The sequence below is a fragment of the Temnothorax nylanderi genome, unplaced genomic scaffold, assembly GCF_030848795.1.
Source record: "Temnothorax nylanderi isolate EJ_2023f unplaced genomic scaffold, tnyl_v1.0 TNYL_tig0022_pilon, whole genome shotgun sequence".
Lineage (NCBI taxonomy): Eukaryota > Metazoa > Arthropoda > Insecta > Hymenoptera > Formicidae > Temnothorax > Temnothorax nylanderi.
The window spans coordinates 168,250-412,136 of NW_027249084.1; the positions used below are offsets into that span (position 1 = coordinate 168,250).

The 243,887-nt window shown below is 39.3% G+C and overlaps 11 protein-coding genes, 5 long non-coding RNA genes and 1 pseudogene across 29 annotated transcripts; 8 read left to right on the top strand and 9 right to left on the bottom strand.

Annotated features, from left to right (window-relative positions):
- Positions 1–3,010: 3,010 nt before the first annotated feature.
- LOC139769324 (uncharacterized) lies at positions 3,011–6,855 on the top strand. The gene is made up of 3 exons (XM_071700265.1): positions 3,011–3,146; positions 3,241–3,483; positions 3,578–6,855. The coding sequence occupies exons 1-3, from the start codon at positions 3,040–3,042 to the stop codon at positions 3,861–3,863; spliced, it is 636 nt and encodes a 211-aa protein (XP_071556366.1). The 5' UTR covers positions 3,011–3,039; the 3' UTR covers positions 3,864–6,855.
- A 24,667-nt stretch (positions 6,856–31,522) lies between these two features.
- LOC139769517 (uncharacterized) lies at positions 31,523–42,319 on the bottom strand (annotated as a pseudogene).
- Positions 42,320–63,459: 21,140 nt separating this feature from the next.
- Positions 63,460–64,720, bottom strand: LOC139769518 (uncharacterized). Its single transcript, XM_071700640.1, has one exon. It carries the CDS (start codon positions 64,591–64,593, stop codon positions 63,460–63,462), a length of 1,134 nt encoding a protein of 377 aa, XP_071556741.1. The 5' UTR covers positions 64,594–64,720.
- Positions 64,721–100,817: 36,097 nt separating this feature from the next.
- Positions 100,818–102,413, top strand: LOC139769326 (uncharacterized). Its single transcript, XR_011717536.1, has 3 exons — positions 100,818–101,257; positions 101,500–101,571; positions 101,670–102,413. It is a non-coding gene; the product is annotated as an uncharacterized lncRNA (long non-coding RNA).
- Positions 102,414–118,507: 16,094 nt separating this feature from the next.
- On the bottom strand, positions 118,508–122,240 carry LOC139769327 (uncharacterized). The gene is made up of 3 exons (XR_011717537.1): positions 121,357–122,240; positions 120,918–121,271; positions 118,508–120,832 (listed from the first exon to the last, which is right to left on the bottom strand). It is a non-coding gene; the product is annotated as an uncharacterized lncRNA (long non-coding RNA).
- Positions 122,241–131,059: 8,819 nt separating this feature from the next.
- Positions 131,060–136,084, top strand: LOC139769329 (uncharacterized). 4 transcript variants are annotated; one of them, XR_011717543.1, is made up of 9 exons: positions 131,063–131,235; positions 131,312–131,446; positions 132,362–132,427; positions 132,697–132,754; positions 132,822–132,936; positions 133,145–133,339; positions 134,461–134,813; positions 134,920–135,153; positions 135,319–136,084. It is a non-coding gene; the product is annotated as an uncharacterized lncRNA (long non-coding RNA). The 4 variants fall into 4 exon arrangements; XR_011717544.1 differs by having other exon boundaries at positions 131,076–131,235; positions 134,461–134,610; XR_011717542.1 differs by having other exon boundaries at positions 131,060–131,235; positions 134,461–135,153; positions 135,250–136,084.
- A 187-nt stretch (positions 136,085–136,271) lies between these two features.
- On the bottom strand, positions 136,272–139,119 carry LOC139769328 (uncharacterized). Of its 3 annotated transcripts, none has more exons than XR_011717540.1 (4): positions 138,883–139,119; positions 136,975–138,724; positions 136,675–136,864; positions 136,272–136,616 (listed from the first exon to the last, which is right to left on the bottom strand). It is a non-coding gene; the product is annotated as an uncharacterized lncRNA (long non-coding RNA). The 3 variants fall into 3 exon arrangements; XR_011717539.1 differs by having other exon boundaries at positions 136,272–136,864; positions 136,975–137,130; positions 137,215–138,724; positions 138,883–139,118; XR_011717538.1 differs by having other exon boundaries at positions 136,272–136,864; positions 138,883–139,118.
- A 568-nt stretch (positions 139,120–139,687) lies between these two features.
- On the top strand, positions 139,688–141,570 carry LOC139769313 (uncharacterized). Its single transcript, XR_011717531.1, has 2 exons — positions 139,688–140,184; positions 140,447–141,570. It is a non-coding gene; the product is annotated as an uncharacterized lncRNA (long non-coding RNA).
- A 2,171-nt stretch (positions 141,571–143,741) lies between these two features.
- On the top strand, positions 143,742–145,160 carry LOC139769333 (uncharacterized). 2 transcript variants are annotated; one of them, XM_071700277.1, is made up of 4 exons: positions 143,742–143,961; positions 144,142–144,431; positions 144,513–144,652; positions 144,778–145,160. In XM_071700277.1, exons 1-4 carry the CDS (start codon positions 143,905–143,907, stop codon positions 145,017–145,019), a joined length of 729 nt encoding a protein of 242 aa, XP_071556378.1. In that variant the 5' UTR covers positions 143,742–143,904; the 3' UTR covers positions 145,020–145,160. The 2 variants fall into 2 exon arrangements, with proteins under 2 accessions (XP_071556378.1, XP_071556379.1); XM_071700278.1 differs by lacking the exon at positions 143,742–143,961 and adding an exon at positions 144,030–144,065.
- Positions 145,161–148,907: 3,747 nt separating this feature from the next.
- Positions 148,908–192,587, top strand: LOC139769330 (uncharacterized). Of its 3 annotated transcripts, XM_071700268.1 has the most exons (5): positions 148,908–149,100; positions 150,266–151,556; positions 182,181–183,153; positions 183,607–183,666; positions 188,722–192,587. In XM_071700268.1, the coding sequence occupies exons 2-5, from the start codon at positions 151,143–151,145 to the stop codon at positions 188,913–188,915; spliced, it is 1,641 nt and encodes a 546-aa protein (XP_071556369.1). In that variant the 5' UTR covers positions 148,908–149,100; positions 150,266–151,142; the 3' UTR covers positions 188,916–192,587. The 3 variants fall into 3 exon arrangements, with proteins under 3 accessions (XP_071556369.1, XP_071556371.1, XP_071556370.1); XM_071700270.1 differs by lacking the exons at positions 148,908–149,100; positions 188,722–192,587 and adding an exon at positions 185,589–185,781 and having other exon boundaries at positions 149,786–151,556; XM_071700269.1 differs by lacking the exon at positions 148,908–149,100 and having other exon boundaries at positions 149,790–151,556; positions 182,184–183,153.
- A 539-nt stretch (positions 192,588–193,126) lies between these two features.
- On the bottom strand, positions 193,127–199,113 carry LOC139769331 (tektin-2). Of its 4 annotated transcripts, none has more exons than XM_071700273.1 (7): positions 198,976–199,113; positions 195,633–195,842; positions 194,703–194,963; positions 194,453–194,626; positions 194,158–194,380; positions 193,463–193,686; positions 193,127–193,369 (listed from the first exon to the last, which is right to left on the bottom strand). In XM_071700273.1, exons 2-7 carry the CDS (start codon positions 195,839–195,841, stop codon positions 193,168–193,170), a joined length of 1,293 nt encoding a protein of 430 aa, XP_071556374.1. In that variant the 5' UTR covers position 195,842; positions 198,976–199,113; the 3' UTR covers positions 193,127–193,167. The 4 variants fall into 4 exon arrangements, with proteins under 4 accessions (XP_071556374.1, XP_071556375.1, XP_071556372.1 ...); XM_071700274.1 differs by lacking the exon at positions 198,976–199,113 and adding an exon at positions 196,959–197,048; XM_071700271.1 differs by lacking the exon at positions 198,976–199,113 and having other exon boundaries at positions 195,633–196,948.
- Positions 199,114–199,116: 3 nt separating this feature from the next.
- Positions 199,117–201,750, top strand: LOC139769332 (uncharacterized). Its single transcript, XM_071700276.1, has 4 exons — positions 199,117–199,735; positions 200,351–200,597; positions 200,686–201,004; positions 201,095–201,750. Exons 1-4 carry the CDS (start codon positions 199,370–199,372, stop codon positions 201,120–201,122), a joined length of 960 nt encoding a protein of 319 aa, XP_071556377.1. The 5' UTR covers positions 199,117–199,369; the 3' UTR covers positions 201,123–201,750.
- Positions 201,751–202,051: 301 nt separating this feature from the next.
- Positions 202,052–203,621, bottom strand: Rpl38 (ribosomal protein L38). The gene is made up of 5 exons (XM_071700283.1): positions 203,520–203,621; positions 203,311–203,345; positions 203,065–203,125; positions 202,863–202,985; positions 202,052–202,119 (listed from the first exon to the last, which is right to left on the bottom strand). Exons 2-5 carry the CDS (start codon positions 203,311–203,313, stop codon positions 202,079–202,081), a joined length of 228 nt encoding a protein of 75 aa, XP_071556384.1. The 5' UTR covers positions 203,314–203,345; positions 203,520–203,621; the 3' UTR covers positions 202,052–202,078.
- A 431-nt stretch (positions 203,622–204,052) lies between these two features.
- LOC139769335 (BAG family molecular chaperone regulator 2) lies at positions 204,053–205,870 on the top strand. 2 transcript variants are annotated; one of them, XM_071700282.1, is made up of 3 exons: positions 204,053–204,618; positions 205,091–205,128; positions 205,223–205,870. In XM_071700282.1, the coding sequence occupies exons 1-3, from the start codon at positions 204,429–204,431 to the stop codon at positions 205,457–205,459; spliced, it is 465 nt and encodes a 154-aa protein (XP_071556383.1). In that variant the 5' UTR covers positions 204,053–204,428; the 3' UTR covers positions 205,460–205,870. The 2 variants fall into 2 exon arrangements, with proteins under 2 accessions (XP_071556383.1, XP_071556381.1); XM_071700280.1 differs by having other exon boundaries at positions 204,057–204,618; positions 205,016–205,128.
- Positions 205,871–207,138: 1,268 nt separating this feature from the next.
- On the bottom strand, positions 207,139–212,846 carry Rab23 (RAS oncogene family member Rab23). Its single transcript, XM_071700279.1, has 7 exons — positions 212,705–212,846; positions 212,474–212,588; positions 209,489–209,610; positions 208,617–208,779; positions 208,299–208,378; positions 208,031–208,224; positions 207,139–207,945 (listed from the first exon to the last, which is right to left on the bottom strand). The coding sequence occupies exons 2-7, from the start codon at positions 212,504–212,506 to the stop codon at positions 207,815–207,817; spliced, it is 723 nt and encodes a 240-aa protein (XP_071556380.1). The 5' UTR covers positions 212,507–212,588; positions 212,705–212,846; the 3' UTR covers positions 207,139–207,814.
- A 1,139-nt stretch (positions 212,847–213,985) lies between these two features.
- On the bottom strand, positions 213,986–223,327 carry Src42a (Tyrosine-protein kinase Src42A). 2 transcript variants are annotated; one of them, XM_071700286.1, is made up of 6 exons: positions 221,629–223,327; positions 221,250–221,371; positions 220,901–221,064; positions 218,360–218,681; positions 217,558–217,893; positions 213,986–217,439 (listed from the first exon to the last, which is right to left on the bottom strand). In XM_071700286.1, the coding sequence occupies exons 1-6, from the start codon at positions 221,985–221,987 to the stop codon at positions 217,231–217,233; spliced, it is 1,512 nt and encodes a 503-aa protein (XP_071556387.1). In that variant the 5' UTR covers positions 221,988–223,327; the 3' UTR covers positions 213,986–217,230. The 2 variants fall into 2 exon arrangements, with proteins under 2 accessions (XP_071556387.1, XP_071556386.1); XM_071700285.1 differs by having other exon boundaries at positions 218,360–218,687; positions 221,629–223,324.
- Positions 223,328–223,992: 665 nt separating this feature from the next.
- Positions 223,993–243,462, bottom strand: Atos (atos homolog atossa). The gene is made up of 9 exons (XM_071700284.1): positions 242,947–243,462; positions 233,323–233,540; positions 232,599–232,822; positions 232,146–232,368; positions 231,869–232,037; positions 229,175–231,755; positions 228,564–228,885; positions 228,190–228,389; positions 223,993–227,934 (listed from the first exon to the last, which is right to left on the bottom strand). The coding sequence occupies exons 2-9, from the start codon at positions 233,536–233,538 to the stop codon at positions 227,766–227,768; spliced, it is 4,104 nt and encodes a 1,367-aa protein (XP_071556385.1). The 5' UTR covers positions 233,539–233,540; positions 242,947–243,462; the 3' UTR covers positions 223,993–227,765.
- Between the last annotated feature and the right edge of the window lie 425 nt (positions 243,463–243,887).

The following is a 243,887-nucleotide window of genomic DNA, read 5'->3' on the forward strand; positions in this document are numbered from 1 at the left end:
ATTAATTCTATTATATTCTTCAGTTTTTTCTACCCCTATTTCATATATAATTCGTTAAGATTTGGTTGATTAGTTCTGAAGTTATAAAAATTTCGGTAAACTTGGTTATTCTTTTTAACAGAAATCGGTAACCCCTTTATTATTAACAATTTTTATTAATTCTATTATATTCTTCAGTCTTTTCTACCCCTATTTCATATATAATTCGTTAAGATTTGGTTGATCAGTTCTGGAGTTATAGAAATTTCTGTAAATTTGGCACAGACATACATACACACATACCGACATTTTTTTAAATGCAATATTTCGACGTTTTAAAACACTGAACATATTGACATTAAAAACTCAAAAAACAATCTTTTCTTTGGTTTCTTCTACCCCTATTTTATATATAATTCTTTTAAATTTGGTTGATTAGAGCCAACTTTATACGCAATCAAAGGTTCATATACGAATTTACGAAAACAAAGCTTCCTCTATGAGGAAGCAATAAAAATTTGGATGCCATGATATTATACTAATATTATACATAGCACGTATAGTATATTTATAGTCATATAGTCCTCTATAATTGTTATTAATAAATAATATAGTAAGCTACTTATTAAATGTAATCGTGTCTTCTCGCGGAATATGTACACCACATTAAGAACATGGTGCAAGTAGAAACTTGCACATTGCTTCCTCATGCAATTGTTTACTTATAGTTCTTAAGCTTTTATTTTATTCGATGCATAATTATTAGTAGATATTTATTTGTTTTGGCTTCCTCATAGAGGAAGTGTGCGTGTGCGTGTATGCGTGTGTGTGAGAGAGAGTTAAAATCATCGACATATAGAATGGACTGAGCGTTGCGATGGGTAAACGCGCGCCCGCTGTAGAAAGAGAGGTACTACATAGGAGGCCTATGTATTTGTCTCTTTTGCTAGCATCTCATTGGTGATTTTGTCCCTCTCCAGAATTCTCGCAATAACGTACCGTTGAATTCGGGCACCTCAGTAACTTGTACAACTCGTTCTGGAATTGTGTCGTTGTTGAAGTGCTTTCATCGAAATAATCCCATACTTGATCACATATATTTAAAGACAATGGTTTTGAGATGTTTTTTGTGTAAAACTACTTATAACAAGAATGAAAAGGATGTACAAATGCATAAGTAAGTATATTTTATCTTGTATAGAGCATTGTTATAACATACTTTTTTAACATACTCTATTATAAAGCTATAATCATATATATATAATGTGCATATTTTTTGGTTAAATAAATAACTATGTATTATACATATGATAAACTAAACGTGTAATAGTATTTAATATAAATTATAAAAAGTGAGGTTAGAATATAGTTGCGGTTTATACACAAAGAACATTTAGAACATTAATAAATATTTTATAACAATTATAACATTAAATTATACAAAATAATAAGTAATACATTCATTATACCATTTTCAGAGTTCCACGAAAAGAACACATAATGAAATTATGGCTATCTGTATTAAATATGGAACAAATAAATCCAAATGCAAGACTTTGTTCAAAACACTTCACAAGAGATGATTTTATGACAAGTGTAGTTTTTTTTTTTTTTTTTTTTGTTTCGGTGGGAGAAGGAAAAATGCCTCGGCGCATCCCTGACCCCGGCTGTCAGGGTATGTGGGGCTTGCACCCACTAAAAAACCTCTCCCAAAACCCAGGACAAAGGACTAGGATTACGACACACGGGACACACGAGGTATTTCATCACATGCCGCAATAGAGCCCCTCGCACGAAGCGACAGAAAGCACCGTAAGCCTCATACAAAGACACACGGAGGTCGAAATGGGGTGCTCATTCCAGGGGGAAAGAGACAGTCCCCCAGCTTAGTAGTTGGCAAGCCAAGCTACGCAGCCGTCTTGGAAATCCCCATGATAGTATCTGTCAGACACATCATTTGAGGAGTTCTTCATTGACCGCGGGGACCGCTTCCCCAAGGAATTCACACCCCCAGGAGTCGTACATGGTCCCAGGACTTGCACGGATTTGACAAACAGAGACCTTCTACCCGGGTAGAGAGGTCTCACGCGAAAACAAGACACGGACTCGCTAAGTCACTAGCGAGCCCGTTAACATTCGGGGAAAAAACACACATCCCATCACCAAAGCAAAAAAGGACCCGGCACAACGGATCCAACAGACTCTAGCCGAGGCAAAAGGCACACGGCAGGAGTACAACCGCGCCCTTCCCCCAGACTCCCCCCCGAAGGAGAGAGTCCAGGGGGGAGAGCGCGGAAAACATAAATAGGGAGAAGAGCCGCCAAACCACGGAGATCCGCCAGGGGACGACCCACCGAGGTCCGCCGCCACAAAAGGCTTCCAGCACCCACTGTTTCCAGTGGGGCAAGAGCCCGAAACAGTAGCGAGCGGCAAGCCACGGCCGGCCAACCCCCGGAGGACCCCGCGGCAGAAAGACGACCGCCTCCCCAATAAACAAAAGGGCAGGAAAGCAAGCACATTGCCAACAAGATAGCGAATAAGTCCCCGACGGCCCCCAAGGAGGAAGAGGGACAGGCACCGACCGCCCCCAAGCCACCACCCCCCAGGGATCCGGGAACGTCGCCAACGTATCCCAGAGCCGGCGCGAAGCGGTGGCGGGACGCACTTCCGCTTCTCCCACGATGCATGGTAGACTCCGACTCCAGTCACGCACACAGCGACGCACCGGACCCCAGGGGAGGAAAGCCCGCGACCGACCAGCGCCCGCCCGCCCCAAGAAGAGGGACATCCAGAACAACCAACCAAAATCGCAGATTCACCATATGGTGACGCACACCGCAACTTAAACTCTACTAAAAGTCGCAGAAGAAGATGTCTAACAGAGAGAAGCCTTAAACGTAAATCCACCATAACGGTGACGCAAACCGCAAATTAAACCTAATCGGAAAATACGCAAATCATCCTCACGCCCCACCCGCGTCCGCACCGCGGTCAGGGACGTCCATCTGGACAAGTGTAGTTGCAGAAAGAAAATATTTGAAACCTGATGCAATCCCATCAATGAATCTACAGAATGAGGATGAGAAAGATACTGGTTGTAATAGTAATAAGGAAGAGAGCATACAGGACACACAACACTGCAACATGAAACGTACACCTTTGAAAAGGTAATATTAGTTTACAAATAAGACATTGAATAATAAATATTGTTTACATATTATTTTCATGTTTAAGTTTATATGTTAATTGTATATGTTATAGATCCTTATCAATGGAACAGTCAGCCGAAGAAGAAGTGCCTCTAAAAATTATAAGAACAATTAACGATATAGACATGAAAAAAGTTTCACAATCACCGTTAGAAAGAAAATATTTGAAACCTGATGCAATCCCATCAATGAATCTACAGAATAAGGATGAGAAAGACACTGGTTGTAATAGTTCTAAGGAAGAGAGCATACAGAACACACAACACTGCAACATGAAACGTACACCTTTGAAAAGGTAATATTAGTTTACAAATAAGACATTGAATAATAAATACTGTTTACATATTATTTTCATGTTTAAGTTTATATGTTAATTGTATATGTTATAGATCCTTATCAATGGAACAGTCAGCCGAAGAAGAAGTGCCTCTAAAAAATATAAGAACAATTAATGATATAGACATCAAAAAGGTTTCACAATCACCGTTAGAAGCAGAAGCATGTTTAGAAGTACTGATTGAAGAACTACATGAAAAACGGAAGGAAGTGAAACATTTAAGAAATAAAGTTGGCAAACTGCAGAAAACAGTGAAGGATTTACGCTCATTGATGAAGACTTTAAAAGATAACAAGTTAATAACAAGCACAGCTAGAAATACATTAAAAGTAAGTTAAAAGTTTCAAATAGGGTAACTCCGGTATTTACGCCGCGCAGGGTTTCACACCGCAGATGTCAGAAAAAATAGAAGGAATGAAGGTACTTGCTCGCAATTATTCTGTTATGTGCCTTCATATCACATTGTGTTGTAATTTCAGTTCTTTACTGTTAATATTAACGAAACTGTCGTGAGTTGAATTGATTTCTCACCGTAGTAAGAAGCGCGATCTTGTGTCACGACCTACATAAAATGATTACTGTAGGGAATGTAAAAGGTTTAATGGTTATTTCATGATTTCATGATACATAAGTATAGAGGGATATTAAATGACGGAATACAGCAAAATACAAGTGCATAGCTCTTGTATTTTTGGTTTAACTTAATATCTTGTATATCCCTCCTGTGTTTAAGATATACCGGAGTTACCCTATAAATCATACATATATTAGTATATATTTTACTACGTTACAACGTTAATTATATATCAATCTATAGTATGGACTGCGCGACGCAAGTCGAAAGTGTGTATCAATGTGCAAGGACGGCAGGCCATTGCGGCCATTATCTGTTTCATTCTATACAACACTGTAATACTGGTCGAAAAGAGACAGAGATTGGCCGCACACGCGCTCTATCTCACTCATATTTTAGGATGTGTTTCGTATACGAGTAAAGTAGGGATCGCGCAGTCCATACTATAGATCGATGGTTAATTACAATATATACCTATAGCAAAAATACACTGTTAAGAGACAGTTGTATTTTGTCATGATTATTGTAAATTCAACGTATATTATTACGCATCCAAATTTCTTATTTTCTTTCAGTCGATAGAATCTCCCGCACTTGTAGCAGTAGTACAAAAAGTACTTTCAGGCAAACATAGATTTAATGCTTTTCTTTCAGAATTAAAAACCTTCGCAACTACATTACACTTTTACTCTCCTAAAGCTTATGACTTTGTCCGGAGAATATTTATAAATATTTTACCACACCCTACGACAATTCGGAAATGGTACTATTCCATTGACGGATCACCTGGAATTTCACAACCCGCACTAGATTGTTTAACGAAAAAAGCACACGAAGCTAATGAAAAGAAACGCACTATTCTTTGCGGTTTGCAAATTGATGATATATCTATTAGAAAACAACTTCACTTTAATGGAAAAGAATACATAGGTTTTATCAACTTTGGGACAAAAATAGATAACGATGAAGTACCCTTAGCTAAGGAAGCAGTTGTCATCATGGCAGTAGCTATTAATGAACATTGGAAAATACCAGTTGCATATTATTTCATTGATGCGTTGACCGCAAAGGATCGTGCAAATATTATTACAAATGTTTTAAAAAGTATCCATGAAACAGGTATTGACATCATTTCATTAACATTTGACGGTCCACAATATAATTTTACTATGGCAAATATATTAGGTGCAAATTTACAAGTTGATAAAGAGTTACAGGTATTCTTTCCGCATCCTATTAAAAAAAAACCAGTATATGTCATATTAGACGCGTGTCATATGATTAAGTTAGTTAGAAACTGTTTTGCTGAATACAAAGTTCTTCAAAATAAGAACAATAAAGAAATACGATATGACTTTGTGGAAAAGTTAATACACATACAAGAAAAATATGGGCTACATTTAAATACCAAAGTTAGACTTCGACACTTAAATTGGCGGAACGAAAAAATGAAAGTCTGTCTCGCGGTCCAAATTCTCAGTTATAGTGTAGCAATGGGATTGCGGTACCTCCGAGAAATTATTAAACTTCCAGAATTCGCAAATAGTAAGGCAACAGAAGAGTTCTGCTTAATGTTTAATGATATTTTTGATCTATTAAATTCTCGAAATAAGTTTTGTACTACTCCGTCTAGACGACCTATTACTACGGAAAATTTAATAGAAATTGAACAAAGAATTAATTGTTTCATAGATTATATATCTTCTTTGAAATATCAAGAAACTTCAATTTTACATTCAAAACGCAAAACTGGGTTTTTTGGATTAATTGTTACTTTAAATAGTGTCCTAGAAATATATAAGAATTGGATACAACCAAATAGTAGTATGTCGTATCTTTTAACATATAAATTGTCACAGGATCACTTAGAATTATTTTTTTCTGCAGTACGAAGTCATTGTGGTCACAATAATAATCCAACTTGTATGCAATTCATGACAGTATTTAGAAAATTGCTAACTCACGCACAAGTTGGCGGTTTGAAATATGCGAATAGCGTTGCTCAAGACGATACTATCTTTTTAAACGTTACTTCCACTAATATACATAGAGGTATCGATGATATTTGTACGACTGAGGAAAATTACACTGAAGATAACAGTATTGATAATGACAGTATTGATAATGACCACAGTTATTACACGCACGCTCTATTTGAAATAATAAATAAGGATTATATTGACGACGTACTTGGCTACATAGCAGGATTTATAGTACGTAAAATATCAAAAGACATATCGTGCAATGTATGTTTAAAACTCTCCTACACAGTGACACACCGTATTCAGAATTACAACGTTTAAAATCAAGAGGTGGTTTAATTAATGCGTCTGCTGATGTAATATATGTGTGTAAATTGGGTGAAATTACTGTTAGGGAAAATAATATTTTTTCTCAACACAAAAATCTTTTGCAGTATATCTTAATGAAAACTTTACGAAAAGTAACAAGTGTTATTTTTTATCATAAGGATCATTGCTTTGAACAAAATTATTTAAACGATCATCGATTTCAATTAATAAAATTAGTTCTTGTTAATTTTTTAAAAATCAGATTGCATCACGCAGCCAAAACAAAATCTGCAGTTGTAACAAGAATTAGAAGTAAATTAACAAAAACAATTTTATTTATGCACCAATAGATAATACCAAATTGTTTGTAACTGTGTATAATTGTGGTCATTTTTAAATGTATTTTATTATAACGTTGTATAACATTGTAATTGTATAAGAATTAGAAATCTATTGCAATAAAAATACAAAAAAAAAATTTATTTTATGCTCTAGATATAAAAACACAACACTGTACGTAACATTATGTATTATGTTATATATTATAATGAATGTATCTTTTAGATGTACAGTGTAATAAATAAGATATTATATACATCAAACATTTTTTAATTTGTTTATTTATTACCTACACCTCTAGTACAGTACTAATAATATAAATTATAATAAGATTTATATATATATATTGCGTATATTACAATAAGCTATTAAAAGTACTTCATATATATATATATATATATATAATTTCATAAATAATTAATTAAATATAAATAAGTAATAGAATACTAATTGTAAATATAAAATACAAATATATAAATATAAATATAATATAAATAATTAATATATATTTATATAACATAATATAATAATATAATATAAATTTATATATTACTTTATGTAAATATATTAAACAAATATTTTAAAAATAAAACAGTGGAAAAAATGTTAACTATTTTATACAAAAATTGTGCGCAGGGTCTGCAATTTTATTTCGACGGCCCTGCAAGAAGAGAGACAAACATAGGCCTCTCATATAGTACCTCTCTTTCTACAGCTGGCGCGCGTTTACCCATTGCAACGCTCAGTCCATTCTATATGTCGATGGTTAAAATAAATCTTTCCACTATAGATTATTTTTTATAAAAAAAAATTAAATTATTATATTTATATTGTATAATTATTTATTATTACTTTTTTTATATTCTTCATTACTTGTTGCTTTTTCGTTCACTCCGTTATTACAATCTTCCATTTTTTCAAAATATTGTATATTCAGATATATCTTTCAAAATATATATTGTATATTCAAACGTCTCGTAAATACAGATTAATAAAATGACATATAATATATGAAACTATCAGCTTATACCGTCTTTTATTGCTGTATAAGTAATGTGCCTTTGTCTTTATGTCTTAACTAATGTTGCATATGTCTTTAACATGTGTAAATACAAGATATTTATTTACAAATTATTTCTAATTCTTACGGGTGATGTATGTTTGAACATTAATAACTTAAAAACTATTGGACCGAATTTTTACCACAAGTATATGAAATAGGGGTAGAATTTTCCAGGGAGTGCATCACCCGTAAGAATTATAAAAATTAAAAAAAAACGTTATTAACTTAAAAACTATTGGACCGAATTTGTATTAAAACCATATAAAATAGGGGTAGAATTTTCCGGCGAGTGCTATAGAGTGTGTATTTTTTTCGTTACCGATGTTCTGGAAACCGATTTTTTAATTTTTCTAATTCTTACGGGTAAAAAATTTTTAAAAATCGGTTTCCAGAAAATAGATAACGAAAAACTATACATTCTATAGCACTCCCCGGAAAATTCTACCCCTATTTCATATACAATTCGTTAAGATTTGGTTGATTAATTCTGGAGTTATAGAAATTTCGGTAAATTTGGCACATACACACATACACACATACACACACACACATACATACATACAGACATTTTTTAAAATTACAATTTTTCGACGTTTTAGAACATTCTGAACACATTCAGAAAAACAAATAAAAAAAAATTTTTTTTACGAAAACAAAGCTTCCTCTATGAGGAAGCAAAAAAGCGAAACGGAAAAGCTGAACAGGAAGCATAATAAGAGGGGGGGGGGGTAACTAATCGTATTTAAATAATATATATATTAATATATAAAAATATATATTAGTCATTTAAAGAACCTATGTTTCTATAAACGACTAATATATATAAGTGTATATAATTATAAAATAATATATTCTAAATTGCGTTACCCCCCCACTGTGCTTTCTGTTCCGCTTTTCGCCGCTTTTTTCTCAATGTGGTGGACATATTCCGCGAGAAGACATGATTACATTTAATAAGTAGCTTATTACTATTAGCAAATTCGGGCGCTTGCACTAGTACACACTGACTACGCACATAAGGCTCAGTACGTATGCACTAGTGTAAGCTCCCGAATTTGCTATATATTATTGATAACGATTAAGGCGGCAGTGTGGTCTAGTGGTAGAACGCCAGACTAGTAATCTGAGAAACCAGGTTCGAGTCCACTTGAGCACGTAAACATGGAATTTATTTTCCGAAAGCTGCGCTCTCCGTGGGAGAAAGGCTCTTGTGCGGAGCAAACTGGGCTCTGTCTTTCGGGAAGAGACGTTAACCCGTTGGTCCAAAGGGTTAAGTGAGAGGAGAAAGGTAGTGATGGATGAGAATTGTAACCCTACGGGGATCGATTAAAACTTCCATTTTACTCCATTTTTATTGATAACGATTATCAAGGATCGTCAATATTAATATTTACATTAAAATTACATTAAAATTTACAATTTAAAGCCGTATATGGATGATAACTTTTTACTTTTCATGGCTAAATTTACGTCATTTACTGTTGTTAAGTTGTTTCTGTGAGCAGATGTAGAATAGGTGAAAGCACCACCTATGAGATTCCTTAAGAATCCTTTTACTGATTTTATTGACTTTTATTGATTACTGATTTCGTCATATATTTGGCAGTCGTTGGGCAGCTGTAAGCCGCCCTTCCGTGCGAGACGTCGTAATGCTTTTTTCGATAGTAAAAGACCGTAACCCTCTGAACGTCTGTAAAAAATAGATAAAATAGATAAAATAGATTTACTTGTAGAAATAAAAAATACCCTTATGCTTGGGCTACACTATGCGCGTTATCGCGAATCGGATTCGCGAATCGTGCATTTGTATGCCATTCGTGCTAAGCACACATGGTATACAAATGCACGATTCGCGAATCCGATTCGCGAAAACGCGCATAGTGTAGCCCCAGCCTTACAGAAATTTTATACTGTAAGTGATTATTTGGCTAATAATTAATTACTTATTTCGAGTACTATTTTCGTATTAAAAGCACTGTTTTTAATGCTTTTAATACTCAATAAGTAATTAATCACTATAGCCAAATAATCACTTACAGTATTAAATTTCTGTAAGGGATAGAAAATCGTAAATAATAGAATCCACTCTTGGCCACGTACGCCTTCTTCTCATGTTATTAACAATTAGTTTGCTTTAAATTTTATTTACCTCCTCTCTCTTGCAATGCGCAATTCTGTTTCGATGTTTAATTATTACGCGTATATCTCTATTAAGAGATTCTATAGAAAAACTTGATTCTTCTTCAAAGAATTTGATCTGGATGTCGTGGATATTTGTCAATAATTTTTTTAATGATTCGTGCGTTCTCGCCTAAGGTCAAAATCCATATTAAGTTGGTAAATGCTCTAATTTTTTTGTTACTTTCAGCCAGTTCTTTTTCGAACTTATTAAGCCTTGAATTGAGCTGTTTGTTTGATTTCTTTAATTCTTCGTTTGATTTTTTGAGCTGTTGAATCTGTTGTTGAAGTTTCTCGTTTGATATTTTTAATTCTTTAATGGCATCGATCTCTCTAAATGAGCATAATGACCTCAATGATTTGGTCGAAAGCAATTTGGTCGAAAGCAATCTCGCCATTTCTTTCCGCAATACAGGAATTCGCACAATCATGTTCGCTTTAATACAAAACAATTTAAATAAACAAGGCTGGCGAACAAGCAAGGTCTTTGAGCTTAAATTATTATATTACAAATTCCAAACATATACATATACAAACGTTTCGGCTCTAAACATGGCCTTCATTAGTGTGAAAAACAATTATAACCTTGGTTGTTAAACGGAAATTAAATAATTAACGGAAATACTGAAGTCTTACATCGATATAAATTATAAACCATTTACATATCTAGCTGCATACAGCAGATTTGCTTAAAGGAACGTAAATCCTTCAATCATTAATTGACTGAGATATTCTTCGCATTGCGATCCTAAATTAATTTCAATCAAAGATTTATTATTTTTATTTTGTAAGAAATTTATTTCAGGCAAATATTTCTGGTTTTAAAAATTTTTTACAGATATTAATAAAAAAAATCAATTATTACTTTCGATTGCAACAAATGAATCGAGGGGCTATTCACTCAGCTATTGGATGTACACGTGATTACAAAGTACAGTTGATTACAATTGATTACAGTTGATTACGATGTGATTACAACTACTAAAGTGATTTTATACGACTGTGTGAAATCGATTATGATCACAGCTAATTTCATTGTGATTACAAATGATATCACAGTGATTACAAATGATATCATTGTGATTACAAATGATTTTATTGTGATTGCAAATGATTTCAATAGTATTACTCGTTATTATTGCTAATTTCAATGTAAATAATGTTACAAATTTATCATAATTTTAAATTATAATATATAATAATAGAAATCATTAATTAATGCTTTAAATAATTTTAATATGATTGATTAGATTTTATTTAACTTTTGAAGCAACATGCCAATTCTTTAAAAAGTTTAAAATAATAATATACATAATATTATACGAGTAATTTGTATTATTAAATGTACATCATGAAAAAGTAAAAAAATAAAAAGTATTTTATAGTATTCATAAACTTTATTTAATTCACAAAGTAGCTTGTTATAATAATTATAACAAAGTTATAAAAGTATGATATATTAATTATAAATACTTTTTTATTTTTTCAAAAACATCATGGCTTAGCCTTAAGTTTAAATCAGTCATCCATGGAGCTGAAATAGTTATAACATATTGTTTAACATCTATGTACCCTTGTATTTCCATTTGCACTGGATTTAAGCATTCTTCCTTATTATCTACAGAGTACCAATGGCACAGTGCTCCCACAATATTTTTATTGCCTTTAATTCGCGCAGTGTTACTGGAGTATTCTCTTGCCTTCCAGAATTTTTTTTCCATATAGGCAAATCCAAGGACAAAACCTATTAAGCATTTTTTTTATTTCAATATTTTTAAATAAGCACCAGTTTCCAATCTGTATTTCCTCGCGAGTTTCACAAAAACTAAGACCAGAAGTCTTTCGAGTCATCAAACGATACTTAGAAAATTCGCATTCTCTTACACGCTATAATCTATCACTGCTTAAATTACAATTATTTCGGTTTAATAACCAACATATGGAAGATTTCCGAACAACAATCTCGTTATTCTGTCCATCTTTTACAATGGTAAAAGGATTGTCAGATTTGATGTCAGTTTTATTTTTATTGTAACCACGAAGGTTCAACGATCCTTCAATACACGATAAAACAGTCAAATCTTCTAATAAGTTAAAATCATCAGATTCATTGTCCAGCATACTTTGCGCATCAGAATTGTGATTAGAAGTCTGATCTCTATCCTGATTGTATAATGAAGGATCGTTAGCATCATCTTCTAAACGTATAATATCGCCGATTTCAATGTTTTTTATGTTAATGAACTGTGACTTTGATACGTCAACATTCATACCTAACATTGAAATATCTGAAAATGCTTCTAGTTTCGCTTTTTCAATAGTTTGCTGTATCTCTTCAATGCCTGGAAGTGATGAATTTATTACATCAGAAGTCGAACTAAACTTTTTAGCACGCGGAAAGCTGAATCCTTGCTCAGTTGCAACAGAGCTCATTGACGATATGTCACTCTGTAACTGTATACGTTTAATTCTGTGAATACTTTCCAGGAGACTGCAATTGACAATTGTTGAGCAAGTAGAACTTATTGATCGTAAGTGACGAAAAAAGCTTTCGCATGGTTGACTGCTAAATAAAAATGGTACAAAAAGTTCGGATTGATTTATCTTATGTAATATTAAAATTACATTTAATAAATTTTGTCCATTGATTTCTAAACATACGTATGTATTGAAAGTAATGAAATTGTTCGTTATAGAATATTCCGGTATATCATTCAAATAAGCTCTCCATAAACGTAAAAAGAAGATACAATACCATATATTGAAAACGCGTTCCAAAGGGGTCATCAATTTACATAAAAACGCATTAAGAGCCCGATGAATAATATTTAAATATGCTATTGTAGCGTCACTTCCAGAAACATTAGTTTTTAAGAGCTCGCGCACCCTTGGATGAGAAATTTTTAAGACAGCATCAAAGTTAATTTTATCCTTCAGTGATAAGTCTTTTTGATTTACACAGTGTTTATCTTTGGAAACAGTTTCGTAATGAATTTTTAAATGACTTGCTGAAGCAATGTAACTACCCATTGACAATACGATAGAATTCTTTAGAAGTCTTGTTCTCAATTTAGTGCCAATATGCATAGTGTCTTGAATGAAAGACGTATTCGACATAATCGAGTTAGGATTTGAATCCAATTTTAATACTGGTGAAATTGTTTGCCTTTCTCCTGCCTTCCTAATAATGCCAATGTTTGACGATATTTTCATTGCTTTAAGTAACTTCGGATCTCCATCAGAAGAAATGCCAAGTACTGTTATGCCAGCGTCTTTTAATTTTTGAATCATATAATTCCAACGCTTAATTACATCATCATCAGCTGTACATTTGTTATCAGAACTGTATAAACATAGGCAAAATGAAGGAGCATTTTCTACTAATGGCTGTGCTATAATCACGTACAATAAATTAGCTGCTATATTATTAATAAAATACTCCTCAATCTGTTTTGCAGAAGTAGCCGTAAAAGAACTTTTTATAGGCATGCCATTTTTATTTAATGGCAAGGAAAAGCCTACAAGTTGATTCGTTTTAGAATCATATTGTACCCGACCTGTTATTCTGGTTGCGTCTTCGCTAAGCCATAGAACTGTAGGTAAATTTCTTGACCGTAAGAAATTTACTAATTCTGCAACACGAATATCGCCTTCAATTATTATTGCACTTGAATCATCTAAAGTACGGCTTACCGTGCTTAACGAAGGCAGTGGCAAATTTGTACACAACGTTTCGTAGATAAGTTGCAAACAGCTTAAGGGTATCATCATACCGAGCACCCTTCTTTTTGCCTGTGTTTTTATTAGCAGTATCTACTAAAGATTTTAAAAACGAAGATTGTGTTACGGTTGATGCCGGATCAAATTCTTTATTAGAATTATTGCTCGACTTTTCCAAAAAAAGTTTTAAAGCATTACTTAATTCTTTATTTTTTTGAAGTTCTATCTGTAATTGATTAAGAACCGGAAAGTACATAGAAATTCGCGGTTGGAACTCATCTACCGAAAACAATTTTCGCTTTTTTCTTGCCAAGCGTGTTTGGCGCAAAGAACTACGTGGTCGAATCTTGGGTCGAACATTTGTTATAGAAATTAATTTTCCCACGAGATGATTTGTTCGATAATCATCTCGGGTTAGCATTCCCCCGTTGCCGTTCCATCTTGTATATTATCCTTTTTTGATAACATAGTTGACTGCGATGTTGAAGTTGAGGCTTCAGGTTCCCTCAGAGGAACTATCAACATATTTGTATCTGTAGACTCAATTGGCATTGATGAAATAATAGAAATGATGGAGACATCCTTGGAGACGTCGGTACCTTTTGAAAGCAGCAACTCATCATCCACTATGGTGTATTCAGCGATTACATCTGGAATTACATTGCTGTTAGAATCGTAGTTTGTTTCCTTTTGAAGAGCGGGTGATTTGGCGGACGCTTGCAGCAAGTGAAGAACATTACTTGAGGACTTGTCTCGCTTTTCAGTAAGTTCAGTAGATTTCTGGTGTTGGTAAATGTGTCTTTTAAAGTTGGAAATTATCCATCTGGAACTTTTACCTTTTGTTGTTCCACATTTTGTGATAGTGTTCACAAATGAACACGATGGACAAGTAATTCCAGCAACATATGTAAATCCTTGAGGGTAAGTTTCTCCATCATAAATTTCCTTAATTGAAACTTCGATCTGTACGTATCCTTTCAACAAGTTAGGCAATTTTTTATTTAGATTTTCGTCTTGACTTAAAGATTTAACAAGCTTTGTTAATTTATTAATTTCTTCTCTGATATTAGGATTCTTCTTTTCATGTAGTTCAGATTTTTTCTCGGATTTTAAAATGTTCTTGTCTTCAGGTTTAGAAAGGGCTCGTTTTTTACAAGACGGTTCTCCAAATTCTTTGCAGTCTGTCGATGGTAACTTCTAATAATCCTTTGGTGCTTGTTTAACCATTTTAATCAGCTCCAAGATTAGATGTCTGTCTCCAATCATAAAACGAAATTTTTCAGGCATGTTGTAAAATATTCCGAAATAGTCCCTCATATTGGAGTTGGGTTCGATAAAAGATGTCATCACAGTTTGAGCAAAGATTTCGATTTCTTTTAATACATCCGTAATGTTCCGAAACGAAAGGGGATTGTCCATGTTATTTAAACGCATAATGTTTTTAATAGTTGGGGATATGTATGCTCCGCTATCCCTTTCTAGTATATTCCAGAAATTATATCGTCGTTCATCATTGGTAACTTGGGAAACTAAAGGAGAAACCGAGGGAGAAACATTCTTTTTCTCCAATTCTTTATCTTTCTCACTCGCTTCGTCCATTTCTCTGTAAAGATTATACATATTTAACTTTAAATTGATAATTCATACGACAATTAGAACGTAGAACTTTCTGTGCTGGCTGAGTATTTATTATTCATAATCTTAATTGGTGCGTTACTAAATAGAACTAGGTTGTAAATGATATATTTCGTTTAATGTTAGAAAAAAATACTTAAAACTTTCTGTGAGACATGTTTATTTCAAAAATCATATTGTTAGAAAATATACTCATTAATAAGACAAATTAGATATATTTCATATAAATGTATATTGTATTATACATAGCTTAAAAATTGCCAGATCACATTTTTATATTATATATTAATTTAGTGTATTTTGTATATTAATGACATACGATATATGTAATCACACTCTGTGCAACTAATTCTTAATTAAAATATCGAGTCTAAATAATATAACTGAAAAATACTTTGAGGTGTGACCTATACTCCACGCGACCGTTTATGTTTCAAATTTTGACGCAACTGTTTAAAGGTTAAAGACATACCTGACAAACCACAATGTTGAAGCGAGAGTCCTCGTGTGTCAATTTTACTCTATCTCTCGTTATTCTCTCTTCGAGATCAAAATCTTTACATACTTTTATGTAATATGTAGTAATGGTGTAGACGCAGTGACGAAGTAACTGAATGAAGCAGCACTGCAACAAAAAATATTTAAAATAATTTACATACATGCTACACTTTAAATATGAAATAGTGAATATAAGGCCAAATTTGAAGTAATAAAGTGCAAAGAGCACAAAGTAAAGTGAGCCAGAAGACAATATTTGTTAACAAATTTTATCTCTTGATCAAAAACTGTAATTTTATTGAAAAATAATCATATAATAAAATTTTACGGCTAAGTATTGAATGTATAAAAATAAAATTAACCAAGAAATAAAATAAAAAAACACAGAAGACAGCAGAACATATTAATAGAAATAATTTTGAATACACTGATACAAGCCAAAACATACATTTATCATTGCCATCAATTGTAGATAAAAATAAGACAACAAGACAAACAAATATAATATAAAAATTTTATAATTGGAGAAAGCAGATTGCAATTAAATTTGTACAAATATATATATAAATATTGTCATATTTAATATTGTAAGAATAAAAACTTTTTAAAAGACATACCTGACAAACCACAATGTTGAAGCGAGAGTCCTCGTGCGTCAATTTTACTCTATCTCTCGTTATTCTCTCTTCGAGATCAAAATCTTTACATATGTATACTTTTATGTAATATGTAATAATGGTGTATAAAAACAAGCGCCGGCTAGGTGACGCACCACGTGATGGCCTCGTGAGCGAGATTCCCCAATCGCAGAGCTTAAGGCAGTGCATAAGCGTTACCAAGACTGATTTCGTTCTGATTTCAAACGACTCGCACCGATTTCACGCGATTTCTTACTTATTTTTCTTTGATTACACTGATTACGCTTTTAGTTTCATTTAAATGATTTCAAAATATATTGCAAGATTACACGTGATTACGAATTGATTTCACTGTTGATTACACGTGATTACAAATTAGGTGTACACCTGATTTCATTAGTGAAAGGCCCCTCGAAATGAATCCTTGGTTTTTTAGCTTGAAAAAATGCATTAAAGACATTAAAAAATCAATATATATTTTAAGAATAATAAATATGCTTTCATAAAAAAGGGCGGCAGTGTGGTCTAGTGGTAGAGCGCCAGACTCGTAATCTGAGGAACCAGGTTCGAGTCCACTAGAGCCATGTAACATGGAAAAGTTTTTTTCCGAAGAAACTGCGCCCTCCGTGCAAGATAGGATCTTGTGCGGAAAAACTGGGCTCCGTCTTTCGGAAGAGACGTTAAACCGTTGGTCCAAAGGAAATGGATGAGTTGGATAGGGTTGGGTACGTCCCTTCAAAAACGCCGTAAGATACTAGACTGTGAACCCTACGGGGATATACAGTAAATAATAGTTTAAATATGCTTTCATGTCTATGTCCTGCATCACAGATAGAAGATATTCCCCCGATTCTTTTCAGTTACAACCATTTCATTCAAAAAATATTTAATAGTATCCCAATATTCAAGAATTCGTTCAACACATTAGTGGCGAGAAAGTCACCGCGTTTCTGCTAATTTTAAAATTTTATGATTTGTTTCTTGAAAACATTCACGAAATTCACGAAAAATGGCTATACGCTTCGGACTACTATTAATATATTTTGCAATCTTTCTTAAAAATTTATCGCAAACTGAAGGTATTTTTTCACATGCGGCATGCACAATCAATGGAGCGGAATGGCATGGACATGAAAGTGTGGGCTACTTAGTGTATGCGGTTATCTACCTTATCACTACTTATTTATTAAGGCGTGAGTAGGAGTTCGCCCACGGATAATGTAATCGCAAAGGGGTAGAAAGGAAGGTGAGACACATTTTTCATTATAACGATGAATATATATTTTACACTATTGTATATACATGGGTTTATCGTGTCAGTGTATATCTCTTTACTTTATATCCACCGCGTCTCTTGGTCTGCGTGCCTGCATCAATGCCTTTCGAGGGACTAGTTTGCGTTGTTGTCGTGTTCGTCTTAACGGGAGAAGATAGTAGTGGAGAGATCGCGGATGGAACGTTCCAAGGAAGGTTTTCTTTATCCTCGCCTAAATCGACGATCGCCCTGGGTGTAGCTGGACGAGAAGAGTTACGCGGAGGTGAAGAGGAAGTGATCTCCTGATACTTTGCCCTAGAGGTAGGCTTTGGAGGGTCGATGCGATGGCTCGGACCTGTAGAACGACTGGAACATAGTTCTTTTAGTGGGTCGAGTTTCCTTCTTTTGGTTGATACCGCCTGTAGCGGCATAGGCCGAGTTTTACGCCGCTTAGTGGGATCTTCATCGTGCGTTTTAAAACGCTCTTCAAATAGTCGCGGCGTTTTATCCGGGGTGGACGTGCTCCGAGGACTGGCGTTTGACGCCAGGATACGAACCGTACGCGACCAAGCGCCCCGTGAGTTGACGACACTTGAAATGCGGCATACAATTATTTTCACATTTTAAATCGATGCTCTTAGAGAGATGCAACATCGAGAATATCGGCAAGTCATTTCAGAACAATGACTTCTACTACGTACAAACTAAATATGACAGCGAGAGGTCGCAACTTCATATGAAGGATATAAAACGTTTAAATATTTCACGCGTAGAGGCTACGATATTCCAAACAATTCTGGATACGGAGAAACTGGATGTTCGGGTATGTCAACGAATATTCCAAACTACGCGGAAAAAAATAATGCTTCAATTAAACGTCCATAAAATTGGAAACCGTTCGACTAAAAATTTGGGACGCATATTTAACTCTCATTTTGGGAATAAGCCTGGGAATTATATGTTTACCTGTTATTTTCTCTATTTGTCTGTATTTCATACGAGAGTTTTTGTCAATCTCATATGTCGTTATAATATTGTCCCAAGACGCGTATTTCTTACTAGGAATACATTTTATACTTGTATCTACATCTAAATCCTTGGTTGGAAGGTTATTTCTAACCCCTTTCAACAAATGTACATAATCAAAAATAGGTACAATTTCGTGATTATTTATGATAAAGCTATTTTCTGAAACAGTAAAACGTTCAAATTCTGTATTGCAGATGTAACAAAAAACGTATTAACAAAATGTTTGAATACTGATAAAGGTATATATATTATTGAATTATATGTTATCCTTACTTGTATGTACAGTTCTCATTTTACGCATCTTGTTGGTCTCATCTATTAAAGCGTTTATTGCTGCGATGTTTGTATCACCTTGATCACATATCAGCAACGGGGATTAATCCACGCGCAGAAATTGTTGACAACCATTGTTTAATACATCGAATGAGTTGATGTGTTCTTGTGGCACTTTGACAAAAACCATACCCCAAGGGCATCTTATTTCCAGAATGAAGACATCGTAAGTAAAATGTAATACTATGATCAGCTATTTTTCTCGTCCTGTTAGTTCCCCAATCCTCAAAACCAATAATTTTGTCTTGTTCTTTATTGTAAGACAAAGCTGGTTGCAAAGACATTTCATCCCACACGAGGGCAACGTACTTTTCTCAATCGTCTGTTATATTTTGCATTATTTCTCCAAGGTATTTCATTATTAAGGGAGTATATCCAGCTTGCATAGGAATATCTTGTAATTGTAAGGGCCGGACTGGAGCCTTCAAAAAGGCGCAGGCCTTGGATGTTCAGAGGGCGCAAAATATTTTGACAAACTCAAAAAAATTAACCTATTTATCAATAAAAAAAATTCATGGGATAAGTAAATTTTATTTCACAAAATTGGAAACTGAAAACAGTCTGATATTCTACACAATCTACACAGATAAAAGTCGTTTCATTTCTTGACTCTGTTCACAGAGTCGATTGATAATCATATCATTGTCAAGTGCCACAAGCTTGTCCCTTTCACATTGCATTATAAGAAATGCTTCCAGGTTGTCATTTGTTAAATTAGAGCGCAACCTTGTTTTTATAAGTTTAAGCTTCGAAAAAGCTCGTTCACAACTTACTTGGGTTAGAGGTATTGTAAGTAGATATTTATAAACTTTATGCAGCTCTGTGTACAAAAGACAGTACATGTTGTAGTCATAAATTACTTTATACACACATTTTATGCACACCTTACAAGGTTCTTGCATTTGACATGTCTTTATTTTTTCATTTTCTTCAGCTTCCTCTGATACGTCACTTTTTGAATCCATGTCCATATCCTTAGTATATTCATCTCTCAACGTTGAGGACATCTGAGGCCAATTTTGTGCAAAAGATTGTAGCTCTTCAGTTAGCTTGTCTCTGTCAATATTAGGCACTAAATCACATATTTTGTTCAAGGCATTTGCTGGCAAACCTTGTTTAAGCTCAGGAAATCTCCGTGGATCAAAACATGCAAGGTCTAGGTATACGTTCTTCTGATCAGCAAATCTAGTTTTCATACTCTGGTTAAGCTTGTCAATAACAACATAGAAAACTTTTATTCGGAATCTATCCTCTTCGGAGAAGTTTGTTTCATCTTCTGCCAACTCACCAGACATTTTCTTGATCTTTCTTACTCTCTTACGTGGCAACTTTGAGTCAATGCAAAGGCTTTCCACTTCTAGAGAAGGATTTTCTTCTATCTTTTCATCTAACTTTTTAGACATAATAGATACAAACCTTTTTGATGCATTAACCACTTGATCAAATTGGTCCCTGGCATCCCTTAATCCATTCTGTGCAGCGGAAACAAGTCTCCAAGCCTGGACATAGTCCAGATTCTTGGTTTGGAGATAGTCTGAAAGAGGTGTTGTGATTTTGAATATTAACAGAAACATCATAGCCACCACTATAGTTTCAAATGACATAAACTTCTGGAGAAGTGCATTAGCCTCATTGCGTACTTTTGGATTAAATTATTGGGAGTTTCCAATCATACAAAGGGTCACAACTAGTTCCACAAACACTGTTTCTGATTGTGATGTGTTATCTGTGACTTCACTGTCGAACCAATAATGGGAGCGACCAAAAATTTTGGTTGTTGCATCGCTTCTTGATCTCCACCTAGTGGCTCCAATGGCTCCTAGACGTACTTTTGGGTTCTGATGTAAGTACACAGATAATCTCTTATGTGAGTCCTTGATAAACACCTGTGTCTGCTGCAATAATTCAAAAAATGATATGGTTGCTGGTAAACACTGAGCGGTATCTGACATTACGAGGTTCAATACATGCGCATAGCACCAGGTATGAAGGTGGTTTGGTATTATATCTTTGAGTCTGGATGAGACCCCGCTATACTGGCCGCTCATGTTTGAAGCACCATCAAATGCATTTGCTATGCAGTTTTCTACAGCAAGTCCTGTACTATTAAAAATGTCCAGCAATGTGTTGAGCAAAGATTCTCCTGTAGTGGACTCGACACACTTCAACCCTATGACTTTCTCATTTACTTCATTTTCGAACAGATATCTAAGTACTATAACACACTGATCGTAACTTGATACATCCATGGTTGTATCCATTAATACAGAAAAAAATTTTGCTTGCTTTATTTCATTCGCAATTTCAGTCTGGATTGCAAGCTTGATAATGTTTATTATTTTTGTAACAGTCGTCTTACTAAGAAATGTGACCTGACTGCCTCTTCTCTTTTTTCCAGATTTTCTTGTTTCTTCAAGTGCATATTTACTCTTTTCAGTCACTCTTTTCACATGTTTGGCTAAATTCTCATCATAATTAGAGAGCAAGAGAAAAATTTCCAAAAAGTTTCCATGATTGACAGAAGTATCATCAAGGCTGTAGGCACCTTCTTCTGTCCCTCGAAAAGCAAGACCTTGCTTCCCAATCAACTTGATTACATCAATAACACCAGACAAAACTTTTTTGCGTTCCATATTTTCTTTCTTTCTTATTTCAAGTTGTTTTTCAAAAAGCATGGTTTCAATTGTTCTTCCTTGTTTATGTGCGATGTAGGTTTTCACTGACTCTATGTGAGAATTTGATTTCTCGTGTTCCCCAAGTGTTTGACTCAAATGTCTATATTGGTCAAAGCCTTGACAAAATATTGAGGATCCATCAGTGAAAGCAAGGCAAACACTACAATATAGTTTTTCGTTATTTACATTGTAACTTAGCCAGTTTCGCTTGAAAATTTGATCATTGCTATGACATGCTTTGACATGAAAAATTTTATCGTCAAATGGTAGTAGAGGTGTATTCTTCTGTTGTACTGGTTGGACTGGATGAAATGAAAAAAATAAATTTAAGCTGTTGTCTAGGTTTTTAAAAAAAAATCAATTAGGTTTATTCCTTGTAAATCTTGCTCCTTTGAGTTTGAGTCGTTACTTTCAGCCAGATCGACATCCATTTGCTGCAAAATTTCATCTTCTTCTTGCTCTTGGTGAAACCTCTCATCAAACTTCTGTTCTTGCTCAAAATTACGTTCCAAAGTTTTAGTCTCAACACTTTCAATATTTATTTCAGTCATTTCTTCATCTTGTGCAGCATATGGAGCTGTGGCAGTGCTTTTGGAGCTTTGTGACACACAGAAAGTTGTGATTTTGGCACATGACAGAGCAGCCTCTTCTCTCTGCCGAGCCTCCTTCTCTTTCCTTGATTCATGGCCTGACTTCCGTTTTTTCTGAGGATTTTTCCCCATGATATCTAAAAAATCTATTTATTAAAAGTGTGCTGTTAACGATTATTAGTTTTACACAGAGTTGCAATTTTGACTATTAAATACAATTACAATTATAAAAATCAATTTTACATTAAGACTCTAGCTAGCACTTCAATCAGAATTACAACATTAGCTAATACTCTATATTAAACTACTCTATTATGATCGTTATACAACCATTCACTGTAATATCGCAATGAATATAACAACATCAAGAATTAACAATTATTTACCAGAATAAATATGAGCTTGCTCTTGCGCTAAAACCGTTCGCTAAGGCACATCAATCACATGTCAATTAAATAAACGAAAATCACATTTTAAATAACAAAGGAAATGCGCCAATCACTAGAGACCTTATAGGCTGCGTTCGGAAACATCACCCGAGTGCCTTACTAGAGACTGGCCTTTTGAGGGTTCCGCGTGATTGGTTATACCTAAAAATGGCAGCGCCAATAAGAAACGCTGCTCACCGAGCGCGAACGGTGAGCAGCGCCATAGACCATAGACTATATGCTTATGAACAGCACACACACACAAACGCAACCACAAACAAACGCGCGCACACATGTCAAATTCACGTATTTATCGCCGTCATTTTGTGGGAATGTCCAGTCTCTAGTAAGGATCTCTAGTCTACTCGAGGGCGCACCGAGGGCGCACCGGCCCGAGGGCCGGCGCAGCGGGCCGGCGGGCCAGTCCGAGCCTGAGGCGATGAACCCATTTTTTCGATGTTTTACGCTCTGTAACTCCATTTTTGGACTTAGTGCCCATAGTCACTTTTCATCAGGACGTCATAAACTACATCAAACTAAACACTTTTCAGCCAATTTGACCGGGATCAATTTTCCCGTGGTTTGGTGTGGGGTCCTTTATATTTACATATGTATACATATGTAAAAATAAATGTATATATATATATATATGTATATGATTACATGATGTACATTATATTAATATACACAAACTTCAAAGTTTTTGTACAATAGTACAAATAAGTTTTAAAGTTGATGCTTATTAGTTCCAAGATATTCACAAGAAACAAGGGTATCTAATATATATAAATTTTTTAATTATTTGTATGTATGTCCGTGTGTGTGCGCGCGCACATGGGCTTGTGCAATATATAAAAAAACAGAAAAGTACAAAAAAATTCTCACAAAATATTTAAAAGTAATTGTGTCGAAATCGTAATTTATATATATATTTAACCTTTAGAGGCCGGGGGTGGTCGAAATATCGACCACCCAAAAAACACAAGCTATTTGATGTTTTCAGGCAAAATTTGTGTGTTGAATAAGGGAAAAATAGTAAAAAAAAAAAAAAGTCTTCAAGTCCTTTTCCCGGCCTCTAAAGGTTAAGGAACATGATTTGTAATGTATGAATTATTACAATTTTGGAATGTTTAGGAATACTGAAAATCAAATATCTGGGGAAGAACATCATTATTCCTTAAAATCATATTAATAAATTGTTTTCGTACAGGTGTGGTCGAATTAGTACGTTTCAAAGAAATTGATTTAATTTTCGTCTTTGCTCTGCATTCTTTTACAAGACGCTTCAGATCTCTATTTCTGCGTCTCAATTTTACGGCGACATTATACAAGGATTTAGCCGTGGGACTAAGATAACGAACACGTGTCACATTTTGTAAGTTTGATCTCACGTGTTTGCTTCTTCTACTTGAAGATTGTTCCGTATTTTTCTGAACATAATTTTCATTATGGATAACTTCATTCTGAGATTCCACTTCTAAACTTTCTGTCTCTTGCTCTAAGATTTGATTTTGTAATGTAAGTTTATTACCATTACTCTGCAATAACAAATCTTGATGTTGCATTAATATTTGATCATGCTCTTGTAATTTGTCAAGAAGGTTGGGGAACTTGATTTTGTTGTTCTATATCTTCGCGTACTTGTTGCGATTGTTGAATGTACATGTAAATTGTTATCTATTGTATCAGTTACTATGAGAGGTATTGCTGTCTTTAACAAGTAACGATGACGTGGAGAACAGGAGTAATCCGTTTCTGAAAAGTGCTTATGACATACTTTATATGTTTGCAATTCCTGAGCACAATAATTTTTTAACTCAGTGTGTACACTACACATGCATTTATGTTCCACAAGCAATCGAGATGTCTATTACGGAAAGATTTCTTACGCTTCTAATTTTTAAGCGTGATGTTCATTACGGACATTATTTATTACACGCTTATACTCTTTAAGCGTGATGTCTACTACGGACTTATCATTTTGAAGCGTGATGTCTTTTATAGACAAAATTTTTAATAATTTAATCATCCGCAGCATGTAGCCTTAAAGTACTGTGGTCTCTTTTAACAGCACTAGTGTATAATTTGTCCACCGACATAAGAGACAAATGTTTGTCTTCAATCGTCATGCTTACAGATGTTTCTCCTTTTGCCTTCAATGCTGACTTAAAAACACAAGTGGCATTAACGGTAGCCGACAAAAGTTTGTTGCGATTTTTCGTTTTTAAATTAGTTTAGGTGGAAAACATTCTCTCCGCATCGGCATGCGGACAACCAGCTTACTAGTGACCAGGAAAAAGAAATGGACGAAGAATTATTCAAGAGTACATCGCCTTATTCGCTATTTAGATATATAATTGGATTTTTTGAAAATCAATCGTGTTGTGCTAAATTTAAATTTTGTTTCATGTCAGGTACAGTTAAAGACAACATTGATAATTCCGTTACGCATGAAGAGGAGGCAGTCGGTGTGGCCGTCTGAGACTGCTCCTTTCGCTTCAGCTTGAAGCAATCCTCTCGTACATGACCTTTGGTTTTACAATACGCACAAAACTTGTCTTTGGTTACCGGCCCTAAGTTTGGGGCCACTGACACTTTCGGCTGACTATCTTTTTTCACAGAAAAGTCTTTTCCTTTTTGCGGCTTGCTTGACACACTTTTCTTCGTCATAAATGAAGATGTGATACGATGCATCTGATCTAGGAATTGATCAAGATCTTCCGTATCCAACGCTGTCGCCGTTCCTCTCAACGCATTGCTCATAATGCCGTCTATCAATAACTGTATTTTATCAGCTTTCGGTAGCGTGACGCTTTGCATCAGATCCAGCTTATCTATAGCATAGTCCATAAAAGATTTCTTAGAGAAGTTCCATACACGCGCCTCTATTTTCCTCATCGAGACATATAACAGCGTTCTCCTCTTGAACCTCCGTGTGATAGCTTCTTTAAAACTTATCTACGAGCGATTAACTGTGCCCGTGTTATGCGTGAACCAACGTTGCGCATTACCGGTTAATTTACTTGTAGCTGCAAGAAGCGCTACTTCGTGCGTTACTCCGTGGATTCTTGCAACGCTCTCTACTTTTTCAATCCACAAAATAATATTTTCATCCTCTGTACTTCCGTAATTTGGCAGCTGAGATGCTAAGAGTTTCACCGCCTGTGCCGGTGGTACTGCCGAAACGAAAGAGCGGCTGGATTGATCCGACGTCGACGGGGATGATCCTTGATCGTTGCTTCTCTGGTTTACGTTGATCATGGCAAACATCCGCTGCATCATTTCCCTACTTTGCTTCAATTGGTCGGACAACTCTCTGTTTTTGTAGAAGACACAAGTGAGACAAGCGCTATTGTGAGAAACGTGAAGGCATGTGAGCAAACATGTATAAAAATTGTTAAATGTAAATGGATCGAGGAATGTTTCCGAAACAGTCAAATATGTGACATTACAGATTACCTGATTGATTATTAAAGATGTATGTATGTATATTGCTAGTTGTTTAATTATAAATATACCCTATTATAATATCCTATTATTAGATTAATAAGATTTTTTTTATATGTTTATAATAGCAAATCTTGCCCGTAATAGACATTACGCTTAAAGTGGCGTAGATCGCCACAAAAGCGTTAATACATTTTTACACATTTTTTTTCTTCAAGTTTTTTTTTAACGATAAATGTTTCCCTGTCATGACAGAAGCATTATTGCATGACAAAGCAACAATATTTGCAAATGGTATTTGTAGTTTCAACATTTCTTGTTTAAAGGCATTAAATAATTTTTCCTACACGTCCTTGCACCTGAGGTCCTTCTTACGCAAAACTTTGGTGACCAACTCGGCGAACGCACCGTAGTCCTGCTCGATAACACTGTACATGCGGTCCACCTCGGTTATTAGATATCTAATACCAGCGCGGGAAGATTCGCAGTCTACCGGTAGCCGCCGAGCGGCTCGCGCGATAATCGTTTGCACAAATCCCGTTACCGCCGCTCGTAGGTTATCGCCCTCGGCGACTACGTTAAAAAATTCACTCTCAGTATCCAATTAGAAGAGAAGGAACACGAGCCGAGAGTTCATGATTCCAATCTGCGTCTCGTAGAAGGTGGCCCTCTCGTCCACCTCGTCGCAAACGGCGCTAAAGTTTGGTAGTAAAGTTTTCTTTACTATTCTTCTGAAGTTTTCACCTTCTATTAGGTGACGGATATTTTTTCCAAAAGAAACCTTTCCCCACCTTTTTTCCCGTTATTTTTAGGAATTTTAGACTCAACACGTTCCGTACACATTTCCAGCTTTTTTTTTGTTTTTTTTTTGTTTTTTTTTTGTATTAAAGTTTCTCGTACTCCCCCTCGTCGGACAGGTCGTCTACGCCGACGACCGTCGGCGAGAGATTCCGCAACCACGGGTGAACATCACCCCCGTCGTCCACCGATTCGTCCGACGTTTCGTTCACGCCGCGAGGCGACACCACGACTTCCGCCGAGCTCGGCATCGACGATAACACCTCGCCGATCACTTGTACATCACTATCCGAGTCACTGTCACTCGTACGCGCCTCGCCCGTACGTCCGCCGGGCCGACCCGTCACCCTGGACATCGCGGCGCATCGTCCAGGTTAAAACACACCGGATCTTCAAATTGACGGTGGATTCTGGTAAAGCGCGTCGATAAACCGCTAAGTCTTTTACACTAATGCGCTAGGACGCACCGTTTGGAAGTTACGCGCACTTTTCACGAGCACAACTTTCGCGGAGCACCATGTTTACTTAACTCCTGAGAGCTCCCGGAAAAAGGACGTTGGGACCCGGTTCGGCTCGCCCCAAATAACTTCGGGGTGGGGTGGTGAAAATAAAAAATAGCGTTATCTCGAGAACCACGGCAGATGAAGCGACGTACGAGGTCTCATTGGACGCAGAAAGAAAAAATTAGTTCAACGGTCACCCCCCACCCCACCCGCCCACAAACCTTAAAAAGCAACCTTTCGTAACTCCTAAACGGGGGGGGTGGGGGGATGGGACTAAAGGGAATCGACGCGTCTCATCGAGCACTACCTTCGGTCCTTTCAACCCAACCTCCCAGCTCTAACCCCCTAAGAGCTACGGCCGAAAAACCGATTTTGCCGAAACCAACCCCCAGAAGGGGTTGAGATATCAGGGTGGGACCTGTGCCATTATCCGTTTCGTGAAAAACCTGCACAATATTTTTTACTACACGATTAGTTTCAACTGGGCACAAAACATTCGAAATTATATTCGTACACATTGTTTAACCCATACTCATACTTTCTAAAATCTCTCTACAATCATCATCTTTCGCTAAGTCTTTAAACAGATTGATATTTATTTCTGCAGATGCAAACGAAATATTTCTTTCAACCATTACGGTGGCAAATCGAATTTTCACTGACATTTTTTTCTTTTTAAACGGCAAAAATGTTTTGTTTTGCGCATTTAAATTTCTTTTCGAAGTACTACTTTCTGTGTTACATTTTTTCAAATTTTTTAATGCATCTTAGAATCTGCATGACGATAGATTTGAGATAAACCACCGACAAATAGATTTATCACAAATTGAACAAGCAAATAAATTTTCTTTATGTGGCACTTCAAGTAACCACAGCTTAAATTGTTCAATCTGTAACCATTCTTGTTTAAATCATCGTTTACCTGCTGCTTTATTTGAAGTATTCGAGTTTACATCACTATTATTGAATAATGATGTACTTTTTGTAATATTATTTTTATGACAGGCAGAGATTCCGCATGTCTTAAAACATGTGATGAACTGCACGAGAAATTATTGCATACAGTGCAATGAAAAAGACTATTATCAAATGATACTTTGCGTATCCAAGATTTAAAGCGATCATCACTTAGCCAATTTTCAGAAAAAATTCGTTTACATTTCTTTTTCAATTGATCACACGTTTCCATGTTAATAATTAAATAATTAAATAACAATAATAAAATTAACGAGAATTTAAAATCCTTTAAATTTTTAATACGAAATTTTTCATACGACTCACCACACGTCGAGTTGTCACATGAATCGCCACTTGAGTCACCACACGAGCCACTACACAAGTTATTAATAACGCGAATCCTCACAAGTCATCACATCAGTTACCGTACAATCTTTGTTGAAGAACAATCTTCATCAAGCTTTTATAAAAGCTCAATTCGCGAACTTTTATAAGAACACGAAGAATGGTATTTAGGCCAGTAAAATTAGATCTGAAAATGGCAAAACGGATTGACAAGCCAATTTTTTGAGGGTGAGTAGAGGGTCATAGGAGATGCCCAAATTCACAAAGTTCAAACAAAATTTCCCTGTGCGTCGGCGGCCATCTTGAAAATAGGGATAAATATTCAAAGTTTGAATATCTCGGCTCCTATTGGTCGAATTTTTTTCTTTTTTTTTAGTTTTGTAGGGAAAAATATTTGCTACAACTTTTGTTTGAAAAAATTTTTAATAGCTGTCAAGGAAAAAAAGTTACAACCAAAAAAGTGCCGTCAATTAGGGGTTGAACATTTTTATCGACACTTATATCGCCCCCTGTTAGTTTGATCAAAAAAATGTTCAAATAAAACTTGTAGAATACTCAATTCTCTACAATTTTTGTATATTTTTTTTGCGGTGACTCAAAAAACACCAGAGATAGAGAGCGCCAAAGTTGAGTGTGTTTAGTAAATGCTCTTTTTCGTGGGAAAAATTCGCGGTTTTATTGTGAATTGTCGTACATAAAGTATATAATTTATTAACTAAATGTTTTTTCGCCTTTAAATATTTAATTAAATATTTAATTATATATTAATCACATCTCATCTGGTTTATTTTATTAATATTAATTATCGGCTTTTGTCAAATGAACTATAATATGTGTCGATATGCTGAGAAAAAGTAACAATTAAATATACAATCACAGAGACGTGAATACAAACGGATATTAAGATTAATTAATTCCATTAATGTGTTTACGCAGATTTGCGTAATAGGATATGTATATGTGTAAGAATCTAATTTGCAATATAAATTACATCGAAATGCATATGAGGTTTCTTTGACTGATTAACTATAATCACCTTCTGCTCCAATAAATTTGAAAATTACCCTCCTTTATAATATACAAATAAGCTATAATAAAGTATAACAAATAATTAGATATATATTAATATAATAAAAATAATTATGTAATGTAATAAATAATTAATATGAGCGAAATTACAATTTCAAATATGTATAATCTGGAAGAAATTATTCAAGTTAATTCTTTTCTAAGACGTCCTGTTAATTAATTACTAAATATAATTAATAATAACTTATAATGAATAGTTAAATTTTATCCAAGAAGAATAACATTTCTTTAACGCATCCATTGATATCACGCAAAACTACGCAGAACTTGGAAAATGTTAAATAAGTTAAAGTCTTTCCTAGAAATGTCGTTTGTAAATATTCGTAAATTATTTGTAAGCGTCAACTTATGACAGAGAAAGATAAGGTTTTACATGAAAGTCCACGCGGCATCAGGAGGAAAATTTGGGGTGGTCACACGGCACCATCGTAGCCATATAAAGTCACATTTTGTTTTCTTAAGGCACAAACACCGTCCATGGGATTAACGGTTTTTCTCCTTCCATATTCCATGTAAGTTATTGCATCACTAATTGTTCTTTCGAGAAAGTTTTGCAATTTCTGGTAACATATGCTCTCTCCATTACTTTAAACTTGACACTTACTCTTTCAATAAAATACTCTAAACCAGACGGTAAGAGAAGTTTAATCTTTTCTACATAACCAGTAGATGTATCCTGCACAACAGAAATAACTGTACCAATTGTACCATTTACGAGGCTCAAAGAGGCATCAATATTGCGTCTTATTATAACTTTCGCTCCAATTTTAATTGTAATTTGTTTTGATAGCCCAGCTGTATTAGTATTATCGTCTTCATTATCCGTTAATTGCTTTACTACTGTTTGTCTAACATATTTACTACATTCAAACGTATCTTCAGCAATTAATAATATTTCTTTTGAAGCAATACGACTATTGCTTCTTAACATTCACAACACTGTTAAGAACATCGCACAAATGACGAGTAGGCAGTAAACAAACAGTATCAGACGGCAAATTATCAATAAAATTACATAATTCGTATAATCTTGCATCGAAAGACTCACCTTTCAATGATATTTTTCTTTTCTCGAGAATCTCAGAATCAGAAGTTGTCAATAAATCAACACGAACTCTCGAGAGTAATTCACGATAAGATCCGTCTCCTTGCTGATGCATATTGATCGTCAGTTCATCATATTGAAACTCTTGCCACAAGCATTCCTTATTAGTAGTCCCCACACAGTTAATATATTTATCAAATTCTACTTTTGATAATGGAACAAAGACAAAATCTTCGTACAGGAGGTAATTGAAGCAGATTTCCAAATAAAAGAACATGCTTTCGACCAAAGAAATCGTCATCCGTGGTATCAAATATTTGACATAGTCGTAAATTTATGTACATCAAAGTTAAATTAGATATCATTGACACTTCATCAATTATAATAAGAATAACATCTTTGAGATTTGCTCGGTGCTGCTACAGCAGTGTTGAGATTTTGTTTTATCCAGCATTTAATTGTTTTAATTAAGAAACTTTTACCAGTACCTTTTTCTCCACTAACGTATACTCGTAATGGTTCATCCGACGATGTTACGGTGTTGATCACTCTGTCAAATACTCTTCTTTAATCTGCGTTCAGATTTGAAATCATTTCAGGTACATCGATTTCCTGATCTAATTTGTCACTAAGATCCTTAAAATCTTGCATCGTTTCACCAGCCTCAATATTTTGAACACCTATTGGATTATCAGGATCATCTTGAGACTCATGCTGTTTTTCCAAATCATCTAAATGTTGTTCAACTAATTGCTTCGCAGTTTCAAATGCTTTTTGCAATTCCTCTAATTTTTCATAATACTGCAATGCTTCTATAAGATATAACTTTCCCTTGTGAAATGATTCTGTATAAGTATCACATACTCGTATCACATAAGTATCACAGACTCGAGAAGAAGGACGAAATGATGCTCGCAAGCGTCGTGACGACAATTTTTGTTGGATCTTGTTGAGTGCGAGAGGATATCGTTTGTTTCATTTTAAGTGAATAAATTGATACACAGCCGTAGTGCTGTAACTCGCGACGTTTTACCGAAATGACGCAGTTTCTGCCACCGAATTTGTCTCGAGCGTAGACGAAGAGAACGTGCGGAGCAAGTTCATATAAACACAGAGACAGGTGAGTGGCAAGGAGTGAAATATTAATTAACAAGATATGAAAGAAAGAATAAATTGATATACAGCCGTAGTGCTGTAACTCGCGACGTTTCACCTAAATGACGCAGTTTCTGCCACCGAATTTGTCTCGAGCGTAGACGAAAAGAACGTGCGGAGCAAGTTCATATAAACACAGAGACAGGTGAGTGGCAAGGAGTGAAATTATTAATTAACAAGATATGAAAGAAAGAATAAATTGATGATGATTTAAACATGAGCAGTAATGAAAAGAAATAATTTTTCGGCTGCATATTGACATCATATCTATAGTGATTAATAAGACATCCACGCTGTCGCCGTTTCAGATAATAACCATTCTCCATCATGTAGTATTCAATATTTTTACCTCGTGGTTTATTTTTCGAAATATCATACCGCTGTGCAAACTTATATAAAGACATGGATTTCAATTCTTTCGGTCTCTGTGGATAATGATCATCTATTATAGATGGACAAAATATATTTGTAGAATCTCAGTTAAGAGCTTCAATTTCCTCAGGTTTTAACTTTTCTACGTCGTATCAAGAGACACGGTAGTGTCTCGCGCCAAGTACGCGCGGAGCGAGACCGACCGTGACTCTTTTACGCGAAGCGACGATTATTTCTCTCACTTCCCGTCCATTGCATATTGATTCGTAAACGCAAGTTGTCAGTTTCTTGCAATTCTGATTGTCCATGTTGGCGAGATTTATCAGAACGCTGGTCACACCAACATTCGCCAACACGCACCTTCTGTTTTGCGCGAAGTCGTCATTCAGATTCAGATTCAGATCACACGTGGGAAAATAATATTCAACAAACTTGACCAATTCTTCTAATTCGGGTATGACTTCCCCTTCTTCCGGATAAGATGCGTTGCATAGATTCAACAACGTTATAACTGTACTGTAAAGTACTGACGGATCGTCAGTCTTGGCAAGCTTGATATAAGGCTTTGATATAAGGAGTTCTTTTAACCACACTAAAGCATCAAAAACCTTGTTAACATCTACCATTTTTTCCCAGATAATTTTTTATTTTGTCGGAATAGCTCCAACACGTACAAAGTACATTTCGTGATTGGTATTAATTGAATCAGTATCAGGATATTTTGTTCAATGTTTTTTGTAAAAGTAACGGTAAATGAAACGTTCTACCTTTTACTTTTTGTACCATTTGTCTGTGAGGCAATTTCTTGTTACTAACAGGTTTCATTGTAACGACAGTTTGAAAAGCTTTAGCTCTTTGTATAAGAATTTTTTTAAACTGGTTAAGACATGATATTACTTTAGGTGGATCATGTACAAAAAATCATTTAAAACGCAATACGCAGGCATTAATCCGTCACGGAATTTTTTTTCACAGTAATGACATATGTATTGCGGAGTAATATTATGTTTTTCTAAATGTGCCATTAAATCTCTCCAAATTGGAATATCTAGTTGTGCTTTAAGCTTATTAAATTCAGAGACACTTCTTTTATATAAAAGTCTCTCACATGATGCACAAACACATGTCAAGGTGTGTCCATGGAGCGTTTAATAAAAGCCTTAAATACGTCTTTAAAGCGAGACATGATTTCATCTTCACTCAAAGTAGTACGATTCTGCTGATGTTTGTACATATTTGCTTTTTGTTGTGCCGAAATTATAATTTCGTTTAATGTGTCTGAATCAACAGAAGTTAAAGCCTTCTCCAGATTTAACATTTTGTCGTATAAACTTGTCATTTGATAAATTAAACGTTTAATATATCTCACCATTGGAAAATGAGGTGATAATAATACAACAGGAAAAAATAGAGCTTTGCAAAGAAATTGTGCCACACTTAGGCAGCGCGACGATCAGAACCCGTGATGACATGGCCAAAGTCGCAGCGCAAAATATTATCAACGGTCTTAGGGGCGAAGACTTGGTATACCTATACCTTTACCCTAAATCCATTTTCTTTGTACGTTGTGCATTATATTTGTCACTTTATTTATTCAAAAATGTTATTAGAAACAATGGTTTAATCATATACGATTTAATAAGATTCTCTTTGATTCTTCTTCAGATTGCACAAGTGTAATCACTTGACTAATCCCAATTTGCAAAGAGTTGTATCATCAATGTAATAAGCATGTGTGTGACCCTTTCTATCTGAATTCTTTATTGTACATGTATGAATTTTTGTAACAATTGTGGTATTTTCTTTAAAGTACAGGTACATATCGTTTTGGGAAATTTTTCATAACGATCGATTAGAAACGGATCAATTTTACACAAGACATTGCATAACCATGATTTTTTGGCTCGTGCCTGTTACAAAAGTAATACATTTATAGTTTTACCTTTCTTAACAGTTGTGATGAAGTAATGTTACGATATGTGTCGATAAAATAATTTTTGGATGAAGCTGTATGTCGCGATGTGCCACATAATGCACATATTTTATCGTCAATTATAGAGCATTCATCGGCAAGAGTCAAGCACACTTCTAATTTCTTTTTAAGTAAAGCTAATATTTTAGAGATCTTGCTGACAAAACTATTTTGAATACGCATACACCAACGTAAGATTCTTTCGGTTTCTAATCGTCTTTCAGTAGGATTTTTAATATGAAATTTGTTTTCAATGTCTTCAATTGCCACAGGAATAAGAAATTGTATATGATTTCGTGACCAAAACTTTGCATATCTTCTACGTGTAGTAATATTTTTGGCAATATCGCGATTTTTGTTTGCAGGTACGTATTTAGAATTCTTTCTCTCATAATATCGCTTATTATAAAGCCATTTACGATCAAAATATTTTCTTTGTCTATCTCGTTCTTGCTGAGAATGTATAAGATAATGTTTTCGCTTATTAAGGCGATTATTTGCTAAGTTGTCTTTATACTGACGTCGTCTTTTAACACGATTGTTTTCTGAATTCTGATATCGACGCCGTTTTTTAGCACAATTATTTTCTGACGAGTCTTGTTCCTCTCGACAACGTTTCTTAGCGTGATTAATTTTAGTATTATTAACACAATTGTTTTCTGAATTCTGATATTGTGCGAGAGTGCGCGGATACGCGAGTGATAGCGTGAGAAGGACAAGCACGAGGAGACACAGTTTAAGAAGTCAATAAGTACACTAAAATTTGTATTATATTACAAATAAAATTAATACAGACAATATGTACAGGTTCTTTTCCTTTCAGCAGATAAGCCGTAACAAAAGCGCGCACAGAATTGAGTACGGCGTGCACGAAGCAGCAAAGCGTGTTCGCGAAGCGAGATAGCGAAGATTCGTATTCGAGCGAAAGCGCGAATTCTAGGCGGTGTATTAAAGCGGTTTTACTTCCGGTGAACTGCGAGCAGGAGAATCTCTCCGTCGAAGCAAGCTCTTTTGTAAACGAGCTTTCTCTCGGCAATCACCAATAGATTTAAAACGTTGGCGGTGACCTCAGGTCTTTACGTGCGATTGGCGGCCAAAGGGCCCGCCGCGCATTGATTCGCACCTGACATTCGCGAGGCGCGAATTGTGACGAGCGATTGGCAATCGGCTGCCTACGTCACCGCAACGTGCCGAATCGAGACGAAATATTGGTAACCGGCCGTTAGCACTTGTTGTTTGTCACGCCGACAATGTTTATAACGTGGGTTTTTCTGGTCGCACAAGAACATAGAAACAGCGTTCGAGAAACGTCTTGAAAATTATAGATAAAATATGTTCTTGGAAAAGCCCATGTTATAATGCAAAGCACAAAGAAGTTGCATATGATTATATATTTTCTTGAATAACTAAGGCACACGCATTGTGTGCCTTTTCGTGCGACGAAATCTATTCACGCTATGAAATCGCGATCTCAAACAGATATCGTCGCCGTTTTTTAGCACGATCATTTTCTGACGAGTCCTGTTCCTCTCGACAACGTTTCTTAGCGCGATTAATTTTAGTATTATTAACACAATTGTTTTCTGAATTCTGATATCGACGCCGTTTTTTAGCACGATCATTTTCTGACGAGTCCTGTTCCTCTCGACAACGTTTCTTAGCGCAATTATTTCCAGTATTACTAATGTTTTTACAAGAATCTTTCTGAGATAAATGTCTATTTATACGTAGAGCAGTCGCTTTAGCCTCTCTATCTCTTATTACTGCTAATAGAAGCACCGTTTGAGCATTACTTTGTGAATCTTGAGGAAAATGTTCAATTGATTCGATTCGAAAATCTTCAACAAATGTGAATGCATTATGTATGTATGAAAACTTTATTGCCATTCCCCGTAGGGTTTACAATCTATTTGCATTTGGCGTTTTTAAAGGGACGTACCCAACCCTTTACAAAAACTCGCTCCCCCATAACCTGGCCATTTTGCGACCTTACAATTTTTTCCTATTTTCCTACCCTCCCCCCTCTTCCTCCCCCCTCTGCTTTTTCAGTCTCCCTTCTTTACTTCTCGGTTCTTCCATATTTGGCCCACTCTCTCCTTCACCTCTCCCCCTTATCATCGTCGGATTCCATGAGAAGCTTCTCCTCCATCCCTCTTGAGATTTCGTCCTCCTCCGATCTCTCTATACTCCTACGTACATCTCTTCTTCCTTCCGCTCTCTCTTCTCTCTCCTCTCTCTCTCTCTATCTCTCCTTTCCACCGACTTGTCCTCATGCATCTTTACCCCTATGCTGTTCCCTGCCTTTCTCCTCGCCTCCAACACCCGCCACTTCTCCTCCTCATCTCCCAGCTTCACCAATATTTTCAGCCAAACTCCTCTCTGCCCCACAACTATCACCTCCCTTACCGTCACCTTCACTTTCAACCCTTCCGTGAAGAGCTCCTTCACTTTCTCCCAATTTGACTTCTTGTCTCCCCATTTCTCCTTCTCGACCCTCAAAATTACAGTGAATGCATTATTCTATGATCATATCTAACTTTGTCAGGTTTAATATTAAACAATAATGAAACCGCAAAAGTTATAGCAAAAACTCCGCAATCATTATAGTTTGGTTGATATTGCACAGTAGGAAATTCTACAGAATGTTTCTCAAAGTTGTATGTTGGAAATAATTTTCTCAACAATACCTCATGATGTTCGTGCAATTCTTTTTTATTTAGTGAATCATAGATATATATTTTTATTGTATTGTAATAACTACATACGCAATGTTCATTTATATTTTTAATTTTTGGATCCGTACAATTTAATGGAGCTGACGAACTGTGCAATATTTGTATATGTTTTCTATCTTCTGGTATACGTTGAATAAATTGAGGCAATTGGTTTCGCTATGTTCCGACAGGTTCATAATCTGAACAACTTCGCAAAAGTGTATGGAAAAATTCCATATGATCGTCCGTAATCCATTGGCCTCGAATAATTATATCTTTTTCTTTAGGCTTTAAAATTACTTTCTTTTCTAAATTCTGTTTGGATCGCTGTCGCTTTATAATAGCGCGATTGTTTAAATCCTGTTGCTCTACACGAGATTTTATAGCATAATTACTTTCAAAATGTGTTAGTAAGAAGCTCACTTCTGAGCCTGCTGTCTTGTTAAGTTTGAGAAAGTAAGTACTTCTAGGATTTTAACGTAGAGAGACTGTGTATTTCGATTGTATCTTAGAATGAATATTTAATGGCAAATTATCGTATAATAGTCAGAACGTGGTATTAGCAGATTTGGTACATGAAAATATGCTGTATGAAATATAATAAAAATCAAACAATTATTATAGAACAATCTTTTCTTTCTAATTGTTACAGTATGTACCTTTAATTGTGTATATGTAACTTTGGACAAACGTAAAAAGGTTCCTTAAAACGAATAATTGTAATGAACACTCACTTGTGAATAGCATTGACGTAATCAAACCAACTACGAATGGTTATTTATCAAAGAAAGGATAGTTCTGGTTAATCATACAAAATAATATAAACAAATGTCATTGAGAATGTAATTGAAATAAGAATTGAAATAATGTATCAAACTTTCTTTTATGCATAAATAGTAATCATTGGTATCTTAAACAAACTATATGAAGTTTCATTTACTTGAAATTACAAGTATCTCATCACAGAAAAGGCGAGCACTGTGCACAACTAGATAAATTGTATAATTTATCTTATTTGAGAGCAATCGTATGCCATCACTCTTCGATTGATACATTAATCCAACAGAAAGAACACAATCTTAAACATAATACATCGCAAAATGATCAAGCTCAGATTACAATAGAACAAATCGATCAAGAGTAATATTGTTAGAACGCAATCATATAGTTATCTTATGCTCGTAACATTACACGGGGATTTTAACGAAGCTCGAAGGCGACGGACGCACTTCTAATATCGACAGTGAAAGAATAATCTAATTTATGTGTCTTATTTATTACATGAGAATGATCTCACGACTATTAGCAATTTACAAAGCAATCGTTATTATAAGAAAATGGTTGCAACCAGAGAGTAAAATAAAAGAAAGTACTGAGCTCAGATTTCCATGTTTGTAAAGCCAGAAGGCTTCGTTCGTTTGAGGATGTACTCCCTCTTGTCCGTACTCGTTAATTCCTGAAACCAAGATCGTAAGATAGTCGGCTCTAATAATCCGATACCTCATGCTGATCGTTGATTAGCATCTCTCACAAGTGATCTGTGGTTTCGCAGGAAAAGAATGAGTTACCTTTTACACAGTAGAATTCTTCGAGTGAAGACAACAATCCTTATTGCAAGGATATTTCTTAGTGTAAGCCCGACAGGGTATCCGCTAGTCGACCAGTATGGTCTAATGGCCGTTCTTTCCTTCGTGCAGGAGGATGATACAACAATGGCGTCAAGTCCGGCCTTGTGGTAGCACAAGGCAGTAATGGCGAGTCGTGCTCGTGACCGATATAATTCCGTGGCGTGTGATCCGTTTAATGTCCCGTATATGTAACGGGCCGTCAGCTCTTCGATCGTTAGCTTCAATCGGCTAATAGTATGACGCAACAAAGAATTAATATCTCGGCACGATTAGTCTTCCAGAAATCTCTACCGAATCATCTTGCACTCGAGAACGATGATACTTCGCATAGAACCCGGAAACGAATGCTCTCGCTAAGCGACGATCTCACGCACGTCCGCTTCGCGCCCGCGCTGTAACGCCATGCTCTCTCGCGGTCAATTTCCGTAGCGCCACGCCGTCTGCGTGCGCGCGCACATTAATAGTGACTTTACGTTGAACGCGTGAGTCGTTTTACCGACACAAGTCTCGCCATCTGCCGTATCTCGAACGAATTACAAACTATACTAGAACCACAGATGGTGGACTACACACAGTCTCTCTATCTCTCTATTTTCACTACATATTAAACAAAATGTGTCCTTGCACTTTTAGCAATCGCTTCAGTTTCTGTCGCTTTTATTATCGCTAATGAAAGTACTCTTTGAAAAATAGCACATTGTGAATCTTGAGCACGATTATTTGGTAAATTCTGTTTACATCATTGCCGCTTTGTAGCGCGATTTTCTAAATCCTGTTTTTCTGCCCGACATTCTTTAGCGCAATTACCTTCAAAATGTCTTCTCATACGTTGAAGAGTCGCTTTAGCCTCTCTATCTCTTATCACTGCTAATGGAAATACTTTTTGAGGATTAGCACATTGCAAATCCTGAGGAAAATGTTCAGACAACGCGAAACTCCGGTTTCAGTGTTACCAACGTTGAAAAACTAATTTTAGGTTCTATGTAGTGGCGTATGTCCGTACACGTACACACACCACTGAATTGCTCACGCGGACGCACCGAAAGAGAGATACGGCCTGAAAATGCTTTTTGGCCTTCCGTAGCAGAAGGCAGTAATGTATCAAGGCTAATAAGCACCCGCTTTTTATAAATTACATATATTCTTATGCACACATGTGCGTATATATATATAATATGTTTTTTAAGATGCCGCTACCCAAACATTAGAAGCGTCCAAAGGAGTGTTCTTCATATGTAAGGATATGATATAATACCTTCAGAATCTTTCCACGGTAGGCAGACAAATCGCCCAATTTTTTCAGCTTGATTTCATACGATTGCCCCTGGTTCAGATACGTCAGCGTCTCTTCATTAACCTTGGTAGCGATGCTGGTAGCGGCTGCTAAGACGTACTGAAATCTAAAGGGAAATTTTGCGATATATACATACTTCATTTTTACGTAATCCATTATATAAAAATTAAAAAAATTAATATTTCTCCACCGTATTACAAATAGAATGTTTTACTAAAAGAATATAAAACTTTTATCGACTGAAATTTTAACAGAAGCTTTGAAATCTCGATAGCTGCTTCGATTGAAAACAGTACGTGAATAAAAGTTACATAATTCTTAGGCCTGGGGTCGGGATGACTCGTGTGCAACGGGTGCAACGGGTGGACGACGACGATTCGCACGATATACCAGAGCTGACGTGATGATGGTTCACGCTGGAATGACCGGTTAAACTACCCGACGAGCTGCCGTGATGGTGGCCACCCAAGGGTGTCGTCGATAGGCTGCTGTTGACGTTGACCACGTGCCGATGCACCGTGGGCGATCCACCGTGGTTCATCATGCTCGAGTTCGACGACGCGCCGCTCAGAGCACCCGAAGCCCCGTGATGATCGTTGGGAAAAGCAGGACTCGAATGGTGAGCCAAACTGGAGCCGACGTTGAGCCGATGATGACTGTGAGGGGAGTTCAGGTGGTTTATCGTTGTCGGCGATAGGCACCGCCGTTGGATGATAATGGCAGAACTAGTTTGATTCATGGAATTGGAACCTGTGATAACAACCAACTCATTAAGGCTCCTGGATGGTCACCGCGGCCATGTTGAATTCTTACTATCGAGGCGAGGAAAACACTCAATTTTGTCGTGCATGCCATTTTCAAATAAAAAGACATTTCAATAAAACATCACTATAGATCGTTTCAGAACACTTCCGAAATTGACCGAAAACTATCCTTTTCCCTCGACAATAAACAAACAGCCATAAAACGAAGCCTAAACATACGAGAAAACAGCCGTTTAACGACTATCGAAAGGAGGTGAAAACGATCCTTCCGCATGCAAATCTTACTTTTCGGTCAATTTTACGATTTTCACGAATACGTTAAACGTTAGAGCACAAGTACAGAGCGAATAATAAAGAAATAGCATGCACGACAAAATAGGTTGTCAACATGTCACAAAGGACAGAATTCTCCATTGGAGAGAGTTCTTATTTCTGCCGTGACGGTACGTCGCCACCGTCAACGCAGAGTTCTCGGCTCAGCGACCAGCAGCCTTAATATACTGTAATAATTAATACGAAGATCGCAAAAATAGGAGATACAAACCAGATCCGCTCAGAGGACCAGAATTTCCATGGACATGGCTGGTGAGACTAATTGCCAGATTTCCATGATGATGTCCGTTCATTTCTTTGCACGTGTGTGTGATGTGTCCCGGATCCATGATGGTGAGTAACGTTTGTCTCTGCGTTACTATGATGATGATACGTGTGCTGTCGCTGGTGTTGCTGAAAGCCCATCAAGCCTTCGTCCAGATTCGTGTTGTTCCTAAAATTGTCGGCGTGCTTGTAAATGTGGCCGTGTATGTCGCCATGGAAATGTTCATGTACCTTACGCTCTACCGCCTCGTGATGATGCTGGTAAGAATTCAACACCTGCTGCACATTCTTTAGCTTCTCCTTGCTGGAGCTCTGCTTCTGCAGCGACAAGCCGGCGTGATCTTTCAACTGCTTATCTAATTCTTTGCCGGTCGTCTCGAGTAAATTCGGCTTTGTCTCCAGCAAGGGACTAGGACTCGAGGTCAAACTGTGCTGGTTGTCTTGCAGAGTCGATGTTTCCTGGACTCTTCGAGCCGCCTCGAAAGCCAGATTGTGAGACAGGTCCAAGTTACGCGGACTACACGAAAGATTATGCTTGTGAAGAGACAACAACGAGCTCTGACCATTCATGGATCTAGAATTAGACAATATGTTCGCTTGATGTTCCAGGAGATCGACGTTCCTAGCATTGTCGAGACTGATCTGCGATTTATCTTGATGGGGACTCCAATATTCGTACCGGCTCGAAAACATTCTGTAAGGTCTCCAGATTTCGTGGGAAATTTTGATTGTTAGAGATCCTGGTGCTATTCATATTCCTTTCCATTCTGTCCCTCCTGGGGTCCATATTGTTGATTGTGGAACACTGACAGGGATGCTGTGGATTTTCAGGCACGTCCAGATCGCTAATTAATTCTGGTTGAGACATTGGGAGGACGACTGAGCATTGTGTGAAGATTTTAAGAAGGCACTGAAGCGGTTTATTACGCGTTTATCTTGTTAAGCATTGTTACGGATTTTAATCGCAAGTTTATTATGCTAGGCATGAGAAAACATCAGATTGTAATTTAAATAGATAATTAATTGTAGAAGATCACGAAATTGCAAAGTCAGTATGCCATGAAACTAATAACTAAACTATATCATTCAGGATGTAGGTGAAGATTTTTTCCATCTCACTTAACGTCCCATCCTAATCTAGTTGGCCGAATTTATCTAGAGTTATACGCAAACAATTGGGATGCGCGAGTGAGTTTCGCCACTGTATTGCCAACCGCAAAGCATCGTTTAATTGTTCTACTGTGATTTCCCCTTTTTTCAATTTTTCCTGAAACTGTCTCCATTTTTTTATTTCTTCTTCCGTAAACAAGTCACTCCCATCTTCGACCATCTCGTCGGCTTCAACAAACGAGGTAATTTTCTTATCCTTATTAAAGATCTTCAGTCGAATGAATAATTTTACATTGTAAGCTAATTCGCCCACATATAAGATACGCATAATACGATACATTTCTTTATTTGTCTCTTTTAAATTTTGTATGCTCTCTTCCAAATTTTGTATGCGTTTACAATTGTTTTTATTTAAATACGATCCATTTCTTTATTTGTCTCTTCCAAATTTTGTATGCGTTTATAATTGTTTTTATTTATACGATCCATTTCTTTATTTGTCTCTTCCAAATTTTGTATGCGTTTACAATTGTTTTTAATGATTTCATCTTTTTTGCGTATCCTTTCGAGCAGTCTCCTGCTGTGCAGCATCATAAGACCAACTGCCGCCTTCCGCATCTTATAAATAAAAAAATATTTTAGAAAACATTAGAATAAATACTGCTCGGAAGGTATTTTAATAAGTATTTTAATGAGCTGATATTTAGCACTGCCGACGTGTGAATGTACGTTGATCGTTACAAAAATAGAAGTGGAAAATATTCTAGTTTCGAGTTTGGTAGGCGAACGTCCCTTTATCGCTCGTGTCGGGAGTGCAGCCGGGAAAATTTCCGGTGGACCGAAACTTTTCCTAGAATTGGCGTTTGTTGGCGAGAGCAGGGAACGCGGTGACTCCGATGGCGTCAAATAATCTCATTAACCAAAGTGTATCTGATCGTTTAAAGTCGACCAATGATTTCGCTATCGCTAGAATGGTTCTGTTTACTCCCTTCTCGCCCCTACCCTCCACTTCTTCACGCTCTCATCGCTTTGCATACACGAATGGGCCCGGGAGTGTTCCCGAATCCATTAACGGACGGTTCGGGTCAAGTTTACTTAAGGACGTTCTCTTGATTTTCACGTTTCTACAGATTTCCTTAAAATTTGGTGTACAGCTTGATGACACAGCACTATCCATAACATGTTAAATTTTTAGAAGTCACAGCCGCACCGAATTAGAGATATAGAGCTTCAAAGTTTCATTATTTAACACGTAATCCCTATACTAAGGTTTCACAAAAGTAACGTTTTCATTGATTGTAGACAGACAAATAATAACAGTAGCATAATTGTGAATGTGAATCTTGGGATAACGAAGGCGAATATATTCTTTCTCTTTAGCAGCCAATTTATCATACGTAGTACCAGATAGGCTGTCGTACACATGAAGTTTGGTGCCATCAAAATAAATACATCGCCAATGATCTGTGATGCAAGTTTCGCCAATAATTTGTAAGCTTTTATTGCTACGACTAGCTTCAATTAAGTGCGGGTATTGTAAGTATAACACACTTTGTGTTTCAAAGCAAGAAGTCTCTCTTACAATGCGTAAAAATAAATCTAACGATTCATCATTTAATTTACTATTTATAGACAGAATATTATTCTTCACTAATGGGAGAGAAGTTATTACATCATCTAACATTTTTTTTGTTTTTTTATGTCATCCTCAGTTAGATCTCGTTTTAAATAATCAGTTATAATGCAATCGTCATCTTGCTCCATTTCTGGAATAGCAAAAGTGGTAGTGCTTTCGATAACACTTTCCACTTTTATGTCATTTTTTCTAGCCGCTTTTTGCGCTTCGATGACATACTGAGGTTCCTGAATAGGCATATTTCTTGCTGCACTACTGTCTACTATTTCAGGAACCAAGCAGTCCTCGTAGAATCGTTTAAGCAGTGGTGACATTTTTGTTTCCCAAAATCTGTCATCACGCTCGATAATCGTGTACTTTAATCCAAGGGGTGTCTACACAGCAAAAATGCAATACTTTCTTTGCGTTATGTGGAGTTGTCCCTGTACTTGGAAATAGTACGCGTGCCTTTGATTCATTCGAGTGTCATCGGTTTTATCAAATATTCTATGAATATCTGAAATTTTTTTGAGCATTTCATCGATGGGATGTACATGCCGCGCCGCATAAGGACATTTAATCTCAACGATAGTATTGTCTCCGACAATGCCGTCAGGCGTCGCGGCAAGATATGGGATTGTTTCATCTATAAATATACCACAACTATTGTAGAAATTTCTATCCCTAATTCCATCTGCAATTGCTATCGTGCCATCATCTCTTTTTCTTTACCCCACTCGACAGCCGCAGTAGTCAATCGAGGAGGATAAAGAATTGTTTTTACAAGATTTTGGCACGAAGTTGTTTCTCTTCTGCTACAAACTTTTCCAAAGTTTGAAGCAGTGAGAAGACTTCGCCGTATGTTGTGCCACTCCGGGTTTGCATGCTGATCCCGTGTAGCACATTCCAATATAGCACGATTATGTTGTTGCTCTAATAACATTTCAAAATGATAACGTCTCAGCTGTTCGTACATATTATCTTGGATATCTGGCCGTTCTGCATTAGGTCCATAATCTTTATCAGCTGTTATTTTAGCGGAATATTTAGATGTACGAACAGAGAGACGTAATTCTTTCGCCGCACGTGTTCGTTGAAGTTGGTTGGCATTCTTGTTTATATTTCTATTTTCAATTATTTCTGTTTGTGCGGGTGGTTTTTTATCTATTGTATGACAAACAGAAGTTAAGGCTCGCGAAGTATTAAATTGTACTACGGATGCTTTAACGCGTGTCCGATAAGAACCTTTCATGGCATAATGAACGCGCTTGCCACCAATAAATTTACTTATAATTCCATTACAACTTTCAACGGAATTACTAGTAAATTGATAAAGTAAGCTATCGGCATTATCTATAATGCGTTTCATAGCATTTTCTAATTTTTGTAATAAACCTGCACGTTGTAATTGGAGCACAAGATTCTCTTCGCCTTCTTTCTGTTGTCCATTACAGAAATATCGAAGCGAAGCACAATCTTTATGTTCACCAAATACATGGTTAAGTATATTATTTAAATCTTTAATTAATTCGGAAATTTTTGTTTGCCAACTAACTTCACGATTGCGGCGAAAGGTGACAGCCTTGACCACAGCGTTTCGAATTTTCATAACGCTGTGCTCAACGACCTTTTTCAATTTTGAAATATTTCTACTACCGATACTACTTGCTTCACGTATTTTATTACAAAGATTGCAGAGAAGATGATTCGTGCATTCAATCTTCTGCACAACAATATTTGGATACGGTGGAAAATCTCTCAATTTTTTTAATACGTTACTATCACCGTCACCGATATATTTACTATAAATAAAGCCATGCATTTCTAAACTAAGTCGGAAACCTTCGAGGATTATATCACTTTCCATACTAGTGGAGCTCTGATTGCTCCCCCAATTTTTAAAACATATATGTTCTCTTTTGCTACTGCATTAATTTTAGCTGCTCTCGCGCAGACAACACAATATTTATTTCGAACACCAACAAATAAGACTTTTGCTTCTTCATAGAGGAAGCTTTGTTTTCGTAAATTCGTATATGAACCTTTGATTGCGTATAAAGTTGGCTCTAATCAACCAAATTTAAAAGAATTATATATAAAATAGGGGTAGAAAAAACCAAAGAAAAGATTGTTTTTTGAGTTTTTAATGTCAATATGTTCAGAGTGTTTTAAAACGTCGAAATATTGCATTAAAAAAAATGTCGGTATATGTGTATGTATGTCTGTGCCAAATTTACAGAAATTTCTATAACTCCAGAACTGATCAATCAAATCTTAACGAATTATATATGAAATAGGGGTAGAAAAGACTGAAGAATATAATAGAATTAATAAAAATTGTTAATAATAAAGGGGTTACCGATTTCTGTTTAAAAAAATAACTAAGTTTACCGAAATTTCTATAACTCCAGAACTAATTAACCAAATCTTAACGAATTATATATGAAATAGGGGTAGAAAAGACTGAAGAATATAATAGAATTAATAAATTTTGTTAATAATAAAGGGGTTACCGATTTCTGTTAAAAAAAACAGCCAAACTTACTAAAATTTCTATAACTTAAGAATTGATTGATCAGTTCTGGAGTTATAGAAATTTCTGTAAATTTGGCACAGACATACATACACACATACCGACATTTTTTTAATTTAATTTAATTAATCAATAATTCTTTAAAATTTCTGTTAAAAAAAACAGTCAAGTTCGCTCACAAAGCTTCCTCTATGAGGAAGCCAAAACAAATAAATACTAATAATTATACATTGAATAAAATACAAGCTTCTTCATAGAGGAGCTTTGTGAGCGAAGACAAGTTTCCACTTGCACACTTTAAAACTATGAGGAAGCAATGTGCAAGTTTCTACTTGCACACGTTTTACTTGTTTTAGAATAATATCCCATAATAATAGCTGCTCCGGACGGAGAATCGTAACCACCAGTACGGTAGGATCTCTTCATCCACGAGCCGTCTGTTATCACGGGTATATGCGGAATTCCGTCTATGATATCTCCTCTTTTAATTGCCAAACACTTTTCCTCTTCGCCAGCCATGCGCATTTCTTCTTCCGCGGCGGCGGCGAAGGTTTCCGACATTTCATTATGATACTTTATATATGTTTTATTACTCATGCATGGAATATCTACAGCAGCAAGAAGTTCTTCAAGCTGCTTATGACCGGTCCCTGTCAATATAGTACCGGAAACGATACCCCTATTGACATCCAATATTCCCTCATCTGTCGGTTCACTCCAAAAGTCACCTGTGAAGTGACACATTCGACATTTGACAGAAAATTGGGTTTTCAGACCGTAACTCTTCTTTACTCTAAATACAAGATCAATAAAACGACATTTGCCGATCCAGTGAGTGGACAGTCTCTGCAATTCAGCAAAAACATGCCCCAAATCGGCGATACGTCGTCCACTAATCTCTTCAGAATACAAACGAAATGCGTCGATATTATTATCAGTATGCAAAACAATATTTTCGATATCTTTGACGTCTTCGACATTTTCGATGTCTTCAACATTTTCGACGTTTTTGACTTATTCAATGTTTTCAGTGTCTTTGATATCTTTGATATTGTTTTGCGTACTTTCCGATTCCATGCAAGAATTTGCAGAATTGTCAAGAAATGTAAACGACTGTGACGTCAACGCATCATTATCTATCGCATTTCTCTCATCCGTATATGCGTGCGGCTCGCGTTCATCGATGAACTTGTCAAATTCGTACAAAATTCACGAACGTCTGATAGAAATCCCATAGAATCATCATCATCATCATTGAAAATATTTTGTACTGATGGATTGAAATTTTTGTGTCACGCATACATCGACAGATTGAGAAAATGTATCCATAGAAGATAATGTTTGCGATGTCGACGTGTCATCATCAACATTTCTCTCATCCACGCATGCATATAATTGATTGGACGTACCTGGAATTTTCGATCTTTCCTCGATAATTCTTTCTTCATTGATGAAAGAATTCTTCAAATTATGTCGTGCCAAACGCATTCTCTTTTTCATAGAGATACGTTTTGCCGACCGAATTGTCTTATTATCAGTATATTTAGACATAATGAGAGTATTATATATAATTAAATATAGAGAGTATTATATATATAATTATAATCACACGTTGGGACTTGGGACCTGAAAGATGGTGAACTATGCCTGGTCAGGACGAAGTCAGGGGAAACCCTGATGGAGGTCCGTAGCGATTCTGACGTGCAAATCGATCGTCGGAACTGGATATAGGGGCGAAAGACTAATCGAACCATCTAGTAGCTGGTTCCCTCCGAAGTTTCCCTTAGGATAGCTGGCACTCGGCCGTTCCGCACTGAACGCGCGCGAGTCTCATCTGGTAAAGCGAATGATTAGAAATAATCATTTCTATTTCGAAATAATATAACACTGCTAAAATCTTTACACATGCAATAAATTCTTATTATAACCATAAATGTCTTATTATCACAATGTAATTATTTATCGTTATCAATTTTCCAATAATACTGGATTTATCTCACGTTTAATCTTCATCATTGATATGGTCCATTTTTAGAACATCCAATATACTTTTCATGATTAAAATTTTCTTATCTTTTTCTCTAACTTTTTGTTCTAAAATTTTAATTTGTTTTTTTCAAATTTTTAACTGCTAGAAGATTTGCCCTTTGAGTTGATTTTTTCGTTCCTTTCTCGATCATCGGCCTTTTTAGTGTTTCTTGTAATATTGAGAAAGGTGACGTGTTAATACAATTATTTATGTACAATATACAACTATTTTTTAATTAAAAAATCAAACATTGCGTCTAGCCATAAGTATAGCATTACATATAATCTTGTAAGAAGAACAAGAGATTATATTTACAATTTATATATATATGTATATAAATTGTAAATATAATTAAATTAATATTTATAAATAATATTATTAATAATATTATTAATAAATAATAAAATTAATAAATAAATAATTATAAATATAAATTATAAATAAATATATATATATATAATTTATATTTATAATTATTTATTTATTTAAAACAACCTAGCTTTCGAAGCGCGGATCTAGCTCGCGGCTGGTCAGGGTTCGGAGTAGGCGCGGAGGAAGACACAAGACTCGGTTAAAATATAAAACGTAACAAAGTTTATTCAATTAAGCGCAAATACATCGGTGTGATCGCGGAGATCGACGTGAGATCGCGTATGCGGCGGAGTTATATACAGAGATCGCGGAGAGATCGCGTAGGCGGCGGAGTTATGTACAAAGATTGCGGATAGTGTACCGGCGATACGCAGAGATCGCGGAGTTCGAAGATATGTACAGAGATGAGATCGCGGAGTTCGAAGATATGTACAGAGATCGCGGATACGGTAACGGCGATATACCGGGCGCTGTACGCGGATTGGCGGGCGCGCGGGCTCGCGGAACACGGGGCGCGACCGCGGTGGAAGCGCAAGCTCAGACAGCGGCGGCGGTAATCGCACGCGGCGCTGGAGCGCGCGGAATCGAGCGGCTAAGATCCTTAGCGGATATACAGATAACTCTTTATATCCTGGCGCATCGATATACGTAGGCGGGAGGCGGCACCGGATGGCCAAGATCCTTGGCGAGTAAGAGAAGAACTCTCTTACCCTGGTTCACTCCGGTGTCACAGGTTCTCGGATGGAAGATCGAGTCAACCGCCTAGATACGTCACTCGGCAGAGCCAGAGATGCCTCTCTAACTCCTGGTTGTTCGAATGTGGGATTGCAGGATCCGTGAGCAGCGGAGAACTGGTCGGGTCGGTTTGCTGGCTCACAGCGGAATCTTCTTCTTCTTCTTCTTCTTCTTGAGACCCAATGGCAGTGCTGCCAGTAATCGGCCTCTGGTCGCATGGTCGCATAGGGAGGGGATGACGTACACAAGCGAGCGACCGTGTCCGTGTGCGCTCGGCACTTCGGCCAGCTTCGGCGGTAGAAGAGTGCAGACATACAATCTGCTGTCTCTTTCTTTCTCGCTATAGCTATAGCTAATGCCGCCAGCCGCGAGAATCGCACTCGCCGCTCGTATGTTTCTTTTCGTACATGTAAATAAATCTGTAAATGGAAATATATTCTGTACATAAAAAGATGTAAAATAATTAAAGAAATAAAGAATAGAAGAAGCGTAAATGATAAATGACTAATAGAAATACATTCTTGGCCAACATGTCTACCTCTTTCTTCAAAGTTCCGTTATGAATTAAGAAAAATAACTTGTAATTAATACAAGAAAAATTGAATTAAAAATTAAATTATTTGTCCCAAATAGAAAATTAGAAAATATTCTGTTAGTATATATATTAGTGTATTTAGAGTATATTTGTCTACTTTTTTTACTAATTCTGTTTTTCATTTTCTAAATGAAAAACGGTAATCTCTTCCGTTATGAAAAAAATTTAAACAATTGTTAATTTGACAATTCGACAATTAATAAAAAATTATAATTCAAAAATAACGTTTTACACAATTGTAAAGCATATTGCAATTATAGTGCATAGGAATATACACAAGTAGGTATTAATATTATCACAATATTAAACAAACAACTGTTTATATTTCCTAATAGTGTATACCTAATACATTGAAAAGGGAAAGTTATGCGCAGTGTCATTATTACAAGTGGTCATTATTACTTCCGCACTACCTATGAGGTGCCACTAATAGTGCGTTAGGTTTTTAACGTGGACCTTCGCCTGTAGCTCTATTATACCACATTTTTTTATATATGTACATATATATAGATATAATTTCTGTATTTTCTACATCTATTTTTCATAGATGTGATGTCCAACACAGTGTTCGACAATTTTTTAACACATCTATTATTATTAATAGATGTGATGTCCAACACATAGAGTGTCCGACAATTGTTATATTGATGTCCAACACATAGAGTGTCCGACAATGTTTTAACACATCTATTATTATTAATAGATGTGATGTCCAACACATAGAGTGTCCGACAATTTTTATATTGATGTCCAACACATAGAGTGTCCGACAATGTTTTAACACATCTATTATTATTAATACATGTGATGTCCAACACATAGTGTCCGACAATTTTTATATTGATGTCCAACACATAGAGTGTCCGACAATTTTTATATTGATGTCCAACACATAGTGTCCGACAATGTTTTAACACATCTATTATTATTAATAGATGTGATGTCCAACACAGTGTCCGACAACTTTTTAACCCTTAAATGCCATACCTCTCAAGAATCTCGTAAATGACACATGGGGTCTAAAAGACCCCAGCATGAAAAATGTCTCCTTACTTATTGATTTTTTGATATTTAGTTATGAAAATTATTTTCAATGTTGTTCAAGGCTTAGAAAAGAGAATAAAATGCTTATATTGTTAAAATTTCAATTTCAACATAGTATAAAAAATTAAGATCGCCAACAGTTAAAATATTGGCTCCAAAATCAAAAAAATAATAAATAAATAAATATGAGCTCCATTTTTAAAGGGAACATTTGAAAATATATCATTCTAAAGGGTCTGGGGTCCGCTGGACCCCGGGTGGCATTTAAGGGTTAATACATTTTTTTGGACATCATTATGTTGTAGACGAACTAGCTATTTCATCAGCACCATATAAAGTTAGATTACTTTTTTCTCGTTTAGAATCAGCTGCATATAATTTGCCGGTTGACATACGAGACAAATGCTGTTCAGTTACTGCCATGTTTACAGCTGTTTCGCCTCTCGCCTTCAATGCTGATTTTAATACGCAAGTGGCATTAACAGTGGTTGAAGAAAGTGAATTGCGTTTTTTGGATTTTAAATCAGTTAAAACTGAAAACGTTCTCTCTGGATCTGCATTTGAATTGAGAAGCCACGAACAGCGCTCAAGATTACCCCTGTTGAGCTGGCCCCCCCCACTTTGCAGAAATTAAAAAACCAATAGCGCAAAATTACAAGCTATTTATGAGCTTTCATATCCCGCAGATTAAAAATTTTGAGCTCGTCACACTGAGCAGGAATTTAATATTTTTTGTGGGGGGGCTGAGTCAACGTTGACTCAGCCCCCCCACTACTTAAAAATAGAGATATTGAATCGTTCTTTGCGGCAGAATTAGGAGCTATTTATGAGCTTTCGAAGTGATATAGTTTCGATTTTTGAGCTCATCCCCTTAACCTCCAAACAACCCTTTAATTGATTCAACTCAAGAGAAAAATGTTGAGAAAAATTAAAATATATTGTATCGCGGATATAATTCGTATAGCGTATAAATTCTAAGAATAAACTCTTAAAATACGCGCATTTCGATTATTGAGCTACAACCCCTTCGCAAGAAAACCACCCCATCTTCCCGGCTTAAGAGAGAACTGTACTTAAAATGAATAAAATTAATTATTTTGCGACTAAATATCTTTTACTAATTTATGAGCTCGCAAAATACATGCATTTCGATTATTGAGCTACAACCCCTTCGCAAGAAAACCACCCTATCTTCCCGGCTTAAGAGAGAACTGTACTTAAAATGAATAAAATTAATTATTTTGCGACTAAATATCGTTTACTAATTTATGAGCTCGCAAAATGCATGCATTTCGATTATTGAGCTACAACCCCTTCGCAAGAAAACCACCCCATCTTCTCGGCTTAAGAGAGAACTGTACTTAAAATAAATAAAATTAATTATTTTGCGACTAAATATCTTTTACTAATTTATGAGCTCGCAAAATACACGCATTTCGATTATTGAGCTGCAACCCCTTCGCAAGAAAACCACCCCATCTTCCCGGCTTAAGAGAGAACTGTACTTAAAATGAATAAAATTAATTATTTTGCGACTAAATATCGTTTACTAATTTATGAGCTCGCAAAATACATGCATTCTGATTATTGAATTGCAATTTCTTTTGTAGGAATATTTTATATTCCTGCTATATGAAAAAATTATAAGTTATACTTATAGAATATTAATTTACATTTTATCCAATTTTAATTCTTTAATAGCCCAAAGTATACAATCATTTGTTTACATCGTGTAAACCATAAATTTAAAAAAATTAAATTAATTGCATTAATTTTTTAAATGCATGTATTTTGCGAGCTCATAAATTAGTAAACGATATTTAGTCGCAAAATAATTAATTTTATTCATTTTAAGTACAGTTCTCTCTTAAGCCGGGAAGATGGGGTGGTTTTCTTGCAAAGGGGTTGTAGCTCAATAATCGAAATGCATGTATTTTACGAGCTCATAAATTAGTAAACGATATTTAGTCGCAAAATAATTAATTTTATTTATTTTAAGTACAGTTCTCTCTTAAGCCGGGAAGATGGGGTGGTTTTCTTGCGAAGGGGTTGTAGCTCAATAATCGAAATGCGCGTATTTTAAGAGTTTATTCTTAGAATTTATACATAGTGGCACTCCCCGGAAAATTCTAACCCTATTTCATATACTTTTGGTAGAAATTTGATCTATAATTCTTTGAGATTCGGTCAATTATTTCTCAAAAAATTAGAAAAATTAAAAAAACCGGTTTCCAGGAAATCGGTAACGAAAAACTATACACTCTATAACACTCCCCGGGAAATTCTACCCCTATTTCATATACTTTTGGTAAAAATTCGGTCGAATAGTTCAAGAGTGTATAAAGGACATACATACATACATACATACATTCATTTTTATATATATAGATATACGAATTATATCCGCGATACAATATATTTTAATTTTTCTCAACATTTTTCTCTTGAGTTGAATCAATTAAAGGGTTGTTTGGGGGTTAAGGGGATGAGCTCAAAAATCGAAACTATATCACTTCGAAAGCTCATAAATAGCTCCTAATTCTGCCGCAAAGAACGATTCAATATCTCTATTTTTAAGTAGTGGGGGGGCTGAGTCAACGTTGACTCAGCCCCCCCACAAAAAATATTAAATTCCTGCTCAGTGTGACGAGCTCAAAATTTTTAATCTGCGGGATATGAAAGCTCATAAATAGCTTGTAATTTTGCGCTATTGGTTTTTTAATTTCTGCAAAGTGGGGGGGCCAGCTCAACAGGGGTCAGAAGATTCCTTAAATTGAGATACTTGTAAGTATTATTCAACGAGCGGCGTTGTAAAATTTCTTTCCACATCTCATCAAAATTTAATGTGGACAAAGTCTCTTTTTCTTCAACAGTAAAATCTGCTGGTAATGCAAGCCACTCTTCTCTTAAGGAGTCTTCATCGAAACCACCGAGACAAATGGCAACGGAAGAAACATGCTGGAATGAAGATTCCCTATTACTACAGAATAAAGCTGTAGATGGTTCAAAAACTTGTAATTTTGTCAAAAAATCATTCGTAATAGGCAATCTTTTACGTATTTCCTCCGCAGCAGTAAGGTAAAATTGTAAACAATTTTGTCGCACGATTGTAACTGTATCTACATGATCTTCTATCATTAGATTATTAAGATACTCTTCACAATCTGTTCCAAGAAAAATTTCATTTATATCTTTCTGAATTTCTTTCTGTGAAAAAATAATATTTATAGCTACGTCTTTTAGAAATTTGTTTTTAACAAAGTTTTCGCAGACTTGGGAGAGAAAGTTTGCAGATTTTAACTGTAACAAATGAATTCTCGTTTGTTCCGATTGGAAAAATGCATTGAATGCATTAAAGAAATTTAATATATATTTAAGAAATAGAAGATAAGCTTTCATTTCTAAATTGTCCATCATAGACAAAAGATGTTCTCCAGACTTCTCGCTCACAACCATTTCCTGTAAAAAATAATGGATCGTATCCCATGATTCCAAAAGTCTCTGGACACATGCGTGGCGAGACAGCCAGCGCGTTTCACTCAATTTTAGAATTTTGCGATATTTGTCTTGAAAACAATCGCAAAACTCGTGAAAAATTGCCGTACGTTTCGGGCTACTATTAATGTAAGAAGCTATTTTTTTTTATAAATTCATCACAAAATGAAGGTATTTTTGCACATGCAGCGTGCGCAGCTAACGCGGCTGAGTGGCATGGGCATGGAAATGTTAATAGATGTTTGCACATCTGTTGTACTTTCGTTTTAAACGATAAATGTTTTCCTGTCATTACCGACGCATTGTCGCATGACAGGCAGTGCTGCGATTTCGAGCCCCGGCACGCACGCGAATTTCCCCCTCCACTACGCACACAAATGACGCTCGGTCTATCGGTGTGTCGGCAGCGCTCGGCCGTTCCGAGCGAGAGGGAGAATATCACTCCCTCCTTGTCGCTCTCACATAGCTCGCGCGATCGACGAATGTTTTTACGTTGGAAATGCTTTCTCGGTATCTCGGCGTGAATCTGAGTTGCCGGTGCACGATAACCAAAGAGCGATCTTTGGAATAATGTAGAGATGATGTAAAATGATTAATAAACATTAAAAAAATTGTAATAAAAAAGTATGTTGATAATTTTTGCAGAAATTTTCATGCTTTGACCCTGACTGTTATTATTTTGACAATTTCTTTCCGAAAAAAATTCTTACTTATTACTTTTAAGTTAATTAATATATTGAAAATTATTAATTCTATATATCCGTATGAGGTATTTTTGTTAACAAATATATTTATAGAAATACTATATTTTATATATTATTTATTTATGTCGAATAACCTAATATATACACAGTAAAAAATCGTGTGTACATAGCGGTCCATATGTTAAAATTTTCTTGTGTCAACAAGATTTGATTATTATTTCAATGTAAAGTTAACATACAACAGCTATGTTATTTGTTTTTTAACATTTTTGTGTGTTACATTTATGTCAACGTGATAACTTAACACTTTATATATATATATATATATATATATATATGTCATTTAGAAATTAAATATTATTTTGAGTTCTTTTAACACAATTACTTTAAAAAATCAACATGTCTTAATGTTGGCGAATTTTTATGTTTTCCGGGCGTAACTCCGATTCGCCAATTAGCGTAAGATGCCGGGTCGACCCCGACAGGGATCCGACGTGCGGTTTGAATGAGACACTTGATTTGGGAGGAATGCACAAATATCGTTTAATTGTCAGGTTAATACAAATGCTGGTTGCCGCGCTCTCATTTGAGCACGACACTCGGCGCGCACGTGATTCGATGAGCGCTGATCACGTGATACGAAAGTGTTCGTAGAGCGCGGAGGCGATGGCAATTAAAACGCGCAATGTAGCTTGCACGCGATGAACGCACTTGAGGCGTTATACAGCAGTCGCACTTGTTCGTAACACAAGACGCGAGAATGTTCACAAAAGTCGGCTCGATCACGATGATCGAGCGCACAATGGCGAGGCACGCAGGGTGACTTATACGCGAATGTTCACTGCTCGCGGAGGCGAGAGCGAATTGCAGCACGCACGAACGGCGCGATAATTAGCGGTGCTCTGACAGAGCAGTAAACTCGGATGCACGACGGTATTTTTGAGACCGCGTGAACCGGGGTACGTTAATGGAAGCACGACGGTATACGACCTCGTGAACCGGAGTACTTTTAGCTACTGACCGCGAACTCTCGTGTTTCGGGAGCTTTCCTTTGCGCGACGCGTATCGACCAATCACCTGCGTTTCCGGGATCATGCGATCACGGCATGACAGGATCGATACGTGCCGCGAGAGACTTCGCGGTGAGGGTTGACGGGGGGAGCGGCGCGAAATCCCTTCGTTCGGAGGGCGACTGACGGATGGCGTTACCGGTACGGTATTGATCCGCGATCGCGAGAAAATTACGGAACACTTAAAGTTATTTTAACACATAAACAAAAGTTAAACGTATCTGTAAAAATCTGTAAAATCTGTAATATAATTAATATCATGCGTTAATATAACTTGAAAAATAAAATCAAAAGAACAAATATAAATGTAAAGTATAGTGTCTGTTACGTCCAACCCCGGGATTAGGATGAGAAAATCTGGGAAGCGAAGGAAAGGCTAACCAGAGGGGTCGGGGTAAGGAAGGACGCAACTCGAAGCTTAAGAATACTGCTCGCAGGTACGCGCTCTGCGGCGCGTGGCGCGAGCCCGAACGCACTTTTATGACTCAGGAAGGGTCAACGTCTGTAGGGACGCTAAGACGCCTTCCGTGAGCGGTGCGATCGTCGGTCCTCTTTCGAGTCAAGGAATTTAATCCCTTTAACTCGGGATCGGACCTCGTGCAATTCCGAGAGGGAAGATGAGTAGGGGAGGTCTTAATTTAGAATGAATGGAGATGTTTCTAACATAAATACTTAATTTTATTTGACATAGGTAAGATGTTATTTAGTATATAAAAAAAATAATAATTAACTATAGACTATATAGGCGTTAATGTAAAATGTGTATGTGTATACAATAAAACAAAAGAGAGTTGTGTAAACGGTTGTAGTACATTATGCGGATTCTGGACGATTTGCGTGGTTACATTTAATGAAATTCTCTATTGAGGCGAAACATATGAGAATTAAAATAAATAAAGTGTATTTTATAATTGCTATTCCAAGGTTATCATCTCGGGTTGGTCTACTTCCTCGAGATTTATAACTGTCGAGGCGGTTGACGGGGCCGGAGACGGAGTTCGGGAAGAGGAGGGGGAGCCGGGAGGTTCGAGGAGGGCGACCGGATCGCGGTTGACGGGGACCACGCGAAATGGGGCCACCCGACAAACCGGACGATAAGGTGCGGGGGAAAACCGAGATGGGAGGATAATGGGGCGAGATTGTATGACGGGGCGACACTGTTGTGAGGAACAGGGTTCCTCTGAGAAGGCTGGTAGGGGCGGTGGAGTGGCGAGACGCGAAGCACCGGGCTGTGTGGAACAAGGTTCTTCCGGTTCCCTGCGTGCCCGCTTGTGGCGACGCCTCTCGTGTTTCGCGGCGTTTCGCGACTTCTTATTGGTGGGACCGGCCGAATCCACTACGAATTAGCGGATTGTTAAAATTTAAGTCCGTCACGTGCGGGGAAGTCTCCTCATGCTTTGGAGAATAAATCTAAGGAGTACTTCGAGTCCACCAACGAGTCAGCTTACTCAAAGCAATATACCCCGAGTCCGCCTACCCAGCTAACCCAAAGCAGTGTACCCCGAGTCCACCGACGAGTCAGTTAACTCAGAGCAACATACCTCGGATCCGCCGAGCCAGCTAACTCAAAGTAACATACCCCGAGTCCACCGAGCCAGCTAACTCAAAGCAATAGAGATTGTTCGGAATCGACCGATAAATCGGCTAATTCGGAACAGGGGTAGCAAGAGGGATGGAAGGGTTATACTGGGAGACTTCCCTAACGCGTGGATATATGAAGAAGAAGGGGAGCATATATATATATATATATATATATGGTGTGTGTAGAACTTACTACTTGTCGCTGATCGAATAGCTGGTTCTTTTTGAAATATCTGGCTCTCCTTGGGTCCTGTGGATAGGCTCTCGTTGGCACTCGATGGGTTTAAGTTCGCGCACAGGATTTAACTTAAACTCGAGATGAGATTTGAATCTGGCGCAGTAAATTGAAAGGAGGCGAGGCGACGAGATGATCTGGCTGAAGAGGAGCTGGCCAAGAGGGCAAGTGCTGCGATGTCGAGATTTATATAGGAAAGTTCTAAGGATGGGAAGGGTGAATTGCGTGTGGGACGTGTCAGGTTTTCATTTTGGGAACTTCTGGTTGGCGGGATGTTTCTAATTTTTGTCTGAAGGATTTCTTATTGGGCGAGATGTTTCTCACCCAAGAGCTAGATTCTTAAGTCTATGCCTATCCTAGAAGCTTAGAGACGGTTGTCGATTTTTCCGGGTGTTCATTGGTGAGTCCCCTCGTAAGGCCCCCACTGTCTTATTGGGGGTGCAACCCATCGCTTCCTCCAGTGACTCACTTGTTTTTCGGTTATCGCTGGTTTCTCCTTTATTAGGGTTTCTTTTTTATCTCGCGGCCCTGTTTTTGTGTTGACGGACGATGCACACCTCTCAATCTTAAATGCAAGCAAAAACTCCGCCACGTGTATTTACGGACACGTCTCAGGCTTTGTTTCCGCTTGTCGGAAACATCGTACGTGCATTTTGAAAGCTCGCTTGATGCAATAAAGATCTTCATCAACCCATTAAGGCCCATTTGGCGCGTCGAGTCGCCAGGTTTACATTCTTTCAGTTTTAGGCCTGACAAAGCCGATGAAAATCCTGTCACGTATGCCCCGTCCGTCACTAATTCGTCATCTGGAAGGTTGCGTTTAAGCGCCTAGGTAAACAGATACTTTACCTATAAAAATAGGAAAAGGAATGTGCAAGGATCAAGGCTCACTCGTCGATCGACAACCGTCCGTGCTTAGTTTACCTTATCCTAATCTTAACGGCTATCCGGAGCGCAGAGGAAATTAAGCGAAAAAGGGAAGTCGTGGAGTTCGCAGGACGTAACATGTCAATTAATTAACATTTCTAATTTGTCAACAAGTAACACATAATGAATGAATCAATTTAACTTAAAATTTACTCTAAATTTTAAATGTTAAAATTACGTTTTATTTTTTACTGTGTATGTATATACATTATACATATACATGTTCCAAATGATATTGAACTAAGAAAGTTATATACATATGTATTGTGTATAATTTATAACTTTTATTTGTTTTAATATCCTTAATTGTATACCATTCAAATAAATTCTAGTAAGGAATAATTTCCTCATATGAAAATTGTACTACAGTTAAACGCATTGTAATAGAAGAACCCCACTATTAATAAATTAAAAAAAGCATTTTAAAGCTCACAGTTTAATAAGTAGGATAGGTAGTTTAACTGTTAAACTACCTATCCTACATCTCAGGCGAAGTATTCTCGCTATTTGTAAAATAAATTTCAATCTATACTTTTCTTTTATATGATTCACGCTTGTTGAAGTATAAAAAATTGTAATTTGTACATGTAATATGTGTATATAATGTATGTGAGGTACCCCTAAGAGGGTGGCAGTGTCTTAGAGGGACCAGGTCTTGTGGTAAAGCGCCAGACTCGTAATCCTGTGGAACCGGGTTCGAGTCCACCTGATCACAGGAATTTTTATTTTCCAAACTGCCACCCCCCGCACGAGTGGAGCTCGTGCGGAGAAACTGGGCTATCTTTCGGAGGAGAAATGGAGAAATTAAAAATTAAATTTGAAATTGGTCGTCAAGCTTGGGGAGCTTGGAAGCTATGGGATCCCATTCTGCATACAGGGTAAAATCGCTCTTGTCCACTTGATTCACGAGCTGACTTACGCTCACGTTAATCATGACAATTCCTTCCGATAATCCAGAAAAAGTACAAGGCAAATGCGGGGAGTCATGAAAGGCATTTGATGTGCAATCATCTGATGAAGACGCGACGGCCGGCGACACGGTGATATCACATCGTTAACCTGATCAACAGGATTCTTTTTTTAAATGTATTTCCTTTTGACGACAAGCTCTATTCTCGAATAAATAATTAACGTCATCACTAATACACACTTAATACCACGGTCGTGTATATACGTAGTCGCGTGTCATATCGCGTGTCATTTGTTAAACTTTAACAAATGGGAAATCCACTCTTTGCCAGAAACGTGGACAGAAATATATAAATCTGGAAAATATTAAACTTTCTTACTCGTCAATGTCACTACATAAAAATTAATAAAACACTTGTTTTAATTAAGGCATTATTATACGTGCATAAAAGTAAATAACAAATGTCTGAAATATATACCACATCTGTTATTGACATGTTGTCGTAACAAAAAAAGCATTCGAGTCCACATTACTGCTCGATGAAAACCGCAGGAATTTTTGATCATATATTTATCCAAACCTTTTACAGAAGTAAAAGGTTTTGGTATATTGATCACCCTAAACCGGAGCTAACTCACCCAATAAATACCATTTATTGTGGATTGAGGATAAACTCCGGTGACTTTTCTGTACATTTGACAATAACAGTGGCGGACTTTAAAATAATTCACAGTTCTATCTTTTAATATAATTCATCGGCACAATAAATTATATTAAAAGCGTTTCTTAAATATATTATTAATGATATACACTTATATCCTACGATCTGCTAAGATTAGAATTTTCGTGACTGACGGCGATACAGAGTCGTGCAAATAGAAGTGAGACGAATGTCTACTTCTCAAGAAAGGCCTTGGCTAAACTTATTGTAAGTACATATTACAACATTAATTATTATTAACATACAAGAAAAAATGTGTTAACAGATAATAATACATATTTGAACACAAATCTTTGTTACAGGTTATTAACAATAAGTGGGAGTGAATCAGCGTTAACTCACGTTTCTGTATTGAAGATGTAAACGGCGGAACGAACCAAGTTTCGTTTCTGTCTTAGCGGTGAAAGAAAGTGGGGCAATTACTCTCAAAGTAAAGCCTTGGCTTCAGCAAATGTAAGTTATTACGTGTAAAGTTATTACATTTATTTTTGAGAGTATATTTATTTATGTAGTGTTAAAAATTGATATTGTATATTTTTTCAGTTGACGACGCCATAAATGCGATAAATGAAAGTCAGGAGGCACGAACTCACACTGTAAATCTGATTGAAAAATGTGTGAACAACGCAGAGGTGTTTAATGTGAGTTTTATATCATTAATAATGTCGATACACGAACACGTGTGGACTCTTAAAGCCATTGTTCTAATTAAAACTGAATACAACTAATATTAAATTTAAACGAGCGGTGACAGTTTTGTTATATTGTGAGGCGTGATTTTGAGTTAAAAGATGATGTAATTTTGCATCAAACAAAAATATTGATTTTTGGACTACACAGTTGCACTGATAAACCGCACATAATATTGTGGAGAAATTTTCGGGTGTAAGATACAGTCTGTGTCGAAACGTGAGCGTTGTATCGCGTGAGGTAGCACTAGAGGACTAAAATGAGAATGGATGACGCAAAACAACAGGTTGTCTGGCCAAAACCTGAGAGATTCTCGAATACGTATTCTCCACGGTTTGTGAAGAGTTTTCGCGTTCCGATTGTATAGATAGTTCAGGGTTTTATTATTATTTCGCATCCCTTACCTACGAGTTACTTTGCCAGCGAAAAAGAGATCGACGCTTAAAATCTCGTTTTCCATTGCGTGAAACACTTTTCCAAAGGACAATTTTTAAATGCATGCATTATTGCAACTGTAAATACAGTAGTTTTTATTGTGTTTGTATGTTTCTTAAATATTTTAAAATGTATTATACTTTTTATTTACGTATTGTGCTTTACGTTTTGTTTATCGCTTGCATGCAGTAGCTTTAAAAAATATGTATCTTTATTTCTTTATTTTTTTTATTTCCTTAATCCTTTGGAAATGTAGAAAATTGTGAAATAGTTATATTTCGTAACTTATTTGACAATTTTTTAAAATTTCCTCCTGATGGAAGAAACCACCACCTTCCCGCGGTTTCCATCGAGCAGTAATGTGGACTGGAATGATGTTTTTGTTACGACAACATGTCAATAACAGATGTGGTATATATTTCAGACATTTGTTATTTACTTTTATGCACGTATAATAATGTCTTAATTAAAACAAGTGTTTTAAGGGCTTACACCTGAGTAAAGTGACCATATTTTGGGAATTTTTTTCTCGGGAAATAATTGCTTTATTCAAAAACTTTTTTTTTTGTTAAAAAGAGCATGTATTCTAGTACGTTTGTGAATTTTTTAATTAAAATTTATCAACAATAAATATTGTTTATTGGCGTCAGCGTAAGCCCCGTTTTTTTGCGGTGTTCGCCATTTTGGGTTGTTACGTCATCTGGAACAAAAATAGGCATTAAATTCCTAATAAGTGATATTCAAGACAGTTAGCTACGAGCCGAAAAAAATTAAAAAAAAATTCGAAAAATGGCGGCTGTTAGAAGTTTAAAGTTGATTTTTGACCTATTTTTTCAAGTTACCAATGCATTTTTTAAACATTTGTAACAAAAAATTTATAAAAGTCTGATCCTAGCTAATTAGACAAAGCATCCAAGAATATCGTGTCCAAATTTCAAAAAGATCTATCGATCCGTTCTCGAGATATCGTGAACACCGTGTTTTAAAACCATGTTTCGAGAAAAACGCGTTTAAAGTTTGAGAAGAGATTTGGATATCATTAATTGTTTATAATGCTATAACTTGAAAACGGCTTGTTTTACAAAAAAAATGCAAAAGACAAGAAAGTTTCATCTTGACTCGAAATTATTAGTAATAATTTAAAAAAAATTTTTTTTTGTTAATTAACAATGAAATTGTTTAAAATTTTTTTTTTCTAATTTTACCTTTAGTCGGCGATTCCGGGGCCATATAAAAGTCCTCCGATTTCAAGCAGATTCTCAGCATCAGCTGCTCGCAATTGTTTACGAAGAATTCTTCCTTCCCGTGTTGCATTCGCGGCTTGGATCTCGGCCTGATGAAGACGATTTTCATCTGCCTCCTCACAGTAATTATTGGCATTTGGTCCAACTTTAATACCCAAGTATTCCATGACTTGTAAATATGATTTGCTTCCTGCATTGAATGTACAAGCTGCTATGTAAGAAGCAATTCTCATAATACAGCAGCCGCTGTGGGTGATTTTGGGTGCTATGCGCCAAAGGACGTTATTGAAGCTCTCGTTATTGTTCTGTGTAAAACCTCCCACGCATTTTTCTAGAAGTTCGTCTGAAGATAAATTCTTGTATATTGGCTCGATAGCTTTTACAACATCTGGATGAAGCGCGGGTGCATGGTGAAAACTGTCTAGTTTATTCAAAGCCTTTGCTTTTTGCCATTTACACCAAGAATCTTTTCCTGTTGGACACAAGTCATGTTGCGGCTTCTGGTCAGTTGACTGTAAATGATAAAAAGTAGCCATAACAGCATTTTTCATTGCTTCAAGTGAGTGGCAATTACGTCGTATTGCAAGGCCATAATAACGAGTAAGTTCATCGATTAATTTCCCTGTCAATTTGCCCTTTCCACCAAGTCCTGTGGTTTTTTTCTTCAAATTTCGAAGTCTTGTACCAATTCGTTTCTGTACATGTCCAATACATTTTTTTTTTATTATTATTATGCCAGGATAAGGATTGCTATTAACTATTGCTGGAAAAGTCTTGGAGTCTCCATCGCCTATGTAATTGACGTATTTGACACCGAATTTTTCTTCTGATCGTTGAAACATGTGACACATTCCTTCTACCTCCATCTTTCCAGAGGACCCTGTGTGATTGATCTGACAATTGGGTGCATGCTGCTTCCAAAACTCTTCATAATCGGCTGTTCCTTCCAGTCCAGTCCATTGTTCACATGCCTTGCAATTTTTTGAACTTATAAACAAATCAAGAACTTTGCCAGTATAATGTCCAATAATTGTTGTAACGCCATATAAAGAATCGAATCCTTGCTTGCGCCACGAACCATCCCCGGATACGGTCATTCCCGCGTTTTTCTGATTTTTTTTTGCTTCTGTGATTTTTTTTCTTCCTGTACACTTTCTTTTGAAATTAAATCAAATACAGCCTCTGAAGCAGTTGAAATATGATTTACAACCATGTCATACGAGGACTGAGCTATGGACTTTGCAAGGTCCATAAGTCCACAAAATTTTTTTGCTCCGCTTAATCCAATACCTATCATCCGCATTGCGAAGATGAATCTCGTATTTATTTCGTAGGCATTTGATATATACGGACACGAAGATACGCTTTGAGTCACACAGGAAGAACACAGAATTTGCACTTTGAATCCGAGACCACGTGTTGATGATTTGGCAAAACTAATATTACTCCCACATGTTTTGCACTTCACATGTTCGCTAATAAACGAAAAAACTGTTGCAAAATTTAAAATCACGTAACCAATGTTATCGTTTATACTGGGCTCTAACACATGACTGGCTCGCAATTTTTTCGCTGATGTACTCAACTCATTATTTTCTGCTTCAATTTCATATTGATTCTTGGGAGGTTTTCTTTTCTTTGATCGACATTTATATGCTCCTGTTGACTTTCTCCTTTCCCTTGAAACTTTCGAGTGGAGGGTAATTTTTGTATTTTCTTCCATGTTTTACAAAAATTTCACTACGAAACAACGCAACGATGTTCACTACTGCAAAGCTACAGAATAATTGGCTTGTGGCGATTACATCGTCACATATTTAACCGCCGAAAGACCTTAAATCTTAAATAATAGAAAAATAACAAATAACGAAAGACTGAAAAACATGTAAAAACGTTTATAAGAAATGTAGATAGGATAACATATAAAAACAACATAAATATCGGCAAGCGAAAATAATAAAGTCGAGATACAAATAATAAACATTCGCGGAACTAATTATTTATTGTTAAACCGATGACGACTTGAGGCGAGGCTTCTCGAAGGACACGAAGTCCTGAGAGGAGAGAGCTATCTCGCGATACGGGCGAAAAAGGCGCGATACCGCTACGCTCCGCTCCAGTAAAACCTCCGTAACTTCTACAATTCTTCGAATTTCTTAACCCTTAAATGCCACCCGGGGTCCAGCGGACCCCAGACCCTTTAGAATGATATATTTTCAAATGTTCCCGCCAAATATGGAGCTCATATTTATTTATTTATTTATTTTTATTTTTTTGATTTTGGAGCCAACATTTTAACTGTTGGCGATCTTAATTTTTTATACTATGTTGAAATTGAAATTTTAACAATATAAGCATTTTATTCTCTTTTCTAAGCCTTGAACAACATTGAAAATAATTTTCATAACTAAATATCAAAAAATCAATAAGTAAGGAGACATTTTTCATGCTGGGGTCTCTTAGACCCCATGTGTCATTTACGAGATTCTTGAGAGGTGTGGCATTTAAGGGTTATTAATATTTTAACACAATATTTTTGAAACTATATATTTTCAAGAAATGCAATTAAAAAAAATCGATTTTTTCAAAATTCTACTCAGGTGTAAGCCCTTAATAATTGTTATGTAGTGACATTGACGAGTAAGAAAGTTTAATATTTTCCACATTTATATATTTCTGTCCACGTTTCTGGCAAAGAGTGGATTTCCCATTTGTTAAACTACCTATCCTACTTATTAAACTGTGAGCTTTAAAATGCTTCTTTAAATTTCTCAATAGTGGGCTCCTTCTATTACAATGCGTTTAACTGTAGTACAATTTTCATATGAGAAAATTATTTCTTACTAGAATTTATTTGAATGGTATACAATTGAGCATATTGAAACAAATAAAGAAGTAATAAATTATACAATACATATGTATATAACTTTCTTATTTAGTTCAATATCCTCTGGAACACGTATATGTATATATATACATATATATCACGTTATTGGACATATAAATAAATAATATATAAAATATAGTATTGGGTGTACAACTTAGTTCGGTCCGTTTTCAAAAGATGGCTCTAGGTGCTATAAATGGTTGACGGCGACAGCTGATTTTTGCTGTATCGTGAAGTGTCAACATCTGTCAACCAAATATTGTTTACAAGCCTTTGAGTTTTGCACAACAAGTTTAATTTTTACTGCGTTGAAAATGTCGAGTTTTGTTCCAAATAAGCACCATTTGCGGGAAGTTTTGATTTTCTGTTTCAATTGGAAGAAAAGTGCAGCTGAAGCGCATCGAATGCTTGTGGAAGTGTATGGTGAATCTGCACCATCGGATAAATCTTGCATAGAATGGTTTCGACGATTTAAAAGTGGTGATTTTAGTGTTGAAGACAAAGAGCGTTCGGGTCAACCGAAAAAGTTTGAAGATGAAGAATTAAAAACATTACTCGATCAAGATTCGTGTCAAACGCAAGAAGAGCTCGCAAAAACATTGGAAGTTACTCAACAAGCTATTTCGAAACGACTCAAAGCCGCGGGATACATCCAAAAGCAAGGAAATTGGGTCCCATATGAATTGAAACCGAGAGATATCGAACGACGATTTTGCATGTCCGAAATGTTGCTTGAACGGTACAAAAAGAAGTCTTTTCTGCATCGAATCATTACCGGGGACGAAAAATGGATTCACTACGACAACCCGAAACGCAAAAAATCGTACGTAAAGCCCGGCCAACCGGGAACATCAACGCCGAAGCCGAATATCCATGGTGCCAAGGTAATGCTCTGTATTTGGTGGGATCAGAAGGGTGTGATCCACTATGAGCTGCTAAAACCTGGTCAAACCATCACGGGAGACTTCTACAGGCAACAATTGATCCGTTTAAAGCGAGCTATAGCCGAAAAACGTCCAGAATATGTGACCAGACACGAATCCATAATCTTTCACCATGACAACGCTCGGCCTCGTGTTGCTGTTCCGGTTAAAAACTATTTGGAAAATATCGGATGGGAAGTTCTGGCTCACCCGCCTTATAGCCCAGACCTTGCCCCTTCCGACTACCATTTGTTTCGATCGATGCAGAACGCTTTGACTGGAATACGCTTCACTTCAGAACAGGGTATCAAAAATTGGCTCGATTCATTCTTGGCTTCAAAAGATGAACGCTTCTTCCGCGACGGAATCCATAAATTGCCAGAAAGATGGGAAAAAGTAGTGGCTAGCGATGGACAGTACTTTGAATAAGGTATTAATTCATTTTATCGTTCAAATAAATGCGTTTTTCAAGCAAAAAACGGACCGAATTAAGTTGTACACCCAATATTTCTATAAATATATTTGTTAACGAAAATATACTTTTATATACTTTTTTACTACAATTTTTTTTCATGTTTATTAATCATTTTTACATCATCTCTACATTATTCCAAAGATCGCTCTTTGGTTATCGTGCACCGGCAACTCAGATTCACGCCGAGATACCGAGAAAGCATTTCCAGCGTAAAAACATTCGTCGATCGCGCGAGCTATGTGAGAGCGACAAGAAGGGAGTGATATTCTCCCTCTCGCTCGGAACGGCCGAGCGCTGCCGACACACCGATAGACCGAGCGTCATTTGTGTGCGTAGTGGAGGGGGAAATTCGCGTGCGTGCCGGGGCTCGAAATCGCAGCACTGATGACAGGGCAACAATATTTAAGAAGGGAATTTGTAACTTATACATTTCACTCTTAAATGCATTGAATAATTTTTCAGCACTCGAATCTCTCGCATCTGTTGAGGCACCCGCGGTATGATAGGAGAGGGAGCGGTATAATTCTACGTAGAAGAGTCTTGGTTGATTTATAAGAATAGCGTTTATTATAGCGTGTTCACTGCTGAGCAGTTTGCGTGCGACTGTACATTATGGCCGCGCTCGGAGGCAGAGTTGCCATTTCCTGAGCCTGGTAGCATTCGGTCGCATGTAGAGGGGATGGAGTGGGGATGGCTTTCGTGAGTCACGTGACGGCCCGTGACGCACACAAGCCACGTACCGTGTACGTGTGCGCTCGTGGCTTCGGCCAACGTCGTGCGATTCGTGCGAGTAGATCGAGACAGACATATGACTGTTTGTCTCTTTCTTTCCTTCGTGCCGCTCGAGCGCGGCGCTGACGATACGTTCAATAAAGAAAGAGTTAACGAAATCCACATTATAAGTAATTTGTTTTGAACAGTAAAAATATTTAGATATACATATTCTTTGTACATAATATATTTTTTATATACAGTATATAATAAAATTATAAAAATCCTAAAACAAAAAATAATGAAATGCCACTCTTGGCCAACGTGTACGTTTTGTTTAATGCCATATTAAATATATTTTAAAAACATTTTTTTATAAAAATTTTGAAAACATTTCTTAATAAAAATGAAGTAATAATTTTTTAATAAGTAGAATAACTTTTTTTTAAATTAAGATCGATATTTATATCTCGTATTTATATTACATGTACAACGTACATGTTGTTGCTCGACGGAAACCGCGAGAAGGTGGTGGTCTCTTCCGTCATGAAGTTTAAACAATTGTTATTAATTAATAAAAAATTTAATTAGAAAATTTTATAATTGTAACGCACACAAATATATTCAAACATAATATTAATACAATATATACAATACAATACAACATATTACAATATAATACAATATATTAAACAAACAATTGTTTATACTTCCTATTCACTGAGCTCTCCTAATATAAGATAAAAAGTTAAATTAAAAAAAAAGAAAGTTATTGCAAATCGAAACTGAATAATGGATATAAGATTTTATTTACATCTGCAAATATTTTTTGTTATTTGTTTCTCTTTTGGACATTATTTTTAGTGCGTTGAAAACGAAGGACCAGCAACTTCATCTGCAGCATATAAAGTAAGACTACTTTTTCGTTTTTTATCAATTGCATATAATACATCGGACGACATTCGAGACAAATGTTCTTCAGTTACTTTCAAGTTGATAGCTGTTTCGCCCCTCGCCTTCAACATTGATTTTATTACGCAATTAGCATTAACAGAGATGGCAGACAGTTTGTTGCGTTTCTTAGATTTTAAATCAGTTAAAATGGAAAACATTCTCTCTGGATCTGCATTGGAATTAGGGAGTGATCTAACAGCGCTTACAAGATTTGTCAAAGCGGGAAATTTATAACAGTAAGTACCATTTGATAATTGTGGCTGCAATATTTTTTTCCATACATTGTCAAAGGTACCCTTTAATATATTTTCTTTTTCAGATTCACTGAACTCTCCTGGTAATTGTAACCACTCTTTCCTTAACAATTCTTCGTCGAAGTCGCCAAGAGTTTTTGAAATAAAACAAATATTTTTTAAAGATTTTTCTCTATTATCGGATTGGAGACAGATAGTTGGAGTCGGATGTAAAACTTGCAGATTTTTCAAGAATTCATTTTTTATGGGCAACCTTTTATATATTTCCTCCGCAGCAGTGATATAAAATTGTATACAATTTTGTCGGACAGTTATAACTATGTCCGCATGATCTTCCTTAATTAAATTATTTAAGTATGTCTCGCAGTCGGATCCGAGGAAAATTTTATTTATATCTTTTTGAATATCTTTATGTGAAAAATTTACAATTGTGGTTACGTCTTCTCAATACTCTTTTTTAACAAAATTTTGACAGATTTGGGAGAGAAAGTCAACCGATTTTAACTGTAATAAATGAATTCTCGTTTCTGTCGATTGAAAGTATGCATTAAAAGAATTGAAATAATGTAAGATATATTTAAGGAAAAGGAAATACGCTTTTAATTTAACGTTATCCATCATTGACAAAAGATATTCTGCAGATTTTGTCTTATCACTCACAACCATTTCTTGCAAGAAGTAACGAATGGTTTTCCATGAATGGAGAAGTCTTTCGACGCATGCGTGGTGAGACAACCAGCGTGTCTCACTTAATTTTAACATTTTAAGATGCTTGTCTTGGAAACACTCAGTAAATTCCTGAAAAATTGCTGAACGTTTTGGACTACCGTTAATGTAGTGAACAACTTTTTTCAAAAATTCATCGCAAAATAATGGGATTTTTGCACATGCAGCGTGCGCACTTAATGCAGCAGAATGGCATGGACATGGCATGGTTATGAGTCGCTTGCACCATTTTTCCAATTTTGTTTTAAAGGATGAGTGTTTTCCGGTCATAACTGATGCATTATCGCATGATAATGCAATTATATTTGTAAAAGGAATCTGTAGCTTCCACATTTCTGACTGAAATGCATGGAATAACGTCTCAGCACTCGAATCTCTTGCATCAATATTTATCAATTTCACTAATTGTGAGCGAATATCTAAAGTCTCAGGATCAACGTATCGAACAAAAAACGTCATCCATTTTTCATTACATATATCCGACGTTTCGTCTACGAAAATAGAGAATTTTGTTCTCTGAAGTTTCTTTGCGAGTTGTTCAGTTTCAACCGGGCACAAAACATTCGAAAGAATCTTTGTGCATTTTGTTCGACCCATTTTCATATTTTTCAACGCAATAGGATCTTCTCCTATGTGTTGAAAGAACCTCAGAATCTTTTCTGCATTCTGATGAGGTAAATTAATTTCTGCAATTAAAGCGGCATACTGTATTTCCGCTGATTTTGTACGCTCATCAACCGACAGAAAAGATTCATTATCTTGCGTAACAAAATCATCGTTTGATTTACTCGCTTCGATACCTTGTATTTGGCATAAATTAATGTGACTTTTGGATTCTGCATGTCGACGAACCTGCACTAAGCGAGCAGCAAAATGTTTGTCGCATATTGCACAATAACATGCACTTTCGTCACGCGGAACCGCACGCAACCATAATTTAAAATTCTCAATATCCAGCCATCCGTAATTAAAAACTGGCTTACTTGTATTGTTATTATGAATAGTTTCATCATTAGATAATGATGGAACTACGTTTTTTTTTAAATTGTTTCTGTGACACGCAGAATCCGCATGTCTGGAAACATGTGCTGCATTGCATGAAAAACTTTCATTGCACACAGTACAAAAGTAGAGACTTTCGTCAGATGATACTTTACGTATCCATGATTTATAACGCTCGTCACTAAGCCAAGCTTCTACAAAACTTCGCTTAGGTTTTTTGCGCAATTCATCACACGCTTCCATATCGAAAAAAGCGAAATAAAACAAAAAGAGAAAGAAATTAGTGAAGCAAAAAAATAAAAAAATAAAAAAAAAAGCAAATGGTATGTGCTGTGTGTCTGTGTATTACAGAAAGAGATCAGGACCCCGTGGTTCGTCACTCCCACAGTATTTAACGACTCCAAACCCTCTCTCTCTCTGCGTGTGTGTGTGTGTGTGTGTGTGTTTTGCAGATAGAGATCAGGACCCCGTGGTTCGTCACTTCCACAGTATTTAATGACTCCAAACCCTCCCTATCTGCGTGTATATGTGCGTATGGAAAAATTATGGTGATCTACCGTGATAGAATTACCGTGATACACGAGGACAATCAAGTTATTTGGAGAGCTCTGCGACACAACGGCAATCAACAAGACGTCAAGACGCTTGTTAACCTTTAGAGGGCGGGAAAGTTTTGGGAAAGATTCTTTCGAATGTTTTGTACCCGGTTGAAACTGAACAACTCGCAAAGAAACTTCAGAGAACAAAATTCTCTATTTTCGTAGACGAAACGTCGGATATATGTAATGAAAAATGGATGACGTTTTTTGTTCGACTCCAACTATCTGTCTCCAATCCGATAATAGAGAAAAATCTTTATTTTGTTTGAAATTATATTATGTTTGAATATATTTGTGTGCAATAATTTGTGTGCGTTACAATTATAAAATTTTCTAATTAAATTTTTTATTAATTAATAACAATTGTTTAAACTTCATGACGGAAGAGACCACCACCTTCTCGCGGTTTCCGTCGAGCAACAACATGTACGTTGTACATGTAATATAAATACGAGATATAAATATCGATCTTAATTTAAAAAAAAGTTATTCTACTTATTAAAAAATTATTACTTCATTTTTATTAAGAAATGTTTTCAAAATTTTTATAAAAAAATGTTTTTAAAATATATTTAATATGGCATTAAACAAAACGTACACGTTGGCCAAGAGTGGCATTTCATTATTTTTTGTTTTAGGATTTTTATAATTTTATTATATACTGTATATAAAAAATATATTATGTACAAAGAATATGTATATCTAAATATTTTTACTGTTCAAAACAAATTACTTATAATGTGGATTTCGTTAACTCTTTCTTTATTGAACGTATCGTCAGCGCCGCGCTCGAGCGGCACGAAGGAAAGAAAGAGACAAACAGTCATATGTCTGTCTCGATCTACTCGCACGAATCGCACGACGTTGGCCGAAGCCACGAGCGCACACGTACACGGTACGTGGCTTGTGTGCGTCACGGGCCGTCACGTGACTCACGAAAGCCATCCCCACTCCATCCCCTCTACATGCGACCGAATGCTACCAGGCTCAGGAAATGGCAACTCTGCTCGGAGGCTCTCGGAGCCCGCTCACCCGAAGTGCCGCGCTCGGCACACATCGCGCCATCTCGGTATACGCATACGCGTCAAATGCGATGACCTGCCTTAACACTTCCGCCGTCCGAGCGTTTGACAGAGATCCCGAGATTTGTACATAGTTCGATGAATCTATTTCTTGAGAGCGCTTTCGTAAACATATCCGCTAATTGGGCCTCGGTAGGCACGAAAACAACATCGATCTCGCGATTCTCTACCTTCTCACGAATATAATGATATTTTATATCTATGTGTTTCGTCCGTTTATGGAACTCCGGGTTCCGAACTAGACGAATCGCGCTCTGATTGTCTACGTACAATTTTGTTGGCTTATCACAGTTATAGCCTATTCCACTTAAGAGCGTGCGAAGCCACACAGCTTCTTTTGCCGCAGTCGCCGCAGCTATATATTCGGATTCTGTTGTGCTCATGGACACGAGCCTCTGTCGCTGAGACGACCACGTGACGATACCATTCGCGACGCAGAACGCGTACCCCGTCGTTGACCTTCGAGTCTCGACGTCGCTCGCGAAGTCCGCGTCTGAGTATCCCGTTAGCTCGATTCCTGACTCGCTTGCTCGATACTCAATCCCTACGTCTATCGTTCCGATCAAATATGATATGATCCGCTTCACTGCTTGCCAGTGACTCTCGTTATGATTATTGAGGAATTTACTAGTCGCGTTTACCGCATACGCTAGATCCGGACGCGTTACTACGGCCAAGAACATAAGCGATCCCACGGCTTCGCGATACGGCACGTTATGCCTCTCACTTTCACCTGACTCTACCGGATACAGTATTGTGTGAGGATCCGCCGGCACGGAAACCTCCTTTGCTTTGCTCATGCCAAACTTCTCGATTATTTTTCTCGCATAAGCCGACTGATGCACGAACATTGATTTTGACGCCCGATCTCGCTCGATTTGTATTCCGACGAAGCTACTACAATCACCGAGAGTCAACTCAAAAGCTTCGTTTAAACTCCCGATTATACTATAGATCACCTTCAACGACTTCGCGGCGATTATGCCGTCATCGACAAAAGCCGCAAGATATACCTCGTACCCATCGAAAATACCGTAAAATACGCAACTGTCGGCATCAGTCTCTTTCAAATTGAAACGTTTTAAGAACTCCGTGAATTTAATGTTCCAACAACGCGGTGCTTGTTTAAGCCCGTAGAGTGACTTCTTGAGCAAACACACTACTTTCCTTCGATCCCCGGCTTCCTCGTTGACCACAAGACCCGTCGGTAGCTCCATCCGGATGTCCTCGTCAAGCTCGCCGTGCAGGAAAGCTGTTCGCACGTCGAATTGCATGACCTCAAGATCGGCCTGCGTGATGACAGCAAGAAGCACTCTGAGTGAGTCGTACCTTACGACTGGCGAGAACGTCTCAAAATAGTCCACACCTTCTCGCTGTTTGAACCCTCGGGCGCACAAGCGCGCCTTGTATTTCTTCACGTTTCCATCTGTGTCTCGCAATATTTTGAAGACCCACCTGGAGTCGATAGTCTTCTCTCCTGGAACGCGCGGGACAATTATCCACGTCCCGTTCGTTCTGTGTGCGTCGAGCTCGTCCTCGATCGCTTCCGCCCATTGACTTGCCTCTGGGCTGGTTATAGCCTCCTGGTACGTGGTTGGCACGTTGTACTCTGCACAGTACAACGCGTATCTGGGCGGAGGGCGCAACGTATCTCGATCGCGCAGCGACCTGGGTGTCAGCGCTTGCTGCTGCTGCTGCTGCTGCTGCTGCTGCTGCTGCTGCTGCTGGACCTCGACGTTCTCGATCCCGCCTCCTCGAACTGCCTGAGCTTCTCTGGAACTGCCTGAGTTACCGGCGGCCACATCGTCAGCACCGGCGTTGCCGACGACGGCTCCGTTACCGTGACCCGCGTTCTGCTCATCTTCCTCACCATTATCATCGCTCGACGACGGCAGGGTGAGTTCGATCTCGGATTCTGACGTCTTTGGATCCCCTCGGTGCGCTCGCTCGTTGAACACCACGTGCCTGGAAATAGTCACACATTTCGTACTAGGATCAAACAAGCGATAATTCGACGACTCGCTATCATAGCCCACCAGGACTAATTTCTTCGCTCGAGCGTCAAATTTCGTTGTTTTCTGCTTTGGCACATATGCATAGGCGTCAGAGCCGAACACTCGCATGTGACGGAGATCCGGCTTGTTCCCCGTCCATTGCTCGTACGGAGTGCGGCTTCCGCCGACTCGTGACTGTCCCGTTCTGTTGATCGTGTACACGGCTGCTGCCGTTGCTTCCGCCCACAGATGTGCTGGTAGATTCCTCGCCTTCAGCATCGTCCTTGACGCCTCGACGATCGTGCGATTATCTCGCTCCGACCTCCCATTCTGCTCCGGCGTAAACGGCGCCGTGGTCTCCAGTGTGATACCTCTCTCTTTCATGTATTTCTTCATGCGTGCGTTGCAGTATTCCGTGCCATTGTTAGCGCGCAGGGTTTTCATCGTGCGCCCGAATTTGTTGAATATCAGGCGCTCAAACTCGATAAACCGCTCGTACACGTCTAACTTGTGACGCAGGAAGTACACATATCGAAACCCAGTGGCGTCGTCCTTGAAGAGCAGGTAATACCGTGCGCCACCTGTCGACTCCGTTGGTATCGGTCCACACACATCACTGTGGAAATATTCTCCTGGATTCCTTGATGCTTTACCGCTGTTGCTCCTGAACGGTAACTTGTGAAGCTTGCCGAACTGGCACGCCTCACAGAAAAATTCGCCCGAATTTTTCACGTTTACTCCGTCTGCCAGCCCTTGACTCACCAGCTCGGTGAGCGCCCGCTTATGAATGTGGCCCAGCCTCTCGTGCCAGACTTTGAAATCCAGCGACGTCACGTTGACTTCTCGTTTCGGTTTCGGTCTTCGGAAGAACATACGGTACAGCCCGTTCTCCTGCCTCGCTCCGGTCGCCTCGATCACGCCTCCTCGTGACACTTCGACGACTCCGTTTTCGAAGCCGACTCGAAATCCTTTCTTCGTGCATACTCCTACTGAAAACAAGTTGCGAGTAACACGTGGAACGAGCAACACGTTTTCGATCACTCCGCTGTTCCATTCGCCATTGGCATACTTCTCGATGCGAATTTTTCCGACGCCTGTTACCTCGCATTCACCATCGTCTCCCAGCAAGACTGTCTCTCCAGTTACTGACCGCAGCTCTTCGAACCAGTCGCGACGCGACGTTATGTGTTCCGACTCCCCGCTGTCGGTAATCCACACCTCTCTTTTGTCCGCTTCGCTTAGCTGCCGAATCTGCCCGACCGATGGTAACAGCTGTCGCAACGCTTCTCCGCCTCTCTCGTGCGAATCGATCACAAATGCGCAGCTGCTGCCGGCCTGACCTTTCGTATTGTTGTTGTTGTCGTTCTGGTTCTTCCACTTGTCACACTGGCTGGCGTAATGCCCCTTTTCCTGACATCGGTAGCACTCAATGTTTTTCCTCGGCTTTCTCTTCTTCCTGTCTTTGTCCTTTGACTTCGCGCCGTCCTTCAAAGCACCTTGCTTTGTTACTGCTAACGCGCTCGCCGAATTTCCATCCTCGCCAAGATTCTGATCTTCGCGAATGAGCCGTTCTAATAAGTTTTCAACCGTTTGCCGTGTCGGGTCCACACTGTCCCACGCCGTCTTGAACACACTGAATCTCGTCGTCAAACTCGAGAGAATCTTCGCGATTACTGCCGCGTCTGACATCGTCTCGCCGAGATCTTATAACTGACGCGCCATGTTCTGTACCGTGCTCACGTGTTGTATGACGGAATCGGACGGACTCATTTTATACGAATAGAACCGCTGCGTTAGCGTACCGACGTTCGCCGCAGATTTCTGTTCGTGTATCGTAACTAATTTGTCCCACATTTCTTTCGCGGACCCGCACACTAGAACACTCATCACCTGATCGTCCTCCATCGCCGACGAGATAATTGCTGTGGCTCTTGCATTATCTTTGATCCACGATTTCATATTCGCGGCGTTCGGTCCTTCCGCGTTCGGCGGCCTTCGTCTCGTGCCGTCGACCACATCGAATATTTCATTCGCCATTAACACGGCTGTGATTTGGAACTTCCACGATTGGTAGTTCTTCCCATCGAACCTTTTTACTGACCGCACTAGCCCGTCGTCCGGCATTCTTGATTCCGATCACTCTGTCCGCGCGACAACCGGAACCCCGCCGATACACGACGCGACGCGAGAATTCGATCAGACACGTTTCACGAACTCGTTTCACACGATGTCCGCAACGTTCTCGAAGGTTCTCACGAACTCGCTTCACACGATGTCCGCGATGTTCTCGAACCGTCTCACGAACTCGTTTCACACACGATGTCCGCGACGTTCTCGAAGGTTCTCACGAACTCGCTTCACACGATGTCCGCGATGTTCTCGAACCGTCTCACGAACTCGTTTCACACACGATGTCCGCGACGTTCTCGCACACGATGTCCGCAACGTTCTCGAAGGTTCTCACGAACTCGCTTCACACACGATGTCCGCAACGTTCTCGAACCGTCTGAGCACGTGTCTACTCTGTGCTTCGTACCGCGTGCCTTGCTCGCACACCGCAACTGCCGCCGCGACCGCCTGTTCCGCACGCTATGCTTCGTACCGCGTCTTTCGCGATAGTATCTCCGCACCTCTTCTTTCTGATCACCTTGCACCGGCTGCGATACCTGGGCCCATAACCTGTTGAGGCACCCGCGGTATGATAGGAGAGGGAGCGGTATAATTCTACGTAGAAGAGTCTTGGTTGATTTATAAGAATAGCGTTTATTATAGCGTGTTCACTGCTGAGCAGTTTGCGTGCGACTGTACATTATGGCCGCGCTCGGAGGCTCTCGGAGCTCGGAGCCCGCTCACCCGAAGTGCCGCGCTCGGCACACATCGCGCCATCTCGGTATACGCATACGCGTCAAATGCGACGACCTGCCTTAACAGCATCAATATTGATTAATTTCACTAATTGCGAGCGAACATCTAATGTCTCAGGATCAATATACCGAGCGAAAAATGTCATCCATTTTTCGTTGCAAATATCAGATGTCTCATTGACAAAAACGGAGAATTGTGTTCTCTGAAGATTGTGAACGACATGTTCATTCTCAACCGGATACAAAACGTTAGAAATTATGTTTTTACATTTCGTTCGACCCATCTTCATGTTTTGCAACACTTCAGGATCTTGTCCTATGTCTTGAAAAAACTGAAGAATTTCTGGTGCCGTCTGATGAGGAATATTTTTCTGTGCAACAAGAGCGGTGAATTTTATTTCCGCTGATTTTGTACGCTCATCTAACGACAAAGGAGATTCCTTAGCTTGCGTATTATAATCATCATTTGATTTGTTCGCTTCGATATCTTTTTTTTTACGTAAGCTTAAATGACTTTCAGATTCTGCGTGCCGACGAATATGCGATAAATGAGCATCAAAATATTTATCGCAAATTGCACAAAAACATTTTGTTATCATGCGGAACCTCACGTAACCATAACTTAAAATCATCAATACGTAACCATTCGATTTTAAACACTGACGTTTTCGGTGTTTTATGTTGTACATGTACAGCTACATCATCAACAGATAATGACACATTTTCTTTTAAATTTTTTCGGTGGCACGCAGAACCTGCATGTCTGTTAACATGTGCTGCATTGCAGGAAAAACTTTTATTGCAAACAGTACAAAAATAAAGACTTTCATCAGATGATACTTTACGTATCCAATCTTTATAACGCTTATCACTAAGCCAAGCTTCTACAAAACTTGGCTTAGGTTTTTTGGGCAATGCATCACACCTTTCCATGTCGGAAACAAAGCAATAAAAAGGAAAAGCGAAAGAAATGAATAAAGAAAAAATGAAAATGAAGGAAGTAAAAAAAAAATGTATGTGTGTAGTGTGTGTTGCAAATAGAGATCAGGACCCCGTGGTTCGTCACTCCCACAGTAATTACTGACTCCAAACCCTCTCTATTTACGTGTATGTGTGCGTAGAGTAAGTAATGATGAATGCTTGCGAAAAGAAAGCAAAAAAGAGAATAAAATATCTTCTTTCACCTTGAAAATCGCTAGGAATACCGAGATATCTCTGTACCTGTGTGACACGGCGATTTACAAGACAGCAAGAGGCTAGAATAAACAAAATCGCATCGCGCGAAACGTGAATGCGTTACCGGTAAGATTGCAAAATTATCGACGTAGCACATAACAATAGATAATAATACACATCTATTAATAATAATAGATGTGTTAAAAAATTGTCGAACACTCTGTGTTGGACATCTATGAAAAATAGATGTAGAAAATACAGAAATTATATCTTTATATATGTACATATATAAAAAAATGTGGTATAATAGGGCTACAGGCGAAGGTCCACGTTAAAAACCTAACGCACTATTAGTGGCACCTCATAGGTAGTGCGGAAGTAATAATGACCACTTGTAATAATGACACTGCGCATAACTTTCCCTTTTCAATGTATTAGGTATACACTATTAGGAAATATAAACAGTTGTTTGTTTAATATTGTGATAATATTAATACCTACTTGTGTATATTCCTATGCACTATAATTGCAATATGCTTTACAATTGTGTAAAACGTTATTTTTGAATTATAATTTTTTATTAATTGTCGAATTGTCAAATTAACAATTGTTTAAATTTTTTTCATAACGGAAGAGATTACCGTTTTTCATTTAGAAAATGAAAAACAGAATTAGTAAAAAAAGTAGACAAATATACTCTAAATACACTAATATATATACTAACAGAATATTTTCTAATTTTCTATTTGGGACAAATAATTTAATTTTTAATTCAATTTTTCTTGTATTAATTACAAGTTATTTTTCTTAATTCATAACGGAACTTTGAAGAAAGAGGTAGACATGTTGGCCAAGAATGTATTTCTATTAGTCATTTATCATTTACGCTTCTTCTATTCTTTATTTCTTTAATTATTTTACATCTTTTTATGTACAGAATATATTTCCATTTACAGATTTATTTACATGTACGAAAAGAAACATACGAGCGGCGAGTGCGATTCTCGCGGCTGGCGGCATTAGCTATAGCTATAGCGAGAAAGAAAGAGACAGCAGATTGTATGTCTGCACTCTTCTACCGCCGAAGCTGGCCGAAGTGCCGAGCGCACACGGACACGGTCGCTCGCTTGTGTACGTCATCCCCTCCCTATGCGACCATGCGACCAGAGGCCGATTACTGGCAGCACTGCCCAATGGATTTCTGACTCGCATGAGTCAAAGTACCACAGTGCTTAAATCCCTAGAGGAGTCTCTAGTTGGGTCGGAGGCGCCCTCTCGGTAGATCGACAATCCAATGAAGCTTCATCTCACGTTACCCTATGAGTACTCTAAGGTTTGCTAGTACAACTATATTTTAATGTTTAAACTATCAATAAACGTTATGATTAATCTAATCACTTTAATATTCAAGTTTCCCATTAAGTATTCCACGGAAAATGGTGCCAATAAATGTTCCTTTAACAATCCTTCGATTAATACTGATCTTTCCTCGTCATATAAAGAACAAGACCAAAAAATATGATTAATGTCCTGAATTTCGTATACACATGTACACTCCGAAGAGTCTACCCAACCAAATTTAAATTTCGTAGTACCGACTAATGGGTAATCCGTAATTAGGCGAATCAAAGAACATAGATCGGAACGAAAACCTTTATACTTTGATAAAGAGCTTAATCTGATAGATATAAAATTATTCATATAATACTTTCCAGATCCCACATTAATATTATTAAGAAATTGGGTATCTATATTCTCGTACATACGTAAGTTACAAGAGAGTGCATCCTTGAACGAGATCTTATTACCAATGTAGGACCCCTCGACCGAAGCCTCTCTAGCTGCCCTATCCGCCATCTCATTACCCTGAATGGGATGGGCACCAAGTGAATCTAATAACCTTGTTTTCACAAGCCGCCAAAGAAAGTTTCATTTTTATGTCTGGAATAAGTGGAGAAAGCTTATAATTATGTTTCGGATTCCTCAGTGCCTGAATAATACTGAGAGAGTCCGTACATATGTTAACATAATTCCATGATTGAGTCCATATTAGGTCAATAGCCCTGGCGATCGCAACACCTTCCGCCGTAAACGAGCTCGACAGATCGCTCAATTTATATTTAAATAAAAGATCGTACTCAGGAACCCAGACAGAACAACCAACAAAACTTCCGTCTGCTGATTCCAATCTAGAGCCATCCGTGTACACGGCGACCTCCTGAGGAGAGGCCCTATTGAAAGAAATAAGGCTACTAAGATTAGTAGATGCGTTATCCCTTGCTAGTTCACCGGATGTTATGTCGAACGAAGTAGAAGATAGATCAAACCTGAATGGATATGAAAAGGCAGGATGGATATCCCAAATGTACAAACCACATCTAAACGGCCTCACCATCGGCCATCTTTTAACTATAAACGGGATATTACTAGGAGCCGCGTTAGTAGACAGATTATAATGATTGTCGATTCTATTTATAAGCTTATTATTTTTTAACTGAATTGCCTTCAACAAAAATTTATCACATTTATATGCAACCCTTCTTCTAAACGATTTCTGTTCCCCGAAATACCAACATACCCTGTTGGGAGACGATTTAGGTAAACCCAACGCTATCTTAAAGGCAGAACACAAGAGACTTTCAACAATGGAAACATATGTATTAGCTGCACTTAGGTACCATATTGCCCTCCATTCAAGTTGTGCTCCAATAGTGGCGTTGACAAAGTTAATAGCCCTACGAGGATCAATACCCCATGTACGACCCCGACAGCCATTTCAGTATATTAGAAAAGCACATAGTTCTAGTACGTAAGAAACTAATATGGTCTCTCCACCTGAGACCCACGTCCATATTCATACCCAAGTACCTAATTGTCTTAAGGAAAGGAAGTATTCCATTAGCAACCTCCAAATTAGCCGGGATATCAATCGATCTTTTTCTATGAAAAATAGTAAATTGCGTCTTAGGAAATGAGATATTAAGGCCCAGGTCCCACATCCAACTCTCAACTATATCGAAAGTACTTCTTAACGTTGACAGAATTATTTCAAGATCTGAGTCCGAGCACAAAAAGGCCACATCATCGGCAAATTGTATTACTGTAACATTATGCGGGATAATCTGAAGAATGTCTTTCAAATAGAGTTTGAAGAGCTCAGGGCTAAGAACCGAGCCCTGAGGAAGACCATTCTGAAGGAGACGGCTTCCACAAAATCTACCCGACTCATATAAGTTTACGTTTCTTGGACCGATCAGGTTTCTAAGGAACCTCTTATAACCCATAGGGATATTAAGTCCATTAATCATCTTGAACAGGATCTGAGGATTAACATTGTCATATGCTCCCTTAATATCCAGGAAGATTGCCCCCGTCATTTGATGTTGAATAAAGGATTTATAAATTTCCAGGTTAATGAAAGCAAGGCAATCCTCGCATGATTTACCTCTTCTAAAACCAAATTGACAATTAGGAATCAAATAATCCAATTCAAGATATTTCTCCAATCTTACCTTAACCAATCTTTCCAAAATCTTGAGGGTACAAGAGGACAGCGAAATTGGTCTGAATTCGTTCTTACCAGGCTTCGGAATCAACGAGACATCAAAAAACCTCCAACAGTCAGGAAATGACCCATCTTCCATAATCAGGTTGAAAATCTCGAGTAATTTATTTAAAGCCGTTTCAGGCACCAATTGTATCAATTGGTTATTAATAAGGTCCGGTCCAGGAGAGCTTTTAGTTTTCAAAGATGATATAGTAGATCTAAGCTCGTCTATCGAAAATTTATCGTCAAAAATGGACGACGAAGGAGAATCCATAGCCTTCTCAAAGGAATTCGATACCCAAGGAGGGGACAGCCCGTCAATTGATCTGTCAATAGCCAAGAATCTACTCTCAGAAGGAGGATTTGGTCTATTAAAATATACGCTTCTCTTAAATGCCCCAATAGTATTCCAAAATGTTTTCTCATTCCAGTTTATATTAATATCATCAATAAAATTATGAAAATTTACTTTTTTCCTACGACTGATGATCCTTCTGCATTCATTAGATGCAGTTTTATACTTCGCTCTATTCTCTGTGGAGAAATCCGACAAGTACCTCTTATAAGCCTCCCTCCTATTATCTTTAGCCTCTTGACATTCCTCGTCCCACCAAGGCAAGTTAACTCTTTTCCTTGAGGTTTTAACCGGATGACTTTTACAGGTCCCCGAAGAGTGATCAAAAACTATTATTTCCTTAGAATCCACAATTTTAGCACCCGCGCGCAAGGCACAGTCAATTATCTTTTCGTTCCAAAGTTCATAGAGTCTACCAGCAGAACCAAAAGTTGAAAAATTCCATTCATATCAGCTTCCACTAGGCTACAAAACAATGTTTTGTCAAGATTGGCAATGTTGAGTCTTTTCTTACCCGGGTCAATAACAGGTTCATTGAGTTGATTAAAGTAGAACTGAATAATGATTGGATAGTGATCGCTGCCCATAGGTTCCTCGAGCGTATGCCATGAATAGTCTCGACAAATGTCTTCAGACACCAAGGTAAGATCCGGAGCGCTAATGTGTTCACTGGCAACAGCATCATCAGATATTCGTGTAGAGCAGCCATCATTCAAATACAAGAACCGATTAGTAACCAAAGCCTCCGCTAAGGCTTTTCCATCCTGGTTTGATCGGGACGAACCCCATGATGAATGTTGGGCGTTGAAATCACCACAGATAATGACTCCCTTCGTGTTCAAAGAAGAGTCTATTGAATTGAAGAAGGAGGACCAACCAGCTTCATTTATATGAAGATGGGGAGGTCTGTACAGAGAGATAATAATTATCCTATCTGGGGATAACCTGCTGCATTTGATAGAAATTATGGAATACTCAATACCCAAAGAGCTAGTAAGATTTACATTAATGGAGACAGGATCCAACTCCTTTCTACAAAGAATAGCTGTACCTCCGCCTATATGGTCTCTGTCATTTCTAAATGTAATAAACTCCTTAAAGAAAAAATAACTCTGACCTTGAAGCCAAGTTTCCTGAAGACAAACAATATCATATTCCCTAATTAAGTTCGAGAATTCATGTTGTTTATTACCCACACTTCTGACATTCCATTGCAGGATTTTTAAAGATTTTTTGAATGTTAAAATATTACGATAATCGGATTCTAAATACTAAATGGGAATAGAATAAACTTATACTATACCAATCTTAACTATATTAAATCATTGCTTATTATCTTTATTTTTATCTTTATTATTAACAATCAGTTAGTACCAACCGGCTCTTCCTCAAATAGCAATCTCAAATAATCCATAACAGCCAAGGCTTTGTCCTTATTGTTTAAATTGGAGCAGTAAAAATTCCTAAGGTCATATAAAATGACACCAGGGCGTGGAAATGTTTTGGAAAGTCGATCAACGTCTTTAGAAATAGTAGGAATCTCCAAAACCTCAGGATCACGATTTGTGGCCTTCAATGTTTCGTCCTGATTTGTCGAAGAGTCTGTATCAGACACACTTTTTCTTAAAGAATTTCTAGGCCGCTTAAGAGGAGGGAATCCATTCCTGGAGAGACGTAGCGGGGTATGTCCCGACTCCCCTCCCGAACCGGTAACGATACCCAAAGTCCCAAAGTTCCAGGCACCAAATGCTGAAGTTTTAAACAATTTTTCAGCCTGTTTACAGGAGGTAATCCTTTTCGACAGAATTAAATTCTTTGCCCTAAACTGAGAGACATTAGCCAATGCCATTACTGTGTTAATCAACTTAAATTTCATATAAATCGGGCACTGAATGTCAGACGAAAAGTGATCCCCCTTACAATTAATACATGATTGTATCATATTCTTTTTATCACACAAATCCGAAGAATGATTTTCTCCGCAATAACCACAGGTCATTTCACTTCTGCAAAAAGCCGAAGAATGGCCCCACTTGGAGCAATTACCACATCTTCGAACTCTATTAATAAAAAGGTACACTTTACATCTAACTTTGTAACACAACACCGACTCCGGAAGAAAGTTAGCCTCAAAAATGATTTTTACGGAGGAAGAGTCCTTAAGCTCATTATTATCCTTTTTATCTCGGAACTTTAGTCTTTTAACGGAGTGAATCTTGACAAAATTTCCAGAAGAGGAAAGGTTCTCCAATACTTCCCTCTCTGAAAAAGAGGGACTAATACCCCGAAACACACCAGATCTGAAGACTTTATAGTTAGGAATATATGCTACCCAAAGAGGAGGTAATATATCTCTTGATAAGACCATATTATTGGCATCCAGGAAATTATTAAATTCTATACAAATTATATTTCTCCCCAATTTTCTAATGACATCAATGTTATGAAACTTTCCACAAATAACTTTCCCAATGCTCATGGGGTGTAAATTACCAATGTTACCAAAAGATGTCGACGCTGAACCCGAGGCAATAGATTCAATATGTACCAAAAAGGGAGCTACGCTAAAATTATTATATCTATTGCCTCTTTGTGAAGCAATAAACTGGGTTCTTTTCTGAATCGGTGAAGGAGGAGAGTCCTCAGTCGGACGGATAGAAGAAGAAGATGTATCTGACATATCAGTCTCCATAACATTAACATTCGATTCACTGTCCTTGCTGTTATTTCCCAAGGAAGCACTCCGTGGAATATTATCATAACGAGGTTTTTTATTCCCCTCCCTTCCAGCATTCGGGGATTTCCCCTCAAAAGAATTATTCTTTTTACCGTTCTTAGGCATAATGACGAGATAAATGGACTAAGGTAATGTAATATCAACAATATATACAAAGACATAAATAAATAATCCTAAACCTAAGACTGCTATATCCATTTAAATTAGGGACAAGAACACTATGAGGAGGAAAATTACTCAAGGAACACGGTACTTTATAATATACGTCTGGGCTATGTAACCAAAGTAGGAGTGTTCAGAGAAGTAAATAACTTCAGAAATAATGTCAATAAACGCTAAGTGGAAGTTGTGAAAACAAGTTGAGTATCAAGGTAACACTACTATTTGTATGGGACTACTCAACCATGTGGTCTTCAAAATCTAATAAATATTAAATATAATCACCTTCAAAGATTGTACATTGCAATCAATCTTAAATATCGCATCTCGTAGGCGAACATAAAACGAGATTCGATCTCGTATCCATATATTTAACTTCTAATGATTAATAGAATAAAATCTCATTCAAGGGTTATACACATTATTATCAATCATACGTATCGCATCCCGCTGGCGTACATAAAACGGGGTTCAAATCTCGCATCAATTTATTTAACCAATAGTTATTGCAACATTCAAAAGCTTAAGTATTTGAATAAAGTAAAGGTGGGAACGAGAAATCCCACCACCAAAAAATTTCTTCCAATAAATATATATATTTCAATATTTATCAAAATAGCAATTCGAATAGACTGCTAAATATCAACTTTAGTATAGATATAACACAACGCTCGTTATTAAATTCGACGGAATATATAAATATGTTCTCGAAGAGCGTAAACACCGTGAACCACGGAGCGCACGTAATGGGCGCGTGATCAACACGCGGACGCAACGACCCCGAGTCGAAATAAATAACGGTTAAACGAAAGTTAACACTCAAGGGTATGCGTATATAAACCAAAGTACAAATATAAAAACGAAATTCGGTCTCGTATCAAAATAATTAACCGATTATCTATTGAAAAATTTTATAACTTAGAGAAACGCACATTGCTAATAACTAATCTTATCAAGAGACACGGTAGTGTCTCGTGCCAAGTACACGCGGAGCGAGACCGACCGTGACTCTTTTACGCGACGCGACGGGTTGCGAGTACCCAAGATGTTGAGATCTCGATAACGAGTGAACGGATCAAGTTCTAAGTAGGCTTGATCGATAGCTTGGGGTCGACTTTGGGGGGGTATCTCCTATAATATTTTCCGCTACGTGCCCTACGAGCGGAGATATTGTGACGCAAAGTCCAAATGTGAAAAATTTTAATTAAGATACGTAAGATACGTAAGATACGTAAGATACGTCGACCGTCTCTCATCATCTCTCATGTCATTGGCTGGAATCGCGTCACTTTCACTTTTTCGACGCTGGCGGCGCAGGTATCGCCAGTTTCGATATCGCGCGCGTATTTCGATCGATCTAGTAGGTAAATTAAATAAGGTCGATAGACTTATCGGTCAGGAGGAAGATTTCTATTTAGGTAAATTAGTTATATATATAATACATATTGAGAGTCAATTGCTTCATGTTTATCTGGAGAGATTTCGTATCCTTACATCGTATTACCACCGCTGCCAGAAAAGAAGGTTCTCTACGCTTGGCAGAAAGTGCCGCTAGGGAATTTTTAAGTCGATTCTTATGAATCAAGCTTGAATTCGACGTCTAGGTATCCCAGGTTGCCGATGACGAGGTCCAGATAGTGCGCTTCATAGTTTTCGGTGTCCAGGTGTATTAATACTTTGAATTTGATGTCCACGTGTCCCAGGTTGCCGATGACAGGATCCAGATAGTGCGCTTCATTGTTTTCGGTGTCCAGGTGTAATAATACGTTGAATTCGATGTCTACGTGTCCCAGGTTGCCGATGACGAGGTCCACATAGTGCGCTCCGTAGTTTTCGGTGTCTACGTGTATTAATACCTTGAATTCGATATCCACGTGTCCCAGGTTACCGATGACGGGATCCAGATAGTGCGCTTCATAGTTTTCGGTGTCCAGGTGTAATCGTACGTTGAATTCGATGTCTAGGTGTCCCAGGTTGCCGCTGACGAGGTCCACATAGTGCGCTTCGTAGTTTTCGGTGTCCAGGTGTAATAATACGTTGAATGCGATGTCTAGGTGTCCCAGGTTGCCGATGACGATGTCTAGATAGTGAGCTCCGTAGTTTTCGGTGTCTACGTGTATTAATACGTTGAATTCGATGTCTAGGTGTCCCAGGTTGCCGATGACGAGGTCCACATAGTGCGCTCCGTAGTTTTCGGTGTCTACGTGTATTAATACCTTGAAATTGATGTCTAGGTGTCCCAGGTTGCTGATGACGAGGTCCAGATAGCGCGCTCCGTAGTTTTCGGTGTCTAGGTGTAATAATACCTCGAATTCGATGTCTACGTGTCCCAGGTTGCCGATGACGAGGTTCACATAGTGTGCTTTGTAGTTTTCGGTGTCTAGGTGTATTAATAACTTTAAATCTGAATGTAGGACACGTAGATATCGAATTCGAGGTATTAATACACGTAGACACCGAAAACTACGGAGCGCACTATGTGGACCTCGTCATCGGCAACGTGAGACACCTAGACATCGAATTCAACGTATTATTACACTTGGACACCGAAAACTATGGAGCGCACTATCTGGAACCCGTCATCGGCAACCTGGAACACGTGGACATCGAATTCAAGGTATTAATACACCTGGACACCGAAAACTATGGAGCGCACTATGTGGACCTCGTTATCGGCAACCTGGGACACCTAGACATCAAATTCAAGCTTGATTTATAAGAATCGACTTAAAAATTCCCTAGCGGCAGAATTAAAATTATGTCATGACATAATAAAAATTGGACGAATAATAGTAACCTTTCGGAAGTAGAGGTTTTAAGCTTGAAATTTAAATTTTATTCATTTTTAAAGATAAATTTAGTGTTCTTTCAATTTTTGTGAGAAATGTATAATTGACTTTTACTTAAATATTATTAATTTTTATGTATTTGTTGGTATTGCTAATTTTGTAAATAATTAAAAAATAAAAAATAAAAATGTTTTGCAGATCCTTGCTTAACACTACAAAATAGGTGATATCAGTACAAAATTACCTTTTTCAAAAAAGGTAAAAAAAAGTGCCAAGTACACGCAATGTATTTTGTAAATTCAAAATTTAACCTAAGTGGTAGCTTTATATCTTTTTCACAAAATTATATTATCTAACTTAACTCAAGTGACATGTATTTAAAAAAAAAAGATGTAAAATCTTTAATTTCTTCTTCACAAAATTATATTACCTAACTTAACTCAAGTGACATGTATCTAACCTAAGTGGTAGCTTTATATCTTTTTCACAAAATTATATTACCTAACTTAACTCAAGTGACATGTATTTAAAAAAAAAGATGTAAAATCTTTATTTTCTTCTTCACAAAATTATATTACCTAACTTAACTCAAGTGACATGTATTTCAAAAAAAGATGTGAAATCTTTAAATTAAATTGCGCCAAGAGAATATGTATATTGCTTTGAAAGATAATTGTTATGCAACTACTTTAAAGAAATAAAACCCAAGTGGTATCTTCGTATTCCTATTCAAGGGTCTTCCTATTCTAAACCCAAGTGATAATAGCTTCTTAATTCTCTTTAACAAATTTTTAATATTACAAAGAATCATTTTAATTACAAAGAATTAAAGAAGTAACAGTACAAAATAAAAATATTTAATTAAAACAAAATAAATAAATTTTTCTTGTAAAAAAACTTGGCGCTGCTAGACTTTGAAATTTAAACATTAAAATTTAAACATTAGTACTAAGATTTTTGATTGAATAAAAAACAATAAACATAATTTAGGGAAGAATGCGACAGGAGTAAAAAAGCAGCGCCTAGTTTTTTTACAAGAAAAATTTATTTATTTTGTTTTAATTAAATATTTTTATTTTGTACTGTTACTTCTTTAATTCTTTGTAATTAAAATGATTCTTTGTAATATTAAAAATTTGTTAAAGAGAATTAAGAAGCTATTATCACTTGGGTTTAGAATAGGAAGACCCTTGAATAGGAATACGAAGATACCACTTGGGTTTTATTTCTTTAAAGTAGTTGCATAACAATTATCTTTCAAAGCAATATACATATTCTCTTGGCGCAATTTAATTTAAAGATTTCACATCTTTTTTTGAAATACATGTCACTTGAGTTAAGTTAGGTAATATAATTTTGTGAAGAAGAAAATAAAGATTTTACATCTTTTTTTTTAAATACATGTCACTTGAGTTAAGTTAGGTAATATAATTTTGTGAAAAAGATATAAAGCTACCACTTAGGTTAGATACATGTCACTTGAGTTAAGTTAGGTAATATAATTTTGTGAAGAAGAAATTAAAGATTTTACATCTTTTTTTTTTAAATACATGTCACTTGAGTTAAGTTAGATAATATAATTTTGTGAAAAAGATATAAAGCTACCACTTAGGTTAAATTTTGAATTTACAAAATATAATATATAAACGCAATCGCTCTAATACGTTTAACAATAATATAGTATCAATAAGTATGTTCACGTGAAGGTACGTGAACACGTGAATCCCGCAACTCAGAATCGAAATACCAGTAATGGCAGATTAATCTAGTTAATACATCATACATAAAAGAAGGAACATTTATTCATAATCTAATTCAATGATGGTTTATACCACCGATGGTTTCAACAAATTAGCGATTTCATTAAATCGGAAAAAACTAGCAAACCCCATGAGGGGACTCACCACCCGTCTAAGCGTAGAGATAATATAACTGTGGCTGGTTATCACAAGGCAGTCGCATATTCTATCTATCTCCGTTATAACTTTTCGACCAGCGCGTTAACTCGTTACATCACGTGATTCCAAGTTGGAATCCAAGAGCCTCACTTCTCCGGCACCGATCCCGACCCGTCCTTCCACGTCGAACGTCGGCAGCCGAATCACAGCGGAATCTAATGTTAGCAACAATTGCTCGGTTTATATACACCCGCGCTGGTGTGTCGGCGTGGCGGGGGTATACGCGACGGCAATCGCGAGCGCCGGGATGGAGCGGCGGAAAGACGACGTCCCGGCGCCGCGGTTGCGTTCGGCGGCTTTCGGCCGTTTTCGGCACCGCTCAGCGCTCCGAGTCGGTTGCCGCGGTAAGTCACAGATTAATAGACAGATAGCCAAAGGTCCGGGTTGAGACAAGACCAACATTTCTCACTGGTTTCAGCGCCATACCGTGTAGCGGTCAATGCAGTAACTACGTTCTTAAGATAAAGCGCCGGGTCATTTTCGGACGAAGTCGCTCGATAAGTCGCGTCGTTAAGGCTATTTTCTGTAACTCTTATAACTACAGTTTCATTATCATCGTTATATTATCGTTGTGCAGATATAATATATGATAAAAAAGCTGCGCAATGACAATATAATGATAATGAATTGTTGTTAATAGTTATAGAATCAGAGCACTGATCTCTAAGCCGAGAACTCCGCGTGACGTGTTAGAGAAGTTATATTGCAATCAAAATTAAGTATGTTAATTGTTAGGACTTTCAGCCCTTAGAAATTTGTTATGTCAATTGTAGTTAAAAAGATATTGATGATTAACATAGAGTCTATTGCATCAAAGTTGCGACTTATATAGACCATTATACATATAATTAAGAAACTATGAAATTTTTTTTGTTATTCAAACTTAAGAGTTTTTCAGGTTGCTAAATATTAATCTGATGTTAAATTCAGTTGATAAATTCAAAATGTCGGAGCCATATAGCGGCCGGATATTAAAAGTAAAAATTCTTTCATTTTTATTTTTAATATCCGCTATTTTTAATTAACTTTATTGCCATCCGATTAATATTGCGGTTATTTAAAAAAAACCCTTAACTTCTGTATTAATCTCGGTGTTAATAATCATGCATCAATTATATATTTTTAATCATAAATGACATAAGAAATTTCTTTTAAGAACAAATAAAGGATAAATATTTTAATTCGCGATGCTTCTTTAATAAACTTATTCTATTAATTATATTTATTATTTATACTGTGTAGGAAAGTTTCATGTTTGTATATCAATTAAAATTTCAAATAAACTTTTATGTAATTTCCCTGGTAATTTCATAAAACTAATATTTTCATCAAATTAAACTGCCAAATACGGTCAGGCTGAATTTTGTTCACCTATATAGTAACAATTTTTCATGTGAATTTTAAAAGTATATTCTTTCGCTTCGTCAACTAACGAAAATCAGGAATTTATCGAGCGTCTCACCCATATACCCGTAAATGCGTCTTTCTCGGGCGATAAAAATTATTTAAAAAATGATTAAATAACGCTTATCGCCAGAACTCTTTAGAAAACGTTAGAACACGTTCAGAACTACACGAAAATTGTAATAGAACTCGCAGAACTGTCGAAATACGGCCAGCGTCTCACCCATTTTCGATAAATTCCTGACTTTCGAGCGTTATTAATTTATTTAAAATTATACAACATTGCTAGTGCCGGGAACTCTTTAGAAAATGCTTCTATATGCTCAGAACTACTCGAAAAATATTTTATATGAACCGGAACTCCGAGATTTCGCACAGCGTCTCATCGTTTTCCGTCATGAGTACTTTTCGGTTAATATTAATTTTTTAAAATATAACACAAAGATTCTAACGCTCGGAACTCTTTAGAAAATGCTACAATATGCTCAGAACTACTCGAAAAATATTTTACTTAAACCGGAACTTTGAGATTTCAACTGGCGTCTCAACTCGGTACACTCGTTACATTGTAATTTTTTTTAGTACCTTATAATTAATTTTTTTGCTTTTATATGGCAGAACTCTTTATAGAACTGTTATAGAACTATAGATCTCGCAAAATCTGATGAGATACAGGTGTGGAACTTGTGTAGGACAAAGTGTGACGGTGCGTGAACCTAGCGTCTCAGTTTGTACTGACGCGTTTTTTGGCTTTAATGGCCAGAACTATTTGTTTAAACTATCAGGAACTCTAGAACTATTGAAAAGGAAGTCAGAACTCTCAATAATTTGTGAGTTTTCGCAAAATGAGACGCTAGCTTCACACACACGTCTACATTCTATCTTGAAATAGATTACCAAAAATGAATTATAGTTGTCGAAATTTTCTCGCATTTTCTCGTATTTGTAGATACGACAAATTTGCACTTCAAAATTATAATCAAATGAACAAGATACGACATATTTATTTTTAAATGACAATAATAAATGTTATTTAAAAATAAATATGTCGTATTTTGTTCCTTTGATTACAATTTTGAAGTGCGTCGTATCTATAAAAATTGCGTTTTTGTGTTTGTTTCCCACGAATAATATCAAATTAAACAATATATAAAGCTGTATTTTAATTCCAAATCACTATACTTTTGAACAGTAAAGCAAACTATCTTGTTTGTTGCTTATCAACAAAACAAAAATTTACGAATCCTGTAAAGTGACAGTTTTTGAGATACGATCTCCCGAAAGATATCAGCCGATATACGATAGAAACAATAAAAAATATGAACAGGAAAAGATTTTGTCATCGTTGAAATGGAATTCGAACTTGTGAAGATCTATAAACGACAAAACATTTATGTTATTGAGTTATTGATTTTATTTTTACTGCCCAATCTATTGTAAGTATATGCAAAAGTTAAGTGAAAAAGCAAAACAAATGTAATGCGTTAAACATTATTTTAATGTACGTTGCTTTTTAGTATTATATTAAGTGTTATTTGCAATTGGGAACAAAGTTCTTTGAAAGTTTTAAACATCATCGCAGGTGATGACCATTACATGATTTATCGGGAAGATAAGTATAGGAAGATTTTTCAATTTTAAAATATTTATTGTTATTTTATAATAAAACATTACATTTACATTCTCTCACTTTATGAGATTTTACATTATTTTATATCACGTTTCACTTTATTGATAATTGGATTTGCCCCAAAGAACCCTGTCTATTTTAGAACCCTCGCGTCTAACAACGAGACTTTGCTAAAATAAAAAATTATTGTTAGAGGATCAGAATATTCTACAGACATAATCCTCTAAGTCGACATTGGTTAGAGATACACTCTCTGAAACATTAGAAAAATATACTTTATAGCATTCTTTCATTCGATTTCTCGGCATCCAGGACATTTCTCCGTGGTGATAGTGGTAATGGATACAATCAATTATTTTGAATATCCCTGACTCACATCCAGAAACTTGCAATTAGCTGGATCAGTAGTAACAAATTTATTTGTATAAAGTACTTCAGTTGATATATTAAAATAGTTTATTATCCGTCATCACAAGGAGATGCCTAGGACGTCGAAAAATCGAATAAAACAAAGCCATTTTGTACATTTTTCTAATCTTTCAAAGAGTGTATCTCTGAACGGTATTAACTTACAATAAAGGATTATGTTTATACAGAAATATTTCGATCCTCTAACAATAATCTTTCATTTTAAGTCTCGTTACTAGACGCGAGGGGCCTAAAACCTTTATAAAAATGGGCAAAGTTCTTTGTAAGTGAGTTTAATGCCAAATTGGCAACAATTTGCTATTAATTTACTTACTGGATTATAAACACGCTGCTGTATTACAGACGGGTTGCAATCATATCTACCCATTAGATTATAGATATTTTGTACTCTAAACGGTAAGATACCCATGTGCACATATAGGTAGCAATTTACTCCATTTGCACGAATTCTTGTATGAACACAGTGCACAAGATGACACTAATGCAGATAGATGAGCGAGCGTATATTTTATTTACACATTATAAACAGCGCTAAGCGCAGAATGCATTTTACTGCGGCGAGCGCAGAATGCATGGCATTTTGACAGTAGTCACTGCGGCGAGCGCAGAATGCATTTTAACATTACTTATTACGACGGTCGACTTTATGCTTAAAATGTAAAAATTAATTTAAGTGGAAAACTTTGAGTCATAATAAGTTGGGCCATAATAGACGATTTTACATATGTTTTATATTTCTCAGTTTTTGACATTTTGTCTTAATTTCTCTTGAACTTCTAGATGCTGTATTTATTTCTTCTCTTCCTCCAGTGTTATTTTTTTTGCAATTGTATATATTTTAACTCTTAACATAAAGTCTAACATTTGGATTCTATGTGGATAACACTCGTTGTTCTGGTCAAACCAATGTTCATCTGCATGCTGGACGTGTTTTATACAAATTTCAAGAAACTTTTTCTTCACTTTATAACACGTATAATGATCGATAATTTCGAGAATTTTCTTCCTTTGAAAACTATAAATTTCCTTCAAAAATTAGTTATTAAGACTGTATATTTGACATTAAATTAATTATAATATAAGAACGCCATCAAGTCCGAGCTAGGATCTAAGTAGCAAATAATTTCCGTGTGAATTTCTAATACTATTTCCAACTAAACTGCGCGCCAACGAATTGTCGGTCTTGAAACACAGTTTTTCGTTAGAACAGTAAATTCACTTAAATAAATCGCAAATCGACTTAATTTTTGATGCTGATACAAATTGTATCTAACATCCCCCCTTTCCCCGAATATTACTGTAAAAGAATTTATTGCGAAAAAATATTATCTCAGTCAGGGTTTTTTCGCAATAAATTCTTTACAGTAATATTCGGGGGAAGGTTTTTTGGGCTTTCAACTTGATGTGGCTTCTTAATAACTCCATGTAATTTGTATACTATAATTATATTATTAATATTAAGAAAGTAAAAAAAACGACCGCTATGATTTAAATCAATAGAGAGGATAAATTCCATAATAAAAATGCTATAATTATTAATTAATGTTAATCTTATGATGTTAAACTTCCTTTTAATTTATTTCATCTCTCGACGGATTTTTTATGTAACGGGATTATTATGTATTACAGTTAATTAGAGGGATTTATTTGATTGATTGAAAAAGTCTTTGTAAAGCACGAAACGTCCCAGTTATTTTGACGGAATATTAAACTATATTATTTAGAATCCTGTTGTTCGGTTATTGGCTCTTGTCCTTGTTTTATCTAAGACATACGAGCTTTATCTACTTATATATTTTTTAATTTATACATATTAAAATTATTGCAATGTTAAAAAAACTAATTTTTTACATTATCTCATGACGGAAGAGCACCACCTTCTCGCGGTTTCCGTTGAGCAACAATATGTACGTAATCTATTCGTAAAAGTGAAATACACAGAACTGTTATTGCAAAAATTTGTCCTTTAATTTTACTATATGTATTTTACAAGACATAGTAACTTGTGCCAATGTCAAATAATTAATGAAATAAAATTGCTTAAAGTTTCCATGTGCGTAATCTATCAAGCCGGTAGAAGCAATTTTCTAATAGTAAACGTGGACGAGCGAGTAAGACGATCGGCTAGAATGCTGAAGGTCTCAAGTTCGAGTCCTGGTTTTTTCTAACTTTTTTTGCATTTTTATTTTTTTAGGCAAATGAGTTGTTATGTAATACATATAAACTAGAAAAATTATTTGACAATCATTAACATTATTCGCATATTTTCTAACAACTTTAGGAAAGTTAACGATTTGCTCATAAAAAAATAAGAAATTATTTTCAAATTACAAAATAAGTTTTCTTTATTATTATATAATAACAATAGTATTGTTTATTAATCCTCGGTCTCAGCTTCATATATATATATATATATACAATAAATATCATAAGTAATTAATTAATAAGTACGACAAGACCTAGGTGTGCGCGCGCGCGAGCGCGAGCGCCGAGATATTAATAAAGAAGCCCAGCACGATTCTCGCCGGCGACGCCGGCTCGCGGCTGACCGAGCGTCGAGCATCTGACATCACTGCTGAAATCTGGCATCACTGTATATTTAGTCCGGATTCGCACCAGGGGCAAAGTCTGTAGGTAAAATCGGGTATATTTAGTCCGGTCTCGCACCAGGGGCAAAGTCTGTAATGTGATTTAGTCCGGACTCAATCCTAGGGGCAAAGTCTGTCGGTAAGGGGCAAAGTGTGTCGGTAATCAAAGCACGGAAATGCTGGTCTCGACTTTTGAGGGGCCATTGGCTATCTGTCTATTAATCTGTGTCGGAACCTGTATATTGTGCGAACTCGCTATTAACATTGTAAACGCTGCTTATCGTACCCATGTGACCAACGGAGTTTCGGCAGGTTACCTGCCGTGTTATGATTTTTACGAGGGCAAACGTGTTTTCGGAAGGTGAAAGTGAAATTTTCTGCGCGTGGAAATATTGTAATATCTGCAATAATGTTTGCTCTCCAAATCTCGAGGTACGTGATTATAAAGAGTAATGCATGCTGAACACGAATCCAGTGTAGTTTTTTCATTATCGTTGATGTCTAATATTTCGTGGGCGATCAAACCTGAAACTTATGTTTGGGGCTTATCCACCAGTAAGCACCCGGGGCTGGTCCGCCAGTCTCGTCACTGTGGCGCGCCGGGCGCACGACTTCAGCTCACAGCGATTTCAGGTTAGGTTTCCCTCGAGCGTGATTCTGTCTTCCCTTGCACGTGCGTCAGTTTGTGTAGGAGGGAAATGGTACGCACGTATCGTCGCAAAACGGGTGTTTTGGCCGACCGAAAAGATGGCGGACCGTTGTTTTCGAGATCGCTCACGCTCACGGCACGTCGGCGAGGTACGGCGAGGCACGGCACGGCTCTGAGATCCCGCGATTTCCGCGCGAGAGTTGACATGCCGCGCGCGCTGTAGATCGTCCCGACTCCCGGCCGCGGTAAATCGTCGTTGTTGGTCGTTGTGTCAGTGACAGTCGCGCGTGCGACAGCATCGTCCAGCGTTCGCCGCATCGTCTCGGCGTCATTGTCGCCGCCGTTGTAGTGGTGGTGGTGTCGGTGGTGGTCATCGTCGTCGTCGTCGTGGTCATCGTCGTCGTCGTCGTCGTCGTCGTCGTCGTCGTCGTCGTCGTCGTCGTCGTGGTCATCGTCGTCGTCGTCGTCGTCGTCGTCGTGGTCGTGGCCGTTGTCGTCGTGGTGGTCGTGGCCGTCGTCGTCGTCGTCGTTGGCGCGTCGAGGAATCGGCGCGAGGACGCCGTCGAGTCGGTAAAATGGTCGCGCTCCACCGCGAGCTTTTCTAACCCCCCTGTCGCTATTTATCGCTCCCCCGCGAGAAACGCGGCTTGGTTAGGTTGCTCGAGGGTCCGCGCTGATCCTATGGCACCGGAACGCCGTCACGCGTATTCCCCGTGGTTGCCCGCGTTGACAATGTGACGTGCCGTTGGGGAGTTTACAATTTGGTTAACCTCTGTATTCACGTGCCTAAATTGTTTTATGGAATAGGTAAAACAATTATTTTTTAATAATGTTTTGCATAAAAATTTTAAATAAATTTTTATATTTTTCTCTTAAAAAACAATTATTAAAATGTATCCTATTATTTTTCAGGATTAGATGTACGTATATGTATTAAAAATGCAGTGTGGCGGATTAGCCCCGGGGGGGTGGCGGTTCAACCCCGGCATTTTTGAGATTTCAATTTTTCCACCGTTGTCGTTTTTGCTCTATACCGGTTAAACAAAGCAACATAGATACAAATTTCCTATATAAATTTTGTAGCTAAAGGTTCACTCTTTACAGTGGTATACCACATTTAACTAAAATTATTTATTTTCTTGTTAAAAATCGGCACCGGAAAAAAACTGGCGGTTTAGCCCCGGTCTCCCCTACGTAGCGAAATGAATATTTTAGAAACATCGCAAATGCTAGCGTTGAGGCAACGGTTTATAAAGTCGCAAAGGAAACGTTTCATACAAAATATTATTTGAACGTCACAAAACATTTTATTTGTGACATTCCGAATTGTCAAATTAAATGCGGAAAAGCAACGTTTTTGATACGTTCTACAGACTGACACAAATAAAACGTTAATTTGAGACGTTTACGAAACCTTTTATTGCCTATACATATAAAACGTTTCAGATTTGCTGAATTACAGTCGAAATGTGATGTTACAAGAAGGTTACATGTTTAGCGGGGTAATACGTGATAATATATGTATATTACGCTCTCTCTTAGAAGTATACTATAGTAATACAGTGTTATACTTTATATATTAATTTAAAAGACAAATTTACTAACAAAAGGATGGAAAATAATCCTTTGCTTCGCTAGTAATAACTAACAAAATAATTGTTTAATTCACCTAACTGGCCACATTTATTGAATCTTATAAATCTTCACGAAAGCGGTAGGCCGAAATCGGTAGACACGTAAAATGGGTTAATTGTTAGTAACGGTGAGTCGGTGAGCATGATCTGAGAGCGAGAAGTAGACCATAGTTTTTCGCGGTCGTGTCACGAGTCGCTCGCCGATCGTTAATTTAGTGGAAATTTCATTTTTCACTGAAAACAAAATCTGGTTGAATTAATTGGACGTCTGGTGGAAAATGAACGAACCAGATTTTTCCAATTAATGCAATTAGAAATTCCAATTAATGCAACCAAAATTCCAGTTATGCAACCAGAATTCCTATTAATTCAACCAGATTCTGGTAGATGCAGTATTTTCTGGTGGAAAATGAACGAACCAGATTTTTTTTCAGTGTAAGATTTCCTTTTCATGTGGATATTCGGCTCTCACACTCTTTATATATAATCGTTAGACTAATTAATTCTTCGCTAATAAAAATAGCTATTACTTGTTCAATTTCAATTAGGTCTCTTTCATCTATGTTTCTATAACTTCAATTATATATATGACAATAATATATATTTATGATTTATTTCTTATTTCCGATAAAAAAGATATATGCTTAACATGTCACTTTTCTTTTTTATTATTACATAAAAAAGCGTTATGTCTAGAAATTATTTCTAGACTAGATTATTTCCAACAGTAAATTTATCAATGTTCGCATTTAATATTTACAATTTGTTTGTATTTTGTGTACGTAATCAGAACAATCTGCTTTAAATTGCATGGTTACTAGAAAACAAAATGTGATATTATGCTAATTTCTAAATTAATTTTTACATTTTGTGTTTTGTGATTAAATTAAAACTGAATGTTTTAATGTTTTAATTTAAAAATACAAACAAATTGTAAATATATGTATTAAATGCGAACATTGATAAATTTTACTGGAAATAATTCTGGAAATAACGTTTTTTTTTCAATAATAAGAAATATACATTATTCTAACACTTTAAATAAACTCTATCGTATTTTCGATTTTCTTAAATATTGCAGATCTGCTGCACGTCTTTCAGAAGCGAACAATTTGCTAAGGGCTATGGCAAAAAGACACGTACGACCATCTAAAAGAAAAAGAGAAGCAGAAGCTGAGGAATAATTATTCGTTTTGGATATACAGGGTGACCCATTTAAAAGAGTCAGGCAAATATCTCGAAAAATATGAAAGATACGGAAAAACGTTTCAGACAAAAGTTGTTTGGTTCGAAGGGGGACATAAGATGGTGCCATTGATGTGACCTTGGATAGTCATTTGAAGGTCACATGAAGGTCACTTTCAATTTCTTAAATGGAAACCTTTTAGACCGGGAGCCTGTAACACTAAATTTCTGTCAAATCTTATTCATCGGGAAACCCTATATATTCGATAGAGTACATCCTTCTAATATTGAAAAGTCATTTCTTACATCTGGAGGGTGGGACAACCCCTGCGGGGAAGTAAAAAAAAAAGCAGAGGGTATGTCAAATTTTATTCACCTTGAAACTTATTTGCTAGTTAGTTTTTAATAAATAATTTATGAAAAAACGTTTCTTACACCTGGCAAGCGGGACAAAATTGTTCTTACAGGTTGTAAACAATGTAATATTTCACGAGGGTGATGTCAAATATTATTCACTTTGAAATTTATATGAGAGGTAAGTTTGAACTATAAATAATATGAAAAAAAAATTCTTACGGCTTGAACACGGACCAAACGAGTTCTTACTGTTCTGAAACTAAAAACATCGCCCACGACGCTCTTTTGCTGCAGTGCGCACACAGTAATTTTCCTCTAATGTTAGTATACAAATCGGGTTTGTCACTTATGAACCTTATTCTTCTCGTGTCTGTTGTGAGAGAAACACATATTCTTGTGAAATATGTCGAAAAAAGTCTGTGTTTTCTGCGGCAAGAGGTCTCAAAAAATTCTCGATTTTACAAACGAAAAATTAGAAAAGTGTGCACCGATTTTAAATATTCGGAAAGAGTACAAGTTAAAATTTTCGAATGTGACGCTACCAAAAATTAATAGTTCCAGTAAAGGATATCATTCCGCTTGCTATCAAAGTTTCACTGCATTAAATAATAAATATAAAAAAGATGCAAAAATTGAACCACAGCAATCGACATCTCGTGAAATTGACGAAGGAGTTGCATCAACTTCTAGAGGGTAAGTTTAATTCGTTTAATAAGTAAAATTTCATGTGTGTTGCGTAAACAGAGGGTCGTTCACCTGACGATTCGAATACAACGGTTAGCTTTTATTTTCACGAATTTGTCCTTGTATACATTTGAAATACAGAGTTTATACGCGCTAGCAAAAAGTGAACTGTTCTTTTTACGTCTACTTTATTAAATTAAGAAGACACGAAAAACGGTGTTTAATAAAAATTACGTTTGGATTTTTTATAGCTCCGAAAGTATAGAATGTTCCGAAAGGGTACAAGCGCCTAGCGATGATGATACACTTGATTTGGAATCCAGGTAAGAATCAGAGAATTATTTGTTTAAGTATCAAAATTGTTCATGACATAATTTACTGTATACATGCATGCATTGAATGATTTATAATATTTTTTCAGCAATGACAATATCGAATGTACGAGTGATGCGCAACCGTCTGATAGTGCTCATGAGGAAAACAAAGAAATCAAAATATTTGATTTTATACATTATACGAATTACTTTAATAAAAAGAATGAATAATATACAATGAAAAAATATTCCACATTTTATTGTCCATCTATTTTGCATGTTCGTAAGTGACAAACCCGATTTATATACTAACGTACTACATTAAAGGAAAATTACCATGTGCGCACTGTAGCAAAAGAGCGTCGTGGGCACTCTTAATTTTTAGTTTCAGAGTAGTGTAAGAACTCGTTTGGTCCGCGTTCAAGCCGTAAGAATTTTTTTTTCGTATTATTTATAGTTCAAACTTACCTCTCATATAAATTTCAAAGTGAATAATATTTGACATCACCCTCGTGAAATATTACATTGTTTACAATCTGTAAGAACAATTTTGTCCCGCTTGCCAGGTGTAAGAAACGTTTTTTCATAAATTATCTATTAAAAACTAACTAGCAAACAAGTTTCAAGGTGAATAAGATTTGACAAGGACACGTTCAAAAATTACATGTTTGTTATAATTTTCTGCATCTATGTACCGCTGACCGACCTCGCCAATATCATGTACCTTTCTTACTCGATTAAAACAACTAATTCTATTAATATGGCGGTGAATAAGATTTGACAGAAATTTTGTCGCGGGCTCCCGGTCTATTTATTTTTCATTGCATATTCTTATCTCTTATGTCGAGAGCTTTCCAAAACACTATAATAAAGTATTTTTTTATCAAGTACTTTTCGAGTTATGAGGCTTGAAAAATACAGTACCGCCGGCATTAGCATTACCCAAAGTGTACCACGTGGAGGTTGCACGGTCGGATTTAAGCCTTGTATCCACGATGCTAGAACTGCGTCCGAGTTTCGGTTTTACCCTACTGATGACCAGTCATTGCGATAGTAATCCTGCTCAGTTCGAGAGGAACCGCAGGTTCGGACATTTGGTTCACGCACTCGGTCGAGCGGCCGGTGGTGCGAAGCTACCATCCGTGGGATTATGCCTGAACGCCTCTAAGGCCGTATCCTCTCTAGTCAAAGGTGGCAATGATATCTCTAGGAGTCTCGTGAGTCGAAAGGCTCAAAACAATGTGACACACTACTAGGCGACCGGTCCTCGCGGGCCGGTCGTCGCACGAGCCCGGTTTGCCGTACGGCGCCTCTGCCCGTCGACGACGCGTCGTCGGGATCTCACCGCTTACGACGGCACGGCGTCTAACGGTCGAACATGAGTTTCGCGAGTTCGATGTCGAGACTCGGAATCGTCTGTAGACGACTTAGGTCCCCAGTAGGGTAATATTACATGAGTATCATCGCTATTTTTTTTAAGGTAGAATTGTATGAGTTTTTTGCATGATACAATTCCTCTAATTATTTTGCATGTAAAAGTATTAATTTTGATTTATTTAAAAAATCAATAGTTTATGAGATACTTTATATTTCATTCATATTTTGAGAAAAATAGGACATTCTGTATAAATATCCTGCATCTTTAGCCACTATCTTTTATGATATTAAAATTTTTATAAACGTGTAAATATTCAGTATCCAGCCTGAAATAATTATAGTCGAATCCATATCGATTTTATGTCGATGAATGTTCGATGTCGAATATGATGGTTAATATTTTTCTTTCAACTAGGTTGTTTCCTACCTCGTTATAATTATTTTTATATTAATTGAGTAATTATGAAGATTTTTATAAGATTACTATTGTCTTTCAGCCAATTGTACATCGAATCGACACAAACCCGAAAAGCACAATATAATACTTATATATGTATATTGCACACAGTGTTTTGATCGTATATGTGTGAGAAATGTGAGAATGAAATCGTGGAAAAAGTCTGGCAAAGACGAGCGATAATTTAGTCTTAGTCTTTCTGTCTCTGATGGTCACTTCGTATTTATTACAAGTTTTATAATGAGTTAAGCGCAATAAGACACAAGTCTGTACGTTTACGTCCGAGAGTCGAATCCCTGTTTTTCGCGCCGGCGGCGCGGAAGAGGCTCTCTTCTCGTAGGACACCGTGCCCTTCGAGAAGCTTTTTGATAAGTTTAGATCCATTTAGAGTAAAATTAACACTTGGTAATTGTTTGTTACTTATCTCTTAAGTTTGTTATTTGTGCTAGTCATGCGTTTCTTAATATTGTTTTTATATGTTTGTCCTGCTGTTATATCCATCTGTGTTTTCTACAGATTTGTATCGTTTATCGAATAATTTAGGCGGTTGGATATATAACGATGCAGTCGCCACTGTATATTCGACGTAGAAAGAAAGAAAATTAACGAAAGATAATAGAAATCTAATAGAAATATTCGCAATTGCTCAATTAACATAAAAACACCCAGCGAAAACAACCTAGTCAAAGTGATGTCAAATTGCCATCAAATTGACGAGGGTATGATGTCAAAAGGAGTGATCAAAATGATGACAAAATGATGGCATCATGACTGCAAAATATCCCATACCTTGATGGTAATTATGACTGTCATTTTGATGTCTGTTTGATGTCAAAGTAAATAATTCCCTCTACAGTAATATATAAATGCAAAATTAAAATAAAATTAAATAGTGTATTGTGCACCAAGGGGCGAAAGTAGCGTTTTTCAGACGAGTGTGAAGTTTGCCACATCCACGGCAAATCACACGAGTCTGAAAAAGCTTTCGACCCGAGGTGCACATGATATTTTTCACAATACCTTTACAGAAATGTTCGACTTTTGAATGCCTGTAGAGTGTATGCGTTTGATGTTCCATTCGTACAGTTTGTACGCGCGTGTAGTTAAATAAAAAGAGAAAAATAGAGTAATGCGGGGTCCAGGGGCGAAGCTCCTGGTGGGAGGTGTTGGGGGCGAAGCCCCCCATATAACACGAAATTAAAATGACAATAAAATTTCAAAAATATATATAAATAATTTTAATTATTGCACTATATAAATCTGATTGGTTTGGGATTTTATTTAAGGATATTATGTAAATAGGTATAATTAGTTATCTCATTAGTTAGTGATATTATTAAGAAAAAACAATTCCAAATCAGTAATTTTAATACAAGTAATTTTTAAAATAGTAATTATTTTTTTATTTATTGAAATTAATATCTATAATTTTTGTAAAAAATATAATTTTTACAAAGAAAAAGTCTTATTAGTTAGTGAATGTAATATTTACATTACAATTTTGAAATTGGAAGATCGAATTATTTCCTCGATTTTGTATTTTAGATGTTGATTCAGATGTATCTTCAGTCATGATACAGTCAGTGCTTTCTGATGTTGATGCATTAACATTTATTTCAAGTTTCGATTGTTTTATTGGAGGTTCTTCGGACTCAGGATTTTGTTTTGCAGTAGTTCGATGTAAATTTATTGATGATGTGATGAGATTTCCAATATTTCTTTTATTGTTTATCGAATTTTCAATATATCCTGTAAATAAATTGTAAATTTTTATTCGTTATAAATAAAATAGGACAATATTAATTTTAGTAACTATAATATTTGATATTACCTTCCGCCACACTGGTTGATTTCCAACCGCCATGACGCTTGATGGTCGTTATACCTGCACCAGTATTAGCCAATAATAGGCGATTTTTGGCGATCGTTTGGTACATGTACCAAGGTTGATATTGGTAGGGGCGGAGCTTATTTTGGTATATGTACCACTACCATGTACCACTGCGAACGCTAAAATGGACTGGTTTTTTTCTGCTTACGCGCGACTTTCAAACAGTTCAAAGATATTGATTGCGTTCAAATTAAACAGCTCAGTTGATCGACATTCCTCATCCCACCAAGGCAGGTTAACTCTTTTCCTTGAAGTTTTCACCGGATAGCTTTTACAAGTCCCCGAAGAGTGGTCGAATATTATGATCTCCTTAGAATCCACAATTTTAGCACCAACGCGCAGGGCACAATCGATAATATTTTTATTCCAGAGTTCATAAAGTCTGCCATCAGCAGAACCCAAAGTTGCAGAAATTCCGCTCACACCAGCATCCACCAGGTTACAAAACAAAGTTTTGTCAAGGTTAGAGATTAAGTCTCTTCTTACCCGGATCGGTAGCAGGTTCTTCAAAGTGATTAAAATAGAACTGAATAATAATCGGGAAGTGATCACTACCCATAGGTTCGTCAAGCGTATGCCAAGAATAGTTCCAACAAACATCTTCTGACACCAAGGTGAGATCCGGGACGCTAATCTGTTCAATATCATCAGAGACTCTTGTAGAACAGCCATCATTCAGATACAAATAACGGTTATGAACCATAGCCTCCGCTAAGGCTTTTCCATCCTGGTTTCATCGGGACGAACCCTATGAGGTATGTTGAGCATTAAAATCGCCACAGATTATGACCCCCTTCGTATTCAGAGACGATCGAGTCTATTGAGTGGAAAAAAGAAGACCAACCAGCTTCATTTATATGAAGATGAGGAGGTCTGTACAGCGAAATAATAAATATCTTATCTGGAGATAACCTATTACATTTAATAGAAATTATAGATTTGGGTATTTAATACCCAAAAACCCAGTGAGATCTATATTAACAGAGACAAGATCTAACTCCTTCCTACAAAGAATAGCTGTACCTCCACCTATATGATCTCTGTCACTTCTGAACGTAATAAAATCACTAAAGAAAAAATAACTCTGACCCTGAAGCCAAGTTTCCTGTAAACAGACAATATCATACTCCCTAATAAGATTCGAAAATTCAGGCTGTTTATTACTCACACTTCTAACATTCCATTGCAGAATCTTCAGAGAATTAACGAATGTTAAAATAATCAAATTCAAAGTACCAATAAAAGGGATTAAACTAAATTATATTATATTAATATTAAATTATATTGAGTTTTAATTATTATCTTTATTATTAAAATAATCGAAAGAAATGTGTGAAATGTAAGTATTTTCAGATTATTAATTAGTATCAATAAACTCGTCCTCAAACAGCAGTCTGCAATAATCCATGACAGCCAAAGATTTGTCTTCATTATTTAAATTAGAACAGTAAAAATTCTTAAGGTCATGTAAAATGACACCTGGACGTGGAAATTTTTTAGAAAGACGATCAACATCTTTAGATGGATTAGAGACCTCCAAAACTCCAGGACTAAGATTAGAGGCCTTCAATGTTTCATCATGACTGGTCGAAGAGTCCGTATCGGACACACTTTTTATTGTAAGATTTCTAACTCGCTTAAGAGGAGGGAATCCATCCCGGGGGAGACGGAACAGGGTACGCCCCGATCCCCCCTCCGAACCGGCCCCGACACCCAAAGCCTCAAAGTTCCAGCCACCAAATGCGGCAGATATAAACAGTTTTTCCGCCTGCCTGCAAGAGGTAATCTTTTTTGAAAAAATCAAATTCTTTGCTCTAAATTGAGACATTAGCTAATGCCATTACTGTATTTATCAACTTGAACTTCATATAAATAGGGCATAAAATATCAAAAAAAAAAAAATGATTCCCCTTACAATTAATACACGATTGCTTCAAGTTCGACTTATCACACATATCCGAGGAGTGATTTTCTCCGCAGTAACTATAAGTTATTTCACCTCTACAAAAGGCCGAAGAATGCCCCCACTTGGAGCAATTAGCACATCTACGAACTTTATTAATAAAAGGGTATACCTTACATTTAACTTTATAACAGAGGATCGAATCCGGAAGTAAGTTGGCCACAAAAATGATTTTAACGGAGAAAGAGTCCTTAAGATTATTATTATCTTTAAAACAACCTGTCGAAGCGCGGATCTAGCTCGCGGCTGGGCTGGGTTCGAAGGAGGCGCGAAGGAACAGACGCGGGGCGAGGTTGGCAGAATGAAGCGTATTCCCAGGTGTAACAAAATAACACGATTTTATTCGAAAACAAATATTCACGGTATTTACAACAGATTGATATGGATTCGATAACAAATGCTCGCGATATTTACAATGGTTCGAGATGCGCGAGATACAACGATCGGCGTGCCGCAGGCGGCGCGAAGTAAAGCGCGGTGTGCACGGGGCGCAGATACGGCGGCGAGATCGCGGTAATTCGGCGCGTTAGGCGGCAGGATAGATCTGGCGCGAGTCCGACCACCGAGAAGCACTCGGTGGAGGCAGAGTACGGGGCTCTACCCCCGAGGACGGCTGCAAGCGGCTAGATCGAAGAAACGGCGCGAGACCAACCACCGAGGAGCGCTCGGTGGAGGTAGAGTACGGCGGCTCTACCCCCGATGGAAGGCTGCTAGCGTCTGGAGACGGAGCGGTATCCGGCGAGAAGCGCTCGGTGGAGGCAGAGTAGCGCTCTACCCCCGTTCGGATAGCCTTGAGTGGTAGCTGGTCGTTTATCGAGAATCGCTCGGCGAAGACAGAGTATGCCGGAGGCGCTCTACCCTCGTTCTGACTTGCTAGAGAGGTGCGGGAATTCAGGATCGGTGCGGTCGGTCGGAACGTTGATCAGGAAATCGCACATCGCCTAGCAAATGCTCGCCTTATATACACATCGCGGCGGCGTTACGCAGTGGCGGGGGTAGCGGCGGCAATCGCGAGCGCCGGGACGGTGCGGCGGGATGGTCGGTAGTTACGGCGTCCCGACTGGTCCCGACGCCGCGATTGCGTTCGGCAGTCTTCGGTCGCCGTCGGCACCGCTCTTCTTTCTTTCTTTCTTTCGTCCCTAATGGATTTCTGGCTCCGTGGGAGCCAAGATACCACGCTTTCTTGACAAGAGTAGATGGGGGACTCTCCGGGGCAAGAGTCGCTCTCTCGCAACCTTACAATGAATCTCGGTACTCTCCTATAAGGGGAGATGGCTCCACAACAGGTCAAGATTATAAATCAAATTTACATTCGTGCAAGAAGTTGATTAATGCTTTTAATACTTTTATATTAAGGTTATTGAATAAATAAACCACTGAAAAAGGTGCAAAGAGATTAAGATTAAACAAGTTATTAGTAAATTCCCTTCTTTCCTTGTTATATAATTCACAAGACCATAGCAAATGGTCAATATCTTGAGATTTGAATCCACAATCACATACAGGCGTTTCACATAAACCAAATTTATATTTTGTCTCCTTAGTGTAAGCATAACCGACGATAATACGGGATATGACACCAAGCCAATGTCTATCCATACGAAACTTCAATAAAGCAGAGACATTAATTCCAGCCGTAAAGAAATTATTCATATAAAAATTACCCGAGCCGACATCAATCTTCACAAGAAATTCCGAATCAATCAACCTATACGAATCCAGTAGTGCAGCAGAGACATCCCTGTGAGAAATTTTATTCGAAAGAGGCTCCCCACTGACAGCGACAACCCTGGCGGCATTATCCGCCTTCTCATTCCCCAAAATACCGATATGTGAAGGGCACCAAGTAAATCTAATACGCTTGTTGTTTGTGAAAGCAAGATTTAATTTAGTTTTAATGTCAGCCATTAGAGGACAAAGCTTGCAGAATTTGAAAGACTTAGAGTTCCGCAAGGTCATGAGGACACTCAGAGAGTCCGTACAAATGTTAACATAGTCCCATGAAAATTCCCATATCAAATCTAGAGTTTTAGAGATGGCCAGAGCCTCAGCTGAGTAGGAACTGGTGTATTGGTTCAATTTAAACAATCTAGTGATGTTCAAGGAGGGAACAACAATTGCACAACCCACCCCCTTATTACTTCTAGAACCATCCGTGAAAATATCGATTTCAGCAGGATGATCTCTGTGAAAGGAAACAAGGTTGGTAAAAGCGAGATTAGGGTTCCCGTGCCCTCTAACCAACAATCCAGTAACTGTATCGATCGTATGCATAATTGCGAATGATTTAGTTGAGTAAGAGTACTGAGGATGAACATACCAATTATAAAGATGGTTCTTAAAGGGTTGCAGCATAGGCCATCTAGTGACTAGAAAAGGGATATTTCTCGGCGCGATGTCTTGATCATTCACCATAATATGAAAGTTAGAGATTTTGTTAACCAGTTTATTATTGCGCAGTTGAATAGATTTGGCAATAAAATTATCGCATTTAGAAATGACTCTCCTCATGAACGATTTTTGTCCACTAAATGCCCAACAAACGCGGTTTGATGAGGATTTAGGTATATTTAACGCAACCTTATAAGCAGCGCATAAAGCGCGATCGATAATGGAAAGATACGTTTGAGCTGCACTTATGAACCACATAGAGCCCCATTCCAGGATAGACCCGATGGTAGCATTAATGTAGTTCATAGCCAAGGAAGGGCTAATCCCCCGGACTCTGCCAGAAAGCCATTTTAGTATATTCAAATAAATCTTAACTCTAACATTTAAGGATTTGATATGGACTCTCCATCTCAGTCCGGCATCCATAATTAGTCCCAAATATCTAATGTAATCGCTTAGGGGAACGGATCCCACACCCAAATCAATCTGTTCAGGCACAATCAGTTTCTTACGATGAAAGATTATAAATTGTGTCTTGGGTAAAGATATGGAAAGATCTAACCCCTCCAGCCAGGAGGCAAGTTGGTCAAAAGAGCGCCTTAAGCCCGAAACAACTCTGTCCAAATTAACGTCTGAGAAGAGAATGGCTATGTCGTCAGCATATTGCAAAACAATTGCATTATATGAGATATGAAATAGTATGTCCTTCACAAAAATATTAAATAATAAAGGGCTCAAGACCGAGCCCTGCGGAATACCGCGATGCAGGCACCTCTTTGCGTAGAAATTACCGGATTCATAAAAACTAACGTGTCTAGGGGAGAGAAGGTTACGTAAGAAGTACTTATATCCGTCGGGGATTCTAAGTTTATTAATCATATTGAATAAAATGTAAGGGTTAACGTTGTCATAAGCAGCCTTAATGTCCAAAAAAAGGGCACCAGTCATGGCCTGCTTCGAGAAAGACTTGTAGATCTCTAAGTTGATAAAGGCCAGACAATCGTCGCAAGATTTGCCCCTTCTAAACCCAAACTGGCAGTTTGGCAAAATATTTTCTAATTCGATAAATTTCTCAAATCTTTCTTTAATCAATTTTCCAAAAAGTTTAAATGTGTTAGAAGCTAAAGAGATAGGCCTGAAACCTTTATTATTAGGCTTAGGGATAAGAACGATATCGAAATAGTGCCAGCTAAACGGGAACGAACCATCGGACAATATAAGATTAAAGATATCAGTCAAAATGGATAACGCAGATTCGGGTAATATGCTTAGGATGTAATTAGAAATAAGATCTGGACCCGGAGAGCTTTTAATCTTAGAAGAGTCAATTAATCGTTTAAGGTCATGAAAGGCAAGGTCCTCATCAAAAATAGAAACGTGCGGAATATGTGATATGTCCTCAAACGAATTCGGAACCCATGGAGGGGAGAATTCGTTGATGAAATTGTGAATACCAGAGATACGACTCACAGATGGAGGATTGTATTCAGTGAAGAAGGCAGAGTTTTTAAATGCGTTTATAGAACTCCAGAAAGACTTAGGGTCAAAATTATTTCCAAGGTCATTAATGAAAGATGTAAAATTTTCCCTTTTCCTTTTACGAACAATCCGTCTGCATTTATCTGAACATTTTCTATAGTTGGCTAAATAGTCCAGTCAAAATACGATTAGACCTAGAAAAAATTGCAACACAAGGTTTTATTACGTCATTGTGTTCAGAAAAATATACTGAACAACATATTCAAATTCCGCCATTTTCCGCTATCCCTAAGTATGTTTTTTATTAACAATTTATAAACAAATTCGTTTTTCTCCACAAATACGATGAATTTTGAAATTTTTGTAGAGATCAAAGTTGTAGAACAGACAAATATCTACAAAAAATGTTCTTATGAGTTTTTCGAAATATCTCATATTATTTGAGATATTTGCAACGGAAGCTCAAAACATTATAGCGCTGCGCGCTTACGGCCAACATTAGCCAGATAAATTAGCATCTGTTTCCAGGGTGGCCACAAGGAGGCTGTTGGCTCGATTGTCACTCCATTTTTTGTTTTTTTTATTGTTTTTGTTTTTAATATTTTTAAATTTTTGTTTTTAATTTTTAATTTTTTTTTAATTTTTTCGTTTTTGGTTTTTTGTTAAATAATTAATAATTTTGTGTGTGTATACATAGACACATATACTAGTATCGAGAACCAACTCAAGTTCCTTGTAGAACCTAGAGAACTAGCAGCGACCGGTAGAGACTGCCGTGTGCTTGTTAGAACTCTCCGCTCCGCTCCGCGCGTAGCCTAGTAGCTCTTGTTGCAAATATCTCAAATAATATGAGATATTTCAAAAAATTCATAAGAACATTTTTTGTAGATATTTGTCTGCTCTACAACTTTGATCTCTACAAAAATTTCGAAATTCATCGTATTTGTGGAGAAAAACAAATTTGTTTATAAATTGTTAATAAAAAACATACTTAGGGATAGCGGAAAATGGCGAAATTTGGATATGTTGTTCAGTATATTTTTCTGAACACAATGACGTAATAAAACCTTGTGTTGCAATTTTTTCTAGGTACCCCCCCTTTTTTCCGTATTTTGACTGGACTAAAACTTTCCCTGGAAGGGTTCTCCCTTAGGGACACGAAAGCACTCCTCCTAAGACTCCTAGCCTCCTCACACTCCTGGTCCCACCAGGGTTTACTCATATGCTTTCTCCCGCATTTGGCACGGTATGACCTGCATGATTCCGACCCGGTGTCAAAAGAGATCACCGTACCTGAAGAATCGAAAATTTTTGCCCCAGAACGAAGTGCACAATCAATGATAAGGGCACACCAGTTTTCATATGCCAGAGCGCCAAGGAGATCTTTGAAAACAAAATCGGACATACGTTCGTTAACCAAGTTAGCAAAACCGTCTTTGTCCATGCCAGAGACACAAAGTCTAGACCTTTTGGGGACCACCGAAGAATTAGGGTTATAATTAACTCGGATATCAATAGGAAAGTGATCACTGCTGTGTGGCTCATCAAAAACAGTCCAAGAGCAAGTGTGACTCATAATCTGAGAAATCAGAGTGATATCGGGAACACTAAAATGCTCAGGGTTAGCAGAGACTCTCGTAGGGGAACCGTCATTAAGGAGAACAAAGTCAGATTCCGTGACCGCTTCAGATAGAGCCAAACCTTCGCGGTTTGGTCTGGAAGAACCCCACAGCTCATGTTGTGTGTTAAAATCACCACAAATGACTATATTATTTGAAATCGAAGCAGACGCCACAGACTCCAGCAAATTGGCCCAACATTCAAAACCCACACGGATGTGGGGAGGTCTATAGAGTGAGATAATGAAAATTCTTTCGGATGAAACCCTCCTGCAAAATAGTGAAACACAAGTCAGCTCGATGCCTGGATTATTATCAAGATTGAAACTAAAAATTACAGGGTCAAATTCCTTGCGGCAAAGAATGGCGGTGCCCCCGCCTCCGACATTGTTCGGTCTGTCATTTCTAAAAGCAATGTAGTCTTTGAATGAAAAGTAGGAACAAGGACCAAGCCAGGTCTCCTGCAAACAAATCACGTCGTATCCCAAGCAGTGCTGCCAGTAATCGGCCTCTGGTCGCATGGTCGCATAGGGAGGGGATGACGTACACAAGCGAGCAACCGTGTCCGTGTGCGCTCGGCACTTCGGCCAGTGATGCCGCTGTGCAGACCGACCAGCATGCTACAGCGTGTGGAGGGGATGCGCCGGCAAGGCTGCGCAAGGCATAGCCACGCACACTAATGCAAGCTCCTCTGTCCGTGTACGCTCGGCGCAAAGAAGGACAGAATACGATCGTTGTCTCCTTCTCTCTTGAGCTATGACGTCGCTATGCCAGTGCCGGCTATGCCGGCACATATTTCAGATCTCGCGACTCTCCGAATCTCGCGTGGGCAAATCGACGATGGGCGACGTTATTTATTGTAAACTTATTCTTTTCCTATAAATTATCGAGATATATGTCAATCATTCTGTCGTTATTCACTGATATATGTATAATCAATTTCAATTGTGAATAATATGTAAATAAAATGTCTAAAAATATAAAAATTACCAAATGCAATGACATAAATCTTTATAAACATAAAAAGTTAAAAGAATTCTCCGTTTTTTTTTAATTTGCAGACCTTGAAATATTTGTTTTGATTAAAGTTGAACTTTACAAATGTAACAATGTATAAAAATCCACTATTGGCCAATATGCACGCTGTTTTTTTTTTTTAATTTCTTACATAACCAACCAACATTAACTTTAACATGATAATATTATCTAAATGTAAATAATAAAATTAAATATTAATTCTGAATAAAAAATTATAGCTTGTAGTATTTTTACTTATTTAATTTATTTTGTATTTATATACAACGTGCATACTGTTGCTCAACGGAAACCGCGAGAAGGTGGTGGTCTTTTCCGTCAGGAAGGAAATGCAAGGAATTGTTAATTTCTTACATTTCCTTTTGTGTGTGTGTGTGTGTGTGTGTGTGTGTGTGTGTGTGTGTGTGTGTGTGTGTGTTATTGCACATAAATTCTTAGCATTTTTATATTTCTTTGGCAGATTTCTTGTATGTTTTTATAAGCGTGTCAAGTGCTGACAAGATTTTTTACACGCTTATAGTTGTTAAGCTTGATGTCAAATGCAAGATTTTTATAATCTAAGATTTAACACTTTTAGTCTGCAAATGAAGGACCAGCAATATCATCCACAGCATGTAGCCTTAAAGTACTACGGTTTTTTCTCGCATCTCTAGCGTATAATTTGTCTGGCGACATAAGAGACAAATGTTTTTCCTCAATTGTCATATTTATAGATGTTTCTCCTCTCGTCTTCAACGCCGACTTAAAAACGCAAGTGGCATTAACAGAAGCTGACGAGAGTTTGTTACGTTTTTTCGTTTTTACATTACTTAAGAGGGAAAACATTCTCTCCGGATCGGCATTTGAATTTGGAAGTGATCGAACAGCATTCAGAACATTTGTTAAATTAGGATACTTTACAGTATTATTTGGGTATTGACATTGCAAAATTTTTTTCCACATATTGTCGAAATTTAATGTAGAGAGATTTTGTTTCTCCTCCATTATAAAATCTAATGGTAATGCAATCCATTCTTTCTTTAAGTCATCTTCATCACAATCACCGATAGTTTTAGCTACTATGGTGCTTATTGCCACTCAGTATCGGCTTCGCTTGCCGTGTTCGCTCGCTGGGAAAGGAGGCGCAGAGTGTAGGTCCGTAACTGACGGGAGTCGTGTTTCCTGGTAGACACAGTATTTATTTTTAATCTTAGTCTCTATGTACAACTATTTACAGGAGTTACAGTTGATGTAACGTGGCCCTGAAAAGGACCGTTTCTATGAAGTATTATGTGGCCCTGAAAAGGGCCGTTTGGTTTCTTCTACGTCTGGAGTCGCTCACTCCACACGAGGCAGGGCTTCGCCGTAGTACGGTGGAGTGGCTGTCGATTCCCCCACCTTCTCCAAGCTGGAGGTGTACCGGGCGGTGTATAGGACTCGACGTTGCCGGACTCCGGTGCGTCTGTCTGCGTAGCCTGTGTTCCTGTGGCGCACGTTGCCTGCGCGCTGCTCTCGCTGGTGGCAGGAGCCTCCCACTCGCTTCCGGAGGTTTGCGCCTCCGCGTCGTTTGCCCGAGGACAGAATTGAAGGCCTCGGTGGACCCTGGCCGGTGGTACGGTCTGCGTACCCCGTTCTCGGCGGTCGCTCGGCGACGGCGGTAGAGGTGAGAGCAGTGGAGGCACGGTGAAACGAGGTGACGTGTACCTTCGCAGGCGGATGTCCCACGTCGTCAGCAGGTCTCGTGGAGGTCTGGTGAGTGGTGGCGGCGTATCCAGGCGTAGAAGCTTCCACGTTGCAGGACTGGCGCCCTGTGGCTGCTCCGGTTGTTTCGGCGGCAGCGATGGACGGGAAGTCGGCGGCCTCGTATGGCTTCGTCGGCGTTCCAACGTTAACGCCTCAAAACGAGCTCTCTCTATAAAAGTGAATTCCTTGGTAGGAGGACCACTGCGGGAGAATGCTCGCCGATGCCTTCGCTGGTGGCCCTTATATACTGCCGTCGTAGAACTTTAAATGCGAGAAGCTCAGCCGCCTGGTGGAGAAAGCTTGACGTTATCTTCGCCGCGATGAAAGCATGTGTTCACCACGTGCGGCTGGCTGGCGCGCTCGCTCCCGGCAGGACGTGTATAACGGGCTGCCGTTCGGCAGGCGCGCGTAATTGATGTGGCGGTTGAGGCACCGCTTGTCAGGGCGCTTGCGGCCGCCACAGCTACGAATAAAACATCACTGAATGATATTTCTCTCTCAGTATTTAACAAACTTGTTTCAGCTTCAAAAACTTTTAATTTTGACAAAAACACATCATTTAGAGGTAATCTTTTGCGAATTTCTTCTGCAGCAGTCACATAAAATGTTAAACAGTTTTGTCGAACTGTTGTAACAATGTCTGTATGCCCCTGCAGCATTAATTCGTTAAGATATTTATCACAGTCTGATCCTAAAGTAATTTCGTGAAGACTTTTTTGATTTTCTGTTAAAGAGAATACTGTGTTTATGGAGAAAGGTTTTAAATGCTCCTCTTTTAAAAAGTTTCGACAGACTTGGAAAAGAAAGTTTACAGATTTTGAGTGCAATAAATAGATTCTCGTTTCTAATGCTTGAAAAAATGCATTAAATGCATTAAAAAAATTTAAAACATATTTTAAAAATAGAAAATACGCTCTCATCTCTACGTTGCCCATCTGAGATAATAGATATTCTCCAGATTTTGTTTTCTCACTAACAACCATTTCAGTAAGAAAATGCTTAATAGTATCCCAAGATTCCAGAAGTCTTTCTACACACATGTAGTGAGAAAGCCAGCGTGTTTCACATAATTTTAATATTTTGCGATATTTTTCTTGGAAACATTCACAAAATTCCTTAAAAATAGCCGAACGTTTCGGACTGCTGTTAATGTAATTAGCAACTTTTTTAATGAAATCATCGCAAAATGAGGGTAATTTATCACATGCAGCACGCGCTGCTAATGCAGCGGAATGGCAAGGGCATGAAAATGTAAATAAACGTGGACATACTTCTTCTAATTTTCTTTTGAATGATAAATGTTTCCCTATCATGACGGACGCATTGTCGGATGACAAGGCAACAATATTTGAAAATGGTATCTGTAATTTGCACATTTCAAATTTAAATGCCTGAAACAACTTTTCTGCACTGGAATCTTTGGCATCAATATCAATTAATTTAACTAATTGAGATTGAATATCTAACGTCTCCGGGTCAACATAGCGAACAAGAAAAGTCATCCATTTAGTATTGCAAATATCGGATGTTTCGTCAATAAAGACTGTAAATTTTGTTTTCTGAATTTTGTTAACGACACGTTCCGTTTCGACTGGACACAAAACGTTTGTAATAATATTTTTACATTTTGTTCGGCCCATGCTCATGCTTTTCAACGCAATAACATCTTCTGAATCATCTATATTAACTTGAAAAAAGTTAAGAAGAAATCCAGCATTTTTATGAGAAATATTGTTCTCAGCAATTAATGCGGCAAATTTGATCTCCAATCTTTTTTTACGCTCATCAAATGACAAACGCGGTTTATTACTTTGCGTATTTGAATTTTTATTTGATTCGTTTTCTGTATTACAATTTTTTTGTGAATTTTCTATATGAGTTGTAGATTTTGCATGACGATGGATTTGCGATAAACCACCAACACTAGATTTATCGCATGTTAAGCAAAAGAATGAACTTGGATCATTTAGCACTTCACGTAACCAACATTGAAATTGCTCTATATCTAACCATTGTCGTTGAAATATTGATTTACGAACTTTTTTCGTTGGCAACTGATCATCATTACTATTTAACAATGATTTTTCTTTTTCTTTGTGATATGCAGAATCCACATGTTTAGAAATATGTGTTGAATTGCATGAAAAATTGTTATTGCATATATTACAGTAATAAAGACTATTATTAGATGATACTTTGCGTATCCAAGATTTATATCGGTAACTATGACTCTCTTAAGGTAGCCAAATGTCTCGTCATCTAATTAGTGACGCGCATGAATGGATTAACGAGATTCCCACTGTCCCTATCTACTATCTAGCGAAACCACTGCCAAGGGAACGGGCTTGGAAAAATTAGCGGGGAAAGAAGACCCTGTTGAGCTTGACTCTAGTCTGGCACTGTAAGCCAGCTGTCAAATGTCAGCAGAGAAAACGAAAAATGCAAATGTTAAAATATAAATAGAAACGAAAAATGTTGTGAGTGTAAATTTGAGTGTGTGAATGTGACTATGAATACGAGTGTGTGTATGTGTACGTGTGTGTGTGCGTGCGTGTGTTACCTTTAAAACTCGTGAATATGAGTTGCGTTCGTTAAAATGTACACTCAACGAAGCGGTCAACGACACGACATTTTTTAACAAACAGGCAGACACGCATAAACTAGAATCACTAGAAGCCAAATGAAAAACGCTTGTTGACATTGCTGACTCGCGGAACTAGCGGACGAAAAACAAAAGATATGCCCATACAGCACAAGTAGATACTGAGAATGTTCGAAGGATATCTCAGCAGTAGATTGCGTATATTCTCACAACATTCGAGATACGTACCACGATTTTCTGAGAACATACTCAGAACATTCCTATTTCCGCCCCACCTAGTTTATTAGTATCTACTGAGAATATCCCGCAGTAAATACCAAGAATATCTCAGGTATCAATATAGAACCAAGGATAGAATATGCACGGTATATACTTATTACGTTCGATTAGGGTTAAATAATTGGTACTCTTTTATATTTTATAAATTTATATTTATTTATATGTGCATTGTAAATTATTGTCAATGTGTGTACATTATACACTACAAATATTAATACTGACAATTAATACCGCAATAACGCCGAGTTTAATGCTTATGTTACTTCGAGTGTCATACGTGATGAGAGAATTGCTATAGAATAATAGATTACTGCCTGTTTTATGTCACATACGATTTCCTTATAGAATATTGCAGTGCTGTCGAACTTTAAATCACATAGTGATTTGAGTACATATGAAGTACATATTTAAAACTAGCGAAAATAATCGTTTTCTTAAAAAGGATTGCACATAAGTAAACCAAAAGGAAATAGGAAAGTATGCATTTTTTACATGTGTCGTGTATCTAATGACGCTTATTTAGAACAAAAGGATAGGAAAATGTATTATAGTCACACGACTTGTTGGAAAGATTTAAAAATCTGAGTCCTCACTCGTAAGTTATCGTTTGTACAGAAAAATGTACTTACAAATTAAGCGTGATTTAAAATTCGAGAACACTGCAATCGTTCAAATATCTCGTGAATACATTTTCAATTGAATAATACATTAATCATTTACATAGTCGCGTAAGTAATTATTATTTTGTTTATCCTATACTAGAGATGGGCGATACAGCCTGAAAGTCGTGGATGAATAATAGATTACTGCCTGTTTTATGTGACATACGATTTCCTTATATTGCAGTGTTCTCGAACTTTAAATCACATAGTGATTTGAGTACATATGAAGTACATATTTAAAACTAGCGAAAATAATCGTTTTCTTAAAAAAAGGATTGCACATAAGTAAACAAAAAAGAAATAGGAAAATATTTAAAGTTCGAGAACACTGCAATATCGTTCAAATATCTCGTGAATACATTTTCAATTGAATAATACATTAATCATTTACATAGTCGCGTAAGTAATTATTATTTTGTTTATCCTATACTAGAGATGGGCGATACAGCCTGAAAGTCGTGGATGAATAATAGATTACTGCCTGTTTTATGTGACATACGATTTCCTTATATTGCAGTGTTCTCGAACTTTAAATCACATAGTGATTTGAGTACATATGAAGAACATATTTAAAACTAGCGAAAATAATCGTTTTCTTAAAAAAAGGATTGCACATAAGTAAACAAAAAAAAAATAGGAAAATATTTAAAGTTCGAGAACACTGCAATCGTTCAAATATCTCATGAATACATTTTCAATTGAATAATACATTAAGACAAACAATTCTTACAGTGCGAACATTTATCTTGTTAGTTATGTCAGACGGTAATCTCGATATTTCGAATAGAAAATAATTAGAATGGACTTTATAACGTAATTGCAGCGCATTTACAGTAAGCGGCAAGTTATAATTGTACGAATGATACATATATATGGCAAGGGAAGGCATCATATTGTCCGTGGATGTTTCAATACGTGTTGTATTATGTTACAAAATTCTTTCCATATACGGACCATCCTTCAGTATACATAGATGTACACACACATATACATATATCATGTTACATACGTATGTGCACATGTCTGTACATAATATATTTTTAAGAAAAAAAAACATATTATGGGATATTCTGTATATATGGAGACCAATAGAGACGTAATATCGGTGAGCATAGCATTGAAACATCCTCCTCTATAGACAATATGGCCGCGTTCAGGAAACACAACTGTTGAGTGAGCGCTCATTATGATTGGTTCTTACACTTAGATCCGAAGAAGAACCAAAGGTAAGAACCAATCATATTAAAGAATCACTGACCGCTCACTCAACAGTTGTGTTTCCTGAATGCGGCCTATGACACTTATTCGCACGACAGCGCATATTATATATAATCTTTTCCGCCGTCACTATTAAAAACCTGACTACATGTCATCCTCTCGACGAAACATACCTATTACAAAACGAGAAGATGAAGCAAAATTCGTTGAGCTGTTGGTATGTATTGCACAAATACACAATTGGTATCACAAATTGACTCCAACGTATGCGAGCCAAACACTTCGTCGTCGCACGCAATCTGTTTTATGGGAACGAGAACCAGCACGCGAAACAGGAGCGATAAATGGAATGCATCTCGCGTTTAGAAAAGTAAACAAATAAGCTGCTCCTCCAGACACAACGTTTTAAATGTTCCGATAATCTAAACGTGAATAATTCTAAATGTAAATATTTTCCGTTCTTTACGAATGTAGAAGTGAACGAAAGGCAAAAGCGAGAAGCTGACGCAACGTTTCAGCACGACACACGAGATACGTCCGTGTAAGATAAACGGAGGAAACACCGGTCGTCGAGTCTGAAAAATATAATAACAACAGTGACATTAATTTGTGCCGATTCTCGCTCGATTCACTATTTACGAATTATGATAATAAACTTACCAATATTTTCCGTTCTTTACGAATGTAGAAGTGAACGAAAGGCAGAAGCGAGAGGCTGACGCAACATTTCAGCACGACACACGAGATACGTCCGTGTAAGATAAACGGAGGAAACACCGGTCGTCGAGTCTGAAAAATATAATAACAACAGTGACATTAATTTGTGCCGATTCTCGCTCGATTCACTATTTACGAATTATGATAATAAACTTATCAATATTTTCCGTTCTTTACGAATGTAGAAGTGAACGAAAGGCAAAAGCGAGAGGCTGACGCAACGTTTGAGCAACGTTTTAGGACGACACACGAGATACGTCCGTGTAAGATAAACGGAGGAAACACCGGTCGTCGAGTCTGAAAAATATAATAACAACAGTGACATTAATTTGTGCCGATTCTCACTCGATTCACTATTTACGAATTATGATAATAAACTTACCAATATTTTCCGTTCTTTACGAATGTAGAAGTGAACGAAAGGCAAAAGCGAGAGGCTGACGCAACGTTTGAGCAACGTTTTAGGACGACACACGAGACACGTAGCCGTATACGTGCTGTCGTACGTTGCTGTCGAACGGAGACAGCCGTTTCTCGCACTCGCGGATCGTTTCCTCGCTCGCGTGCACATACGCGAATAATTACCGAATTAATAAAGACGGGGCCAAAGAAGCCGCGGAAGGTTATGTCGACGAGACCGTCGCGCACATGAACAGCCGTTTCTCGCACTCGCGGATCGTTTCCTCGTTTGCGTGCACATACGCGAATAATGACCGAATTAATAAAGACGGGGCCAAAGAAGCCGCGGAAGGTTATGTCGACGAGACCGTCGCGCACATGGACACTATGGACAGCCGTTTCTCGCACTCACGGATCGTTTCTTGTCCTCGCGCGCTTCTCGCTTGCGTGCACGACACAACTTCGACAAGATGTCCGACCGCCGACGTCCGACTTCGTGTTCGTGGCTTCGTGCCCGATCGACTCTCATCGGGGCGACTTCGGCTCGCCTAGCGCGCGCATCAACACGCCGCCTTCGGACTTAGCCGATTCGGCGTCGTCGGTGAAAGCAACACACCGCGAGCGGACACTTTATCTTCTGATCCGTATTAATTTATATATTCTGAGTAGTATACGAGAATTTACGAAAAATAATGTACTACTGTGAGATATTACAAGTACATCCTGAGAATTTACGAAAAATAATGTACTACTTTGAGATATTACAAGTACATCCTGAGAATTTACGAAAAATAATGTACTATTAGAGATGTTATAGAAATGTTCCAGGTATATTATATACGGTACGTATATGTACAGTACGAGTACAGAACATTCGAAAGATATCATGTGCTGTATGGGGCATACATGATTTGGAACAAATTTAACCTTAATGAGATCCAGAATTCCAGTCTTGATCTAAGAAAACGTTCTAATAGAGAGAGAGTGCATAGTGGGAATTCTAATAGTTCGCAATCTGTGTTGGATGAGACAATTCGTCCTTCTCCTCCTATGGAAGTGTCTCCTGTAAAGATCTCCCCTCCTGGGGAAGCCAGTCTGATCGAAGCTAATCTTGTATCACTCGAAAGCACTTTCCCTACACCCGACATCATTCTTCATGACTTAAAATTTCTGTATAACTCAGATAATCCTGAAAAATGTAAAGCCTCGGCATTACTGCATTACCTTGACTTAATTTTCCGCAAACTTAACTAATGGCTCTAAAGATTCTACAGTGGAACTGCAGGCCCTGCAGTGCAGGGGCATCTCGGGGAAATTTCCTGAGTTTTCAAATCTGATCTTGGGATCAGTGCTGCCAGTAATCGGCCTCTGATTGCATGGTCGCATAGGGAGGGGATGACGTAGACCGTGTCCGTGTGCGCTCGGCACTTCGGCCAGCTTCGGCGGTAGAAGAGTGCAGACATACAATCTGCTGTCTCTTTCTTTCTCGCTATAGCTATAGCTAATGCCGCCAGCCGCGAGAATCGCACTCGCCGCTCGTATGTTTCTTTTCGTACATGTAAATAAATCTGTAAATGGAAATATATTCTGTACATAAAAAGATGTAAAATAATTAAAGAAATAAAGAATAGAAGAAGCGTAAATGATAAATGACTAATAGAAATACATTCTTGGCCAACATGTCTACCTCTTTCTTCAAAGTTCCGTTATGAATTAAGAAAAATAACTTGTAATTAATACAAGAAAAATTGAATTAAAAATTAAATTATTTGTCCCAAATAGAAAATTAGAAAATATTCTGTTAGTATATATATTAGTGTATTTAGAGTATATTTGTCTACTTTTTTTACTAATTCTGTTTTTCATTTTCTAAATGAAAAACGGTAATCTCTTCCGTTATGAAAAAAATTTAAACAATTGTTAATTTGACAATTCGACAATTAATAAAAAATTATAATTCAAAAATAACGTTTTACACAATTGTAAAGCATATTGCAATTATAGTGCATAGGAATATACACAAGTAGGTATTAATATTATCACAATATTAAACAAACAACTGTTTATATTTCCTAATAGTGTATACCTAATACATTGAAAAGGGAAAGTTATGCGCAGTGTCATTATTACAAGTGGTCATTATTACTTCCGCACTACCTATGAGGTGCCACTAATAGTGCGTTAGGTTTTTAACGTGGACCTTCGCCTGTAGCCCTATTATACCACATTTTTTTATATATGTACATATATATAGATATAATTTCTGTATTTTCTTCATCTATTTTTCATAGATGTGATGTCCAACACAGTGTTCGACAATTTTTTAACACATCTATTATTATTAATAGATGTGATGTCCAACACATAGAGTGTCCGACAATTGTTATATTGATGTCCAACACATAGAGTGTCCGACAATGTTTTAAATTAAATTAAATTAAATTAAATTAAATTAAATTTGAATGTACTTGTGTTGGTCTTGTTCAGATGCTCGTTCTCGTTCTCCAGTGCCAATGCTCGCTCTTGACATTTTTGATAAAGTTGTAACGACTACTTTAACCCTTAAATGCCACACCTCTCAAGAATCTCGTAAATGACACATGGGGTCTAAAAGACCCCAGCATGAAAAATGTCTCCTTACTTATTGATTTTTTGATATTTAGTTATGAAAATTATTTTCAATGTTGTTCAAGGCTTAGAAAAGAGAATAAAATGCTTATATTCTTAAAATTTAAATTTCAACATAGTATAAAAAATTAAGATCGCCAACAGTTAAAATGTTGGCTCCAAAATCAAAAAAATTAAAAATTATAAATAAATAAATATGAGCTCCATATTTGGCGGGAACATTTGAAAATATATCATTGTAAAGGGTCTGGGGTCCGCTGGACCCCGGGTGGCATTTAAGGGTTAATCAAAAAATCAAATTTTCGAAAATTTGATTTTTTGATTAAAGCAGTCGTTAGAACTTTATCAAGAACACAAAGCTGATCGCGGATGTAGAAGAGATGATAAATAAAAAGACCACTAGACCTTTATATGAAATTTCTTTTACTTCTAAATACAAAGAGGTACATTCAAATTTAATTTCTCCATTTCTCCTCCGAAAGATAGCCCAGTTTCTCCGCACGAGCCCCACTCGTGCGGAGGGTGCAGTTTGGAATATAAAAATTCCTGTGGTCAGGTGGACTCGAACCCGGGTCCTCGGGATTACGAGTCTGGCGCTTTAGTCTGGTGCATGTGTGTATATTATACACACATGCACACACATATATATTTCTTTATATATACATATTGCTGCTGTTGTTGCTGCTGCTGCGGAAGGTGTTGTCCCTCCCTTTCCTGCTGCTGGCTTTGCTGCGGCTGGCCCTGCTGGCTCTGCTGGCCCTGGTTTTCGGCCAGTGTTTGCACTTGCTGGGCCACCTGTTGCAGTTGCATTTTCTGTTCCTGATACAAGTGCAACAACTGGTCCAATTTCTCACTGGCCTTCATTTCCGGCTTTTTTTGACCTGTAAAATACATAAGTAAAATACATATCAGTATCATATCACTATCATTTTCATGTATAATATCAGTCTTACTAAACGATATACTTGCTCTATTACCAATACATTAATAACATTGATATACATTATAAATATATCGATACAGATTCTAAATAAATTATAATGAATTGTTTCTGACTAACCCGTCGTATCCTGCTGATCCTGCATCGTAGCGTGCACGCTGTCCTCTTTCGCCACCCATACAGCACATGATATCTTTCGAATGTTCTGTACTCGTACTGTACATATACGTACCGTATATAATATACCTGGAACATTTCTATAACATCTCTAATAGTACATTATTTTTCGTAAATTCTCAGGATGTACTTGTAATATCTCAAAGTAGTACATTATTTTTCGTAAATTCTCAGGATGTACTTGTAATATCTCACAGTAGTACATTATTTTTTGTAAATTCTCGTATACTACTCAGAATATATAAATTAATACGGATCAGAAGATAAAGTGTCCGCTCGCGGTGTGTTGCTTTCACCGACGACGCCGAATCGGCTAAGTCCGAAGGCGGCGTGTTGATGCGCGCGCTAGGCGAGCCGAAGTCGCCCCGATGAGAGTCGATCGGGCACGAAGCCACGAACACGAAGTCGGACGTCGGCGGTCGGACATCTTTTGGTATGAAGAAGATTCCATTCATCTATAGTCATATCAATATTTTTACATATGTTTTTAAATGCTACAACTAGTTCAATTATCTTTAGCTTTATTTGTGATGTTGCTAGCTGTGGAGAAAGCAAGCAAAATTATTTTTTCCAATAATTTAATATTGTCAGGGATTCTGTACTGTAGCTGTTCACACAAACAAATCAAAAAGTCACGACATCTCTCTTTGATTACTTTAAGTTCGTGATGATGCAAGCCAGAAGCTGCTTGTTCGAAAGAATATCCAAAATCGATAGCCTCAACTCTCATTACATAATCTTTGAATTTAAAGCTAGCAAGATTTGTTTTTTCCAATTGTAGTCTTGATGGAGGTATAAGAATATTCATATAATAGTATAAAAGAGAATGCAAATCATCTAAAAGTTTAAGAGAATTAGCATTTTCTGCTTGGAACGTTTTGTTAATCTCCGTCAGAAATTTCAACATATGCTTCAAGAAAGTTAAGTAAACTAAATTAGATTGTGTATTAAACATATTATACAGTTGATCAGCTGTGTAACATCTCTCTTTATCTTTTACTATAGAAAAGTGAAGTTTTAGAGCATTCCATTGATCAATTATTTTATTTATTGCTTCATATCTTGCTAACCACCGTGTGCCTGATAATTTGTCAATTTTAAGAGGTTTCTTATCTTCTAAGATTTTATATAGTTTTGCATACTCAATTTGACGCTTAGAGCTGCAAGAAAACCAGTTGTGGCACTCTTTAACAATAAAATCTAGATTTCTTGGTAAGCATTTACAAGAATATTCAGCTGCCAAATGAAGAGAATGACAAACACATTTAACTACTACAAGTTCATTATTAGTTTCCTTCAAAATTGAAGAAAATGAATGATGTTTACCTATCATAACATTGGCTCCATCAACTCCAATTCCAATCAGATTTCCAATTTTAAGGCCATCTTTTAAGATTTGATTTTTAAAAGCTGATATTAACGTATTAGCATCACCACTTTCTATCTCTATTAATCTATAGAAAGTTGTTACGATTTTTTTCTTCGTTTCACTAAAATATCTAATAATAAGGCAAAGGATTTTCTTGGTATCCACTGCTGTACTTTCATCGATAATCAATGAATAATGTCCATTACCAAGATCATTAATAAGATCTTCCAAAAGACAAGGAGAGATAACATTATTTATTAGCGCTGTACCTTTAGTTCTATGTAATTTTATTTCACTTAATAGTTGAGATGTCTTATCAAGAGTTGGTATTAAACTCCCAAGATGGTCAACTGAAGACACAGAACAATGTTCTGCAATAAAAGCAGCAATTTTTAACTCAGCTACTTTTCTTTTATCCGAAATAGTCTTCGTTACAAAATTTGTTATGTTCCTTGAAGCATGTTGAGAATACTTAAATGCGTCCAAATGTTTTTTGCATTGACCATGTTTTTCAATATCTTTCTTGTGAGCCTGAAGTGGACACCGACAAAGCTTGCAATACGCTTTAGTATTTTCACCCGGCAAGGCAGACAGCCATCCTATAATAAATATTGTAAATTACTACATAATTATTTGCATAGTAAGAAAAAATGTATCTTAAACTTTCCTAACTCATTTTTAAGAAAAAACGTATAAATTGTACGTATTTATATGCATTGCTGATTTCTGTGTGGGAAGAAGAGGCATTAATAATTAAAAGTAATAAACTTACCAGAAAACTGTGGAATTAATTCCCAGGCTTTTCTATATGTTCTTTTTTCTTTAGACATACTAGCTTATTTCCTTTGTATAAATTAATCTCAACTATATACATTAATCTTAACATATAAGTCACATAAACTGCTTATTTATTATTTTTATTCTAACCTTAAGCTAACAGAATAAAACAAATGAAAATAATTATGTCTCATTTAGAATAATTGTATTATATCACGTAACCGTCATAACCGTGAAAGCACCTTTAAAGATTGCGTTTGTTTTGGCGCTCACAGCAGTGTAAGCCTGTTCTTTATCGCTACACTGCTGCACCAGTGCAATAAGTTAGAATGAAACAAATATACTTTTTCTCGTTCTAACTTCCCAGATAGCAAAATGTTAGCAGAATGCGCGCAGATTGGCAGCAAATTTGATCAAAATCCCACGCCAAAACCATAGCCATCTGTGTCCGCATTAAGCTCGTGTTCTGTCGACAGAGCCTGTTGACAGGCAATGTAAGCAGATTGCCAACAGAAACCGCGCAGAGCCTGCATACATAACCTGGCAGCAGATTGGCAGCAAAAACCGAGCAGAGCCTGCGCGCTCGACCTGAGAACAGATTGGCAGCAAAAACCGAGCAGACTTTGTCCATACCCATACAGCACAAAATATTTTGTAAATATTTTTTAGGAAGATTAAAATAATTCACAAAAATATTTTTTAAATCTTTCTGTGTCCGCCAGATTATGTCAGAAAAATATTTTCGAAAATATTTTTAAAAGATTGCAAATAAATATATACAATAATATTTGTAAAATCTTTCTATCAGAAATATTGCTTCGAAAAATAAAATATGTTTAACCCAATCAGCAATAATTGTTTCACGTTTGAAAGATTTTTTTAATATTTGAAAAATATACATTACACACAATATACTTTACATCTTACTTTGGAAAATATTATTTTGCATATCTATATCATTGCAGCAATTTTGGTTGAGCCTTGCGTTGTATTGCTGACAAAGATATGTCTCGCGGATGTCATGATCACGGTCTTGTATACAGGTCTAGCAACGACCTCAAATTTTAGTGGTGGGGGGTGGTCGTCTTGTAGAAGTGAAATCTAATTCGCTTCATGCGCCACGAGAGGCGCAACGATCGAAGGAAATACTAGTGTGAGGGAGATAGAAACAGATTGTCAATCTCTTTCTAACAGCCTATATATGTCTGTCGCACCTCAATGCTTACCTCGTATTTATTACGATTGCAAAATAATATAAATCCCAAAATACAAAAAAACTTTTGATATAATTTTTCTATTAGCGATTTACAAAATCAATAAAATAACCTAGATAATATGCATGTTGCATAAGTTGTAAAGATATCTTTAAGATATCTTATGCAACATGCATGTTATCTGGGAAGGTAGTGGATATCTCGGATTTGTATATAAATTTTCTTATACATTTTACTTATGCTTTTTTATGTTACAATGCCGAAGATTGGGCATTTTTAAATGTATTTTTATATTCCTTAATACAAATAAATATATCATATAATTGTATCATATACAAGAGGTATAAAAAAACTTTTATTTGCAAAGAACAAAATATAATGTATTGCCTAATATTAATTTGAACGATAATAAATCTATTTTATATTTGATATTAAGCGTTCGTCTCGATATCAAAATATCAGCACTATTTATTTAAATGATGTTAATATATATACATCATTTAATCTGAATTAGGAATGTTCAGTGTAAAACTCGGGGCAGATGGCGCCATGGCGTCCTGTCCTGTCATGGCGGCGTCACCAACACTAACTCAATATACATGTATGTGTTGGTGTATCTGTGAGCACATCCGTGAGATATAAGGTCTGTTTTCTGTTGCTGCACTGCTGAACTAGTGCACTCTAGTGCACTTTAGTGCACTAGTTCAGCAGTGCAGCAACAGAAAACAGACCTTATATCTCACGGATGTGCTCACAGATACACCAACACATACATGTATATTGAGTTAGTGTTGGTGACGCCGCCATGACAGGACAGGACGCCATGGCGCCATCTGCCCCGAGTTTTACACTGAACATTCCTAATTGATTATAATCTAAATAATATATATATATTTTTTTTCAGATTATAATCTTAATAATTATACGTTAGATTTTTAAGATCCGGAATGCTTATAATAATATCATATCAGAATCGAGTAATCGTCGAATTAAGCTCGATCAAGAACGTAGACAAAAAGATTCATTGCACGAATATTTGTATCACCGTGAAACTTTTAAGAATTTGTTAGTTTTGACAATTTTCTTTTAGTCGCAGAAACTTTGGGGTTTTTTACATTTTCTTGAAAAGTATTTTGTCTCATCCTTAAACGTATGTAATACACTATCGCATACGATAAAATCTCAGAAGCATGCTCTGTGCAAGGGAAAGTAAAATTGTAAGAAGATAAAACTTCTTCAAGCACGCAATCAAAAACGTCTCGATGAGAGGCATATTTAGCAAAGCACGATTCTACGTGACGGATAAGATCGAAAAATCTTGAATTAGGATGAATCAGTCCACCTCGGGATTTCATGCTGACTAATTGTGATACTGCAGACGTGGAAGGGGAATCTGATCTCACAGCTCGTTGACAATTCGTGCATGTGCCGTATATTTTTAATACTTGTTTACACAAATAACCTGTTAATCAATGTAAACCTGTTAGATATTAGTGATGTTGATCATTTCCACGTGAATATAGATGAGCCGTATTCTACAATGTCTAACATGCTAAAAGCAGCGCATGCAATTGAAAGAGTTTATTACACAGATCTTACAAGCGGCGATTGTTAGTATTCTACAATGTTAACATGCTAAAAGCAGCGCATGCAATTGAAGGAGTTTATTGAACAGATCTCACAAGTGGCGATTATTAGTATTCTACAATGTTAACATGCTAAAAGCAGCGCATGCAATTGAAGGAGTTTATTACACAGATCTTACAAGCGGCGATTGTTAGTATTATTCTACAATGTTAACATGCTAAAAGCAGCGCATGCAATTGAAAAAGTCTATTACACAAATCTTACAAGCGGCGATTGTTAGTATTATTCTACAATGTTAACATGCTAAAAACAGTGCATATATTATGTAAAGTGAAGAAGTTCATTATACAAATCTTAAAAGCAGCGATTCTTATTATAATAGATACATACCTACTAATTTTTAAAACGATTGTAAGCAGTTTAAGAGAAAAGTTTATGTTAAAATAAAAAACCTGTCACAAAATATATTATACAATCGAGGGTCTCGGATAGGGTAGAATCATGCTCAAGATTATTATAATCTATGATATCGTCCGCCTCCCAATCGTGGTATTGTAAAATTTGGTCTAATTTTTCCTTAACACATTGTCGATATTCTGTACTCTTTCCCTTAGATTTCGGCCCGTAAATATCTTTCAGCTCCTGTAGCGAGATTAGAATTTGCGGCGAAGTCTGTTCGGAAACGGTGCAGTTTCCAAATTTAGGAGGTTTTATGATACTGTACACTGACAATATTTTGTACAGTTGCAAGAACGTCGGGCAGCTGGGATGATCATTACATCCTGCAGCTTGTCGAATAGTGCCAAAAAATTTCTACAATAAAAATACATCCAAACATAGGTTGCACATAGATGCAATGACATGCGCGCGCGTGGGCACGCACGCACATCATTATCAATAATAGGCTTGTTCGCGTTGCTTGAAATCCCCAAACATTTTTGCACTTGAAATGAGATAAATATATATATTCGGCCGTTGAAGAGAGAGAAAGCGAAGATGCTGAGTGCAAAAAGTGCAAGCAACGCGAACAGACCCAGTGACTGGCACTTGTGGAGATTACATTTATATTACATAATTTATATCTCAGGTGTTGTGCGATTGCTCAAGTCAAGTATATGAGGTAAATACTTATATTTCCATGTTCTCCTATTTCAAGATTCTTCAATCACGGTAAGTAACAAGAACTCAAGATAACAAATGTTGTATATTCGGTTAACTTTTGCCAATAATTGATTTTCTTTTTCAGATATTCTCCACTTTCGACAATCGCACAACGAGATAAATATTTCTCTCTCCCTTCCGTCATTTAAAAATACTTCAATTAAAGTAATTTTCTTTTCTCTGTCAAGTACATTTCAAATTCCAGGATTAAGTAAATAAGGTAAGTATATCTTCCCGCCCCATCACTGTAGAATTCTTCATTCACCGTAAGTATAATGACTGGAGGAGTATGACCCGTATTCATAGGCCGGTATTCATAATCAGATCTTGTTTCAAGACCGTCTTAAGTAATATCTTAAGATGCTAATACGGCTCTGTGATTGGTTAATGACATCTTAAGATTTTACTTAGGATGGTCTTAAATATAAGAACCCACTATGAATACCGGTCATAGTCGGAGCATGTTTGATCGAGTAATGCACCCAATTCGGACACGTATGGAAGTTTAATTACCTCCAAGTTATCCTGATTCACTTTCCCGGTTAGTAAATATTTAAATTCGTATTTTTCGATGAGATAGGGGCACAAATTGATCGTTGATTGTAGGGAGATTCGCAAAGCTTCAGACGTTTGTACGGTTAAGAATTCATCAGCCGTTATGTCATATTGTACTTTGGCAAGTTCCCACTCGTTTAACCATTGGAGCGCATCTTGTAATACCTGAAGATATATTGAATCAGGTCATATTAAATCGGTTGTAAAGTATTTAATAAAGCGTTACAGCTGTTCAATAATAATCATGTAATTACTTGAAAGTCTTTGGTCTCTGGGGTCAGACCCTGATTCGGAGATTTCCGATTTAGCGCATCAAACATGTCGTTTATTCGAGTGCAAAACTTAATTGTTTCTTCACATTCGGCGAGAGATGTGATTCCACGTGATAAATAAAAGGCCAAACCTTGTGCAACAGACTGACTAAAAATCTACAAATGTGCAAATGTGTAACGATTTATTTTCCATAAAATTTATACAATATAAATATTATGGTATAATTAGAAAAGAAATACCTGAGTCGCGAGTCGAACACGCATTTTCGAGGTGGTATCCAATATAACATGTCTTTGTGTTATTTTAGGACAAGCCCTGGCATTTCCTGGATATTTACTGTCCAGATCGAATAAGATCTTAAAGTACTCCCAACGTATGTATTTATCCGACGATTTTATCTGCAAAAATGTTTAGTAAAAATATTTATTTATTGTTTTCTATATACTGTACCGTTTATTCATGCAAGACTGCTCTCATTCGTGTATATCATAATTTAAACAGAGTTTATTTTCGTAGACAGAAATTCAATTACAGATTTTTTAAATTACTATATACATGTAACTATATATAATTCAGCAGACAGTATTTATTGCAAAAATTAATTAATTTTTTTCAGATATATAAATTATTTTTGTTTTCCAGGATGTCGTAAATTAGGTATTTTTCCTTTATTCCTTTATTTTGGAGTTCATCAATCGAGGTAAGTAATAATTCGAAACAAATAACTTTAATGTACTAATTGAATATCCTCATGTTTTTTTTTTCAGGTATTCTCTATATGCAATAATCGTGCATATCAAACAAACTTTTTTTTCTTTACCCTCCAATTTTTGGATACATCTATTATCATAATAAAGCGCATATGCATAGTTACTCTTTCAGGTACGACTTTGTAAAGCGTAAGCGGATCTAATTTATAATACGGCAAAAATTATATGTATTCTTTTTTTATTTTGTGAATTGATTTTTCATTATCGTTTTACAATTATTATTTAAAAACGTTTTTTCATTCAAATACTATGCAGAATCAAATATACAAAACTTGTTGATCTTATTTGAAACTTACCCGCAATTGTCTTTTATTGTACAGCCGGTTTCGAATATTTTTGATGACGTGAGGTATATCAGAAAAAGCGAATACCTTCCGGTTGTCATCGATAGGATGAGTAAACCATGTTTTTGTGCAATTCATTGTACCTGAGACGCCCAACAGAGACCACATCTTTGCATTTGTTGCCGCACCATCAGCGATAACACCGTGTATTATTGCTCCACTGTTTTCCAGGTAAGTTATAGCTTTTAATACCAATTTGGCGAGTTCTTCGTCCTTGACTGGATTTTTTGAAGCAAATACAGCAAACGGTTGAGTGTATGAAGATGCCAAAGATTGAAACATAAGCACAAGACCGTGCGTAGCTTGATCTTGAATGTCCGTAGACTGCGGCTTTTCTTGACCAAAGTCTGTTAACCCAACGTAAGTTAGGTTTCTCGAACAGACTGCCAGAGATTTTCTTAAATGGATTTCATCCAATAAAAGTATACCATGTCGCTCCAAAGGTGTTTTATCCTCAAAATGCTTCTTTAATAATTGCTGAAACTGTTCGTCAAAGCCGCATTTCATGTCTATCAGTGACCAATAGCTGCGTACTGTTCTTATGCAAGGTAATGGTAAAACATTATTTTTCCGAAGAAACTCATAATAGCTTGGCGAGCGTATATTCATCATCATGCACAACATTATCCATTCTTCAGAGTAACGACGATTCTTCGTGTCTCTCTTCGACGCAGCAGAAATAATTTCTTTTAGCGCTGTATGTTGTGCAGCTGAGATGTTTAATTTCAAACACTTTTCGTCCAACGTTTCGGCACGAATAGAAGCAATTTCGCTGGCTTTCTCTTTCAATGATTGAGTTAGTAATTGTATACGCCGCTTGGCTCTATTTTTTGCACGTTTTTCACGAGAGTTCTTCTTCCGTAAAGCAATGAGTTTCTTGTTATCGATAGGATTTGTCACTCGAAGTATACGTTTCACTGTTTTAATTGTTTTCGACCTTGCTTCTTTCTGGATTATTTGTTGTCGCATTTTTATACAGTGATCACATCTTTTACGTTTTGTGATCATAGTGCAGTCCTTGTGACGCCACCGGTTAACGTAATCTCTGAATACATTATCACTTGGCAAAAAAAGAACGTTAATGGCACCCAGACCATTGCACAGATTCCTACTTTGGAACGATTTCAAATACTGTGGTAGCAATCTTATATCGTCTAAAATTTCACCGAGATTATTTTCTTTTGTAGCGACAGCACGCCCGTAAATGTAGTGACGAAGTGTTCTATCACTGTCGATCACTATGTTTCTTTCTGTTACTGGACTTCTCACGGCGTTTTCCATTTTCATTACAGAGTACGAGAAAACAAAGGTCGGGCCTTCCTCTGTATTCATCTCGGAGAAACTCCAACATTTCGGTATTGTGATGGAAGACTTCTCACCGCTGATGGTATTAGTGTTAACTCTGGAAACTAAATAGACAAAAATATTTTACACTGCAGATGGTAATATGCTCACTTAATGTTTAAGTTTTATTTCTTATTATTTTTATAAATTAACATTACTTACAAACGCTCATAGTGATTTTTGAAATAATATCAATCTCGCCACACATATCAGGTTTATCTGAACGATCCTGAAGTTGTTTAATCGAATCAATACTGGCTGCTTTCATCAATGCAGGCACCTCAAATTCAAGCTTATTCATGTGTGTGCTATCTACATTAACTACATTTGTCACTGAAAAGTCATTATTTATCAATCATTATATTATTTATCGTGTGTATTATTAATTTAATATTTTTTTTATATAGGTTTTGTCATCCTGGCTCATCGTGCATATGTTCTTGAAGGTAAGTAATTTTGACATTATCATGATTCCTAATTTTGTTATTTTATTTCAGATCTTGCTTTGCTTACGATAAATGACATAACTGGATTTACTTCGTACTATAATGAAAAGCATGCATGGACATGTACATGCAATTTCTATAGATACGCTTATAAATCTGACAAACTGCACAGGATTGAATCAAATGAACACTGTGGTAGATACATACTTTCTATATGAGATGATTCCTTGATATGATCATTGATAAATTCAAAAGCAGGGCAGTCTTGATTTATGTTTGTGACTTCTGTAGCATCAGCAAGATAATTCATTGGAGTATCTACATCAGGGACTTCAACAATTGAAGAATGTTTTATTGCAGAATCGGTGGAGTGAATGGAAGAAGACTCAACCATAGAACAGAAGTTGTACTCAGCATTGAACTGTTTGTTGAACGAAGAATCCGCAATGACAGCAAGGTCATTAACAATGTCTTGACTGATATATGGAGACGCGCAATCATTGTCAAAAATTGATGGGACAGCGGATGTGTCGAGTCGAGGTCTCTTATATGGGGCCTCGGGGTGGGGGGAATTTTCAACTACCGTTTATCGAGAGTTCGAAGAATTATTGAAAATACATTCGGGATTCTTACTGCAAAATGGAGAATACTTCGAAGAACAATAGACGCAAATGTAGAAACAATTGAAGCTATTGTAAAAGCAACGATATGTCTCCATAATTATTTAATAAAAAAGGAAGAGTCGACATATTTTTGCAAGTCAATGGTAGATAGAGAAACAAGAAATGGAGATGTAATTCCAGGTATTTGGCGAAATGATACATCTGAAAATAATTTATTTCAAAATTTGAATCAACCAAATCAAGCTGTATTAAGTCGAGAAGCTTTACAAGTACGAAGAAACTTCACAGAGTTTTTCGCCAATGAAGGAGCAGTACCTTGGCAATTTCACCAAATTTATCGATAATAATGCAGTTGACTAGAAAAAAAAAACACTTAAAAAACCTAAATTAAAGAAAATAGATTTTTTCACACACATTTTTTTATTTTTAAAGAAACAATTTTTATTTGTTAGAAATTTGTAATAACATGTTGTTGGAAATAAAATAAAATAAATAAACATGTATTGAAATATAATAAACTGCGTAAACTGCGTGTCAATGATTCTTTTCCTGAGATAATGGGGGAACATATAGAAATTCTAGTAATAGACTAATAGAAATAACCATAATAGCGTCTCTAGATTAATTTCTGTGTTCCCCCCTTACCTCGAAAAAGGAATCATTGACGCGCAGACCGCGCAGTATACATAATTCTTTTTAATATTTCTGTGCGATTATTTTTTTGCTTTATGTACAGTTTCGTGGATACTGAAGAGCACATTGTCGAGATCAGCATCGGGTATACTCAGCATCAAGGACTCCATTAATTGTAGAAAATCTCGAATTTTCTTTTCTTTTAAAGTCAATTTTGACTGCGCAGTGTTTTGTGGTAAAGGAGCGGGCAATGGAGGTGGAATTATTGGTGGTGCCTTTGCCAATTCGGTTAAAGCTGACGCTATTTTCTCGATGCCGTTATTGTTTTTGTTGGTTCTTCCTCTTCTAATTTTTTCATTAGTTCTATTTTCTTCATCTTCCTCAGGGAAATTATCAATAGTCCTGAAATAGATAATAATCTATAAGATAAAAATTATTTTTTACAGATTTGAATTACTACTTTTGTTTAGTTTGTATTTCTTGAAGAAATGTCAGATTCTCGAAATATGGCCACGATTCGGGAGCAGCGGCAGCAGATCCAGTTGTTTTTGGACGAGAAGCTACTTTTCTCCAAAAATAATCGACCAAACTTTTCCATTTGGATTGAGCCACAATTGGATTAAAGAAAGAAGAGATATCGGGAAATGTATCTAAAATATTTAAAATTATTAAAGAATTAAGGCGAGTTTGTATATTGTGAGAGCACATTTCAGTTTAGTTTAGAAAATTGTTTAGTTTCTAATAAATTTTTAGGTCTTACCTTTCAAGTCTTTCACGATAAAATCCCATGCAATGCTTATTTTAAATTTTGACCTTTCTTTCATAGGAATGCAGTAATTCCATATAATTTCATTATTTTTTACTAATTGAATCAGGTGTGCGATACTTTCAGACGTCCAGACATTGTCTACTTCTCCTGTTTTAAATTTTTTTTACATCTAGATTTTTCCAAAACCGAAAATTTTTTTTGTTTTGTTGAATTGCCACAATGCTCATTTACTTTATTAATGCACTCATTAATATCTTCTGCCATCTTTTCGCGTTCTCCATTGCCATCAGAAACAAGGTAGCCTGTTTCTGGATCAACTTTTTTAAAAAAACATAATTATAAAATTAAGACGGTTTTGCCCATGGATTTTGGTCCTTCTAAATTAATGTAATTTTGATGCTTATATTATAAGCATCTTATTTAAACAATTTAATTTACTGCAAAAAATATTACTTTAACCAGGGTGAGACAATATTTTTCGCAATAAATTTAATTATTTAAATAAAATGTTTATTAAAATTACATCAATTTAGACGGACCAAAATCCATGGTCGAAACATCTTGGCGATTAATCTGACCAAAATCAATGGTCGTATTGTCATGACGATTATTATAGTCAGTTGGGTCGATTAACAAGTCTTAACTGTTATTTTGATTAATTATAATTGCTGGCGAAGTAAATGTTACTTGCTCGATAATTATAAAAAACAGAGTTTTAAAAAAATATACCAAATTCTTTAAGCGGGTAGGCAATCTTGACAAGCAAAGAATTTATCTTTTTTCTTTTAAATTAAATATTTAAGAAATAAAAAAACTATGAATATTTGAAATTTTGGCACATAATTCGCTATATTCTTTTATGATTTATTTAAAAAAAGAATCATTAAAAAATATTAATAATAACGGGAGTTATCGCGGTAATGAAGGGAAGCAGTTCAGCAGCAGGTGGTGGACATGAAATCTCGAAAACAGCTCCAACGATTTCTTTTAAAAGTTTTTTATAAGTTGTTGAAAACAATATCTAATAAGATATGTCGGAAACAGAATTTCGAAAAAAATTCTTTAAAAATATTTTTTAGTTGCAAAGAAGTATAAAATTGCATTTTCAATTTTATTAGAGAAAATGCAATTTTACACTTTTTTGCAAATAAAATATTTTTTTTTAACAATTTTTTTCGAAATTCTGTTTCCGACACATCCTTAGATATTGTTTTCAACAACTTATAAAAAATTTTTGAAAGAAATCGTTGGAGCCGTTTTTTCGAAATTTCATGTCCACTACCAGCTACTGAACTGCTTCTCTTCATTACCAATAACTCTCCAGTTATTATTAATATTAATAATTTTTTTTTAATAATTATAAAAGAATATAGAATTATATGTGCCAAAGTTTCAAATACTTAGAATTGTTTATTTCTTAAATATTTAACTTAAAAAAATCTATTTTTTCGCTTGTCAAGGCCGGTTGTCTACCCCCTTAAATATTATTATTATACATATATCAAGAGACACGGTAGTGTCTCGCGCCAAGTATACGCGGAGCGAGACCGACCGTGACTCTTTTACGCGACGCGACGGGTTGCGAGTACTCGAGTATACCTATCCGTGGACGCATAACAAAATTTGTATCAACAGATACTGAAAGACCATTTAAGCATTCGTGATCTATCTCATTTTCTTCATCAGGGATAAGATTTTTGGCACCACACACTCCGCAGGAATACTGCTGAATTTCGTCTTCCTAAACAATTACCGACATTTTATTATAATTTTTTTAATTTTATCTTTATTTTGTTTTTTAATTTATAAATTAAATAAACTAATAAGGTTTACTGGCAAGTATACATAATTTATTACTGCAGTATTTATTACTCTTTACAGATTTACTTTTTTACTTACGCTTGTCCTTTCCATATTTTTTATATTTTTTTATATATTTTTTATATTCTATATTTTTTTATATTTTATATTTTATATTTTATATTTTTCAATACTTTTTTATTACTCTTATTATTTTATAACCTTTACTACAAAATTGCGTCTTATATGTCTATGTTATACGATAACGCCGATGACGGCGACCATGATTACATGATATCGGCGACCATGGTTACACGTTGTCGGCGATCATCTTACACGACGTAGGCTACCACGTTACACGACGTAGGCGGCTACGATAAACGATGTCGGCGACTCCGATATATGATGTCGCCTACATCTCGACATGAGTGAAAACGCACCTTAAGAATGTCCTGTGGATGTCGTCAAAATTGTTTTGTCGATCTGATTTTATATTATTTAATTATATATTGTAATTAAAAAAAGAGTATGCGGAATGCGGAATTATAATATATTTCTACAGGTTTTTAAAATATCTAGTATAATGTAATCTAGTTATATATATATATATATATATATATATATAAATTAGATTACATTAATATTATAATAATAAATATTATATAATTGCGCATACTTTTTTACCTTTAATTACAATATATAATTAAATAATATAAAATATATGTATTAATATATATTAATAAAATATATATTATATATATGTATATATATATATAATACTACAGATTTTTAGTAGCAGCGAATATCGGAACGCATTCCATGTATGTATGTATAGGTTGCGTGCGCAGCGGCTACTATAGCTTAATTTGCCTAGGATTGGTCTCTCTCGCGTGGAGCGCAGGCATTGGCGCGATTCAGTGTCGCCAGTGATGCGCGCGTTCTAATTGGTCGAGAGTGGCGTGCGAGTTGCGTGTCACGTGTCATGTGCCGGTCGTGCGTGATGTTACGCGCGTCGTTCTTTCGCGGCGGCCATTGTTCTGGTTGTGCGTTGTGCGCCCGCCGATTCTGAGTTGGTCGTATTTAGCGTTAACGTCGGCAGTCCGAAGTCCCGCGTCGTAGTTTAATTAAGTTGCGTTAGTCAGTCGCGTTCTGTAATTAGTAAGTCGCGTCGCATATTTTTAGTGATCTGTCTGTTGTGAGCGTACCGCGCGTCGCTTCTTACCGCGCGGCACATGTTATATCCTGTGCAACACGTCCTGTGTGCAACAGCCTCCTCCATTTGCTTTTCGCCGGGACGAGACCGCGTGTTAATTCTATACCGTGAAAGTAGTGAAAGTGACATTTCTGATACATATATATACATATATATATATATTATTGAGAGACGTCGACGTATCTTACGTAAGTATCTTAATATAAAAATTTTACTTTTGGACTTTGCGTCGCAATATATCTCCGCTCGTGGGGCATGTAAAGCTAGAACTACATCTATCGTAACGCTTATTTGATCGTGGTCGTAAGCAATAAAGCCATCGTAAACCGTATATCTATGCCAATACATCTATAAACACATTTTTCTTCACATGTCGAGAAAGCTGACAAGTTAGGTTATATGTTGTAATAGTTTAATAGTTTGATTAAAAATATATTTATTCGTACACAGGTATCACTTTGGCCAGAGCTAACTAGACAGTTGATGAGGACCGTTGTCAGGACCGTGAAATTTATAAAGAATTTTTTCAAGGAGGAAGTAATAATTTGTAGACGTATTGTCTAACCACGTGTAGAACTACGAAAAAATTCATAGCTACGTGCTTGATACTAACAAGTATGATATTTTTATATGTGACACTTCCTGCATAAAAGCATGATTTTTAATAATTGCTGCCAGAAATACTTCTCAGGTTACGGTCAACGTGACGCTACAAATGCTTCGAAGCATTCCTCTTCTCTTTTCTTTCAATGAAGAAAGAAGGAGAAGAAGACCGCTCCAAAGCATTTGTAGCGTCACGTTGACCGTAGCCTCAATGTATGCAATACATATATATATATAGGTGCGTATATAATAGATTGAGCATATCTTAAGAAGCCAATTGAACTTCGACACGCATCGGTATTTGTAATTTTTCCCTCGTTGCACACTTTCTGCTTGACCTAGTGTCACAACAAAGAAAGTCTGAAAAATATTCGAAGTGGAAAAATAAATCCTGACGGTATTGTACGTGAATTCGAAGATCCGTGCAACTGCACACGTTCAAAGGTTTATTCAGTGATTTATGAATACGCGCGCGCGAGAAGATAGACATTTGTTCAACATTTTACACACGTAATATAACGCCGACGACGATGATGCTTCCAAGTTTGGCCAGCGTTGTTCTATGGAAAAAAGGAGGAAAAAAAAGAAACCATGCCATTTCACGTCCGCACAGATTTCAAGCACGCTAGAAGCTACGCTCCGAGTTTTCAATCAATTTTAGAAGTGTTTGGAAACATCTAGTTATTTTTTATTAAAATGTTTTTATTTGAAAATGGAACGCACAATAAAATAGGGTTTAATTTCTTGCCTTTGATAGCAAGAATTTAATATGGCCGTGATGACTACCCATGAGTCTTAAAAATGAGGAACTTTCTTTTTTTATGCTTCTTTTACCTATATGGTTCTATATGCAGAACATAGTCAATAGTTCTTGTAATAAATGTTTGCATAACTATATATACATTTTAGCTGTACTATATATAAGCATTTATAAGCTGTGTTTTTTTATAATAAAATAAATATTAATCTGATTTTACTTTCTCGACCATTTCGCGAATTTCATAATCTCTATAAATGCTATTTTCAGAAATATACATCAAAAACGTCTACACTACATCCATTTTACATCCTGGGGGCCTATTACGTATCTTTTCACGAGGTAAAAATGCGAAAAGTGAAAGAATTCACTAGAATATACTATAATTTTATTGGTTGAAATCTAAATCTGTTCACTTTTCGCATTTTTACTTTGTGAAAAGATACGTAATCTAGGCCCCCTGGAAGGATATAACAATATTTACTGGACGTCTTTGGGTGATACGATGTACCGCCCAAAGACGTCCAATAGACATCGTTAGTACGTACAATGACATTTATTGGACGCCTTTGGTACGTACCGTTGTACGTACTAACGATGTCTAATGGACGTCTTTGGGCGCCACATTTTTCGTACAAAAAGACGTCTACTGGACGTCTTCGGTACATCTTCAGTACGTCATGTGACGTACGGACGGGACGTCGTTTAGACGTCTAAAAGACGTCGGCGTGTTGCGTGGGTTGCGGTACCATCGAAATAATAGCATTGACGAACCTTGATGATATTTTTGATGTCCAAGGACAAGTCTATTATAGAACGTAGATAAATTAATTGATATTTCCTCTCTTTTGTAAATCTCTCTTGTAAATCGGAAAATGAATCCTGCATCACCAGCTACTATTCATAGCACGTATGGTTAATTGAATTCTTATCATTAATATACAACTTTTGGAATATAATAGTTACTTACTTATATATATAAATATGCTGTAAATAAAGAGCACTCCGCACTGCTCGATCGACACACGTATATACGCCGCACACTCACGCATCGTATGTAGGATAATCATGTACATCATGGCTGTCGCGATGAGCGTTGCGCACAATATAAAACAATAACATTATAACAACAGAAAATTAATATACTACCAACGTTATTTCTAAGTCCAAATTACAAGGAATTTTAAACTGTTGCATTGATCTCAAATAAATGTCAGAGTAACATTTGTAAAATATTTTCTGTAACGTTTTTAAAATATTTTAACAACGTTCAAAAAAATCATATTACGAAATAATATTTTTTAAATATGTGTATAATAATATTAAAAAACATTTAAAAAATACACACATAAAGTCAATATTTCTAAACATTAATTTAATGTTCCTTGCTTACTGGGTTCTTTGTTCACATTATACGAATGGCGCGTGTATCTTATTTTGTACATACAAACTGTACAACTTCTGTATTAAGCAAACGTTTAGGTAGGTGACAGCTCAAAAATGTATTTTTTTAATTTTTTTTTCGATTTTTGTCTTGAAATCAACACTCGCGCGATGTGTTTTCGTGCATATTTCAATTGTATATAAATTTTTTTAACTTCTGTGTGCAGTCTACTCAAAGTTGGAGCCCTCCCTGCAATTGTCGGTAATTTCGGTCAGTTTAGGATCCCCTTAACTGTTAATATCTCGCTTCGCGGGGCAGAGCGACAGTTTTTTCTGCCAGATTCTTTCGTTTCACGCAAAAACGCGTCGATTAAGCCTAAGTTCAACGAAATCGGTGAGGAGGCCACTATTCTGCATATTTACCCAAGTTTGTGTGGATATACCTTAAAGGTGCCATTTCACGTTGACGCTCGACGCTCATTTTCAGCGAGCAAAAACCTTCAAATATAATATATTTTATTTATATACATATATAAATTTACTTATATAATATAAATAAGTAAAAAATATTATTTCTAGGGTCACGTGGTTTCGCTTTGACGCTAGCGTCAAGAAATAAAGCTGAATTTATTCAACATCCAGCGTTGACGCTGAATCGTCGTTGATCGTCTCAGTACAATCAAAAATAGGCTTCGAAATACGTAAAATATTAATTATTTTCAAGTAATATCTTCAAGTAATAATATTTTACGAATATATATATAAATAAAAAATATTATTTCTAAAGATTTTTGCTCACTGAAGATGAGCGTCAAGCCGATCGAGCGTCAACGTGAAAAGGCACCTTAACAGTTGACCGACACTTGTGAAACTGTGCCTAAAAGTAAGAGCCAATCACGTTTGATTGCTACTGAGCGGTTTGTTCTGCTGAACGCGCCCATGCCGCCCATTGATTGCGATGGAGTGGGGGTAAAACACTAGCTTTTCTTCGCTACATGAAATTGTGGCTTTAAAATATTAGAATTTCTAGGTTAGAAAACAAACATGATGCATAGTTATCAGTACAGATTTTACTGTTGTTTACGTTTATTACTGTAACAAGCTTCGAGACATAAGATTTCTCGAGTTCAATACAAGTGAAATTCTGCCGAAATACTCGCGAAACATGACGACTACCGTAACAGACGTACAGCAACCCGATACCAAATATCGACAAACGCAGGTTAGGAGTTGAGTGTTTAATGTTAAGTTTAACTGTTACAGTTGTGAGGTGTATATTTATCGATTAAAATTTTAAAAAGCAGAATGACTATTCAACTATTTAATGTATATTTTATTTATTCGTAAATGTATGTAATGGCAATTTTCTCAGATCTAATTATCGTAACTGTACAAATTGTAGAGATTGGAGTTGACGCCGGAGGAAGCAAAGGCCTGGCACGCATGCATGAGAAGCTCGAGTGTCATCATGCCGGCGCTCATTAGCGCAGCCATAGGATACGGGGCGTGTAGTGTAACCCCGTTTCGCGCATATGCCAAATATGCCGCCTTAGCCGGCAGTGTGATAGGCCTGATTGGGGGTAGAATAGCCATTTCCGAAATGTGCCTAGCGAAAGTCGCTTCCATGCCGAACAGTACTCTCCAAGACAGATTGATAGAAGCGGGTTATTATGGAAATAGGCCGGAGTATAGGTATTGTTAGATAGCTCAATTACTTCTAGATTCATTTATAATCTTTTGTTGAAGTGGAGTCTCATTCATCTTTGTTTATAGAGAGAGACAGTATCAAAGATTTCAACCGCTGGATGTGCAGACTGAAGTGCAAAGCCCAGCAGAACCGTCTACTGGAATAGTGTTCAACGATTATCCATCAATGAACGCATATGATACATATTCCAGTATTAATGACAGCAGTGAGTTGTGAAAGTTATCATTAAATCTGTTATGTGCTCTCTTCTACGCAACTAATTGCATGAATTATAATTATGTATTATATCAGTCATATTTCACTTATTTGCTGCATGAATTATGTTTAAAGGTGACTTCCACATTTCCGAGGATGCGGATCTGACTGAACCGCTAAATCTGCAAAAAGGCGTCAGTTATGACGAGTTGAGGCATAAAAATAGAGACGAGTTCTACAAGAAAAATAAGCAGTGGCATGCTCCTAGACCATCAAAAGAACCTCCGGTGGCGAGAGAGACAACCGAGCAAGCTCTCACAACCGACAACCCTTTACCGATGCAGAAGAAAACTAAATACGGTGACGTGTGGGATTGAAATTTAATCGTCTGAGTTTAATTTGCTTATCTCCGCGTATTGCGGACAGCACATATGTATATATGTAGAAGTATGCGAATGTGATAAAGAAAAGTTTGAATATTGCTAAATATATGAATAAAATGAAAGCAATATAAATCACGTTCGCAATAATCGTGTCATGAGTGTAATCAAGCTCCATGCGTCAATACCGAGACTCGCATTCTTACTGTCTAAGCGACGTGTTGAATGATTCACGAGTTTAGATGGAAATACGAGACAACTCATGTACTACCGCTCATAATTGAGTCGCAATCCCGCAAGATAGCGGTGAGACACAAACGACTATGAGGCGGCTAATTGATAGATGACGCCAGTCCGTAAATGCGCGTAAATGGAGCTCGCTTGCTCGCACACGTGCGAGGCGGCCGCTCATAAAGCAGCGCAATGTAATGTAACGCTAGGTAATGTAGCGCGTTCTCGACTCTCCGTCATTCCGGGTATGGTGTCATCCCCGTCGTGTTGTCACCTTGACGTACCCAGGATAGAAACCTCGCTCACTTCCCTGTCATAAGAGCCGTCGCCGCGCGCGTCCATTCCCTATACTTTCCATAAGTTAACCGATAATTGCCGTTCGGTATTTGCCGTACGGCTCGCGTTGCGCCCGCGACCTGCCCTGTCTCCTCCTATCGCGCGTCCCGCATCGCGGGCCGATTTGCATACGACTTTGCTGCGAGTCGTGTTACATTTCTCTCGCGCATTGCTCGCGAGTCGCGCTCGCGATTATCCTCGCCACCCTCGTGTCATCAAGCGACGTAATCGCCCCGGAAAAATTGGAATTACCGTCTTGCCTCGGGTCGCAACGCCTTTCGTGCCGATGAAACTAATACTTCGTTCTTGACGTCATCTATCCAATTCTATGATAAGCGCGAGAGCCTCGCTTTGGCAAGGGTTTTACGATTAAAGAAAAAATAGTGAGACGGCGATAATAATTATTACGTAATTATTACGTAAAATCGATAACAATAGTTATAACATAAGCATTCTCTGCGCTTCCCAGGCGCGTAAAGGTCTGGGAGTTTGAATTACGATTTATAGCGATTTGGCACGATTAATAATTTTTTCCAGAAAAGTCAGTAGCACGGCGCGGTATTAATAGGATCCGGTTGATTTACTCCGGTATCTCGTCTCGATCTTCCCGTCGTCGCTCGGCCGGGTTCGGGTCGGGAATATCGGCTATCTCGGCGGTACATACACAGGATGTGCACTGCACACATACACGATCGTTTCGCTTTACTTGCCGCGCAGTGGTTGCGAATGCAAGTCGACAGCGATTGGCTATCGGGCGCGACCAATGGGCGAGTACTACTCCCATTCATAAGTCGCGTCGCTTCCGCGGGGAGCACGTTGGTGGGGAGGGCGGCGTGCGGGCACACTACAGTCACTACACCCTTGTATCTCGCGGCTGAATTCTGACCGGTCAGCCGTGCTCGTCATTTGCTCGCGCGCGCTCGCCGTCCCTCGCGCGAGCCGGTTTGCCCCTACGGTCACTTTTAGTCCTAAACTCGATGATGTATTCCGCGTGTCATTGCGCCTTATCACGCAAACTTATCATTCTCCGTCTATAACTAAATAACCCTTCGCATTAATTTATCTAAATTACGGTAATTTAATTTTCTCGCGCAAACTTTTTAATTCACGCGCCTCATAATTATTCCATTACTTTATCAACGACCATAAAGTAATTACGGTAAAGGGTAAAGAGACATATAGCGTTCATTGCTAGTCATCTTTGTTCGTATGCTTTATCGTATACTTTATTTTTGTCGTTACAACACCATATAATTTCAAATTTGTAAAGTTTGCGAGAAAAAGAGTGACGTTGATGTAACCTCAAGTATTCGCGGTCACGTTCGGTTTAATGATATACAGCGTTTTTACGACAAGACAAATGAGAAGGGGATTTCCGAAACTCGTAGCCGCTCGCGCTCATTATCCTCCTCAAAGTAATCCGGTTCCCAGGAAACGTCTCCCTCGGTTAGGCGCAAGGAATGTAATTCGCGCTGTGTTACGTATATTTCGGACGGATTACTTCTGGTCCCAGGAAACTCGTCGGAATTTCGAGGCGTCGCATACATATGCATACGTACGTATATACGTATACACAACGTCGTGCGCGCGCGCGCGCGTCACGATTCACGTGCCTGGTTAAACGATCACGTGTAGAAAGGGGAGTCACGCAGGTGCAGGTCATGTGAAATATTTGCACTTTGTCGTAATTTGCGTAACCCATTGCATATATAATAAATCCGCGCCGCGCGGAGCTAAAGCGCCGCGATAGAAAATCGTTTCACAATCTAAAGAGAAAGGGAACCTTTCTGCCTCGTCGCGATCGCGAGGAACGGCGAGAGGCGAGGAGAGGAGAGGAAAAGCGAAGCGGACGGGCGGACGGACGGGGGATGAAAAGAGAGAGAGAGAGAAAGAGCGGAGATGCATGCGTCCGCTTCTCCGTGTATTATGCGATCGCATTATGGACGCGCGCGCGCGGATATATCGCGAGAAACGTCACATTCTGGGATTCGACTGATCGAGTCGCGGTGACTCGCGGATCGAATCGATTAATGCGCCGGCCCCGCCGTTTTGTTATAACTCGGTCCTCCCACTCCGTTTCTCCCGAAAATCGGCTGTTATTGTAGGTACATTTATCCACCAGATTCGTCTTCAGATTAAATGATTGATCTGCCCATCATTACATCGTCGCCACAATGCAGTCGTTGATGAAGCTGGAAAGATAGCGCATACTTATATCGCAGCGTTCTAAGCATATAAGAGAACATAAAGAAAAAAACGCGAGAATTTGAGACGCTCCAACTAGCAGACAGTTCAAAAAGACGGTTTAAAAGACGACATAATTTTTCAGACGTTCTTTAGACACGTTTTTTAAGCGTTTTTAAAACGTATTTTACAAGCTTTTGCTAACTGGGGCGATATAAATACATATCAGAATGCATTTTTAACTTGATTTTTCGTCGCGTTTTGAATTTCGCCAATAAATCCTTTCGTTTCGCACTGAGAGCGGTACGCGGTCACTTTGCCCGTGCGAAAATTTGCAGCACGGCCTTCCGATTCCGTTGGAGAAAGTTACGTTCGTGATCGAACTTGTTATACGTATTATTTTGAAACGACATAATAAATAGCTCAAAATACAAAATTATACGCGACCCAGAGCTCTGCCTGACGGCTTATCATCGGCAACCGTTTCATACGCGTGAAAGATTAAATACGTAAAATCAAAACTAAACAGCGATTACGCGACATTAAGTCGAAATAAAAAAAAAACAATTTTTAATGTTTTAACCGACAGTCGTGATAGCTGGCCATATGCGACGGTGGCTGCATTCCGATATTTACTGTCAGCAACAGTCAGTACTGAAAATCTGTAATATGTGTGACGTAAGATATAGAAAAATATAGATTTTCAGTTACTGACGGTGAATATCGGAATACAGCCAGTGCGTAACGCTTGAAAATGGTGCAACTTCACGTATGTCAAGGTGTTCGCGATACCTTGAGTTAGCTAGTTACATCATCTCGTATTTGCTTCAAAATTAATTGTTACGCCATATTCAGACCGGTCGTTATTTCGCTAAGCAGCAGGGTGAGTCGCGCGCGTGACGTCAGAGGCACGTGACGCGCCGCGCGCATCGTGATTCGTTCGTTCTCCCAATTTGAATTAAGTTCGCCGCGAACGCGATCTCGTCAACGCTACGAGAGGGTGAGCGAAAGGCGGTGGAATATGTTTGAGGGATGATTCGCTCAGAAGAAAGTAACCGCAGACGCGCGAGACGGCGGGGCCGCGAAAGCGGCTGGACGGAGGGAAGAGGAGGGGGGAAGGGCGAAACAGGAGGGCAGGGGAACGTCGAGAGAAGTGTGCCAAAGTCGGCGGAGGTAGGAGTCCCCTCGATAGCTCACGTCGATAATCGCGCTGTCGAGACGCGCGGGCGGCGGTTCGTCTTGCGCTGTGTTTGTGCGGCGGGAGAAGGACGCGACGATTCGTGGAACGCGCGCTCGATCGAGACAGCGGAATCGTAGGAGACCGAAGGTGAGTGAGTAGGGTAGGACATTATGCGGGAGGGGGAAAGTGTGTATATATATATGTGGATGAATACTCGACGCGAACGGAGAGAGCGAGCGAGAGAGCGAAAGAGAGAGAGGGGGTAAGACGAGCGACCGGGCGCGCTTAAGGAAGAGAGATCGAGAGAGAGAGGGAGTGAGAGGCGCTCGCGGTGTCAGGACGGGGGCGTGCGCTCGATGGCCGCCTAGACCGCTCGAATCGGTCGCGCCCGGGGCGTGAGCCAGGCGCGCGAGATCGGGAATGAGAGAGAGAGAGAGAGAGAAAGTGGAAGAGAGAGGGAAAGAGAGAGAGAGAGAGAGAGAGAGAGAGAGAGAGAGAGAGAGAGAGAGAGAGAGGAAGAAAAGAGCGCGAGCGCGCGAAAGAGAGAAGCGACACGCTCGCCGCGGAGGGCTGCGTTCGCCAAGCAGTTACTCTGGAACCGTTGCCTTGACGACACGCATCCACGCATGCGCGTGCGCAACGCGGACGGTACGCGAGCGCAGCTAAAGAGTTGTGCGCGCCAGTTTCATCCGTCACCCTCGCCTCCGTATCATCATCGTTTCCACCACCACCGTCGCCACCACCACCGGTACCACCACCACCATCACCACCACCATCATCATCAACGGTGCCCGTCACCCTCGCCTTCTCGTAAGTCCTCCGCTCTCTTTCTCTCCGTCTTTCTATCTCTCTCTCTCGCTCCCACCCTTTCTCTCTCTCTCTCCGCCCTCGTCCTCGTGGTCCTCCGTGGCGAGCACGCGCGCGCGTCAACGCGTTAACGGGAGTCCGCGCTGTCACCGTCGAGAAACGTCATTTCGCGGATCTTGCGGCGGTCGACCACGATCGACGTACTCGATCGTTCGCGAGCGTGCGCGCGCGCGCGCTTTATCCTCCTCGAATCCTGCTAGAGCACTCCCTTTCGTATCTCGCCTCGTATCGCGCGTCGCGCGAAAATTACGCTGGAAACGATCGTACGTTCGCGATTTGTCGCGAGTGCCGGCAAAGCTAACGAAAGTGTTTTGTCGACAAGTGGCCGTTCATAGGAAGAAAAAGAAAATCATTGAGCGAAGGAGCATTCTGGGCGAGCGATCGACGATGTCGATCTTTTGGAGAAACGTTTTACTAATGGAGGAATTTAATTATTGTTGTTAAGCGTCGCGAGTGATCGAGAACGGGATCAAACTAGTTTCGAACTTGTCCGATGTCTCCGTTTGGGAAACGCGTTACCGCGAGAACTCGAAAAGTATCGTCAGTGACTCGTGTTTTAATTTAAAAATCGGAGTCGAATGCTTCTTCCTGCTCGCATTAGTGCCCTCCGACAGCGGCGCGTTGGCGGCGTCGGCGACGACGGCAACGACGACGTCGCCGATCGGACTACTCTCTCCATCGACGAAAAGTAACTCGGAATAGTAGCGAATTTCCCGCAGGACGCGATGCTCGCAACGACCCTCGACGAGCGCTCGGCAGCCTGGTGCGGGATAGTGTTTCGCACCCGGAATTCGTTGGACTCGACACGCGGGACGTCAACGCGGTTCCGATGTACGTGACTGTCGTGATTGCTGTCGCCAACTATCATCGGATATCGCGAATTCAAGTGACATTGCGTGAAACTCAAGCTGCGCGCGAGATAGTAATGCCCCGTCTTTTGCTACGGTCTATCCGAAGAGAGGGCGAAACCAGAATTTGAAAGGAAGAATCTGCGATCGAGAGAATCGATCCGTCGACTCCGTTGCTCCGAGAGTCGGTGACGATCGTTGGCAGATAAGGGACGAGCGGTGACCGCAGATCGGATAGCGCCGCGAAAATCAACCCTTGGACGACTCGGGAACGATCCACGGCCGGATCGATTCTTCGCTGCGTCTCCGCGGAAAATGGTAGTACCGCGTCGTCGTCATTTTCTACCTCGACCCACCTGAAGAGACGAGAGATCTAAATTCTCGGAGAGGTAGGGATCCGAGGATCCGCGAATCGATCCTCTCAGCCGTCGGCCGGTGGATATCACGGCGCGAGCGGCGACGGTCGTGGATTGGATGGTGCCGCGAGGATTAACCCTCGGCAGGACGACGACACGGGAGTCGGAGCCGGAGCAGCTACGCTTCTACGATTCTCCGCCGCCACGGATGGACGCGAGCGTGTGCTGTTTGCCCGCCGGTGCCGCGGCCACCACGGGGGTTACGCAGCACCCTCATCCGGCGTCTCTGCCCGGTTTACCGTCCGCCGTCGGCGTCCAGCCGCCGACGATCCAGCCGTCCTACGCCGCCCAATACGCCGCCGATCAGATAGTGCCCGATCGGGCCCAACCCGACGGACCCCTCGCGACCGTGCTCGGATGCAACACGCAGGACGGCTGGCACCAGATCTCGTCGACGGCGTCCACCGGGATCACCGGAGCCGTCACCGCCACCACCACCGCGTACATCGACTACTCGTGGCTGCAGATGCAGGTAAGCAATCTTGGGATTGTGGAATCGGAACCATTTACTCGTCCCCTGTACGCTAAATCGTGTATTTTGCGAATAAAACACGAATAAAACTCTAGAAAATATCATTTAGAAAGAAAAATACCGGTCCGGACTGGATCTTGGTAGTCTAATAATATTGTGTGAATTTTACACAGAGTGTTCCAGACCTGTCGTGCCATCTGTTAATGGCAGATACCTGAGATCATTTTGAGCCGAAAATCCAAATACCAAAATGCCAAGGTTATAATAGTTTTTAAATGAGAAGTGTTCAAAGTTTACTAAAAATAAATAAAGTGTCCGAAATTTGCGCACTGTCATGTCGCATTGCACTGTAGTGAAGGTATTTTTAAGCGCATTAATTCATTCTTTTCTTTAGATTTAATGTGGCACGGCACGTCTGGGACACCCTTTTCCGAACTCAATGAACTGCGCGCCGATTTTTTGTCGGTTTTAAAACACAGTTCCTAGTCGGAACAGTAAATCCACATACTTAAATTGATAATTGATTTAAATTTTTGATACTAATAAGCGTTCTTATTAAACCACCGTAAAAAATTTATTGCAAAGTATTTCCACAGCTTCTGAAAAATGTATTTATCTGACAGATGCTTATTGAATCGCTAATTACATGCGAGAGAGAAAGAGAGAGAGAGAGAGAGAGAGAGAGAGAGAGAGAGAGAGAGCCAAATATCGCGTAAACGAAAATATATATGTTAATATTTTAATTTTGATTCAACAATTCATGTACATAAGTATATGGAATAAATTTCAAAGTTGCATGCGGAGTCGATTAAAAAATGAAACGACGAAGCTGTTATACATGAGTAAATAAATGAGAGTAAATTTTCTTTCGTCGATTTTAGTGTCAGATAATACATAGGAAGAAAGATTTGGGGCTCGATTCTTGAGTTCATTCGCAAGAGAAACGTATGCGCAAATTCTGCTCTTATAAAAAAGTTGCAAATTGATTAGCTATGACTTTTAACCAATTAACTTGTCGATTTTTTGTACGAACGGAATTTGCGTACACATTTATCTTGTGAATGAATTCAAGAATCGGGCCTCTGAGTCTCGGCCAAAAGAAATCGAGTGAATTTAATCCGCGCTGATAGGTTAATCGAGAAAATTATAATAGAATCTATTTATGATACTTTCGTATTCCTGGCAGAAGACAAATCTCATCGATTAAGCGTAACTTAATTCAGTATGCGACAGTCATGACGCAAATGTTGGTTTAATTAAGCAGTAATACCTATCGAACCTTGCTTAGTAAGCTATTGTATCGACTTGAGATGAGCCGTTCAATTTTCTTCCTTTTTACGATAGATCTAAATATCTGTGATCGCGCACGTGTCACTCCTCAGTTGGCTACGCTAGTTTTTAGGATTTGTCATAAGTGGCGCGTAAGATTATAGGTTTTCAACCAGACGTAATGCTATAGCCGTTAATTTTTTCGCCGGATATATTGATTATCGGCTACGTTTTGAAAAAAAAAAACGCTTGGTGGGACTGATTCGTTCGGAATCGGTACTTAACTCTGCTCATTACATTTGGAAATTGACTCAAGTACCATGATTAATGAGATTTGCTTTATTCCTAGTCGATATCGACTTCCCATTAGCGCGTCAGTGTGATTTACATCGGCGATATATCGAGCGGTAGATAGTGGATCTCGGAAAAATGATGGTTATTTACGTTCTTAATCATTCGTCAATCGGACGGCTCGACTTTCGACTCGGCTCGGCTCGGCTCGGCGCAACTCCACGACTCCACGATAATGTATCAATTCCCGGGAAGCGCTAGATCGTAAAATAATAGAGCGGAGTAATAATATACCCATTACTATTATCTCGGTACGAGTGAGTACTATATGTTCTCCCCTTATAGACGTAGCGGCGTCTCCGCCACGTAAAGCCACGCTGTTGACAGGGTAAATATCCTTTGATACCGCGCCGTCCGTCTGGCACACGCGTCCTACGTCTCTCTCGTCTATACCTTACGAAGGAAGTTATCTATGTGGCACATGTATGAGCGAGTGCGTGCGTGCGTGCCGATCTCTCATGCCACGAACGAGAGCGTGTACTTTTCACATTATGAAGGCCGTTTCGCTTGTCGTTAAGGTTTCAGGATTTTCGTAAAGGCCGCTATTTCGTTAATAAATCTGTTGGCCTTATACACGGGGTGTTCCAGAACTACCGGTAAGTCGTCTTCTTATCGCAGCGTTTTTGGTCAATTTAAAGGCGACTCTTCCTCGACGAAAATGTCGAGGAACGTCGTATTGCATATCTCCTTAATAATCTATAGTGAATATTAATGAAAAAGACACCTAATAGTTTTGAAAGACACTGTATATGTTTTTCTTCTTGTTATCTTAAAGCAATTTGCGAAAGCGTGTTGATATAATTGAATTTGTTCCCGCGATACTAGTTCTCATAAAATATCTCGATAGAAACCGAGATATACGCTGCCTCTCTCCTATGTGTCTTCCCATATTTTTCTCATACATAAATAATTTTACGATACAATTTTATTATACGATTGTGACAGATTAATTATTGAGATCGAAACCGATCAATTGAAAGTTTCGATCAATGGAAAGTTTTCTCCTCGCGATGTTATCAAAAGAGAAAAGGCACGCGCGACGGTTCGGTATCTCGGCCGAAAAGCCGGTCTACGAATTTTGCACAACGAGCACCTATTACTGTCTTCAAACGGAAACCGGTTTTTTGATACCGTTATCGACTCCTGGATACCGCGTTTTGACGTGCAAAATCGCGATTCACCATCAAATATCGATATAATGTTTGAATCTTAAAGAGCGAATAGGGAGGAACGGACCAAACGTTGAGACAATTGCGAATAAGGAGTAGATATGCAATAAAATTTTTTTATTTATGGAAGACATCAACATTGAACGTCGTAAAATCATGCGAAAATTCCTGCCGAAATCGTGAGTTTGATTTTATAGAGACCAATTTTGTCTGATGATGGATGGAGGTTTTAAAACTTCATCTCCGGAAATTTACTCCTATCATGTACTTTTTCATCGCATATAATTATAATCTTTTGATATATGGTCATGTAATATACATAATTATAAATATTTTCATATATTAAAATAAAAAAAGTTGGTTAATCTTTTCGAAAAATCTAAAATTATGCAATGATGATTTAAATAGCTACATTATTTAAGCCATCTATTAATATTAAATAGCTACTAAATAATTAATATAATTAATCAAGTCGAATTTAAAGAACCTGAGTACAGATCAGGATTGACATTGTTTACTGCGAATATTATGAATATTATACTTTATGAATATAATATCGCACAGACATCTTCGTTTACCAATTCGTTAGCATATTCTCGCTTACATTGGATTTTTCTTACATTTTTTAAATTTTAAATTATAATTTTCTTCGATAGAATATCAGTTTAATATACGCATCTCGGTCTCACGCCATCGTCGGCAGGCGGGGACGCTCGACTAAATCGCGACCGGTAATTAGCCGATACCCCCGACGCAATCTAAACGCATTGTGACGCGTGTAAGATAATAAGCGGACGGAAATCCACGATTATTGTGCTGCTCGAGCCAGAAAGGACATCCCAACCACCACCGGACGAACCATTTCCACGGTTCACCGCCCTTCGTTTCAAAACTGCGTACGATTACCGTTCCGCCGCCGATTATTTCAGTCGCTGTACAAATACAAACGGAGGGAGGAGGCGAGGAGAAAAGGCAGAAACGCGATTAACATTGAGCGGAGATGATGACCTAACCGAAAATACGACGGTAATATCGTTCGTGTCGCTTCGCTTATTTCTACCGACTGACGACAAATTCTTTATCTTGTAACGAGACGTTGTGACTCACAAAGATAGCTTTATATTGCAGTCTTCTCGCATCACAAATATTATACATCTCCAAATAGATTTCTTTATAATAATTATCACTCGCACGACTGCTCGTCCTGTATTATTCCCGCCCCTAAATTTCTGTTTGAATTCTGTGTGCGTTACTACGTTGCCAATTCTTTTTTTAAAACTGTTTTTTTATATCGACAAAAAAAACACTTACGTGTAGTAGAGACGTAGAATAGAACATTCAGATCGACGCGAATACAAATTAGACCGAATCGATGTAATTGGCCCTTTCCCGACGTTTGCTATGATTCCGAAGAACTCTTCGACTCGTCGTCATATTATCCAGCCTCTAGCCAGTGACTCACGTAGAATCGCGAACGTTGTGGGCGTGCAGTTACTTACGTTCTATACTTGCACTCACTTGGGGTCGATTGCGGTCGGATCATGCTTCAACTATGGGATTTACGTAAAAAGAACAAACTTCTTTCCATTCTTTTTTTAATTATATCTTCAAAACTATATAACGGTGAACTCTTTAAAAGAGAATGAGACATGTGAATATTAATTAGGTTATAATTTTTATATAATGCAAAAAGTATTAATTAATATTGTAGAAAATAGAAATAATATTCGAAGAGCGTTTTATATAATTTCTTTGAATATATCACGAGAATTATTGTGTCCACAGAAATTATTCAACTGATAAGTAAAACATCAATATTATTGTGGACCGTGGCTAGATGAAGAATCTGTGGAATGGAAATTTTTCGCTCTTTTCGCGCACCTCTCTCTTTCTTTCTTTCTTCCCTCTTTCTCGCAATACTAGGTATTATCGGAGCTAGCTTGAACAAATTTTATGTATGTATACGTTTATGTCGATTATTCTAAATTTTAAACAAATGTAGAAATATGCGGAACGTGCGCAAAACGTCGTGCAAATATCGTTACTTGCTACCGTATCTCTATTATTTACGCTCGAGCACATTGTACATTTCCATAAGTATGCAGCAGTTGCAATTTTCCTTTTTACGTTACTTCGTTTTCTCCGATAATCATCAAGTAGCTTACAGCGCCTGCGTAATGGTAACAGTAATCATAGTTTTGTAGAAATTGCCATTCCTTCCTCATTATCGCCGTTTTGCAAAGATCTGAAGCGCAGAAATAATAGATCATACTGTTATCGGTAACAAGACATCGTCAATTTTCAAAATATTTAATTTATTCGTAATAAATAGTGATTAATTGTATAACATAAACGTTATGAGCGTCTATTGGAGAGTTTGAATAAAATCAAATATTTCATTAATTTGCGCCAAACAACGAGCCTCATCAGAGGTGTGAAATTATTTTGATATATTATACAAAATATAGTTAATTTTGACTTTAATTTCCGATCATGCTACAGAGATCATCCTTCCACGTATCTACGACGTCGAAATCTATGCGCACTGAAATTATAATTACATTCAGTCCGAAATCCTGATCGGAGGATACAATACAGGATTCACGCGTTGGCACGCCGACACAGTTCCAGCCCCCGGTTAGCTATCGTTAGTTTAGTCCGAGTGCACCAAACCAATGTTACGGACAATTTACTCGCGAAATTAGTTACAAAACGCTCGACCTATCTACCCATCAGCCGCTTCCTCTTCCTCCACGATAAATAGATGGCCGGCCATTAAATGCCGAGAGTGGAAGAAGAGTTATTGTTCACGAATCGCCATAGTGGATTTGTACGTTCGTAAACAGAAAATGCGCGTAAAGGTGCACGCCCTATCACATGGTGCATTGTCGGTAAATTCCATGCGTACGAAATATCGTGTACCTATACGCATCTTCGTTAAGATTAATTTCGCGTCGCGAATGTTCAATCGCGTATGCGAGAAAACGCAATAATCTCGGTGTGCTCTATTTTCGATATTATAGCCACAGAAATATTTTTCATTAAGAATTGTTACAAGATTATTTTCTATATTTATAACGTGACGATTATAGTTCGTACTTTTTTTTAGCTTTAATATAATTAATAACAAAAATACATGATATTAACCAAAAGAGATCGACTTATTGTTAGTTGATACGCGACTTTGTCGCTTGTCGATGGATAAAATGGAACAATATTGTGATTATAAATAGCGTGTATTTCATTACTATTTTTTTCTTTTTCTTTCCTCAGCATTCTGCTATCGAATCGCGATCTTTACACGTTTATCCGCTATCGATTATTATGCCGCGTGCGTGGAGTTTATCGAAGATCCGAATCACGTCATATGATAATGGTCGCGCTTCGTTATGCGAAATCGCCACCGATTCTCCGTCAAGCTTTTGTATTATTAAAGCGTTTCGGTAGTTAACAGTCGTGTACACTGCTCGCTTACGATCGCCAGGAAACAGATATGACGCGCGTCGCGAAGCGTGAAAAGTACGAGCGCGCCCAACGATTACCGTGTACCCGGGGGTAGTCCGGATAGCCCAACCTTAATTTTAATAAGATTTTGTCGCGGAGTCAACTTTGAGCAAAGAAAAGTTTACACGGTTTCAGTTTTTCGTGTAATATAATTAAATATCAAACTAACAATAAGTTGCAGGATGATAAGATCTATTGGAAATTAAATGACATTTCGTCATCTAGTTTGTGAGACATAATTTTTTAGGATTTTTGCTCAATATTTAACTGCTCGCGATTGAAAAATGAAAAATGACACCTCGACATCTCAATCTGGAAAGTTTCGATTTGCCTTCGAAGGAGATATCGAGGCAACGAGTGCGAACATGGTATTAAAACGTCGCGGATGCGCCACAACGCGGGTGTCTTCGGCTACTATAAGGCATATGGAAATGGAATATAAACCGCGGAGAGACCGTTACTCGTTCGACATACGCCGGTCATTCAGTCTTTCGCTCTTTAAGAGAACCTTTGCGCTTAACAATTCATCGTCATTCTAATAATCCCTTAGTTGAATGGAATTTCACTTCGTATGTATATCTCTCGATTATTTTATCTTCATTTCGACGACGAAAACACGTGCAGAAAACTGACAGTACAGCTAAGCCGCGAAGACTTTTGTAATACAGAGAAGAACTGGCGATGCTTTCCGACTAATGAAGCTCTGCCTTTAGTTCGGACAGGAAATTACTCCGGCAACATTATTGTGTACCGATATCTCCATTTACCCGGGTACGGCTGTGTGCGTCTCTGCGTGTAATTCGTGAGTGCCACCACTGTGAAAACATCACGCTACCTTCCCTCGTTACCAGGGGTTTCAATTTAGATAAGCAAATGAAACGTCAGTTATACTTTGCCGCAGCAATTTTGTAAGTCGTGAACTTACGCATTTCAAAAAAAGAGGGATGATCTCTGTTCCGTTATTAATGTGACACCGAATGTGTTTGATTATTTATGTAATATGATTGGTTTATTCTCGACACGAAAGACATGTTTGATGATTCAAATTTATCGTCGTACATTTAATGTGAAAATCGTCGTCTCGGAAAGTCTGTCTCACAACTGAATTGCAGATTATTCGGTTTAATAAAACTTACGATAAAAAAAATGTTTTGCGGCAAACGGTAAAGGCTTGCGAAATATATCTAAGCTAATCACGTATTTCGCCTACTTCGCATAATAAATCTAGCAGGGCTGCTGCATTCGACTATGTAAATTCAGACTCTTCCTCTTCTGCGTGTTCTACGCTTTTACCTGTATGATTTACCGGCAACGTGCACCTCGTACGCATGGTTAACTTGAACCGTACGTGAGTTCAGGTCAGGAAGGAAAATTTTCATGTCGATATATCGAAGACGGGAACCGCAGGATCGTTTTTCTTTCCTCGTTGTTGCGCGTAATGTATAACCCGATATAGAACCAATATGGCATAATATTTTACAGCGATAAAAGTATTTGCGCTTGCAATAGGGCAATATCAAACACTCCGATATGAAAGGCAAATAATTTCTTTATTGATAAAATCGATCATGCGCTTTTGGTGGAAAAGGAAATCGAAACAAGGTGATGATATAATTAAACTTAAACAATAATAATAGGAATAAGAAGAATAAAAATCGCAACATTTTTTTATATTTTTATGAATTACATAAATAGGTACGTTTCTTGTTTCTTATTCCGAAACTACGTGAAACTACTTGATTCTCACATTGATTCGCATATTCGATTCGTAAAAAGTATGTTTTGCAATATCGTGTATCTTTAAGTACTGGCGCCTGGGCGCATCGATCGCCGGAAAATTATCGTTATTTAGCACTATTTATCGCCATTTGTCCGCGGTTTTCGCGCGAGGTAAGGTAGAAAGAAGGGGAGAGAAAGAGTTTCTCTTTTGAAATCGGGCGTGCGTGCAGGTACAATAAGCGTGTTGTACCGCGCGGAGTAGACACTCCGTACCTCATCGTGTCATTGCATACTTAATGTAAAGCGTAAAGAGGCGCTTTGTAGCCACCACGGAAGTTTCAGCCGCATGGTATACGCATTAGCATTGCGCGAGCTAACGTCGAGGACGGATTGTAAAGCGTCGTGCTATCCGCTGTAATAACTGTGAAACGACGCCATGCTTTTCATACCAATGAGGCGGAATTTAATAGCTCGATCGCCTCGCCGCGTCGCGTGCCCGCCGCCGCGGCTTAACGCCGTAAGAAAAGTCCTGAACGAACCGGAGAATCCGCGATTTGAAAGAGGAGAGAGAGCCAGCGGAGGTTCCGCGGGAGGTTCCGCGACGTCCCGCGAAGACGCGGGATCGGGAGTAACAGTTTGCGAGTCGCGCGTCGGTTTTCGGCTCGGGTGGAGGCTGCCTGCCGGCTGGGCGGCTGGCCGGCTGGCAATCCGCGCGCTATCGTCGTCGCCGCTCTTCCGCGATGTACCGTTACGCTCGCGGCGCCCCGGGCCTTCGAGGTCCCTTCTGCTGGTCTCTCTCGCCCCCTTCTCCTCCCTTGTTGGGTGTAGTGCCCCACGTCTCCCTCTCGTACCCTGCCCTACCCTGCTGCCTTGCCGCGGAACACGGAAACGGGCTCCGGAGGCCTCGGCTGCCCAGCGGGCGAACCTTGGTGCTCGGTGCCGCGTGCGCCGCGAGTCTCGGCGAGCCTCGCCTCGCCTTCCTCTCGCTACACCTCGCCTCGTCTCGCCTCGCTTCGTCTCGCGTGCTCGCGACCTCGGCGCGCGAGCGTCTCGTATATCGCTTTGGCTTTCGTTCTAATTATCTCCAACGGTGCAGCCGCGCGGGAGAGAAACACGTCGATCGCGCGGACGCTCGGTATTACGCACGGCGGAATAGCAGTTTGTCGCGCATGTACACGCATTAGGGGATCATAAGTAAAATATGAATAGAATGTTTGTTTACATGTTCTTGAAATGAATTATTTCAACAATTAGATGCGATATTACAGATATTTTAATCCTCGTAGAGTCACATCCTGAGATATTACGGTAAAGTGAGTTTTATTTAATTTTAGATAATTTTCTTTGTCAGCCGTTCGTAATCATTATCTATACTCCTTTCTCGAACATAATCGTTCGTGTGGCTAATGGGCCTAAAATGATATAAACGTACGTGGCAAACCGCTATTGATTTATATGTCTTCGTGCCTCGCCGCTCTTTCCTTGCGCGTATTCTTGGAAAACACTATGCAGGGTCGGGATAATCGTAAGATATTTGGGCGTTCCTGTGGATTTATAACCGGCGACGCAGGCTTTGGGCTACTTTCTCAAGCGACCGGTTACGTAAACCCGTAAAGGATAGTGACCTTGCGAAAGTTTTGCACCACTTCACGTTTGGAAATATCCCGCGCGCGAGAACATTGAAAACATTAATTATTTTTATGATCGATACAATAACGCAACAATAAGATGCATCAAGGTGGATGTAAACATGTGTAAGGTGACGCAATATAACTGGCGTACGCGAAATATATGTCTCAGTTCCAAGTACCTGTTTACGCGGAAAATCGAGAATTTCCCGGAAATCGTCGGTGATTCGCTCGCGAATATACATATGTCAGACCACTATACTATCATATGACTAATTGTACACTGAGAAAAAAAATTTGTTAATCCCAAGAAATATTTAGTCCGATACGTTCAACTAAACATTTTAGTTAGTTAACTACACACATTAGTTGTTCCAACAATTTATTTAGTTTCTTTAATCAAGAATTAATTAATTAAACTAATGTTTCGGACTAAATATTTTTTGGGATTAACAATTTTTTTTCTCAGTGTAAGGAAAATTGCCGCAGGATCAAAGAAATTCAGATAACTTTTCCCAAAGTCAAGTTCTCGATATTAACATCTGCGCATCTGACCGAATTATTTTCTATTTTTTTTCCTTCTTGTCAATTTAGTTTATTTATAGAGGGTTGCGTCAACTGTGTGAACAATTAGATTAATTAATTTAATGATTCTAGATTGTGTGTGGACTGTACGTGCAACAATTTTTCTTTGCCCTTTTTATTTTCGTGTCGGAGGTCGATTGTGTTGAGAAATTTTATTACAATTAAATGTTCCGTTAAAAATTTTGGCCGAAACTTTTCATTTGGTCGAAATTTTTGCCTTTATCGCGAGAGGAGTATCAAGGTTCTTAGCCTCGCCACAGCATACTCGCCGTAGCGATCGTTGGTAGCGGGAGACCGCAGGAAGACCGGTGCGTTGCGACTTTAAGATGCGTACCGACGCGACGCGCATTCTACGTGTCCCTCGGCTGCGTAGCAATCGTGTCAGCGACGCCGGACACCGTGAAACGCATGTAAATCTTTTCCTCGGAGTGCCAAAGCGCTGAAGAAGAGACTTAAGTGGCCGCGATTGTATGCCGCGCTCGCTGCTACGCGAAAACTCTTCGGCTTCATTCGTGATACCATCAAGAGAGAGAATTATCAATATTGCAATATTACACATAAAGATACGCAGTGGAAGCTTAGGACCCGTACTTAATTTTGATAACGAGCTCCTCGAAAAAGAAATAAAGTCGATTTTTCTAGCTTAGAATTCAAGCATCTTTTGATCTTCATATATTTAATTAACAATTAACTGTCAGACAGAACGTTAAATACTTCAGCAGTGATTTGAGATTGAAAATTTATTATTTGACTGCACTGCAAGTTTCAAAAACTCTCTCGAGCGCTTCGGCTTGTAACATGAAAGCTTACAACTTGACATGTATGTGAAGCTACTTCGCCACGCACACCGCGAGTTACTGACGCGTACACAGAGGGTCGCGTACCTTACGCATTTCGCAATCCGATCCGCGCCTGGGAACTCTGCGAACGAATCTCCCGACCGTTCGGCATCAGCGTATTCTCGCGCTGATTTTCGAAGACGCCTTTCAGAGTCGATTGCGCAAAGGATTCAAACGCGGATATAGGTCAAGAAGCAAGATTGGTATCTTGCGAGTTGGCGCGCCGAGCCGAGCCAAGCCGAGCCGAGCCGCGCTGAGCCTGAGCGTAACCGTAACCCGCGAGGAGAGCCGGTGCTAAGCATAGAGCGCGGGGTCTCTCTTCGCCAAGAGAGCGGTCGTGTAAGAGAGGGCCCAGCCGCTGTCGTTGCAGCTGAGTCTGAACGGAGAGAAGTGCCCCCGCTGACTTTCTAACGTGACTGAGCGCCTTCGTGGCTTACGGAACGAAGTTCGTGGAACAAAGAAGCTCGCCAAGTTGACCCGCGCCGCCAAAATTCATCAGCATCGAGGAAGAAATTTTATCTTTTCCCGAATCGCGGCCCTATTTGAAATATTAATATTTCAACATCTATTTTAGGCGTTCGCGGTTTGTCGTTTCTCCTTACGTGATTCGCGCGATTAAAAATCATTCGGGTAAATTTGCATTTTCTTCTTTAAAATCAATTACGCGGCGTAATAAGAGTTATACGAGTCGAAGCGTCTCGAGAGCGCGCGCGTAGAGTTATGAAACTCGTTCTCAGGCGAAACCCCATCTCCCTTATCTGTCGCACAAACACGTAATACCGTACTGACACGGCGTGAGAGATATACACGTCCGCGGCGGCCAATGTCACATTGAGATTAGACTGTTTGCAATTACTCGGTTTTGCGTATTTGCACGGATTATCCCGCGCCCGGCCGTTATCGAGAGTAATCACGAGACGTTCTTCTTCGCAAATCGTTCGATCGCGTCGCGCGTTTCCCGTTACGTAACGCCACGGATAACGTTTCAGACGGACGCGTGAAATTTGTCAAGAAAGAGGAAGAGAACGATACGCGCAGTCTCGATTCAACACATGAAAGAATCTCGACATTAATCGTAAATTATGGCGAATTTTTGTAGTTGATATATCACGTTATATACCGAAATGCTTGTAATATCTGTCAAGTGCTTTGATTTATGTCGCCGCCACTAACTTTAGTCATAAGCATAAGCCGCGTAATGAGATAATCTTAACCGCATAATCTTTCATCTTTCCGCGTAGGATTTACCACTACTTTGAGTAGCCGAGTTCGTATCTTCCTTCAGCATTAAACGCAGCAGTTTGATTCTCGTCTCCTATTGACATTGAACGTCATCTTCACATTAAGCTGATACGAGAATCGGCTGGATAAATTCAGCGTTAGATACGCGACGAATATTTGTCTTGTGCCATCCCCTCTCATCGATTATTAATTTTATTAACGTATCAATAATATAATTATCACGATTACTTTTCGCTATATCTTGTTATTATTGGTAGAAGGCGTACTTCAGAAACGCCACGTGTGATCTATTAAAGAGTTCGCAGGTATCGTGTCTTTAGAGACCGCGGACTTCACTGACTTGAGTCGTGTCAGGGTCGACGCTTGCGTTGCGTCGCCTGCAACTACCACGCGATGTTTTCGATTAATCTTATTTCTTTCTTTTTGGCACGCTGCCTGATAGCTATTGCCTTTCTTATCCCGCACATCTACCTACGATCCAAATTGCAATAATAATTGTACACATACTGTATACTTTATGTACATATATTTGTAGTTGGCTTGGCTCTCTTTTTTAAAAAGATCCAAGCAATAGTTAAATCGATAAAATCTTCTGACGTAAAATCAGATCTTAAATCGCGACGTTTCTATCGGTCTTCGATAGCAAAAGTATGGAAGGACAGGAAGGTACGACGGACTTTACGCCCACGAGTCGGTTTTTTTCGCGAGAGGGATAATTTTACACGCGTTAAACTCTTTGCTACCGATCGATACCCCAGTCAGTCAGTCCGGGCTGGCAGTCCGAGCGGCGCCGCGCTATGCCGGCATGCGTCGTCCACGCGCTGTCACTTTCATTGCCATCCACGTGTCTCCGCGTGACGATAATCGCCCGGTGTTGCCATCGTCTCTTGTTGACGGGTAATCGACGAAAGGCTACTAAAAAGAACGTCGCCGTTACAAGCCTAAGCATTCCCACGCGCTGGAATCGATCTTTCCTCGCGTTAGCATATCGCACGTATCCGCGAGATTACCTTGTTTTCTTTTATTTTTCATCGAGAGGAGATACTGCAGCGGAAACGCAGCATTATATTATCTCGAAGCGTGCGTGCGTGCATGCATGTAAGAGCGCACAATAAAATGGAAATCTCGGTAAATACACGCGCGCGATCAACAATGAGATCGTAATCAAGAGAGGGATTGAGAGGGAAAGAGAGAGAGAGGCAGGCGAGAAGATAGTACACGAGATATCGAATGGTAACAGAAAAGAGTTGCATATCTCTATTTTTTTTTATTTGAATATTTTATGCAAGATGTTACATTGTACTTTGCACACAGTGTTAAATTATTTTGTGTACGTGTGTGAACTAATAAAATAATAATTTATACTAGATTTAGAAAAAACACACACTGGAAAAAATTATTCGGCAAAATTTGATAAGTTAGGTACTTTGGAGAATTTATTAGAATTTATTAGAATTTTTTACTAAACTAGTATAGCTAGTCTTCTGGATAGCTCTTCTTCTCAACGAGGAATCTTCCGATCGAAAATCAAGCGAAAAATTATAATAATTGCAGATAATTATGAGCGCGAGGTCGATTTCGTCAAATTAAACGACGAAATGCACTTTTGACCGTCTTTATCCTCGCAAAACTGCTGGCTACTCTCACGGGTCGTCGGTTTTGTCATCGCTATGCTCGACGACGGGCGAGCGTATACGCTCGTTTCCCCTGTTCCCACGCTATTTCGAGGTTCGCGCGTATTCGCGCGGTAGACCCGATTTCTTGCGAATCTCTCGCGTATGCTCGTTACGCGTGCTATTCCTACCGATTAAGGCTCAGTAAATACGAGCGGTAAAAAGACGCGCGTCAATTGTCGCTCTGTATTCGAGCTGGTTTAACCCGCGTTTAAGCAGTAGTCGAACGATAATGAAGCCATGTATACATATCCATGATTTGACGCGATACGTACGCGTGCACCGCGTTCATTACCATCCGTTTGGACGCGTGGCGGATCGCGCGCAGCATATCCTCGCGCCTTTTTGCCGCGATCATGTACACCGGACCTTAATCGACAGAGATGGTACGCGTTGCGTCCGGGCCGCATACGTGTCAGGTACACGCGCGTACGTGTTTCGTTATACAACTTTTCTCCAGGCACGACGACGGAGGCGTAGAGGTGAGCCGGTGGCTCGTGGACGAGGATCACCAAGTGGGGGAACAGAATGCGGAATAGCCTAGAATGTGAGATGCGAGCGTTGTCTCTCTCGCTCCCCTGGTCGTCGCGCATTTTCCTCTCTCTGTTTATCTGTCTGTCGGTCGCTAGCGTACGTGTGCTCTCGCGTGGCTCTCTGGCCAACCTCGTAAAGGTATATTACGCGATTGCCGCTTTGGCAACGCGATTATTATTTCTATAGAATTAGCAACATGTACTTCGGCGTGATTATCTCATTTTTAAGATTGTTGTTCCGACCGTCGATTCTCCCCTTCGCGAGAAGAGGATTTGGCGGATCCTCGAATTCATCAATTCTTGGAAGCGAGGGTGATTCTTTGGGCTATCCCTCGGTCGTATCTCGCGGGAAAACGCATCAACAGGTGGTCCATACGCGTTTATAGGATTCCAGCAGAGTAAAGAAGCACGAGAGGCGGTGCGATCTTCGATATATCGAGTGTAACGTGATTAGTCAGCGTGCCGTGGGGTAACGTTGAAGCGTGATTTTGCTCCACGGGGGATGCGGTTCTCTCCTTTAACCCTCCGTCGCGCTACAAAAAAGGGTCCATTCAGAGAAGTTAAGTACCTATAATGCGAACTCGATGGACGCGTCACCCTCACATAAATCATCGATCTAGTGGGCAGATACGATACGAAAATCTGAACGCGTCTTGTATATCGATTGCATTTTTTTCATTATTTCATTATAGTATAGAGAAATCTAAGAGCCGCGTAAATATCGGAAAAAAATCGAACTCGCAAATAGCTGCTCACGAATAATTTCCTCGAACAATTATCTCGTGTTTGCGATCACTCTTCAATTTGGATTCTCCCTATTCTATATTTCAGTTTTCTATTTTACTATTATACATATACCAACGATCCGCGTATATTTGTGGCCGGTTTCAGGAAACAACATTAGCCTGTGTAGCCAGTTATATAATGATCCCACAATGCCGGAGGGGGTTCAGGCGTTAAACCCCATCGGACTCGTGGGCATTATTTCATCGGACCAGTTAAGGGCTAATAAATTTCCTATCGCGCAGAGACGAAAGCATAGTTACGCGCGGTGACAATGGGCATTATGAGGCTTTGGCCGCGATCCACGACGCGTTTCGGAGGATGAATGAATGTCCCGCGTACACAAGCTCGGCCCGGTGGTTTTTCGAATGGGTGGCTAATGGCGGGGCGGCCGCGACGGCAACGGCGGGACGATGGGACGATCCCGCTGTCGGGACATAAAATTAGTGGTCACAAATCAACTACAATACGACCATCGTTGATCGCGTTGGTCCCGGTTCCTGCGCCGCGGTTGGTATCTGGTCCACGATGAAATCGACCGCGCGCCGCACGAAGAGGGACCGGGAGGACCGGGCGTGCACGCGTCCGTCTCCTCTGCGCCTTCGCTGGATTTGGTATACCCTCGTGTGTGACTTTTTTTTCTGCCGGAGGCCCACCGAGTATAACTTTCCTTTTCTCCTCTCTCGGCCGCTCTCGCGCGCAAAAAACCGCGCAGTCTGAGGTATCCCTTGAACGCGTCGTCCCGTCCACGTGCAAAATCGCAATCACGTATACAAGCCCAGCTCGTGCGATTCGGTACACCTTTCTCGAACGCTTTCGACGTCAATTAGGTACAATGCATCGGACGATAAAAAGAAATATACAATATGATATGACGCGATACGATATAGTGTATGGCAGTGCCGATGGAATCACCGTTAAAGTATAATATATTTAATGTAAGAATAGAACACCGCGAATAGTACACCGTCTGTTCGTGATACTATCTTTAACTCTAAATGGCCTATGACGATGATCATAAAATGACATAAAAACATCGGTGATACATCACGCACGCATTACGTTATATCTCAAGTACACCGCGAGTATGTATAGCGAAATTCTGCCGATGCAATCTAATGGTGCGATTAATATTCGCGTAACAGCAAGCGACAGTGCATGCATCATTGCGCATACATTCGCATGACTTCAGCGAACGCGCAAGCGATGACACTGCCGCTTTTAGATAGCCAGACTGGAAACGGTAGGATAAGAGTTCCCTCATTCGCGGAAATCTCACTCCGATATTCTACGAAACTCCAACGTACTTCGAAATCCCCCGGATTGCTACCGCATACTAGCGAAAGCGGAGTATACCTACGCAGACGGCGCGCCCGTTACTCGCCTATAATGCGCCAATGAAAAACAAGACGTGAGTGAATTAAGAGGAATCGACAAGTACTCATTCTGTGAAATTAAGTTTCTAATCTTTAAGATCGTCGATTAGATTCGACATTCCCGGACTTCTCTTTATTTCTTTTTATTATAGGAAATATTTCACGCATCGTCAGAATTACAGAATGGACAGAAATGCAAGATTACCACCAAATGCAAGATTATGTATATCGGTTGATATCGACGACGAAGAAATTGAAAGATCCGCGATGCTTCTTATGGCGCAGCTTTATTTTCATTTCTATTCGAGAGTAGTAAAGGTTCGGGTACATAAAAAAACTTAAGCAGTATAAAGCAAATCAGCCAATCACAGTCAAGAACTTAAGACATAACGCAAGCGGTAGCGAATCCAAACTGTTGATTTCCTTATTGCGTAAGTTTTTTTTATGTGCCCGGGCCTGTGTAATTAAAATAATGGCCCTGCGACATATTGAGATGTTAATTGAATGCGTCGTAATCTCACGTGCGCGCCAATGCGAGCCGAGCGAGCATCATTATCGTCCCTTGGACGATAAGATCGGTCCTTTTCCATCCTAAAATTGATTTTCGATTAACGAGTGACGAACTCTCGTTTCTCTGCGCTTTTCACGTTTGAGATTTTAAAAATAATAGTACAATTTATTTCAATATTCAAACGTTTTCAATCAATGAATTCTCGAATTTATTTGTGACGTTCGCATGATAGAACTGTTCCGGAATATCGAGATCTAAAATCGTGATGCGTATCTCGATGTATGCGCGCACCGGTCGGATTTGGCAGTACTAGCATGGAGATCGACGGTTCTATCGAGAAGGGGAGCTCTCTTATACTTAAGTATTAACGTCCCCCGCTGAGGCTGAGGTTCCTCCCGTTCGTCCCGATAGGACATCGGGACATCGCTCAGTGGCGTCGATCTCACTTTCCGTCTTTCTTTTTCTCCCTCAAATCGAATCGATACTCGTCTCGACATTCGCATTTCCATAGCCGTCGATCTTTTCGACGCCTCTGCGAGAACGTGCAGGTTCCTCCGGTGACTCCCGTTCGTCTCTTCGTGATAAATACGAGTCGGCTGATTGGACCGGCTTACCGTTCCGTCTAATCCGTCGCCTATCTCCCCGTCCATCCGTTCTCCATAATTGTCTTATTGTATTCCTATAAGCTGTAAGCTCTCAGGACCACGACTAGGAGAGGCGGGTATTCGCTGAACCAAATCAATTTCCCTTCACGCGCGTTTATCGTGAAAAGAACGCGGTGTGTGGCTATCTTTAAGCACGTGTCGAATTTATCATCTTTAATAAATTGATACAAAATATTCACATGCAGATATTCACAATATATCTTACATCAAAATGTGGATAAATTCATAGATAAATCTACGGGTGATTTAAGTAAAATTATAAAATTAAAGTAGTGCATATATCCTCAAATTTGAATTACGCTATTTCTTAATTCTTTATGGATAATTGCGTGAAAAATTGGTTTGTTTTACTGTATATTTTTGAAGCTCTCAGTTTACCGATATAATAAGAATTAATAAAATTCTGCCGATTGAAATTTGTCGGTGGCGACGAGTACTTAGCCTCGCGAAAAGATCCGCGGCAAATCAGCGTGAAGCGAGAGAGAACATTGTCCGAATCGGCGCTCTTGATGGTTCCTAATGAGTATACGGTAATTCTATTAGGATTAGCCTCGTCCTGGTTGGAATGTTCGGGCAAGTGCGTGGGCGTAGATCGACGGGGAGGCGTAGGGAGGGAATAACGATTGCTCGAGTCGAGAGTTAGCCGGCGCACGTATATGCGCGAACATGTGCGTGCGCCGTGCACATACGCACGCACACGCGAGAGCGCGTATTATACGGCACGAATGCCGAAGAAGCACGAAACGAAAACTCGGCTCCTCCACTCAGCGGTGAACATGTTTCCTGATGGGGTCATCAGCGCGAATTAACATACTGGGTGGACTCGTACGACACGCACACGTGTGCTCACGGACGGGACCGACGTTTCCATCTGACTCACTGCTCTTTCCTCCTCTCTCTCTCTCTCTCTCTCTCTCTCTCTCTCTCTCTCTCTCTCTCTCTCTCTCTCTCTCTCTCTCTCTCTCTCTCTCTCTCTCTCTCTCTCTCTCTCTCTCTCTCTCTCTCCTCTCTCTCTCTCTCTCTCTCTCTCTCTCTCTCTCTCTCCTCTCTCTCTCTCTCTCTCTCTCTCTCTCTCTCTCTCTCTCTCTCTCTCTCTCTCTCTCTCTCTCTCTCTCTCTCTCTCTCTCTCTCTCTCTCTCTCTCTCTCTCTCTCTCTCTCTCTCTCTCTCTCTCTCTCTCTCTCTCTCTCTCTCTCTCTCTCGCCGTCTCTTTTCCTATCTTCCTTTATCTCATCCCGTCCCCTTCTCTTTCGGTTCTCGGAGCGCCTCCTCTTCCTTCCTCAGGAACGTCGACGAACCAAACACACCGCGATCAAAATTTGCACGAGCGTCATATTATCTCGTTGTCGACTTCCGATATTCTCTTCAGATTAGCCTTCAGCGACGACACATATCACTCGCATTGGAACGGCTCTATGTTTTCATTCAGCATTGAAAAGAGTCTGGGATCTCTCATATTTACATTCATATGTCTTATCGCGAGAAAACTTATAACGGTACGGGTATATTTTCCTTCCCTCGTGGAAGTTGGACTGACTCATCGTGGTTCGGTTTAACAGGAAACTCTCGTTCGTCGAAGTCGTAGGAAATCGACAAATAAAAGCGCTCCGAGTTTGAACAGCGATCGGTTCAAACGACGAAGAGTCGTGTGCGAGCTGTTTCCGCGATTGTTGACTCACGAATCTTTCCTCGAGGGGCAACGGCGAGGATGAGACGCGATGCAAAGTAAAACGTTGGACGATTGGCGTTCGGGGATTAGAGACGAACGATCGAGGATTAGAGACGAGATCTCCCGTCAACGAGGAACGACGCAAATTCGATTTCTAATCTTCTCGTTTGTGTTCCCGCACTCGATCGATTTCATTCATCCGTTCTCGCTGACCTCGCCGCAAAATTTTCAGAAAAAGTATGTCAGCTGGCTACAGGATCGACTTTTGCGATCTCGAGTCCAGAATGCTCGCGCGCGACTATCACTTTCGATGAAGGTACCAACTGTTCCAACCGGTTTTTCTCACTGACATCGGACCGACTTGTATCGGCACATCGTATCGTCAAGATGAGATCGATGAATTCCCTCCGGTTGATAGCAATTATGCCATGAGAAAAGAAATCAAATCGCCTTGTTGAAAATCGCGTGCGTTTATCTGGCAAAATTTTTCCTGCAACGAATATTGCGAGTTTATTTGCGTATTTATCTTTCTTTACAATTTATATAATTGATAATAAAACAAATTAAACAAGGTTACAATTATATCAGAACAAAACAAAGCGTACTTTAATCGATTAATTTATATGTAGGAAAATAATCTTTTATATCAATAGAAATGTATTAGAATTCTAAGGAGAAAAATCGATAGATTTCAAATAATATTTATAAAAGTAATACGGGGAGAAGACGACATTGTATGCAACATACATTGCACGTTAACGCGTAACTAACAATGAGGCTTGAACTTCTCGAATAGCGAGTGGCGAAGGGAATCGATATAAGAGCTTCACGGATAATTACGTCCTCCCAGGACCATGTCCTCCCGTGATGTCACCGTGATCTTGCATGCCCGCCTCAGCCATTTATTTCGGTCGGGACACTGCCGCTACAGGCGAGATGTCAGTGGATCAGGATTATTTGGGTGCGCGCGGAGCGAGTAGATTAGGATGCGCCGAGAAAACGGACTGAACCGAGCGGAGGAGGAGGAAAAGGAGAAGAAGGTGTACGACGAAATCTCGGTTCCCCCGAGAAGTTTCTCTCTCTTTCTCTTTTTCTCTTTCGCTCTCTCTTTCGTATTCCGCGTCTCCTCGCAAGTTGGGTCCAACGAGGGAACTGATTTATAACGACCATTCGTTCTAATCGTCCTGTGCATCTCGCGTAGCCCGTCTACCGGTGCACCGTCCTCCACCGTATACGGAGCGGACCCAAGATGACCGAATGTCCTCCTGGAATGGATTTTTTCTAAATAAACATATCGGAGAATCTATATATAGTTCCCATGTAATTAACGATTAAATATGCGGGGCATCGGAAGAGGAAATGGAAACGATAAAGAATAACGGACCGCCTTTTAAATACATATATTTAGCATTTATATATTTACATTTCAATTTAAGCTGTTTTAATAAAACATTTTTTTGAATAAGTTATTTTCACTATTCTGACAAAATAATTTTTCATCAACGTCATCATAATAGTATTTATGTAATGTGTATTCATATTTATGGTACGAGGTTTTCTATCCTTGGTGGAATTTTGAAGAACCTCGAGCCCGTTAGAAAATTGAAGTTGAGATGTAGTTACATGTACCGTATATAATACGCAAAAGGTTGCAACTGGTAAGGTAAATCACAAGTCTGAAAGGTGACTCGGTCCATCCGGCCGTGAAATTATTTATTCCGTATAAATGCGATCCGAGGCTCCGCGTACACGACTCGCGCGCGTGTATCCCGTTGGGGGGCGTAGGGCGCGTAGAGAGTAACTAAATCAACGTCATCGGTAAGTTTAATTACGGCAGCTCAGCAACAAAAGAAATCGGCGCTGCGCCGTGCTCTCGGGTGGTCCACGTAGCCGAGCGGAAAAGAGACGCGAGACTAGACAATCCATTTTGTACATTCGTACGAATAAATCCCCCTTTTCGTCTCTCAGTTCTCGAAAAAAAAAAAAACACTGCGGAAAATATCGATAAAGAAAGATAACCGAACGTTCGATCACGTTCGAAATGTATACTGTATATTTCGTATAAATAAATCTCCCCCTTTCCGTCTCTCAGTTCTCGAAAAAATAATACTGCGAAAAATATAGATAAAGAGAGATAACAGAGCGCTCGAAATGTTAAATGAAAAATCATAATTAATACGTTGTGAAAACACAAGAAACGTTTATTACCGATAGATGCAAATTTATAGATAAAAAACTTACTTTATCTCAATAATTATGAATCCACTCGCGTCCACTATCATGACGTCCAAGTGATACTTGCACGACTAAACTATTAATACTTGTCAGGATCGCAATCGGCAAAAAAATCATCGCTCGCGAGCACAAATTAGCGAGTCAATAATATGCAGCAAGAAGCATAATATTATTTGTAATGAACAGTCACATACGTTTTTACTTCTTACACTTTATTTTGAAGCAAAAAACATTTATCGTGCTCATTATTCTTCATTATTACTTATCTCTCTGTCTTTGTTTTTGTTTTACTATCGATTATTTTCGTATCATCAGAGATTTATTATAAAGCTTATAATACTTGTGTTTTTAATAACTCTGTTCTCTTGTCATTAAAACAGTTTATGCTCCTTTGAAACAAATACTCGTGCTTTCAGTCTCTATTAAAAGCGTTCGCTCTACTTTTATTCGCGTGACCTATTAGCGCCCGCTACGCGAAGCTTTTACGCGAATGCCACGGGCAGTAGCGAGCTTTCAACAACGAAAGAGCGAGACGAGGAGCGTGACGGGATCAATGACGGGACGAAAGAGAGAAGAGAGAGAAAGAGAGAAACGTTTAGTCGGATACCGGAGGGAGCCTACGAGTTTGCACCTAGAACGGACAGCCGGCGGCACGCGAGGTCGGCACACGAGAACGCGCTACGGAGAAAGAGAGCGAGGAGGAAGAGAGAGAGAAAGAGAGAGAGAGCTGCAGCCCATCAGCCCGTTTAATTAATTAAAAGTGCATTAACGGGGGTCATCGGTGGCGAGGGGTTCTATAGACGAGGGGTTCTCTCTCCGTGGCGTTAGATACGCGTGTAACGATCCTCTGAACCGGAACAACCGCGCTATTACTTTCGTCAACACAACGATGCTCCCCGTCCCCTTTCTCGTAGACGTTTCTTCCCGTAGCTTTTCCGAGCTCCCCGCAGTCAAGGACGACTACATTTTCCGGCTCCAAATTGACGCGCACCGTCTAAATGTAGTTATTCGTAGCAAAGGTTTATCGAGCGGAAAGAATGTGGTATATTTTTTAAAATACATTATACCCCCCTATTGCTTATAACTGTCTTTAAATATCTTTTTTGGAATCGTTAAAAAGAAGAATGTTACTGCAAAGTGCTTTTTCGATGTAGTAAAAATAAAACCGTAATATATTCTAATAGAAACACCTTGCAGCGATGGTTTTTTCTTATGCGAAATCTTGTCCCACTCTAAAAAAAGATGAAGTATACAAATATCTTCTTTGCAATACTGAATACAATGTGTAATTATTGTCTTTTTTCGACGCTTGATATCGCATACATGTTTTGATGCAAATAAATATTCGTCACTTTTTTCACACACACACACACACACACACACACACAAGTTACCTCACAATTTACTCCTAATATGTTGTTTATGACAGATTACGTATTGTGTGCAATTTTATTCGCCCGCTCGCATATGTCCCCTTGTAAATTAGGTGGGGTGAAAAGAAATTTCGAGATTACGTCCGGCTGGCCTCGTTCGGCGACGTTATCGGAATCACGCGCAGATAGAATCGAAATACCAGGTGCAAATTATAAGGGAGATGCCCAGGTAGCACGGAAGTTTGACGCGCGCGCATGCTACCAGCTGACTCCTCGAGTCCGCGAGGAAACGTTAGCGTAGCGTAGCGTGTAATCACGTTAATGCGCCACAACATCGTGAACGAGCCGACCGGAGGAGTGATGCCGGTTTCGCCAAAGGGATCATCCCGCGAGTCAGCGGCACTCGAGGAGAGTGACTCACGCCCGCCGTCCGTCGCTTGCGTAACGAAACCATGGAGAGTCGATAACGATAATCTTTGGCGAGCATTCCCGATCGCCGCGTCGCGGCGAGACGGAAGGGGGAGGTGGAGCGATGACGAATCATCAATGACCGTGGCGAGATCCGAATCAGGTTTATATTTACCGATCAGAGCGTAGTAAACATTAGGAAGCCGACCGTAGAATTTTTTTTTCGTTTTTTTTTTTTACGGACGAAAAGGTGAGAGGTGAAAGAAGAATCTTCACAGGCGAATTTATCTAAATCGCAATTGCGTAAATTTTTCGAGCGCAAACGAGCGAGGGGTAGAATGTAGTAGTAAAAAGCTAGTTTAATCTTATCTCTTTTTTTGTCCATAAATTCGCGTCATTAATATGAATTAAGTGCCGATGAGAAAGATACGGTTGACTAAAAGTATCGACTCAGTGGTCAAAATGACCAACGGTTTCGCTGTGTTAATCGCCGTTTGTCGTTGCACCTGGATTTATGCATCCCGGAGAATGCGCGCGCGGTCGCACAGTAATATATGACCTGAGGTGTCCTAATGAGGGGAGTGGATCCGCAGGATGTGCGGATCGCGTGAGACGAGCGTCTAACAATGCGCGAGATCGATGATGAAGCGTGCCATGCCGTGGTGAAGCGGAGAAACGAGAATTGTTGGCATAGCGTCCAGTCGGGCATGATGGACGAAAAGGGAATCAAATATTCGATAATAAAAAATGTCTATTCCTCGTATAATCGATGAAGAAAATCGAAATTAATTGATTAATTTTTGTTTCGTTTTCTAATATGGATAAAGCTTGGTTTAGTTTGAAATCAGTATCTATATATCTGCGCTCGCTTAACATTTAGAGATAAATTCTTCTGCACGCTTAATTAACAAATAATACTAATGTTACGGAGTAAGAGCTTTTTATGGACGATTAACCCACGATGTGGATCTTTAAGTTATTCGATTGACACCGCGCGATCGACTCCTAAATGATGGTGGACAAACAACGACAAACCGTATCGCGGCGCCATCGCACGTGCCGGGCAAGGGGGCAAAAAGGGGTTCGTGGACTTCGCCACGTGCTGAGGTAACACGAGCGTGCTTGTCAAACTTCGTTTCGTGAACGGCGTAGGGATGTGCCTGCGCGCACGTGCGTTTTAATACGACGTAATGCGTTGCATGTCCATATTCATTAAGTAATTTTCCGGCCGGGGAAGTCAGCGGTCTCTGGCCGCGAGTCACAATTATGGACGGATAAACAGAACGTGTTGATCGCGCCACGAATTTTGTGATAGCTCGGAAGATTTGTCGGCGTTATCAGTCGAATATCTCGCGAACGCTTAAGGCTTAAGAGATAAATCGAGCAAACTAAATCGTCATATGTAGAAGGATTTGTTTAAGATAATAATTTACGCAGGATGTTAAATTTGTTATTCATGCATATACAATTTCTATGCTGATGTGTATTTTTTACACATATTTGTATATTTATACATATTTATGCGCTAAAGAAAAAATATATTTGCATCGTGCGATGGCTTCTCATCGAAGTACAAAGAAGTTCCGCGGAATTCGTCGGATTGGCAGGGTACGAGGGAACGTGCGGTGAAGCCCGAGGCATAAATTTCCGTGTGCCGAGTAATTAGTCGCGGAACGCGATAACTCGCAGATATCTCGGAATCGCGATCTCACCACGCATGTAGAATTCGCGCGCGTTTCCGCGCGGCGTGTCTCGCGCGACGGACGTCTGGCGACTCGGTGCGATGCCGAGTACTGTGCTCTGGTGCACGTATCACTCTCGCGTCGAGTAGAACGACGACGAGGGCCGGGGGAATCGAGCAGAATCGAGTTCCGAGATCAAGTCACGCGTAGTCTAAAAGAAAGTCGTTTAAAGGTCAGCAGCAACAGCAGCAGCAGCAACGACGGCAGTAGCGGCGGCGGCGGCGACGGCAGCGGCAGCAGCGCAGCTCGACTTGCATCACAAATGCCAATCTACTTACGAAATGTATACAGAGAACAATGATACTCTCTTGCCTACCGACGCCATCGCCGCCATTTGCCTCTTCGTCCTAATCGCCGCGCCATCCTTTTAAGAGCCCTTGCGCAACGCGATGCCCGAGAATCGATTTTCTCCCCTTTCAACCCTCTCTCGACCCGTACTTTTAGCCGATAGGCTAAAACCCGTCGCTTCCGACGAGTTTCCAGCAGATTGGCCGAAATATCGCCTTCGGCAATCTCGTCACGCGGCGATAGTGTCGATGATGGTTCGTCTATCTTAGCGGGAGGGTGGTTAAATTTGGTTCCACCTTCGCTGCACGAGCGAGTAACTGGGAAATCGCGATCGCGCGCGCGATCAGACGCGGATCGATCGGATCTCGATCGCGCGTGATTGCCCTTTCGCGATAGCGGAGCCGTATAGATCTCGCGCGATTTCGCTTTCCGCCTGAAAGATTTCGCGAATCGCGCATCGCATACGGGACGACGGCGACGTATCTCCGGCGTCATCTTATTCATATCCGCGAAATAATACTGAATAATTTCACCATAAATACGGCGCGTCCGCGTAGGCGTAAAGTAACGATAATGCAAGTAAATAATGGACGCGAGAGTTTTATTACCTAGGCGGCTGAATGGACGGAGAGATAGAATCTACGTGTCCGCGCCGCGCCGCGCCACGGATGTACAGCCCCCTCGAGGGGGATCGGTGGATACGAGGGACCTCCGTGCGTCTTGTGCCTTGTGCCCCCCGTCCCTACCCGCGACGCGATGCGACGCGACGCGACCCGCAGTCGCCCGGAGCCCGGATTCGAACGCCTCCTTCGTCTCTTTTTCGTTCTGCCTGTTGAAGCCGTTCCTTCGGTGAACTAACGAGAGAGCCTCGCTCGTTTAGCATCTCAGACGGCGTCATCTTAGCGAAATTCTAAGGTTTTACCGCGAGAGAAAAAAAACTAGGACGGTACTCCGGAGACTCGCGAGCGCGAAATGATCATGCATGATTGATACGTCGATTTTCTTATATTTCAATAACAAGCGATAGAACTTGGTACACAGATTTCACACTATCCTATGACTGTATCAATTAAATTATAATTACGATAGGTCATTGAGATTAACCTAGGAACGAGCGCCTGGGGTGATTTTTACACCTCAGTATTGAAGAAATGAAACTCGTCACAGTAACTTTAATGTGCTTGTTTCGTTTTTAAATATTTTTTGGCTTTTTCTTACTTTTTCCAGAAAATGTTTAGTAAATCTGTATACATATTGTCTATCTATATACATATATTATAGAACAACCAAAAATGTGCAATATGTATTAATAACATTGACTCTTAATTGCGGTGTAAAAATCACCCCTGGTGACCATTTATGAAAAAGAAAATCAGGCGCCTATTCTCGGGTTAAGTATCGCGAAAGTAATTATCTACGAAGAATCCAAAGGTCTCGCATTATGAAAGCGATCGCTGGAGCTACTTCGATGTCGCGCTACCCCCGCGTCCGTGCATTGTTATCGAGGTCGGAACGCCTCGACGAGCAGAAAAGTACGATGGACTGCGAGCGTACTCGTGCCTTCTCGCGGGAACGTATCCATCCGAGCGAATATAGCGTGAACGCGGCGATCGCGATATCGAACGCGAAGTCGCGACGGCGATGATAAGTGTTTCGGCAAGAATCGCGCGCGAGGACATTTCGGAGCAGCTTCATGGCTGACATTTTCCTGGGCGTTTATCGCGATAATACGGCTTTAGGTCAGAGGGTGTGGCCTCCCCAGATTGATTCGGCGAGCTGTGCTGCTTGCTTCTGCGCGCTGCGTTTTCTCACCGCGAGCAGCATGGCGTCGCGTCGATTCTTCTATTCCATCTTTCTAGGCCGTATCGCGTTTATCACGTCGCTGTATCGATGAATTTATTTGGCGCCCGAAATAATTATGAAGTACGAGTCGACTTGGTCGCGCGAGTTATCGGAGGCGCCGTATCGCAGGCGCCGAAGACGTTACGCAATCTGATAAACGACTATATTTAATCAAATTTCTCGTTATCGAATATTCTTTTATTGGAATAGAAGAGCATATGAGAAAGGTGCTCGCGATTTGTTTTGAAGCATCGGTATCTCCCGATGATACCTCACTTCGAGATAGTTTACGAGTAATTACATTTTCTTATACGCAGATAGCCAAGCATTCCTTGGCATAAAAAGGAAATAGTGTTTGGCATAAGTTTCCCTTCAGTTGTCAGTTGTCATCAAATTGCTGTCACCGGACAACAGTAATTTCGTTTAGAGCAACTTAAAAGCATTATGCAGACAACGATTACCTTACGCAAACAAGCGGAAAGCTCGTAGCATACTTATTGCCATAAAAGTTGCCACAATCTGTTGGCAACCGTTTTGGTGGCAATAAAAGTCGGCAATCCAATAGGCAAAATCGGAAGTCGCTTTCCTTAATATTGAAGGCAACTTAGCAGAGCAGTTTTAAGCAAATTGACAGCAACCTGCGGGCAACTTGCTATCTGGGTAATTGTATTTAAAGACGATCGACTATAATGACTATATATTTCTAGTTTTCTCCAATATTCTCGACTTTTCTCGTTTCTCGCGGTTTTCCACGTTCTCTCGCGAACTCAGTTGATATACAACGTCGGCAACGAGCCGAAGCGAGAAACGCTCTTGCGCTCCGGAATCATTGGCTGCATGCTAATCGAGTCACAAGAGAACGGATATCGTATCTTATGTTTCACCGGAATACGACAAACTGGATTTATTAACTCGCTAACAGCCGACAGAAAAAAAATCATTCCTTTTCCGAGGACGATTACGACGTTCATCGTCGTCATCGTCGTTGTGCTATTGGTGCGCGATCAACAAACCAGCTTGCGATCAACTGGAATAATCAAGCGGAGATATTAGCGTAGCGTATATACGCTCGCGTGTTCGTGGACGCGCGCGCGTGGGAGTGCACACGCACGCACGCACGGGACGCACGCATACGCGCACACACGCGCATCCGCCGCTACATAATGACGACGCAGTATCGGCCGCGGCGTGGGTGTTCGTTCTCTCGCTCCGACAGATTCGAAAACGCATTATTAACACCGGCGACCCTGGCTCTATGATTACGCGCATTAATAGCCGGATGGACGAACTTTGCTCGCGCTCCGCACTATCATTATCATCGCAACGCGAGAAAGAGACGGATGACGAGAGACTGTAGGAAAAGAGGCTGGTCCCACCGCGCGGCGGGCCTCGATGGATCGAGAAAGAAAATTACGAAACGTTAATTCTCTCGCGTTCGAACGCGTTTGTCTCGGACACTCGTATTTAATATCGTGTGTGTTTTTGGCGCGTAAATGGCACTTTCAATACTGGCTGGATACATTTTGTTAGATCAAGCTAGAAATGCCGAATACAGTTTTTACATATAGGATACGGACGCACCTTACGTTATCAATTTTTCTATAGCATTACAAGTCGCATTTGACATTTCCGTCTACGCTGTCCGCCTCGAATCGCAATCCCGAATCGTCATAATTTTTGTGAATTTAAACTCGGATCGCAAAATCACGAAAAAAATATCGTACCTTCATTTACTATAGATATAATAGAATTTTTTAGACTCGGTTTTCCATTTCTTTCCGCAAAAATAGAATTTTTGATCTATATTCTTTCACCGTTCGTAAAATCGAGTCCTTCGCGATCAAGGGACTATGGTTCGTCGACACGATGCATACGATTTAAGCATACAGATTTTTAAGTATAATGTTTCGCGGGCATATCGTACCTCGCTCGCGCACACGAGCTCCTTTTCAAATTGCATATCAGGTACGATCGAGTGTCGCGAGTGTACCAATCTTCTGACGATGAATTATTCATTGTGTAAATAATTCATAAATCATTGCAGACTGCACAAGCCGCGCGCGAGCAAGAAAACCCGATTGAAAGCTTGAAAGCTCGCCACGCGATATTTTTCAACGAATCTATATAACCCTTTCTTTGCAATATATGTAGACTGAACTATATATAACTATATGTCTACTGAACATTCGAAGAACGTCTCTTTCACGTGAAACAGTTTTAGATTTGGAGACGAAGAAACTTTAACGTTACAGGTTGAAAATGTAGTTCCTAAAGATCGGAGCACGATCACCATTTTTTCGATCCCTTTTCGACAGGTACTTGGTACGATTCTACGACTTCACGACTTTAGGTTCCAGCGGAAGTGTTAAAGTCGTAAAGATCGAAACGATGCCGTAACTGTCTCCCAGCCTCGCTTTTGATACCCGTACATGCATTTCCGGCGCGAGAACAGTATCGACGGCTGCCATCGCCGGCGACGAGAGCGATGCTCGTCGATCCAAGAGACCCTTGTAGAAATCCTCCGAATGTTATGCACCGAACGCGCTGTAGCGAGAGGTGGCACTCGTTGTCTCTCGACATGACAAGAGAGGAAAAGGGAGGAACGGTGTACTATGGGGCGCGAGGGCGGCGTTGCCCGTGTACAAATCATGCAAAGGATGACGCGGCATCGCCAGTCTCTCGCGTTCCTTCTTCCGTCGCTCCTCCTCGCGCGTGCTGGACGTCGTAGGGCGAGACAGCGTTGGGCATGTTGACGACGCTCTATCTGGGGACCTTCGCCGCGCGTATCATCATATCGCAAGTCACTCGCTCTCTCCGTCCTTTTTCATCGGCAGATGCGCCCTTTACAATCTTAAATGCTGGAATAGCCCGAAGAGACTTTAACTGATTGTTGTTAGTAAAAAAAATCTAGTAAATGTATGTTCCGAAACGCTTCATTAAAACGTTATCGCCAATAAGTTTTCGTATATCTACTTCTATTATTAGCACTAAAAAATTAACACTGATAGACGATAATAGATAATATATTTGCTGATTAAAGTTATATAAGAGATAACATGCGATCGAACGAAGAGTAAGCTACATTATATAATTATGATATAATTAAATAATATAAATAAAATATTGATAGTAACTCAAGTTAGAATTTACAAATGTAGTTAATTAGAAAGTTTTAGATTAATGATTATACACGACGAGTCCTCTGTTTCTTCTGTCCCCAGCAGACGTCGGACCTGGACACTTTGCTGTGCAGGCAGGATCTCGATCGTCTGCAGAGGTTGGACGAGGATGAATCGGACGCGAGAGATGCGCGGGAGCCGTCCGTGCACATGGAGGACTTCTTCGAGGTCGGCGGGCCTACGGCGGTGTGCCGACCACCGCAGGCCAGTTTCGTTTCCGCTAGGAGTCAGCCGGCGAGCGCCGGCCAGGACGACGATGTCTTTCTCAGGCCGCCGCTCTGGGAGGATATCACGTCGAGCATCCAGAAGCTGGACCCGGAGAACGCGGACATGCTGGGCTCGCAGTCTCACATAAAGATGGAGACTGACGACGTGACGCCGCCGCCGGTTCTCTCCCCGGTAGAGATCAAGACGGAACCGTTACCGCCACCGCCGACCTTACATCTCCTCGAAGGACCGGCCGCGAACCCCTCGCAGAATCCCTTTCCGAATCCCTCTAGTGTTCAGCACGTCGTCCATCATCGGACGACGACGTCGACAACGGCGACGACGGCGGCACTCTTTAAGAGCTTCCCCAACGGCAACAACAATAATAACAACAACAACAACAGCGGGACTGTTAATAGTAATAGCACGAGCGGGAATAATGCCGGTAGCAATAACGGTAGCGGCAACGGCGCCAGCAACAACAACAACAGTAACAACAACGGCAGTGGTAGCAATAGTGATTCGTCAACGGCCAATCATCATCAGCCGAGCGGCAACGCGACATCGCCGCTCTACGGCTCGATGACGAGGCTGATGTATATTTCGCCGCTGACGCCACCGATCTCCGATCCCGGCTCGCCCATCGGCGCCGGTCCACCCAGGCGGACACCGCCACCCCCGTATCCCCAGCCAGGCCCGATCCTGAATCCGGCCCACAGGATCCAATCGTCGTCGATGTCGTCCAAGTTCAACAGACGGAATAACCCGGAGTTGGAGAAACGCCGGGTACACCATTGCGATTTCATAGGTGAGCAGAACAACTTCGACCCTTATTTCTTAATTTCTCTTTCTAAGGGAGACGTTAGAAGGAGACGAAGAGTGAGTTGATTTAAGATTAAAAGTTAACCGACACTTGTGAAACTGGGCCTTAGGGCCAACCTTCAACCAAACTCCGATTAACTTAATCGTTGATTAGTTCACTGGAAATGACCAATCGCATTTGTCAATCTGCTTAATGAGCAAATGCGATTGGTCATTTCCAATGAACTAATCAATGATTAAGTTAATCGGAGTTTAGTCGAAATGGTTCCTAGTATCTATATAACTTTAAATTAAATATTAAATTAAAACATTTAAACATTATCTCTGAAATTCAATAGTGATTTATGGATCTCGCTAATCCCGCTTAGGTGTTTAACTTTATTATTTCAACCTCACTCCAAACTTTGACTTCCGACTTAATTCTCGCTCTCCTTTACAGGTTGTACGAAAGTCTACACGAAGAGCTCGCATCTGAAGGCTCATCAGCGGATACATACGGGTGAGTGAAAAACGTTGCTGTATTTCGACGTATCACGTTTGTTGCTAGTACGAGGGAGCAAACGTTAAAATTAGCGGGAGGGGCTTCCGTGTATTCTCCGGTAATTAGGTATGTAGCTCATCTACGCGAAGCGAGACGAGGAGTTTGAAAGCGCGAGGTCGAGCAGCCGACGTTTGCGCGTGGGCAAGGCGCGGTCCTGAGCGCCTCTCTCTCTTCTCTCTCTCTCTCTCTCTCTCTCTCTCTCTCTCTCTCTCTCTCTCTCTCTCTCTCTCTCTCTCTCTCTCTCTCTCTCTCTCTCTCTCTCTCTCTCTCTCTCTCTCTCTCTCTCTCTCTCTCTCTCTCTCTCTCTCTCTCTCTCTCTCTTCTCTTTTTTATTCTCCCTGTCTCTTCGTTTCTCCATTGGCACCGCTCGCGCGGTGTCTCGCAAAGGTGCTTCTATCATATGTAAACGTGGTAAGGGACGCGACGAAGCTCTCGTGGTATGCGACTCTCCGCTTAGAGCGAAGCTAGCGACCGACCCACATCCTATCCGTGTCCAAGCTTCGCCAACACATGGACGCGAGTCGCGGCACCAACACGACGACGCCTGTCGCGTGTGGCTACCTGGACGCGAACACGTATGCTAGTTCCCACACGCGTGGAACACACGCGAAAGAGCGAGAGAGCGTGAGAGCGTGAGGGAGATGACGATGGGCGGGGAGAAGGACGAGGAGATGTGCTTCCCGCACACGTGCCTACGCGGCAGTCTCTCGCGGAATGCAAGCCGGAGGCATCTTAAGTGCGATGTACCACTTTCGAATTGATACCTCGGTGAGTTTTTGCGGTAAACCCATGTCATCGCCTCAAACGAATCGGTCGAACGAAGCGAAATTTAAAGATTCTAAGGACTCGGGGATGAGTCATCGAAGGAGCCAGGGCAAACGCGAGCGAAATATTACAATACACGCTAAAATTATCCTCTGCTTACCTTCTCAAAATTATTTTTATAATTTAATTAATAAATTCTCTTCTAATCACAGACTGAAAATAATCTAGAATAAGGGTACACTCTGTTATCTATTGTAACTCTGTGGATTTACATTTAGATAGCTTGTGCACGCGCACCGATTATGCGCGAGTGACTCGTACTCGCTTTCGTACCCTCCATTGACTTTTGAATCGAATAGGTATCTTGCTTCTTTGCGCTCGCGCGATGAGTATACTAGCGATAACTAAATTAATTTGCCATCAGCCTCTTCAGCCGCGACTTGTAAGTACATCTCGTAAGTACATCGATCAATTCTTACGACACTTCGTCGATCGATTAGAATCATGGAGAACCGATCGATATGCGAGATTATGCGAGGATATTTCAATTTGTCGCGCGATCTCAAACACAGACGAGCGAGACACGAGCGCGCCGAGACCAACGCGAGGGGAACGCTTCGATGTGGAAGAGAAGCCGAGCCGAGGGGGGCACGTGGCCCTCGCGCGCGAGTCTGTCGGACGACTCGTGAATGAACCCTCGCCGCACCGCTGTGAATGCGCCGTGCCACGAGCCGCGTGTGTTGAACGTCGACTTCGTTATTAATTCATTAGTGTCTAGAATTAATTTATTATACGAAAATAATCTTTAATAATTAATGCGATGATTGACAATTTGTTGACGCGACAAATATAGAATCATAATATCATAATTTATTTTAATATCGTGATTACATGAGTGATACATGAGTGATGACGTCAAAACGTCCGTAATTAATTACGTCCATATCGTGATTAATACGTAATTAAATCAACCAGAAACTATTAGGAACATTAGACTAATAAATTCTAGTAATTTCTTGACACAATTTTCTCATGATCAGTATATATTTATTTGGTTTTTAGAATTTCTTCGACCTTAAAGTAATCGACGTTTAAGCGCTGTCATTAATCTCCAGGAGATTAATCGAAACCCGAGGCGTCGCGAGAAAGCCCGGTGGCCGAAGAAATCTAGAGCAAAGTAGGGCTAGGAAGCGTATTTGGAAAGCAACTTGTCCGCGGAATGGAACGCTGCCGCCGGCTCTCGGGTGAAAGTGATCCAAAATTAACGGGGACGCCTGGAGGCCTCGTAGGTGTCCCCGGATCGGCCGATCGACTCCGAAGACATCGTAACGCAACATCATATCTCACGATACCGCGCGAATCAAAGGATACGAATAGCCGCACTCGCAATTTTTACGTTTTGAGTTAAGGATGTTAAAGAGAATTTCTTGTAAATAAAAATGAACTTTTATATAAAACGGGAAAAAGTGTCGAGCGTAATATTGTGTACAACATGTTCATAATCTTCTTATAAGAATTTCAACTTCTTTTTTCTTTGGTTGAACTATATAAATGACTTTATTCAAGCAAGTTTTCTTCGTTTAACGCAATATAATCTCATTACAAGATTATAGATTGTTGCGTAATATACGAGTATATAAGTCTTGATTCGGTACTTTTTTTTCCTGTGTATTCTTTGAGTTTAAATACCGAAAATTCTTCATGACAACATGTTCCAACGGTGTATTACGCTTATGAAGAATTTTCGGTTTAAACTCAAAGAATACACAGGAAAAAAAGTACCGACTCAAGACTTATATACTCGTATATACGCAACAATCTATAATCTTGTAATGAGATTATATTGCGTTAAACGAAGAAAACTTGCTTGAATAAAGCCACTTATAGTTCAACCAAGAAAAAAGAAGTTGAAATTCTTATAAGAAGATTATAGATTGTTTATATATAAGTATATAAGTTTTGATTTGACACTTCTTTTTTCTGTGTATCGTTACAGAGAGAATAATAATTTTTACAAATTGACTTTCCATTTCGATTCATCTCTTTTCTCGAGATTATTTTAAGACGTATAAATTAGCTATTCGTAAGAAGTTTCTTTTCCGAAATGATTCAGTAGCCCGAGCGTTAAGTAAGAATGAACCTGCTAATGTCAGCCGACGGGCCGAGAGGAAATTTCGCCGGAGTCGCACGTTCTCGCCGGCGGAGATCCGCGAGAGAAGAATTCTCACGTGAACGCGCGCGATACCGTAAATGGATAGCGCTCGTGGTAGTAGTACCGTTCCTTGGGCTGTGCGTCGCGTGGCACGGCGCGGCGCGACGAGACGCGATGCTGCAGCGGTTGAATGCAACTCTCTGTGGCGCAGGGCGGCTGCTATACGACGCGGCGAGGACCGGTTAGGGTCGTCTCCGTATAGCGCGCGCGAGAGGAACAGGAACGAGCTAGAAGGATGCGTGGGTGTATCTCTTAGCTATCGAGTTCTTTCTTCTCCTCTCCTGTGCGTGTTCGTTCTCCCAGCGCGGCGCCCTCCTCCCTCGGATCCCCCCCCCCCCCGTCGAGCGTCCGCCTCGGTCGCTTTTACTCGCTTAGCACTCGCTTCTTACTCACCGTTCCGCGCATCGCGAAAGAATCTTTCGTCGCGATCGAATTCGCAAACAACTCGGAGAGGCGATACCTGAGGATACCTGATTGGCGTAGGAGACATTTAAAGTCGGAACGAGTCGAATAGGTAGTTTGCGCGTTTCAAGGATTAATCCGCACTTTCAACTTAAGCCGAAGCCTAAAATGGAATCTGTCGAATCGCGAACTCGATCCGCCCTTCGATTACGTTATATACTAATTATTCTCTGATTCGCCATCCTTTTAACGTGAAACCATATTCGTAATGGACTTTATAATCTTGAGTCGTCAACTTGTTCTAATTCTAAATGTCAATTTTTTAATCCTAGAATACAGCTTCCCGAAAACACACACCATGAGTCTGGGAGATCCATGTGACTTTCATAGGCTGTAACTCTGGTTCCGCCTATATTCAGTTAATATTTTTGGACTTGTTTTTTTTTTTAATTTGAAGCTCTAAGATTTAAGAATATGGGCCAAAGCACATATGACAGTCGTAGTCGTGGACGTAAATAACGCACAAGCTTTGGCGTATCCTGATCTGTCAGGTCGGGGATTACGACCGTCGTATATATCGCTACGCCATGTTATGTGCTTTGGCCCGAAACCTGAATAGATTTTCATATCAAAAAGTTTTATTTTGTCAAGTTATAAAGTTAAAACACTAAATTTCGAAAATAGAAAATTTCAAGCAAGTGAAGCTTTGTTTGGATATGGGAGACCCATGCTGTGTGTTCTAGAATTAAGCTCGATTTATGTCTACATTCCGGCTCTGAGTATCCAGCGGATCACAAGCGTTGTAGCGTCAATCGCGCGCAAACTCTCAATTCCGCCGTCTATGAAGGTAACGCCGTGGGCGCGTGTAACAACAATAAGGAAGGCATATATACTCTTCGATAATCGGCGAGAACCCGGAGCGGAATGCGGGCATGTTGGCTCGCATTAGTCGGTTGCATTCGGCCGGTCGCTTGCTCGCGCGCGCGGCCCGGCGCGGCGCGGTCCGGCCGGCGCAGCGCGCGATTGCGCTAGAATACAGGTGAGCGTGTTGCGGCATGCAGGTACAGTTAAAGGTCACACCGTGCTGCATCTCTCGCAGCTGAGAGAGGCGCGACGGGATATATACCTAAGTATACCGCATCCCGCGGCTCTATCTCACAAAGAGCAACGCTTTGTTCTCTAATAGGTCGCCGCCGTCTCGAAACTCGAACGGAATTCTCGCTCGTGAGACGTTCGAGAGTTGCGCCGATCGGACCCCCGTATATCGGTCGATACACTTTCGCGGTTTCGAGCGGAATAGCGGAAAAAATTCGAATATAAAGAAGCGCTACAATAATGTATATCTTGAAACATATATTTCGCATTGGAAATATGAATTAGAACAGAAGAATGCAAAAAAAAATAGAATTAGAAACGCATTACAGGGATTAATGAGACTCAAGTATCTTGGAAGAAAATGATGAACGGATCAAATTGCCCACGTTATTTTTATCGCTTTATTTAATTAAGAATTAATCATCTAATAAGCCAGCGATTCTCCAACCGCTCGTCATTCGTTACAATTGCGATCGCTCTCGGACATACACCGCCCGTGCACGTTTTCACTTATGTCTCTCCTCTTGTGGCTGTTTCAGGCGAGAAACCGTATCAGTGTCAATGGCCGGAATGCGAGTGGCGATTCGCCAGGAGCGACGAATTGACGCGGCATTACCGCAAGCACACCGGGGCTAAGCCCTTTAAATGCGCGGTCTGCGAGCGCTCCTTCGCCAGGAGCGATCATCTCGCGCTGCACATGAAGCGGCACCTCCCGAAGCAACACACCAAGTGAAGAGAGCGGGACAGCTATATAGGCAGAGAAAGAAGAAAAAGCGAGAGAAAGAGAGAGATCTTCTCTTTGCTTCCCGTTCGTTCTCGACTACCTGTGTTGGACGCGCGCGCGCGCGCGCGCGCTGCGTGGTTTTCGCCATTCAGGCTTCGAGGCGCGGAGCTTTTCGAAACTGTCTGTTGGAGAACATCGAGAGTTCAGAAACGTGTAGAAATTATTTAAAAAAGAAAAAGAAGTGAAAACTATTTCTCAGATATTATCTCGTAATTTCTAAACGGAGCGATAATCTATGACATCGCATTGCAGATATTGTATGTATTTACGTTGGTTTTACGCAGTTCTACGCTTTTCTTCATCCCGTTTGCCGATTTCAAACATTTTAGAAATTTATTATTTATTCTTTTCAAATTGACTTTCGATTCGCAAACGAAAGCACCTTCGACGTACGTTATACGATTACGCAATCGTCGATGCAATCGAATTCGCTGCATCGTTCTCAATACCATCTCGCTATAGTTTCGGAGTCGGGCTTTGGCCCGATTCGCAATATATACATATCAGCGGAGCATCGATCGAGCGTTCGAAGCGATCCGTCTCGAGCCGATCGCCTCGGTTACGCTCACTACCGTTCGGTTAAGCAGTCGTGACGAAATACATCCTCGGTGTGGGTGGCGATCGCGAGGAAATATTTCGTCATAGCGCTGTATACTTACTCACGGACAAGTCCGAGTGGATATTACAATCCCCGTTCCTCGGTAACTATAGCGTAACTTCGCACCGAGGCCAGGATGGACCCGAGCCGTCGACTCATGCGAAGAGAAGTGAAGCCGAGTGCTCTTAGAAAGCGAAAACGTCCGTCTTAAACAGCAGGTTCTATATCAATAATTACATTCGCTTCGAAACGTTTTACCTCGAATCTGCCCTACTCTGATACTACAATTTTATCGAAATATTTGCATTCGCGGAGATGATAAGAATTTTTTCATTCCCATGCACGTGTTCCCCTATAATCCTTTCTTACATATTCTTATTTACAAAAAGCTTCGACTTCGAGCACAATCGGAAGCTCCGCTATCGCCATTCGTATATATTTTCCAAAGCTGTATACGAGCAGTCATCTCGCGACGCTGTCGAGTCCCGCGCGAAATGATTTGCCAGATTAAAGCAAACGCTATCTCGAAATTATCGCTATCTCCGAGGCTGGCTGCGACTCGAGATATCCTGTTTGGCGTGTAAACGATCGTCCGCTACGGTCGAGCTTAAGCCGAAGAAGCTTAAATCCGCGTCTCGCGCGCGCGCGTGCATCATCCTGGCGTCATTTCGATAGTCGTTCGCTAACGCGAAATTCGCCCCGATATTTACCGAACCACCTCGATAGCGGAAACAGATAGATAGAAGAGCGAGTATCACGCTTCGCCGTTATCACGTTTGTGTGTGAGAAAGCGGCACGATATCGTGATGCCTTATGTACAAATTCGCGTAGTCTTGAAGAGATAAGGTGTCTTATGGCGATCGATGTGCGCGTGCACGTGTATGTATGTGTGTGGGCGAATGTTGCATCCGTGTGCTATATGCGAGTATGTATTTATATGCGTATTCTACACACGCGGTAGTCTATGTATGCGCTTGTGTATACGTGTAAAAAAAATAAGGACAGAAGAAAAAGCAAAAGATACGCATTTGATAGCCATGTAGCTAGTGTAATATTATCTGTATATTACGCGAAGCGATGGGCCGGGAATAATTCGTTCTCACGCGTGCTCCGATCGATTCGATCCGATCCATCGCTCGTCGTTCACCGTGCTTCGCGCGAAAGGCGTGTACACCTTTCGCGTTTAAATCGTGCGCTTTGCGCGAAAACGCAAGAGACGAAATTCACAGCGATAGTCAGGGACGGATTCGCGTGAGAGATAATAAAGTCTTTTAAGGTAGTTGTCTCGCGACAGTGCGATTCAAAATTTTTTACTCTAAGGGCCTGAGCAGAATAGCTGACTTATAATTTTAAGACAGTGTTTTATGCTTTAAATCTTTGTTTTTAGCAACGCACAATACTGTCTTATGTCTCAAGTCTTACAATGTTGACACTTTGTACACTCGTTTAAGACTTGAGACATAAGACAGTATTGTGCGTTGCTAAAAGCAAAGATTTAAAGCATAAAACACTGTCTTGAAATTATAAGTCAGCTATTCTGCTCAGACACTAAGTCAGCGCGAAAACATCCGACTACCACCCGGACTATCTACGGTTACAGGCTGAAAACTTAGATGGTTCTGCACGCACACAAGTGCGTGTCGTATACGTGTAACGTTCTCAGCGATCGGTCGCTCTTTCACGTCGAATAATCGCGAAAATCGAGGTCTATTATTGTATTTCTATAACTAAACGGTCAATAATTTCAGTTTTTTTTTACTATTATTTTTTTTCTACTATATATCCGTTTTTCATCACTTTCTTATTGTTTGTTCTAATTATAAAAAATTTAAAATACGATATTTTCGGACGCATTGCTATGCAATGCATGGAAAAGTGCAATTTTTGATAGCAGTTATCTCATGGTCGGGACGGTCAATTACTTTTAAATTGTACAAACGTGTAATTTATTAACGTATAGTTGAATTTTCAAATTTTTCTTGTTAATTGCGATTTGCGCTAGACAGAGACAACTATCTTAAGTCTCGATTTCTTGAAAAATCGCGCTCGGAGATCTCACAAAATAATCTTTGAATAATAACATTCTCTTTCAATTACAATGTTTAACACTAGCTTCTCGCTTGGCAGTGTCCCGGCCCATATTAAGACCCAGAAAGAACTCAAAGATCCTCCAATCTGAACACTGCCAAAGACACCGATATAATTTTCTTCCGATAGAAATATTAATCAATTTTTTTAAATTATAATAACGAAAATGTATCTTCTTTTTAACGCGTTGTTTGAACAGGCTTCAGGCCTCGAAAAGTTACCGTCCGTCCCTGGCGCGCGGCGAAAAGCGATTTCGCGTATCTGGACGTTCCGTTACGTTCCGATACCGGGCATGTCCCGTGTCTCGGGAGCGCGCGCAGGAGGCCAAAAATTCTGTCCGTAGTCGCCGCTTTGTATACAACGCGCGATCGTTGTAATAACCGATCGATCGGATCGTTATGTAGTTATACACGTAGTTACGAACGTTAGACGGAAAACGAAGTAACGTGTCTATTTATATCTGTCTATCCGCCTGCCTATCTCATTCACCGCATTCTTCCAAATTGACTCCTTCAAATCGTCGTCGTTTAGTATCCCTCTTCCCCACCCCTCCCCCCTCCTCTCTTGCTCGTACTCCGCTCGCGAGTACGAGCGGAGTACGCGTGTCGCGGGGATCCTCTTTCATCTCATCACCCGTATCTCCAGTCCTCCATCCTCTCGTTTTCATCTCGTTCCTCTTCGTCTTCCCCACGTTGATAGTCCCGCTTGTCCCGCCTGTTGGATCGACTTTACGATTACTCTTATATATAAATGTGAAATATACCTCATTTGCAAATATGCAGCAATAGAGTCGACGCGAGCGCGCCCCGAAACGCGCCGATAAAATTTGCATCTCCTACTCTCGACTTCTTACGGTCTGTCTATAATGTTTACGCTGTAATTTGTGTGTTGTGTAATTTAAATATATGCGAAATGGTATATCTCTCTGTAAAGCAGCCGCGAATTTTGATATTATTGGCGCCCTCTCGTGATCACCTTCCCTACTTCTCGCCCATTTAGATACTTCATTGCTCCACGGAGGGCAGCATCATCCACTTTGCCCTGTCGCGACAGCTGGCGTCGAAAACATGGAGCTCTACTCTGCAATGTGTTACCAACGAACGGCAACGATCGTTGGTAACACATTTCGATCGATTTTATCGTGCCTCATCACAGGGTGATTTCGTGTAAATATATCGTCGAATTAATCCTTCTAAATAATATAAATAACTTCTTTCCAGAAATTGTCGGGATCCGTGAGAGAGACACGCAAAATATAAAAAATGGATTCCCGAGATATAAGAAAATGGAAAATGAAATTCGGTGAGGCTCCAGGACGTGCATGTAGGTTAGATTAAATTATGTTTACGAATCTGACATTCATCAAATTATCGATTACGTTCTTGATTTTTCACGCGATACAAATAACGATATGAAGATGGAGAGCTGATAAGTTTTTTTGTTTTTTTTTTTTAGATAATATAAGAGCAGTAGCTTCAAAGTCATCACGTTTTAATAATTCATGAAACAGTCGAATTAAGATTCCAATGGAATCTCTTTCTCCATGCGTGTCAATATGATATTACGGTCCGTCTCATTAGGTAAACGCGATCTGTCTCCTGTCTTCAGCGACGCTCTCATGTCCAGGCACATAACGTCGGTGTTCAGAGAGTGCTGTTTGTCTTCCAAATTCTTGTCGATACGTATGAGCAGAGATTCCAGACTGTTGTAGCTTGCTCTAGAGTATTAATCAAACTTAAAGCATTTAAAAAGAAAAAGGAATGATAGATGATTGTCTATTAGTTAACAGTATCAAATGCAAAATACGTACTTTGCATGCGCGATCATCTTAATTAGATCCTCCTCGGTCTGTTTTAATTGCAGCGCTTCGTTCTTCAAGCCTGATTCAACTTCGTCCTTACAGAGTTCCGGGCCAGGCCGATGAACGCGATTCTCTAATCGCGTTTCGACGCATTTCACTGGGGCTATTTTACTCATCAGCGTTCCTTCCAACTGGTTTATTTCATTTCCCAACATTTCCATTTCCTTCTGTACCTATTTGTATTGAAAAATGCAGATGAGGACAAATTCTCTTTCTTATCATATGAAGAGTACAGAGAAAAAACGATCAAAGTTCACTTTTTATCAAAATTGATCTGATCATCTTATGGGATTTTCAAAGAACTTTCATAATTCTTACTTGTTTTGATCAAAAACAGTTACAAATGGAGATAAGACCGAAAGATGTATTGTGCTGAGGAAAAACGATCATAATCTATGCATTTGTGGAGAAGAATTATCAAAATCCATACAATGTAAACACTAAATAAACACTAAGGCTGCATTTCGATATTCACTAACTTTATACTTTTTCAATAGCTTCCTAAGATATCTAATATCTTAAAACTTAAAACTGTGCTTTTCTCAAAATTACTTCAGATGGACATTGATCGTTTTTCCTCTTCATATAATAGATATTTGTCAAATCGTTGTATTAATTGTTTGATTTAGTCTTAGTCTGCACACCTTCAGCTTCTGCCATTCCAGTTCGTTTCTGGCCTTTTGCGTTTGATAAATTCTCTTCCTCAAAGTGTAATCCGTCGCGTCTTGTTGAGCTCTAATATCATTCCATGCATGTTCCCTCATTACACGGGTAGTTTCACGGAAAGTGTAACATTCACTCAATTCATCGTCGGCGGACGACTTGGAACAACCGCATCGGTCCAGCCAAACCTCGTACGTGATTGAACTGTTAAGGTGGAAAGGACCAAGTTACGAATAGATGGTATAAATGATTGGTGATATGGAAATAATACTTTACCTTGTTTTATCAATAGCCAACGTTTTAGGCTTGTAACTTAAATTCGCACAAGCATGATCCAATTCGAGATTCTCCCTGTCTATTCTAATAGTTTCGATTTTATCCTCTATGTCCAAGCTCAGCTTAAATTTGAAGGTCTCCAAGCGATTTAGCTTTTCCCACGTGGCCTGTACTCTGCGAGATGAAACGGAATTAAATAGAAGAAGAGGTAATTAATTATTTTTCTATTACGTATCATCGGCTTGATCACCTTTTGGTCAATGCTTCGTGAATATTCGCGATCATGCGGAGCTCCTTCTTCAGCTCGATATCAGCCTCGTCGTACGTGAGCTCGGCTCCTCTACGGCAGTCCCTCATCGAGATGCACTCGCTGACGATACGCAGAGGCTGAGTTATGTTTTCAATTTCTTTCTCCGTGTTGCTTTTCTCGTCGTTTAATAAGCGTATCTCGGTTATTAATTTTTGCAGCAGGTCCTCAAGCACGTCCTTCCATCTCGACAGCTCCAACACTCTGGCGAGACAAAATCTCATCGTCGGAAATGTATGTAAAAATTGAATGAAGTCAATTGTAACTTGGTCACTTCTACTAGTTCTACAAGGGGCGTTCAATATGTAATGCAACATATTTTTTTCTCATTCAAGGTTTGTTTTATTGCAGTTTTGAATACTTTTTCCTCATTATTGGCTACAAAAACCTATTTTTCAACATAATCTCCATTCAATTATATGGTCTTACGTCACCTAGATGTAAAAGCCTGTGTGCTCTTGCGGTACCACTCTATGTGAGAAATGACAGTCCACTCTACAACCTAAATCTTGCACCTTTTGACTTTTATCTCTTTGGTCTTCTGAAAGATGCAATCCACGAGAACAGATATGGCAATTCTCTGACAAGGAAGTCATAGCCAAAGTAAGAAAGTGGCAGACCGCAAAGGCATACAGGCTCTCACATCTAGCTAGCATAAGGCCATAGAATTAAATGGAGATTATATTGGAAAATAGATTTTTGTAGAATTGAGGAAAAATATGGTGTATTTAAAACTGCAATAAAACAAATCTTGAATAAGAAAAAAAATGTGTTACATTACTTATTGAACGCCCCTCGTAACTGCAAGGGGACAAAGAACCAAATCGAATTAATTGTAACATTTGTCAATAACGTTGAGTGACTCGCGATCACCTGTCCGCTATTCGAGCATCGTTTATGTAGGTGTCCCATTTCGTTCTCACGTTCCCCTCGGAACGAGTAGTCTTGCTCGAATTGCGTAGCCGGCAGGCCTCGGATCTTCTGATATCGGCGCTTTGTCGAAGCTCCCATTGTTTGGTGTACCAGTCCGACAGACCGATATGAGGCAAAGGCTTCTCGTAAGTACTAATGAATTTGGCCATGCTGACGAGGGAATTCGTTTAACAAAGAAGAAAAGGAAATGAGGCCGAGAGAATGGATAAGGGGAGAGGAAGCCGGAGGAAGCGAGATATATTATTCTACGGCGCGCGTGGATAAACGATTCGATCGCAACGTTGTCAGGACAACGAGAAAAGGCGAGGCAAGCGAAATTTATGTATTCGTTTCCTCGCCAAGTCTCGTCGATCTTAGGCAAATACAAATCTTCGTTCTGACAGATCTTTAATAACATTTTTGAGTTTTAATAATATTTCTTTGATATTGTCATAATAATTTTGTTAAATCGCTAACATCAATTGAAGGATCGAATGCGATCGATCCAACGCGTGCCTCGAAGAAATTGACATTTGCTGCGTTCTGATATTCAGACTGTCAGTACTGAAAATCTATATTTTACGTCACATACATTATAGATACTAGCTGCATATTCACTGTCAGTACTAAAGATCTATAGTGTATGTAACGTAAAATATAGATTTTCAATTTTTTAAACATTAAGATACTTCTTTCATTCAAGACATTTCTTTGGTCACCCTGATGGAAAAATGTCTCAGAATTCATATTATTTCATATTATTAATCAGAATTTCTATAAAAATCTTCAGACTTTCTCAGAATACTCAGAATTTTTCAATTTTTTTTATATAAATTGGAACATTTTTTAGAAAAATTCAGACAAAATAAGAATAAAATATTTCAGATTTTTCCAGCCAACATATCTTGGATAGAAATCTGAATAAATATGAAAAAATGTATGCAATTTATCAGAAATTTTCATATGGATACTGAAATATTCCAAAAATCCTCATCTAACTATTTCTGAAAGTATTCGAGAAATTTATATATTTTTTTAGAATTTTTTACAAGTCTCAATTCTCACAAAATTTCTGAGAAAATATGAGAAATTTTTTTCGCCAAGACAGACTGCTCCCAGTAAACACTAAGTAACATATACAATTTGCAAGTTAGAATTTCCTACTCAACAATGTAAATTTTTTGATTGAAGTAATGTGACATTCATTTCAAAATAAATAAATCACTTTTAATTATTGTTTTTATATATATATTTTAAATCTTATATATTTACATATACATTACATACAGAAACACAAACGACGATTAATTATTAAAGAAAGGATTTCCAGAGGGGGGATGATAGTGTCTCTTCACGGTATCGCGATTTCACTAAAATTCGTATAACGCCATTTAACATATCGATTCGATGACGAATTCAAACTGCACAGACTGCACCGTTGTCTTCCGGTAATATCCATGATCAACATGGCCGTCTCACGCAAAGGCCAGCAGCAGTAGAAGACGTCATCCTTAAAGGTATAGTAGAAATATAGCGTAGGATCGGTCGCGTCCCATACGAATTTTCATTCCCCGTTGACGATAATTCTCAGCGGTTTATCACTCATTTCGCGGTTTCATCAATTCGGTGAAAAAAGTCGTTCGATCCTCTCGACGAATTTCGGCGACGCATATACGTCGTAAACGGGCTTTGTTTCAGCTGCACTTTCCTGCACTTTTTGCGTTGGAAGCGAAGCAAGCACTCATATATCGAGCTTCGTAGGAAGAAGAAACGAGGTGCAGGGAGTGTAAGTGAAATGTACGGTAAATACAGGGCCTACTCGTCACGGGGGTAAGGGGAAGTTGACCGGAAGTCAAGCCAGACAATACAGCTTCTGGCAGTTTCGGCAACGTAAAAGAAAATGGAGGGTTACTCGCCGACAGATAGAACAGATAAATATCGGGAGAGAAATGTTGCCGACATCAAAATTGGATTAAGTACAATTGGCTCGCTGTCAAATCATGTTTAATACCCCCGAAAGAGTATAAAACTCATAATAATATCATGATGACATCATTATGACTTTATTCATCACTTAAAAGTTACCTGAACATATCCAGACAACTTTTAAGTGATGAATAAAGTCATAGTGACGTCATCATGATGTCATGAGTTCATGTTCTACTTGGATCGTCAGTATTGCTACACAATTGATGGCCTCATCGGTAAATCTATCTCAAAGAAATATAATATTCTCGAGAATATACGCGAAGAAATATTCACGAAAAAATACGTGAATTTAAGTAGATCGAAAAGAATCTGTCTCTTCTCTACGAAATTAGGGCCGGTATTCATAGTCGGTTCTTATTTCAAGATCGTCTTAAGTAATGTCTTAAGATGCTAACACGGCTCTGTGATTGGTTCATAACGTCTTAAGAAGGTCTTAAATACAAGAACCGACTATGAATACCGGCCTAGGGGCCGATATCACAGTCTCCGATTAACGTGATTCTCTGATTAAACTCACTCTCCATCTCTTTCTAACTGTCCCCCTAGAAAGAGACGAAGAATGAGTTTAATCGGAGAATCACGTTAATCGGAGACTGTGATATCGGCCCTAGGTATCTAATTTTTCATATTGGAAATAGATTTTCAATTTTTTTAGGTTTGAGACTCAAATTTAACTTGTGCATGCATTTTTGAGTTACACCGAGTGCTATGAATGCAAAGACGAATCTCGCATATACGTAATCGTTTCAATCGCGTATATATTTGCTGTGATAAAAGGTGTCGCAGACTCCCTCGCGTGTTACTTTCTACCCAGGCATGTTACTTTCATATCATATACGTTATTTTAACGTATGTAACGTAAATGTAATGTAACATTTCATAAACGTTTGTAAGACCATTTTGAAATAAGAAGTAATACAGTGATATGCTAACACTAAAGAAAAATGATAATACATCATCTTGTACAATTATCGAACAAAATGTCGCTAAATATTTCTCGTAATAAAAATCTAAAAAAATTATTTTCTATATGATCACATAAAAGGAAATTAACTAGATATAACCTCTACATTAATAAATAAATTCCTTTACATATGCAGGTGATATTTATGTGTTATATGCTTTTAACATATGCGACATATTAACGCAAATTTAATAAAAATGTTGAGGGCCCCAAAAACGGCTCTCATCCACGAAGCGTCTTGGCACGGGCCTGTCGCAGTAGATCACATGATCGATGACGTATTGACGCATGCGCACGAAAGTCCCGCCCGAAGAGCGTTCTCTCTGATTCGTAAATGACTGTACCACTTACCAGACTGTACCGCGATACTCTGCGTGGCAACATACGCGGACGTGCGTGTATTCGCGTGCGGTGGAGGGTGTACCGGTGTAAGAAGCTAGAATGCGCGCGCACTGTTACCGAATACGAGCGTGAACTTCCTTGCAGCAGCTCGAGAACACAGCGGGAAGGGATTTGTCGGCGTATTACTCTCGCGAGCGAGCGAGGTGAAGGCCGGCGGAGCGAGAGAAACCGAGGAAGAACGCAAAGGGGCTGAAGAGAAGAAGGAGGGGGGAGAAGTGGAAGAAGAACAAGGAGGAGCGAGAGGTCCGAGTGGTGCTGTCGGCGGTCGCGGAAGGAGATCGTCGTCGAGGGAATCGTAGAAGCCGAAGGCGGGCTGCGCGCCAAAGTGTACAGTGGAGGTATTATGCGTCGGCTCGGCATGAAGAACAAGCGTAGAAAGTCGGAAACGGCGAGCGACAGCGAGGCGGAGGAAAATGTCGGCGCACGCGCGTCCAGCGACAACGGCGAGACGCAGACCGGTAGGAACAACAACAACGCACAAAAGTCCGCCACGAAGAGACGCTCGTCGCGCGGTGCATCGCTGCAGAAGCCGGTGGCGCAGGCGGACGACGACGCCGAGACGGCGGATGCCGTCGACGCCGCGTCGGCGGAGCCGGAAGAGCGGGAAAACGGCGAGAAGAAACAGTCTCCGAATAAGCGCCGAAAGAAGGAGGATCCACGAGCGTCCACCTCCGCCCGCGACAAGTCCGGGCCTGAGGATGAGTATGAGGTATGGCGGTGTTTATCTTACAGTGTTTCCCTCCATTATCCAAGCGTCTCCGATCGCCGGTTACGCTCGGAATTTGGATTAACAACGCGAGCGACCGAGCGATCATATATCGCGGAGAAATCAAATTTCCTCTTTTCTCACGTCTAAAAAGCATTTTGCTTTTCTCGCATAGCTGACTTTCGGGACGTTGATTAGGTTGTTGCATCGACGACGTCGACATTCGCTTTGCACGACGATCATTGGTCAGGCGCATGCCCCCTCCCTCCTTTTTCCATCCAATGAGTGTTACCGCGCGGTGAGGAGCGCGCGAGATACGTGAAGTTAGCAACAGGGATAAATAAACACTTTACAGTGAAACAGAATATCCAAAAAATTGGGTTGTATTTAAAAAATTAGTGCTTGAAATAAAAAGGTTTAAAAAGTTTAAGAATAAAAATTTATTACATAAGTTTTTGAAAATTTTTTTACTATTTTATTTTGAATTTCCGTGAATTTTGAGGCATTTCTGTAATAGGCTGACTATAAAAAATATTTTCAACATGTAAAAAACCTCAAATACTTCTTCTCTCATGTGTTAAAAATGTTAAGAATATATATATTTTTTTTTTCTTTTAGGTTGCAAGACTCATCAATATTCGTACCATTAAAGGTCGTCGACAATTTTTGGTAAGGTGGAAGGGATATGGAGAATCCGCAGACACTTGGGAAAATGAGAAGGATTTGAATTGTCCTACGTTGATAGAAGACTTTCTAATGGAAGAAAAAGATAAGGAAAGAGAAGTGAGGTCGGCGAAAACAGTATCGGCCAAAACAGATAAATCCAAAAAGTCTAAAAGTACTCTCAAGAAACAAACAGATAATGGTACGTTATATCACCGTTTATAATCATTTTATCGTAAAACATTTATTTATTGTAGAAATAATCTCACGCATTTATATCATTTTTCTAGACGAGCAAAATAACAAAAACGATAAAGAGATCTCGAAGGAATTTGAGGTCGAGAAAATAATTGAGGTACGTTTTAAGAAAAATGGCACAAAGGAATTCTTAATTAGATGGAAAGGATTCAGTACAGCCGACGACACGTGGGAACCAGAAAAGAATCTGAATTGCCCAGAACTCATCGCCAGGTTTATGCAGAAGGTAGAAAAAGCAAAGACCTCAGAAATGCGAGAACTCAGAACTAATCCGGCACACACTAAACGATACACGTTGTCGACACGTGACCACGGAAGAAGATTATCAAAACGTAACAGAGACAAGCAAAGGTACTTCATCACTTCCAATCGACTACCGTATCTACAATCGTGTATTTTAATTACATTGTATTAACAACAAAAATGCATATTCTTTTGCAGGGCAACTTATCATGAATGTGATGACTGAAGAACATCGCCGTCTCAACATCTTTATTTTTAAAGAATAAATATAAATATATATAAATATATATATATATATATATATATATTATATATATATGTATGTATACACATATATATAGTCTGTAGTTTAAAAAAGAGTGAAAGATAATTTGAGAGAGGAAAAAAAATATATCAAAACATGAATAATTTGCTATTACAATGTTAGAAGCATACAGCGTATGCACGTCCTCTCCTCGAGGAAGTGAAGACTCCGTGTGAATAAGATGCGTGATTAACATTTATATATATATATATATATATATATATATATATATATACACATACATACACATGCAAGTGTTTATTAATGCAAAAAGACTAGAGTTTTCAGGATATTTATATTACCAACGCGATTTGTGACGTAGTGGTTTATTTCAACGTGTAACACAAAGGGAAAAATTTATATGGTGATTTCTCGCTTTTGACGTCATAACTGGCTACGAGAGCCGAAAAACTGAACGAAAGAGATGAAAAGAATAATTAAAATTTATTAAAATTGTATGAAGTGTAGGAAAGGGAAAGTATTACTTTCTCCCGCGTGACGTATGCCTCTTGAAAGATGTGCACAGAATATATAAGTTATGTTCGAGTAATGTCGCATTTATTATTCTACATTACGGTTACGACATGTATTCACAAATTTGAAATCAACAAAAATATTTTGCATTTGAAATCGTTCTTTATCCATTATTTTTAACTACTACTGTGTAATATTAATTTTACGATGTAAGGTGCAATCGTAATATCTCGGACATATTTTTAAAAAGAGAGAAGCTATCGGTACATGTACGTCCCAATGGAAAAAAAAACAGTAAGTTACTAATTTTGTCGAAACACAGTATAAAGTTCTCATTATAACTTTAGCATAAGGAAATTAAAAGAAAAACACTCGTGTTTAAGAAGATAATTTATTTAATCATTTTACACACGTTCACTCCTCTTTACCTCCTTTACTTGCAAACCTAAAAAAATATTTCAATTATATTATACTCGTCTTAAAATTTTTTTTAAAAATGCAATATATATTACAATTATAAGCGTTAAAGCCCCGCACAATGAAAAATATAAGAAACAGATGTTAGCGATTAGGATCAAAGAATCGGGAATAAAACTAGATGCACAATGAAAAACGGGCAATAGATTTTTAACCCATCGGAAGTCGTGTATCAATGCTACACCAGCTTTATTTCTGATTCCTTAAGGCCCTTGCACAATGCCACGCAACAGGAATAAAAATAAATCATGTATAAATGCAGAATAGTGGCACAGGCAATAGACACATACTACGTTTACGCGAGCATTACTTCTGTAGTAACTTACGATAATTCACTCGTTTACGCGGAGTAAATTATCGTAAGTTACTACAAAATCCTGTTTACGCGAAGGAATCATCGTAAGTTACTAGAGAAGTAACGCTCGCGTAAACGTAGTAACAGTTTCCGTCACGTTGAAAATTTGGTGCCTATTGCCTGTTGCCAGCCAATCATAGCATTCAAATTGGTTAGGTTGTAATTAACAAATTTTTGGTTATTTCCTGTTCCTATTGCCTGTTGCCTGGCGTTGTGCACGGCAAGGGCCTTTAGTTCTAATCGCTAATGTCTGTTCGTTGTTCCTTATATTTTTTATTGTACGGAGGCCCTTAGAAAACACTGTCATATCGTTAATACAAACTATAAAATGTAATCGCCAGTGGAGTTTGTTATACCTGGTGGTAAGGATTGCTTGAGCTTCTCAGCCTTTTCCTTATCTGTGATTACGAGGGTATACAGAAATCGGGAGCAGCGAACCTTGAACTTAACATTGTCAGCGTTCTTCTTGATTTTCACAGCTGAAAAAAAAGCAGGGAAATTATACGTGCCCAAAACTAGACTCACAGGTAAGATACGTTTGAATTAAAGATATTTTACACTTAGCGTCCTTCCTCCTGGCTTTCAGCAGAAAGTCCTTGATTTCTTTGATTTCTCGCGGCTGGAAATGTAAAACAAAATATCATTTACGCACCTACCGATTTGACCAAGACTCAATTTTGAGGTTACGTTGTCACAGATATGTTATCTTGACATCAACCCAGTGAAATTTAGCACATGTTTTTGTTCATATCCAAAAATGCGTAAAATGTAGCAAGGTTAAACAAAGTTAAACAACAGACTCACCATTTTTTGTGATTAATTAGGATAATTAGATCGACCTGAAACAGAATAAAATTTCGATGAGAAACTTATAACGAAATGCAAAACGATTCGGGACACGTAAAACAATGTGTTTTTTCGAGCGAGCGCGAAGTAACATTTTTGCAAAACGATAAACGATGACGAACGAACGATACGGATACAAAAATTCTGCAAGAGCACGTTATACTCACTCCAAGCGCACGCTGACGTAGAAAGAAAGGGAATGATGCGAACACCAGCGATAGTCCCGATCAGTCGGCTTTGGTTAGTTTTGGACGCCAGTCAAATCAGCAACTAAATTCGAAATAAAATCCAGGTAATAATTTTAGGAAGAATTTTAGGGGTACAATTTCGACGGGAATAATTTATACAGATGGTGATGAAGATATCAAACCATACTTGCATTCAAACTTCTTAAAAAATTGAAATAACAATTTTCGGGACAAATCAGCTGTTTCGTCGGTAAAGTAGGAATCCTTGGAAGCCAAGGATCAACTCTGTTCCGAACTTCCGAAAGAGAGAAAGAATAAGAAAAAAGAAGAAGATGAATACAGCCTCTTTCACGATTTAAAATGGAAAGAGAGGTCAAAGTAGACGAACGTAGCTATATTTTGAGGCGCAAGCCGAACTGAAATAACATATATTAATCTATATATACACATCTAAATCAATCTAGACTAATCTAGAATCTATATAAATACATATATATTCATGGATTGCTCAGTTATCTCGTTCATATCGGCCAATATCGGGCTCGCGCCGTGCAAGAGGAAACAGCCGGCCGCGGACGTCGCGCGTTTGCAACTTTGCGATCGCGAGATATCTTGCTTCCGGTCTTTCTATTGTACTTATTTACGCGTCCGTTCGCGTCTGATCGAGTCGAGCCAGGCGCGATTGGAGCTGGTCAGCTGGAGCAAAGCGTACACGCAACATTTATCGTCGAACGTAACGGATCTCGAACAATCTCGACGCAGCCGCGTGAGCTGACAGGGATTCGGACAGGCGCGCACGCGATCGTGTTCCGCATCGACGTCGCCGAGGGTACCGATTAGGCCGTCTCGTCTCGCCGGGGGAGTCGATGCTAGACGTGGGGACGCAGCATGGAAAGCACGGAACAGCCGAGCAACGAGCAGAAACCGAAAGACAGGTTAGTCGGCCTGCTGGACCACATTGAGGCTCACGTAGAGCAACTGCGAAAGGATGCCGCCAGGCTCATGGAGGAGAAGGATGGCCTGCTGACGACCTTGGACACCCTCAGGAATAACGACATGCTGTTCGCCCTCGAGGAGCGTGAGTAGACTTAATTTACGTTGCCACGATTAAAGGAAGACCCAGAGTATTTCGGTCTAACCGAAATTAGAATAAGTACTGAGTGGTGCTGGGAGAAGAACAGAGTGAGAAAGAGAGAGATATTTTACTCCTTGAATGATAGGTATTTTTTAATCTATGATAATATAACTTAAATATTAATGTATGTTGTCTGTGTTGTATCTAATAATTCACCTTTGACCTTGGGAAGAAACAAGTCTGAAGAAATGTTTAAAATAATGGGATAAGTCATGTATGGGTTATTATTATAGTATGGGTTATTTATTAAGTACAAAATCTTTCATATATACGTTCCAAATTGAATACTGTTAATTTTCTTTGAAACGACATTAAAAATACTTGTCATATCTTTATCCAGCTGATCGGGACGATATCTTGAGGTATGCGGATAGATTGTCCATGCGCTGTTCCACTGTAGATGTATTGGTTACAGTCCAACGGGATCATGTTCAAGAGGAAGCGTTACATCAGGTATTTGAGACTCGATTACAATATCCTGTAAAGGTTAATCAAAGTATAAAGTAATTTCATAGTCCAATGACTGATCAAATATTGTTGAATCTAGGTTAATGGCCTGATCGACAGCTTAGTCATAGGCTTGCGACAAGATCCAAACAGCACTCGGCAGCGATGCGCAGAATTCATGAACGCATGCTCCTCCCATAGCATAGGACATTCCGATAAAGTCTTCGAGACCGCCATTCTCGGATGCACGTTGGATGATCAAAAGCGAGTCAAGAAGAGACTGCAGGGATTGCTCGATTACATCGACAAGATGCACATCTTGGAGATGACACAGTAAATTACACAAAGAGATTGCAAGGTGGATTAAGTCTGCCTCTCATTTTCCATATGAGTTTCGAGTGCCGAAGCTTTTCGACGGTCTAGCGCTGTTAGCGAATCAAGAGACATTTGGGAAAGATACATTCTTTGCGCCTTTTCTGCGCGGCTAAGTTTTCCATTTTTCTTCCACTTCGCGAATAGCCACCTCGAATGGAACGCTTGGCTGTGTACAGAATGCACAGTGATCGATTGGATTTAATCTTATAGCGATGCGAGATCGATTCTGGCCGTTTATATGATTCGTGAACATATTTTAAGCACTTAGCATTTCGGCACTTTAAAAAAATCTAAAAAAAAAGGTCTTGAAAAAGCGTTCGATAACATTTTTCAAATCTGTACCGTTTTCAAATAAAGAGGAATTTCTAGAGGATGTGTACTGCAATTGTAGAATTTTAAATATGTGAAGGATGTAATGTTGAAAATATGAAGTAAATGGGCCTCTTTACACTCTCACTCTAATAGGATCTTGTATTTATTTTGTGAAATAGCAATTATTAGTTTCGAGTGTAACGAGAGCGGTTCAATTATCTTATTTCATTATCAAAGATTAATTCTCCTTAGGTGATTCAAGATGTTCTGTTAATTGTATTCTTGGATTAAAAATCCCTTTTTTTATTTCTCTTTTTTTTATTTATGGGACCTTTTCTCAAGATTTCATTTATCAAAGATAGTTTTTATTTGTAGCAAAATGTACAAAGATTTTATTGCATTCTGTAATATTACAAATAAGTAAAAATACAACATTAGTTATTAAGTAACTTATTGTAAACGCTATTGCCTTAGGAAACTGTAATTTACACTGTGCTTAAGACTCCCATTTTCTCACTACAGTAGAATTGAATTATGACGTCAGAAGAGAGAAGTGTGAAAGAAAAAAGAAATTCACGTTAATTTCTCACTTTTGGCGTTTTCATTCAATATTCAACATTAAGGATGTTCTGGAGAGTTTGTCAAAATGCTACAAAGTTGATCAAAATTTAATACCATATTCTGTATTCTCTTTCAAAGCTCGCGGCCAAATTTCAGAACGATTCACAATTTAAATAAAAAGTTATCAATTTTTGAATATCAAAGTTTTACTACGTAACTTTAAAGTGTATCCAAAACTAAAAACATTACCCAAGCGACACATCGCAATCAAAATGACATAATTTTGACATCATATTGACCAAAAAATGATGTCATTTTGACTGCGATGTGTCACTTGGGTAAAAAATGCTACCAACATAATATTTTACACACAAGTAGATCATCAACAAACAAAAATATAACAACAAAATTTTTTTTTCGAGATTTTGAAAAAAATAGTAACAGTTATTTACAGTCACTAAATCTACGTCTTTTACATTCTATTAGATTTGCCGTAACTATTTATATACATTTTTTATCTTTGGATCCTGGAGAATTAAGGCCCGGGCACATAGAAAAATTTAAGCAGTAAGGAAATCAACTATTTGGATTCGCTACCGCTTACGTTATGTTTTAAGTTCTTAACTGTGATTGGCTAATTTGTTTACTGCTTAAGTTTTTCTATTCCCGAGCCTTTAATATATCGGTGTTTTTAATATTTCCTGCATACTTTTGGTTGAGACGGTGTCTTCAGAACATCCTTAAAGAAATAAAAGCCTTGAACCACAATTCATGTTTGGAATGCATTTTTATTTCGTTAATTTGAAAATTTTGCAAAAAGTTGAGCAGGTCTTGAATTATTATTGAATTTGAATAATCTTAAGTAATATCGACGCGCTAATCTGTAAATAACGATTATATTACTATTATTGTCATTTAATTAACGCTATATTCATATCGACATTAAAATCTTAATTTCTTAATTTTGGTCCTTGAATGCGATGCAATTTATTAATAATTCACACAATATATATATATATATAGGATAATATGGCGAGATATTTACAAATTACGCGTCATATTCGTATTACATCGCTATTCCCATTCGCACTTGCGAGTACACGTAGTTGCAGTTAATACTTTACGATTAATCTTCTTCCATACCTTATAATCTACAACCATTTGGTTAACGTTATGAGCATAATTATGGTGATTATTCCTATTGCATTTAAATTGACGAGTTCTCAAATGTTATGCGTCCTATGTGTTCTTATACACGAAACCGTCGTAGGCCGTTAATTAGAATACAATAGACTTTGCACTACCGGACACTGTAAATCACCGTCCGCGTTTACGCCTTCAGAGAATAAACTATATATATTTACAAGACACCCGTACCTTCGACGTTTTCATGTGATACTCGGTGCGCGATGTAACGCTATCGTACATACATCACGAGATACAGCTACAAGAGTCTACAAGCGTTTTTTACGAAATTTCGTTTCTTATGACTCTTTGTTTTGCCACCGGGCCGAAGGATTATCGTTCCGTTACCTGCGTTACGACCGCACATTGACCCATCTGGACTAAACGCACCTGCAAACCAGAAAAAAATGCCACGTCATTTATACTGTAGACTGTAGACTACGAGCTTCTGCAGAACTATTGAATCTAATCGTACTGATGACGGAAGGAGATCTAGGCTCTGCGGAATATAGTCTCAAGTCGTCTTGATAGTCATCGTCGGAGCGACGCATCTCGTGCAGGCATCGGGACGCCAAGTGTCGGAAGACGCTCATTACGCCGATATCCTCCTTCACGGACGTCCGCAGGAGTTTGCAGCCTAAGGCGCGGCTGAGCCTCTCGGCTTCGTCCCTGTAATATCGAGGGCTTCGAATACGAGTTTCATTTTAAGGAAACTTAGTGAAAACTATCTAGCGTGTACTCACGGGTCGATCACGCTCTGATCGACGAGATCGATTTTATTTTGCACCAGAACTGTGGGTATTTCTCCACACTCGTTCTCGACCTATAAGAGAATATTTTAGAAAAATTATACAGTGTCCAAAAAAAACCGATTGTGTCTTTAATAATAGAGTTTTTGCATTTGGAATGGATTTTTCTTTATTAAAAATGTCAAACCCTTAACAAAGTTGTCAAATAATTTTACATAATTTTAGTAAGCAATGGAAAGAGTTTGAAGCGAACTAAATTTTAGGGGAACCGAATGCAAACTATCATTCCTCTACTAACTCACAGATTTGTACCTTGAGTTTCCACGAGGGAATAGCATCGAAAGAATCTCTATCGGTAGCCGAATAAGCGAGGACACAGGCATGGGCGCCGCGGTAATAAGCCGCGGTTATCGCATCAAATTCTTCTTGTCCTGCAGTATCCCACAGCATCAATCTTACGTCCTCACCGTCGACTCTGTCAGCATAAACATATATATTTATTTATCTACATATTTATTTGTTATTCATAATCCTGATCCTAATTAATTTTAATTATCTATATTTCTAATTTGTGCGAATGTATATACATACATGGTCTTTTAAGAGTTAGGGATCAAATTATTATTGCGATTTATACGATTGTTAGGCACGCGAAGAGCGACTAATCGCAAGGTAGTGGATCAACACATATGCAGCGAGACAAAATTCCTTCCTATGTTGACCGACATTACATCGATAGCCAGATGTCGAGAGGGGGATACGAGAAGTATCCCACGGTAGCTCGCGCTGGCACGATTAAAATCGGGTTTTTCTCAGGCACGTCGCTCTCGAACTTATACACGCGTACGTATAGCGGTATGCGATGATCAGCAACGAATAATCAGATCAGTAGACATAATATATTCGAATCTATTTAACTTCTCTGTATTAGCATTCGACTACTTAAAAAAAAATATGTGAGGCATTCACAAATCCCCTTTTACTCTAAATGTATCAGAAATTTCTATCTTCTAACGTCTACGACATTCCTCAATACAGTTTCCCTAAGTTTTAAGTCTTAAAGATTTAAAATCAATAAATAGATTGTAGATTTAATCCACTCTTGCTCGGGATGCCGCGTTCGTATCGGATCAAGTTAATTTTGAATTGAAACGATTCGACATGTTTACCGAGCAATTACTTACTCGATCTCACGCTCTAGGAAGTCGACGCCGATCGTCTTCTTGTAGTCCCTCGTATAAGTACCTTTGCAAAACCTTTGAATCATCGACGACTTCCCCACGGCGCCGTTGCCCACTATCACCACCTAAACGAGAGATGTTAATGTTATTGTTCATTCAAAAGATCAAGAATCTAATTAAAAAATAGAATATAATTCAGTAGTTATATATTATTCTATTAATTAAATGGTTATTTTAAATTAATAACCATCGAGCAAATGATCGAGGTTCGATCGATCATGGCCCAAACAATTTTTGCCAAATATATACGATGGCGCATCGCATGAGGAAGTGGGCTACATCGATAAAAATATATGTCCATAAAAAAAAACCGGTCGCCGAAGGCAATCTTGCTTTTACCGTATAGCTTAGGCCTTAGGCCTTATAATTCGAAGCGACATGGATAGCTCATTACGACGGAAGGAATCTCAGGAATGTTCGCATACGAAAAGTGCTGAGGCACTCAAACATCGAAACCGATGTCTAATCTGTGCTGGAGTTTTTCCTGAGTTCCGCACGTGCAGCCTTATCTCGATTCTCGACTTATCCATCCTGATATAGCTGTAAACCGCGGTAAATCATATTCTCCGCGTTCGACTGGTTTCCAATGTACCCGGGAGAGCGAGCGGACCACATGGCTTCTCTACTCGGCTTCGGAATCACATGGACGGTGATTTCTCGTGTAATTAGCGATTGGAAATGCCGTCCGACAAATTGAATAAATCAATAGCGTGACATTTGTTCATTTATTTGTGGGCTTTAACGGAACTTTGAAACTCGCTCGTAAAGATATGCGATGTAAGAAAGTTGCGGTGGTCATCCCACGATATCTCGGTCAAGGAAAATCGTATATCCGGAAGAGATGCGATTAAAAGAATCATATATATCCGGTAATTCGGAAACACGCTGTATAAATAGTGACAAGAAAAAGCGCAGTCCGCTCCGGCAACAGGCGCGTACGCGATGAAAACGCGAGTAAGTACCGTTACCGGCAATCGGGAGATAAGCAGAGATCACTGGAGCAGCACCGAGCTCGCATGCGCTTGATGCGCTTCCCTTCTTTTTATATTTGCCACTTTAGCGCGGCTGCGATGCGATTGGAGAGATTGGACGCAGCGCGTAAACAGCCTGAAGACAACTCCATCGCAGAAACTTCATTTTCGGCATTTTTTTTCTCTGTGAATATATCACGTACGACTGATTCGTAAATCAAAAGTTTATCCTCCTCTTCTCCGCTTTCCTAAGTCGCCTGGATTTTATGTTTCAAGCTCATTTGCTTCCCAAATTGCCTAAAACTGTTATTTAATTCTTTACTTATGTATCACACGTATAGTATATGCATATGTGGTGATTTCCCGCTCAACTCTCCGACCAACCGGTTAACTACACGCCGGCGGGTTCTACCTCGCGTGTGTTAATCACCTGCGAAATTTATCGAGTTGCTTCCTCGGCGAGATCGCGAACTCTCGGTGAGATGCTCGCCGAGAACTTCGGTAACTTATCGCATCGATGAATTTCGTATCAGCGAAAAAAAAATGCGATCGCATAATAGAGTTTGCAGCGTACAAATATTGCGGTGCGGACGAATGAGCTGATATGAGTGTTGCGAATAAACGGTCGAATAAGCTATAATTTGCGTATATAAATGTAACTGTGCTAAATAATGACTTAAGAATATAACCACATTAAAATTATTATATTGTACTTTAGTTCGCGTAGTTGGAGCACTGCTCTATCGTTTAATTTGGACTTTTTATTATAATCACCATCGTATTTTAATTGAATCTGTGCAGCCCAAATTCTCTTACGTATGGTTGCCTACCGTATAAGTAATCTCATCTCAATCACTTGTCATGACTACTGTGCCATATTAGAAAGACTTTAATTTATTACCCTTAGAGAATAGGAGATTGATCTTTTGACCTTACATTCATCTTTAAGCTTCTCAACCACTTTATTGATGTTTCGGATTTATTAAGAAATATCAATTTTAACATTCCAACTAGAGAGACTTAAGTCAATACTCCATCTTTCATATCGGACAGCTCCGTACTTTATATAGGACAAATTCTTGCATAAATAGGTTGAAGAACTTTGTGAATAATTATTACGATAGTGTAGATTTCTTTAGCGGCTCTGTATCAACTTCCAAACTAAATCTTACTCGATTACTCTCGTAATATTAATTAATTACTCAATCCAGAGTCTTGGAGTGATAATAAAACGTTTTTTGTATTAAATTCGTATAATGTTCTCTTTTTTTTCACTGTATGCTAAAAGGTATTTTTTCCCACTGATAAAGATTATTATTATTATTATCCAGGAATGAGCATCGATAACGGTTCCATACATAAATATCGCGGTGAAAGCGAGCGTTAATTCTCTATTTCTTCTTTTTAGTTAAGAATGAAAGATATAATAATACAGATGTATTTCTTCCGAGATTTCTTTTCCGAGATTTTCAGTATTCGGGTCCGGTCTTTGAAAAATTGCTTCTAAATCGTTTCGTCGAAAGAATCCCTGTATATAAGAGGTGATATTGTTAAGTCCAGAATAAGACACTCAGTGTTCATCCGCTGAGAATTATTCCGGGGGGAAGTGATTCGTCGCGTCGCGTCGAGAGCGAGCATTAAAGGAATGCCTTAGATCCGGTGAATAAAAAAATCAGCGAGGTGCGGCCTCACCGGGAGATAGTAACCTCGCGCGTAGCACGACGACGCATCATCGCGCCGCGACGAGGAAAATCGCGACGGAGGCGCAAAAAAGAAAAAAAATATGCACTCGTTCCTCTTGCAGCCGCGCTCTATCGCATTTTAACGAAACGAAGCGCGAACGCGCACTCGTGAAATTTGGAGAAACCTAGATTGGAGCGAGAGAATAAGTGAAAAAATCGCAGCAAAGTACGAAACTAGAGGGAACGGAAGAGGAGACCGGCAGCCCCGCGATTACCTTGAGTGATATCTCGAGCTCTTCCTCCCTCATTCTGACCGTAAAAGGCGATTAACATAATATCCCAGTGCAGCGCGAATCCGTCCTTCCATCGATCGGATGTGCGCGTAGATCGCTGTTGGCATGTGAAAATTTAGCGTTTATTCGAAAGCAGCGTGGATATATCAAGGAGGGAGAAAAAGAGGGATCTCTCTCTCTCTCTCTCTCTCACTCTCTCTGTCTTTCTTTCACCTCCTCTCTCTTCTCGGTATTCCCGAGTCGATGACTTTGCGCCTCGGCCGAGTCATTATTCAGAGCTCCGACGCACACGGCGTCGCGCCGCGTTTCTTCGCATCGCGCCCGCGATATATCACTTTCTCGTATTAGGAAAAAGTCTTGCCCGCCGAAACGAAACGGAACGGAACTCGCGCCCGCGCACGCCGCGACAAAAGAGAGGAGAGCGGTCCTTCCTCGCGCGCACGACGTGCCGCGGAGTGTGGTATCGGAACGGAACGGAACGGAGCACGCATGCACGCACGCATGCACGCACGCACGCAGGCATGCACGCACGCACGCACGAATGCGCGCCGCTGACCACCACTGGCCGACTGAAGAGAACACCTGTATGGCAGGAGACACCTGTCGCCGACGCGCGCGCTTGCGGATTCTGGTGATTTTGTGTAGCTAGTGAATGGTCGTGTAAGACACTAGTTGAACTTGTAACTCTCTTCGTTTGTACATGTAAGCGTCCAATATTTAGGCACGCATTGTGTCCAATTGGAAATAATTTCAGCTTGTATTAGCTCTTAATTATATTCTCCTGATACTTTGTTGAAAGTTTGAATGTTTGTAGTTTTATGTAAAATATCGGTGGAAAGTTTGCTTGATATCGATAATAAAAATAATGTCTGTACTAACGGTCGCATTAACTTTACCGGCAGTGTAATTTTAAGATTCAAAGTTTTTATTTTTAAAACTCTAAAATATTAATAAAATATAATTGGGTAAGAGCTAATATTCACTCTCACTAAAATTCAAAGGATCGACTGTGATTTCATAAATTATTTTATCTGTAATGTCGGTAATTATCAAAACGACAAAACGAACGATATTTTAAGTACAATAGCACTACTGTAATTATAAGAGTATGTAATATAATTATATTAATAAAAATGTATATAAATTTTTTAAAAATTTATAAAGTTAAAATTAATGATATACAGAAAATATATATACTTGTCTTATGGATAATCATACCCGTCCAATCCATTCCCACATGTTGCATTAACCAACATTTAAAAAATTGCAATTCGTAGAATTCCAAGTTTAGGGACTTAACGCGAAACTAAATTCATGAAAATCGATGAAATATCAGGCGAACATAATCAGTAAGGAGGTTGCGCTATCTGAAATTCCAAGAATTTTTCCAAATTTCCAAGAATTCCTATTATCTCAATTTCCGAGATTTGAACCCTGAAAAATGGAAAAAGTATCAGGAAAACATAATCGGCAAGGAGATCAATAATCATCTCATTTTCATAAACAAAACTGTTGCGTTTATTTTATCAATTATTTCTTATACATCTAAAGTATTTTTATTTTCACTCGCCATAGATTCCTATTATATAATTATTCGATAGAGAAATCATTTTCCACTCTAATTACAGAAAAAGAGTTTGTCTGGATAAAAATTAACAGTAGTTCCAGTAAACTTTCATCCTTTTTGTGCTTGTAATCGTTGCATTACATTTCATTATTATTATTATATATAGTTGATAATATTTTTTTCTTATTTCTTAGTGCAATGTTGTCAAAACTTATAATCTTCAACAGATTTCATGCATACAATTTAATAAATTTCTCCGCTTTAAAATATGAAATTACTCATTTTAACAGTTTCTTTTATAAATAACGTTTTTCGTTTACTAAATTAAAATTTTTCAGGAAAACGTAAGATAAGACTTAAATGAAAGAAATAGTACTTCTTACGGGAAGTTGGTCGATGTGTCGTTAATCTAAGGAATAACGGTATTACAAAGATTTACCGTGCAGATTTATCCGACGATGATACTGTCCGTAAGCACGCATTTCTTTGAAATTTGTGATTAATTTGGTACTATTAACACAGCTCTGATTTCAGAACAGAAGATGGATGCTAGAGTTCATATTGTGTGTACATACATACGCATATATATATACACCCGTATGTATGTATATCGAGATGTTTTGTACGATTTGCATCAAATCCCCGGGGCTTATTTTCTGACGAAATTAGAGTCGATCTTTCCAAAGAAGTCTTTCAACATTAAAATAACGAAATTATTCCGAGTCTTTTTATCATTAAAACACTTAAATGTAAAAAGATTGCTCAAATTGTTTGGAAGATAGCCTTCAGTGTGTGTGTGTGTGTGTGTTATTTCGATCGTGGAAAAATCGATTCTAAATTCATAGGAGAATCAGTAGACAAAAGGAATGGCGATGGTTTTGGCACATTCCGTACATATTTGCGCATATGTATTAAACGAGTTCAAAATATTGCTAAAATATCTATATAATTTTACATCATTTACCGTTATGGAGTCATACATTTATAAAGTATGTCTAATATTATCGACTTATTTTATTTTTTACGCGTAATAATAATTATTCTCAAGTTTGAGTCATTCACAAACGTGAAAAGTCGCGATAAATGAGTATAATAAAACATTAGACACGATATATAAAAATATATAAAAATGACGAATTCGATAACATGAACATGTCCGAATGATGATTAACGAAGATGACGTAATTCGTGATGTACATTCTCCTCTCACAAGGGAAGGCTGCCAAGTGTAAATCGAATAATAATGCCAAACCTATACAGATTAGGGGATCGATCACATAATTTCACGTGAAACTTTTCATTTTTCACTTTTCGCTGTATCTATTCCGCATGAACTTTTTTATTATTGACGAGATCACGTTTCCACGTTTCGTCAAGTTACATGATCACGAGTTCAGGTGAAATTTTTCACTTTTCATGTTTCCAACCTAGGGAAAAAGTTACGTGATTGCTGCCCTATTATTTGGATAACCAAAAAGTGAAATTCACCATTTTCAAGCTCAATATAAACACAAATATCAAATATACCCAAATACGGATCATTGGCCGTGTATTATTTTGTCAATGTCTTGCTTTTCTAACAAAATGTTGTTTAGTTTTTCTGTTTGTATTACCATTTTGAGTAATTTCGAAATTTGTGAATTATATCGTTAAAAAGAGTGGAACCGATATGACGGACATGAATTTAAAGTCTACCTTCCGAAATGCACTGAAAATGTATGGTTCATGTCATACAGATTTTCTGTACTGACAGTGTATATCGAAACATAGAAGAAAAATCCGTAATAAAAATTTACAAATAATAATAAAATAATAAATAAATTTCTATACATGGATTGCATCTGATCTAATACACTTTGAGACACAATCACACACACAATTAAAGTTGAAGAATTTAATCAAATCTAATGTAACATAGCAATGCACAATTGTGATGCCTACACATGGCGCAGGATGGATAACGGCTAAATTCAACATGATAAAGATATTAAAGTATATAACAATTTGCAGAAAGAGATTTAAAACTTTCGGCATTGTTATGCGATTTACACTTGGGAGTCTTCTCTTGTCAGAGCACTTAAAGATACGACAGTAAACTGATTTCTCGCCTCCAAAGCAAATTCGTACATTTCTCATGCATAGATATTCGACAGACGTATACTCTCACGCGTATACTTCCAAATAGTAATCTTACACGTTATAAGTAACAAGTGTACCTTAGAAAACGTTAGCTGGCAGTTTGTGTCAGTATTTACCGCGCTTCTTGACAAATAGACGAATAGGATATAACGTCGCTCGACGCAGTCGTCACAGGACACAGTCTTCCGCGTTGTCTTGGACGGACCGATTATATATCCCCCGATCTTCGCACATGCATGCATACGGCGCGCGAAATCGTTTCGTCGACGACTTTCGTGTATCCGCCTCGCGGGAGTACGTCGTAATTAATTCGTGTCACGCTCGAGCGAGAAGAACGAAGGAATGATAAAGTTGTGCATTTATGGTCCGTCGTTTCGTCTCTAACGTTGTCGGGTTTCGGTTTTATCAAGTAATCGACTCTTTATCGCACCATATAATGTATACGAGAATTGTAATACAGGAAGTACAACTTATATATTGTACACGAATATATTACATCGCTACTACTACCATCATCATCACCCGGAATTATCACCCTGATGATCGAGGTCTACCTCACACTAACTGACACTTATAGATTTTACAAAGGCCATTTAACGTCTACGTGTACAACATCCTTACTGCGGTCTAAAACGATATCTAAAACCTCGCCGCTTCTGGTAAAGCTATCAAAATGCCAATGTACGTTTGTCAAGTCATATAGATAAAAATGTACAAATATCATTCTTTGAGATTTATGGCAGACAGAATGTGCGATGACGAGAACGTAAAAAAAAAAGAAAAGAAAAATAGAGAGAAAAAGAGACGGGAAAACAAGAAAACTTGATTGTTTAATAAAACTATGCTATTATCTACTGATCGTTCGCAAAGTGATCATGGTCGTTCGAGTATAAAAATTACGGCACTCTTTTAGAAGTACCGCGAAAACTAGCGTCACAAATAGATCAATGGAGAAGACCGTAACGATCGACGTTGACGGTAATAGTACCTCTTAATGGAGCAATGTGGAAGAAGAGTTCGAAACCTTCTATTTTCAATACGCAGACGCTTCCTTGTACTCGGAACCTTCCATAGTGAAGAAGTCCTCGAGTTTCCACTGAAGTGTCTCAAAAGTTGGTCTCTTCATAGGATCCTTGTTCCAGCATTCCAGCATGATATTATAAAGCGTGTCGGGACAGCCGGGTGGACACGGCATTCTATAGCCATGTTCCACCTGATGAAGAACCTCGGCGTTCGTCATACCTGAGGAGAAGAATGCGTTTACATTTTACCTTAATCCGTAGACCTTATGTTAAAAACGTTTAATTGAAAAGTTGAATATAATAACAGTACAAGATAATTTTTGTTTTCACAATCTTACCTGGATAAGGTATTCTGCCGTACGTGACCAATTCGGTAAGAAGGATGCCAAACGACCATACGTCGGATTTAATACTGAATTTGCTGTAGTTGGCAGCTTCGGGGGCGGTCCACTTGATAGGGAAACGCGCCCCTATTCTAGCCTCGTATTCGTCCTCTTTGATAAGCCTAGCCAAGCCGAAGTCTGCGATTTTAACGACATTTCCGTCTGCTACGAGAACGTTACGGGCGGCCAAGTCTCGATGAATGTAATTCTGCGATTCTAAGTACGCCATACCGGCGGCTATTTGCGCGGCCATGTCGATCAGTTGCTGCAATTTTAGGCCTCTACCTTTTCCTAAAAGATTATACATGATTGCTACAACGATATCGGTAACGAAAAGATACGACTGCAGAAATACTAGCTTTATCGATTTTGAAGAAGTATTTCAGGATGGCACCTTGAAAAATTAATGAGCAAGTAAAATATGCAACTAGATTCGATTAAAAAATATATTTGTTCTTTTGAGTGGCAGAGAAATGGTAACTTTTTGGAGTAGAGCTCCCAAGTCTTTAGATTCTTAGCAAGAACATTACCAGACAATAAAGTGTTAAAAAGTGTTGACAATATAATTGAAAAAAATTAGAAATAATTAGAAATATCGGTCAATCCTTTAATTTAAAACACTGGCAAATATTTTTGTACAAAATGATTTTATAAATATTCTTTGATTATTTAAATTTAAGGAGTGAATTTAATTTTTTTTTATATCACACAATGTGATATGAAAGGGCCAGTTAGAATCAAACCGTACCTTGCATACCTTGTAAATATTCCAGTAAACTGCCGTTCCTCATCAATTCTGTGATGATGTAAATTGGTTCCTCCATCGTGCACACAGCGTACAATTGAATTAGCTTGGCGTGTCGGAGTTTCTTCATGATTTGCGCCTCGGCGAGGAAGTCCTTCGGGTCCATGGTGCCCGGCTTGAGCGTCTTAATCGCCACCGGCGTAGTGTTGTTCCACAGGCCTTCCCATACCTCGCCGAACTGGCCCTGTCCCAATTTCCTCAAGAATTTCAGTGACGAACGATCGATTTCCCATTGGTCCCGCGTACGGTGACTAAGGCCCTCCGTTACGGGTTTCTCAACCTGTTGAATAAAGTCAGACCCGGAATCAGCCGTCGTCGGTAAGGGGACAGACTCGCGAGGTTTTATTTTGTGCAGGAAAGGCGTTCGTGTTTGATCGGCTGCATTAATGGCGAGCTATATTTCGTTTCGTCTCCTTTTATGAGAAAAAATTCTATAGCTAAGCGTGAAAGATAATATTCTATGCACTGTAAAAAAAAGAGTGCTAGCGCTCAACTTCCCTGTTCGCGAATACAAACCTACTTTTCTCCGTGTCCTGCAATCGTGTAAGAACCCCAATAATGATCCCGGACGGTAAACATGATCGCGCGATCGTTCCAACAGATATGCATTTTAGAGAAACGAGGAGAAAGACGAAGAGGAAAATGAAATAATGAGCGATAAAATATGCAGAATGTCTCAAATATGTCGCACTATGTCGCAGCTAGGAAAAAAGACATGCCGCGAGTCTCAGAAATACTCGGTATACGCGTACATGTACGATCTGAACGGAACAGCATGCACATATGCTCGTTTACGCTCGTTCGCCTCTCGAATAACGGATGAGACATGTATGTAGGAACGCTTTTGGGACATCTTGTATGTAGACAGATCTCGAGCACACATACATTCGAGCTGATTCTCGCTTTCGCGTCAATACTTATATGAACTTACATATACATATAGATATATGTATATGAAAAGATTTCGTACATTGTTATTCGTTAATTGTTATTCACAAGGAAAAGCGGTATTTCGCGGTGAAACGAAAAAATGTCGTTTCCTTTGTGTGTGCTGCCAATCTCGATTCTTAATATTTACCTATATGTTACACCTCTCGCGCGAGGTCTACGATGCTAAATGAATTGATGTATGAGATAAGTTGTTGTAAATATAAAATTACATCGAATGTACAGAGCTTTTTTTATACGAGATATCTCTAAGTGAATGACAATCTACTGCTTCTGAAACATAATCCCATATAGAACGGGCTTGTGCTGTATGTACAGGCCAGATACAATAAAATGTAAAAGCGTTTTACGTCGAGAAAAAGAAAGGAATCGAAAGAACGTGTTTATGGCGTATATTAGGACATTCAATTTACCAAGAAAATCCACCGGGAGATAGGGCAAGCAATAAACAGACAAACAAACACAATCTATTCAGACATCGAACTTCGCAATAAGTGCTTATCAATGCTTCTAAAAAACTGATATCTCTTTCTTTTTCAATATGTAATGTAGACGTAAATATACCTCGTTTGCTGTGTCAAGTTTCATTTACCCGCGGGTCTCCCTACTCGCGACTTTCCAAGAATAAAAAAAAACTGAATAAGAAAATTACGGGTGTAATCGATGTAATTAATATGTTGTTAAATGTTCTGTATCCAGAACGATATCTCGACGATCCAAGGTATTACGCACCAGTAACAACAACGCTTACAATAACGAAATAACAGAGGTAATAACTAAAAATAATAATAAAAAATATTAATCTTGTTAATATATTAACAATAATAATATATTCTATATAATAATATAACAGTGTGATATACTGTTTTGTTTGATTGTTACTATTGTCATAATCAGGGCGAATAATCAAGCGTATCAAGCGTATCGATCGCATAGTTGCAAAAGTGTTGGAGTTTAGACACAGTGTTATACGACATCGATAGAAAATAAATATATAAAAAGCCGATTTATTAATTCATCGATATGATCTCAATTGACTTCCGCTACAATTTGTTGTGTGGGTATATGTGTGTGTTATTTTTAAAGAAATTTCTATTATTTATAATCGCTCCTTTTCATCGCGCGTTCCAATTCAGATTCGTTTAACGTGTCTAATGTAACTCCGCGTTTAAATACCAACAAACTTCCGCTGAAAGCTGTCTCATTCGACGAGATAAGTAAAATGCGTTTTCATTATGTGTAATATTATCGCGTGAATCCTCCGTACGTATCGTTTCATTATCGATAAAGACCTGCCTAACTCAGCGATAAATGAAACTTTGTTGCCACTATGACGTACGACGGCGCGTTAAGTGCGACGTTTTTATTTATTTAGACGAATCTCTGTCCAAACTCCCTCTCGTCAATTCTCAATTTCTCATCAATCCGCGATTCATACGACCGTTAGCAGCAGCGAGTGGTAGTACAACGATTATCAACTACCTATCAAGTATCATTGTTATTATACCGAGAAGCTGAATCGTATCGGTCACTCGTGGAGCTTACCTGTACACAAGGCTTGCACAGATTAACGCACAGGCCGTCCGCGTCTTTGCTGTAGTGCTCCACAAGATCCTGCAGATTTCTGAACGTGGTTCGCCTGGCGATGAAAAAGCCACCCTCGTCCAATTGACGAATACGGTAATGCTTCACCGTATCGCCGTCGCGCACTACAACAATCATCGAACATATATACACTCCACTTCGGCGCCTCCAACGGTCTCGCAATCTCGCGTATAGATCGCACGCTACTCCGCGCGATCTCCGCCCGGATCATTATTCATTTATTTGTTATCGCAACTGTCGGCATTACGAGCACGACCGGTAGTTTCTATTATCATTTCTATGACGTTACCTGAAAGGGAGTAGTCATTGTGCCGGCTCTCGGAGTCTCTTATCAGAAACGCGCCGTGATCGTTTTCCGGCAGGAGCAATTTTTTCTCAGCCTCGATTCGCTTAATCTTCCTGAAATACCATCTGTAAATGCAAATTAGCGTTATCAGCTTTTAACAGAGATTCGCCCTTCCACCTATCAACGGCTAAAGATTCTTTGACGCGAATCAAACCTCCGCGACATTATTTAGCGGACTAGGGACTCACCAGTCTGCCTGCCGGCTATAATAAATCGTTAATATTCCGCGTCACGATAAAATTACTTTATCGTGAATCGTGGCTTCGGTTACAGAGAACGAGATTATCACCTAAAACGATTGAAAATGATAAAAACCACTCACGGTTCCGCCTCGATCGACTTCAACTTGGCGACGTAATTGCTGGGGATGTAGCCCTCCTGCCTGGTCCTTTTACTCCTGGCCAGCCACCAGTCGCCCTGGGTGTCGTTGATTATCTCCAGGTGCTCCCCCTTCTTGAAGCTCAAGTCCTCGTCCGTGCGCGCGTCGTAATCGTACAGGGCGACGAATATCTTCGCCGTCGCCACGTCCATGTCCGGGATCTGCGGGATCGGCCTGATCGGATCCGGCGGCGGCGTCGGCACCGGGCTGACCTGCGACGCGACCGCCTCGATGCTGGGATTGCCGATCCGGTCCGGCTTCTCCTTCTCCACGTCCGTCGGGTTGCTGAAGCAGTTCCCCATGTCTCGGCCGTGCGAGCGCGCGCGCGCGCGCGCGTCTACGATTCTCTCAAAACGTCCTCGAAACGTCGCGTTGCGCTGCCGTTGTCCACGCTGGCTGGCGTTATCGCGCCTCCACCTCGCATTTAACGCACCACTCTGTTCACCGGACAGATCAACAGTCGCACCGGGTCCATTTAAATTCACACAACTGTTGAGCGGTAGCGATCGCGCCGGATGCGTGGGCGTCGAAAGATCAAGAACGAGTCACACGCGTTAATTCCGATCAATCGTTCACGCGGTTCGTTACCTGGATCGGTAAAGGGGGGTGGGGGCGGACGCGGAGGGGTCCACACGCGGCACCACCCCCGAGGCTCGAACTCCGGAAAATCGGACGCGGGTTCCGTCAGCTGCGTCGCCGTCCGGAGGACGGCGGATCGAAGGGGCGCGGAACGGGCGGGACCGCGGTCGGCTGGATATCGCGAGATGAAGCGAGGTGCCGTGCCGGAAGGATCACATCCGCGCGGTGGAGCGGCGGCGTGACGATTCCGCGCATTCTCCGGGTATCCCGGATGTCCCCTGCGACGACGACGACGACGCGCGACTGCACCAGCGGACCGACCGTCGCATCGCCACGGGCGAACGACGACGACGACGACGCGTCCTGTCCCGTGTCTCCAGATTATCGAGGGAGGGGGGAGGGCACACCGGACGTTGTTGGACCCTTTTTATTTCTAGCAACGTGTTTTTTTTTTTTACCGACGACCCCGACGGGGAGGAACGCGGCGATAGAACACCCGCGTGCGTTCGCTCGCGCGCGCGCGCGCGCGCGCGATCACGCACGCACACCCGATCGGCCTCTCACCTCGATAGAGCTTAGAAAGTAGGCGAGTCGCCAGGCGCCGTCGCCATTGCAAGCAGCGGTCACGGAGATCCGTCAAAAAGGCCCACCGTTAATGCCCGTCCGTTCTCGCATGCGCGCGCGCGCGCGCACACACGCACTGCCCACCGACGGACGGGATCCGCAGTGTCCGCCTCGTATGCGAGACACACGCTGGACACACGCCCAATTCCCGTCGACGGGGCCCCGCGGGATCGGCGACGAGGACGACGCTGGTGTCGCGGCGACGAACGCTCCGTACCTCAGGGCCTCCGACCTGCCGACTCCGGTCTTCTCATCGTCCGCCACCCACGCGCGCCGCGAGAACGTGACGAATCGAGCGGGATTGCGTGTCCTCACGTCTCACGTTCCAACTATTCGCGTCGCACCCGCAAGCCAGGCTTCTCGCGGCTCGAACAATCCGATCTCGCGGCCTGGAGAAAGCCACGAGAGACTCGGAGTCCTCGGACGCGCCTCTCGACAGTCTCGATTGTCGCCGCGACGCGCCTGACCCCTAGCGGATTCTTTTGCCAACTAACTCGGCGCCCGGTCGGTAAAGAGGAGTTCGTCTATTTTGAAAGAGCAAACAAGCGCCTTTATAGATGAAAAGGGCATTGTCATGAAAATGCTATTACGTACCTCCACCTCCACAATGTTTTTCTCCGCTGTCATTTTCCGAAGCGAGAGGTCTTTCATTTGAATTGTGCATACGTATGTAAATTATCTCTACAGTCAAGTGAGTCGAGCGCATGCATAAAATGTATGTATTATATATATTATTTATTGTTTATTTGGCAGTCACCTTTCCCTAACGACTTTTACGTTTTACCCGAGTTTCTAAAGTCAATCCGTCTCCAATAATGATCTATTATATTCAACCAAACTGGTTATCTTTATTCAATATAATCATCATGACGTTTCTACCATGGATTTTGGTCCTTACCAAGAAAGTATATGATAATTATACATCATTATTGTTAGTCATTTACTGGCGAAGCAAAGTCTCATGTTTGGTTTCAATCCGTCTCCGCTTAAATCGTAGGTAGAATTCTAATCTAGAAAGGAGTACGGAGAAGAAACGCGTTTCAAGAGGAATGATGTTTGGACCTGCGTCTGGATAAGGCCGGGGGTTTCATACACTCCACCTCCTCCCATGCACATATCGTTTGATGTATTTGCTTACTTCTCGGTAAACTTCGCTAACAAAGATCTCTCGACCAAGCCAGAAAAATACAGCTAAAATCGGTTACAATCGCCGTAAGACGCGGTCGCCAGTGTTGCTGGGTGGCGCAAGAAAAGATGGTGGATCTTGGCCCGGGTCAGCCCGGATCGATGCCACGATAACGAGAGTTTTGTCGAAGCGACAAATGTTGTACTCAAAGAGTCGCTTCATTATTTTGCTAAAGCGCAACAACACTCACTGTTACTTTATCGCTAATCGAAACTCTTTACGCAAGGACCATCGGGGTGCTTTTTTTACGCCACCCTATGTAAATTATATACAACGAGAACACGGCAGTGATATATATTTATATATTTACATATCCTTGCCATTTTCACTCTATGCTCTACTCTGCCGCTTGCAATTTTATCTACGGATCCGAGTTAGGATTTGTTCCTCGAATAAACTTCAACGATCGATTTATCATAATAATTATCGTCTCGACACTCTACTTTATTTCTCAAAAAAGAAAACATCGACAAAATGTATTTAACAACGGTTATAGTCGTTAAAACAAGAGGCGCAATCGCTCTCGCTATCGTTCTGTACAATGTCCTCCGTTCTCACCGTTCAAAAGACGCGTATCTAGCTAATCGATCTGGCGGAAAAGTGGTGCACGAATTTAATTTTCACCGTCACGTCGGCCTATCGGAATACTTACACGATGTTTCAGCCTCGATAAAAAAAATATGCGGAAAATAATTTGACTGTTGACAAATTCGTGTTTCATTACAATCGGAAATAATTGAAGAAGTTAATTTACACAATTGTCCAAGTGGAAAAGGAATCAAGATTTATCTCTTTCATTTATTATTGGTTTTACGAATGTAAGCGCGTAAATTACATCAATCTTCATGTCACAACGTCTGTTTGGAAAAAAAAAGAAAATTTTAATCGTAAAAAGTTTCTCGGAGAAAGATAAAAATTTTAAAATATTGTATCTAAAACTTTCAAACATCTTCGTGAAAAATTTCGGTATACTTGAAAGAAAAATAAAGAATTCGATTAAATGTTTAAAATCGCTTATAAGGGGAGTTATACGTTTCTCTAAAAAAAAAAGTAGACAAGACGAAGTAAATATAAAATCAGAAGGGAGCGCGAATATCGACATTCGTTTCTTTTTTACCAAAATTAAATGTGCCATTATTATACTTTTTTTTGATTGTTATATATATACGATTATCCAATTACTCCGCTAAAAAATAACAATTAAAAATAATCTCTCTTTATACGTACAGCGATTTTTTTACATACCGCGATATTCTACAAAGTTAATTTATTTTTGAAGGAGTGAAAGCTACCTTTCTCTAACTCGTGGTGAGAAAGACGCGAACGATAACGAAGCCTTGTTCTTTTGCTCTCGACACTTTAACTGTGCGAAACTCGGTTCGATTAAAATTATATAACTAAAACATTCACTGATCAGTAGATTCATGACATAAACATTTCAAGTATAAAGCAATAGAATCATATCTATATACAACTTTATAAAGATTTTAAATTTTTATAAACTGCAATATTAAATATTATTAATAATTATTAGTCTTATAAAAAGATATTATTATCAATAATAATATTAATAATATATTATCTCCCTTCATAAAAGTTTATATTGAGTAAGCTTATAAAAATTTCTTATTTTTTATTTACTTCTCTAGATTCTACTGCTGATGTATTGACATACAATTAAAAATCTCCCTATGCAGAAAGACTGTGTTTGTAGATACGCATTTTCTTTCCTTCATGAAGCAGTTAAGTTAAACTGTTTCATGAAGGAGAAAAAAGAAGGGATTGACGAGTCATAAATCATAGATCAAAGTATTCGCTGGTGAAAGATCAAAGACAAGGCCTTCCCAATCGTTCGCGTAATTCTCCCGCGCAATTTACGTGAAGCATCTTTAGAAAAATAAAGGAAAACGCGAATTTTTTTTTGTCACGTTCGTTTGCTTTAAAACAGGCATATCAAGGGCGTATCATCTTGCGGCTAGTTAGCAAATTACGCACGATTATATTTCCTCGCACGACGTATTAGTAGAATCGATTAAATCTATGACGTGTCTGCTATCCAGAAATAGTTATTAATCTGTAATAATAATTACTCTTTTTTTTTTATAGTCTATCAAAATATTCATCACAGTGCTACGGACACAAAGATTGTGTTCTGGTTTATGTATATATACATATATATGTGTAAATAATCATTTTTTTTACTCCCTGGAAAAACTCACGAATTTCGGTCGCGTTCACTCGCTCGCGTTCGTCCCGAATCACAAGGAAGAAAAAGGAAACAAATCACAATCACGCAAATCACAAAAATCACATTTCGTTTTCCGGAAAAAGAATTTTGATTTTCTTTTTCTCGAGTTATACCTCCTCGTCAGAAATTACAATGATTCGCTGCAAAAACATGAAGTAATGCACGAATAACTTTGTACTTTTCATTGCACATATCATTCAATCACAACACGTTTTGATCTTTCTCAATTTTGCTCCATCGGAACGCGAGACCGAATTCGTCGACGTTTTTCCACACTCATATCACTTTTTTCGTTTAAACGTAGAGTGCTACACACACAATGGCAGTATATATATATATATATATATATATATATATATATATATATACATATATATACATATACATATACATATACATATACATATACATATATCATCCTGCTTAAAAACTCTTACTCAACTTACTCTCTACGCGTGACTATATTTACAGCAATAAGTTGAGAAAAATGGCCTCTCAACGAGATCGTCCAGCTTGCGATAAACTCCGTAAATGAAATGGTTACCAACACTATAGCAATAATTACAATAGATGCACAGGACAAAGAAATCCAAAATAAATTCCTAATGCGAGTTTCGATTGATTTTCCATTTTCATGATTATTACACGCTAGATCGAAATTAGAAAGACTAATCGGTTTAATTTAATAGAATTTTCCAAATTATATAAATATATATATAAATATATATATATCGCTATTATTATAATATAGAAACAAATTTAAAACAAAAACTGCGCGAACTTATCCTATTGTATTTATATGCAGCATTCTGTTCTGCAAACACGAACCACGGATTAAAATGAGACCGGAAGTGTAATCGCAATTTCGAGTCAATTTTACAAACCATTCGTGTTGGAATTGTCAATATTCTAGAGTTAATTCTGTACCGGGCAACGCAAAAGGCCCGAACTAATAATTTTGCGAAAAGGAGAGAGAAAAAAATATTGCGGACGTATAAATTATTGTTCCAACATGAACGGTTAAATCCATTCGTAATCTTTCAAATTCTTCTCACTGTATTCTCGCGTTTTTTCGATTCTCGATTCCCTCTTAACCCTTTGCGATTTAAAATAATTTAGAAAGAAATAATGTTTCGTAGTAATATTGAGAGCTACATTTATCATCTTAACATTATTACAATCGATTAACATAATAACTTGTTTCTACTTGCCAGTGAGAAATTAAATTAATTAATAAATTAATAAGAACATTTAGATTGTTTTTTTTTACACTAGCACAAAAGAATTGTAATCGTTTATATCGTCAAGCGCAAAGGGTTAAAAGAACAAAAATTGATTTCTAATTTGATATCTTATTCGATCGTTTATCGATCACAGTTCGACTTGAAGGGGGCTGGGCGGGCGGAACGATTGGCAGCAGCCCCATGGAAAATACCACGTGGCTCAGCATCTTGGCGAAAATTTCGGATTTGTAGGACCGTGGATGTAACTTCTGAGTTCTTTCGGCGGTTCCGAGCCCAAGTCCGACGCCGTGTCCACGTCCGACTTCCGACAGATGATCATACGGATGTCCGTATGCAGATAAATTCGACCCGATTTGCTGGACATAAATCTAGAAGAAAAGTTCATGCATGCATCTGTTATTTCTTTCAAAGCTTATTTCTAAAACCTATTCCTGGCATATAAGGCGCCTTTGCGTAAAAGTCGAATTCCGTAAAATGTTTCTTAAACATATACCAATTTTTTCAATTCTTTAAGATTTGCAACTGTCGTCTTTTGTAATATATGGATTTATACACTGGCTTCCGATGGCCTGACTGCTAGTACGATCTATTTTTAAAGCCATTTAGTTACAAATGACACATACCTAAGGTGAACGAGGTAGCGTAGTGTTTTGTCCCGCAGTGTCCTTTGACGTAAAAAAGTATGAGATCGCGGCGGCATATCGGAAAGATCGTACAATACTACGAACATCTTAACGACTGTACCCAACGGATTCAGAAGAGTCACTTGAATGGTGCCACTTCTTGGTACCTGATAGCCCTTTTTCTCGAGATTAATATGAGCCTGTAAAATAATAGCATGAACAATGGACCATCGTCACGATAAAAGACAGAAGAAAATCTGTAATATCTCATTATCGAATAATTATTTAGCCATCGATAATTCACTATACTTGTTAAAAATGTAAACTGTTCAAGACACTCTATTGCAATTGATTTGTTGTTTGAGAAAACGTACAAGGTATGGTGTGGAAACTTTATCGTTGTCACCGAGTGTGTAGAAGAATACAGTGACTGGAAGCTTCTGATGTTTCGGGCAGAAGGAACCGCTGGCCCCGAGTTCCGCTGTGAAACCGTGAACCGTGGACACCGGTTCGAGTCTACCGTTCAACGCCGATTCCTCGAAGCTGCCTAGAAGAGCGTGACTCTGTGGTCGGTGACGGGAGCTGGAACGTCTTTTGGGTGTTTCCTCGCCTTCACCGGTGGTTTCCGCATCGCGATCGGTTTCTTCCAGCGAGACTGCGCCCGGACTCGGCGGTGTATTTAATTCGAACAACGCGCTAAAAAAAAATGCGAAAAGTTTAGAGAAAAATTTTTGTCGATATCGGCTCGACGGCATCAATAAAAAGTATTGTAATTCTAATCTTAGGCGCATTTTTATATTATTAGTAATATATATCGAAAAAGTATCTAATATTTTGTTTCTGCTATAACTCATAAACAAAAAAACTTTCAAAAAGAACATTGTACAATTAACTTTTCTAAAAAAATATAATTTTATAATATATATTATAATATTATTCATTGATGCCGCTCAATTGTTGTATCGTTTTCTGATGAACTTCGTACTTTCTTTTAGAGGAAACGGAATTCAAGCTGCTGTCGTAGTCGAAGCAACAGCTGCCTCTCCTCAACGGCGCTGGACTAGAGGTCAACGGCAAACCAGTCCTGCTATGGAATACCATCGACGCTGCGTTTTCCAGGGATCTGCGGAATCTCTCCTGCTCGAGTGCGGACGGCACGCTCTTGTCGACAGTTTCGTCGTCTCCCGTCTCTGCGATACTGTCTTTGTGATTGTTGCTTCGTAGCTTGGAAGACGAATGTCCGCTTTGCGGAATAGTTGGAGTAGTCAAATTGCTCTTCTGAAGAGTAGCAATGTCCTTCGTATTCTCATCCTGCTCTTTATTCTCAAAAGGTTCCTTCGTATCTTCGAGTAGCCGCCTGTCGCAATGATTCTGCTGGTTGTTTAGGCCCTCGGAATCGCATTGGCGATCATTATTATTTGTACTATGCATATTGCGTGGCTTTTGATGTGCGTCTTTTGTACTGAACGTCGCAGCATCCTCTTTCTCCTCGGTAGCCTCCGGGAAGTTTGCGAAGTCGATTCGCCGTTTAGTTTTGTTGTACCTTGCGCTATGTAAATTCGGTTGTTCGTTGTTATAGCGAAACGACGCTGTATTGAGGCGTTGCGGCAGCGTCGGACTCGGCGAGGTCTCCTGCGAGGAGGAACTCTCCTCCGATATCAAAGCGATCCTCTTATCCATTTCTTTCTTAAACATCTGCCGGAACCGATGGAATCTCTTATTCAGCGGTAAGAATTTCTCGTCATTGGACGAGGTGGTTTTGTGGTCCTGCTGATCGAGCTTCTCGATGCTCGAAAAGTGAGAATCGTCGTCGCTGCTGTCGTCGTCAATGCTAGTCGTCGACCTTGGTCTGGTCCCGTTTGATGAAATATCCGACAGGTCCTTTCGGTCCTTACTGGTCCGCAGAATGGCTCCGAGCAGCACGTCAGCTTTAGTGGAAACATTTCGCAAATGATCCGCATCCTCGTTCGCGTGTGTTTTCGCTTGCGAATCATCGTTTAACTTGTTGGTGCCTTCGGCAAGTTTCGAGCGGGCAGGCCGATAAACATTCTTGTCGTAATAGACCCGATCTAGAGGGCTTGATTGTTCTTCTGATACCTGATGGTCTATCTTCTTGCACAACCCACGGCTACAATCCTCGCAGGATTTAAGTGTACGAACTCGAACTGTTCCAACGCGATTTATCGAATTACTCTGAACTACTCCTTCCTCCCAACCCGTGTATTTTGCCGTGTCATCACTGGCCCTTTCGGATCGTTCTCCGCGTTTCCTCGCATTCTTAACAGTGGCTCTTCTACGTCCCGACGGTGTTCTCGCTCGCAGTACCGCTAACACTTCGTCGACCTCTCGCTGGCTCAATTCGAGATTGCAGTTCTTAAACTTGATCTCGTTGGTACCCTGCTGCCCATTCGGATGCTCCGGCTGCTTCAATCCTTCGTTCTTCATCTTGTTGCTATCAACGTAGCCCTTCGTTGCCGTAACACCCAGGACTCTTCCAGGTACTTTGCTGAACCACTCTAGTAATCCTCCTTCTTCCCTCTTTTCTTTCTCATCCGGACCCGGCAGTTTCCACATTAATTGATTTAAGTCCGACTTGCCAGTTTTTCTCTGACTACTCTTGACGATACTATCTTCCTTGTTAATCTCCAATGCGTCTTGATCGGCTAACAAAGTCATAACCTTATGGATATTTTTGGAAGGATAACTCTGATGTACGATGCAAGCAGAATTGTCTAGTGTTTTTTGCGTCCATTTATGCGTCGAAGGTCCAGGATTTGACTCGTGGAAGGGATTGGGCTGAGCGTAGGGATTGATCGGAGGGTGGTTGGATGCGACAGTCGGCGGCTTGTAATTTTTTTCGGAATCGTTGAAACGAGCTTCCTTCGCACCACGGAAACTTTGAAATTTACTATTCATATTGCTATTCTGCCAAGAGGAGACGAAGGACCAGCTGGTGGGAGCAAAAGGACTGAGATTGTGTAATATGCCACCACTCTTTGCAGAAATGATATCCGCATATGAGGAGCCACCGTGTTCTCTTCCGAGATTGGTCGAGTTCTTATCGGAATTATTGTAGCCTTCTTCGATCCGATCAATGTTCTTCGAGTTGGTAATCTCTGCGACGTCTGTCATCGTATGCTTGCAACGTTTCTCCAAGTTGCCCTCAAGTTCTTCGATTTTTAAATTGATCTTGAAGCAGCGTTCCAGGTCCGAGTTCCGGTTATTATGAGTCCTTACCTCGTTTTTGTTCTCTAATTTATTCTGAAGAGATGATATTCTCATAACGCTACGGTTGTTGTTTGCTATCTCGGCAGAGCCTCTCGTTAAGCTCGAGCTGGTGTTGTCCCTTATTTCCTGCGGCATGTATTCTTGAACGTAGGGCAACGGCGCCGATTGCGAGGACACACAAAAACTCTCCGCAGGACCACAGGGAAGCGATCGACGACGTTTCCGCTCACCATTGGATCTGATGGTAGGCGACAGAGGGGACGTGTCCTCCTCTTCGCAACGACAGTCGTGTTTGCCAGATTTGTTACAAGTGGTTTGCAGTCTGTCGTCCACGAGAACTATTGGAAAAAGCGATATTATATTATATTTTTCATTTATGTTTAGATAAGAATCGTTTTGTAAGATAACGCGATAATTATCAGATCTCCGTATGTCAATATTAGTTTCTTACCAGGTAAAACAAGACCCTCTGGATTTTGCGTGCTGCCGGATCCCATCGAGATGCTCTTGGTGGGCGTTAACGCCCTCGCGATATCCTCTTCGTCCTTTTCCATTTTCGGGTGCAGTGAACACGTGAGTACGGGCACCTCCTCCATCCGCGGCAGTGCCCACATGGTCACCTAAAACGGAAATTTACGCCAATAAATCGATTTGCACTGACTTCAAATCTTATCACTCGCATAGTCGATTTATATACATTTGTAACATAATCTTATAATATTACATACCTTGATCGAATTTCCATCGCCGTTACCAGCCAGAGGAAAGGTATGCTCCATAGACGTTTCTCGGAACTTGCTGAGATTATCCTCGTTGTGCGATACGATCCGGGTCGCTATATAGCTCGGCGCCGCGCCGTTGCTGCGTGACCACCACGCTGCAACCTGGCTGAAGTGTAACCGTGAACGCACTGCTTGGTATAATCCTTGAAAATTCATTGGTTCCTGACTCCTGAAAGCAACATAAGGATACAGGTATGACACAAAAAATACTAAACAGACTTAGGAATATTATTAAAGTTTAGAGATTCAAAAATCAAATTGAAGAGACGACGACAAGTTAATCCAGAATGAATAGATATATCGAGTTAAGAATTATATAAAATCAAGATTAAAACATCCTGTTGTACGATATATATTACTTATGCTTTACAGTACAGAATAAAGTAAAGCGCGACTTACTTGCTCGGGACAACGCAGATACACCAGTACTCCAATAACATCTCCGAAGCACATTTCTGCCATGGTGAAATGGGTAAGGACGGTACGGGGTATACGGGATATTTGCAAGTAGACTTTGCCAAACCACACGAACAATCGCTGCACAAAAGCACCTCAACGCACAGGTATGATCCAACAGCGAGGCGTTCCGTGATGTCCTGAATTAGTACTCGATATCGATTGCACTTGAAAAATTAAAGGAAAAATGTAGGGGAATATGTTTTCCTAAAAGATAAGAAAGATAAATCATCTTATTATATATGTACAACAATCGGATAATAATTTTTGTGAAAATATATTTTCATGATAAATGAATATATATTATCACACACACATTTTTCCAAAAATAAATTCCATATCTCTTAATTAAAAATTAAATTACGATTCGTATCTTTGCGTTTATAATTGGCTTTGATAATTGAGCCTTGATTTTTGTGATCATGGCTTATTATTATTTTTATTGTTTAGTCGTTTAAGAAGTTCGCATACAAATACATGCGTTATCTAATCTAATACGTTATCTTCTTTTATGTGCAGCGTTTTCAACGTAAAACTTAAGATTGTTCAATTTAATTGGTAAAGTAACGAATGTCTTCGATGGCTTTTATATTCCGCTGGCAAAGCTGCGCAAAAGTAGGTCGCCTAGGAACAACGGAGAGTAACGGGGACACCATATGTTACGTACCAGATAGTTGTTCTCCTCGCACACGTGGTCGTTTGGAACCGCCTGCATAGGCGGTGCGCAGTGTGGGCCCTCTTTGTAGCCACGCGGAGGGCCCTGGATTCTCCCTTCGCACACAAGGACTCCAAGGGCTCGAAACACACTAAGAACACCACCCCGACCGCCAGCCCCGTTCGGGCTGGAGGTGCCTCCTCCCGTCACCGCACCTAGGCAGTGCATACCTGTAATGTAAGAAGAACCGATGTTGATCATTGTGATCCATCACGAAAGAAAGTCTATTATTCAATCAAAATATTGAGTGCAATAAATCGAAGTGAGCAAAAAGGAATTAGAGAGATTAGGAGTTAAACGAATTTAACAAAAGTATAGATTAAGAATAAAAGTTAACGGTAGACGAGTATTCTAATATAACATTTACAACTTATATTAATTGCTCTCGATATATTAATTTTTCTCGAAAACTATTTAAAAATATTAAAATATTTAAAAGTATTTAAAGCATTAAATAAGTATTTAAAAGTATTAAAAGTATTAAATAAAAGTATTAAAAGTGAGCTTCATGTCGCTACTGCACCCAACATCTGCATCGTTATCCTCCAATTAGAGCCAGTTAGCTGAATTAACTAAATCTTAATTATTTTTAGGAAGCTTCCGAGTGTCGTCACTTTTAGAAGCTCATCACCGGAGCGATCGGGATCGCTTCGCGATCTCGGAATACGCACGGGCCAACGTGCTCGAGACGGCTCGTAGGAGCCTCCTGGATTTTTGTCGTCCCTTTAAATTTGTTGTTGTGTCACGTCCGCAGGACTGGTTATAGCCCACCGCGCGTAGTGCACGTGATGAAAGAAAACAAGGTGCAGTTCGCGGCCTGCCACGGCGGGTTACAGGTTTCCCGAACGGTTAGTACAACACATCGGTAGGGCCAATGCGACTCGTGCATCGCCGATTCGCGAATTTCGCTGACGAGTCGACCGTTTAACGCCTTTTTAAGCGACACATTTAAATCACGGGGATGAAAACTGCGAACTCGACGAGGTCAAATTTCGATGAATACACGAGAAAATAAAGTGTTTCTTGTTATTGTAAAATTCAACCGTTTTACGATATCGGTAGCTAAAAAAAAAGAAGAAATAAATTATCCTGACGTCGATTAAATTCGTAGAAAGAGTTTCACGTTTTTTGTATGAGAACCAGCAGCGCTAGCGATACGTCCTTGTTCAACAGCTTGTAACTGTAGTATCAGCAAGGCAAAGCATTTTTATGTTAATGACACTGTGATGCAACGCACAATTTAACAGGCAGAAATCCTTTTTAATTTGTAAGATAATACAATTGCGTAAATAACGAGTCGAACAACTCATTAACGCTTTCTTTAGGTGCTTCCAAAATATCACTATCTCGATTTCGAGCAATTATTCGCGATGAGTATTGTCGATTAAGTGTAATCAGTTTCATCAATTGATTTATCAATTACGTTTTTGTATCGCTCCATCGACAAATAAGATAAGTATACTTTCCGCACCAGATAGTGTTCGCTGAAGTATACTAACGCACAGTCGCGTTTCACCATATATTTAGAAAAAGGATCGGCACACGCAGGGAGGAAGTATAATGAAGAAAAGAATGGATCGATTCCCCCTCCCCCCCCCCCAGGATTATTCTCTGGCTACGGCCCTGCGTGTTACCGCGCGCGTTCGCGAGAAATTGTTAACCGAAGCGACCGAGGCCGACTTCGATTTTCGACGAGCCGTACGTTATCGGGAAAGCGGACGAAAGGCGATGTGTCTCGGGCCGAGCGAAAGAAAATTATTCAGCGTGTGTGCGCACGCGATCGAACGGGTCGCGCGAGAGCGCTTAACGTCGCGTTACATAAACGGAAAGCTAGCACACGAGCGGAAACTCGAGGTCTCTCTTAATATCCACTCTCGCTGCTCGCTGCCCACGTTACGTCAACGAGACACCCGCCAGCCAACAATTGCCGTCCGGCTGTCTCGCCGTGATTTTTCGTCTTCTTAATCTTATCGGACGAAAGACAAAGCGGGGCGACACGTATCTACGTGCGGTGCACTTTTGTGTGCGTTTCTCTCGACATCCCGACCGCGCACGCAAAAGTTCCCTTAATGATCGAAGCAATCGCTTGGAAATTCGCTTGAAAACGAGATTTAAATTGTTATAATTATTTCATAATTAGAAACTTTTCATTTGTTGGTATATACGCCTTTAACGTTTGCTCAATTTAATAGTACACAGGATGAAATTTGAACCAATACCTTGAGTTAGATAACATTTTGTTATTTTTAACTACCGTGTGTGTCAAAATTTAGTATTTTAACACAAAACAGTATTATTTTAACTTCATTAGTTTAGTTAAATAAATTAACTAAATCTTTGCTTAAAATCTTCGCTTAAAAACGAGATTTGAATTTTTATAATTATCTCATAATTAGAAAATAACTTTTGATTCGTCTCTAGGTACGCCTATTTAACGTTTGCTCAATTCAAAAGTAAATATAAATATTGATAAGACACGTCTAGCGTAAATGCGAATAATTTCGTCTCGGTACCTCGCTAACTTTACTCTTCTTCGGAATTAACGGCGAACAATGGACTGGCAGACGTGGGCAACGCGGCACTCACGTCCGTTCCTGCGGCACGTCCGCGCGGAGGAGGGAGGTTCCGGCGGCGCGGGAGGGGGAGGACGGCGCGGCGCGGCGTGGTATCGATGGCGTCGTCAGCTGAGCGCACCGCTCACAGCTGGGCGCGAGCGAACAGCTGATCGCGTCGTCGCGCTGTCAGAACATGGCGAGCCAGCGCGCACCGCGGACCGTCGCGAGACGGTCGCTCGCGGAGAAGCGTACCGTCCATTTTCAGCTCGCGCTGACCGGACCGGACCCATATGCGATCCCCAGGGCCGTACAGAACAACGCGTGTCACGCCTCGAGGATTCAACATAGGCGTTCGCACAGATGTTGCGAGCACGGCCTCGTTTATGAGTCAGAAGAGGCCGGTCGTGAATCACGCGCGGGTTAGGTCTTCCGATTCAGGGAGCCTGTGCGATCTTCTTCGAAGAAACCATTATTCAACAATTAGTCCGCGAGAAGCGGAACTCAAGGCTGTGCCTTGAGACAAGCTTCGTTCGAGCCCCTCCCTCAAGTCGAGATACGAGATGCTATTAGATGCAAATAGACGCGCGATTAGAAAGAAGAAAAATACGAATACGTCACAAATGTTAAATCAATTCTTAAGATTCATATGTTAAACGCGTTTCTAGTTTAAATTGAGACGATTTCTCATCCGAGTTCCTCCGCGACGAGGGATTATCCTTTGAACTATTACCTATTTTGAACGTGCAAGCGATGTTGCACGCTCGCGGATGCGGATAACCAAGGCGTTAAAGGATCTCTCTCGGCTTTGTATGAAGTACACGTCACACATAATCGTTCCGTCATCTTCATTTACGTCTCCCTGGCTAGCCTGAACGATAAAGGGCAGAATACAAAGTTCGAAATAAATAGAACATGACAAAGAGACACGTCTCGCTGTCGCAGACGCGTGTTAATGACGCGCTAATGGCGCGTATGTGAGATTTTTTCTCGATTTTTTTCTGACTTCGCGAGATTTGCATTCATCTCATTTTCCTCAATCGAGCTTTTCGATAGAAAGGAATAATGATTGATAACCGAATGAGAATTAAGTTTCAAAGCAACGCGCGGCGTATACGTTGATCTTGTCCGTTCTTCGACTGGCAAAGGAACGCTTTCAAGACTGCCCAGAAATAAACTCGCTCTTCCGGTAGGTTTGTCGGCATTTACGATGGCGAAATACACGGCACTATCGACAAGAATATCGTACGTATTCGCGGCGCGCATTTAACCCCTGGAGATAAAAAAAAAACACCTCGTCGTTATATCGCGTTTAAGTTTTGATCTTTGGTATCAGATTACAAGAGAAGCGTCGAGAATTTTTTTTAAACGGTTTTTACAGATCGAATATTCGGAAAATATACGGTCGAGCTCGACGTTTCCACAAAGTGATACGCGAAAAGACATTTTCCATGTAAGAAAAATACAATATAATCGCCGTCCGACTTGACCTTTAGCTTCAATATCTGCGCGTGGTAGTCAGTAGCTTAATCATAGCTGATTACAGTTGCGTTCTGCGGCCAGTTTCCTGCTTATAGAATTCAAACGAAGTCGATGTCTTGCTTCAGCTAGGTCACCTAAAAAAAATCCGAAGCGCCTATCTACCGGGCGTTGTGCGTTTCACGAGCGCACGAGAACTCGAAACTGGGTCGGCTGGCCCAAGTGGTGAGGGGGAGCACGGTTTCCGGGCGAACCTATGTCCCGATTGTCAGAAAGACAAATATCCGATAATAATGATAGTATAAACTTCTCCTGAAAAATGTGAAGTTTTAACATTCTAGACGAAATTCCGAATTCTCTCAAAAGTTACGGAGCACGATTTTATTAGCGCACGGAACAAAGACGACTGATTGTAAGAATAAAATTAAATAGGACGGAAAACTGAAAAATCTAAACAGGAATATTTAGATCAGTACGAGTCCGCAAAACGCACCTTGTCGGCTCGCTCTAACCTGAGTATCTTTATTCAGTTGTAAAAAGTTACAGCGGTATACGGGTTTCCGTGACGTAAATACGTAAGTGGTGGATTGGGTTTGAACGCGAAACTGGAAATAAATATTAGTCGATTCCGGCTGTTTAGCAACGATTTAATAAAAAAAAACCCCGTGGTGAAAGCGAGTTTCGATAGTTCGGGGGGGAGAGAAAGGAATCATTGATCTGATTTCTTTCGTAAGAGCTGCTAGATAGTATATTTTATAAGACAATTTACCTTCCGCGAAAAACACTTCTTTCCATACAAGATCAGCTGTGTTCGGACATAAATTTACATGAACGAGTACAAAAAGATACACAGGCCTTATTCTGCGTTCACACCTGTCTTAAACCTTATTTTTTTAATGTTTATCATATTTCCTCTTTGGCACAATTTTCTGATTTTAACATTTTTTTGAAAAATATTTGTTTCTGCATTTACACCTGTCTTAACCCTTTCGTGCCTGACTTTTTTCTAGGAATAATTAGCATCTAATTCTCGTCTTATGAAAGTTTTTTAGGATCGCTGATTATGAATCTGCAGTCAAAATAAGGAGAGGAGTGGTTTTTCAAACCCCTGGAAAATGAGTTTTATTCAAATCCAACAAAATTTAATATTTTTGTCCACCATATTGGATCCGTCATCTTAAATTTGGAATTTTTACTGCAGATTCATCATCAGCGACCTCAAAAACCTATATATACCAACTTACATTTAAATACAACAAAATTTAGCATTTTGGTCCACTACAGTAAATCCGCCATTTAGAAATTAAGTAGCGATTTTGTTCATATAGCCCTTACGTTGACCTTCAAAATAAGCCCAGAAAGAACTCGCTATCTTAATTTTTGTGGAAGATATATGTATTTTTCACTTTTACTTTATTTTACGAGTATTTGATGAGATATGCAGATCAAGGGACTCACAAGGGTATTGATTTTTTTGTGAAAAGTCCTATCTTTTATCTTCCAAATGAGCCCAGAAAAAAGTCGCTATCTTAATTTTTGTAAAAGATATATGTATTTTTCACTTTTACTATATTTTATGAGTATTTGACGAGATATGCAGATCAAGGGACCCACAAGGGTATTGATTTTTTTTGGGTGAAAAGTCCTATCTTTTATCTTCCAAATGAGCCCAGAAAGAAGTCGCTATCTTAATTTTTGTGGAAGATATGACAAAATTTTTGAAGGACCGGGACATATGTATATATCTCGTCAGGTATGAAAGGATTAAACCTTATACGTCTTATATTCTAAACAGATTAACCTTCTACAGTCTCTCTTCGTGTTTCAGGTTTTACTGCCTTTCCCAATCAAGCTTCGTGGCTGACGGATGGCTCGCCGAGATGCGGAGAACCATCTCGGCTTCGAATAAAGGTTTTCTGCCTGCGAAGGCAGGGCAAACCGAGACCGGAGAGGGTAACGGGGTCAACGGGTGGGAAGCAGTGGGTGCAGATCTAGGTTACCTGTATATTATGCAACCAACACCACTGTAATTTCATGATTGCGCGTGGTAACACATGCCTACGTGCGCGCAGAGTGCGCAGCACGAAGCGACGACTATGAAAGTAATTGTAAATATATGCGTTTCGATAATACGACGGTTATATTCGGTCGGCAACAGAGAACTATTCGCGCCGTCGTAAATCAGCCTTTTGCAAAAATTCCTCGCGGCGATTCCTCTCATTATCCATCCGGAGTAAAGAAAATCTGCTCCAAAATTACGAAAGAGAACGGTAATAATCCATAATTCAATTATCTAATCTACGGAACGTCCTAGAATTCGCCGAGTGCTCTCTCAATAGCTCCTACAGTCGGATTCGATTGCTCCTTAGCAACAACGCCGAAGGCGATCACCGCGATCGCCGTTCGTCGTATCTTTCCAATCTTCAACATTGCGCATCTTTACACAGCCCCAAGTTTTACACTTAAAAATCTACAAAAGGTATACGTAATCCTCTTCGTAAAGTCGCTTGCCGAACAAAGACCTCCCGCATAGACCTTCGCGCTCAGCAATTGTCCGACAATTACGAGTGCCTCGATATATTTTCATTCGATGAAAACTTGCGTGTTGCCAAGGGGGTTCGTAGTGAAAGCAATAAACGCCGCGAAAGGAGGCCAGTGTTTTTGGAGTATCTTGACGTGTATATTTCCGTTCGCTTATACCGCGCGTCTCCTGATATCGCGGGGCCTTACGTAATGTGTAAAAGACAGGGGACGAGAGAGAGAGATATATATATAGCTAGAGAGAGACCGAGCGCGTTTCCTAGCGCGTGCAGCCTTGCCGAGGGACGACGACGGTGCAACGCGCTGCACCTTCGGCCGCGGGTCGCCTATAAGCGAACCTCGTATTTATAGGCACACATCACCAAGGCCGATTCGCAATTTTAACTCACGTGGACACGCGCGAGACCTCGGATTTCTCGCGTGACGCTTTTTTTCCTTCAACGCCCTGAGAACGCTAGCCGTTACTTTTATCGACGCTGCAGAAAGGCCCTCCTCCCCCTCCTCCAAAGAGGAGAACAGCTCGCCTTATCTAGAGTTGAATTATATCGCGTTTGTTACATTCGGTGGAAAGCGTCAAAGCGAAACAAACGTTAATTGCGCAAAGAGACGCGTTAATTATCAATTAGAATTCACAAACGTAATCAATGGCGCGGGCGCGCGCGCGCGCGCCGAAGCCGGACCTCCGTATATTCATACAGTTGTACAGTTATGAAGTTATAAAAGTGGCTGGCGATACATTATTCATGCGGATACGAAACTTTGCACTTTCGGTGCCACTTGCGCGCGATACGGAGTTCACTTGTATGCGAATTTTCGAATGTTACACAACTCATCTGCGATATCTCTCGAATATACCGGCGAGATAACTCGATAACGCGCGAGTTTTTTTTCGAAACTGAAGATAATCCGGGCCGAAGAGTTCGGCGAGAGACCGCGACGGAGATCTCATCTTGCTCTCCGATCCTCCGCTCCGGATCCTCTTCTCCCCCGTTTCGCGTGGTGGCCGAAACTCCACCACCGGGGATTCGCGTGAGGAACGATCGGGGGAGAGGGGCCAAACCCAAGTGCACCGCGGGCGTCACCTTGAATTTTTTTAGGTAGACATCCAAAACAGCTGGGTTCAACGAACGGCTGAGACGACGCCCCCGTGTTGTTTTGACACGGCTCGCTCCAGGGGGAGAGAAAGAGATGCGTGGCGCTTCTCCCGGCTGCATCGCCATAAAAGCCCAAGAGACTTAAACAGACCCGGCCGGGAGCTCGGTAGCGAGCTCCCGAACAGCGATCTATTTGTCAAACATCTCGATAAACGATAAATGATTTCAAGTGCGGTCGCGACTCGCTCTTAGACTTGTCTATGGCTTGGCTATCGGAAACAAAGAGATCGATCGACGCACTTAAATTCTAGCTTAAAATCTAGCGGTCGTCCGCTCTCTTACGCAACAAATGGAAGACATTTTGTCGATTCGTAACGCGACTAAATGAAGCGAACGATTTTTTCTGTTATCCTACAGTCGGTTATAACGTCTCGTAAATATTGTCTCGAGCGTATGTTAATATTATCAGAGCGCGATTCTTTATCACGTTCCAAGAAAGTGACTCGATTTCAAGTCGACCAAAGCATCATCGCCGATGTATTATAAATGATTTAATTAAATCTCGCTTTCTCTGAATAATCTTCTTTTTTAATTTACGACGCGACGTAAATTTTAGAAACACTCGAAAAGAAACGAGGTTTATACGCTCCAGTAATTTTCAGGTGTTTCAAATAAAATCCTCGAAGCATTTACAAAATTACGGAATGCCAATTTCTCCTTTGACATCAGCGAGAGGCACGCGAGGGCTGTTTAAAAAAATTCCATCGGGAGCAAAAAGGGAGATAACGAACAAAGGTTTGTTTGATCATCGGCACGTACAGATGTGTGTTCCAGTTCTTTAAAAGCCGCTACTAAATTCAATTTCACAACGTAACGCGAAGAGGATCCGAGCGTGGTTGGAGCCGTTGACGCAAGTATACGTTTCGTATTCTTCTCACGCTAGAAAAGCGCCTATCGTAGGGGTAGAAGGGTTGAAATACGCGTTCTCTCTCTCTCTCTCTCTCGCCCTCTCCTCTCAGCTCGTCATGCGAAATCCAGTCGAGAAACCAAAGCCGAAGGAGGGCACTGCCGAGGGGACAAATAACAATCAGCCGTCAGGCTAGAGCGACGAGCGGACAAAGCGTACCCCCTCCTAGCTGTCACGAACAGCTGGAACGCGACGCTGTGGCACGTCTGGATATGTCCAAGGAACGTGACACAACGCCCGTATTTGTCAGAGGCGCTCCGAGAGATGCACAATTTCTTTTTTCGCTTGCGTCAGCCATTATTAAGGTAATCAAGTCTCGAGAGGATCGTCGAAAGGAGATCTACGGGATTCAAGGAGAAAGTCTTCCGCGCCGGATTTACCTCGGAGAGCGTCCAAATCTGATTAAAAGAAGCATATATGTACACTTTGAAATTCGGGAAGAGTTTAAAGGAGCGCCGTTGGTCTCGTCTCGTCTCGGCTCTCGCGGATGACGAAATTCGCAGGCAAAGTGCGTGTCGATTAATAATAAATTCCGCGAACGATACGTTCGTGCTAACGTCGCGCGTCGTTGCAACGTCTCAACCTTGATCGAGGCACTTGCACGTCGCCGACGAGCGTTTTCGCGTTTATTACGAACGTATATACGGCTTCGGAGGCGAGCGCACGATCGAGTTAACGACGATTTCGATCGCGGAGGAAAACGCTTTCTCTTGGGAGAGCGCCCTCGCTCACGTCGAGGAACGGGAATGGGGACGAACGGGTGAAACAACGAGCGCTGTCACACGCACACACGCGCGAGAGGGAGAGAGAGAAAGGGCGAGCGGAATCAGGAGAGTCGCGCGACGACGGACAATGACAATGACAACGACGACGACGACGACGACGGCGGCGGCGACAAAGATAATGACGATGACGATGGAGAAATTTGCACAAGCTCGTTTACCGATTCGTAGCGCTCACGCGAGTCTGCTGACGATCCCACCGACGAGCCTGGAGTCGTTCCCGTGGGTCAAATGATCCCGTCGACGGGCCCCATGGCAGCCGACCGTCGGCGCAGCGTCGCGCGGATGATGACAACGACGATCAGTCCGGATTACCACCACCGCCACCTCCTCCTCCTGCTGCTCCTCCTGCACGCGGAGGGACGCGCTTCCTCGCGAACGCTGCGACACGCGAAGGTAGAAGAAGAAAAAAAAGAGAAGAAACGCCAGACGAAGAAACGGAGCGCGCACGGGGCGGCCGGGAGGGTAAGGAGAGTGCCAGAACGCGGCCGCGGAACTCTCTCTCTCGCGCGCGCGCGACCCGCTCGATGGTCTGTTGCCAACTGGCTTGACCCCGCGCGAGACTATAGACGCGCAGAGAGAGAGACTTGAGAGAGACCCCGCCGCTCGCGCTCGCTCTCGCCGTCGTCGTCGCCGCCGCTCGCGGCGTCGCGCGACTCGTGCGGTATCGGTTGCGCGGAGACGCGCGACTGATAGCCGATGCCAACCCTACCGGCGGCGCTCTCCGGAATCGCGACCGCGCTCTCTCACTCCGAGGGGTGGAATGCCCGAGACCCGGAATCCCGGATGGCGATTACAGAGAGCACGCGAGCCTCCACGAGGCTCGTGCTCTCCGTCAGAATTGCAAAAACGTACGAAGAGTAAAAGCCACGTACCATCAGCTGATACGACGAGTCGGCAACTGGGGTTTCTCGGGGATGAAAAGGCTGTGGGAAGGAACAAGCGCGATCCAGCTGTGCTGCGTCCGAGAAGGAGGAACGGAGGGAACAGGGGAGCTCGCGTCGCGGTCAGAACTGACCTGGACAATCGATTATAATGTCCACTAGCTCCGATGTTCCATTGTTAATTTCTCATATGCAGTTATTTACAGATGTCAGATGTA

What these genes read in the sequence shown, in the direction of transcription:
- LOC139769324 (XM_071700265.1), top strand. Translation starts at nt 3,040, where the DNA reads ATGAATCTACAGAATGAGGATGAGAAAGATACTGGTTGTAATAGTAAT. An exon ending in AAACGTACACCTTTGAAAAG is followed by an intron (nt 3,147 to 3,240) that starts GTAATATTAGTT and finishes TATATGTTATAG; the next exon opens with ATCCTTATCAATGGAACAGT. An exon ending in AAACGTACACCTTTGAAAAG is followed by an intron (nt 3,484 to 3,577) that starts GTAATATTAGTT and finishes TATATGTTATAG; the next exon opens with ATCCTTATCAATGGAACAGT.
- LOC139769518 (XM_071700640.1), bottom strand. Translation starts at nt 64,593, where the DNA reads ATGACCGTATCCGGGGATGGTTCGTGGCGCAAGCAAGGATTCGATTCT.
- LOC139769333 (XM_071700277.1), top strand. Translation starts at nt 143,905, where the DNA reads ATGACGACTACCGTAACAGACGTACAGCAACCCGATACCAAATATCGA. An exon ending in CCAAATATCGACAAACGCAG is followed by an intron (nt 143,962 to 144,141) that starts GTTAGGAGTTGA and finishes TACAAATTGTAG; the next exon opens with AGATTGGAGTTGACGCCGGA. An exon ending in TTCCAGTATTAATGACAGCA is followed by an intron (nt 144,653 to 144,777) that starts GTGAGTTGTGAA and finishes TTATGTTTAAAG; the next exon opens with GTGACTTCCACATTTCCGAG.
- LOC139769330 (XM_071700268.1), top strand. Translation starts at nt 151,143, where the DNA reads ATGGTGCCGCGAGGATTAACCCTCGGCAGGACGACGACACGGGAGTCG. An exon ending in ACTCGTGGCTGCAGATGCAG is followed by an intron (nt 151,557 to 182,180) that starts GTAAGCAATCTT and finishes TTCTGTCCCCAG; the next exon opens with CAGACGTCGGACCTGGACAC. An exon ending in TCATCAGCGGATACATACGG is followed by an intron (nt 183,667 to 188,721) that starts GTGAGTGAAAAA and finishes TGGCTGTTTCAG; the next exon opens with GCGAGAAACCGTATCAGTGT.
- LOC139769331 (XM_071700273.1), bottom strand. Translation starts at nt 195,841, where the DNA reads ATGGCCAAATTCATTAGTACTTACGAGAAGCCTTTGCCTCATATCGGT. An exon ending in TTGGCTATTGATAAAACAAG is followed by an intron (nt 194,381 to 194,452) that starts GTAAAGTATTAT and finishes CCACCTTAACAG; the next exon opens with TTCAATCACGTACGAGGTTT. An exon ending in AAGATGATCGCGCATGCAAA is followed by an intron (nt 193,370 to 193,462) that starts GTACGTATTTTG and finishes TTAATACTCTAG; the next exon opens with AGCAAGCTACAACAGTCTGG.
- LOC139769332 (XM_071700276.1), top strand. Translation starts at nt 199,370, where the DNA reads ATGCGTCGGCTCGGCATGAAGAACAAGCGTAGAAAGTCGGAAACGGCG. An exon ending in GGCCTGAGGATGAGTATGAG is followed by an intron (nt 199,736 to 200,350) that starts GTATGGCGGTGT and finishes TTTTTCTTTTAG; the next exon opens with GTTGCAAGACTCATCAATAT. An exon ending in CAAGAAACAAACAGATAATG is followed by an intron (nt 200,598 to 200,685) that starts GTACGTTATATC and finishes TCATTTTTCTAG; the next exon opens with ACGAGCAAAATAACAAAAAC.
- Rpl38 (XM_071700283.1), bottom strand. An exon ending in CAGGAGGAAGGACGCTAAGT is followed by an intron (nt 202,986 to 203,064) that starts GTAAAATATCTT and finishes CTTTTTTTTCAG; the next exon opens with CTGTGAAAATCAAGAAGAAC. An exon ending in CAAGCAATCCTTACCACCAG is followed by an intron (nt 202,120 to 202,862) that starts GTATAACAAACT and finishes ATATTTTTTTAG; the next exon opens with GTTTGCAAGTAAAGGAGGTA.
- LOC139769335 (XM_071700280.1), top strand. Translation starts at nt 204,429, where the DNA reads ATGGAAAGCACGGAACAGCCGAGCAACGAGCAGAAACCGAAAGACAGG. An exon ending in GCTGTTCGCCCTCGAGGAGC is followed by an intron (nt 204,619 to 205,015) that starts GTGAGTAGACTT and finishes ATCTTTATCCAG; the next exon opens with CTGATCGGGACGATATCTTG. An exon ending in AAGAGGAAGCGTTACATCAG is followed by an intron (nt 205,129 to 205,222) that starts GTATTTGAGACT and finishes TGTTGAATCTAG; the next exon opens with GTTAATGGCCTGATCGACAG.
- Rab23 (XM_071700279.1), bottom strand. Translation starts at nt 212,506, where the DNA reads ATGAGGGAGGAAGAGCTCGAGATATCACTCAAG. An exon ending in TTCCCTCGTGGAAACTCAAG is followed by an intron (nt 208,379 to 208,616) that starts GTACAAATCTGT and finishes ATTCTCTTATAG; the next exon opens with GTCGAGAACGAGTGTGGAGA. An exon ending in GATCAGAGCGTGATCGACCC is followed by an intron (nt 208,225 to 208,298) that starts GTGAGTACACGC and finishes TCGATATTACAG; the next exon opens with GGACGAAGCCGAGAGGCTCA.
- Src42a (XM_071700285.1), bottom strand. Translation starts at nt 221,987, where the DNA reads ATGGGGAACTGCTTCAGCAACCCGACGGACGTGGAGAAGGAGAAGCCG. An exon ending in AAGTCGATCGAGGCGGAACC is followed by an intron (nt 221,372 to 221,628) that starts GTGAGTGGTTTT and finishes TTGCATTTACAG; the next exon opens with ATGGTATTTCAGGAAGATTA. An exon ending in TTTACTGGAATATTTACAAG is followed by an intron (nt 217,894 to 218,359) that starts GTATGCAAGGTA and finishes ATAATCTTTTAG; the next exon opens with GAAAAGGTAGAGGCCTAAAA.
- Atos (XM_071700284.1), bottom strand. Translation starts at nt 233,538, where the DNA reads ATGCACTGCCTAGGTGCGGTGACGGGAGGAGGCACCTCCAGCCCGAAC. An exon ending in TCCGTTTCCTCTAAAAGAAA is followed by an intron (nt 228,886 to 229,174) that starts GTACGAAGTTCA and finishes ATTTTTTTTTAG; the next exon opens with CGCGTTGTTCGAATTAAATA. An exon ending in CGCTACCTCGTTCACCTTAG is followed by an intron (nt 227,935 to 228,189) that starts GTATGTGTCATT and finishes CTTTTCTTCTAG; the next exon opens with ATTTATGTCCAGCAAATCGG.